The sequence below is a fragment of the Boleophthalmus pectinirostris genome, unplaced genomic scaffold, assembly GCF_026225935.1.
Source record: "Boleophthalmus pectinirostris isolate CB_2022bp ecotype Guang Dong unplaced genomic scaffold, ASM2622593v1 HiC_scaffold_12, whole genome shotgun sequence".
Lineage (NCBI taxonomy): Eukaryota > Metazoa > Chordata > Actinopteri > Gobiiformes > Gobiidae > Boleophthalmus > Boleophthalmus pectinirostris.
In genome coordinates, this window is record NW_026571018.1 from 7,117,351 (window position 1) to 7,391,774 (window position 274,424).

General features: G+C 38.5%; 12 protein-coding genes and 1 non-coding gene across 16 annotated transcripts; 8 read left to right on the forward strand and 5 right to left on the reverse strand.

Annotated features, from left to right (window-relative positions):
* Positions 1-219: 219 nt before the first annotated feature.
* htr3a (5-hydroxytryptamine (serotonin) receptor 3A) lies at positions 220-8,679 on the reverse strand. The gene is given in 10 exon segments (XM_020917831.2): positions 220-533; positions 618-749; positions 752-859; positions 1,723-1,933; positions 2,234-2,394; positions 4,001-4,170; positions 4,997-5,106; positions 5,748-5,792; positions 7,268-7,434; positions 8,610-8,679. Coding segments are annotated over 10 exon segments (1,488 nt in total).
* A 2,797-nt stretch (positions 8,680-11,476) lies between these two features.
* On the reverse strand, positions 11,477-24,172 carry htr3b (5-hydroxytryptamine (serotonin) receptor 3B). Its single transcript, XM_020917832.2, has 11 exons — positions 24,169-24,172; positions 23,622-23,690; positions 23,410-23,472; positions 21,613-21,776; positions 20,005-20,049; positions 19,829-19,938; positions 18,816-18,985; positions 17,854-18,011; positions 14,154-14,364; positions 12,655-12,870; positions 11,477-11,742 (listed from the first exon to the last, which is right to left on the reverse strand). Exons 1-11 carry the CDS (start codon positions 24,170-24,172, stop codon positions 11,477-11,479), a joined length of 1,476 nt encoding a protein of 491 aa, XP_020773491.1.
* A 283-nt stretch (positions 24,173-24,455) lies between these two features.
* usp28 (ubiquitin specific peptidase 28) lies at positions 24,456-64,481 on the forward strand. Its single transcript, XM_055148803.1, has 26 exons — positions 24,456-24,491; positions 29,420-29,497; positions 32,850-32,943; positions 33,415-33,502; positions 33,576-33,738; positions 37,242-37,328; positions 38,396-38,533; positions 39,449-39,519; positions 40,085-40,161; positions 40,237-40,385; positions 41,499-41,626; positions 41,715-41,810; positions 42,817-43,014; positions 44,810-45,012; positions 45,645-45,715; positions 46,969-47,197; positions 48,331-48,690; positions 49,454-49,575; positions 50,839-51,105; positions 51,557-51,652; positions 52,132-52,310; positions 53,377-53,455; positions 54,398-54,477; positions 56,422-56,545; positions 59,464-59,662; positions 61,178-64,481. The coding sequence occupies exons 1-26, from the start codon at positions 24,456-24,458 to the stop codon at positions 61,351-61,353; spliced, it is 3,588 nt and encodes a 1,195-aa protein (XP_055004778.1). The 3' UTR covers positions 61,354-64,481.
* Positions 64,482-66,512: 2,031 nt separating this feature from the next.
* Positions 66,513-76,781, forward strand: orai2 (ORAI calcium release-activated calcium modulator 2). The gene is made up of 3 exons (XM_055148303.1): positions 66,513-66,808; positions 72,360-72,592; positions 75,660-76,781. Exons 2-3 carry the CDS (start codon positions 72,365-72,367, stop codon positions 76,212-76,214), a joined length of 783 nt encoding a protein of 260 aa, XP_055004278.1. The 5' UTR covers positions 66,513-66,808; positions 72,360-72,364; the 3' UTR covers positions 76,215-76,781.
* A 9,564-nt stretch (positions 76,782-86,345) lies between these two features.
* Positions 86,346-97,840, forward strand: mks1 (MKS transition zone complex subunit 1). The gene is made up of 18 exons (XM_055148304.1): positions 86,346-86,712; positions 88,437-88,588; positions 88,830-88,882; positions 90,349-90,516; positions 90,591-90,691; positions 91,439-91,567; positions 91,634-91,738; positions 92,130-92,238; positions 93,889-93,945; positions 94,221-94,263; positions 94,354-94,416; positions 94,598-94,668; positions 94,951-95,020; positions 95,391-95,495; positions 96,592-96,725; positions 97,032-97,114; positions 97,192-97,289; positions 97,397-97,840. Exons 1-18 carry the CDS (start codon positions 86,636-86,638, stop codon positions 97,504-97,506), a joined length of 1,728 nt encoding a protein of 575 aa, XP_055004279.1. The 5' UTR covers positions 86,346-86,635; the 3' UTR covers positions 97,507-97,840.
* A 396-nt stretch (positions 97,841-98,236) lies between these two features.
* Positions 98,237-120,947, forward strand: ap2b1 (adaptor related protein complex 2 subunit beta 1). The gene is given in 24 exon segments (XM_020917816.2): positions 98,237-98,374; positions 99,447-99,499; positions 100,671-100,776; positions 102,448-102,583; positions 103,498-103,743; positions 105,042-105,232; positions 105,968-106,127; positions 106,130-106,191; positions 106,277-106,397; positions 106,523-106,618; positions 106,868-106,983; positions 107,115-107,280; positions 107,396-107,494; positions 108,167-108,205; positions 108,207-108,427; positions 109,239-109,431; positions 110,668-110,709; positions 112,197-112,349; positions 113,014-113,159; positions 114,534-114,663; positions 115,281-115,365; positions 116,160-116,246; positions 118,047-118,201; positions 120,064-120,947. Coding segments are annotated over 23 exon segments (2,862 nt in total). The 5' UTR covers positions 98,237-98,374; positions 99,447-99,462; the 3' UTR covers positions 120,139-120,947.
* Positions 120,948-122,050: 1,103 nt separating this feature from the next.
* On the reverse strand, positions 122,051-129,395 carry LOC110153896 (hepatocyte cell adhesion molecule-like). 2 transcript variants are annotated; one of them, XM_020917825.2, is made up of 8 exons: positions 129,304-129,395; positions 127,981-128,171; positions 126,273-126,614; positions 125,549-125,830; positions 124,964-125,060; positions 124,808-124,878; positions 124,400-124,473; positions 122,051-123,242 (listed from the first exon to the last, which is right to left on the reverse strand). In XM_020917825.2, exons 2-8 carry the CDS (start codon positions 128,123-128,125, stop codon positions 123,108-123,110), a joined length of 1,146 nt encoding a protein of 381 aa, XP_020773484.2. In that variant the 5' UTR covers positions 128,126-128,171; positions 129,304-129,395; the 3' UTR covers positions 122,051-123,107. The 2 variants fall into 2 exon arrangements, with proteins under 2 accessions (XP_020773484.2, XP_055004635.1); XM_055148660.1 differs by lacking the exon at positions 122,051-123,242 and adding an exon at positions 123,895-123,988.
* A 747-nt stretch (positions 129,396-130,142) lies between these two features.
* styxl1 (serine/threonine/tyrosine interacting-like 1) lies at positions 130,143-133,655 on the forward strand. The gene is made up of 8 exons (XM_020917835.2): positions 130,143-130,255; positions 130,355-130,416; positions 130,488-130,587; positions 131,824-131,957; positions 132,445-132,584; positions 133,114-133,205; positions 133,348-133,460; positions 133,542-133,655. The coding sequence occupies exons 1-8, from the start codon at positions 130,153-130,155 to the stop codon at positions 133,653-133,655; spliced, it is 858 nt and encodes a 285-aa protein (XP_020773494.2). The 5' UTR covers positions 130,143-130,152.
* An 11,249-nt stretch (positions 133,656-144,904) lies between these two features.
* On the reverse strand, positions 144,905-145,120 carry LOC129407563 (small nucleolar RNA U3). Its single transcript, XR_008631607.1, has one exon. It is a non-coding gene; the product is annotated as a small nucleolar RNA U3 (small nucleolar RNA).
* Positions 145,121-145,486: 366 nt separating this feature from the next.
* On the forward strand, positions 145,487-156,402 carry LOC110159488 (ion channel TACAN-like). The gene is made up of 12 exons (XM_055148557.1): positions 145,487-145,620; positions 148,336-148,454; positions 149,777-149,908; positions 150,451-150,510; positions 151,471-151,566; positions 151,648-151,737; positions 151,814-151,879; positions 153,075-153,136; positions 153,210-153,302; positions 153,851-153,915; positions 154,780-154,848; positions 156,082-156,402. Exons 1-12 carry the CDS (start codon positions 145,543-145,545, stop codon positions 156,193-156,195), a joined length of 1,044 nt encoding a protein of 347 aa, XP_055004532.1. The 5' UTR covers positions 145,487-145,542; the 3' UTR covers positions 156,196-156,402.
* A 15,350-nt stretch (positions 156,403-171,752) lies between these two features.
* On the forward strand, positions 171,753-174,088 carry LOC110159487 (transcription factor Ovo-like 2). The gene is made up of 2 exons (XM_020924041.1): positions 171,753-171,906; positions 173,769-174,088. Exons 1-2 carry the CDS (start codon positions 171,792-171,794, stop codon positions 174,086-174,088), a joined length of 435 nt encoding a protein of 144 aa, XP_020779700.1. The 5' UTR covers positions 171,753-171,791.
* Positions 174,089-179,257: 5,169 nt separating this feature from the next.
* LOC110159485 (myotonin-protein kinase) lies at positions 179,258-233,562 on the reverse strand. 3 transcript variants are annotated; one of them, XM_020924040.2, is made up of 17 exons: positions 233,194-233,557; positions 231,906-232,833; positions 204,599-204,690; positions 202,984-203,067; positions 202,785-202,880; positions 199,095-199,243; positions 196,928-197,021; positions 195,566-195,763; positions 193,146-193,394; positions 191,403-191,482; positions 191,201-191,297; positions 189,462-189,697; positions 188,052-188,176; positions 184,898-184,987; positions 183,316-183,350; positions 183,115-183,189; positions 179,258-182,478 (listed from the first exon to the last, which is right to left on the reverse strand). In XM_020924040.2, the coding sequence occupies exons 2-17, from the start codon at positions 232,063-232,065 to the stop codon at positions 182,371-182,373; spliced, it is 1,968 nt and encodes a 655-aa protein (XP_020779699.1). In that variant the 5' UTR covers positions 232,066-232,833; positions 233,194-233,557; the 3' UTR covers positions 179,258-182,370. The 3 variants fall into 3 exon arrangements, with proteins under 3 accessions (XP_020779699.1, XP_055004753.1, XP_055004754.1); XM_055148778.1 differs by having other exon boundaries at positions 233,084-233,196; XM_055148779.1 differs by lacking the exons at positions 179,258-182,478; positions 183,115-183,189; positions 183,316-183,350 and having other exon boundaries at positions 189,462-189,695; positions 233,194-233,562.
* A 15,008-nt stretch (positions 233,563-248,570) lies between these two features.
* On the forward strand, positions 248,571-265,107 carry si:ch1073-303d10.1 (protein LBH-like). Its single transcript, XM_055148621.1, has 4 exons — positions 248,571-248,629; positions 255,668-255,740; positions 256,829-257,052; positions 261,744-265,107. Exons 1-4 carry the CDS (start codon positions 248,604-248,606, stop codon positions 261,859-261,861), a joined length of 441 nt encoding a protein of 146 aa, XP_055004596.1. The 5' UTR covers positions 248,571-248,603; the 3' UTR covers positions 261,862-265,107.
* The last annotated feature ends 9,317 nt before the right edge of the window (positions 265,108-274,424 follow it).

Here is a 274,424-nt window from a genome sequence, read left to right on the forward strand (position 1 = left end):
CATTTCAAAATTATTTCTGTTTATCATTTGCGCCTTCTCATAAACTTCTTTCACCCTCACCTTTTTCCATTCATATTTTTAAATTGCACTGACAAACACTATAATCCGGTGCGAACGATTTAGCAAATTCCACCATTTAGTTCCTATGGTGTTCCACAAGGCACTACAATAGGACCATTACTTTTTGCTTTAATGCATCATAATCACAGCACTTTAGACTCATGCCCCCTGCCACACGGCCCATAATGTGCCCAGTGTGATGCTGTAGGTTACCATGGCAACCAAGTAGACCCGAAATAGCAGTACATCCAGCACATAGCCCACCTGGAGCCACTCTTTAGCCACCTCCCGGCAGCGGTCTCTCTTCTCCAGGAAATGTCGGATGGCCGTGACTTCTTGTAGGATGTTGTTCATGACAGGAGGGGGCGCTGGTGGGTCTCTGGAGGAGGGGAAGCCCAGAAGGAGACCCCCGTCCCGGTCGTGGTGGCTGCGTCTGCGGCTGAAGTCAGTGCTGTGGTGGAGGGTGCACTGGGCTACAGAAGATACATGAAAAAATGTTGCAACATCTCAAACTAAAATCATTAATTTATTTCACACATTGTCTACTGATTTCTTACCTGTCCCGTAGTTGGTGTCCTTGTAGTGCTCGAGGTCTGATGTCTGGGAGTGGGACGAGAGTCTGGAGCAGAGCCGGTGTTTCTGGTGGATACAGAAGAGCACTGGGGCCTTCTCCAGGACCAGGTATTGAGCCAGTGAGGGACCGGAGGCTGCAGGTCCTGTTTGTGCACCAGCCGGACGATCAGGACCGTCTCTGTCAGGCTGATCACCAGGAGGGCCATGCACACCACAAAGTACACCCCTGTCATACAAAGGTACATACAGAGAAATGTTTACTGAGGCTGTGTTCATACTCATACTCTTGATCTGGTCCTGGTAGCAGCAGCAGCAGTTGCAGGTGCAAAAATTTCGATACTTGGGAATAGACTTGATATCTACAGATTGGCATCTGCTCAGCAGTCAGCACCACAGAGCAAATGCTCAAGGAGCCATCTCCATGGTCTTGTTGCTAGACTTGATCAGGACTTCCTTAGTTGGAAGTTTTTACCGATCCTATATGCTTTGAGTTGATGGAGGAAACTAGAGTGCAGACTAGAGTCTATAAGGAGAACATGCAAACTGTACATAAAAGCTTTGGTGACTCAAGATTAAACCTGGAGCATTCTTCCTGCAAAGTGTGAGCCACTCAACCACTGTGTCTCTTTAAGTTGAAGATTTTTAACTACTTTTAAATCTACTTTTTTAAACTATTAAACTGTGTATATGGAGTTTTAATAATATTATCTACTGCCCTTAGTCCTTTTTTGGCAACTTTAGTGCAAATTAGCAAAATCTATGTATGCTGCATTCAGTGGCCTCTGTGATTGCAAGTACTATGTGACATCACATAAGATTGCCCTGATTAATGCCAGTGCCAGAGTTTGAATTGTGGATACATGTTAAAATAATCGCACTGTTCTTATACCCCCAGACCTGGCCCCTCCTCCCCCTTCACTTTCCCCCTTCGTCCTCCAGGTACTGCCCCATGAGCAGGTCTACTATATTTGAAATGTGGTTGAGGACCGAGCTCTAAGTCTTTATTCCCACTTGAAATATTTTGTATATTGATATATTTTGTATATTGAAATATTTTGTATGTATATTATTGTATACTACACACTGTACCTATGAGAGGCGTCCCGATGGCAGTAGCTGGCAGAGTATCAGACACGATGATGAGGAACACGGAGTATCCCAGCAGCAGCGTGATCTTGAAGGACACTCTCTCTCCACTGTCCGGGGGCAGGTAGAAGCCCACCACATCCATGATCATCAGGAACATACTGGGCAAGAGGAGGTTCACTGTGTAGAAGAGCGGGCGGCGTCGGATCACCACCTGTGAGAATGAGATGTTTACAGATGGGTGATATGATTATAATGTTGTTACCTCATCAAAAACATACCTGGAGTAGTGTTTTATTACATTCACACATGTTTGAGTAACCCTTTATCTGTTTTTAGTCTGTCTACATATCCAAAGCTCAAATTGAGTTACCTGATTTTCAACCACAAAACGAGGAAGTAGTTGCTTTAATCTTGCTCCTAGCGCTCACAAACTTGAGTATGGAATGGTTGGAAATGAATCCAATCCAAACATCCAACAGTCTTTGGTTTTAATGTATATGAAGGAGCTTACGTGGAACTTCATCTCGGCGTAGTAGTCGTCGTTGTCCACACTGAAGATCTTGTAGTTGGACAGGATGTGCAGCAGCTCCCACTCGCCCTGGTTCATAAACACGCTCTTATCCTCCCTCAGCTCCTCGGGGGTCCGCATCAGGGTGATGTTTATGTCGTCAACTACACACAGACATTACGATCAGATTCACAGCACAATTGTCCATATTAAAGCTTCTATATATTATGCAAAATTGACTCTTGTGAGCTTTTCGCCCTCTTAGAATGTTGATACCTCTTCAAAAACAGACCTGGAGTTGTGCTTTGTTTCACATGTTTGAGTAATCCTTTATTATTAGTCTGTCTACATCTCCAAAGCTCAAAATGCTCTGCTCTACCTTGAGATGTCATGAAGCAGTAGTTTTCTTGGTAAGAAGTACCTTTTACCTTTTGTTCAGTAGAGATTGACAATTTCAGGGGTGAAATGAACCAAATGATTCTACTGAAGGTGTATGGAGTTTTAAAGTCTAAAAAGCACATTTAAAACGCAAAATTTGGTGAAATGTTTTAGTAATTTGGCAGATTATAAAGTTTCAGAAACAGATTTGATTCTTGTGGTCATTAGTTACAAATTTGCTGATTACCCCTGAGCTTTCAAACTTTAAATATTTATGGGTGGTCACTTTTGGGCTTCATCTGTATACTGTAACTGGATAAAGAAGTGGACTGACAGAGTGTGTCACCCATAGCGTTCAGCTCCAGTCAAATGAAGCTCATCAAGGCTTGCAGTTACCCAACAGGCACCTGCAAATAGTTGCTGAAACAGGCGGGTTTTAATGTTTTGGGACGGGTATGCGGGTGGATAGTGATTACACACGGATGAGTCAGGTGAATTAAATGAATGATGAACAGGAGAAAAATACTTGACGCTTGTCTAGGACGTCCGTTGCCCTGGAAACAAGAGCCATTTCCCAGTCTTTTCCCAGAACGATGACGACTACGTTGAGAGAGAGACTTGTGTATTTATTACATAAATACTCCTGATTTAGTCCTGGTTGTCCTGGTTTAGTCCTGGTTTAGTCCTGGTTTAGTCCTGGTTTAGTCCTGGTTTAGACCTGGTTTAGATCCAGTCCAGTTGTAGTCCTGGTGATCAGCTCAGCAGTTGAGGCGTGTATATATTTATGCTAATGACACTGGTTAGTCCTGGTTTAGACCTGATTTAGACCTGGTTCAGTCTTGGTGTAGTCCTGGTGTAGTCCTGGCAATCAGCTCAGCAGTTACAGCATGTATATATTTATGCTAATAACACTGGTTTAGTCATGGTTTAGACCTGGTTCAGTCCTGTTGTAGCCCTGGTCCAGTCCTGGTGGTTGGCTCTGCAGTTGCGCAGTGTGTGTGTGTGTGTGTGTATATAAATATAGATAGATGGATATAGATATAGATATATATTTTTATAATCCGCTAATGACACGACGTAGGTTTAGCCTTGGTTTAGTCCTAATTTAATCCTGGACTATTGGGCTGTCGGACTAATGGGCTGACCCTGATTTATCACATCATTTATCATTTATCGAGCACTGGTGGGTAATGGGTTGAATGTTAACAGGTCCAGGCAGGATTTCACTTTGATATAATCATGGGTTAATGGGCAGGTGTGGTGCTGTACTGTGTGGGTGCGGGCGGGAGGGAGTCTCCAAAAATGGACCCGAGCAGGACTCTGACAGAGAGGGGAGACATTTTTTTCAACGAGCTCTGTTGGCTCATGACTGAAATAGTGAGAAGTGCTTACTGGTGTGGAGCCAGCTCTGGAAGGTGAGGCTGCACTTCTGCACGTCGAAGGGGAAGTTGTAGATGTTGAGGGTGCAGGCTGTGACCACCTGGATGGGCTTGTAGTTCCTCACCTGTCCATCGTGTGTCACATAAACATAGGGGATGTCTGGAGATTTACCCACATCCACACTGTACGGGAAACAAGAACATATTGATATTTTACAGCTGATCATCAACATTCCTTGGTGGTGTGATGCTAACTGTAGGCACTGTGCAGTCTAAACTAAGAGGCACACAAGTACAACCAGTGGATTTTACCGTTAAACAAGCAGCATTAGTCAACAATTTTCATTCCCTTTTGTTGAAAAACCTCTAAACAGGTAGTCAGGCTGGCGCCACTTAGTGCCTCCACTCAATTTAATTTCTTTCCAGCAACTAGGTCAGAAATCAGAATACACTGGACGGTTTGCAAGAACCGCAGAAGTTGTAGACCTTGCACCGGCCAATCAGCGAAGAGCTGAACCAACCTAAGTTGTGATGGCAGACTGTATACGCTATCCTCCTTTGGACCTCCTTTGTCAAATACAAAGTTTGCATTTTTAATTGCACCTTTAATTTGCAAGTTCACCTCGCAGAAACGACAATGATCGTTAACAGACATGTTCACTCTCTGCTTTGTTTGCTGTTGTGCCGGCGATTACTTGGACACCACTGAGTGTTCCAGGGCATTACATACGTCACAATCTTTTCACAGTTTTATTTACATCAACCATCCCAACCTGGGTGTGTCTCAGTTTTGAATTTTGAAAATCTGGTCACTCTAGATTAGACCCAAGAACTCACTCTGTCACAGCAGGAATACAACAATATACATTTTAGCTGCCCCCATCTGTATTAAATAATATCGGCCAATACAATGTTGTGGATTCATCTGAAAGCCAGTAATACTGTGAAATGTGGATAAGGTTGGATCTTAGATAAGAAACATTATTGTATTATTAGTGGTATATCTTACAACTCGTTGATGAGGATGTCAGGCACCCACACGTTGGCCGTGGGCAGAGACACCTGCTTCACGTCGTCAAAGTCGTCTGGGTCCCACACCAGGAACTCGTCTGTCCAAGACTCAACACAGGACAGCAGAAAACAAGGTAAGTGGATACAGTTTACACATTAAAAAAATGCAGTACTTTCATTAAAGGTGGACTCTGAAACTTTTTGGTTGAAAGTCCATCACCTGCTTGTTTCTATTAATATGTCATTGCTCTGCCTGGAATGTTCCACAATATGACATTAAACAGCTCTACCTTACATTTCTTACATCAGAGTTGGTTTTATACCTCAAAAATACCTAGAAAAACAGGCATTCTGAGTATGAGTGAGTCGCCTCTCCACAGATCTGACCTGTAACTTGGTCTGGTTTGATCTCCATGAAGATAGAAAGGTTTAAAGCTATACTGTGAAACTTTCCAGACAAAGCAGTAACATCGCCATGGAGAAAAGCATTTTACAGATTCCACCAGAAATGTTACACAATGCACCTTAAAGACTTGTACTTTATAAATCTTATTTTCATTGATGATCTCTGCAGAATAGGGTAAAAATGCAATAACATTTAAAATGACAATTTTTTTAAGAAGTCACTCAGATATGTAAACATACTTCCATTTCATTAATTTACTTTTAATTTTTTAAATCAAATTGAAACATTTTAATAATATTTTATACAATAGACATAAATAGTTTGATGTTTTAAATGGTCTTACCTGTCTGTACCACACATACGTCGTCAGAACCTGATTCTTTTCATCCTGTAAAATAACAGTCATATCTGAATATATCAAATCTTCCATATGGTTCCTAATGAAAGTGGACAGAGCATTTCAGTATTTTATTATTATTATTTATATTATTTATGTAGTATTATTACTTGTGCTCCCTAAGCAATTTATTTGTTGCTGAAAATGTGTTATTCAACTTTACACAATTCATCTGCTCCATGCAACGAAATTAAAATGAATTATAGAATAAAACATTTATTATTATATATTGTGTAATTAGATTGTTTTGTGAATTTCCTGAGCCTGTGATCAGTGCAAGTGTTTATGGTTCCATTTAGGTGTTGTGATGAAGAGACAACATCATAACGAGATCAGAAAACAGCCTAATATGGAGGCTTTAAAGTCTTGAGTAACAGAGCTTCAGACAGGACAGTGCCTTCACTTATTAGCAGTGTTGGGGAGTAACAGATTACATGTACTGGAGTTACGTAATCAGAGTACAAATTATGAGTAACTGTATTCAGTTACAGTTACTGTTTCAGTGAGTGGTAATTGGATTACAGTTATTTTGTTGAAAAAAATGGATTACACGCCGGTATTTTCCTGTTTTCACATTTTGGGCTATATCCCCCTTTTGTATATATTTTTTCCCTTAATTCCACTCATTGCCGGATACTAAACCAGGCCTAAACCAGGTCTAAAACCAGGTCTAAACCAGGTCTAAACCAGGACTAAACCAGGTTAAACCAGGTCTAAACAGTCTAAACCAGGACTAAACCAGGTCTAAAACCAGGTCTTAAACTTAACCAGGACTAAACCAGGTATAAACCAGGTCTAAAACCAGGACTAAACCAGGACTAAACCAGGTCTAAAACCAGGACTAAAACCAGGTATAAACCAGGTCTAAAACCAGGACTAAACCAGGTTAAAACCAGGTAACCAGGTCTAAAACCAGGTCTAAAACCAGGTCTTAACCAGGACTAAACCAGGACTAAAACCAGGTATAAACCAGGTCTAAAACCAGGACTAAGGTCTAACCAGGTCTAAAAACCAGGTCTAAAACCAGGTCTAAAACCAGGTCTTAACCAGGACTAAACCAGGACTAAAACCAGGTATAAACCAGGTCTAAAACCAGGACTAAACCAGGACTAAACCAGGTCTAAAACCAGGTCTAAAACCAGGTCTAAACCAGGACTAAACCAGGACTAAAACCAGGTATAAACCAGGTCTAAAACCAGGTCGAAACCAGGTCGAAACCAGGTCTAAAACCAGGTCTAAACAAGGTCTAAACCAGGTCTAAACCAGGTCTAAACTAAGTTTAAACCCGCAAATCAAGTAATCCAAAGTATTCAGATTACATTACTCACTTTAAGTAATTTAATGGATTACATTCCAAACTACATTTTGGTGTATGTAATCTGTAATCTGTAGGGGAATACATTTTAAAAGTAACCTTCCCAACACTGCTTATCAGTCGGTATATTTGTGTATTTAATGACACAGACCACGTTGAGTATGGAGTAGACCATGAGATCGATGGCCACCACAGTGGAGCTCCTCCAGTCTTTCACAGGCCTCACTCCTTTCTTATACCCCGAGCTCAGGTACTCCGACAGACGCACCAGGGTGGCATTAGCAAACCTGCCCGACGAACCAGCACCAGCCCTCTTCCCTGCAAAATATACGACATCACGTTCCATATAGTAGGGCATTACATTCTGTAGTAACACTTTACATGAACTTAATTAGCCTTAAAAGCTCCTATATCACACTAAATTGACTCTTGTGAGCTTTAATGTTGTGAGCCATGTTATAATGTTCCTTAAAATATCCTCCTCAAAATATACTGTATCTGGAGGTGTGTTTTGTTTCATTCACACATGTTTAAGTAAACCTTTATTATCTTTACATCTCCAAAGATCAAAAAGTCGTAGTTTTCAAGTTAACTACCTTTTACTTTTAGCTCAGTAGAGATTGGCAATTTAAGGGCTAAAATTATCCAAATGATTATAGTGAAAGTAAACAGGATTTAAGCACTTCCTGTATTACCACATGATATCACAAGGTGAACGCTTTTCCATTTGAGAGGGTTTGTGTCTTAAACATGTGTGAATGAAATAAAACACAATTCCAGGTATGTCTTTGATGAGGAAACAACATTATAGAAAATTATGTAATATGGGTCCTATAAAAACATTTACAATTTTGTTTTATGTTATTGGTTCATTTAAGAACAGATTAAGATATATGTAAAAATCAAGATTTTGAGGTTTTACTGGACAAATCCTTACAGAAAAGTTGACGCTATATCACTGATACATATTACACATTTCACAGTACATTTTTGTGAAGCTCAAGTACAATTTTGAGTTTAGAAAATGGTATTTTTTCACCCCTCTTATCAGAAGCAAATTAACTAATGTGTGTACCATGGAAATTCTGAATTGTTGTTTATTTTTATTATGATGTTGTAAAACCATTAGGATTTAGCAGAATCAAAATCACTACACCTGAAGCTTTATTGGACCTCAAAACCTGCACTAAATACTTTTACTTTTTACCCTTCAGATGTGTTTTTACTTTAATCTAATACTTAAACTTAAGTATATTATGTGATACTTTTACTTTTACTTGAGTATTTATTTGCTCTGGTATCTGCACTTTTACTTAAGTAACAAAATTGAGTACTTTTTTTCCACTACTTCTGCTTCACTTTGCCTCCAGTTGCCGCCACTCTAGAATTTTAAGCATTTTGATCACACAGAACTTTAAAGAGTCTACAGGCCTGAGATCAAAACTGTGGGTAAAGATGGCACCAAAAAAAAACAAAAAACATTTCTTACTTACCAGCCCGTCCCGTTGCTGCTCCGTACAGTGCCACAGAAAGCAGCACCATGCAGATGAGTGAAGTCCTCATGTCTGTACTGCCCTGGTCTCCTCTGATCTCCTCCTTTGCTCTCCTCTGGTCTTCTGTTGTCTTGTCTGGTCTCCCGTGGTGTGCTCTGTTCTCCTCTGTTCTCCTGTAGTCTCCTCTCCTTTCCTTTGGTTCCCTATTTTCTCATGTGGTCTCCTCTGGAAGTCTCTGGTCTCTTGGGCTCTCCTGTGCCCTAATCACCTCTGTTCCCTCTAGTCGCCTCTGATCTCCTGTGCTCTCATCAGGTCCCCTGTGCTCTCCTGTGGCCTCCTCTGGAAGTCTGTGGTCTCCTGTGCTGTGCTCTGCTCTCCTCTGGTCTGTCTGTCTGGTCTTCTGTGCTCTTGTGTGCTCTCCTCTGGTCTTCTGTGCTCTCCTGTGTTTTTGTGTGCTCTCCTCTGCTCTCCTCTGGTCTCCTCTGATCTTCTCTGGTCTCGTGTGCACTCCTCTGGTCTTTTGAGCTCCCCCCCGGTCTCCTGTGCTCTCCTGTGCTGTCCTCTCTCTGCGGAACAATCAGACACAGACACAGACCACGAGACAGGAGGCATCTCTGCATCACTGCCCTCCTCACCCCGGCTCCTCCCTGCACGCCAACAGCAACGCATTACACATTACACTTACATTATCCTATATAATGCGATGCTAACTGTAAGCACCGCTCTATCTGAGGCTTTAGACTTTAATCTGACCTTGTGTCCGAGATCTTGTCCGGGTGAGAATAAATCGTCCGACGTTTGGGTTGGAGGACTACTGCTGTAACCACTGAGCCACTGTCACCTCTAAGAAAAGAACACAGCTTAAATATGCAGGATTTGTGTGTTAAACATGTGTGAGTGAAACAAAACACAACTCCAGGTCTGTTTGTGATGAGAAAATAACATTATAACATCAGAAAACAGTTGTCATCCATCATTCAGTCACACTCATTGATGTTTCCATTCACTTTTCACTATGATATTACAATCATATCGAACCCTTTGTGCGGTTCAGTTGCATAACATCGTGTAACTCGACCCAGTGGAGAAAAGCTTTTCAGCCTGACAAAACTGCATTACTATAGATGTCCGGGACCGGGGCTTTCACATAGTGCTCTTTGATACTCTTATCCAGACTATTAGGAACCCAACCAGGAGCAGCCAGCCTCTCTGGGGGATTTATTGATCTATTTTGCGGCAAGATTAAAACGTGAATACAATATCATAACATCGGCGTGGCAATAGGGACAGAGAGAATATTATGGGGGATCTGGATAAATCTCCGGTGTCGGAAACAGAGGAGCGGTAATGTCTTTTTCAAACTATAATGGCTTGTTAAAAAAATATTTCTCAACGGGGTTTGCATGTTAAATATGGTAAAGAACAGCCGTTATGAGTGTTTTATTCAGTGTGTGATCATTTATTTAAGTTTTGAATTAATAAAACCAACTTCATTTTTCATAGAAGTGTAAAAAAAAAGAGTACAACAATAAAAGTTATCATTCAAACAATACGCAGATGTAAATAATTGACTGGGGTGGTTTTAATATACTAGAAACAGCATTAAAATTACAGCAATTATACATTAATATCAAAACATATATTAAAACAGTTCACTTGGCATGTGGTGTATTTAGTTTTAAGGATTGCCTGTGTATATTCAAATATATGAAAATGTATTGTAATTTATGCATTAACTTTTTAACATAGGGATTCATTCGTTCAATATGTTTTGAATTGTCTAACAACAAATATTATAATATGTATAATTCTTGGTCATCTAGCTGTCAAACTTTTTGAGCTTCCCTTCAGCCCCGCCCATCCTGAGGTCAGCTCTGGTTCTGTAAATAAATGCATTTCTTTCTCATTTCTTTTCAGTGAAGAGGATTCTAAAGAGCTACAGTATAGTGTTTGGGTTGTATTAGGAGCATTTAAACCCACTTTTATTCTCAGGCTTTTAACACCACGTGAGTTGTGTGGTCCTCTGTGTCTCTTATTTATTTGTAATGTATTTTATTGGTTTTATTTATTGCTACTCTATGGTGTTGATCATATTTTCTTTTATTGGTTTTATTGTGTTAGGACTAGTATGATTAAATCTGAGTGTTCATTTTATCATTATATTAATATTGTTGCTATTAGTAGGGCTGGGTATCATTAAGAAGTTGCAGATATGATACATACCTCGATACATAGGCCATGATACGATACATATCTTGATATAGCGAGCTTTCGATTCGATACGGTTCAATAAAAAAATAAAGCCTAACTCATGTAATTAAAAAAAGTTTCTTTCCATTAAACAAGCAACAAAACTGTAGCTGTAACAAAATAATTTAGTAAAAAACACCAAAAAATACTTTTAGCAATAAATCAATACAGCAGCCCATGATATCGATACTGTATCATTACATAACGATATGATATATCAATATTTTGATATTTTTGCACACCCCTAGATTGGATATAAAAAGACATACATTTAGTAAGTTTTAAAGCAGGGGAGTCTAAACAAACAAACCATTTGCTGGTCGAAACGCGTTGACGTCCCTTCATGCAATAAAGGACTTTTAACATATTCAGTCGGAGTGCCTTGGGTTTGGACCTTGTCCATTTTTACATTTTCCAGTAAGGGTAACTTTCTATTAAAAAAAAAAAGAAAAGTTGTTTAAGAACATACCTCGAGTTACAGTATGTCTTGTTTCACACAACTCTGTCTGTTTGTGATGAGGAAACAACATTTTAACAGATAATAGTGTAAAATGGGCCCTTTAATGGAGAACACTGTATAGTCCACATCAACCTCTATAAAGTATAATTGTAACTCCTCATGCTCGGCTCCAGCTGGCCCAGAGCAGCAGCAGAGTCCCGGTGTAAACCACCAACACCAGCAGATAGAGCCTGAAGAGAAAGAGGTCCAGCTTCAGGCACAGGGACAACCACTGGGCCTGGGCAGATCCTTCACTGTCCTCTTCAGACAGACCCACGCGCAGGGACACCAGCTCCTGCAGTAACCACTCCAGACCAGAGGGGGCATCCTGCAGAGAGGAGAGGGAGGCCAGGTCCTCCTCCAGCGAGCCCTCCAACGACAACTCTGGAGAAAAAGAGCAAAAAACAAGATGATAAACTCTATTCTTCTTGGGGTTGTTTTAAAACCTCCCAGAGAATCAGTGCAGTGTTTAATTTTTGGCTGTAAAACTTTTTGCCGCTCCAAAGAGAGACAGGAGCCAGAAGAGAGAGACAGGAGCCACTAGAAAGAGACAGGAGCCACTCCAGAGAGACAGGAGCCAGAGAGAGAGACAGGAGCCAGAGAGACAGGAATGGAGCCAGAGACAGGAGCCACAGAGAGACAGGAGTTGCTCCAGAGAGAGAGACAGGAGCCACAGAGAGAGACAGGAGCCAGAGAGACAGAGAGAGACAGGAGCCGCTCCAGAGAGACAGGAGCCAGAGCGAGACAGGAGCCAGAACGAGAGACCGGAGCCAGAGTGAGAGACAGGAGCCACTCCAGAGAGAAACAGGAGCTAGAGGGAGACAGAAGTCATAAACATTGAACATTTTACACAGATAATCCTGCATTATTTCATTCTTTTTATTTATTTCATTTCATATTTAATTTTCTCAAATTCTCCATTAAAGTGAATGGAATTCTCATTTAAATGTTAAATGGTCACATTTTTATATAGTGTTTTTCCACCTTTAAGACACTCAAAGCGCTTTACAACAAGGAACCACAAACCCACTCACACACACATTCATACACCAGTGTACACAGACACTGCGAGGTCAGTTAAGTGTCTTGTCCAAGGACACAATGACAGCATTCTTCTGTAGGACCTGGAATTGCACTGCCAACCTGTGGGTCAGTGGATTTGACCACTCAAGCCAATGGTGTTTATGTCAAGAGCAGGATTCATTTCACGTTTTTTTTTTTTTTTTTTTTTTTTTAAGATAGTAAAAATCAGGTACAGCATCTTTAATGATCGATTCCCATGACTCGGGAGCTCACCGTCTTCTAGCTCCTCGGTGGGCAGGGCGGCGGTGGAGGTGAGAGCGCCCTCTAGTGTTTCTGTGTGCACGTGCGAGGAAGCGTACGTGTGCAGGAGACATGCGGACACAGACATCTGCCTCACGCCCTGCTCCCCGTGGTGCAGCAGCTTCACCACCACGATGGACTTGATCAGACTGAGCATGAGCAGAGCCATACACACCACGAAGTACACACCTACAGCACACACAAAGAGATGCAGAAAGTGTTACACATTTTGATGTACATTACATTTAAAGTCAGTAGTAGCAAGTACCATATTTTTTGGACTATAAGTCGCTCTGGAGTATAAGTTACACCAGCCAAAAAATGCATAATGAAGAAGAAAAAACATATATAAGTCGTACTTTTTGGGGGAAATTTATTTTGTAAAATCAGAGACCAGGAACCGACATTTCATCTTGAAAGTCAAGTTCTAGTAATAACAATAGAACAGAGAACAACAGACTGTTAACGTCACATATGAACAGTTCTTCAGATAAACTAGAACATAAACAACAGAACAGAACAAGTTTACCAAACTCTCCATCTCACTCCAAATCACTAAATCCATTCAATTCTTCATCCTCTGTGTCACTTCTGAGCAACTCCGTGACCTCCGGAGGTAAATGGAGCGCAACTTCCTCTTCTGTGTAGCTGTCAGACTCAGGATCAGTTCCAGTTAGAATTATTCCGGCCTTTCTGAATCCCGACAGGATGGTTTTGGTTGTCACTGAAGTCCAGGCTTTGTCCATCCATCCAGTGACTTCCAGGAAAGCTGCATGATGCACTGTTTCTCAATCACTCCAAACTTTGTTTCTGCTGCTCGATTACCATTTTCTGCTCCATATTTCGCTACTTGCAGCTTGTAATCTGCAAAATATGATTTTCTTTTTGGGGGCATTTGTGTTCAATCTTAAGTTTTCTTTATAAGTTTGTTTAAGAAGTAATGGTGCGATCAACTGACATGATACAGACAGGACAGAGACTCTTTTTGTAGGAGACATGTGCAGTAGAGCCAACTGACAATGGTACAGGAGTAACAGGAGCAGCAGATACTGGCACATTAGCCTAGAGCCTCTCACGGCTGTCAGTGTGAAAATTTTTATATATAAATCGCACCAGAAAACCACCCAAACCATGAAAAAAAGTGTGACTTATAGTCTGAAAAATACGATAGTCAAACCTCTAGAAGTTGTCATTACATGTTTCCAAACATCTTCCTGGTTTGTGACTTAAGCGTGAATAAAGCCTATTCCAGGATTGACTGTTTCAAGTGACAGTGTAAGGAGTTTAAAACCACAGTGTATTACCACACGACATCACAGGGTAGAACAGAGTGTTTTCCGTTTAAGAGAAGAACTCAGCGTAAATATGCAGGATGTGTGTGTGAATGAAATAAAACACAACTCCAGGTGTGTTTTTGATGAGGAAACAACATTATAACATAAAAACAGAGTAATATAGGTCCTTTCAAGTACCTATCAGTGGAGTTGTGAGAGCAGAGGCTGGCAGCTCGTCAGTCAGGTTGACTCTGAACACGGTGTACCCCAGGAGAATACTGATCTTAAAGGCGATGCGTGTGCCACTGCCCAGCGGGAGGTAGAAACTGATCACATCCACCAGCATGAGGAACAGACTGGGAATGAGCAGGCCCACCACATACAGCAGGGGGCGCCGGCGGATCAGCACCTAAAGGGGAGAAACATCACATTAGATCATTTAAATTAACTCTTCTGAGCTTTAAGAAATGTTAGAACGTTGTTACCTCCTCAGAAACACACTTGGAGTTGTTTTTTGTTTTAGGGATGTACGGACAACCGAAATATCATGATATCGTATTGTCAAAAGTCTCACAATATCGTGAGCTGTCACAGTATATCGAATTACAAGTTCCTTTGCTTAAATGAATGGTTTTATGGTAGCAACAGTTTATAAACTCGGAAACTACATATCCCATGAATCATTTCAGTGCAGACAACATGAAGAAATATGTTTTTTACTTGAATTGTTGGGATTATGATGGAAATAATTCACACCAAAGTCTTATCAAGGTATTTTAAAAGCAAAAAAAGTGTCCCATCTACAATTACATTAGCCTTTTTTCAAAATATCGCAATAAATATCGTACCGTGAGATGCATATCATGATAATATCGTGCCGAGAGATTTGGATATCGTTATGTCCCTGTTAATCTGTATTCCCCAAAGCTCAAAATGCTCTGTTCCACCTTGTGATGTCATGTAGTGGTAGTTTTCAAGCTAACCTTTTGTTCAGTAGGGATTGGAAAAATTCCAAATGATTCTAGTGAATGTGTTTGGAGTTTAAAAATACAGTGGCTCACCTCCTATTACAACATGACAACACAAGGTTTGGGTGAAGTTTGGGAGAAGAACTCAGCCTAAATATGCAAGATTTGTGAGTGCTGAACAGTGTTGGGAGTAACGTGTTATAAAAGTAACGATTTACTGTAATGCTTTGCTTTTTGCTGTGATGCAGTAATGTTCGGCATTACAGGGAAAAAAAAAATTATATTTTACTCGGAACAAATTTCAGTAACGCGCGTTACAATGCTTTTTTAGCCTGGATTGAAGTGGTGTTTTTTTCTTCATATAAATTTGCTAAAATCACCGCGATATCAACAGTGATATCGGAGATGCGCCCAAATAGACCGTCAGGTGACTGCGGGCGAAAGGACCGGCGCAGAACTCTGCGCTCCACGGGGCGAACCGCAACCGACGCCCAATCGCTTCCAAGTTCAAGTCCAAAATTTGTCCTGCTTTAGTCCTGGTTTAGACCTGGTTTATTCCTGGTTTAGTCCTGGTTTAGTCCTGGTTCAGTTCTGGTTTAGACCTGGTTCAGTCCTGGTTCAGCTCTGGTTTAGTCCTGGTTTAGTCCTGGTTCAGTTCTGGTTTAGTTCTGGTTTTGTCCTGGTTCAGTTCTTTCTGTTTTATTCCTGGTTTAGTCCATATACGGTGCAAAAGTTCAGCATCTTCGCAGTTATTTTGGTGAGAGTAACTTAAAAGTGCTGCAGTAGTCGTGTAATATTTTACATTTTAAACACAGTAATATTGTAATGTAACAAATTACTTTGAAATGACAGTAATAGGTCATAAATAACGCATTACAGTTTTAAAGTAACTTGCCCAACAGTGGTGCTGAACATGTGTAAATGAAACAAAACACAACTCCAGATATGTTTTGCTGAGTAAACAACACTAACATTGATCAGAAAACAGCATAATATTAGTCCCTTTAATCTATGCTTGACCAAAATCTCTTTACAGCTCTTAACCAAAACATAAATACAACATTTTAGCACTGAACACTTATTTCCCCTGATAGCTCTGGCCAGCACAGACTCCAGCACAGAGCCTGCAGTGTAACAGTAGTGAGCCATCAAACGCCGTGTGAAAAACCTCCCTCCTTGCCCTTCTTTCCGGTCCAATCCTCATCTCCCCCATGCAGTCTGCGCTCCACCTGCAAGCGGCTATAGTGGCCTTTTCCTGCGCGCTAACAAGACTCCCATTGATCAAGCAGGCCCTAAGACACTCTCATTATGTCTCTCTCTCCCTCTCTCCTTCCCTTCCCCTCCTCTCCTCTCCTCTCCTCTCTCTTCACTCCTCTGCTCCATCTCGACGCATTAGCTCGCCGTACCGATCCGTGAAGGTCGCAGCCAATTGCTTTTCACTGTACAATTCCGCAGACAGGCCTCGGAGGAGCGCGGGGTATAAAGTTCACAATCGATTAGCGATCAACAAAAGCACTTCTCCTCTCCACGGGAACGGGCTGTGAGAGACACCTGGACAAAACGCATGCCTCTTACAGTCGCGGTGTAATGCCTGATGACTTTTAAAGAGGTCTACGTAATAGACTGTTGATATGGAGCTGCAATCGCTGTAAGCCTTCATAATTGGTCTGTCTAGATCTCCAAAGTTCAGAAAGCCCCGTTCCACCTTGTAATGTCATATAACAAAAAAGGTGTTTTATGTAAGATAAATTAATAAATAAAAATAATAAAAATAAATAAATAAAAATCCCAATACAACTAAACAATAAAAGATGCAAAAAAAAACAACAAAAAAACAAGGCACTCACTGGTTAAAATAAAATACCTTTATTAATTTATTTCCTGTTTGTCCCCTTAGGAAAGTCATAGGCTGAAACGCGTCGGGACTTTGTAAGTTGTCCATTAAGACAGGCCGTAAATTAATAAAGGCATTTTATTTTAACCAGTGAGTGTCTTGGGTTTTAGGCATCTTTAAATTGACTTCCCTTCCCCAAAGAGCACCACTGTGTTCTGTCTACTGTGTATTATCCTCTGGAGGTCCAGGAAGTGCTCCTTTTTGAAACTTTTTTTATACAACTAAACAATAACTCTAATGGGACAAAGATGAATCAAAGAAAATACAAATGCCCAAAGGCTGAGACAAACTGGCAGTTACAAACAAACAATAGGTCAATCACAACCTCTAGAGTCTCAAACACAATTCACAGTAGCAATGGGAGGCAACAAGAGACACGTCTATCAATGAGTGCGACGAACTGAAACTGAAATCCAGCTGCCAGGAGGAACAGGCGCACAGCACTTTTACTGGATGAGAGGCTGGCAGATCAGGAAGGGGATTGGAGGAGTGGGACGTCAATCCTTCAACCACGGCTCAGTGAACACCGAAGCCAGCCCAACAGCGACGGGACCGCACCTCACCAATCAGGCGCCAGGTACCACACAGCACATGCAAATACGGAAGGCACAAGCAATAAAACAAACGGGGAACACCGGGCGAGGCGGAGCCAGGCCGCAGGCTTTAACATAATGAAACAAAACACAACTCCAGGTATGTCTTTGAGGAGGATTATAACATAGATCAAACAGCAAAGTATGAGCCACTGAACGCCAACTATTTAAAAGCATTTTTCATGTATCTTACTTTATATATTTGATGTCTTCTGGAGAAAGTAGTAAAGAAAGCACATTGAATGGTGTGTCCAAAATTTTGACTGTTTGTGTATGTCATCCATGCATGTCTGACTAATCTTACAATCATAATCTTGAAATCACTATTCGAAACCTTTTATGGTTAGCAGTGTGATATTAACCTAAAGCTCAGTCCACAAGCTTATCACCTAACTTGTAATTAGGTCTTTTGATCTTTGCTCAACTGAGAATTCTGGACGTACATGGAACTGGATGTGAGCGTAGTGGCTGTCTCCGTAGTGGACTTGTCTGTAGTGGGAGGGGATGGCGAGCAGCTCCCACTCTCCGTCGTTCATGAACTGTCTCTTGTCCTGAGCGATGGCCTCTGCGTCCCTCATCCACGACAGGTTCACCTCAGACACTACACAAAGACAAACATTTGTGTTGTTTTAGTTAAATCAACTTAAAATTAATGTAGTGAAAAACTAGCAAATTACATGCCAGAGATGTAATGCAGGCATCACATTTGAATGATTACTATAGTATTTAAAGATTTCTTGTTGAAGAGTAAGGAAAGAGTACTGTAAAATGCTAATTTCAAATCAACCTGCTTGTTTTATATTAGGTTACAAAAGTAAATTTTGCCTATGTTACTAATAATGTTGTTTCCTTGTCAAAAACATACCTGGAGTTGGAGTGCCTAGATTTCGTTTTATCTAAGTTTTGTCTGAGTATGTGTGAGTTTTATCTGAGTTTTTGTTTTTCAGTTCCTGGAGTTATGTTTTGTTTCATTAACACATTTGAGTAATCCTCTCTTATTAGTCTGTCTGCATCTCTAAAGCTCAAAATGCTCTGTTCCAACTTGTGATGTCCTGAAGCAGCAGCTATCTTTTACCTTTAGTTCAGTAGAAATTGGCAGTTCCAGGGCTAAAATTACCCAAATGATTCTAGTGAAGTTGTGGAGCACTTGTGGAGCACTTTCTTTGTTATCATGACATCACAAGGTGGCACAGAGTGTTTTCAGTTTGAGAGAAAAATCAAAATATGCAGGATTTGTGTGTTTTTTCATTATTCATGTGATTAAAACAAAACCCAACTCCAGGTGTGTTTGTGATGAGAAAACAATATTATAACATAGATCAGGAAATAGTGCATTATAGGCCCTTTAGTGAATCTCCAAATCTAACTCTTCCTGTTTCCCCGAGTCTAAACGTGGGGTTCAGACCTGAGTGTAGCCAGCTGCGGAAGGTGAGGCTGCAGTTCTGTTTGTCGAAGGGGAAGGCGTACATGTCCAGAGCACAGGCCAGTACCACCTGCACCGGCCGGTAGTTCTTCACCCGGCCAGAGGAGTCCACGTAAACATACGGGATGTGAGGAGACTTCCCATCGTCCACACTGCAGACACGTGAGAGACAGACAGCAAAGACACATATGTCAGCAGGGGTAAGCCACATAAGGACAGAAGGATTACAGGGTTCAAGGGTCAAATATTTGGGTCTTTTTGCAGGTCAACAAATAAAGGTATTCAGCATTTAAAGGTATTCCAGTCTGATTAAAATATTTTAGCCATCAAAAACATACCAGTAATATTATGACTAAAATGTTCTTTTGATTACCTTTCCCTTTTGATTAACTATTTTATTGCAATTAGAATGAATAAATAAACAATAATAATAATAATAAAATGTAAAAAAAATCAATCAATCAAAGGTGCTTGTCTCCATGGAGAGATTATTGCTTTGCCTAGAATGTTTCACATTATAGCACTATATATAGAGTTAAATTTAGCCATCTCTATTGGGTAGAAATGCTCCACACAAAAAGGTATGTTTTGCAGTTTTTGTTTTGTTTTTAAGACAAGAAAGATGGCATTTTTATGGAGAAAAGTTACACATTGCACCTTTAACCTTTCTCCAATGCACCTTGGACTAAAGACTCAGACCAAAACAAGGATTAAGTGTTACAAATAAAACAATATTCATAAAAAAAGACAAAGAAAAGAATGAAAAGACGATCTTGGAAGAATACTGGACTGGATGGATATTACTTATTTTAATCTGACTTAGTAATCATTTAATTGCACAGTATATTTTTTATCTAATAATAAATTATAGCTTCAGTCACTTCGGCCTGCATGCTGAGGCCGACTTACTTATATACTGTTTCAACTCACTGCCTTGTTAATTTTCATTATTTTGTGAATTTGAATAAAATCCTAAAGTTTTCCTGATATCTTACAATTCGGTGACAATGACATCAGGAACCCAAATGGCGTCGGATGACAGGGAAATTTCAGTGATGCCGTCAAAGTCCTCAGGATCCCACACCAGGAACTCATCTGTCCAGGTCTACAGAGCAAAACACAAAGTTAACAGTGAATAGATACAAACATACAGGCCTGTGTGGTCACGTACCTGTCTGTACCAAATACTGGTGGTTACTGTTTGGGTCTTTCCATCCTGATAAAAAACAAAAAACTAAACACATTTATTGAAACACAAAAATCTGTTGCAGAGGTCAACACGGTGCATTTTGACATTTTGAATCAGAATCCGAGGAAGTATTCTTGTTTGTTTCTTAAAGTCAGGCAACTGGACAGGTTTCTGGTTGGTGGTTAACTTGTTACTAGTTTCGTCACATTGTATTTTAACTTTATTCAAAGTATATTTTAATATTCTCATTACATTAAGAGTTGTAGTATAAACAGAAGTAAACCATGAGGCTGGAGCACTAACACAGTCTAACTCAGCCTAGTCTGGTGTGCTTCCACTGTAGGGAGTATTATATATATATATATATATATATATATATATATATATATATATATATATATATATATATATATATATATATATATATATACAAAAATGCAATTTTTATATCAGTTATTCGTAATGTTTATTGTTGTTAGCTCAGCTACCGTTAGGACAGTTGGGGAAGTAACAGAAAACCAAGATGTTAAATGATAAAATAAAATAATAATTTAATGAGAAGGAATGTAAAAGGTGAATTAATAAAATTGGTCTAAATATGTACAAAAACGTATAATGAAGAACCAAAATATCTGGATGGGTTTAGTCCAGGCACTTTAGTTTCCCCCATCGACCCAAAACATATGGGTAAAATCTGCCTGCTAAGTTCTGACCAATCCAAATCACAGAGATGTGTCCCCAGTCACACACACACAAAGTTAGACTAACAAACTAAATAAGACACACAGACAAAATGGCAAACTGGCCACAAAGACCAGCAGCCCTGAACATGCGTGGAGAATCTTCTTAAGTCTTGGAGGTGGAGGTGGCTGCAGGTGTGGCACAGGAATTGGCCAGGCGGGAGTTTGATAGACCAACCCGAGGCCAGTGAGGAGCATCAAACCAGGAGCAGAGAGGAACACTGTCCAGATCCACAGCGAGGGCTCGTACAACCAGGATTACATGAGGAAAGGGGACAAAATTCAACCACACACACAAAATAGGCAGAACAAGAGGACAAGCTGAAGGCCTGGGGCTGTAACAATTATAGTTTATCTTGCATATTATTAATACTTTCTGTTTCACTGCTGCTTGTACTTTTCTGTTAAAATTGTGAAATTCCCCAGTGCTGAACTCTCTAATGTTATTAAAAAAACATAATTTCCATATAAATTCATTATAAATCAAAGTCACAGTACTGAAACAATTTAAACAATACACTAAAACATTTACACAACACTTTATACCTTATTCATTGAGTAATTTTGGATGATACTCGACTACTCTTGCATTGTAATCCCACAATGGTGCAGATTTTTGGATATTTTGGCCACTTATCTACTCTGGTGTAGGGATAGTTTTTCTAAGCATGCCAAGTCCACAGTGAAGTACCAAAGGAATGAGAAGCCTGCTGCCCTGTGTCTGTCTTTCATAGCCCACATGTGTCTATCGTGACAGACATACCACATACACTACTTTAAATCTATTATTATCTCTAAGTAGCATTTTAAACCAGGTCTGTTCGTGAATAATGAGGTATAATTAGCGTACCACATCCAGGACAGATTGCAGAATGAGGTCAATGGAAACAGTGGTAGTTGTAGTCCAGTTGTGAACGGGCCGGACGCCATTGTTGTAGTTCCTCAGCAGAGATCTGGTCAGCTGGTTCAAGGCGGATCTCTTTGGTTTTTCCAGGATACATTCAGCGACCCAAACTAAGAAAAAAATTAAATATTAAAGTGTTGTTAAACTTTTCACACACTTAAACTACTTACAGGGCCCAATTACACTATTTTCTGATCTACGATAATGTTGTCAACTCATCAAAAAAAAACCTGGAGTTGTGTTTTGTTTCATTCACACTCAAACAAACAGGAAGTGCTCATACACCTTCACTAGAATCATTTCAGTCATTTCAGCTTTGGAATTTCCAAACTCAACTGAACATTAAACATGTGTGAGTGAAATAAAATAAACTCCAGATATGGTTTTGATGAGATAAGAACATTCTAACATGGCTTAAAGTTCACAAAAGTCAATTTTGTGTAATATAAATAATACACTTCAGTATTCCAAAACTGTGGCACAGATACCACAAGAGGTTACGCAGAACAATCCAAGGCACGCAGAGACAGAGAGAGAATTTTTATTTATTTATTATCTATGTTTTAAATCTTTTTTTTAATCTAGATCTCCCAGACAAACGCAGTGTTTCCAACTTGAGAGAGAAGACCTCAGCCTAAATATGCAGGGCTTGTGTGTTAAACATGTGTGAATGAAACAAAACACAACTCCAGGTCTGTTTGTGATGAGGAAACAACAACAGGTCAGTGTTAAAGTGTAAAAGTGAGTAACATATTTGTGGTGGAGGGTCCGTCAAATGCTTTTCTACATGGAGACGTTATTGCTTTTTCTGGAATACTTCACAGTATGGTATAAAACTTTTTTATCTTCAGGGAGCCTAAACCAGACCAAGTTACAGGTCAGATCTGTGGAGAGGCGACCCCACTCATAGCCCAAATGTCTGTTTTTATAGGTATTTTTGAGCTAATAAACTATATATATATATATATATATATATATATATATATATATATATATATATATATATATATATATATATATATATATATACACACACACTGTGGAACATTCTAAGCAGAGCAATATCCGTACAAACGAGCAGGTGACGTACACTCTTTAACACAGCCAAAATGAAAAAAAGAACTTTATTTAAGTATTTTTTTTGGATAAAAGGTTACATACTGTGACTTTATAAATACGAAAGTTAAGTGAAAATACTTGTCATTTTACCCACTGTCGGAATACCCAATTTAGACCATAACTTAAATCATAAGTACAGAAACATGCAAACTTACCTGCACTGTAGAGAGCCAGCACCCGAATCAGCCAAACCACAGACATTCTCCAGTTAAAAATACACATAAAAAATCCAGTGAAAGTTATATTCTTGCATTTTCTGTAAAGCTGAAGAGGCTAGAGTCACACAGGGAGAGTGCAGTGTAGGGGAGACATGACGGCTGCCAGGCTCATATTGATTTTCCATTGTTAAGGTAAAATGATACTGAGATAAAGCCCCCTCGGGGAAGTATGGGTATTACTTCATTCATCACCGTGAGTTATACTATAAAAATAAAATGTAAACGATTTAATTGAGTGGATGTAAACATAACATTTAGAATATTGTAAGAATTCAGGGCAAACATGTTGATGTAACAAAATCTAATGCTGAGTGCCAAAAAACTAAACAAAACTTTGATTAATTAAAAAAAAACAACAACAACAGTACAATAAAAGCAGTGCATACTGTATAATTTTGAGACTGACTATGAGATGAGTCTGTTTTCTCATGATCCATCTGTAGGTCCATTTCCACACTGTCTTCAGAGGCTGGAAAAGATAAAAGACATTGTTATATTGAAACAGTGGTTCCCAAAGAGGGGGTTGCGAGGCAAGAACTGGGTGGGATGATTTCCAGATATAATAAAAAAAACAAAAACATTGTAGGCAACATATACACACCCTGTTCAAATTGTTGCCTTCTGGCAGGCGCTTCAGGTCAATACCAGCTAGGACCAGTAGACTCAGAGACAGCTTCTTCCCCAAAGCTGTCACACCATACTGAATGGGAACTGTTGATTTGTTTTATTTAATTGTTGATTCTTGCACTTTAACGGAGCAACTCTGAATTTCATTATACTATTGTGTAATGACAATAAAGGCTTTCTATTCTATTCTATAAAAAAGTAAGTACAATAACACAATAAACTATTCAAATTAACAATAATTTACTAGGTTTTATAGATGTTTTCTCTTTGAAATTATTACAGTCAACATAGTATTTTTCTTTGGGGTGTCCTGGGTTGGTTGCTTAGTTATTTTGGGGGTCCCAATTAAGTTTGGCAATCCCTGTATTAAAAAACTGGAAAGTATCAAACCGTAGGCTAATAGAGAAGTCAGCATCAGCAAAGTACTAGCCTCATTATTATTGTATTGTCTAAAAAATTTTATTTGTGCCTTTATAGTATTGGGACAAAAACATAAAATAATTCAATAATACTTACCAAAAGTACTTATTTAACGTACTCATTTCGTACCAACTTAGCGCGCGCCTCTCTTTCTCTCACGCACGCTTCCTCCCGTCCACGTGAGCGCGCTGTGTTGCGGAGCAATGCGGAGCGGCGCGCAGCGGAGCGTCGCGTCGCGTGGCGTCGCTGCCTCTCCGCGGACGCTCGGAGCTGAGTGACCACGGTGACCGTGTACGCGCAGGCTGCAGCTGCTGGCCGATGGACGAGGCGCTGTGACTGTCGGATCACGGCCCGAAAACACTCGAGGATCGCGGACAGGACTTCGGCTCAACTCAGGGGGCTGCAATGGGCGCGGAAAATGGGGAGAACTCAAGCAACTCGGTGAGAGGGAGTTTGGAAAAAGACAAATATTCGTGTTGTGTGCACTAACATCTAACATTAACAACTCATGTGTGAGCCGCGGACCTGTCAATCACATGCCCTTTAGCAAAAATGTTAACTAATTTCAGCAGACTTTTTAACGAAATAACTTAATTTTGATCTTGATTTACGCTAAGTTCTCATTTAACTTATATATTATTTCATTACTTTTTTTTTTTTTTTTTTTTTTATTATTAATATGTAACATCGAACATAAAAGACACAAGTTGGGCAGTAACAAAAATAAATAATACCATTTTGTTAGTTTTGTTACTAGGATATAAACACCATTTTGCATGACTGAGTTGCCAATCAAAGACGCATTACCCTCTGAAAAAAATGTCAAAAGTGTTTAAATCTATGTCGTCAAGATTTAATACTATATATACTATATATTTTTTAAATGCGGTATTTATTTGTTGTAGCATGTATTTGATGTTGATGTTGATGAAAAACAGTCATACATGCTTTTAATCTTATCAAAAATGCATCTGGGCTGATCTTAAGTGAATTAAGAGTTTTTTTTTAATGTATGATATTTACAATTTTGGATCCACAGCTGCTGCTTTTTGACCATTTTGTCTGTCAGAATTTAACTTTTATTTGTTTAGTTGCACTTTTTTTCATCATTTTATCTTATTTATCATTTTATCATTAAAATATCACTAAACTACAGTATTTTTGATCCAGAACCCTGTTATTTATTCACATACCGATAATCGTCATAGGCCTATTACTTTGTTTACATGTTATAACCTATTTACACTTTTGGTATAGGCTGCCTCTATTTAAAGCTTCCATTTCACGTTATTCTCGTCTTGCTCGTCTAGTTGGCTGTTATTAATAGGCTGCCTCTTGCCCTTTTCATTCTTTCAACATCGAAATGACCCGTAATTCCATCATTTCATCCTTTTAGTCAAATCATATCAAAGTAAATAATATTTCAAGATTATTTTAGCAGTCGACTAGCCAGTGATACATTTTTTACAATTATTCATATTTAAGATCCAATATTACGCAAAATTTAATTCACTCTTGTGAACTTTAACACGTGTTATAATGCTGTTACCTCCAAAAACAGGAGTTGTGTTTTTTTTTCGTTCACACATGTTTAAATAATCCTTTATAAGTAGTCTTTTTACATCTCCAAAGCTCAGAATGCTCTGTTCTACCTTGTGATGTCATGCAGTGTTTTTTTTTTAAGTCAATAGCTGCTTTCTTACTGTTCGTTCAGTAGAAATTTGCAACTCCAGGGCTGAAATAATCGAAATTATTGCAGTGAAGGTGTGACATCACAAGGTGGAACAGTGTGTTTTCAGTTTGAGAGAAGAACTCAGTCTAAATATGCAGGATTTGTGTGTTAAATGTGTGTGAATGAAACTAAACACAACTACAAGATGTTTTTGATGAGGAAACAACATTAGAAAATAGCGTAATATGGGCTTCTAAAGGCTTCTAAATTGAGAATGTTTATGAATAAAGTGTATTATTAATGAAATCTATATATCTGTATCTAAAACTCAAACTGACTGTACTGACAGTACTGACTGTACTCTAAACTATATGCAGAAAAGAATACCAGGAAACATATTTATATAAAGACAGATTTAACAATATTTGAATCATGAGTTTAATCTGAGATTTTACAGATAGATACCAAACAATAACAAATCTTCAGCTGACTGACTCACTCACTAACTTCTCCTTTCTGTTGCTGTCCCATGTAAATCCTTAAAAGCTAAATAAAGCGATTGGTTGACAAAAAACTATTTAGCGTTGCCATGAGACTAACATTTCAAACTCAATTTCAATACTAAGGAACAGAGTCGATACTCAAAACTGATTCCAATACCACGATGATAGTAAAAAAACACTTTATTTAAACAGTAGAATGTCATTTTCAACATTAAATCTTTTATTTTTTTTTTCTTTGATTTTTCCATGTGGTTTTATATCTGTGTTGATATAGGTAGTTTTACAGCTCAAGATCATTCTAAAGCCATTCAGAAAGAAAAAAAAAAAAATTACTTCTATCGTTTCTGGCAGAGGTGGGACCAAGTCATTCTTTTGCAAGTCTCAAGTAAGTCTCAATTCTTTGACCTCAAGTCCAAGTCAAGTCCCAAGTCAAATACAGGCAAGTCCAAGTCGAGTCTCGAGTCACTGGCCCAGAAGTCCAAGTCAAGTCCAAGTCGTCTGCTTTGAGCTTCAAGTTATTTCAAGTCTTTAAACCAATGTACCAAATATAAGTTAGAGTTTTGCAATTTAAATGACTTTTAAACTAAATTGTACTTTAAAAAAATCATACGATGTTTATATATGAGTATTTAGAGTATATAACTGGCAGAACTGTTACATTTTCCTTCTTAAATATCTTGACAAGATCTTAGAGTGAATCATTACAGTCAAAATAGAAATAATTGAGATTTAAAAGTGCTTCTCAAGTCTTCTCAAGTCACAGGCCAAGTCAAGTCCCATGTCTTAGTCCATTTTATCAAGTCAAGTCTCAAGTCCTAAAAATAGTGACTCAAGTCTGACTCGAGTCCAAATCACGACTTGCAGGTCCCCACCTCTGGTTTCTGGTTTCTCATAAGACCTCAAAAACTGCGCAAAATACTTTTACTTTTTACTCTTTAAGCAAATTTTTAAACAGGTACTTTAATACTTTTACTACTTTCATATGATACTTTTAGTTTTTTACTACTTGAGTATTTGTCTGTTCCAGTATTTGTACTTGTTTCACCACTATCGCTATCAGATTTTTGATACTTTTGACAACGCTACTGTGAAATAACTCTTCATTACTAATCCACTAATGCCTTTGCTGTGTTTTTCCTCTCCCTTAACATTAGCAGTTGCAGAGGAGAGGCATGGGTGCAAGTGTCTGTGTCAGTCAGGCTCGGTGGCAGTGAGAGGAATGATAAACAGAAGCCTGGGGTCCATGTCAGTGAGACCAAAATAGCGGCTAACCTAGAGGGGCTTCTCAGATAGCCCCACAAGCTCCATATAAGTCTGACCCGTCGGCCTGGTTTCCTGTGTCCCTGCTGCTGTCTCTCTCTCTGTGTGTGGGTCACAGGACGGACAGTGGACAGTGGGCCCGTACACCTGCTACTGGGCGCTGGGCTTTATATAGAGACTAACCCAATCTATGTTTATATAAAGAGGGAGATACGTGTGGTGTTTACCGCGTGTCAGTGTTGATAGTTTTGGTTAGAGAGAGACCAACATGCGTTTTTTTTAAGAACGATGCTGATACAGATTGTTTAGAATCCAAAAGAGCTGATATTTTTAGGGTGATACGTAGGACCGACGCTGTTTCCTCTCCACAAACATACCCGGAATTGTGTTTTGTTTCATTCACACATGTTTAAACACGCAAACGCTGCACATTTATGCTGAGTTTTTCTCTCAGATGTTCCACCTTGTGATGTCATGTGGTAAAAAATTGCTCGACTGTGTTTTTAAACTTCATAAATCTTCACTAGAATCATCTTAAGATTTCAGCCTGGGAATTTCCAGTCTCTACTGAACAAAACGTAAAAGGTAAAAGGTAAAACTTGATAAAAACCTGTGTGAATGAAACAAAACATGCGGTAACAACATTATAACATAGCTTAAAGAAGCAAGAGTCGATTTACGTAATATAGCAACTTTAATTTGAGTGTGTGTTTGTGTTTCTCTTAGATTTTGTGTGGTGACCATAAACTGTATAAAAGAAGCGTACTAAGCAAGTGTGACGTCACCCATAGCGTTCAACGGCGCTCAAATGACAGTTTTTTGACAGACAAAATAGCGAAAAGAAAAAAAAAAATCAGGATCATGTAGAGCGGGTTAATACCAACATTTTAAGACCAAAATGACGAGACTCACTGCAGCAGGTACAGAGAGAGAAGCCACAAAATCCTAATGTAAGTCAATTGGAGCCAGGGTCAGAAGGATATATATATATATACATATATATATATATGGTGGTGACACACATACTTTCACATACTTCCTATATTAATTGTTTTCTTTCATACAGTTTGTGAAGTTGAAATGTCACTTGCATTTTATATTTAACAGTGTAGTCACCTTTCATGTGAACGACAATACATGGAGGAACAAAGTTAGATTTTGTCATGCCAGTGTTTAATCCATGTTCTTTTTAGACTATGAGAGGCCACCATCTGTATTATTAAAGGAACTGTGTGTAAACATAAACATTTCCTGTGTCCACAAATACGACAAACATGTTCAAATCAAATATAGCTTTTACTGATAACAATTCTAATACTGGTTTATTCTAAATTACAAAAACACTGGAGATGTTGTCCCATTTATTTATTGATTGGTTGATTTTTTTATTTTTTTATTTTGAGTTTGTGCCAAGAGAGAAACAATAATCATACTCATACTACATAAACATTGTAAACAACAAAAAAAAAGCAAATTTCTCAAAAGTGTATGTTATAATGTGGTGTCAGAAAGCATAGTGAGACTCAAATTAATCTCTTATTTGAGTTGCTTGTTTCAGTGCTGAACTCCAGTTGGTTTAAATCATGAATCAGTGCTAGTACAGCCTCTGCGGCTCAGTGAGTGAATTCTGGAGGTTCTGAGCTTGTCAATCCACTGGGAATGAGAAAAACTTGTATGCGTCCTCCATCTGCAGGTTTAGCCCCACCCCTCTTTTCCCCCTGTTCGTCAAATACACTCTAATCTAAAGAAATGATTATTTATATTAGTGACTAAGTCCATGGTCATGCAATACCACAGGAAAAAACAACATATTAATAAATCTATCTTCTCATATTCTAAAATAATTTGTAAACGCAATAGAATTTTAGGCATGTTGTGACATCATCTTAAACCCACCTTTCTTGTGTTTTTTTTTTTTTTTTTTTTTTTTACAGCAGACTGAAATTCTGATCAACCAGCTGAGAGAGGTCACTGGCATCCAGGATCCACACATTCTGTACAGAGCTCTGAAAGTAAGAACAAGAAATCTCATATGACTTTGTAACACTGCATGACGCTCTAGTCCTATTGCACGTAAAACACTATAATACAAATGGAACTTTCTACCAATGTTGTTCCCTCATCAAAAACATGGCTGAGGAGGGTTTTTTTGAGTTATTTGAGTTATATGTATGTTTGAGTTATTTCAGCCAGGCTCTATTTGAACACTCGTTACAATTAGCAGTACGATTCTGTCCAAGTCTCCGCCCACAAGCCTACATCTCCCACGCTCCAACACAAAAATTCTGATATAAAGCAATACACTACAACTTCTCAAACCTGATGCATGCTGATTGTGTTGTCATAGCGCTCTGAGGGGGGAGTGACTTAGCGTAGGGAGCAAGGAGAGCAGGGAGTCACGAGCGTCAAATACGTATTTAACATTAAAACGTTCACAAATTCGAAATGTTCAAAGTATAAAATTATGATTACCGTATTTTCCGGGCCATTAGATGCGGTCTTAAGCCTCTAACCGCATCAAAAAATGAGTGCGCGCCCCACAATCCAGAGCGCCCCATGAACGAATCCACTCGAGTGTCCCAGCACGACTTCAGTAAACTATAAAGCCGCACCATCCGCAGAACATGCAAACATGCACGGAGCAGACAGCGCCCACGCAGCGAAAAACACCCGCAGACACACTCATCACTCCACGTCGACGAGGAACGGAACGGAGGAACGAACCGAAAAAGCGAGTCCAATGTGCCACTCTGAGTCACAACTGAATAAAGCCCAGAGTCACCGTGAACGCGCCAAACAAAGTCCCACTGACCCACCCAAATGTTGTGTTTCCTTTAAAGTCCAATGCGGTTTATTTGTGAAAAAAGTTTGAAAACAGACCATTTAATGACAGTGCGTCTTATAATCCAGAGCGCCTAATAGCCTGGAAAATATGGTACATGTGCCACAGATGAAAAAATAATTACATTTAAAAAAAGCCTAATACGTCTTCTTTAAATACACTTCTTTGCACTTTATCTGTCTGAGTCCATACCATCTCACCATCTATTCTGGCTATTTAACCCTTCTCCTATAGTAAGTTGTAAACACTCCAGCAGTACTTTGTTCAAATCATTAAGTCTTACAAATGGGAACATTAAGAGGCTGCGTTTGCCCCAGGAAGCTAAATTAGCATCCGCGCTAACTCATTATGTTTTGAAACACAACTGGCCACGAGCTGCAGTTAGCTTGAGGAACCCCATCACTGTGATAATTGACTAGCGGAGCAATAAACCGAGCCAATGCAGAGCCACCTGTTTCCGAGGGGGGCAGGGGGAGCCGTGGCAACTCGACATCACGTGTTTGGCGGAGAAATAACATTGGGGGATAAACTACTGTATATATTGATGTTAAATGATCTTTTATTCTCTTAAAAATGTGGAAAACTAGTTGATTTTAAACCGTTCGCTGTTGTACCTTTTGCATTTTGAGCATCCGAATTATTCACCGCGATGAGTTTTTAAGCACTTTTCACAACTTTCCGAGACTACAGTGGAGCTTTGCTGTGACTGTACAGCCTACAGCAACTAGCATGCTGATGTGCACTTCCTGATTATCAGCCAACAGAACACAGACAGCACATAGCAGACTCATTTTGACGTCAAAGAGTTGCTTATACAATATGTCTGCACTAGGGCTGGGTATCATTAAGAAGTTGCCGATACGATACATACCTCGATACATAGGCCACGATACGATACATATCTCGATACAGTGAGCTTTCGATTCAATGCGATATATTTCAAATCGATTCGATACAGTTCAATAAAAATAAAGGCTAAATCATGTCTGTGATACTAAAAATCTTTGTTAAACCACTTTTTGTGCAAAGTTCATAGGAAACACAAACATTTTAATCATCAAAACAGTGAAAATGTCAAATGTGTCGCATAAAAAAGTTTCCTTCCTTTAAACAAGTACCAAAACTGTAGCTCTGTAACAAAATAATTTAGTAAAATATACCAAAAATACTCTTGGTGATATATCGATACAGCAGCCCACGATATTGATACTGTATCATCACATTAAGCGATACGATATATTGATATTTCAGTATTTTTGCACACCCGTAGTCTGCACTGGGGCAAGGCTTTTTTGCTCAGATACATCGGAAATAAACCATGTATAGAGAGTTTTATGGTCTAATGGTCAAAAAGAAGTACATTAAGTGAGTGTGCCGCCACCCTTAAGGCCGAAGTATAGTTCTGCGTCGACTCAAAGCACACTGTCGCCTTGTCGCCATCGTTTTTGATTTGTGGATCTGCGTCGAGGTCTATGCGTCTCAAAGTAATTCACCGTCACAACACCAGGAGGCTAGACTGTGTTCATGTTTACACAGGGCAGCTGCGGGGTCATAAAAATCTTAAAAAGGTCTTAAATTTCATGTCCCTAAATTAAGGCCTTAAAAAGTTTTAAATTCTGTTGTCCAAGTCTTATTTTAGCCAATTTTTTTGTATACTCAACCGAGCTGCAGTGCGATGTTAAACGGAGGGAGGCACAAAAAAAAAACACAACAACATGAAATCATGTAATGTGAATGAATGTCTAATTTGGAGTATTCCCAAACAATACTGTGGTTTCTGGTGCGGGCGGCAATGAGTAAACAATGAGTAGAGTGGAGGAAGATGTTGGATGGATCATGGGGAAGTGTCGGTTAAATCCACAGTGGCTCTTCGATTCTAGACAGAGTATTGTAGTTGGTTGGTCATTATTAGAGTTGGATCTGGTGTTTTTCACCCGCATAATGGGTGTGATGCTGGTCTTAATTTTCATTTAAGTGGTCTTAAAAATGTCTTAAATTTAGGGATACCCTGTTACAAAATGAAGCGGAAATGTATGTAGAGCGGATGTAGAGAGGACCAATCGCAGTCCTTATTGTCTGCGTCGCTTTCCCTTGCTGTCTGCGTTGTTTCGACACGTAGTTAGAAAATTTCGGAGGTACACATGACCATAAATTGGCTATAGCGTTCGGTTGCAACCAAATGAAGCTCATCGAAGCTAGAAGTTATAGCAACTAATCTGCAAAAACAAATATTTGGAAATCATAGCTAGAAACCGAAGAGCCAGTCAGAAGTGAGAGTGTTGTAGGTACACACCCTCTCATGCTCGCACTTTTGGTTTAGTGGGGGGCGGGTGCAATGTGGCTGTCAATCAACTCTAGCAGGAGCGATAAAAATAATTTTTGTATTTGTTTGTTGAGTCTGTATAGTCCAGATAACGTTTTGCAAAATACAACTACAATTATTTCTAAAGTCGTTTTCGCATGATTAGTCGATAAATCATTACATCTCCAAGAGGAAAGTTGTTTTGTCTTTGTCTCTGAAGGCCAGTCAGGGGGACATTGGACATGCGGTGGGACTGTTGACCGCTCAGACTGGAGAGGCACAGGAGCCGGGAGAAGGACAGCAAGGAGCCACTGGTGAGACTCTACAGCAGTGTACATCAGTGACACTTTTTCCTCAGTGTCATATTTTTGCAGACTGAAACTAAATGAAAAATAATCAGTGCTTATAGACTGAACTGTAGTAGCTGAAGAGTTGAAGAGAAGAGGCGCTTTGTGTTGCATTTTTAATGAAAAGCGCTCTATAAATAAAGTTTGATTTGGTTTGAGTTGAGGCATGATGCTCTTTACATTTACCATACTCTTCTGCTTTGCAAATTTATAATGAGTTCTGTCTAAATCAGTTCCTGTCTTATTGGTATCTTCCATATCACCCTGCAGCTGCTTCAATATTTAGGGAAAGGGAAAGCTTTTTAGTCTAATAAAATGACAAGCTTGGTCACATGTGTAGCTTATTTATTCTGTTTTAGACTTTGACTTAGACAGACTTTATTTTGTTGGTTTGTTGAGAGAGCTGAGATATTACGAGTTACGTCTATGCTGCTTTAGGCCTCGGCAAAGATGAACTCCAGGCAGCCATTGAGCTCAGTCTCCAGGAGTCTCAGAAAGCCCAGGAAGAAGAGAAAGAATTTCACAGGTACAAATTAACGCCAAAAGAAGTTACAGCTGTATTGTATTGTACTGTTGGATTAATACCATGTTGAACACAGAGCTCTCGAGGCCAGTGCAGAGGAGAACGCTGCACGGATGAAGAGGAGGAGGTGTGAGGGCCAGAGCGATATGAGCAGCCCCGCAGACTGGATCAGGCAGGACGACTGGCCCGTGGGCATCCGCAATGTGGGAAACACCTGCTGGTTCAGCGCGGTAATACAGGTAACAAGACCACACAAAAGAAGGGGCTGAGTGTGAGTGTTTTTTATTATCATTGTGGTATCAGAATCAGTATTATATATAGAATATCCATCGCCTCGCCATCATGATTTGGGTTGTATTATTTTGTAAGGGGTTGCCAACCTTTATCAACTAGTGCCTCCGCTCAATTTAATTTCTCTCCAGCGACTAGGTCAGGAATCAGAATACACTAGACAGTTCGCAAAAACCCCAGAAGTGCAAGTTTGGGCACCAGCAAAACAGCAAAGAGTCATACATTCTGTGTTGTCAACGAATCCCGAGATCGAGGATTTAAAGCCAGAACAAAAAGAATGTTTGGTGAATTTTATCAAGAGGAAAGACGTTATTGCCCTTCTTCCTACAGGATTTGAGAAAAGCTTAATATACCAGTTATCCCCGTTAGGTGACTACCAAATAGCAGCAATTGGTTAAATGAAAAAAAGTACCTGCTTACCATTGAGCGAATAAATTCCAACGCTGCAAGGTTTCATTTCGTTTCACTTTGTAGAAACCGGCTGATGAATCAGGCTAAACCTTTACAGCAAATAAGTTCAATATGGACGACAAAGCCTTTTTAAAGCCTCCAGAAAATCGGTACAGTGTGACTTGTTGATGCACATGAAAACTGAACGTTTTATACAAATGAACCGACTTTATGTCATGTTGTGACATGACTGGGATCCCCGTTTAACTGAAAGTGCCACCAAAAAAAAAAGCACTATTTTGGAGCGTTTAGAGACAAAAGTGGGTGGTGTGCAATAAGGTGGATATTTCTTAGTATGTTAGAGAAAGATAGATATTTTACTACATATACATTTATATAATTATGCCTTATTTGACACCAGTGTCTTTGTCTCTCTTTTTCTCTTTGTTATTATATTATATTGTGATGTGTGAGCTACTGTGTCCAAGTAATTTCCATTGTGGATCAATAAAGTTTGTCTAAGTTTAAGGCTAAATATCGAATCTGAGCTGGGCTGTATTCACGCTTACATCACGAACCAAGAAGACGTTTGGAAACATGCGATGACAACTTCCGGTAGGCTCTGTTCGCAGTAGTAAATCTAACAAAATCTAGGAAAAATAAAAAAAATGGTCCAGTTTTCATCTTCTCCATGTCGTTGTAGCGTTTCGTTATTTTCGGCCAATTTTCATCATTTCTTCACTGAGCGCACGGATTGTGTTAGTAACTACACCCGAAGTTGTAATCGTATGTTTCCAAGCGTCTTCCTGGTTTGTGATGTAAGCGTGAATAGAGCTGATTCCAACAACACTGGAGGAGACATTGTGTGGATCGTGATCTATAATAAGACCTGGATAAGGCCCCGCCCTCTCTCCGTCATTTGTGTCAGCAGCTGAGCTCAGACTAAATTCTCTCTTAGAGCCTCGGTGTATTTATGTGTAGGGCAAAGACCAGTCAAAGAGTTTATAACAGGTTTTGATTCTTTAATTTTTACTTTAAGGTGCATTGTGTAACCTTTTTGGTGGCCCGTGAAAGGCTTTTCTTCATGGAGATGTTATTGCTTTGTCTGGAATGTTTTAATGTATGGCATTAAATCTTTCTATCTTCATGAAGAACCCCACTCACAGTCAGAATACCTGTTTTTCTAGGTATTTTTGAGCTCTGAAACCACCTGTAATTTAATAAATATAAAGTAGAGCTGTTTGTAGAGGAGTAAATATTGTTGTATTTGTTGAAGCTTGTTTCAGTCTGGTGCAATGTGGTCACTGCGATGTTGTGCTGTCTGCCTATCCACTCTATCCTCGCAGATTTAGACTCCTTAAAGTAAATTTTTATCCAAGAAATAGATAAAAAGGCATTTCTTTTTTAATTTTGGATGTTTTTATTGCACTAGAAAACAAAGGAAAGCGTGTGTCCTGGCTGTGAGCGTGCTTGCATCTTCACAAACCTGACTCATAAAACTGATCTCCGTGAAAAATGTATGGTTTTAACTAGGACTGAGTATCATGTGGAAGTTGCCGATACGATACATACCTCAATAAATAGGGCAAGACACGATACATTTCTCGATACAGTGAGCTTACGATTCGATACGATTAGATATGATATATTTCAAGTCAATCTGATACTGTTCAATAAAGAATAAAGGCTAAATCACAATAATCGAGTCTTTGTTAAACCACTTTTCGTGCAAAGTTAATATGAAACACACTTATTTTAATCATCAGAACAGTGAAAATGTCAAATGTGTTGCATAAATGAGCTTCCTTCCTCTGAACAAGCAACAAAACTGTAGCGCTGTAACAAAATAATTTTGTAAAATATACCAAAAAATACTCTTGGCGATATATATTGATTCAGCAGCCTATGATACTGATACTGTATTATCACATTGAATGATACGATATATCGATATTTCAATATTTTACACACCCCTAGTTTTAACTTTCTATTTGGAATCGTGCAGGTGATTTGCCAACTCCAGAAAGCTACACAGTGTTGCTTTAAATATACAGCAGCACTGCATGGGCCCTTAGTCATCTCTTTTTTGCAGGAGAAGAGTAATGACATAGCCATAGAAACAAGCAGGGACAGACCGGACCTCCAACCAAAAAGTTACATAGTTCATCTTTAATTTGGTGAGATAAAACCTGTTGTAAATATAAATTATACTATATTATAGCGATTTGTGAAGAAAAGTTGAAAAAAAGTTGATAATTACAGGAGGTAGAGAGTTGTAAAACGCATTGTTCATCACACTAGGAATAATTTTGTACAAAACTTTGGCACAATTTACACAAGAAACACATTTTTCTTAATCTTTAAATGTTATTTTTACATTATTGCTTTCTTATATTTTTATTTGTTTAATAATTTCTGTGTTTCTTAGAGGAGTTTTGGCCCAGTGTATAATATAGTAGCTAGATAACAGCAGGATGATGTGATTTTCAACCAGAAAGTAAAATGTAAAAACCTAAAAAATGGCAAAATTGGTGGAAAAAATAAATAAATACCAACCGCACACTTTATAATTTGATGTAAACAGTACAGAGCTTACTTATTTTAACATCAAGAGCTGCTTTTCCAATAGATCTGTACTGAAGCAAGACCCATTTTTCTCAAATACACGGGAAAAAATCAGGTACAAGGCGGCTGATGCTACCTTAATATTCAGTTTGCATAAAGAAAATAAACGAAGAGCTGTGTTTTATGTTGATTACATTAAGTTCAATAATAAACCGCCGTCTCCATTCATTTAGATATCGTCAATATTTTAGCTAACAGTAATTACGTTATCAGAAAAGGCCAGAGTGACCACAGGGCTCTCTCGTCAGATCATGTTCCCTGTATTATGGCTCAGGGTCTAAACGAGCCAAGATAAAACTAATTGAATTTCCGAGGTGAAAGGAAAGTTAAATAAGAGCTTTACTGTAAGAGTTTGTATTATCGTACCAGAATCCTTTGCGTTATGTTATTTTGTGTAAAAGTATAGAGTAATGTTTTGTACTTTTTTGTTTTTCAGTCGCTCTTCCATCTTCCAGTGTTCAAAAGGCTGGTTCTCAACTATCATCTGTCAGAGCGTTTGTTGGAGAAGTGCAAGACAAATTCTGTGAGTAAATAAATAGATTTTACAGTTAATGTGAGAACTAAACCAAGACCAGGTATTTTTAAGACATCAAATATATTATGCAAGATGCTATGAAATAATGTAGCCAAGAAAAAAAAGTTAAATACTGTAACTAAATTAAATGTGTTTTAAATTTTTATATTTTATATTCATGTGATCAAAATAGCCACTCTTTGCTTTGTTGTTCTCTTAATGATGGTCATGATGAAGCCCCTGAAATGAAAACAAGACTTTACTGGATCTAGACCAGCGCTGAAGCTGGCCTAAAGCTGGCATAAAACTGGTCAAACTCAGATCTAAACCAAGTAGATCTATATTGAGCTAGACTTGGACTAAAGCTGGTCAAAGCCAGATCTAAACCAGGTGTAAAGTAGGATTGTATTGGGCTAGACTTGGACTAGAACTGGTCAAAAGCAAAATCAGATCTAAACCAGATCTAAACTAGGATTATATTGGGCTAGACTTGGACTAAAGCTGGTCAAAATCAGATCTAAACGAAGTCTAAGGTACCACTATATTCGGCTAGACTTGGAATGAAGCTGGCCTAAAGCTGGTAAAAATCAGATCTAAACCAGGGCTAAACTAGGACTATATTGGGCTAGACTTGGACTAAAGCTGTTCTAACGCTGGTCAAAATCAGATCAAAACCAGAACTACACTGGGTCTAAACCTGGTCTTGGCTAGGACCATAGAATGTGTAAAGAAATGGACTAAGCGAATGCGACTTTACCTACAGCATTTAGAATTTTTTTAACAGACAAAATAGCAGAATAAAACATCATCATGTAGAGCAGGTTAATACGAACATTTTAAGACCAAAATGACGAGGATCACAGCAGCAGGTACAGAGAGAGAGAGAGACGACAATATTCTAACTTAAGTCAATGGGAGCCAGGATCAGAAGGAGTCCAAAGTGTCTGCATGCAAACTTCCTATTTTGAACACTGTGACTAGTACGTTAGATATGTCCATTTATAAATACAGTCTATGGCCAGGACTAAACCAGGACTTGCTTGGCGTGCCTGTTGAGTGTGTTCTTGTGTGTCCAGGACAAGAGGAACATAGCCTTCATGCAGGAGCTGCGCTGTCTCTTTGCTCTGATGGTCGGCTCCAGCAGAAGGTTTGTGGACCCCTCAGCTGCCGTGGAGCTGCTCCGAGACGCCTTCAGGACCAGCGAGGCTCAGCAGGTCCAATATTACTGCTGCTATAACTTGACTGATTAGTTTTTTAAGGGCTCATATTACGCTTTTTTCTCATCTAACTTAATATGTTGTTTCCTCATCAAAAACATACCTGGAGTTGTGTTTTGTTTCCTTCACACAAGCACCGTATATTAAAGCCAAGTTCTTTGCTCAGACTAAAAACTAAAACCACTCTATTCCACCTTGTGATGTCATGTGGTATAATAAGAAGCGTTCCACTTTGTTTATAAACTCCATACACCTCCATACATATATTTTCAGCCTTGAAATTGCCAGTCTCTACTGAACTAATGGTAAAAGGAGCTGTTGAAAACTAGAAGAACTTGAAAACTACTGCTTCGTGACATCACAAGGTGGAACAGAGCATTTCGAGCTTTGGAGATGTAGACAGACTAAAAAGAAGGGAAACAAAGCACCACTCTGGGTATGTTTTTGATGAGGTAACAGCATTATAGCATGGCTTAAAGCTTAAGCTGAAAGCTTTAAGAAAGCAAAATATGAGACCCAAGTAAATGAACTGAAGTAAAGCTGTTTTCCTGATGGAGTGTATTTATAGACGGAAGATACATTTCCTGTATTTTCATCTGATTAGAGCTCTGTCTAAGTCATAAAACCTCTTCTCAGCTTGTGTCATGTTTCAGAGCCTATGCTTACAAAAGTCATTGGTGATTACTTCAATAATTGATTAGTTGCAATTAATCGATTAACTGCTGAAAATCTACTAAAACTATTATTGAAACTAGATACTATTTGAGCAGGTATCAGTACTAAAAAAGTCACATTTACAGGACAGAAATGAACCTTTCCTGAAGCTTTAGAATGATCTTGAGGTGTATCAGAAGAGTATAATGGTATAAATGTATAACAACAGGTCCATTAAAACCAATATATATTTTTCAGGATGTGAGTGAGTTTACCCACAAGCTCCTGGACTGGCTCGAGGACGCCTTTCAGCTGGCTGCCAATGGAAAGTAAGTTGTACATCAGAGGTGGATGAAGTACTCAATTTTGTTACCTAAGTACTCAAGTAAAGGTAAAAGTATCACATGAAATAATCTTTATAAGTAAACCTATTGAAGTGCCTGTTTAAAATTGTGCCATTGTACTTCAAGTATTTTGCAGGGACTTTTAGAACAATGAAAGCATCAAATGTAGTGATTTTGAAGGAATTTTGTTGGTTTTAAGTGAGTCAATTGATTTCTTATTTTTTCTAGCTGTTTCTGTGTATTTGGTTTGCTCAAAGTTGGAACGTTAACTCAAATTAAATGTGCTAAAAATAAGTCAAAGGTCTCAAAGCATAAAGAAGAGTCCAGATCTAAAATGTAGTGGAGTAGAAATACAGAGACCTGCTCTCAAATGTAGTGAAGTAAAGTAAAAAAGTATCCACTGCAAAACGTACTTAAGTAAAGTACAGATACCTCAAAATTGTACTAAAGTATTTTACTTTTACTTTCCACCACTGTTAAACATTAAACATATCATATATTTTGTTGCTTTTGAGGTTTAACTAAAGTATAACACATGTTTTCTTAATAGTGACGAAAAGGACAAACTGAAAAACCCGATGGTCCAGCTTTTCTACGGGACTTTTTTGACCGAGAGACTACACGAAGGTGGGTACGATTTCTCCATACTATATTTTTATGCAAACTGTAAATGAAATATGTAAATTATCTTTGTTAAATCAGGAAAAACACTGTGCAACATAGAGCAGTTTGGCCAGTATCCTCTACAAGTGAACGGCTTCAACAACCTGGACGAATGTTTAGAGGGGGCCATGGTGGAGCGAGAGATCGAGTCACTGCATTCAGACCACTGCGTCACATCGGGGCGAGAGGTCAAATAATCATAAAAATACTACTAATAAAAAATAATAATGTGTTTTTTATGTATGTATTGTTTTCATTTTAATGTACACCATGTAACTTTTCTGGTGGAGCGTCAGTCACCTGCTTCTCTCCATGGAGATGTTGCCTGGAATGTTCCACAGTATTGCATTTTATCTTATTTATGGAGACAGCAAGTGACGCCACAGGGGCCATTTTACTTGTCAGATCTGTGGAGAGGCAAGTCCAATCACAGTAAGAATGCAGGTTTTTAAGGGTTCCTACAGTCATGAAAATTCTGGAAAAGTCATGGAATTTTGTAAATTCAATGGAATTTTTGGAAAAGTCATGGATTTTAGTATCTCTTTCATGCAACTACAGTGTTCTGTTAAGTTTTCATTAGGCTATTATGATTATTTCTGAATGTATGCGCCATTTGTTTAAAAGAGATGACTGACAGTATTTTGAATGTTAAAAAACTATAATAATAAACCATAAGGTGAGTGGAAAGAATTAACATTTCATACTTAGCCCTAAAAGTCTGATCAATTTTACACATGTAGGTGCTGTAAAGTCATGGAAAATTCACTTTAGGTCATGAAAAAGTCATGGAAAAGTTTAGAAATTTTGTCAGTGAAAAAGAGTGAGTTTTAGATCTATAAAAAACTATGTTATTGAGTAAATGCAAGATTTATACGTTTAATACTGACGAACCCTCCACCAGAAAAGTTACACCGTGTACCTTTTAATTTTAATTTTCTGGTAGAGCTTTTGTCGTCTGGTTTTCTCCATGGAGATGTTGCTCAGAATGTTCCAGACAGAGTATTTCAACTTATTTATCTCTACGGAGACAGCAGGTGACGCTAGAGGGCCATTTTACATGTGAGATCTGTGGAGAGGCAAGTCCACGTACAGTGAGAATACACGTTTTTAGATCTATAAAAAGTATGTTATTGAGTAAATGCAAGATTGAAATGTTTAATGCCGATCGACCCTTCGCCAGAAAAGTTACATGGTGCACCTTTACTTTTAATTTTAACTTTTATTTTTATTTATTTTAATTTTAATTTATTTTTAATTTTAATTTAATTTTATTTTTATTTTTATTTTTATTTTTATTTTAGAGATGGTTCAAAAAGTTGCCCCCGGTGTTGACGTTTGAGCTCTCCAGGTTTGAGTTTAACACACAGCTGGGTCGACCAGAGAAGATTCACAAGAAACTAGAATTCCCACAAATTATTCACATGGACAGGTAATTTGTAGGAAAAAATTGAGAGATTACATTTTTTGATGTTTGTTTTTTATTAGAAAAATAATGAGTGGAATGTATTTTGTGACAGATATCTTCACCAAAATATACAGCTCACACATGAACGGAGAAGTACGGTCAAGAAGCTCAAGGAACAACTGGCAGTGCTCCAACAGAAATTTGAGTGGTGAGAAAATTATGAATTTTAAAGGTCCTATATTCACTCAGACTTAACTCTTGTGAGCTTTAAGCCATGTTATGATGCTGTTACCTCCTCAAAAACATACCCAGATTTGTGTTTTGTTTCATTCACACATTTACATGGTTCAGTAACCTATTATTATTAGTTTGTCTATATTTCCAAAGTTCCAAATGCTCTGTTCTACCTTGAGATGTCATGGCAGTGGTGGAGTTAGCAATTAGGGGGTCCTAGGCGAAGTGAGTTTGGGGGTCTTCCTATAATGCACCGCTTTTTTATTGTGTTTTGTTATGTTTTTTTAATATATTTATTGCCTGTTTTCCCCATTGTTCTTGAGACATGCACATCTCTTAAACTCTTAAACTTGTCTTATTAGTTCTTAGCCTACTAGATAACCAGAACTGAAAGTTGTTGGGGTTTTTTGCTAGTACAATTACATATTTATTTACATCCATTACATATGAGTATTATTATTATTTTCTCTTTTGATTATTGTTTAAAAGTAAACTACTCTCAGTTAATGTCATATTGAGAGAAAATCAAATTGCTCATTGGCCCTTGGTGGAGTGCAATTTGTTGAGGGCCCCTCCAGGTTTGGGGGCCCTAAGCAGCCACCTATTTTTGCCTAATGGTAGCGCCGCTTCTGTGTCATGAAGTGGTAGTTTTCAGTTAACAGTTAGTTAACAGTTACCCCTTACCTTTTGTTTAGTAGAGATTGTCAATTCCAGGGCTGAAATTATTCAAATGATTCTGGTGAAGGTGTATTGAGTTTAAAAACACTTCCTGTATCACCACATGACATCACAAGTTGGAACAGAGTGATTTCTGTTTGAGGGCAGAACTCAATCTAAATATACAGGCTTTGTGTGTTAAACGTGTGAATGAAACAAAACACAACTCCAGATTTATAGCATTATAGCCCAGAACATTAGGAAATGTCGTAATATTATGGGGCCATTCATACAATTATGATCCACAATATTTATTTTCACAGCTACAAAAACTACGGCTCAGGCCCCACCAAATACCCCCTGACGGACATGCTTCAGTTTGTTTTGGAGTTCGCCACCACCAAACCCTCCAACGTGTCCCCCGCCGAGGACCTGACAGCAGCTGCCTCCTCCCCAACCCCCGCCACTGCCCCCACCGCCCCGCCCCCTCACCCCCTCAGCAGCGACAGCCCCAGAGACAGGTGGGCCCTAAACACGCGACATCCAGCACCACACCCCCCCAAAGGATGAAGCTGTCAAAACAACAACTGACTTTAGCTCGCATTAACCTTTTGACAAGCTCTAAACGCCACCCTGGATGTCTGAGTCAGTTATGGTAACGTCTTATCTTCTAACTGAGATGGTAGTAAATAGTTAAAATTGTACTTTTCTAGCAGCATACTTTTACTTCTTCTCAAGTGATATTTTACTCAAGTAATAGTTTTCTGACTTGAGTAAAAGTTTTGGCTTCTCTTCCCACTGTGAGTAAGTCTACAAGTGACAAATCTTTAAGTTGACATTTAGGGGTGTGCAAAAATATTGAAATATCAATATATCGTATTGTTTAATGTGATGATAGAATATCGATATTGTGGGCTGCTGTATCGATATAGCTCCAGGAGTATTTTTTGGTGTATTTCACTAAATTATTTTGCTACAAAGCTCAGTTTTGTTGCTTGTTCAGAGGAAGAAAACTCGTTTATGCATCACATTTGACATTTTCACTGTTTTGATGAGTAAAGTGGGCGTGTTTCATTTTCACTTTGCACAAGACTCGGTTTAACAAAGACTTTCAGTATCACAGCCATAATTTAGACATTATTTTTTATTGAACCGTATTGAATCAATTTGAAATATATTGTATCTAATCGAGATATGTATCGTATCATGACCTATGTATCAAGGTTTGTAACATATCGGCAACTTCTTAATGATACCCAGCCCTATTGACAATATTAAATTATTTGTGTTTCTTGCGCCGCTTCTCAGCTACAATTTAGTTATTCGCATGTTTGTATTTACCCTTTGAAAATACAAAATTTTGGGCATTATTTAATGTTTTGTAGCTTCAAATTATAAATCAGGTGTTACATTCTGACAGTTACTCTTAAAGTTACTGTTACTAATTAGTAATCTCTTGGGCCACTACTTCAGACTTCTACTTGAGTATTATTCTTACTGTTATTTGAGTCCTGTTTTTATCTTCTAACACTGTTTCTAAACTAAACTAAAATGTGTATTTGTATGGATTTAATGTTCGTTCGGATTTAATGGCCTATACATGTTTCATATGTATAGGCCACTTTAAAGTCCATATGTTATGCTGTTTTTAGGAAAAGTTTTAGAGGTGGTCATCAGGGACCTTTATTAAACTGTTTATAGAAAACAGCTGAACAAAATCCAAGAGGAACTACTCCCTCTGCTGGCAAAAATGGGAAGCCTGAAACATCAAAATTGATATACGTATAGCCAGAACTTTTATTGTGAATATATTTAAGGCCGTTGGAGTTGTAAAATCATTAGAGCTTGGTGTGTGTCTATGGACTTTAAACATTCAGACACACAGACAAAGTACTGCACTTACAATTATAGATGTAACACCACATGTTAGAGCATTATCTGTCTGTAAACTGGATTAAATCATTGTATTCTAGAGAGGCTAAGCTTTATAACGACGTATAGCATGCCCACGTGGACTAATGATACTTTGCTACTAATGTCATCATGTCATTCCCTGGGGATGTGATGCTAATAAGAGGCTCTGCTCTGTCTGAGGCTCTGCTATACTTTAGTCTAAGCTTTATCCATCAGACCGGAAAGAGCTCCCGTAGTTGGAAGACAATGGTTGAGATGATTTATGTTTACAGTCAAACTCTAGAGAACACCCTCAGCGAGATGTCACTGCAAAGTATCAGTATCTCCAGCCAATATATGCTTCACGCCCTACTTTTAATGCTACAACAATCTAAACCTAATATAACTATTTGTTTTCTTTAGTGAAACAGAGGAAGGGTCAGATTGCCTGGGCGCTGGTGTGTCCACGTGCCAAAGAACGCCCATCTACAAGCCGTTCACCCAGTGCAGACCCCCGGTAGAGTGCCCCCCTCACCCCGCACCTCACAGCATCACAGAGGAGGAACTGTTCCACGTCAAGAACTGTCTGCAACGCTGGAGGACTGAGGCTGAGAACGATATCAATGGTATTAAACATCACACATTATGCATTCTTGTGACTTTTAAGGGGCTACATTACTCAGAATTGACTCGTGTGAGCTTTAAACCATGTTATAATGCTGTTACGTCATCAAAATCATACCCAGAGATGTGGTTTATCATTCACAAATGTTTGAGTAATCCTTTTTTTTTCAGCCTGTCTACATCTCGACAGCTTTGTGATGTCATGTAGTGGTAGTTTTCAAGTTAACAACATTTTACCTTTTGTTCAGTTCATTGTTGAGCAATGTCACGGCTGAAATTATCCAAATGATTCTAGTGAAGGCGTATGGAGTTTAAAAACACAATAGAGCAAGGTGAAACAAGGTGTTTTCTGTTTGAGAGAAGAACTCAGCCTAAATATGTACAGTTTGCGTGTTGGATTAATGAAACAAATGTGAATGAAGCAAAAATACAACTCCAAGTATCTTTGTGATAAGGGGATGACATAGCATGTTTAAAATGTCCAAAAAGCCAATTCTGCATAACATGTTTTCTTCTAAAAATAATCAACATTTCTGTGTTTAAAAGTTGACAGAACAAGTGAAAAAATATGTTATAATTTCAGATTGTTTATGTGAATTGTTCATTGCTCATTTGTGTGTTTGTTTTTTTTTAGAACTTAAAGCCAGTATCGACAGAGTGTCCCAGGAACTCGAGAGCATGTACTCTGATAACAGTCTGTGCCAGGTAACACTCCAAAACACCACTCAACTTCATTACACAGACCATTTTAGCACGGTATTAGAATTACTCGTGGTATGCATGCGGGCACGAGGCTTCTTAGAGATACTAGATTAGTCCCTTTTGAGTTCTGGTTCCTGGTTTAGTCCTGATTTTGTTTCATTTGTTTTGATCCTGGTTGAGTTTTAGCTTTAGATCTGGTTTAGTCCTGGTTTAGTTAAGTCTAGATTTGATTTTTTGTTAGTATAGACCTGGTTTAGGGTCTAGTTTAGGAGTCTCCAATTTGTAGCTCTCCCCCCCCTTCCAAATAGCTCTCCAAGGGATTTCTGAATTATGCATATTTCCCTGGGCAACTCAAATTTGATTGATTAAATGCCTATTCCATTTATCATTTTCATACCTATAAATGAATAATGGTTTATGTTTTATAGGCATCTAACTGTGCCCCATCTTCTCTTATATTTACACCATTTCTGGCAACCGATAAAATTTGTATTGGCATTTTCGTTTTATAAAAAGTAGCTCACAGGAGGAAAAAGGTTGGAAACTCCTGGTTAAAACAAACTAGTTGTTTATGGAAAATTAAGATGATACTTTAAAAAAAAATCAGAATAAACTACCCACTTAATTCGGATTTAAAATGAATTCCAAATAAGTTTTATTCCAAATAATCATTAGGAATTAAGTGTTTATATGGTCTTTTTTAAAGCGGAATTCATTTTTATTCCGAATTAAATAATTTTTAATCGGAATTAAAGCTCTCATGTAAATGGGACAATTCTGTTGTGTGAATGGCAATTATTTTGACCAGTGTTAACACCCCTGATCCTTGATGTTTACAAGACCTCATTTATTTGATGGAGTAATGTACACCATGTTGTATACACAGACTGTATATATAAATGTACATAACTAACCCACTAGCCACCGTATTCCAAATAGGAAGTGAGCACGAGGGCACGTCCTGCTCCATCAACTCCGTTTCCAGTTGACTTTACTGTACGTTGAAAAGTGTTTGCCCCTCTCTCTAACTGCTGCAGTAAGAATCGTGTGCGTAAAATGTTCGTATTAAGTCTACGTGACTCTGGTGTTTTTATTTCACTATTTTGTCCTCAAATAAATTCCTATTCTGGCTTTAAATCCGCACCTATATCCGTGAGCCTCAGTGAGCTTCATTTGACTGGATCTGAACGCTGTGGGCGACGTCACATTCCTTTATTCCACTTCTTTATACAGTTTGTGGTTGTATCGTTGTCCAGGTGCCGTACAGACTCCACGCCGTCCTGGTCCATGAGGGTCAGGCTTCTGCTGGGCACTACTGGGCGTACATCTACGACCACGCCCACCAGCGCTGGATCAAGTACAATGACATCACTGTGAGCGAGTCGTCCTGGGAGGAGCTGGAGAGGGACTCCTTCGGAGGCATGACCAATGCCAGCGCATACTGCCTCATGTACATCGATGACAGGATGCCCCAGCTCATAACGGGTGAGGAGAGTTCAGCTGGTTTTTGGTATCAAGGACCAAAAATACTAGGAAATGTTGATACTTTAAATGAGGCTTTTTTCTTTGTACAATTCTCTTTTGGGCTATCCAAACACTTTACATTGTACAAATATAAAGATAATGGGCTTCAGATTGAGATTCACAGAATGCACATTAGCTGCTACATTGCTGGTTAGTCTTTTATTCTGATACACAGCAAGCCCTGTTGTATTAAAGGTTCTTGACAAAACATGGATCAATGTTTTTGATTTAAAAATTGGATTTTAAATTTTGAATACATGGTCAAAACAAATATAAGTTTGCAAGTTATATTACTATTCTGATTTATTTTTAATTACAAAAACATTGACATGACGGCCGGATTGTTTAGGTTATAATTTGGTGATTTGGTTCTGATGATTACTGTTTTCTGATTAGACAATTATCCAATCAAAAAGCAGAATGAGCCTCATGTGAGTCTCTCTAAAATCCAGTTGGTTTAAACCTAAATGCCTCTCTGATCTGAATGGTCACTGCCTAAACCCCAGCTTCTGCAGCCAATCATGAATCAGTGCTAGTGCAGCCTCTGCAGCTCAGTGAGGGAATTCTGGAGGTTCTGAACTGTCACATGAGGGATGCCCTGTCTATATACTGAGAAAAAAAAAAACTTGTATGTGTCCTCTATCTGCAGGTTAAAATACTGAATCTGTTTGTTGTGGAAGTTTTCATTTTGTCTAAGAAAGGGTGGAAGTAAAAGGCTGGAGACAGCAGAAGAAGTTTATTTACATCAGTAATACAGGCCTGGCGGGACTCGAAAAGTCAACATAGTGTGATTTGAAAAGTGAACGTAATATGATCTTTGAGTGTCCAAGCCCCTTTACCATGCTTCCAAAGGAGGAGGTTTATGAAGCAAGTGTGATGAGACTATGAAGGCCAGTAGACACCAAGATCATGGTGTAAATATGGCTTTTGTGAGTCAATGATAAACTGAGAGATATACGTGGAGGATAAATTACTTAAATTCTCTTACAATGTTCAGTCGTGATTGTTGCAAGTTTTTAGAAACAGCACAGGTGATATACAGTTCCTCTAACTGACCAACTTTCACAACAGATGTTTCTCTCTTTTCTCCTCAGAAGACACAGATGATGAGACGGGCCAGCCGCTCGTGGGCATGGACTCCCTTCCTCCAGTGCTGCGGCGCTACGTTCATGAGGACAACCGCTGGTTCCAACAGGAGCTGAGCGAGTGGGAGGAGCAGTTCTGTCAAGCCTCCGCTGCTGCTCCGCAGGGAGAGAGCACGGGGAGCACGGAGACAACAGAGCACAGAGCTGAAGAACTGCACCAGAAGAACCAGGAACCAGAGGCTACTCAGTCTATACAGCCCACAGAGTCTAATGAGTCTTCAGAGTCTACTGAGGGTACAGAGGAGCAGGAGGCTCACACTCAAGCCCAGGAGGAGGAGCAGGAGCAGGAGCAGACACAGCAAGAAGAAGGTATCAGCGATTATAGAGCTATTTTTTGTGATATCAGTAGCAGCCACTGTTTTTTGTGCTGCCCCATGTGTGCCCATGTGTCATTCCCAGTTTGTGTTTAAGTGCATCAAATTTGTCTTTTTGAACAGAAAAACAATGATGCTGAAAATATGGTTGACAAATAATTTTATATCTCAAATAAATACATTTTATACAATTTGAAAAGGTAAATATTGGTATCAGCAAGTAGGTAGCAGTCCAAAAAATATTGTTAATCCGTTGTGTCTTTAAAGGTTCACTACACAACTTTTCTGGTGGAGGGTCCATCACCTACTTGTTTCCATGGAGGTGTTATTGCTTTTTCTGTAATGTTCCATGGTATGACATTAAACAGATCTTTCTAGCCCAATGAGGTTCATTTGGTCTTCCTATAATTTAAGTCATTAGGTTTCTAGCATTTACTCATTACAGGTGTTTCTACAGCTCAAAAATACAACAATTCTCTTTGTAAATAGGGGCGACACTCCACAGATCTGATTTGTAAAGTAATGTACTAATATATCTAAGTTCTCTCCCTTGAGATAGATCCCAGACAAAGCAATAACATCTCCATGGAGAAAAACATCTGACAGACCCTCCATTAGAAAAGTTGCACAGTGCACCTTTTATTTTATAATCATTCATAAACATCTTTCTCTTTAGTCTGACGTTTTTTTGGCTGCAAACATAACCAGAGACTGGGACTTTCCACTAAACAAATCAACACATTTTATTTCCATTTCAGAGGTGGCACCAGACCCCCCTGAGGCTCCTGAGAGCTCGAGTGATGACAAACCTCCAGAACCCTCAGACTCTTTGGAACAGGGCCAGAGTTCCGACTCAGCCCAGAAGGAGGCTCCCGGTTCGGTAAGCAGCGCGCCACCTGCCCCCCCTCCTCCTCCTCCTGCAAGATGTGGGTCAGAAATACCAGGCCGTGTAAATACAGACTGCACATATGGGTCATGGATCTAATTTTACCACTTAACATAGTGTTGGGGTGTACAGTATGGTGATACAGATACAGTGAAGAGGCACCGGCGTCTGATGTGTGTGACACTCTGATCTGTGCCTGTAAACAGTCCTGGTAATGACCAATAAAAAACAATCTTGTCGAAAGTTTTATATACACATCATCACATATATGCATTACATATGTGGTATTAAAGGCCCTGTACCAGATTTTTCACATGTATATAAGCAAAAACTATCTTGTCTCAGTACAGATATATTGTATAAGCAGCTTTTGATATCAAAATAACTCCATTGTTTGTCTACACCTAATTTTATTTTATTGTCAAATAATCAGGAAGTGGGCAGTAGCATGCTAGTTGGTGTTAGTGTTAGGAAACCACAGAATAATTAATGAGAAACATATCAGGAAGAGGAATTTATTTACAGTCAAAATAGTGAAATTAAAACACTAAGACAGGGGTGTCAAACTCAAATTCACAGAGGGCCAAAATTAAACTACTAAGTCGTGGGCCAAACTAAATATTTATTGAAAAATTTCAACAACATCTGCATGTTTTCTCTTCTTTCGATCTTTTGTAATGTTAAACCTTTTCTTATTAAAATAATGTTTAATAATAGTTTTGCTTAAACATTGAATCCAGAACAAGCAAAATATAAAATAATAACAACATTTTAAATAATACAGTCTATCTGTAGCCGGCGGGTCAGCTCTAATACATATCTGATATGATCTCGTGGGCCAAATATAATTATATCGTGGGCTAAATTTGACAAAAAAGTAAAACTCAAAACACACACAGCTGGAGAAATACCAGAAAAAAACATGGGTCAAGAATAATAAAATAATTCAATGAAAATTCTCCATATCGACATATAGACTTTATTGATCTACATTTATTTGGACACAGTAGCTCAGACGTCACAATATATTTTGATAACAAAGAGAAACAATATAAATGGTAATAATGAGCATTTTAACAGTATTCATTTTAGCTGCCTCCCATCTGTATTAAATAATATTGGTCAATATAATGTTGCGATGTCATCTGCAACCCATTAAAAAAGTAGCTGGATTATTCAAAACGTCTATGGAGAAAATTAAAGTGAGCTCCATATCAACATACAATAAACTCTGTCTGTACGGCTGGTCTTTGGCAGGTTCCCGACCCGCCAGCAAATACAAAGGAGACATCAGAGGTGCAGGTGCAGGTGGAGGAGGAGAGCACAGAGGGGACTGTCTCTGGTCCCACCGCCACAGACGAACAGGAGGATTCAAACAGCACTCCAGAAAACGAGTCGCAGCAAACGCACCATCAGGACGCACCAGCAGAGCGCCAACAGCCAGAGAACGAGGTGTCCGAGGTGGAGATCCCCAACGTGGGTCGCATCATGGTCCGAGCAGACGCAGACGGATACAATGAAGAGGTACATGTAGTCTGGATAAGAGTTACAGGAATATTTAAAATGTGCAAACACAGAGTAAATAAAGTGAGAGAGATACTTTACTTATCCCGAGGGAAATTCAAGTTTTGTTGCAGCAAACTGTTGTGCTTGATGTTGCTGCAAAATGTATATTGCATGTTTCTGTGGCCGTTGTGTCTCAGTTAAAGGTTTTAGAGCAGTTTAACAGGAGGACTGGTCAGGTAGGGTCAGCAGATCCTGTCTAGGAATATACTAGATCTAAGTTCATTTGTATTGGTCAAACTAAGACAAAGCCATAACACGGACTATAGCTTGGTCAGCACATGTTTACATTTGGACTAAGGTAATAAAACTGCTAAAATCTGACTTTTGAATAATTATACTCAACCCATTTCCATAGATTAAAAAGTGTAAATCAGATATTGTGCCTTAACTCTCTCGATGTATCTTTCAGATGATGTTAACCCCAGCCATGCAGGGAATCATTTTGGCCATCGCCAAAGCCCGAAAGACCTTTGACCAGGACGGTCCTGAGGCAGGTCTCATCAAGGTGAGTGTGTCATAACCGTAGTGACAGTGACGTGGTGTCTGCTCACTCACGTGTGTCCACTCAACAAGGCCTCCTACGTTAAGGAGACATATTGGGTAAAATCAACTTTAAGAGCTTTTAACTATTTAATCATTTTATATGCACTGTGTTGAAACCAAGATTCAAGAAATGTATTTGCTATTAGTGCGCACACAAAAGTCCATACACATTGGAATTCTTGTTCAGGGCTCTTGGGCGTTCAAGTAAAACAGGTAAAAAGTGCATTTAAGAAAAAAGCGCACACATTCAGTAAAAAATCTATAATAAATACATAATTCAAAAAGGACTGATATTTAAAATCAGCAGTGAGGCCGACCTCTGTTAATAATAAATACTGTATATTACTCTTATAAATTTCAGATAATAATGAGGTAGTGAGTAGAGTTCTGATGAGCGTAGCATCAGCACACTCAAGTATAACAGTGCAGTGCCCCCTGCAGGCCTTCCACGAGGAGTACAACCGTCTGTACGAGCTGTCCCAGGAGGAGGCGACCCCGGCGGAGGACGCGCGGCTGCAGCACTGCCTGGTTTATTTCTTCCAAAACAAAGCTCCAAAACGCGTCATCGAGAGGACGCTGCTCGAGCAGTTTACAGACCGCAACCTCAGCTTCGACGAGAGGTACGAGTTATATTTAGAGCGAGGAAAATAGCATCAATTTTTCCTTCTAGTCACATTAAAATAAACTGATGGTTTGATTAATTTGCGGCTGTGACTTAATGCTGTGCAGACCTCATCATTGATGCTCAAATAATGATCTCATGCTGCCACCTAGTGTCTGAACTACATCCTGACATCAAGAAACAGAACTAAGTGTGTCATACTCACCGAAATAAAAAAATAAAAAAAACCTTAACATTTATCATAACAATAAAACTGATATTATGATCTATCCATTTTGTTCATGAAATCCAAATTCATAGTCTCTTCATATTTTTAAGGTCCTATATTACACAAAATTGACTTGTAAGCTTTAAGGCATGTTATAATGCTGTTACCTCATCAAAAACATACCTGGAGTTGTGTTTTGTTTCATTCACACATGTTTCTGATTTTCAACAAAAAGCTGCCAAACAAAAAAACTGTTACTAAAGTTATCTAGCTTGTTATTGTAATTTTATGTGAGAGAGACTTGTTTAACAGTATAAATCAGCTCACTAGATGTGTAACAATATCCAAAATATTGTGATATCGTAATGTCAAAAGTCTCTCAATAATATCGTGGACAAGTTTCTTTGCTTAAATTCATTGTTATGGTACAGCAATAGCTAAAAAACAGAGTGAACTACATTGACCATGATCCTTTGCTCTGTTTTGGTGCGAAATACATGGAGAAATAGCTGTTCTAAGCACTTTTAAATCTTAGTTCTTGTCAAGACATTTTAAGAGGAAAAGTGGCATATTCACAATTTTGTTAAAATATCGCAATAAATATCGTACCGTGAGATGCATATCGTGAAAATATTGCAGCAGCTCACCTGTTGTAGTTCCAACCAAGACAGCTCTTTCTGTTCAAATTGTGTTAAAACAAAACTCAGATAAAAGTCTGACTTGAGCTTCAGACGGAGCAGAGCCTACAGTTATTAACACACCCCCAGGGAATGTGGATGAGATCAGCTGCTGAGTATTCATAATAACATCTCTATTCATAAATCTCATGTAAATGTTTTGTCTTCTGTCCGCACAGGGCCATCAGCATCATGAGGGAGGCCAGATCCAAGCTGCGTCTGATCAAACCTGAAGACATGGACATGGACGAGTACCTGGTAATGTCTCCTCCCATTCTATATTATTATTAAAGCTGCATTAGGTAACTTTGTAGAAGGAGGATCTGCCTGCTTCCTTCAGGGAGATTGTATCACTTTGCCTGTAATATTCTACTCCAGCATTAAAATGATCTATCTCCATGGTAACAATCCTGGTCAGATCTGTGGAGAGGTGACAAAGCTCACAGTAGGCATGTATTTTTGAACAATAAAAATACCAGAAATTAAACACATACAAGATAGATAAGTAAAATGTCATGAAAAGAAAAGTTAAGTTACGTATTGCACCTTTAAAGGGCCCATATTACGCTATTTTCTGATTTCCTCAATGCCTCCTCATCAAAAAATATCAAGAGTAATGTTTTGTTTAGTTTTTTTAACACACAAATCCTGTATAATGAGGCTGAGTTCTTCTCTTAAACACAAAACACAGTTCCACCTTGTGATGTCATGCAGTAATACAGAACGTGCTCCACTGTGTTTTTAAACTCCACACACCTTTAGTAGAATCATGTGGATAATTTCAGTCCTAGAATTGCTGATTTCTACTGAACAAAAGGTAAGAGGAGCTGTTAAAACTACCACTTAATGACCTCACAAGGTGGAACAGAGCATTTTGAGCTTTGGAAATGAGGACAGACTAATAGTAAAGTGTTACTCAAACATATGTGAATGAAACAAAACACAACTCCAGGTCTGTTTTTGAGGAGGTAACAGCATTATAACATGACTTAAAGCTCATAAGGGTCAGTTTTGCATAATATACAACCTTAAACAAAAAACCATAACATTGTTTGGGTGCAATTATATATCAGCAATTTACCCTTCATACTTTTGTCCCTATGGTGACTTCTCAAATGTAAACACTGAATTGAGAGCGTGTGTTTAATCTGTAGATATGAGAGCTTTGAATCAATATATTTTCCCCTTTGTTTATTGCAGCAGTGGCACGAGGACTACAAGATGTTCAAGACGGTGTTTGTGTATTTGCTCACGGGCCTGGAGCACTACCAGAACGGAAAGTAAGTCAAACACATGCAGATAATGTTGTGTAACTTTTCGGTTAGGGGTCCGTCACCTGCTTGTTTCTATGGATATGTCGTTGCTCTGCCTGAATGTTCCACAATGTGACATTAAACAGCTCTACCTTACATTTATTTAATTATAGTTGGTTTTAAAGCTCAAAAATACCTTCAAAAACAGGCATTCTGACTGTCAGCGGGTTGCCTCTCCACAGATCTGACCTGTACCTTGGTCTGGTTTGGTCTCCATGAAGATAGAAAGTTTTAATGCCATACTATGAAACATTCTGGACAAAGCAATAACATCTCCAGCGAGAAAAGCATCAGGAAAGTTACACAATGCACTAGGAATGCAGCAATAACTGAAATATCGTGATATTGTATCATCAAAAGTATCACAATAATATCGTGGGTCAAGTTTCTTTGCTTAAATTTATAGTTATGGTGCAGCATCAACAAAAATAAGAGAGAACTACATAGACCATGATCTTTTGCTCTGTCTACATAATGAAATAATTGTTGTAAAGCACTTTTAAATCTCATTATTTTTTGATTATGACAGAAAAGTAGCATATGCTCAATTTGATTTGCCTCCACAAAATACCTCAATAAATATCGTACCGTGAGAGCAATATCGTGAAAATATCGTTATCGAGAGATTTGGATATCGTTACATCTCTACAATGCATCTTTAAAGGTCCAATATTACTCAAAATTTACTCGTGTGAGAAATAAACCAGTGTTATAATGTTGTTACTTTACCAAAAACAGACCTGGAGTTGTGTTTTGTTTCATTCACACATCTGAGTACATCTTTATTACTAGTTTGTCTACTTTCCTAAAGCTCAAAATGCTCTGTTTAACCTGGTGATGTCATGAAGCAGTAGTTGTCAAGTTAACAGAAGTCAGCCTAAATATGCAGGATTTGTGTGTTAAATGTGTGAATGAAACAAAACACAACTCCAGGTTTGTTTTTGATGAGGAAACAACATTATAACAGAACAGAAAATTGTGTAATATGAGCCCTTGAAAGACTGAGAGGAAACAAACAAACTTAAAGGGACAGTCTTGAATTTTGGACATAGGACCTCATTTCCTAGTGAACCAGAGTGTTGGAGACGTGTGGAGACACTTTTTTAAATATTCCATCCAGTCCTTGTATTTGCACAGGTCGCTGGTGCTAGGCTAGTGCATGTCAATGGCCATAGTTATCCTGCCACTAAAAACAGTCTTACCCACTCCACAAAACACCCGAAGCAAATCTATTATTACACCAGACTGTCAGTGTAAATGGCTGTGTTGACAGAATATTTTTTTAAATAAAACTAACCTTGCATCGCATGAATCGTCAGATGTTGAGGGACTATTTTCTCATATATCAGTCCGCCGCTGCCAAGTTTTCTAAAAGGAAGTACAACTCGCTGCTGCTGCTCAGACATAAATCCTTCAAATGGTTGGTTTGACTTCTAAAAATATTCCATCAACACAGAGATTCACATCGACAGTCTGGTGTAATAACAGATTTTCTTCGGGTGTTTTGTAGAGTGGGTTAGACTGTTTTTAGTGGCAGGATAACTATGGCCATTGACATGCACTAACCTAGCACCAGCGACCTCTGTAAATACAAGGACTGGATGGAATATTTTTAAAAAGTGTCTCTAACACTCTGGCTCACTAGGAAATGAGGTTCAAAATTTCAGACTGTCTCTTTAAGCTTTGACACTTTAAATGTCTGCAAATAGTCTTTAAAGAGCCAATATTATATTATTTTCTGATCTGAAAATGCATAGGATAAGTGAGGAAAAACTTCTGGACCATCACAAACCTGAATACATAGTGATCTACATCTTTCCATCGCATTTATTCAAGTAAAACTATGAAAACACAACAGTCTTTTACAATGTGATTTTATTTATTTATTTTTTCTGTTGTGATGTTTTTCAGAATGAGAGAAGCTTTGACTTACCTGGCTCATGCTTACGACACCAACAGCACTTTGCTCAAGAACGGACCCAAGCGTGGAGTGGACGATTCCCTTATTTCAGTCTACAGAAGAAAATGTCTCACAGTGAGTTAGAAAAAGCAACAAGAGGATGTACTGTATGTTTTCTTATACTTGTTCTGATTGTTCAAGATTGTTCTAAAGCTATTCAGGAAAGGTTCATTTCTGTCCTGTGAATGGGACTTAGAGGTAGTTTTCAAGTTAATACCTACCTTTTACCTATTTTGATATTAATTTTTTTAAGTGGTATGAAAAAGACAAATACAGTACAATATGTGGGATGTGCCTTTGATACTTACAAAGAATGAATTAATAAAAAAAAATTATAATTATTACAATAAATTGCAAGAAAAACAAAGTAAAGGGTCAAACAAAGTGTGGTCTTCAGTCCAGTCCAATTTAGTCCAAGTAATTCTCTCCATTTTAAACATATCATAAACAATCTCAAACCGTTCATCCAATGTTGGTATTTGTGAATTAAGCCATTTCCTGGTTATAATTTTCCTAGCAGCTGCACTCAAAATCTGGAGCAGGTATTTAATTTTATACTTCACATTTTCACCCATCAGGAGACACAGACACATTGTTTCAAGTCGAAATGGTATGTCAATACAGAACACAGTTTCTAATGATTTATGAATGAGTTTAAAAACACAGTGGAGCACTTGTATTATTGGGTGCTTTCTGTTTGATAGAAGAACTCAGCATAAATATGCAGTGCTTATGTGTTAAATGTGTGTGAATGAAACAAAATGAAACACTATATTTTTGATGAGGAAACAACCTGAAAATAGTGTTATATGGGCCCTTTATTGAGCTTAGGGCCCATATAACATCCCAATTACTACATCCCTAGTAATTTCATTACTATGGATGTAACAATAACCAAAATATCGTGATATTGTTTTGTCAGAAGTCTCACAATAATATCGTTTGTTGTCACAATATGTCAAATTATGAGTTCCTTTGCTTAAATGCATGGTTTTACAGTAGCCACAGCTTATAATCATAGGGAACTACATATCCCATGATTCATTTCAGTGCAGACAGCATGAAGAAATATGTTTTTTACTTGAATTTTTGGGGTTATGATGGAAATAATTCACACCAAAATCTTGTCATGGTATTTTAAAAGCAAAAAAGTGTCCCATCTACAATTATATTAGCCTCTTCAAAATATCGCAATAGGCAAGGCAAGGCAAGTTTATTTGTATAGCACAATTCATACACAAAGTAATTCAAAGTGCTTTACAGAATAAGAAATACACTAAAATCATAATAAAAACAAATCAAAACATAAATAATCATGAAGATTAAAATGAAAAAAGAGAGACATAAATTGGAGAGAAAAGTGCGGAATAAAAACCTTTCAGTTATTTGCACAGTTAAACAGAAATGTTTTGAGCCTGGATTTAAACAGCATCACAGAAGAGTCTGTCTCACATGTTCAGGAAGACTGTTGCAGGTTTTAGCTGCATGAACCTGAAATGCTGACTCCCCTTGTTTAGTCGTGACTCTGGGCACCAGCAGGAGGCCGGTCCCTGAGCTCCTCAGAGTGTGAGATGGTTCATATGACACTAACATGTCACAGATGTACTTTGGTGCTCGGCCATGGAGAGACTTGTACACAAGCAGAGCTGCTTTAAAGTCTATTCTCTGAGGCACAGGAAGCCAGTGCAGAGACCTGAGCACAGGACTTATGTGCTCGTACTTCCTAGTTCGAGTCAGGACCCAAGCTGCAGCGTTCTGGATGTTCTGGATGTTCTGGATGTTCTGCAGTGTCTCACAGCTCGTTTGGAGAGACCAGTGAGCAGAACATTACAGTATCTAACCTACTGGAGACAAACTCATGGATAAGTTTCTCCAAGTCTGCTTTAGACAGTAAAACTTAGATTTTTGCTATGTTTTTTAGATGGTAAAAGGCTGCAGATGTTATTGATTTGATGTGGCTGTTAAAGTTCAAGTCTGAGTCCATTATTACCCCGAGATTTCTTGCCTGATTTGAAGGTTCTAGAGAGAGAGACTGGAGGTGACTGCTGACACTGTCCCTTTGTTTCTGTGGACCAAACACTATGACTTCAGTCTTGTCAGAGTTTAGCTGGAGAAAGTTGTTTTGCATCCACACACTGATCTGTTGGATGCAGTGACCAAGTGAGTCCACTGGTCCATAGTCTCCTGCTGCCAGAGAGACGTAGATCTGAGTGTCGTCTGCATAATTGTGGTAGGACACGTTATTGCTGCTTATTAACTGGCCTAATGGCAGCATGTAGAGATTGAACAACAGGGGGCCCAGGATTGACCCCTGAGGCACCCCACAGGTCAGGGCCATGTGATCTGAGACACAGTTTCCAATTTCAACAAAATACTTCCTGTCTTCTAGATAGGACTTGAACCAGTTTAGTACAGTACCAGAGATGCCCACCCAGTCCTCTAGTCTCTGTAAGAGGATCCCATGATCGACAGTGTCAAAAGCAGCACTCAGATCTAACAGGATCAAGACTGAGACTTTGCCTGCATCAGTGTTCAGGCGGATGTCATTTGTCACCTTGATAAGAGCAGTCTCAGTGCTGTGGTGGGCTCTAAAACCTGACTGGAAAACATCAAAGGAGTTGTTCATTTGGAGAAAGTTCGTAAGCTGTTGGTAAACAGCTTTTTCAAGGACTTTGCCAAAAAACGGCAGATTTGAGATGGGTCGGAAATTGTTCAGTACTGTGGCATCAAGACTGCTCTTCTTTAGGAGAGGCTTAATGACCGCAGTTTTCAATGCGTTTGGGAATGTTCCAGATTGAAGTGACATGTTAACCATGTGAGTGAGTGGTGAAAGTAAACTGTTGAGGAGGACGAAATATCGTACTATGAGATGCATATTGTGAAAATATCGTACCGAGAGATTTGGATATCGTTACATTCCTGTTCATTACACTTTCATCTGTTCATATAAAGAGATCTGACTCTTTTTCTCACCTCTGTTGTTCTCCTCTCAGACGCTGAACGAGAGCGCCTCCAGGTGGTTTTGCAGTGGCGAGGAGGACAAAGTGACAGAAGCGTTGGCTCTTATGGACGAGTGTGTGATCCCCTGTCTGCACTTGATGAGCCGGGACCCCGCCCTGAGCCTGGAGGACAGAGAGACGCTGGAGAGCATACGCAGCCACTGGTGCTGCTGCCTCAGCCAAGACATGGACGGTACGGTCACTTCAGCACGTTTTCATCAATCAGTTTTTTATTTTTATTTTTTATTATTGTTTTTATTTACATTACCCAAGGAATGCATGTTCAGAACAGGACAGAGTGGACAAATAATATAAATAATAACTAAAATAATAATAATTTACACATTTCTATACTGTACAAAGATACAATTAGAGATATTTTCATTTCTAATCATCAATAATATGCTTGGAGTGTTTCCCATTAAAGGCCTTGTAGCTGATTTTAATTATTGATTTTTTGCTGTGGCATTGCATTGGGGGGGTCCTGTATGGATGTATAATATGTGATGTTCATCAGTTGCCATGGTGACACAATGTGCACATTAGCAATCACAGACAAAAACGCTTTTAAATTGTCTGAAACTCAAGAAGAAATGCAAAATTGATTTAAACTACACATTTTCAGGAGCGTGTGATAAAAACGAGCTGTTTTGGTGTTTGTTTGTGACTATAATGTTATTCCGGAGGGACTCTTTTAACGCCTCAAATCATCTCACCTGTTCTAGATGCAGATAAGTCAGTTCTTTATGGTCAGATTGTTTTAAAAACAAAGCTCAGATTAAAGTTTAACTTGAGTAATAGAGCTTCAGACATCAGCAGCAAAGTAACATAAATGCTGATTGTACATTGTATTGTAAAAACTGCTAAATAAAAACTAAATTGAGGCTGTCATGTGCACTTTAACAGAAAAGATTACAGTCGTCTTCTGTGGTCTAATATTCCCCCATGGGCTACAAAAATGATTTGGGAAAATATGATTTTTCTGACAAGCATTGTGATTGTAAACATTTGCTATTAATGATGCTACTATCTATACCAGGAGTCATCAAACTAATGCCCGTGGGCTGACTCCGGCCCTCCATGCCCCTTTGACTGGCCCCCCAGCCCCGCTGCCCCACACCACTTGAACTGGCCCTATGAGGCAATCCTCAAAAGTTGTCATGGCCTATTTTTTATTACTTTTTAGCAAATAATAACACATCTGCATCTTGTATTTTGTTGATTTTTTCAATTAAAATTTTATATTTATATGAACTATTTATATTTAGATTTAGATTTAGATTATTATATGATGTATTTACATTTGCTGTTGAATTTTCACCACCTGACAAGCTCGAGATCAAACAGTGACAGTCGACACATGCGCAGAGTTCTGTAGTGCAGTTAAGGACAGCAAAATGGTGAGTGTTAAAGTACGAAATGTTGACAGAGAGTGCCAAGTTTTCAAAGAACAATGGACGATGATTATTTTTTTGTTCATTGTTTGTAAGGGCCGTGTAATTTGTCTGATATGTAAAGAAAGTGTGAAGGTTTTTAAAGAACTTAATCTGTGTCGTCAGGATCATACAATTCTATTATTCGGCCCCCATCACAGTCAGGAGCGATAATGTGGCTCCTAGTGGAAAAATAAGTTTGATGACCCCTGATCTATACAGTGTGTGTACTGCCCCCTGGGCCTAACGCAGCCTCTGCATGTGTCTCTCCTCAGAGTCTCTGCAGGTGAAGCTGGGGGAGTTCCTGCCCAGAGTCCTGGACTGTTCAGCGGAGACAGTGGTGCTCAAAGACCCCCCAAAGATCCAGGTGCACGCCGCCCACGACCTGTGCAACCGGCTGGCCGCGCTCATGGAGTCCATCCACAGCACCTCTGTTGTCCGAGTCAAGTGAAAGTGTTTGGCTGACGTCGTGGTGGTTTTTTCAGATTCTAAAAGGCGCTGATGCCGTCTCAGATTCTGTCAGACGACGGCAGGAGCCTATTGCCCTGTTGATTATATTGATTACATTGTACTTTGCCATGAAGTATCTAAAACGTAAATTCACAAATATTGAGCCTGATTATTTATATTATTGACTAAACCCTATAACTCATTGTATTACAACAAAGATCTACATTTTAACAATATTAATTTTGTTCTATGGTGGAATTTTCAGCAGTACACAGTCACAAACACAACCTAAATGAAAAAAATATGACATTAATTCATTAACACGAAAGAGATAAGAGTGACTAATGTGATTTGGGAGGGACACAAATCTGCTCACCTGTTGTAGTTCCAGAGAAGTCAGTTTTTTATAGTCAGATTGTGTTAAAACATGTGAAATTAAAGTCTAACTTGAGTAACAGAGCTTTAGACATAGCAGTGCCTCTAGTTAGCTTCACTCCACACCCCCCACATCAGCTGCAAAGAATCAATATCTAACCAATATATCTAAAACCTCAGACAATTTGAGGAGTGAATAAAGTCTGAGCTGCTCAATGCTACTGAAATTGTGTAAAAAAGTAAAGAATACTCTTGAGTTTTGATTTTTTTATGTATACTTTTACTCCAGCACAAACTATGGCAGCAGTACTAAATGTTCAATATTTTTTCCACCACTGCTAATCAAATTTTTATCTAAACCCACTACTGGCTGTGTGCAATGTTGAAGTCCGACTAATGGACCGTTCCAGAGTGCAATACTGCTCTAAACGTGCCTTCAATCTGCAGTAACTTCGATGTTGGCGACTACTTAGCTTCTATATTTGATGTTTTATTTCCTTTTTAAATATACCATTTATTTTGCACAACAGACTTACCATGAAGATTTTATTTTTGCACTGAAGGGTTTTGTTCTGTTTTTACATAAAGTACACGTCAAAAGTTCATGGTGCCATATCCCATCATAGGAAACATCGCGTATTGGTTACTAGGGCTGCACAATTTGGGAAAATTTTTTATTTCCGTTACATTTCGCGAAGAACAAAAGAATGTAAGGATCACATTTCAGAACATTTTCAACAAATCTAAACTACAGGGTTAGGTTTTGTCATCTGTGAAAGAAATTGCGGTACTTGAAGAGAGGTTATTATGCAAAATTGACTTTTTGGAGATTTGTTGCAATGTTCCCTCATCAACAACGTGCCTGTAGAGGTTTTTAGATGCCATTAATACATGTTTGATAGGGATGTAACAATAACCGAAATATTGTGATATCGTATCGTCAGAATTCTCACAGTAATATCGTGGACCATCACAATATATCGAATTACAAGTGTCTTTGCTTAAATTAAGAGTTATGGTGAAGCAATAGCTAAAACAGACACAGGGAACTACATAGACCATGATCCTTTGCTCCATTTCAGTGCAGACTACAGGAAGAAATAACAGTTCTAAGCACTTTTAAGTCTTAGTTCTTTGGATTATGTCTTTTCAAGGCATTTTAAGAGGAAAAAGGAGCATATTTTAACAGTTTTGTTCGCAGCCTCCATAAAATATCGTACCGTGAGATGTATATCGTGAAAATATCGTACCGAGAGATTTGGATATTGTTACATCCGTAATCGTGAGCCTTCCCACCATACCGTGAGCATTACCACGATATCTCAGTAAATATCATAAAGTGAGGTTCCTTGATGGTATTGTATCGTGAGACTTGGATATCGTTACACCCCTAATGTTTGAGTAATCTAGTGATCTCTCCCAGGCTCAATAGGCTCTATTCACGCTTATGTCACAAACAAGGAAGACATTTGGAAACATGCGACGACAGCTTCCGGCGGGTTCTGTTCGCGGTCATAAGTCTGACAAAATGTAGGAAAAATTAGAAAATGACCCACTTTTATTCATCTACATGTCATTGTAGCGTTCAGTTATGTTTGGCTAATCAACAATTACAACCACACCTTAGTTTTTATCGTTTTAATAATGAATAAATAAATTCATCTAAATTTGCCAGCAAATAATACTTACCCTGGCAGCCAAATAAGTATTTTTCTACAAAGAACTTGTAACCTTTCACTAGTTTTGAGCTGCCTGTAAAAGATATCGAAGCTATGATTAGAGTCATGTCCCCCAAGGAAAGCTTTGGCAGGTTATGAAGATCAGACCGCTGCTGCTGAATCCATGTTTTCATCACACTTCAGTGGGTTTTATCACAATCGGTCGGCGAGCCCAGTGTCGGGAACGTGGAAAGTTGTCATCACATGTTTCCAAACGTCTTCCTGTGACTTAAAAGTGAATAGAGCCTATTCAAACCCTGCTCATGGTTAGCAGAATGATTCTGTCCAATCCTCAAGCCACAAACCTACATCATCCGCTCTCCCACACCACAACTTGACATAAATAAAAGCAGAACACAAAACAACACACTAGAATTTGACAAACTTGCAGTAGTTTCATTAGCGCTGATTTTGTTGTGAAAGAGCTCTGAAGGGGGGAGTGGCTTAGCGTGGAGAGCAAAAGGAGGGGTGACTCAGAGCATCAAAAACAAAAGTGAAACCTCTAAAACAATCCGTTGTTTTTGGCAAATATAGCATTTTTAGAACAATAAAAGATAACGTGGTGATCTACTGTAGATCTCTTTAAAAATCGCAGCCTTTTGTGATTCGCTGATTGTGTTTTAGTCGATCACGATTGCAGCCCTAGTCAACGCAGACAATTTCTTTACAACTGAATGTGTTCTCAGTCACGGTCAAAGGTCTAAAATAAACACTAAAAATGAGCAGAAAAATGCCTGATACCTGAACGATGTGGAGCTTGTTAGTTCTGCAGAATGTTACTTGACGAGTAGAAGAGTTCGTGAACAGTGTTACTTTAAGTTATGTACTATACACTGTCTAATAACAATCTGAATATGTTTTATATGACTTTTTAATATGCTTTCTGTCTGTGGGACTACCGTGATATATTTACTCCGTGTATTTGTTGTTGAAATGTGTACGACTTACATCAGTATTATGATTATGAAATGATGTACATAAGTGCCACTCTGCTTTGTAGTTAAGTGCCTCTGTCCCAATAAAAGTCCTCCTCTTCGTTCTGTTTCGTTCCTGGAAAATCTATTGTTTTTATACTCTCTTAAAACTTGGGAAGGGTCCGTCACCTGCTTGTTTCTGTGGGTATGTCATTGCTCTGCCTGGAATGTTCCACAGTATGACATTAAACAGCTCTACCGTACATTTATTTAATTATATCTGGTTTTATAGCTCAAGAATATCGAGAAAAATGTCTATTTACCCGGGACAGTCCCAGTTTTGAGCCCTGTGTCCCAGCAGATTTATCCAAAATCACTGATTTGTCCCAAGAAATGTCTCTGTTTTCCCTATTTTTGACCAATTTGATCTAAACCCAGACTAAACAAAGGACTACATCAGGTCTAAACCAGGGCTAAAAAAAAGGACTATCACATTTTTTGACTAATCTGATCCCTGCCAACAGAAAAGAGGAGCATAAATTGTCATTTGTCTTGCCAAAATACATAAATCCATGTTTGCAAATGACCATAAAGCAAAAAAAATGCAGCGACAGAAACCCCTCAGATTATGACTGACACGAGACTGCACAATGTTACACGCTCTTTTCACAATTTTATTTATATGAACCATCCCAACCCATGTGTGTCCCAGAATTTAAAAAATCTGGTCACCCTACTCTCCACAGATCTGACCTGTAACCTGGTCTGATTTGGTCTCTTTGAAGATAGAAAGGTGTAATGCCATACTGTGAAACATCCCAGACAAAACATCTCCATGGGAAAAACCTTTGACAGACCCTCCACCAGAAAAGTTACACAATGCATCTTTAAATGGCCTATATTATGCTACTTTTTAAATCTATGTTGTTTTCTTGTCATAAACTAACTAGAGTTTTGTTTTGTTTCATTCACATATATTAAACACACAAACACTGGGTATGTTTTTGTGGAAGTAACAACATTCTAACACTGATAAAAGCTCACAAGGGTCAGTTTTACAAAATACAGAACATTTAAGATGCATTCTCAGTGATGTAAACCCTTTACTTACAATTACACTTTCTTCCTAACCTAGGGTGACCAGATTTGGTGGCCAGGGATGGTTGGTATAAATAAAATTGTGAAAAGAGCATGTAACATTGTGCATTCTCATGTCAGTCATAACCTGGGAGACTTCTTTTGCGGCATTTTTTTTTTTTTTTTGCTTTATGGTCATTTGCAAACATGGATTTCTGTATTTTGGCAAAACAAATCACAATTTATGCTCCTCTTTACTGTTGGTGGGAATCAGATTAATCAAAAATTGTTATAGTCCTGTTTTACTCTTGGTTTAGTCATGGTTTAGTCTTAGTTTAGTTCTGGTTTAGACCAGATTGGTCAAAAATAGGGACACCTGGGACATTTCTTGTATAAAACTGGGACAAATTAATGGTTTTGGATAAATCTGCTGGGACAGGTATAAGATTTGACATAAATGTGAAAAGAGCGTGTAACATTGTGCATTCTTGTGTCAGTCATAATCTGAGGGACTTCTGTCACTGCATTTTTCTTTGCTTTATGGTCATTTGCAAACATGGATTTCTGTATTTTGGCTAATCAAATACAATTTATGCTCCTCTTTACTGTTGGCAGGAGTCAGATTAGTCAAAAATTGTGATAGTCCTGGTTTAGACCTGATGTAGTACTAATTTAGTTTTAGTTTGGTCCTGGTTTAGTCCTGGTTTAGATCAAAATAGTGATACCTGAGGCATTTCTTGTATAAAACTTGGAGAAATCACTGGTTTTGGATAAATCTGCAGGAACAGGGGACACAGGGCTCAAAATTGGGACTGTCCCTGGTAAATAGGGACATAATAATAATAATAAAAGTATGTTTTTGTGGAGGCAACAGCATTCTAACACGGATGAAAAGCTCACAAGGGTCAGTTTTGCATAATATAGGACATTTAGTCTGCATTCTCCGTGATGCAAGACGTTTTCTTAGAATTACACTTTGTTCTAACCTTCTGTTCTTGTTTTGTTTTTTCCACAGACTGTTTTGTACTGAAGTTTCGCACCGGAAACCCCCTCTTTTGTTTTTCCGGTCTGCACAAGCCGAAGCGCAGCGTGTGATTTTAGTCTCATTTACAGCCATGCCTTCAACAGAACAAGCTCTACCTGACAGACACAAGCGGACACAATGACAACAACCACTCTGGGATAACTTTAATCATGCTACACACGCTTTTCGGACTATTTTAAAGCGAAAAACACAGAAAAGTGCAAGTAAAAGTAGTTATCCGGACTCAACTCTGAATACAATTCTCGTGTGCCAACCATAACCCGATCATATTTTTTTCTCCGTCTCTTTTTTGGGGGATTAATCGCATCAAGTCACGTTACAAATCAGGTAAGGACGATTCTGCGTTATGCTAGCTAATTCTTTCATAGACGATGCATTGGTGACACAGATCAGGAAGCGTGTGCTAACTTTGCTAGCCGCATTCAAATCCACTTGTTCGCTGCGGTTTTGAAATGGCTTAAATGTAAATTAAAGTGAATTGAGGACATTTGTTTTTTAGTCATGATTGATCCAAAACGTTGCATTTTCATTCTAAGTGATTAAATTAAATGGTTGGTTGCTTTGTGTTATTTGAACTTGGTAAGAGATCCTGTGAAGCTCGTTCTAAATATACATGTATGCAAACTGGATGTAATCTTCACTGGAAATGAAAATGGAAAAAAAACACTAAGATATTTTTATTTCATTAATTCCTTATAGATGTGTTTGTATACTTGTATGTTTTTAAAGGTGCATTGTGTAACTTTTCTAGTGAAAAGTTTTCTCTATGGAGATCAGTGCTGCGCAAAAATATCGAAATATCAATATATCGTTTTGTTTAATGTGACGATACAGTACCGATATCATGAGCTGCTGTATCGATATATCGCCATGAGTATTATAATTTTTTTGTATATTTTATGAAATTATTTTGTTACAGCGCTACAGTTTTGTTGCTTGTTTAGAGGAAGGAAACTCGTTCATGCGACACATTTTGCATTTTCACTTTTTTGATGATTTATTAGGGGTGTAACGATATTGTCACGATATGAATCTCACGGTATGATACTTATTGTGATATCATGGGAAAGCTCACGATATGGTTGGAAGGCTCACGATTAGGGATGTAACAATATCCATATCTCTCGGTACAATATTTTCACGATGTACAGCTCATGATATGATATTTATTGCGATATTTTGTGGAGGCAAAACAGCTAAAACTGTTAATATGCTACTTTTTCCTCTTAAAATGCCTTGACAAGACTTAATCCAAAGTGCATTGTGTAACTTTTCTCGTGGAAAGTTTTCTTCATAGAGATCAGAGGTGCGCAAAAATATAAAAATATTAATATATCGTTTTGTTTAATGTGACGATACAGTATCGATATCGTGGGCAGCTGTATCGATATATCACCAAAAGTATTTTTTGATATATTTTACGAAATTATTTTGTTACAGCGCTACAGTTTTGTTGCCTGTTTAGAGGAAGGAAACTTGTTTATGCGACACATTTGAGAGTTTCACTGTTTTGAGGATTAAAATGTTTGTGTTTCATATGAACTTTGCCCAAGAAGTAGTTTAACAAAGACGTTTAGTGTCACAGCCATGATTTAGCCTTTATTTTTTTATTGAACCGTATCAAATCAACTTGAAATATATTTCGTATCGAATTGAAAGCGCACTGTATCAAGATATGTATCGCATCGTGGCCTATGTATCAAGGTGTATATCATATCGGCAGCTCCTTAATGATATCCAGCCCTAGTCAGAATGTCTGTTTTGAGCTATAAAACCACTTGTTATTGAATAAATGTAAGGAAGATCTGTTTAATGTCATACTGTGGAACATGACATATCCATAGAAAAAAGCAGGTGACAGACACCCGACCAAAAAGTTACATAATGCATGTTTAAAGTTCATATGACAGGTTAGACTACTCACTTCAGTAAAATATAGTTAACATAACTGTACAATAACCGTTACTTTGCAATCTTAATGTTAACAAAGGCCAAAACCTGTCTAAACTGCACACTGTTATGATTAGACTAATATAAATAAATTAGATCACCTTTATTTTGTTAAATGAGGGTTAAAGTTTCACAAAAATGCTTTCTTTGTGCGTAAATTGTCCCTGCGTTTTTGATGGAATTTTCTTTGTTGATGAAAGGATGGTTGAAACATTAAGAAAAACTGCTTTAAAAGTAAAATATATTGGTTTAATCAAGGCAATGGCACAAAAATACTAGATTCTTTGTTTTGTTTTGACTTTTCAAGGAATTCTCATTAATGTTTTCAATTTTTATAATATTTTCAGCCAGTGTTAGGCTTGTAAATAATGAACCTAAAACTATTTACTGTTCTCAATTAGGGTTGTTACAGTACTAAAATTTCAAACTCAATTTTGATATTAAGAAATAGACACGACACTCAGAAGTTTCAGTATCGTTTAGTATCTGATTTTTGATACTTTTGATGACCCTAGTCTGTTTAGGAGAATGTAAATGTGAGGTCTTTTAATAATTAAATATCGAGTTATGTTTTTCTTGGACCTGAGCCAAAGAGCTGTTATGGGAAAGCTTTAAACTGCTTATTATTGTTCCATATTAGATTCATATTTTTGACATGAACTCCCAAGAGCGCTCAGACTCAGGCCTTCAGACGACTCCACATTTCATTACAAAAAAATTATAACAGCAAAAATGGACTGGACATTAGCCAGGAAACTTTAATTTTTCATCAAAACAAAAACAAAGCTGCTATGTGTTTACACTTTGATCCAAAAAGAGGTTTATTTAAAGGTGCTTTGTGTAACTTTTCTGGTGGAGGGTTTGTCAAATATATTTCTACATGGAGATGTTATTACTTTGTCTGGAAGATTTCACAGTATGCACAGTATGGTATTAAATCTTTCTATCTTCATGGGGACCAAACCAGACCAAGTTACAGGTCAGATCTGTGGAGAGGCAACTCCGCTCACAGTCAGAATGCCTGTTTTTCTAGATGTTTTTGAGCCGTAAAACCACCTGTAATTGAAAAAAAATTAAGTAATATTCCAGACAGAACAGTTACATATCCACAGAAACAAGCAAGTGACAAACCCCCAACCAAAAAGTCCAATAAGGTTCGTTTGGTCTTCCGATAATTTATGTTATTAGGTTCTTTTTTCAGACCAAGAGTTTGTTTTCATACCTGACAGTTTAGATGCTCACTGTGGTCTTCTTCAGAATAGTGTAATAGGTGCATTATGTAGCTTTTTGGTTGGCTTTATTAGGTTCATTTTTTCAGACCAAGAGTTTGTTTTCATACCTGACAATTTCGTCTTCCTCAGAGTGGTCAAGTGATGTTGATGTGACGCGTCTGGTCAGCTGATTTAAACATGTTTTGGCGCTGTCTTCCTACTGCTGGAGGCAGGACGACAGCGCCATCTGCAGTCCGACTTCCTCAGGACAGTATCCCAGGTGTGTGAGAGTAAAAAAGCCCCCTCATCCCGGTTTATTGTCTTGTGGGCACATTTAAATCAGCTTCTGTGTTTAAATCAGCTGACTGGACACATCACAGCAACATCACATGACCACTCTGAGGAAGACGAAACTGTCATTTATGAAAACAAAATCTTGGTCTGAAAAAATGAGCCTAATAACGCCAACCAAAAAGCTACATAATGCACCTATTACACTATTTTCAGGTCTATGTTATATTATTTCCTCATCACAAACATATCTGGAGTTGTGTTTTGTTTTGTTTCATTCACACATGTTTAACACACAAATCCTGTATATTTATGCTGAGTTCTTCTCTCAACAAAAAAATCCTCTTTCCACCTTGTGATGTCATGGGCAATACAGGCTCTATTGTGTTTTCAAACTCCATATGCCTTCACTAGAATAATTTCAACCCTGAAATTGTCCATCTCTGCTTAAATAAAGGTAAAAGGTAGCTGTTAACTTAAAAACTACCATTAAATGACATCACAAGTTGGAACAGAGCATTTTGAGCTTTGGAGATACTGACAGCCTAACGATGCAGGTTTACTCAAACGTATGTGAATGAAACAAAACAGAACTCCAGTTATGTTTTTTGTGTAGGTAACAACATTAGAACATGGCTAAACACTTCCAGGAGTCAATTTTACATAATATATGACTTTTAAATTGTCCTGATTTAAACCAATACCAGTGCAGGGACTAAAAATACTTTATTTTCTTTTAAAACCAGAATAACCTATGTGCTAGCTCTGCTCTGGTTTCTGTCATCTCACAGTGGGCAGCGCTGAGCAAGTAGAAAATCATTTTAGGCCTCATGCACTCATGAGCCTGAGCTACTGAAACCAATACACCACCATCTGTACTGTAGTTCATCTTCCAGAGCTTATTATACTTCCAAGGTTTGTACATAGACCTGTCACGATTGTTTCTATATCGACTTATCGTTCAACAATATACAGTACTGGTCAAAAGTTTTAGAACACCACACTTTTTCCAGTTTTTTACTGTTTACTGTCAACCAAAATGGATTCTAAACTTTTCATTCATTAAAGTGTCCACCTTTGACAGATATAACAAACACACTCATGGCTTTTTTACAGTAGAAATCAAATATTCTTCAGAAAGTTCTTCCCAAGTCTGTTGCAGAAGTTCCCATAAATGTGTGACACTTGTAGGTTTCTTGACTTTCACTCTTCTGTCCAGTTCATCCCAAACCAGCTCGATGGGGTTTAAGTCTGGAGACTGTGCTGGACACTCCATGTTTTCAAGCTTTACCGTCTTGTTCTTTTTTCCTGAGGTAGTTTTGGCAGAGCTTGGACTTGTGTTTTGTTATCTTTTATCTTTTTTTTACTCTCTGGCTGTTCAGTTCTTACCTTTGTACCATTTCAAGCTCTTCTTTGGACTTGCACGACTTGAATAAATGAGTGGAAAATTTTGGGTGTTCTAAAACTTTTGACTGGTAGTGTATTTTGGGGCTCAATATTTATCGTGCGTATATTTTTTATTGCAATAGGCTCTATTCACGCCTACGGGAAGACTTTGTAAACATGCAGATGACGACTTTCGGTGTAGTTACCAACAGTGGGCATGTGATTAAACCATGGATTCAGCAGCAGCATCTTCACAACCTGCCAAAGCTTTCCATGGGGGACATGACTCTAATCGCGTCTTCGATGTCACTTACAGGCAGCTGGTTGTAACTGTTGATCTGCTGAACATAAGGGTCATTCCAGGCCAAATGTCCGAATGGCCCTGCTCGACCATCTTAGATTTGACTGAAAAAATTCTTGGAGGTTCACACACTTTCCAATAGGAAAAGTCCCAAATTTTAGCTTTAAGCAGATCCTTCAAATTTTCAAGGGTTAAACTCTGGCTTATATGTATGTGCTTTTGATTTATCACAAATTTCTGGGGGCTTGAATTTGCTTGAAAATTCTCCTCTTCAAATATGAGGGCATCTTTGAAGGACTGTGGAAAGTGCACTTTCAAAGACAGAGGTTTGATAGTGAACATACACCTTTCCACACATGCTGTGGACTTTATAATTTAAAACTGCCCCTCTGTGCTGAATGCTGTAGAAGATATTAAGTGTCAAAAATGGAAAAAAATACATTTGGTGCCATCTTTACCATGTTATACCAAAAAATGATAGCACCCACCAACAGATAATTGAAAGACTAGATGTCTGTTTTTAACATATCCAAAGTCTGTGATGATCTTCTTCCTTATTTTCACAAAATGAATTTTTGAAAACATGGTGTCCGCATACATGCAAAGCATTCATGGACTAAAACTTTCAGAAACTAAGAAAAATATGTGTGAAATCTGTGAAATTATGGTGCTTCAAAAATGGCAGCCTTTATGATTTATATTGAAACTAACTTTTCCCTTCATCCTTTGTTCCCGGCAGACATCATGAGCGAGCTGAACGTGCCCATGGGCCCCCCGTCTCCGTCCGTGGGGCAGCAGCCTCCTGACGACGTGGGCATGGACTACAGGGACTGGGTGAGACGCAGTTACCTGGAACTGGTCAGCTCCAACCACCACTCCGTGCAGGCCCTGTCCTGGAGGAAGCTCTACCTGAGCCGGGCCAAACTGAAGGCGTCCAGCCGCACCTCTGCACTGCTCTCAGGGTTTGCTATGGTCAGTAAAGGAACTTGGGGGGGGGGGGGGGGGGGGGGGTTATATTCTATTGTCTATGTTGAAAACAATAGAATATAACATTAAACAATACAATAATAAACATGAAAACAAGACACAAAAACATAAAAGAAACGTAAAACAACAAAGCTTCCCACCTCTAACCCTCCCCTTCCCCCAAACACACACACACACAAAATTGACTAAATAAAAATAATGTGGTAGTGCAATCTCTGCGATGTTTTACCCCCATCAAACGCACACCTAGACAAAAACTATGTCTATCTTTGTGCTTCGTTTGTGCTGTTTTGTGCTGCAAAAAGTTTCCTATTTGTGTGATTATGGTTCTTAAGATATTGGCAGCTTTATTTTCGTACGATGACGTCATCCAGCCCCTAAACATGTTAAATAGTCTCAAAACAGGCAGAAAATCATATGAAACGTTCATGCTGTTTTGAATAAATTCTCAAAAACGAAAGGAGCACAAATGAAATTTTTTGCAGCACAAACAAAGCACAAACGAATGACACAGTTTAGCCCCCCTTTGTTTTGGCGAAAAATATTTAGTAGAGTTATTTACCGTTTTGTCTTTACTAAATACTTCCATATACAAGGTTCTCACAGTCATGGATATCCTGGAAAAGTCATGGAATTTTAGTTTCTCTTTCACGCAACTACAGCCTTCTGTTAAGTAATCATGAGGCTATTATGATTATTTCCAAATGTCTGCGCCTTTTCTTTAAAAGAGACTACAATAAATGCACTGACAGGATTTTGAATGTTAAAAAACTATAATACCAAACCGAAAAAAACAGAAAAAAAACATCGAATGAGAGGTTGTGTCCAAACATTTGACTGATAATGTATAGTAAATGTTTATGTTGTGACAAATATCCAGATAAAGACTTCTGTATATTACATTTCAGAATTTAAAAAAAATAAATTTTTTTCAGAAAAAAAAAGTCACTGCTGCTTTTCCTTTCCTTTGAACAGAAAATACTGAATGTTTCTGAGACATATGAGCTGTGCATAGCTGAAGAATTAGCTAAACATGAGTAAAGGTCACAAGAGTTACTTTTTTTTTTTTTTTGTAGCGGCGTAGCTTCAGCCAAAACAGTTTACATAGCAAGTTACAAAGCCATACCATATATGTACTGGCAGATGTTTGGTTTTGGTCTAGTTGTGGCAGTTTACAATGCAAATACTACTTTGTGTATTTAACTACTTTGTTTTGAATCTAATATCAAAACTGAAATGAAAAATAAACATACAGACCATTAGGGTTGTCAAAAGTAACAAGTAAAAGTCAAGTTAACAGCCAGCGTTTACATTTTAGTTTAGTGGAGATTGGCAGTTCCAGGGCTGAATCTAGTGAAGGAAAGGAATTTAAAAACACAGTGGAGCACTTCCTGAATTACCACATGATGTTTTCAGTTTGGGAAAAGAACTCAGCCTAAATATGCAGGATTTGTGCATTAAAAATGTGATTTAAAAAAAACACACAACTCCAGGTCTGTTTTTGATAAAGAAATATTACATTATAACATGGAACTGAAAATAGCCTAATATGGGTCATTTAAAGGTGCACTGTGTAACTTTTTGTTTAGGCTTCCATCACTTGCTTGTTTGTATGGATATTAGGGGTGTAACAGTAAACAAAAATCATGGTTTGGTACGAACCTCGTCTTTCAGTTCATTTTCGGTACAGTATGGGATCAAAATGCAAAACCATTTCCTTGTTATTTATTTGTGTTTTTATCAAACCAACAATTTGTTTTAACATTATACAAACAGGAAAATAAAGTAAATGCAAAGTGCTGCTTGGTTATACTAATAAGTTAAAAGAAACCGAAAATGCACACCAAAATTCTTGTAGAGGTGCAAATGCAAGGAGCAGCAAGACAAAAGTGAAAAAATGCATATCACACTCAGATGTCCGATGTTCAAAAGCTTTTTTTTTTTTTCAAAATAACATTTCGGCAAAAAAAAAAAAGCCTTCATCAGATATTTTTGTGGTCCAAAGCAATGAATCCTTTTTTTGCCAAACCGTTATTTTGAAAATAGTGTGCTATGCATTTTTTCACTTTTATACTAATAAGTTAAATAAAATATTCTCAAATAAGCAACAAATGTATGAAATGTTATAAAAAATAAATTCCTTGTAAACAGTAAACAAAACTTTTCAAAAAGTAAAGTGCAGCACTAACAGTTCCAGCAGGGTATGGGGCGGGATTCCTTTAATATTCCTTTAATATTCGGAGTTCCCTCATGAATATTAAAGAGCTGAGCCTTCGGTGTAGCTGCACATGTAGTGGCAGAATGTAAACACACACAAATTGCGTGAATTCACTCAAGCACTGCTGCTCACCAAACCAAATGTCGCGTACCAAAACGGTTCGGCACAAATACATGTACTGTTACACCCCTAATGGATATGTCATTACTCTGCCTGTAATGTTCCACAGTATGACATTAAACAGTCGTACCATACATCTACTAAGTTACAGGTGGTTTATAATAGAGCACTGCACTCCGAGGGAACCCGACACAAAACAGTGCGTCGCGGGGTACATTTTGAAACCCCATTGCAGGCCTTTGATAAACTGCAGTCCCACCAACTAAATATGATCGCAGAGTAAAGTATACAAATGATTAATGTTTGCCTATCATACAACATTTGTGCTAAATATTTTGTTTGGCATTAATAAAAATATTTTAAGCAGCCTAAATTTGCGGATGTGGTCTAATCTCGCGCACGTTTTAGACAATTCCTTTCCCTTCTCTGTGTGATAGAGCTTAAGAAAGCGAACAACCCCATTTTGCGGGATTTGCGGGCAGGTCAAAAATACCTAGAAAAACAGGCAATCTGACCGTGAGCAGAGTCGCCTCTACATAGATCTGACCTGTAACTTAGTCTGGTTTGGTGTCCATGAAGTTAGAAATGTTTAATACCATCCTGTGAAACATTCAAAGCATTAACATCTCCATGGAGAAAAGCATTTGTTGGATGTTTCACCAGAAAAGTTACACCATGAAAAGACGACTTCTAACAGGCAGCTTTTTGTCACAGGTGGCCATGGTGGAGGTGCAGCTGGAGACTCAGTACAGTTACCCTCGGGTGCTCTTGATCGCCTTCAGCGTTTGTACCACCGTGCTCGTCGCCGTCCACCTCTTCGCCCTCCTCATCAGCACCTGCATCCTGCCGAACGTGGAAGCCGTCAGCAACATCCACAACCTCAACTCCGTCAGCGAGAGCCCCCACGAACGCATGCACCAGTACATTGAGCTTGCCTGGGGCTTTTCCACCGCGCTGGGCATCCTTTTGTTCCTGGCCGAAGTCGTCCTTTTGTGCTGGATAAAATTCCTCCCCGTCGGCGCCAGAAAAGAGCCAAAAGACCCAAAATCACAGCCTACAAAAACTCCAGAAGAGGACAGCGGGTGGCAGGCTGCGTTGGCGTCTACGATCATAATGGTGCCGGTGGGAGTGATTTTTGTGCTCTTCACGATTCATTTTTATCGTTCGCTGGTGCGCCACAAGACGGAGCGCCACCACCAGGAGATAGAGGAATTGCACAAGATAAAAATCCAGTTGGACGGTCACGAAAGAGGGCTACAACACGTTTAAAACCTTCGTTGACTTTAAATTGCTTGGCTACTCACTTATATTTATTCTTTATGTGGAATTTAAGGAACACAGGAGGGATTTGTTACATAAAAGGGCTACTTACGTCACAGTTTTTCAGACTATTTTTGGTTGGGGGAGTTTTCAGATGTGCCATATGAGAAGACGCCAATCATTTGAACAGATGTTTGTTGTTTTCTTCAAAGTGAAAGATGGACAGCTTAAATTTCTAATGCAGGATTCCTCAAAAAGAGAGAGTGTACATACAGAAAAGGGAATTCAGTCAAACCAAATTATAGTTGCAAAGATAAGATTTTTTTTTTTATTTATCTGTCTGGTCTTGATAGCCATTTAAATTCACTGTAAGTTTTGCACAGTGGTGGGCAGCGGTCGCAATCCGTGTATCATTCGTTCATTCGTTTTTTCAAACTAAAACCAAAAATAAGAAAACGAAAAAACAAGTATTTTCTTCATTATTTGTCTCCAAAACCAAAATGAAAAAAAAAAAAAAAACGGATAACAATTCGTTTTCCATTCCCGTCACTTAAACTGCGATGCAGGACTGAACCAGGACTGAACCAGGACTGAACCAGGGACTGAACCAGACTGAACCAGGACTGAATGGGGGTAGTCTGCGGAGGTCTGCGCTCTCTGAGTGCTTTTCTAGTTTAGAACTGGTTTAGTCCTGTTTTAGAACTGTTTTAGACCTGGTTCAGTCCTGGTTCAGTCCTGGTTTAGACCTGGTTTAGACCTGGTTTAGACCTGGTTTAGACCTGGTTCCTGGTTCAGTCCTGGTTTAGTCCTGGTTTAGACCTGGTTTAGACCTAGTTTAGACCTCATTTAGTCCTGTTATAGTCCTGTTTTAGTCCTATTTCAGTCCTGGTTCAGTTCAGCATCACAGTTTAAGTCACTGAAACGGGAAATGGTCGTTAAAAGTTTTTTCCATTTTTTATTTAAACACAAAATCAAAAACTGAAAAAAAACCAACAAATCCTTATCTGTTTTTTCATTTTGGTTTTGGAGACAAATAATTAAGAAAACTGTTCTCTTTTCATTTTCTTATTTTTGGTTTTACTTTGAAAAAAGAATGAACAAATGATACACAGATTGTTCACGTTCATCTGTGCACTGAAACTATTTTGAAAAGCTGAGAAGTCTTAACAATTTGCCAACATTTCCAGGAAACACAGTAGTAAAAACAGTTGTATAAGTTCTTGGTTATGAATTTAAACTTGACTGGCCAGTGGTTTGTTTCATACTGCTATCGGCTACCTCTGATTTGTACGTGGTTTTGTTTTTTTAAAGTTTAATTCAGTAGCTCCATATTTCAAACTTGCCTGCGGATGGAAGTAAAAAAAATAACCGTGATTTATGTTATTCTGTTTTCTGTAGTTTTGTCTTCATCAGAGTGGTCATGTGAAGTTGCTGCGACGTGTCTGCTCAGCTGATTTAAACAGGTTTTGGCGCTGTCTTCCTACCGGTGGAGGGAGGACGACAGCACCATCTGCAGACCGACTTCCTCAGGACAGCATCTCAGGTGTGTGAGAGTAAAAAAGCCCCCTTGTCCCAGTTTATCGTCCCGTGGGCACGTTTCTGTATTTTGATTGCCTCTTTAATCCAGCGAGGATGTTTGTTTTCCTCTGTCCCAATGATGTTTGCTCCGTTCCAGTCCAGAATGTGGTTCTCTCTTTTACAGCGGTCAGAAATGGCCGATTTGAGTTGTTCTTCTTCTGCTTTGTGCGCGCACCTGTTTAGGGGCTTTTTTACTCACACACCTGGGATACTGTCCTGTGGAAGTCGGACTGCAGATGGCGCTGTTGTCCTGCCTCCACCGGTAGGAAGACGGCGCCAAAATCTGTTTAAATCAGCTGATCGGACACATCACAGCAACATCACCTGACTCTGAGGAAGACGACAGTGAGCAGTCAGGTATGAAAAAAACTCTTAGTCTGAAAAAAAAACCTAATAGCGTAAATTACCGGAAGCCCAAATGAGTCGCATTGGACTTTAACAGCGATTAGTTTAATTGTAATGGTTGCCAGCTAGTCACTTCATACTGCCTCTAGTTCCTCCTCAAAAACACACCCGGAGTTGTATTTTGTTTCATTCACTCTGTTCCACCTGTTGATGTCATGAAGCTGCAGTTTTCAAGTTTACAGCTCTTTTTGTTTAGTAGTGATGTCTGAAATTCTCCAGAAGATTCTCGTAAAGGCATATGGAGTTTAAAAACACAGTGGAGGACTTCTGGTATTACCACGTGACATCACAATGTGGAAGACAACCTAAATATGCAGGGTTTGTGAGTTAAACATGTGTGAATGAAACAAAACATAACTCCAGGTCTGTTTGTGATGAGGAAACATTATAACAGATCAGAAAACAGCGCAACATGATCCCCTTTAACAAATTTTACTGAACAGAACGTCAAAAATCAGATTACTAGTATTTATTTAGCCTTAAAGACAACTTCTTTAGAGTTATATGCCTCAATATGGATAAACTTACTAGCCTGTAACCATTAATTACCAGTCCATGTTTGTTTACATATGTGACAACAACAGCACACGCCCTGAACAGCAAAGATCAACCAAAATTGCGCCATCTTCCAAATGCCAAGTCGTGAGAATGCTCAAATGTTGCAACGATGAAACTTTGAGTTAAGCAAGCAACTCGCTTATCAAAATACCAAATCAAACCAACCGCGGCAATGCAAAGTTCACTGGTTTAGTCTTAAAGCTTTTGATTTAGAAGAAGTTCAGAGGACTTTTTTTTTTTTACTAAATATGAAAATTAAAGCAGGAAACCACAATATTCAAGACTTATTAAAGGTCCTATATCACACAAAATTAACTCCTGCGAGGTTTTAGGCACTTAGAGTTGTGTTTTGTTTCATTCACACATGTTTGAGTAGCACTTTGTTATTATTCCGTGTGCATTTCCAAAGCTCAAAATGCTCTGTTCCACCTTGTGATGTCATGAAGCTAGGGTGACCAGTCCCAGTTTTGAGCCCTGTGTCCCCTGTCCTAGCAGATATGTCCAAAACCAGTGATTTATCTTTGTCTTTGTTTTATACAAGAAATGTCCCATGTGTCCCTATTTTTGACCAGTTTGATCCCTGCCAACAGTAAAGAGAGGCATAAATTGCCATCTGTTTAGGTAAAAAACAGAAATGCTCTGTAAAAATGACCAAAACACAAAGTAAAATGTGACTATACTGAGTCATGTTAGTGCCAAGTGCAGAACAATTTTGCTTAATTATGCACTTTTTATTATTACCAACCATCACAAACCAGGAGTGTCCCAGTTTTTAATTTTGAAAATCTGGTCACCCTACATCAGGGGAGACAAACTCAAATTCACAGAGGCCAAAATTTAAAACTGGGACTTTGGAAGTTGTGGGCCAAACTAAATATTTATTGATGTATTATTGATGTATGTAATGTTAAACCTTTTCTTATTAAAATAGATGTTTAATAATAGTTTTGCTTTAACACTGAAGCCAGAACAAGCAAAATATAAAATAACAACATTTTAAATAAATAATGTCTCTATAGTCTATCTGTAGCCGGTGGGCAGCTCTTATACATGTTTGAAATGATCTCGCGGGCCAAATATAATTATATCGCGGGCCAAATTTGGTCCCCGGGCCTGAATTTGATATGTCTGCCCTATGAAGCGGTTAGTTTTTTTTCTGTTTTTTTTTTCTTTTTACTTTGATCCAAATAATAGTGAAGTTGTGTGAAGTTTAAAAACACAGTGGAGCATCACAAGGTGGAAGCACGTGTTTTTTTGTGTTTTTTTTTTCAGTTTGAGAGAAGAACTCAGCCTAAATATGCAGAGTTTGTGTGAATGAACCAAAGTTTTTGATGAGGAAACAACATCATAACAGATCAGGAAACAGTGTAATATGGGCCCTTTAATTATTCGACCCTTTATATAAATATTTCAGCCTTTAATCTCAAATCAATGTCTTAATTCTGTGATAGAGCTGGACAGCCAGGCTCATCTACCTTTTATTTTAAACACAGTCTTTGTTAACCTTTTTACTTCAAACATGCTCATTTGCAAACCAGCTTTTTACAAGACCGCCGAAGTTTACAAGACAACTTTATATAGACATGTAAAAGGTTTAACTGTTGAAACTAAATGGACTCAAAGTTAAACAAAAGTTGAAATGTGGTTTGGAGTCACATAAACGGGCACAAAGCAGCACAGGCTAGTTCCATTTACAGTTGGTGAAAAATGTGTTTACTTGGGACTTGGCCTCCAGGGGAAGCACAAATATATTTTTATCTTTGTTTTCCTTTTAGACTTCGCTGCAGTTTTTACCCATAAGCCTCATTTTCACAATATTAGCCCAGCAAATATGGATTTTTGTCTTTGTAATCTAATTATTCTAAGCGTGCCCAAAGGTGAAAAGTGCTTAAATAATTAACTTAAGTAAACTTCAGTAGAGAGTTAAAATGCATATGACAGTAAGACTACTCTTTCACTAAAACATAAACATAAAACAGCTATATATTTAAGATTTCACAAAAAAAGGAACTATTTTGTATTTTTATTTTTAAGTGAAGTTTATAATTTTACTTCCCTTCTTGTGAAAATTACTTTACATTATTAAAAACTCTTTGAAATTACACAATAGTTATGATCAGACTAATAAAAATAAATGACAACATCTTTTATTTTATTAAATCGAGGTTTAAACTGTCAGAAAATAAATGCATCGTGAATTTTGGACTTTTCATGATGCATGTATACCTTCCTTTTGTGTAAATTGGCGTTACATTTTGGATGGCATTTTTAGTGTCGACAAGAAGTAAAACTCAGCTCTACTTCCTGTATTTTTGTGCTTTTTTGTCAACATTTCCCACAAACCAACACTTAATTTATATAAAACTATGATAAATATTCACCAGAGATACTACCCCTCTGAATTAAGTAATTAGAAAACAACAGAAATACTTGTCATATGCACTTTAAGCAAGGAAATAGTATCAGTATTTGTAGTATTATTCATGGGTTAAATAGCAGTAAGTACATTTTGCGATATAGATAATTATAGAATCCTTTATTTTGGCACTTAATGAAAAAAAAAGTTTACAATGTTTACAACTTCAGAAACCAGCCATTCTTGTCGTCGTTTAAGATGCATCGATTTTTAGTTTCGATACCAATTTTGATGCTTTGGCTTTAAGTATCTACCTGATTTCAACCGATACCCGTGCAGGGAGTGACAATAGCATTTTTATGTCCTTAAAACTAAAATAACAAAAGACAAAACAAGTCCAAAAATGTTCTGTAGCGTCGTTCATACCTCAAGTAAAAGCTTTGTGTAATAAAACTTCAAACATTATGAGATGTTCTGGGCCGACGTCGATAAGAAAATAGATTTATAACGTGAATGTATTGATACTTTGCAGTGACATCAGGCTGGGGGTGTTCTACGTGTATCTCTAAGGGTAGGAAGTTTAGGGGTTGCCGCGGAGACGCAATGCACACGGGAGCAAACAGACATAAAAAAAAGTTTAAAGATTGTCTGAAAACGCAAGAAAAAATGGAAGAAAATAGATTTAAACAATCATTTTTTATGAGCTTTCAGAACCGTATCAAATCGAAAGTGCGCCGTATCGACACATGTATCGTATCGTGACCTATGTATCGATTTTATGTATCGTATTGGCAACTTCTTAATGATACCAAGCCCTCAACTACAGTTGGCATCACACCCTCTGGAAAAATTGATGAGATCAGCTGCAAAGTATCAGTAGGCTCAACCAGGAGATGAGCTGAACCAATATCGAACTGTTATCAGTATCAGTACCATAATCGATACTTTTACTATTATATGTGCCTGTATTTTCTTTCTCACTGTGACGATTGCTTGTAGTCGTGAAGTGGATTAGTTCCATTCGATTTTGGATTGAAAATGCAGCTGAATTTCTCACTTAGAATTTTTTAAAAAGATGTTTGAATTATTTTTATTTTGAGTTGTCATACATTGGTAAATTCGAGAATAAGGCCTTGGAGCTTAAGAGGTCAAACATTCAGCACACATATTTTTAAGTCCTCCAATACAACAGTCAAAATTCAGAGTGTAAAATTCGCAATGAAAATGTTCACAGCAAAGAACTAAGACGCCAAGTCCTAAGGAATCGATCCTATCAGCCTAAGGAGGACAGAGGCAGTTTCCTATTGGTCGTTCTCATCTGTGGGCGGGGTTACACTTTACAAATAAAAGAGTTGAGGTTTTGATGAGGCTAATTCTGACAAATAAGATCGCTTCACTACACCATTTCTTACTTGTTTATTAAATTAGATTGGATCACTCTGGATCGATTGCTTTTGCCTTGGCATCTTGGATCTTTGTTGAGAATTGTTTTCATTGTTAATTTTACTCTGTTTGCGGTGAATATTTAAAAGGCAATTTCTTTTTTATATTGAATTTTAAAAACTTTGAAAATGTACGCTTGAAATTTCAGCAACTAAAATTTTGAATAAAGCCATAGGAGCTTGTCAAAGCCTGATCCCGTCAGATCTCAGACGCTAAGCAAGACCGGGCCTGGTTTGTACTTGGATGGGAGACCACTGGGCGCCAGTCACAAAAACTGTTGTCGTGTCCTTAGGCAAGACACTGCACCCACATTGCTGAAAATAGAGCGTGTGTGATGGTGGTGGTCGGAGGCGCCGGGTTCTGGAGTGAATGAATAATGATCTGTAAAGCATCTTTAAACTTTGAAAATGTACGCTTGAAATTTCAGCAACTAAAATTTAGAATAAAGCCATACCACGCTCCCGTCAGATCTCAGACGTGCAGCAGGACCGAGCCTGGTTAGTACTTGCATTTGAGACCGCTGGGAAAATCAGGAGCCACAGGGGGGCGCCAGTCACACAAAAAAAAAAAAAAAAAACTGTTGTCGCGTCCTTTGGCAAAACACTTCACACACATTGCCGAAAGTGGAGCGTGAGTGATTGTGGTGGTCGGAGGGGCGGATGATGCAGATTGGCAGCCTTGTTTCCGTCAATCTGTCCCAGGGCAGCTGTGACTACAATAGAAGCTTAATCACCACCAGGTCTGGAGTGACTGGATAATGCTCTGTAAAGCGTCTTTGAAAAGAGCTACATAAATAAAAACTTATTTACTTACTAAAAATAATTCAAAGATGTTTTCAGAGTTAAAAAATTCAACAGTGAGAAAGTCAACGGCGTTTAAAATCAATCAATTAAAATCTGATGAAACAAATTGTCTTAAATAGTGTAGCACATTTAACATAGACCATAGCCCATTCTGCCTTCTTTATACTGATGGTGCATTCGAGGCCCCTCAGCTGTTCTGTAACTTCAGACTCTTTACTGTGAGAGGAGGGCTATATACTCACAAGCACTTTTCCCAGCTCGGCTCATATGACATGGAGTAATGTAAGCCTAAAGTGGAGGCGCTTTCTAAACGTCTTATTCAAATACTTTTTTATACTTTTACCGTGTATTTTTCAAGCCTCTACTGCACAAATATCTGGTGCTGCTGCTTCACTGTGCAAGTTACTGTCAAAAATACTGCTTTTTAAATTATTATTAATATGTTGCTTTTGTTCACTTCAAGGTGGATTTTGTAACTTTTCTGATGGAGATGTTATTGCTTTGTCTGGAATGTTTCATAGTATGGCATTAAACCTTTATTAAATCTTCATGGAAACCAAACCAGACAAAGTTACAGGTCAGATCTGTGGAGAGGCGACCCCGCTCACTGTCAGAATGTTGTTTTTCTAGATATTTTTGAGCTATAAATCCATGTATAATTCAATAAATGTAAAGTAGAGCTGTTTAAAGTCATACTGTGGAACATTCCAGGCCATCTCCATAGAAACAATCCGCTATGAATAAGTTACATACAGTAGTGCACCTTTTTATGGATCTATATTATGCAAATTCTTGATCCTCCTCATCACAAACAGACCTGGAGTTGTGTTTTGTTTCATTCACACATGTTCTCTTCTCTCAAATTCAAAACGCTCTGTTCCAACATGTATTACATTAAGTGGTAATACAGGAATCGCTTAACTGTTTTTAAACTCCGTACACCGTCGCTAGAATCATTGGAATAACTTCAGCTAGGGCTGCTCAATTATGGAAAAAAATTATGATCATGATTATTCAAGTCTTTTTTTTTGTTTTTTTTTTACTTACACGATGTATTTCTCTCTCAAAAAAACACTTTGTTACTGATAATTTACGCAAAACTTTCAAATTGAAAATAAATGTAGGCTACAAATATGTACATTACATAACATAAAATGAATAAAAGTTACTCTGAACATGAAATAAGGCATAGAAAAACATAAATATGTCCAAAATAAACTATATATCCAGTAGTTCTACAATCTCTATATTTAAAAATGTATATTAAAAATATCCCAAAATGAACTTTGTTAAGCTTTATAAATGGTTTCCACTTGATTATATGAGTTAGGAGATTAATTGAGACACAAATCGAAATAGAAATCAAAATTTAATTAATTCCACAGCCTTAATTTCAGACAAAGTTTGAAGTGATTCTTTTAGCCTCGTTGAAATGTCTTTGCTTCTCGGCGCACCTGAAGATACCGTAGACTTTCTGTGGAAAACTCAAACAATAACAAAAAATACTTTAGACAGGGCAATAGTGTAGGGTTATTGTATTATATTTCAGTATTTAGCAGTTAACGACCACTGAATGACATCACAAAGTGTAACAAACATGGGTGAACAAAACAAAACACAACTCGGTACGTTTTTGAAGGAGTCCATTTTGCGTAATGTAGGACCTGCAATATTTTCTTGATAAAGGAAGAGCAAATGTTACTTAGCATGACTTTCTTTCAGTGTGTGTTAAATGCAGGATTTCATGCCAAAAAAAAAAAAAAAACTAAAAAATGAAAAATGATTGTGTTGAAGCATGAAAACGTGCCATCTTTTGTATAACATTCCAAATATTATAACTGACCAAAGCGTTTCTGCAATGTTTGATTTTGTTACTGACACAAAGCTGCACAGACAGAATAAAGCATTTACAAAATTTCGTTTCAGTGTTTGTTTTCAGTTTTATAGATACTTTGCGTTGACATCGCGCTGGGGGTGTTCTACATCTATCTGTATTGGTGACTATTTTTGACAGATTTGATCTAAACCGGGGCTAAACTAAAACTAAACCAGGACTAAAAGAGGACTATCACAATTGTTGACTAATCTGATCCCTACCAACAGTAAAGAGGAGCATAAATTGTCCAGATAATACTCCCTACAACTATACAACAACTTGCCCTCATGTAACACATAATGCTCCCTACAACTGGACAGCAACTCTCCTTGATGTAATAGATAATGCTCCCTACAACTACACAACAGCTCACTCTTATGTAATAGATAATACTCCCTCCAACTACACAACAGCTCACCCTTATGTCACAGATAATACTCCCTACAACTGGACAACAACTCTCCTTTATGTAACAGATAATACTCCCTACAACTGTACAAAATCTCACTCTTATGTAACAGATAATACTCCCTACAACTGTACAATATTAGCCTATGTTCTGCCAATCATCATATCATTTTTGCACTGTCTTCCAATGACCTTTTTCATATTTTATTACTTTTTCATTTTTTTAAATTTATTTATTTTTGCTACTTATTTAGAATTTATTATTACCATTTATACTTTTTACTCTTTGTTGTTATAATATGCTGTGATGTGTGAGCTGCTGTGTCCAAATAATTTCCCTTGTGGATCAATAAAGTTTTTTTTTTTTTTGTTTTTTTTTATTAATCAATGCTAGCAATACAAAATATCTTATGTCAACAATACAAATGTATAACTGAGCATGTGCATTACATTTTTTTTAACAATAATAATAAAATAAATAAAATAAAACTATAAAACAAATACACACAATGCAATTTTAATACAATAAAATACAATGCAAGAGGTCTTATGCATCTGACTGCATAAAATCATTTATTATAACGGCTTGTTTTGATTTAATGTGACATAAGGATCTCTTAAATTGCAAAAATTCATGATGATATACCTTGAACAAGGGTTTTATATTTGAGAATTTGCATTTATGAATAAATTGTTTGGCTAGTAATAAACAAGAATTCTAGAACAGTTCCTTTTTGTTGTCTTGCATGTGGATCAATAAAGTTTGTTGACGTTTTAATGAATTTTGCTATGCTGTACCTCTCCTGTACAGTAAGTGGCAGTGCGCGCGCCAGCTCTAACTGCAGAAGAAAACGGCTTCCATCTCGTTACCATCGCAACCCTCAACAGCTGCTAACGTGCTAACGCCGAGCGCCCTTTTCTATGATATAAATTACGATTTTATACCTTTTAAACTTTACACACAGCGGGGGAATTGTTCTTTTTGGTGTTTAAAGTTCACGGCATGGCGGACTCGTGGAACACAGACACGGGAGAAGCTATTTACCGGACCCGAGATGTGATTAAAAACTTGCAGATCAGGTAAGAAAGCTGTAAACAACACTTCTATAGCCTAATCTGACCATTTACTCTACATTTTACATGATTTTACAGTGGTTAGTGTGTAAGCCTGTCACTGTAATTACTCTATTGGACAGTGTTGGGGAGTAACGGATTACATGTACCGGAGTTATGTACAAATTATGAGTAACTGTATTCCGTTACAGTTACTGTTTCAGTGAGTGGTAACTGGATTACAGTTACTTTGTTGAAATAAATGGATTACACAGCGGTATTTTCCAGGTCTAAACCAGGTCTAAACCAGGTCTAAACCAGGACTAAACCAGGACTAAAATCAGGACTAAAACCAGGTCTAAAACCAGGTCTAAAACCAGGTCTAAACCAGGTCTAAACCAGGTCTAAACCAGGACTAACCCAGGACTAAACCAGGACTAAACCAGGTCTAAACCAGGTCTAAACTAGGACTAAACCAGGTCTAAACCAGGACTAAATCGTTACTAAACTAGGACTAAACCAGGACTAAAACCAGGACTAAAACCAGGACTAAACCAGGACTAAACCAGGTCTAAACCAGGACTATAACAGGTCTAAAACAGGATTTAACAGGACTAAATCAGGCTGTGCTAACCCTTCCTCATCTTTACTTCTCTACAGCAAATCAAGTTATCCAAAGTATTCAGATTACATTACTCACCTTAAATAATTTAATGAATTACGTACAAATTTTGAGGTGTGTAATCTGTAATCTGTAGGGGAATACATTTTAAAAGTAACCTTCCCAACACTGTCTATCGATGTATTGTTCAGTATGAAAGCTGGGATAATATATTTTGGGGCTCAGTATTTATTCTGTGTGCAGTTTCTTTGCAATAGTGGGCAGATCTTTGCTATTTTAATGTAGTGGGTAGAATAATAGTGTGACCAGACGTCCCTGTTTACCCGGGGCAGTCCCAGTTTTGAGCCCTGTGTGTCCCTTGTCCCAGCAGATTTATCCAACACCACTGATTTGTCCCAGTTTTATACAAGAAAGGTCACAGGTGTCCCTATTTTTGACCAATCTGATCCCTGTCAACAGTAAAGAGAGGCATAAACTGTTATTTGTTTAGGTAAAATACAGAAAAGCTGTTTAAAATGAAAAAACACAAAGAAAATCACCCTAAACATAGGCCAAGTCATTTGTAATAAACAGGAAAAATCATGTACAGTCTATGGGCAAAATCTAATTTGAGGACCATTTATGTCTGCACAGATTGTAGTTGTAGATACGACTTATGTAAAATGGATTTTTATAAGCTTTTAACCATAACATTGTTCCTGAAATGTTGATCTGCCTACAGTATTTTATAGTTTAAAGGGCCCATATTACACTCTTTTCTGATCTATGTTATAATGTTGTTTACACATCACAACCATACGAGTTGTGTTTTGTTTCATTCATACGCATGTTTAACACACAAATCCTGCACATTTAGGCTGAGTTCTGCTCCTGAAGGGAAAACACTCCACTTTCTGATGTCACATGGTAATACAGGAAGTGCTCCACTGTGTTTTTAAACTCCAGACACCTTCACTAGAATGATTTGATCATTTCAGCTCTGGAATTGCCAATCTCTACTACATCACCAGGTGGAACAGAGCAGATTGATCTTTGGAGATGTAGACAGACTAATAATACAGGGTTGATCAAGGGACCTTTAACAACACAACATGCTTGGTTTCTAACTTGTTTGTTTTTGTCTTTCCAGGGTGCGCATCGAGCGGCTCACGTCCACGGCCTTTCTGTCCCAGCACCTCCAGCAGCAGGTCCTGTTACAGCAGCAAGACTCCAAGAAGAAGAAGAAGAAGAAGAAGAGTGGGGACGTGGAGCTGGAGACCTTTGCCACTCCAGGACAAAAAGGTAACAGGATAATTTCACCCTCACATAGACGCTTAAAGGGACTGTACGCATTCATCACATAAAAATTGGGACTAACATGAAACTAAACTTGGAGTAGATGAGGACTAAACTGGTCTTACTGTAAAAAGGAACTACAAAACCCGGGTTGCCAGTGCCTAAACCTGCAGATAGAGAACACACACAAGCATCTGTCCTGTGGTTTTGAGAAGGATTGATTTTTTTTTTAAATGTCATTCTTTAGGTGACAGTGAAGAAGAGCTGGTGGTTGGCTGGCAAGAAAAACTCTTCAGTCAGGTAAATGCAAATGGTTTAATACAGGGATGGTCCGATATGGATCTTTTTAAGCTGATACCAAAGTCCGATATCTGTTTGTCTCCTGTGGCCGACTGATACTTTGCAGCTGATTGCAACATTTCCTAAGGGTGTGATTCTGACTGTAAGCACTGCTCTGTCTGAGGCTTGCTAGACTTTAATCTACGCTTTGTTTTAACACAATCTGGCCAGAAACAGTTGGTTTAGGTGAGCTGATTTTGTGTTGTTAAATGAGTCCCTCACACATAGAATTATAGTCACATTGTAGTCACAATTATAGTCATCAGGCAACAGTTTTTTATTTAGTCACGCTCACTTTTTTGTTGAAAACCAAACACCTAAGCAGGACCATGCACGCTCGTATTTATCACAGGCCTCTGAAAAATTTGGTATTTTTTCTCTTAAAACTTTTCTGGCAGTGTTTGCTAATGTGTCTCCATGGCAACTGCTGAACATTCCATACATGTAATAATAATGATTAGGGATTTAACTATATCCAAATCTCTCAGTACGGTATTATCACGATATGCATCTCACGGTACGATATTTATTGCGATATTTTGGAGAGGCTACTATAATTGTAGATAGGAAACTTTTTTGCTTTTATAATACCTTGACAAGATTTTAGTGTGAATTATTTCCATCATAATCCCAAGAATTCAAGTAAAAAAACATATTTTTCATGTTGTCTGCACCGAAATGCATCATGGGATATGTAGTTGCCTCTGTTTATAAGCTGCTGCTACTGTAAAACAAGGCATTTAAGCAAAGAAACTTGTAATTTGATATATTGTGACAGCCCACGATATTATTGTGAGACTTTTGATGATCCGACCTCACAATATTTCGGTTATTGTTACATCCCTAATAATTATAAATAATAATAATAATACATTTTATTTATTAGGCGCCTTTCTGGGCATTCAAGGTCGCTTTACAACAACATAAACAAATGAAATACTATTAAAACAGTTAAAAGCGTACAGCTGAAGTGGGACAGTATTTTAATTATATATGTAGGGCACTCCCAGCGTGATGTCATTTCAAAATATCAATAACCAGTATTTGCAGATGTTAAAATCAAGACTAGAGATGGAAGTATCAATACTGATTTAGTACAAATGCAAGTATCAGTACTGCAAATATCAAAACAAATGAACATCTTAAGGCTAGTTGTCCATTTTAGACATGTATTTGTATCTGTATAGAAAAAAATAACCCCAAAAGTACTTGGTATTGCATTCATACCAAAAAGTGTGGCCCATCCCCAAGGCCCACACATTTATGTTAAGTTACTTTGTGAACTTATTATAACTTATCGCCGATCGCAGATATCGGAGCCTATACAGGATCTGACCCATCCGTAGTTTACTACTCTCTGTTCTTATTTTTGCATAATTATATTCACTGATAATCTCTTTTCCTTGTCTTTCTGTGTGCTGGTGTAGTACGAATACGAGCTCTTCCAAAACGAGAGCGCCTGCCAGAGCCATTTGGAGCGGCAGTATCACTCTGAGATCAAAGCTCTGATCCGGGGCAAAGGGCGACGCAACATCCGAATCTTCACCTACACCGACCACGATCGATACACCAACCTGCTCCCCTTCAGCCAGCTGGTGTGGAGTACTCTGTTAGTCAACATGTATTTGTATTCAACATTGACTAAATGTTTTTTTCTTTTATTTTGTAGCAATGCACAGAAGATGCTCTGACGACGAGTAAGTCTGGCCCCACCTTCCTGGCCGAGAGAATGGCTAACGTGAGGCACAGGAAACAAGAGAAATACACAATGTTAGTGCGATCATAAAATGGTACTACAATCACAACTGAATTTGAGTTACTAGTGCTTAAACCTGCAGATAGCTTCTCAGTATATGGACAGTCCTCACGTGAGATCTCAGAACCTCCAAAATTCCCTCACTGAGCTACAGAGGCTGCACTAGCTCTGATTCATGATGCAGGTGCTTTACTTTACTTTTATTAGTAACCAAGTTGTTACTAATAAAAGTTGTATTTGATTTTTGATTTGACAGAACAGGTCGACTTCGTATCTGAAAATACAAATTAGTTTATGACATTTAAAATAGAATAGAATAGAAAGACTTTATTGTCATTATACAGTATAATGAAATTTAGAGCTGCTTTGTCAAAGTGCAAGAAATAAACAAAAATAAAACAAATTAATAGTTCTCAGTGTAATAATGATTCAGTATGGTGACAGCTTTGGGGAAGAAGCTGTCTCTGAGTCTATTAAAAGCAAAAGAATGTAATGTAAGTTTTTTAGTTACTAATACTTGTCCATACCATACTTGCCATTCTTGCTGCCGCTGCAACCTGGCCCCGGATAAGAGGAAGAAAATGGATGGATGGATACTTACCCATAGCACAATATTACAACACTTAATACTTTTTTTTTTACTACATTAGACTTTTTGTTGGTTCCTAAAATTAGTAATATAATAATATATTTCCTATCACACCTCTTTCATTCTGACACTGTATTAAAAGTCTCTGGTGAATCTGATTTCGTTCTTGCAGAGATATGGGTGTTCCCAAATCCAAAATCATAAACTGGGAGCCGTCAGAGGAGTTCATCAGGAACAGTCACGTGCTCAACTCTGCCATGCAGACCATGCACATCATGGCAGACCTGGGGCCTCCAGGAAGGTACCGCTCTGTCCTAAAGGTTGGATGGTTCTGGGGTTTGATGTTAATTTTCAGTATTTGTTTCAGGCTGGGTGAAAAACAGAATGAGTGTTTGCTGCTGACCATAAAGACAGACGGTAGTGGAACAGTCATAGTGAAACCAGACTTCAACAAAGGAAAAGAGCCGTACAGGTAGTGTGTGACTCTCAAATCATTCTTCAAGATTTTCGGTGGATGGTCTGAAACCTTCCTTTCTAGATGAAAATGTTGTTTTGCCTGGAATGTTTCACAGCACGGCAGACAAACCCGATCCAAATGTGTTATGTAGCTTTGTTTTTCTCACAAGTACCTAAAGAAAAGCTTTATGTAAATACTTAACTATATCTGTTTATATCTCCAGTACAGGATCTCAGCTAAACAAATATTTGGAAACCGATATCAGATTGCACATATTTTTCAGTATTGGCACCCCTTTCAGATGCCAGTATCAGATTTCTTTACGTAATGTCTGTAGAATTTGTGTTAGTATGTCCTCGTTGCATTCACATGTGGATGGGCTGACGTGCTTTGTGCTGTGTCGCAGGATTGTAACTGATGGGGACAAGAAGGAGGTGTGGTGTCTTCGAGTGGACAATGTCTCTGAGGCCATGGTGAAGGAGGACCAGGACAAAGAGCTCCACATGTACAAAGATGTGAGTGTGTCAAGATGTGACTGTGTTCGTGTTCCAAGTAGAAAGTGAGCATTGGGGCACTTCCGACTCATGGATCTATAATAAAAGCTGGATAAGACATTCCCCCTCTGTCCCTGTTTGAGACCAACTAGTGGCCGCTCTGGGTACTGCAGCTCCCAGGAGTTTGGGCCAAGAAAGAATTCTCCTCTAGACCGCGATGCATTTTTTTGAGATTTAAACTGCCTGTGTTCGGCTGACAGGGCATCGAGAGCTTTCACGAAGATAAAAATTTTACAGGGATTCTTTTCTATTTTCACAACATAAACATTTTCAAATTTTTAAATCCTCAAAGCGCCTAAAATTTTGCTTTGTAAGACTTAACCGAGCCCCACTCTGAGCCCTCACTCGCTCCGCTCTAGCAGCTCTCACTCTGATTGGTCCAAACGCCCATACAGAGGAAATAAATGCAGAAGAGAATATTATTTTTGGGCCCACGCGCCATTGAGAACAGTCCACTAAAAACTACAATGCCATCTTAGTTTCACCTTCAAATTATATTTCGGCTGCATCAACTCTGGCTCCAATTGACTTTACGTTGAAAATTTGTTGCCCCTTTCTGTATAACTGCTGTTGTGAGCCTCTCCTTGTTGGGCTTAAAATGTTCGTATAAACCCGCTCTACATGAACCTGATGTCCTATAACTGCTAACCTCATGAGCTTCATTTGACTTGATCCAAAATGTCTTCAGCAAACAACAAAATATCCAGTAATTATGTTTCAAATCTGCTAACACTTCAGATGTGTACAAACAGCAGTCAGTGTCACAGTTTTCTCTCAAATGTTACTGCTCTGAACAAAATCTTACTTTTTATTGGAGAATGCACATTTTAAAGCTGCTCTGTGTAACTTTTCTGGTGGAGATGTCACTACTCCGCCTGAAATGTTCCACGCTATGACATTAAACAGATCTATCTTATGTTTATTAAATTCCAGGTTGTTTTGTAGTAGCTTTAACTTTTGTTAACTATAACTGTAACTTTTGTTTTGTAGTAACGTTACACAATGCAAGTTTAAACATGTCCAGCAGCAGCAACATCTGAGACTGATTCAAGATTCCAGTGCACTTCAGAACATGTTTGTGAAGGTCTAAACTACAGGGTTAGCAGTTTTTTAGATTAATAAAAATGTATTTGTTTATTTTTTTTAAACTGCAATACATTGTAGCTCACTGAAATATGAACTGGAACCATGGGAGCGTGCCTATGTTCCCACAGCCCTATGTTCCCTGATTTCTATTTTTTATTTTATTTTATTTTTTCAAAATTAAGCTCTATGTTCCCACATTTCCTTTATCATCAGTTTGCATTAGATTTGATCCCCATTTCTCCCAATTTGGCTGGGGCCTGTTATCCAGTAGCAGTTGACTACAGATGTAATATAGAGGTCACGATGCAAAGGACTCGGAATCATCCTTTTAAATGCGGTATAAAAATAAAAATGACTTGACTTAGAGTTTAATTTTGAGAAAAATCTTACAATATGATATAGAAAAATCTTAGAAATGAGGGAACATAGGTTTGTGGGAACATAGAGCTGACCCCAAAACCACATGATATTATTTAAATGTGCAGTTTAACTTCTCTTTTTAAATGTCCTGTCTCATTTTTTCAGCTCTACGTTCGGCACAAAGAGTACCTGAACAGTCTTGTTGGATCAGAGTTTGAAATGGTAAAATCCTCTTTCAAAGCTACTGTGTTATCTTTTTATTCCCAAATTTAAACACTAACAATCATGTTATTATTTAGCCTGGAATGTCCCGCAGTATGACATTAAACAATTCTACCTTACATTTATTACCTTGACCAGACCTGACTTGGTCTGGTTTGGTGTCCCTGAATACAGAAAGGTTTAATGCCATACTGTGAAACATTCCAGACAAAACAATAACAAAGTATTTGACGGGTCTTCCACCAGAAAATTCACATTTTTCATTTTTTTTCCAGCCTCCTCCAGGGACTTTGCGATATGTGATGAATGGAGAGATTGGTAAGAAATAAAATTAAAATAAAATCATACCACATTTAATTTCAGCAAAGTCTTTTGTGCTACTGTATAACATTTCTTATGTCCACACAGTGTCAGCCAAGGGATTTGAATATGATAATTTATACATCCACTTCTTCATGGAACTACCAAAGAGTACGAACATTTCCTTTCTTATCTTGTCTTGTTGAATTCTCTTCCTAAATAATAATTAAAAAAAAGCTATGATGTTATGATGTTATATTTACAACTGTTTAGTATTAAGTATGTTTATGTAGTATTGTTTAGTATTAAGTAATGTTTTATTTTTAATATTTCTGAATTAAACTGTTTTCAGATTGGTCCAGTTTACCTTCACATCCACTTTATTTGGTAACACAAACATGTCGCACCAAAACTGTGGGGAAAGTAAGTAGACAGTAAAATTTTGGTTAAAAATAACAGAAATAACTCAAATTTCAAGTTCTATTTTGATATTAAGGAATCGACTCGATATTCAATACCGTTTCCCAAACCGTGATGATTATAAAAAACACTTCATATCATATCAACATTACTTTTTAAAATGTCGATACCTCCTCAAATGAGAATCTAGTTTCAATACTTGTTGTCATGTCGATTAGTATCTGATTTTCTATACTTTTGACAACTCTACCTCTTATATTCTTTACATATTAATATTTTTTACAGGATGCTGTAGCTTATTTCAGCTTCCCCTTTAACTTTGAGGCCTTCTATATGAGTGAAAAGGAGGATGAAGGTAAGTATAGAAGAACTTTTAATTTCCTTTGGGATCAGTAAAGCATCTGTCTATCCATCAATCTCTTGAAGGTCCATGGCTGTCTTATTTCTATGGATATGTCATTGCTCTGCCTGGAATGTTCCACAGTGTGACATTAAACAGCTCTACTTTACACTTATTAAACTACAGGTGGTTTTACTGCTCAAAAATATCTAAAAAATCCAACCTGTAATTTTATCTGGCTTGGTCTCCATGAAGATAAAAAGGTTTACATTCCAGACAAAGCGATAACAGCTCCACAGAGAAAAGCATTTGACAAACCCTCCACCAGAAAAGTTACACAATACACCTTTAAATTTGATTCTAACATTTGAATTGTCTTCCTGAGGTATACCACAGTGGCCCGTCTTGTACTTTAAAGTTCTGTCATGGGATTTTTGGGATCGCCATCGAACAGAGGGGTATGGATATCTGCTCTTTCCAGCTGTACCTGGTATGTTATGGATTATCAAGTTAAAGCCACAGTATGTCACTTTTTCATTATTGACATTTTTATTGCTTTGAAAAACATATAAAAACGTATGTCCTTACTGTGAGCAGGCTTGCGTCTCCATAAACCTGACTCTTATTTAGCCTCAAGGAGGGTCTACTTGTTTCCAAAATGCTGTACCTGTGGCCATTCTATTCTACAGTATGGCATAAAACATATCCATCTCCATTGTTTTAAGTTTCACATAATACACCTTTTTCACAACTGCCGGAAGATGTAGCGTAAACGGTTAATGCTTTTCTATGTCAAAATGTCTGTGGAAATGTCTCGCGTATTTTCTACCAGCTTCATAAATTTGCTCCATCACCAAATCTTCCACCAGCACGGTCGACAAAGGTTAAATATTCTTCCATGAAGAATTTAAGCTTTCATCTTTCTTACCTTGATAGTTGTGGATAATGGTTACTAGCATTAGTGAACTAACATTACGGTAATGGATGAGTAAGTAACTTGTGAACTCAGACTGATTTTAAAATTAAAATAAAATATTGAATTCATGATGTTGATATTAGCATAGACAAATAGATTTGTGCAGTTTAAATGCTAGAAATGTAATCTGGGAACAATATCTACATCATAAAATTTTTATTTTAATTTTAATTTTAGAATCAGTCTGAGTTAACAAGTTACCTATTAATGAATTACTTATTACTTATGTTTTATTCGTTACTGTAACGTTAGTTTTGCTCAGTAGTTCACTAATGTTAGTCGTTGTTCGCCTTTACGTTTTCGTCTTTCTTACCTTGATAGTTGTGGATAAATTCTTCATGTTTATTGTTTGTGGACCTTGTTGGATGAAGATTTGGTGATGGGGTAGATTTATGAAGCTGGTGGAAAATACGTGAGACATTTCCACAGATATTTTGCCATAGAAAAGCATTAACCAGGAGTTATGTTTACCCTACATCGCGGCACTTCTGCCTGTTGTGGAAAAGGTCTATCATGCTGTACACTTTTACTTCCAGAAAGTGACACACTATCACTTTAAATTCCTGTCACGTTACAAGATTGTGTGTTGAGAAGCTTGTTGTTTGTTCAGGTAAACACAGAGTCATATGCCATACATGGAGGCCTCTTCAGACGGGCACAGCCTCGGCTCTCAGGCGATTCTTCATTGGCGGCTCTCCAGAACTAGAAGACCCCAGCTACGTCAGGACACCGAGCACTTTTAAGGTTTGTGATCTCAACTGGGAGCTGGAAAATAGGCTGATTCTCCTGCGCTCCCCTGATGAATGTGAAATTTTAGTCTTTTCCTTTGTCCTTAAACATGTTTTCCTTTGGTGAAAAAGAGTTTGGAGACTCTTGGTTTAAACAGTAAAATTAATCAAGTTTTGTATAAAAGACTGATCTAGTATGCTGCTAAAAGTGCATAATACTTACTTACATGTAACTGCCATGCCGTGTAACTGTACTTTTACTTCAGTACAATTGTCAGTACTCTTTTGATCAGTGCTGAATTTATTTAATGTGTGTTTGCAGGGAGAGAGACTGAGCCGATTGGGCTTCAGCACAGAGTCCTCTGGAAGTGTCACTTTCAATCTATACTGCATTCAGCAATCTCAGTAAGTGCTTTTCCAGTGCTAAGTCAGCATTTTAACAAAATATTCTTATTAAAATTTCACATGTTCTTTTGCTGCAGTGCATTCATTGATGCCAGTGTGCTGAAGAAGAGAAGACAGAAAGTTACGGAGCAGCTGGGAGGGTTTAGTCAACAGGGCGCTGTGTGCAACATTCTAGGTAATACACATTTGAAGAAGGAGAATTTTCTTAAACCTATTTTTTCTTTTATATATTTACATATATAATTATGCTTATTTATGTTTTTGTTTTTGTTTTTTTCACAGAGGCCTTTCAGAGAGCCAGGAAAAAGATGCAGGAAGCCAGAGCAGGTCTTCCCCAAGATCTAATAAATGCTACGGCACAACTCCAAATAGAATCGACGGCAGGAGAATAGCTTTTTATTTTTTCATTGCTACATATTAATTGTCAGTGAGAAATAATCTGTAAAGAGACAAATGCGTTCCAGCCTGTGATGGAACATTTTTAATGAAAACTTTATTTTAATTTTTACTTTTTTTATTTAGTTGACTCGTATTTCATGAAAAATAGTGTTCGTTTTTACTATGTTTGGAAAATGTTCAGTGAATGTACGTAATTTATTAATATTTTGAAAATGTTTGTTTATGATTTATTATTTATTGTCATTGTTATCGATTGAGAAATTTGATTATAAATTAAGGTTAATCAAATTATTTTGTAAATAAAATTTGTACTTCACTTTTACTTTATTATTGCCTCGTTTTATTGTGAAAGTGCGCGCCACAGCTGGGCCTTTTGACAACTTCCGCTTGATTTGAGGACATCACGAGAATCAGTTAACTTTCACTATTTATAAAATAAGTAGGTTATTTTTAAATAGGAGCTTTTTATATTTGCTAATGAATGTATCTGAACAACCAACACCTTTTATGCTGTGAAACTTTTCAACAAACCTGTATTTTTATGTAACGATTTCAAGACACATTAATATTACGTTATGAACCATTTTACAGCTGATAACCACCATATTATTTTCTGTAGCTTTATTTATGATTGAATAGCTATAGTTAAAGGAATTGAATTTTGTTTATCTTTGCATAAACTTAATTTTAGTGGTTTTAAAACAGAAATTCTCCGTAAAATCGCTGAGTTACGGTGTACGTGAACGCCTCTCCAGGACCCAAATTCTCCATCTTTCCTCCAAAGAATCCAACCCAACCTACTGCGCCTGGGCCTTTTATTACGATCTGAAACAGGAATTCACTCTTTTAAACTATTCACAGGTCAGAATAACATTTAAACCTTTATTCTACCATATAAAACTGCTTTATAATCCCTGTTTTATCTTATTTTACCTGTTTGCGCTGCTGCCTCTCGTAACTACCGCTGTTTAGAATGAAACCGGGCCTGTGTCACCAGTAAATCTTATTATTTTATACTTATCTGCTATTTAAGTTAGTTTCCCACGCGTTGTATTGTGTGATCGTGCAATTATTTAACCAAAAATCCCGGCTGATGGTGTAGTATTTTAGCGAATAATAAATAATATGCAAGAGATGCTATTAGCCGCTCCCTGCTAACATCTGCAGACGGACAGTGATGCTTTCAATTACCAGATCAGAAAAGCTTCATTACGGAATTTTTTAGAGATGTATTTGCGTTATACTTGTTCGGTGAGTTGTCTGATATGTCAATGATGAAAGGATCAGTAGTTGTTGGTGATTTGAGGGATCATACTTGGATTTAAACAAACTTTATTGATCTACAAGGGAAATTATTTGGAAATTATTTGTATTTTTGCTTTGATTATTGTGACCAGATGTCCCTATTCACCCGGGACAGTCCCAGTTTTGAGCCCCATGTCCCCTGTCCCTGCAGATTTATACAAAACCAGTGAAAGTGAAGAAATGTCCCAATTGTCCCTATTTTTGACCAGTTTGATCTAAACCAGGACTAAACTAAGACTAAACCAGGACTACATCAACTCTAAGCCAGGACTAAGCCAGGACTAAACTAAGATTAAACCAGGACTAAACCAGGACTACATCAACTCTAAACCAGGACTAAACTAAGACTAAACCAGGACTACATCAACTCTAAACCAGGACTAAACTAAGACTAAACCAGGACTACATCAGCTCTAAACTAGGACTAAACTAAGACTAACCAAGGACTATATCAACTGGAAACCAGGAATAAAACAGGACTATCATCATTTTTGACTAATCTGATCCCTGCCAACAGTGAAGAGGAACATAAATTGTCATTTCTTTTGCCAAAATACAGAAATCCATGTTTGCAAATGACTAAGATCATTATTCCAATGCCAAAACTTTTCTTACTTTTTCTCTTCAGATAAGAAACTGCAGCCATGACGGACTCCAAGTATTTTACAACGAACAAGAAGGGTAAGTCCAGTCAGGAGGTTCTGTCTCGGTTTGATCATAATTATACACAATAAAGGCTGAAAGCAGTTTTCAAAGTGTTTAGAAAGTATTTTGTACCAAAACGGAGCAAAGGATCATGGTCTATGTAGTTCCCTCTGTTATTTTTTTTTAGCTATTATTGCACCAAAACAATGAATTTAAGCAAAGAAACTTGAGATTCGGTATATTCTGATGGCCTTCGATATTATTGAGACTTTTGACGATACAATATCACGATATTGAGTCTACTCAAGTTAGACTTTAATCTGAGCTTCAGTTTAACACAATCTTACCAGAAAGAGCTGTTTTAGTAGCAACAAACGCACAAAACCGTTGAGTTGATTGCGTGCATAATTATTAGGCAAGTTGTATTTATGAGGATTTATTTTATAATTGAACAGCTACAGCGCTCTGGGTTAATCCTAAATGTTAATAAACTTCAGACTTGAATATTTAAGAAAGTAAAAGCAAAGTTTATGATTGCACAATTATTGAGCAACTATTAAAGTGAAGAATTATTACGCAACATTTTCCATTCTCACTTTTTATTTTAATCTGTCAGAATAGAAAGCAACTCAAAATTTACAAATAAACGTTTCTGACATTTCAAAAAAACAATCTGACAAATATAGACAAAATCCTTGATCTCCTTACATCACACCGTCCCAAATATACATCACCAAATCTGCTTAAATCCACTAAGAATTCACATTTTTTCAGCCTGGAATTGGAGAATAATCATAAAAATCATGATATGGTCAAAATACGCACTTGCCTAATAATTGTGCATATCATTTAAATCAATTTTGTACTTTTCTTCTTGCATTTTCAGACAATCTAAAAAACTTATCAGGCTGTGTTTGCTCATTTCTGTATTGTATCACCATGGTAACTGCTGGACATTACACCAGAAATGCATGCACAAAACCTCCCCAAAGTATCAGTACTATTTATTTTTTTATAATATGCTACTTCATAAATTGTTTTCTGATAAATAATGTATGTTTCCTCTATTTGGAACTTCCCTTTAGTTGCATTATCTGGTATCAACACAGTTTACAGTTATTTTGAAAATGTCACTTCCTCTGTCTGTTTAATCTTTTGTGAACATCTTTTCGATTTGCTCTTGAAAGCCTCTTCCTTCTTTCTTCAGGAGAGATATTTGAGCTGAAGGCAGAACTGAACAATGAGAAGAAGGAGAAAAGAAAAGAGGCGGTCAAGAAAGTGATCGCTGCAATGACCGTGGGCAAGGATGTCAGGTTTGTATAGTACTTCATAAGCAAGATTTATGAACTACTATTACGTAACTACTAACATATATTTATGATTAAAGAGGGATATTATGCAAATTTTAAATCTTTCTACTATGTTATTAGTTGCAAGTAGCTCTCCACGCCATTACACATAGCTCGTCAAGGGGTCTGTTTTAAGGCTGTAAAACCCCTCACCACACACTTTATACACTTTTCTAAAACAGGACACTTACAACCCTTTTTGCATCCTTCTTAAAACTTATTGCTGCTGTCGTCCTTTTGTTATTTTCCTCCTTCTTTATGTAACGAACTGAAGATTCATTTATTCCGTAATGGAGCCCTACAGCGCAGAGACCCGTGCAATACAGCACCGCACCCGCCCGTTAACCCAAGATTATGTCAAACTTTTGTGCCGTATACATCATGGATTGAACCAAGACTAAACCAGAACTAACCCAGGACTAATCTAGGACTGATTCCAGGACTGATTCCAGGACTGAAGAGGAGGACTGAACTAGGACTGAAGAGGAGGACTGAACGAGGACTGAACGAGGACTGAACGAGGACTGAACGAGGACTGAACGAGGACTGAACGAGGACTGAACGAGGACTGAACGAGGACTGAACGAGGACTGAACCAGGACTGAACCAGGACTGAACCAGGACTGAAACAGGACTGAAACAGGACTCACTGTCAGGACGGGCTCGAAGGTGACCGCAGGAGAAAGGACCGGCTCAGCTCACGAAGGTAAACGTAGCCGTAGCCCTATCGCGCTGCCCAGGCTCGCGGTTCTCTCTCTTAAGTCCTGGTTTCAGTAATATTTGCGGATACCCGACCCGGTGCAAGACTCTGCTACAGTGCGTAACTTCGACCTTCCTTCAGCATGTCCAGAAGTCCAACTTTTTGTGCAATGGTTTGCATCTTCCTCTGCCTTTTGGGTGCGACTGCAGGTGCCTTTGCATTTATGTAACATTCATGTAAATTCGGCAGCTGAATGCATTCTGTATCGTAAGGAGACAGAAGTCCCTTAGCCAATTAGGACGCAGTAGGGAGAATGCAATGCACGTTCATACACTGTAAAAAAAAAAAAAAAAAGTATGCAAAATTGCACAAAAAGAAAAATCTGCGAGACCGCGAAAGGTGAACCACGATATAGTGAAGGATGACTATACGTATTGTGCTGAATAAGTAAAATTAGATTAATTACCATTGTAAATCTATCATTTTAATGCCCAGTTTTGTGCACTAATAAATTAATAATGGTTTATATTTTATACGCATCTAACTGTCCTCAATCTAAGGCTGTGTGGCTCTTATATATATACAAAATTTCTTGCAACTGTTAAAATAAGTAGCTCTTTAGCATTTTTGTTTTGTAAAGGTAGCTCACCAGAGGAAAAAGGCTGGAGACCATTGTTACAAGAGGTGTCATTATTTAACCCAAGCACTTGATTGTTGTGCGATGAAAGGATTTTAAAACATTAGATGAACATGACAACATTGTGGAACTAATTCCCAACAAATAATGAAACAGTTCAACATTTGTGGATCACTGTAAATCTCCCTTACACTTCTTAAAGATTCCTTTCCTCCATCAGCAGACCCCAGAATGTAAAAGCATCCTCTTGAAAGTAAAGATTTCATATATATCCTGATGTGTCTGTGGTTGTGTCCAGTTCTTTGTTCCCAGATGTGGTGAACTGTATGCAGACAGATAACCTGGAGCTGAAGAAGCTCGTGTACCTGTACCTCATGAACTACGCCAAGAGTCAGCCCGACATGGCGATCATGGCCGTCAACAGTTTTGTGAAGGTCAGGCCCTCCTCTCTCTCACATGGTTCTTTCTAAAGCAAAAATCTGTGTAATGTTAAAATAAATTTACAAATATAATAATTTATTCCATACAGTACAAAGGTAAAGTTCTATTTGAACACATTGTTGATTACTGTTCTTGATGAAATAAATGATAAATACATTCATTTAGGGATGTAACGATGTCCAACTCTCTCGGTACGATTTTATCATGATATGCATCTCACGGTACGATATTTATTGCCATATTTTGGAGAGGCTAATATAATTGTAGATAGGACACTTTTTTGCTTTTAAAACACCTTGACAAGATTTTGGTTTGAATTATTTCTGTCATAATAGAATTCAAGTAAAAAACATATTTCTTCATGTTGTCTGCACTGAAATGAATCATGGGATATGTAGTTTCCAATGTTTATAAGCTGTTACTACTATAAAATCATGCATTTAAGCAAAGGAACTTGTAATTCGATATATTGTGACAGCCCACGTTATTATTGTGAGACTTGACGATACAATATCACAATATTTTGGTTATTGTTACATCCCTACATTTATTCTTTTAGCTGCCCTCTAGTGTCATGTTATCATTTTATTCCCAAAAAATGCTTTTCTTTTTTCTACTTGTTACTGAATGAAGCGCAGTTGAGTTATTTAGTTTATTTGTAATTTATATTAGAAGCAAAAACTTTGTAAAAATTCATTGTCAAGCAAATTTTTGAGTATACAAGAGAAAATTAAACTGTAGAAAATTTGAATGATGGATTTAACCAATCAGTGATTTATTTGTGAGTCTCAGAAGTCAGAGTTACCCATTAAGGACAATGTAAAAATACTGAAATGTACATGAATTGATAGAACATGGAAGTTGAGATGTATATTTGAATTCTGACTCTTTCTTGTGTCTGCTCCAGGACTGTGAGGACCCAAACCCTCTGATCCGTGCCCTGGCTGTGCGCACCATGGGCTGTATCAGAGTGGACAAGATCACGGAGTATCTGTGTGAGCCTCTGAGGAAGTGTCTGAAGGACGAGGATCCCTACGTGAGGAAGACCGCCGCCGTGTGCGTCGCCAAACTCCACGACATCAACGCCCAGATGGTGGAGGACCAGGGCTTTCTGGACTCACTCCGAGACCTGATCGCCGACTCCAACCCCATGGTGAGACTGAAGGAGGCTTTAATGCTCCTGTGTTTGCTGTATACAGGGGAGATATTTTGATTTCTTATATTCTCCATCCATCTACTTTCTTCTGCTTATCGGGGATCAAGTCACAGGGGCAGGAGTCTAAACAAGGGCTCACAGATTTCCCTCACCTCAAATAAATCCTCCAGCTCCACATTTATATTCTAACAAAATGATAACAAAAATCTGGTCATATTTTTACAAATGGAAATGTGTAAGACGTGGCTGTAAATACAACTTTATTAAGATTCAAGTGTCTTACAAAACGTAAATTTATGTTTAAACACTTGATACTATTTTTGGAAAATTACACCACAATTTTCTGTTGTTTTTACTTTTTTATTAACTCTTTTTGGAGTAGTTTTCTTAATGATATCTCAACAGTATCAATTTGTTATTACAGAGTTCCCACAGTCATGGAAATTCTGGAAAAGTCATGGAAATTGGAAATGTAATTAAACTGACTTGAAAAACTCATGAAATTTTGTAAATTCAATGAAAGTTTTGGAAAAGTCATGGAATTGTAGTATCTCTTTCACGCATCTACAGCATTCTTTAGGCTGTTATGATTAATTCCCAACGTTTTTTGTTTAAAAGAGACGACAATAAATTAGTATTTTGAATGTTTAAAAACTATAATACCAAACCATAAGGTGAGTGGAAAGGGTTAACATTTCATATTTAGCCCTAAAAGTCTGATCAATTCTACACATGTAGGTGTTGTAAAGTCATGGAAAATTCACTTTACGTGATGAAAAAGTCAAGGAAAAGTTTAGAAATTTTGTCAGTGAAAAAGAGTGGGAACCTTGTTATTCTTGTTTTATTGCCATTTTCAGTAAACAAAATTCATAAAGTAGGAATTTACTGTGCTGTTATGGTTCAACCTTAAACAATGAATAATAATAGTATATGAACTGCAGCCGATCACCTTCTCAGCAGACCCACAATGCTTTGCTTCAGTCTGTGTCTTGTCGCTGTGGCCCCGTCATACCACATACCACCATCTGCATGTAACAGTCATACTTTTCCCACCTCTAGTATTCAACACACAGCTGTTATGTGGCTCTGTGGTGAGAACTGTAGCGCATGTGCAGCACTATTAACCTCGACACTCTGATTTTGAGGTTTTCACATTTTCACAATTCACTGCATCATTTTTCGTGAGAGTACAATGTAAATTTGTTTTAGTATTGTATTTTTGTATGAATATTTATGAACACATGATTAATTAAATAAACTATTACTAACTATTCTCCCAAATATCTTCTCTTCAGGTGGTTGCCAACGCGGTGGCAGCTCTGTCTGAGATCAGCGAGTCTCATCCCAACAGTAACCTGCTCGACCTGAACCCCCAGAACATCAACAAGCTCCTCACCGCCCTGAACGAGTGCACCGAGTGGGGCCAGATCTTCATCCTGGACTGTCTCTCCAACTACAACCCCAAGGACGAGCGCGAGGCCCAGAGGTAACACCAGCACGGCCTTTCCTCGAGAAGCAACTTTAGTTTTCAAAAAAATCTTGTGTTTTGGTTATGGTCAGGAGAAACATGCAGACGGTTTCCTTGATTATTTACATGATTGAAATTCTTTATTTGATTGGAGTGGGTGTGTTAAAAGACGTCTGAAAATGCTTTGTTGTGATGTATAGAAAAAAAGAAGTATTCCTCACTTTCCTTATGCATTCCAAGCTTTCTAATTATTCACGCTTTTCACAACTTTCAGAGACAAAAAAAAGAAGAAAAAGAAACACTTTAGAATTAGATGGTGACCAGGCACAGCTGTCTCATTTTGACCGTGCAAGGAAAACTAGTTTTGTTCAATCACATGAAAAAATTATCTCCATTTAAAGACATGCCATCTATGAGAAAACATGTTTCTAAAGTTAATCTGGGCTAGTTTCTTTTAAAGGCCCTATATTATGCAAAATTGACTGTTGTGAGCTTTAAGCCATGTTCAAATGCTGTGTGAATGAATGTGAAGTGACAGTGGTACAGGGGTAATAGTAGTACTAGATACTGACATACAAGCCTAGAGTGCCCTCTCGCGGTTGTCAGTCTGAAAATTTTAAAATATAAGTCGCACCAGAGTATAAGTCGCAGGACCACCCAAACCATGAAAAAAAAGTGTGACTTATAGATCGAAAAATACAGTATACGGTCTGTGATCCTATGACATTCTATGTTGTCTTCTGTCTCTTGTAGCATCTGTGAGCGTGTGACTCCCAGACTGTCCCATGCCAACTCTGCCGTGGTGCTGTCGGCCGTCAAAGTTCTCATGAAGTTCCTGGAGCTCCTGCCCAAAGACTCGGACTACTACAACACCCTGCTGAAGAAGCTGTCCCCTCCTCTGGTCACGCTGCTATCTCCGGAGAGCCAGAGGTCCAGTATGTGGCCCTCAGAAACATCAACCTCATTGTGCAGAAGAGGTAAACTATAGAGTCATGTTCAAAGCCTCTGTACCTGCCACCTTTTATTTTAAAAAAGCTGTCATTATGTCCTTGTTGTGCGCAGGCCTGAGATTCTGAAGCAGGAGATAAAGGTTTTCTTTGTCAAATACAATGACCCCATCTACGTCAAACTGGAGAAACTGGACATCATGATCCGTCTGGCTTCACAGGCCAATATCGCACAGGTAAAGTAGTACAGGAAGAGTAAATCTGTCTGTGAATGAGATATCAAATTACTCAGTAACATCAGTCATATTCATGCTAACTGTATTTTAATGTTCATATTTACGTTTGCTGTGTTGTTTTGCAGGTTCTGGCTGAGCTGAAGGAGTACGCCACTGAGGTGGATGTGGACTTCGTGCGTAAAGCTGTTCGTGCCATTGGCCGCTGTGCCATTAAAGTTGAGGTGAGGAGGAAAGAAAAGGTCAAATGTTTTTATTCAAATATGTCTTGGATGACTGAGGGATTTCATAAACATTTTAACACATTACATAAAAAAAAAATGCTATAGAACTGTGCAGAGTGTTTCTGTGTCAATAATATGCTGTTCACATATGCAGCCATAACACTTTTGTACCTTTAACAGTTTTCTGTGGTTAAAATATCATTGTGTAGTGTTGGTTTATCACAGTTAAAATGTCTTTGTTCTCTTCAGCAATCGGCTGAGCGCTGTGTGAGCACTCTGCTGGACCTGATCCAGACCAAAGTCAACTACGTGGTGCAGGAGGCCATTGTCGTCATCAGGGACATCTTCCGCAAGTACCCCAACAAGTGAGTGTGCTCAAACACAACTCTACAACTGTGTTTTAAATGTTACTGCTTTGTTACATACAGTACAAGCTGGCCCTCGGGTGCAGCTAATAAACAAATACAGTACATGACATGTTTTGTTCCTCTGTGAGGTATGAGAGCATCATCGCCACCCTGTGTGAGAACCTGGACTCTCTGGACGAGCCAGACGCACGCGCCGCCATGATCTGGATCGTGGGTGAATACGCCGAGAGAATCGACAACGCCGACGAGCTGCTGGAGAGTTTTCTGGAGGGTTTCCACGACGAGAGCACGCAGGTCAGGACACATGCACAGGACTCTATCAGACTTATTATCCCTTAGAAAACATACTATCTTATGCTTTTAATGCACAGATTTTCTCACTTGTTCCTGTCTGGTGTGTGTTCTTCAGGTCCAGCTGACTCTGCTGACAGCCATCGTGAAGCTGTTCCTCAAGAAGCCCTCAGAGACCCAGGAGCTGGTGCAGCAGGTCCTCAGCCTGGCCACTCAGGTGAGGGAAAACTCTACTTTATGTTGCGTAATACTGGTCATTTCATATATCTGTAAGTAATCTGTAAGTAATCTGCATTCTCGATCTTTTGACTGTCCTAAATCAATCTGCATTGCCTCTAATCTGACGTTTCACACACACAGTGTATCCCCACAATCTGATGAAAGACCGTTCCATAAACGTCTGTTCCAAAGTGCAGTACTGATCTCTCTGTAGAGTGGCATTTCACTGTAGCAAGCAGAAAATCATTCAATAATGTGTTTGTACATGTTCTCATTTACATTTTGCCCTCTGTAACCACCTCAAAATAATAATAATTTAAAAAAAAAGATGTATAGTTGATTCTGTTTAAGCTGTAGTGCAGTAGTTTGTAAGATCCTTCTAGTTCAAATGTTCAATCTGGTTGTGTGTACTGGTTGTGTGTAGAAAAGTAGAAAACACAAAAATTAAAAGCATCTTAAGGGATGTTACTATAACATTGTACAATCTTGCTGGTTTTTATTGCTGATATTTTATAACTCTTCATGTATATTTTTAGCAGTGAGTGGGGATAGAGCATCCAAGCTTCAGTACAGGATTACTTAAACATGCACAAATCAATTGACATTTAACTTTGAGTTTGATCATGAAGGACACTGCTGTAACAAAATCCTTGCCATTCCTCCCCCTCAGGACTCGGACAACCCAGACCTGCGTGACCGCGGCTACATCTTACTGGCGCCTGCTGTCCACAGACCCGGTGACAGCCAAAGAGGTGGTTCTGTCGGAAAAGCCTTTGATCTCCGAGGAGACGGACCTGATCGAGCCCACGCTGCTGGACGAGCTCATCTGCCACATCGGCTCGCTCGCCTCCGTCTACCACAAACCGCCAAACGCCTTCGTGGAGGGCAGCCATGGCATCCACCGCAAACACCTGCCCGTCCAGCACAGCAGGTCAGATGCACACACAACTAGACCTGTCAGAATAACAGATTTTAAAGTACAGTATATTGTTGAAGTAAATATAGATGATAATATTGATACTAGTTTGACACTGAGACAATAATCCAAGAGCAGATTTAAACCACAAAGCCACAAAAAATAATAAGCTGCCACAAACAAATTATTTGAAATTTGAAATGTGAAATATTGCTGAAGGGTCATTCCACTCCAAATCTCCGAATGCCCCTGCCCGACCATTTCAGATTAGACTGAAAAAATTCTTGGAGGTTCACACACTTTCCAACAGGAAAAGTCCCAAATTTTAGTACCCAACTCCTTATAGTTTTGTCATTAAAAAATATTTTGTCAACTCTGCCCTGACCTGTTTTGAGCAGAGTTTTCCAAGGAGCCACTTTCAGATTGCTGTATCTAAAAAAATATATATTTTAGGTAGGTCCTTCATATTTGCCAAATTTTAACCCCTGAAAATTTGGACTTTTACACATGTGCTTTTGAGAGCTAAAATTTGGGACTTTTCCTGTTGGAAAGTGTGTGAACCTCCTAGAATTTTTTCTGTCAAATCTGAGATGGTCGGGTGGGGGTATTAGGAGATTTGGCGTGGAATGACCCTGAAGTAAAAATTGAAGTTAAAAAATAATATTATAGCAATTTATGACACTGACTGAAAAATCTAACTATAACGTGGTTAAAAGCTCTGAAAAGTCGACAAGCAGGTGACGGACCCTCCATGAAAAAAGTTACACAATGCGTCTTTGCATCTTTGACCAAAACAAAATAACTCTTTGTTCGTGTTGTGTTGCAGTATCGACACTGGAGAGAGCCCTGTGAGCAGTGGACCGGCCGCGGGGATAGAGCAGCCTCATGTCATTCCGAGTCAGGGAGACCTCCTCGGGGATCTGCTCAACCTGGACCTGGGTCCTCCGGTCAACGTGCCCCAGGTGTCCTCCATGCAGATGGGGGCGGTGGACCTGCTCGGGGGAGGTCTGGACAGTCTGGTGAGGGACACGGGACTCTCCACTTTTCTTTCACTGTACACAACAGATCACATTCAACTGTAAGAAGATACATCGGCCTATTTAGTCTGGAATTAGAGCTGGACTTATACTGTATATTTATAGTTATAGTTATTAATTGAATTGTTAATTTACTTTGCAGTATTTCCAAACACTGATGGTTGTGCTTAAAGGAGCTGTATGTAGCCTGTGCTCTTACAGTTTTAAAAGATATTTCAATCACAGGTGAACCTGAATTGTCAGTGCCTTAACCTGCAGATAGAGGACACATACAAGTCTTTCTCATTCCTGCCTCATGTGAAAACTCAGAACGTCCAGATTTACCTCACTGAGCTGCACAGGCTGCACTAGCACTGATTCATGACTGGCTGTAGATGCTGAGATTTAGGCAGTAACCATTCAGATCACAGAGCCATTTTAGGTTTAAACCAACTGGATTTCAGGAATGAAACTGGCAACACAAATGACAGACTCATGTGAGGTTAATTCTGCTTTCTGATGAAAAATTAGCCTGATTCATCAGCAGGTTTCTTTTCATAGAATCCGTCTGACCTCGCAGCTTTCGAATTTGTTCGTTCGACAGTAGGCGGGTACTTTTTGTCATTTAACCAATCACTGCTATTTGGTCATGACGTATGTAATGCTCCACTAATAGGGTTAACTGGTGACAAATGAAACTTGCACTTCCAGGGTTTTTTTGAACTGTCTATTGTATTTTGATTCCTGACCTGTGTGAGGAGGCTCGCTGGAGAGAAATGAAATTGAGCGGAGGCACTAGTTGGCTTTACCAGCCATGGAAATCCTGGAAATAATGGTCCTCAGAACCAAAACATCAAATAAATGGACCGTGATATCAAATGTTTTTGTAAGAAACAGTAAATTGGCATTACAGATGTTATCAGTAAAGGCTACATTTGATTTTAACTTTTTACCTTGTATCTGGGGACACAGATAGGTCAAATTAATGACATATAAAATGAGAATCTTCCCCACCGTTTCTTTTAAACAGTCGCTTAATTACAAACACTATAGTAATGATCATGACAAACCTAATGGTGTGTGGTCTCGCTCCTCTCTAAGTCTTTCTCCCCTCTCTCCCCTATCTGCTCTTTCTCGTGGCTCTTGTGGTTCTTGTGGTTCTCCTGGTTCTCGTGGCTATCGTGGTTCTCCTGGTTCTCCTGGTTCTCGTGGTTCTCCTGGTGCTACTGTGGTCTGTAGCTGGGGGGAGACCTGGGAGGAGGTGTTGGTGGAAGTCCAGCAGTAAGTTCCTATTTCCTTTGCAACTCTTAATCCTGTTTATGCCACCAGTTAAAAGTTTAGACACACCAGCTCCTTTTTTATTGTTTATTTTTACTACTTACATTTACATTTTACATACATACAGAAGACATAAAATATATGAAGCAAGATATATGCAATTATATAAAAAAGAAAGAAATATTACATAACACTACTAAATATTTTTCAACAAACCAAAGGGTGGCTACATTGATTTGTTGAAAAATGTGTAGAATTATTTAACTTTTTTTCTTTACTACATAATTACATATATCTTATGTTATATATTTGATGTCTTCTGTATATAAATAAAATGTAGAAAGTAGTAAAAATAAAAGAGATGAGTGGGTGTGTCCAAACGTAATGTCTGTCTGCGTGATTATATGGTTCTTCATGTTGAAGTCACCCGATTGCTGTTTATTTTACTTTTTATTTTCACTTGTTCTAATGAGGAGTTTGTTTGTTTTTTTATGTTTTTATTATTTTTTTGTTTCTTTTGTTTTTCTTGTCTCTCTTTTCTTTGCATGTTGTGGTGCTCAGTGCTGTGTATGATGGAGTATCTGCATTTAAACTGCGAATATTATGCGATTTTTCTGATCTGATTTTTTGTTACAGTGTTGTTTCCTCATCACAAACAGACCTGGAGTTGTGTTTTGTTTCATTCACACATGTTTGAGTAACTCTTTATTAGTCTGTCTACATCTCCAAAGCTCAAAATGCTCTGTTCCTCCTTGTGATGTTTTCTGTTTAAATGAGAAGGAAGTGGTAGTTTACAAGTTTTGCAGCTACATTTTACCTTTTGTTCAGAAGAGATTGGCAATTCCAGGGCTGAAATTATCCAGATGATTCTAGTAAAGGTGTCTGGAGTTTAAAAATGCAATGGAGCACATCCTGTATTACCACATGAACAGAGTGTTTTCTGTTTGAGAGAAGAACTCAGCCTAAATATTCTGGATCTGTATGTTTTAAAAATGTGTGAATGAAACAAAACACAACTCCGGGTCTGTTTGTGATAAAGAAACATTTTAACATTGATCAGAAAATAGCAAAATATGGGCTCTTTAAAGGTGCACTGTGTAACTTTGCTGGTAGAGGGTCTGTAATGCTTCATGGAGACCAAATCAGATCAAGTTACAGGTCAGATCCGCAGAGAAGCAACCCCGCTCACAGTCAGAATGCCTGTTTTTTAGGTATTTTTGAGCTATACAACCACCTGTAATGTAATAAATTTAAGGTAGATCTGTTTAATTTCATACTGACAATGACCAATGATCCATAGAAACAAGCAAATGACGGACCCTCTATCAAAAAGTTACAAATGTACATCTTTAAATATGACATAAAAAGTTAAAAAAGTCACCACTTTAAATTAAAATTCTCTGTTCGAATCATGCAGACATTTCATTTTCACAGTGTTTAATAGAGCCCTGCATTACCTGTGCTTAACTCTGCTGTTGTGTGTGACTCAGGTTGGTCAGAACTTCATCCCTTCATCTGTGCCCAGTACCTTTGCCCCCTCGCCCACGCCCGCTCCTCCGGCCGCCTCCAGTGGACTCAACGATCTGTTCGAGCTCTCCTCCAGCATGGCCATCACCACCGGGGGATACATGGCTCCCAAAGCAGTGAGTAGTGTTCAAACTTTTATACACATCCTAGTTTTGGTCAGTTTTGATACATTTAAAGTTCATATGAGAGGTTTTCAATGGACAGGTTGTCAATAAGTATGTCAATAAAGTATCTATAAAAAAAATACTGAACGAAAAAAACAAACAATATTTTTAGTAAAATATGAATAATAATCACATTAACTATGTTTTTGTAAAATTAGTAGTCTAGTCATGTGCGCTTTAAAGCAGGTCTATTATGCAAAACCAACTTTCCAGAGCTTTTAACCATTTTATATTTGTTTTCCCCTCTCATTTACCCTCTTGAAGTTGTTTTTGGAATGATTTGTGTGATTTTCAAGACACCGTATTTCTGATCAACCCCTGTTTTCACCATCACTGGCATAAACTGTTTTGAGTAAAGTGGGTGTTTTTCATAAATTTAGTGGTTTAACAAAAACTTTTAGTGTCACAGCCATGAGTTAGCATTTGCTTTTTACTGAACTACATCAGATAGATTTGAAATATATCATACTGGATAGAAAGTGCATTGTATCGAAAAACTTATCATATTGTGGCCTATGTATTGTATCGGCAACTTCTTAATACTTCTTTGATACCCAGCCCTAACTGTATATAGTGCGTCTCTCATATGTTCTGACTGTCCCTTGCTTTCCTCTAGGTGTGGCTGCCCGCGGTGAAGGCCAAAGGGCTGGAGATCTCAGGGACGTTCTCGCGCAGACAGGGCCACATGTACATGGACATGACCTTCACCAACAAAGCCCTGCAGCACATGACAGACTTCGCCATCCAGTTCAACAAGAACAGGTGAGGACAACACAGGCCTGCTGACAAAACTGTGCTTTACACTGCAGGTAGCACTGAATCTCAACATTCTCTGAAAGCACATGCTCTGTTAGAAGCTCTGGTAGCTCAAGTTAAGCTCAAGTTAGACTGAAATGTGAGCTTTATGTTTTTATCTGATCAGAAATAGCTGGCTTAGTTTGAACTACAACAGGTTCAGCAGGTTAAACTGTAGTCTCTCCCACATAAAATTACAGTTAAAATCATTTGCCAACAGTTTTTCAGTTAGTTATTCTCACCTTTTTGTTAAAAATAAAACCCCTGAACAGGACCACGAACTTTCATTTTGATCACAGACTCCTGAAAATGTAGTGTTTAAATCCATTTTGTGTTTTTTCTTGAGTTTTCAGACAATCTTAAACCTTTTTCGGCTATATTTGGTAATGTGTGCAATGTGTCACGATGGTAACGGATAAACACTCCACCGTAGGCATACATGTAGAACACCCATAGCGTAGTGTCAATGCAAAGTTTATTATAAGACAAGCATAATATCCTGAAATTGTGGAGATAGGCTGCCTTTCCAGACCATACATCTTTCACACTACAAGAGAATTTGCCTTATTTTGGCTGCGATTTGCTTCTTCCCAAGTTCAGGGAGGCGTGACTCGACTTTGTATCTTTATGTGTGATTTTGAAGCTGCTGCTGCTTTGGGTGTGTGGTGTCAGTGTGACTCTGAGCCCGACCAAACATCAGCAATGCTGCGATAACAGCCGATAAAACAGAGCGTCAAGGGCAGAGGAGTGACGGACGCCGAGGCAAGATACAAACTCAGGATATAACGAAAATAATTATTACTCAAAAAGTATAAGCTGCAGTATTATCTATAGAATTTGTCCTCGGCAAATAATGACACTATTAATCCAGTTTGAGGCGTTATTTAAAAGTAAAAAGCCCAGAGTAGTTGCTCACATGTCTGTTGACCTCCACACAGCGCTCGAATTGAGGTGAAGCTGCCGATTAGTGATAGTGACTCTACTTCCTGTGGACTTTATCTTCAGATACACGATTTTTAAAGCATAAAAAATTGAAGTTTTGCACCACATTTCACAAATAATATAATAATAACACAGTTTTGACTTGTATCTAAACTAAAAGTGCAGTGCTCTGATCTGAACACTTAAGAGTTTCAAAGCGAGTGGTTTTACTGTAGGCAGGAAACAGCTGACACGATGCAGTCTTTGCAATCGAAGATTTTACGTCTCATAAAATTCTCCTTGTGTCGTTTGCCTGCGTTTTGGTCACGCATTAAGAAATCGTTTAATACCAAGAAATCCTGTAGTGTGTGGCAACTTTAAAGTAGAGTAAAAGAGTAAAAATTTCTCTTTTTTTTTTAGTTTTGGGATGATTCCGACCAGCCCTCTGCCCATTCACACTCCACTGATGCCAAACCAGAACATCGAAGTCTCTCTGCCAATCAACACCATTGGTCCAGTCATGAAGATGGACCCCCTCAACAACCTACAGGTACACAGAGCCTGTTGAACTCTTCTCTCTCCTCTTTTAACATTAATTTTATGATGATTATTACCTCCGCCAAGGAGGTTATGTTTTTGCCGGCGTTTGTCTGTTTGTTTGTTTGTTTGTTTGTTTGTTTGTTTATTTGTCTGTTAGCAACATAACTCAAAAAGTTATGGACCGATTTTGATGAAATTTTCAGGATTTGTTGGAAATGTGAAAAGGAAGAAATGATTTCATTTTGGGGGTGATCCGGAAGAAATCCTGGATTTTGGATCACTTTGAAATTTTAGTTAACATTGTGGTAAATGGGGCCAAAAATGTTGTTTCTCAATATCTCGGTTAATTATTGACCAAACCCCATGAAATTTGACTCAGGGATGGACAATGGGATCCTCTTTCATATTCCAAAGGCTGATCCGGATCTGATCCAGAAGACTGATTTTATCGCAATTTATATAAAAAATGGGGGTAGTCCTTGGCGGAGGTCTGCGCTCTCTGAGTGCTTTTCTAGTTTGTTTTGATTTTCTTAGTATTGTGATTTTAATGTATTTTTTGTCTTGTTTTTGTATATAAATAAACTTGTCTTGCCAATTAAGCTACAAACACTTTATGCTTGTCTTCAGGTGGCTGTGAAAAACAACATAGACGTCTTCTACTTCAGCGTGCTCATTCCTCTAAACATATTCTTTGTAGAAGATGGAAAAATGGGTAAGTCTGATCTCCAGTTTGATTTAAAGGTCCTGTATTACACGAAATTGACTCTTGTGAGTTGTGTTTTGTTTCATTCACACATGTTTGAATAATCCTTTATTATTAGTCTGTCTACATGTCCAAAGCTCAGAATGGTCTGTTCCACCTTGTGATGTCATGAAGCGGTAGTTTTTTAAGTTAACAACTGCCTTTTACCTTTAGTTCAGCAGAGATTGGCAATTCCGTGGCTGAAATCATCCAAATGATTCTAGTGAAGGTGTATGGAGTTTAAAAACACAATAGAGCACTTCCTGTATTACCACATGACATCACAAGGTGGAACAGAGTGTTTGGGAGAAAATCATAGCCTGTGAATAAAACAGTACAACAAGGAAACAAATAGTGAAAATAATGTAATATGGGCCCTTTTAAGTAGAACTAAACACTGAATCAACTTTTTAGTCACTAATCTGTGTTTATGGTGTTTGAAAAGCATTGTCTTCTGTTCCAAGTCCTATCAGGGGGAATTTCAATCCAAACTTGGTATATTTGCAGCTTTGCCCAGCACTAAGTACTATGGGACACCACGCAGGACTGTCCTACAGTCTGGTGTTTCTGATTACAAGCGACAATGAAAAAAAATGTCTAAGTAGTGGGCCACTTGAAAAATAATGTTTATGCCCGTACTCAATTAGATGTCAATGTTTAAATGGCAGCATGTCGGAATAGCAGCGTGTAACCCAGAAAAGTTCCGCAGTGCACCTTTAAAGCCAGTGCAGACTATAACGCAGACTGTGTGTGTGTGTTTCCAGAGCGACAGGTGTTCCTGGCCACTTGGAAAGACATCCCTAATGAGAACGAGCTCCAGTACCAGATAAAAGAATGTCATCTAAACGCAGGTAAGAGCTACACAGTGTTGTTACTAATTAACTCTATGTACAGTATTCATTCATGTTCCTTTAACCGTTTTTTTTGCCTTTCTGAATTCACGCATTTCTGTGGATTCTGCTTTCTCATTTTGTCTCAAGGATGAGTCTGTTTTGGGATTTTGCTCCTAAACCCTTCTCAGGTCTCTTAGCTGTTGGCTTGGTCCTAGTAGAGACGGTATTCAATTTTGTGTGGAACTTTTAAAGATTACTTCCCTTGTAGACCGTTTGGGCAGTGTGGTAGACTTCCCTGTAACTAGAGCTTCATGAGTTTACGTGTAATTAAAAAAGTCAGTTACTGTACTTTATCCATTTGAATTGTGAAGTCTTCAAAATGGTACTTTAATAGGAACATGAAAGCCAAAATAAAATTATGAGAAATACATAAAAATAAGCCAAAACAAGCTAAATTGTAATAAGTAATCAGTAAATTAATAAGTGTATGTTTATCTTCATTGATTTTCTTAATATTATTATGGTAAGGGATTTAAATCAGGAGACTTATACTTTAAAATTACCCAAATAAAAGCCACAGTATGTAACTTTTTAGCCCAAAATAGACTAAAATAATAATTCTGTGTTTGTGTGTGTGTGTGAGTTTATTGTACTGAAAAACTACATTGGCTTTTCACATTGAGTGTGCTTGCAACTCCACAAACCTGACTCCTATTTGGACTGAAATGTTGTCCCTTTGGCTATAATCTTCCACAGTATGGCATTAAACTTCTTGTGTTAACTTTCTCTTTGCCTGGAATCATGCGGGTGACGTACCAGCTCCAGAAAGTTACATACTCCACCTTTAACTATTTAATACAACAATAACATTTGGTATAAAATAGTAGATTATAAAGCTGATAGTTCAGTCATTTTATACAGAATTTTACATTTCACACATTTTCCTCTAATACCAATTAAAGGGCCCATATTGCATTATTTTCTGATCTGTGTTATAATGTTGTTTCCTCATCGCAAACAGACCTGGAGTCGTTTTTGTTTAGTTTTGTTTAATTCGTACAACTCCGTACACCTTCACTAGAATAATTTCGAGAATTTCAACCCTGGAATTACAAAAAGGTAAAAGATACTGTAGCTGTTAACTTAAACTACAACTTCATGCCATCACAAAAGCATTACAGAGCATTTTGAGTTTTAGAGATACAGACAGACTAATAATAAAGGATTACCGTAATTTTAAGATGCTACTTTTTCTCAGACTTTGAACCCTGCAGTGCAAGAGAGAGACAGACAGGTGGAAGAGACGATGCGCAGAGGAAGATGCCAGAGTGATTTTGTTTTGAACAGTTATTTTGCACTTCATGCACATACCCTTCTCATGGAAAACACACAAAGAAATGCATGAAGAATCGATGTTGAGACGTTGGCGACGGTAGCGCGACGAACTGACTCGATGCAAAACAACTAGAAAAGGTTTCAGAGGCATTAAAAGCAGATAGCCTGAACTTGAAAACGTTCTTGAATACGTGAACACCTGCGGCTTATAGACAAGCGCGGCCTATATATGTACAATTTTTTTTTTTTTTTTTTCTTTTAAAATTTTGTTGATGCATCTTGTAGTCCGGAAGTTACGGTGCTCAAACGTGTGGATGAAACAAAACACAACTCCAGGTCTGTTTTTGATGAGGTAACAGCATTATAACGTGACTTAAAGCTCACAAGAGAACATTTTTGCGTAATATAGGACCTTTAATTGAACAGGCATCTTCCACTGTAATTTTTTTATTTTTTTTGTCTGATCTCTCTCTCTCTTTGTAGACACAGTATCAGGAAAGCTTCAGAACAACAATATCTACACCATTGCCAAAAGGAACGTGGAAGGCCAGGACATGCTCTACCAGTCTCTCAAACTCACCAATGGCATCTGGATTCTGGCCGAACTGCGCATCCAACCTGGCAACCCCAACTACACGGTACATTTCCCTGTTGTACTTTGCATTAGCCAACAGTTTTTTAGTTATTCAGTCTCACCTAAACAGGACCATGAACGCTCGTGTCGATCACAGGCTCCTGAAAATGTATTGTGTATTTTGTTCATAGTCCTGTTTAGGAGTTTATTTTGACTTGTTTAACAGTAAAAATCAGCTCACCTCTTGTAGTTTCACCTAAGTCAGTTATTTCTAATCACATTTTGTTACAGTGACCAGACGTTCCTCTTTACCCGGGATAGTCCCAGTTTTGAGCTCTGTGTCCCAGCAGATTTATCCAAAAACTAGAAAAGCACTCAGAGAGCGCAGACCTCCGCCAAGGACTACCCCCATTTTTTTTATAAATTGCGATAAAATCAGTCTTCTGGATCAGATCCGGATCAGCCTTTGGAATATGAAAGAGGATCCCATTGTCCATCCCTGAGTCAAATTTCATGGGGTTTGGTCAATAATTAACCGAGATATTGAGAAACAAAATTTTTGGCCCCATTTACCACAATGTTAACTAAAATTTCAAAGTGATCCAGAATCCAGGATTTCTTCCGGATCACCCCCAAAATGAAATCATTTCTTCCTTTTGACATTTCCAACAAATCCTGAAAATTTCATCAAAATCGGTCCATAACTTTTTGAGTTATGTTGCTAACAGCAAACAAACAAACAAGGCGGAGGTAACTATTTTGATTTGTCCCAGTTTTATACAAGAAATGTCCCAGTGTCTCTATTTTTAACCAATTTGATCCCTGCCAACAATAAAGAGAGGCATAAATTGACATTTGTTTAGTTAAAATACAGAAAAGCTGCTTAAAATGATCAAAACATAAAGAAAATGTGATTACCTTATTTTTCGGACTATAAGGTGCAATTAAAATCCTTTTAATTTTCTCAAAAAGCAATAGTGCCCCTTATCCAGTGTGCCTTATGTATTAATTGTGGTTGTGCATACTGACCTCAAACTGACTTTATGTGGTACACAGCACTCAAAAATTTGTCAAAATGTTTTAGTACGACTTTGGTAAACTACGAAGCCGCACCGCTTGATGGATTGTCAGAGCATTGTGGCTACTGTAGTCAGGAGCCTCGCGGAGTAAGTCCGACAGAAGCTGAACGTATCAGGGCACAAGAAGCGAGCTGTTTTTTTCAGCGCTTATAGTTTATACAAATTAACCATGTGGGTTTAAGTTTCATTTCGTAAACAAATGTGCGCAAAGCTGCTCGATATATATTTGAGTCCTCTTGGAAATAAAAACAAACTTAAATTATCTACCCACGTTCACATTCATAATACACGTTCACCAAGACAGGGAGGCAATGCCGGGCGAATTACGCCACAATCTGCCAATGGATCGTAAATGCCTGGGCTAAGGATCATTCTCAAGTGTCGTCCATTTTTTTTGTTAAATGCGCCTTATAATCCAGTGCACTTTATGTATGAAAATAGACGAGAGAATTCAACATTACTGATGTTGCACTTTATAATCCGGTGCACTTTATAGTCCGAAAAATATGGTATACTGACTCACATGTTAGTCATGAATGGGCCGAGCGCAGAACAGTTTTCCTTAATTACGCACTCGTTTCACAATTTTATTATTACCAGTTACCACATACCAAGGTGTCCAAGTTTTTGATTTGATCTGGTCACCCTGTGTTAAACTAAAGCTCAGATTAAAGTCTAACTTGAGAGCCTACAGTTAGCATGACACCCCAAGGGAATATTGACGATGTAGATCAGCTGCAAAGTATCAATACAAGCATTTTTACTCATTATTATATACCTAAAAGTCTTAAATTGAAAATCACTGGAGAACCACACTTATTCTAACCATGTTTTATTTTTTCCACAGCTGTCCTTGAAATGTCGTGCTCCGGAAGTGTCTCAATACATCTACCAAATGTACGACTCCATTCTGAAAAACTAAAGCACCCGATGCAGTGTTTTAGCATTAGCTTAGCATCAGGCTAGCATTTAAGCTAAGTCAATATTAGCAGTAATTCCTCTATACACTCCTCACTTTAAATCCATTCCATTCTTAAATATGATATTGTCTTAATGTTGTGCAAATGATACAGGTGTTTTTTTCTATTTTTACGCTTTATGATTGGTTCTGGCTTTGCTTCAGTTGTGAATAATAAAAACAAAAAACAAATCTATATTAATGCTCTTCCTGATTAAATCCGTTAGCATCCTGGCTAACAAGCTAGCTCGCTTTAGCTAGTTAGCTTGTCAAGTTTTTTCACTTCCAGCTAGCTTCCGCCTAATAAACATTCCTATTTATTTGCCCGTCTACCTCTTTGTTTTTCCCTTTTTTATGCTGCCATATTGTTTTATGTATTTCACAGGTACAAATAACCACTCAAATGTTGCCACTTTTAAAAATAATTCTCAAATAACTGTCGTATTGGGTAGAACATGTTAGCATTAGCGTTTCCTATTGTAGTCTATTGGTGATGTACTGTGCTTAAAATCAAGATCAAATATTAGGACTCCACGTTGTTTCATATCCTTAACATTGCATGAATACTCCGCTAAATCACATTCCTGTCTCTAATCATTAAATTACCCTTATGTAAATGGTATAGTATTTTTGTTAAAGCAGTCCTGTCCTTCAAAATAAAAGTGTTTTAATGCCAAATGTATGGATGGAAGTCTTCTACAATATCAATGTGCACTCCTGTGGTAAATTGTACTTGTCACTGTGCATTAATAAAATCAAAATTTGTCAAAATGTGTAACGTTTTGGTCAAATTATTTAAAATGTTAAAGCTAAATTGTAGCTTTCACATAAATTTTGAATGTTCCTGTAAGAAAATGTGTCCTGGTAGTTTAAAGATGCATTGTGTGACTGGTGGAGGGTCTGCCATCTACTTGTCTCCATGGTGATGTTATTGCTTTGCCAGGAATGTTCCACAGTATGACATTAAACAGATCTACTTTACATTTATTAAATTACAGGTGGTTTTACATCTTAGAAATACCTAGAAATACAGGTATTCTGACTGTGGGCGGGGTTGCGTCTCCACAGATCTGACCTGTAACTTAGTCTGGTTTGGTCTCCATGATAGAAAGGTTTAATGCCACACTGAGACATTCCAGACAAAGCAATAACTTCTCCATGGAGAAAAGCGTTTCATAGACCCTCCACCAGAAAAGTTACACTCAAACAGTGACCGCCCACAACCCAGTTCCCGAAGTAAATTTCTCTCTCAATTTTTCCGGTCTTTTTGAAATGAATAAAAATAAATAATAAATAAAAACTGGTAACTAATGACCACAAGACCTATACTTATATTTAACCATTTTTTAAAAGTTTCTGGAACTCTATAAACCACAAAACTATTAAAGATCTGTGGGGAAAAATGGATGGAAAATGTACTTCTGGAACCAGGGCAGGCGGTCACTAGCCTGATTCAACAGTTGGGTTCACTTTGTGGAAACCGTCTAACCTCACAGCATTAGGATTCTTTCGCTCAATGGTAGGCGGGCACTTTTTTATTTAACCAATCGCTGGACTCACACTTCCGGTGTTTTTGCAAACCGTCTAGTGTATTCCGATTCCTGACCTAGTTGCTTGAGAAATTAAATTGAGCGGAGGTACAAGGTGGTGCCAGCCTGTCTAGGCGGTTAGTTTAAGTCTCAATGATTACAAATTCTGTATTGTGTTTAAGAAAAATGTAATGACTTTTTTTTTATGGATAAAAGCATATCTAATCAGTTGTTATCAGTCAACGTGGGAGAAAAAACTGAGCTAGTATTTTAGTAACAAACTCAGTTTCACTTTGACAAAATATTTATTAAACAAACCAATATGGTAACAGTACTTGTCTACATCCAACAAATGTATTAAAACTGAATGCCAAAGTTAGTTTACTGCCAAGAAACAATCTTTGAAATGACAACAAAAACAATAATTCATCAAAAATAAGATATGTACATTATCTACAGTGACTCTAACAGGTAAAAGGTTAGTTAGTTTTTGTTAGTTATTCACAGTAAAATGCATAACTGAATAAATGATCCCGTCTCTGCTCCATGTGGCTAGGTTTACAGGTTTTAAATGTAAATGGGCTATAACACAATGATGGTGATTGTACAAAGTCTTTTTGGAGTTATGAATGTACAACTTATACTATGTTCTTGGTATTTTATAATCTAGTTCTTAGCTCATGTTGTTTTGTCGTCTTGGTGAAGTGTTGGTGTCTCATCTCTCCCCGGGGTCCCGTGTCCTGGTGGCAGTGCTCCTGGTGTTCCCATGGTAACTACCCTCCTACTAGTGTCTATATTTAAAGGTGCACTGTGTATCTTAAACATGCAAATTATAACATAATGATTAACGGGTGTCATGGAACCTGTGCTTAAATAAATGCAAGATAGATAAGTTTAACGCCATAGTGTGGAACATTTCAGATAGAGCAAAAAGAGATGAACAGAGGGCAGACTCACGTTCTGAAAAAGTGACACAGTACACCTTTAATTAGGGATGTAACAATATCCAAAATATAGTGATACTGTATCATCAGAAGTCTCACATTGTGCGGTATCAGTCTCTTTGCTTAAATTCATTGTTATGGTGCAGCAATAGCTAAAAAATAACAAGAGTGGACTACATAGACCAGGATCCTTTGCTGTTTCAGTGCAGAAATGAAGAAATAACTGTACTTTTAAATCTTAATTCTTTGTGTTATAACAGTACCAAAAGAAAAAAAATAGCATATTCACAGTTTGGTTAGCCTCAAAATATCCTAAAATATCACAATAAATATCGTACAGTGGGATGTATATTGTGAAATTATCGTACGGAGAGATTTGGATATCGTTACATCCTCGCCCCTTAATGCGTTGTAACTTACTGTATTGAAAGATTAGAGGCTGTGGTATGAGTCGGGACAGTTAGCTACACTTGAGGATGGAGCGTGGGGCAGGGGGCGTGACGGGGCTCAGGTTCACGGTGGTCTGTGGTCGCGGGGGGTACGGGCTGTAGTGAGGAGGTCCGCCATTTTCGGAGCGAGAGTCGTCAGAGGGAACCTGAGTAAAAACAAAAGGTGCATTTTGTAACTTTTTTGATGGAGGGTCCTTCAAAACTGATGTTATTGCTTTATCTGGAATGCTTCACAGTATGGTATTAAACCTTTCTATCTTCATGGAGACCAAACCAGAGTTACAGTTCAGATCTGTGGAGAGGCGACCCCGCTCACAGTCAGAATGCCTGTTTTTTTTGGTTTTTTTAGGTATTTTTGAGCTATAAAACCCTTTGTAATTAAATAAATGTAAGGCAGAGCTGTTTACTGTCATTCTTGCCATGTTTACATGAGAGCTTTAATTCCGAATAAAAATTATTTAATTCTGAATAAAAATGAATTCCGCTTTAAAAAGACCATGTAAACACTTGAAAATGGTTATTCGGAATTAAACTTTATTCTGAAGTAAGTGGGTGGTTTATTCTGATTTTAAAGCCAAATTAATTTATTCCTCGACCATGTAAACGTTTATTCTTCTTAAAAATAATTCCAATCGTTCAGCGCATGTTCATTGGGCCGCCCTTCTGATGTGAATCGGACGGTCAGGCTCCACCAGCCCTGGCTTCAAACTTTCATCCACGTCTCTTTGGATTTGGACTCATCCCGCGGGATGCGGGATGCGGGAGTGGGCTGAGGTAGAGCATCAGTTTGTCTTCTTCCTCCCTTCTCCGACACTCTTCCCTTCTCCTCCTCAGCCGACAGACATCGTGATGAGAGAATTTTCCAGCTGCTGCTTCATTATCATTGGAACAACTGAGGAAAAAGTTCTGATCATGTTTGTGTCCATGGCGTAACGACAAAAAAGCCGGTAGCAGCTGAAGTGTGTGTTTTCTTCGGTTAGATGTAAATACATTCGTGTCTCTGTCCAATCAGAACCCTTCCCCACCCCCAGACGTTGAGCGGAATTAAATACAGGACTATTTAATGTGTTTTCCATACAAACCTCAATTTGGAATTATTATTTCTATGTAAACTCGAAGGAGAATATTTTAATTCAAAACTATTTAATTCAGAATAATTCAGAATTAAAAAACATCATGTAAACGTGGCCACTGTGGAACATTCCAGGCAGAACAATGCACAATATATCTAAAGAAACAAGCAGGTGCTGGACCCTCAACCAAAAAGTAACATAATGCACCTTTAAGCGATTTTCCAAAATACCTTGTGTTGTAGGACATAAAGAGACGTTACTGCAGCCTTGCGAGTGCTCTCTGTTCTTTTCGGAGATAATTCACCTGTGCATGGCAAACAAAATACAAAAAAGATTAAAACACAAATAGAAAACACTCTGTTCCACCTTGTGACATCATGTGGTAATACAGGAAGTGCTCCACTGTGTTTTTAAACTCCATACACCTTTACTAGAATCATTTGGATGATGTCAGTCCTGGGATTTCCAATCTCTACTGAACTAAACGTAAAAGGAGCTGTTAACTTGAGAAAAAAAAGGTGGGACAGAGCATTTTGAGCTACAGAAATTTAGACAGACTAATAATAAAGTGTTACTCAAACTTGTGTGAATGAAACAAAACACTATATATGATCTTTAATCGACATTTCTGTTAGTACCTGGGTGATTGATCGGGCAGTCTGAGTAGTCATATAGCCTGTCCAAGGGCTTTCTGGAGGGTTTCTTAGACCTGGGGCAATAGGATCATCAATAATAATAAATAATGATGCATCTTCTATGTGGAAATGACAGTTACTTTTGATGACCAGACTTACTTCTTTTGTGGCGGGGTCCAGCAGGCACACACTGTGACCAGCGTGATGAGCAGAAACAGACCTCCAGTGGACAGAATAATGTACAGGGAGCTTCTTCCTAATGGGACAAACAACAATTCAAAATGGCTGTTGAACTGACGAGGACATCCTGCACAATATCCATAAATGTATTGATACTTTGCAGTGTGAATAGGGCTAAAAAGGTGTATGAATGTATAAAAGGTGTAACTTTTCTGGTGGAGGGTCCATCAAATGCTTGTCTCCATACTGCTTTGTCTGGAATGTTTCACAGTATGGCATTAAATCTTTCTATCATCATAGAGACCCCACTCGCAGTCTGAATGCTTGATTTTGAAGGAATTTTTGAGCAATAAAACCACGTGCAATTGAATAAATGTAAGGTAGAGCTATTAGAGCTAGATACTGTGGAAAACTCCAGGCAGAGTGATGGCATTTCCATAGAAACAAGCAGGTGATGGACCCTCCACCACAAAAGTTACAAAATGCACCTTACGTTCCTGTCCTGATGTCACTGCAGCAAAGTATTGTTGTTGATAATGTTTCAGTGATACGACGGTATCTTACTGTACACAGACAGTCTGAAGGGCAGACTCGTCTCTGTGCCCACTGGGTTATGCACCACGCAGCTGTACAGGTCATCATCGCTCATTAGCACTCGTTTGATCGTCAGGTACTTCTGGTCAGGTGACAGGATAAACCTCGTCTCGTTGGTCAGCTGTTTCCCGCCCTTCAGCCAGGTGTAGTTGGCTTTGGTTCCGTTGTTATGAGAGCAGTTGAGGACCACGTTTTCGGTCAGCTCCAGCACCGAAGACGACTCTGTGTGGACGAATGGTTTGGATATGACCTCTGGAGAAGAGATTAGATGTAAGTTGGAGATTTAATATAAACAAACATTGTCTACATTGTGTTTTAGAGAAAAATTTTGCCACTAAAATATGGTACAAAATAGGTTGCAAGGTGTAAAATGTTCAATATTCATGTGCCTAGTGTCTGCCTCCTCTAGGGTTGTCAAAAGCAGTGACGATCCTACACTGATTTACTTAGAAATGAACCTTTCCTGAATAGCTTTAGAATGATCTTTAGCTGTATAAGAACAAGTATAAGAGCACAAAGACTAGTATGCACCACTTTGGTACCTACCTGTATCGACAGAGATGTAAAAGCGCATGGGAAGAGTAAAGAAAATACTGTGATTTAATCTTGAAAATCACATTCTATTGTCAACATAAACAGTAGATCTGATTATTATTATCATTGTGGTATCAGTATTATAACACTAGCCCCTCACCATCCACCGTGAGCGTGATGCTGCCCTCCCCAGTGAAGGTATCATCGGTTATGGAGATCTCCACGTCATAGGTCCCATCGTCAGACAATCGCAGGTTATGGAGGAGCAGGGTCCCGTTCTCAAAGACCAGGATGCGGTCCCTGTACTCCGGCCTGAGGGTCCCGATGATGTCCGTGCCGATGGACTGCACCACGGTGACTGACTTCTCCTTCTTCAGGGTCCACTTGATGACGGGCAGGTCCAGGCTGGAGCTGATGTAGCGCACGGACAGCAGGGCCTCTCCCCCGACTGTGGAGCGGATCAGGGTGGAGGGAATGGTCATGTTGACGGACACAACTCCACCTGGCAACACAGTTATACAAATGCATGTCATTAACCTTCCCTGGAGGGTGTATCTAACTTGGAATCACTGCTCTGTCTGAGTTTTCAGACTTAAAGCTTATTTGGCTTCCAGTTGGCTGCATCCATACGGACATGCAGCACTCCTCCAGAGTAATGCCACAGCAAAGTAAAATGCCACGTCATTGTTCAAAACTCTGGAAGGGAGGAGAGTGGAGGTAAAATGAAGTAGAGCACAATACGCATCTAAATGCTAATGCTGTTCCTTGTATGTTTCCATGGAGATATAAAAGTTTAATGCCATATTATGGAACACTTTCAGCAAAGCAATAACATCTCCATGGAGACAAGCAGGTACCAGAACCTCCCAACAGAACAGTTACACTTTTAACAAAGGACAATTTAATAGACTATACATAAGTATTTGACTGTGTAATTCTGCTTTGTCTAACTATCAACATTCGCATTGTGTGACTTAAAATGAAACTGAACAGGACAGGAGAATGCAGATGAGCAGTTAAGTTTTATTTAGTGAATATATATGCAAGCAGTGACACAGAATTCTGTATTGAAAGTAATCTCCTTGAGGGGAAGGCAGTGCGTGGGACACACATTCCTCTCCTCTGCTCTGAGCTGTTACTGTAAGAATGACATAACCATGGTAACAGCTGTAGGCCACGGCAAGGGCAGGGATACGGCTCAACAAGTTTTTGTTGTAATTTCACAATGCACTGTCACAGGCCAAATTATATTTTGTAATAACTAATACCTATAATTATTTAAATCTATCTAGTGATGAAGAGTGTTGTCATTTTAAGCATTTTAATGTTATTATTATTTTGAAGGAAAATACAATTGTACCGCACATACTCTATTAAAACCCCACCACGTAAGATTTCAGTTTGAAAATAGACTGAAATAAAGACATTTACTTCATGACAGATGTTTTTATTCCACTAAGAAACATTGAAAAACATGTCTCTCCACAGATCTAACTTATTGGTTGTTTCCATGGAGGTGTTATTATTTTGCCTGCAACATTCTGCATGGTTTAAAGCTGATCTGTCTTCATGGAGATTTTTCCAAAGTTGGCTATAACTTTCTATATCAAGGGAATCATGCAGGCCTGCCTCCTGAAATCTTATGCAGTGCTGCTTTAATATCCTATCTATGGTCCTTCTTCATGCTGTAGTTAGCATACATTTCCAGCCCAATACAACACACATTTCAGTGCAAAACTTTAACATCTGACACAGCTGTAGAAAAATGCTGAGGCTAATCACACAAAACTGCGTCATTGACGAGCAGAATCACAGGATCTTACAACGAATGTCTAGAACTAAATATAACAATAATTGAGATTTCTCACCTGAACTAAACAACCCAAGCGAGACCATCCAAACAATATGAGGTAGAATCCTGGGTTTGGGCGCTGCGGCGGGCTTCATGTTGTTGGGTGTGAGGCTTCCGAGTGTGGTGGCAGTGGGAAGAGGGCACAGCACACAGCGGGTCATTCACTGGAGAGGAGACGCTCGCTGGACACTGGGTACATGTTGTTCCCTTACACCAGAGGAGAAACAGGACAAAAGTGTGTCTGTGTGTGTCAAACAGCTGGACAAATGTCATCTTTGGCTTGTATGTAGGCCAGGGTACACTGAGAGATGGCTGCTTGTGTGTTTTGGGAGGGTTGTAATGGTTTTGGCAAAGAGAGATACAGATGTATCTATTATGTGGGGGGTTTTACATCTGGTAGAGCAGAAATGATGAGTTAATGACAGATAATAAAGCTGTGACTAATACAGTGATTCTCAAATTTTACACACCCAGAACCACATCAGAAAAAAAAAGAGAAAACAAAAATGTATACATTATGTTTGCATTATGCATTATTTTTATATAGTACTTGAATTGATGATGCAAAATTATGCTAAAATGGTAAATAATGCCTTAATAGGATATATTGTTTGTTTTCTTACATGTTATCCATTACATTCATCCTTTCACTGTAAGCCCATATCTGAAGCTATCAATCTCTGATAACAAAAAAAGTAAATATTAGGCTGCATTTTTGTATGTCTGCTTACAACATTATGAGTTCTGTAAACTGTATTCCCAGGCAAACATGTTGGTGAGAAATGTTTTTATTTTTTGTATGTGTTTCACTGTTTGGTGCTCTCTGTTTAGAGCCTATTGCACTCCACTGTACTCAGCTCCTCTGTGGTGGAAGTATGGATGTGGGACCCTCCGCAGGCTCACAGCACTGCTTTAATGTGCATGTTTATGCAGCCTGGAGGAAAATGAAAGCAATAGCCTGAAAATACCACCACAAAGACTTTTGAACTTACGCAGTTAAACCTCTGCTCTGAGATAGCACAGTGCCCATGGACACAGAGACTTCATACTCATTAATGAACTTTATGGACAAATTTTGTACTAAGAGAAACACACACACACACACACACACACACACATAAAAAAAAACCCAAAAAACAAACATTTTAGTTACTATTGAATTAAACCAAATAGACCTAATACATACAAAATATAAAAATATAAATAAATACATTCGGCTGCAACTATTACCAGCTAAACGAAGAAGTGTATCATTGTGTCGTAATATGCACATGACTGAATTATACAGACGTTTCTAAACAACTGATATAACTCACCAGAGATGAACATAAATACCTACGCGCAACATGTGCATCCTCATCTGAATACATCACTAATACCCCACTGAAATGTTTTGATCATCGTTAAAAGCCGCGGTGTGTGGCATCTCCTGTGAAAACTTTGGTTTGTTTACTTTCTGAGGGGGCGTGGTCTTTTGCGGCGTACGTGTATTACGTCGGTACGTCTAGTCGCCATAGCAACCACGTTGACTGAACAGGTAACCAGCGACAGCGTTTGTAATGTTTCTTAAATTTTTTGGTTGTTGTTAAATTAATGTTTACCTTAATGACGCGCTTATTTTATAATTTATTATAATTTATACACTATCTGATCGTTTCACATTTCACACCAGTTAAACAGCAGAAACTTAACGCTAGCCTTCTAACGGCATGTAGCAATCAAGTGTCTCCAAAACAAGCTGGAGCGTATGTGTAATATCATTAACAATTATGTCAACATAATTCTGTACACGGGCTAAAGTTTCAATAAAGATATACCGTAGACAGTTAAAACAACTGGATTTCAGCATTGAAACTGACTACCATAGACTATATTCTTTTATTTTTCTTTTTTTCTTTTTACAGTCTATTCTCGCAACCCAAATAATAGACTCGTTCTGTTTTCTGAATGGATAATAGTCTTGTGACCCAAAATAAATAATAAAATAAAAAATTATAACAATAATACATGTTTTTTTTTTTTATCAATAAATCAAAATTATCATATCAGTAAAAAGTATATTTGAGTTGAACATGTTTTCCTTGTATCTAATTACACAGATATGTCAAGTTTATTAATTAATACCAACTGAACATCTTGTTTTGAACAGATTTTTACAGTTTTACAGTTGCCTGCGCAGTTACCAGTGATGGCTGCCATTGTTTTATGTGAGCTCCAGGACCTGTACAACCTCCTCAACCAGAGAGTGACTGTGTGCAGACTGGCAGAAATCAACTACCTTTGTCTCATCGGTGAGAACAGTCTTTTGTCTTTACACATCCATTGCAGGTTTATTTTAGATTTATTGAGCACAGATTTAGCAGACTGATCAAAACTATGTCCAACTGCAGATGCTCGTGAAGCTCAGGATTATAATGTAAGCCACATCATAACAGCCAAACATGGAAAAACGGTAAATGTTTATGTTTATTCACACAATAACAACAAAGTCAAGCTTGGGTTTTATTATTTATTTATTTTCAGAATGCCAAAGGGGTGTTCCAACCCTTTGAGTATGTGGAGATGGACACAATGCAGAACATAGTTGTGTATGACAGCAAAACCGACTCCCTGGATACCTCAAGTGGGTAATCAAAGAAGAATCTGAATGTGTATTTTCTATGGCAGTGTTTCACAAACTGGTACACGAGTACCTCCCAGTGGCTCTTCAGTTTGTCAGTTTGCCTAATTTTGAGTCCCTTTTTAAAATACTACTTGAAATGAGGTAGTCCACTTTTAGACCTGGAATAGTCAAAGTTACAGTAGTTTAAAACAGAGTTCTTTTGCAAAATTGACCCTTTAGAGCTTTTAACCATGGTATAGTTGTTTCCCCTTCTCATTTACCCTCTCAGTGAGTGATTTGTGCATGCTTGAGCAATATTTAATTGCATAGTTTCAAGACGCCATATTGCTGATCCATTTTTCACCTTCGTTCTCCAACTGTCTTAACCTGTGATACACATACAGGATTCTGTAACACCTCAAAGTCTGTTTGGTACAAATAAAATACAAATCTGCATCTTGCTAGTGTGATTTGCAGCTGTCCAGCAGACATAACATCTGATTTATAATTTGAATTGAATGTCATTTGAAGGACCAAACATTAAATAATGCACACAATCTAGTAAAAAAGTAGAATCTAAACTAAATCATAAATCAGCATAAAGCTTTTGTCACTTGTAGACTTACTCAGTGGGAAGAGGAACCAAAACTTTTACTCAAGTTAGAGCATTGTTACTTCAATAATACATCATTCATAGAAAAGTACTTTAAGTACTTCAGAGGGTACTACAGAGGGAGCTTATTCTCCAACAGGCTCCTACAGCTCCATTCAAACAGTGAGAGATACAGGACTACATTCATACTATAATACTCCCTACAACTGTACAACAACTCACCCTTATGCAACAAATAATACTCCCTACAACTGTACAACAACTCACTCTTATGTCACAGATAACCCTACGGCCTGTCAATCATCATATAATTTTTGCATTTTTGTCTTCCTTATGACCTCTTGTATAAAGCTGAAATTTTATATATATATATATATTTATTTATATATATATTTGTATTACTGGTTTTTCTATTGCATTTTTACTTGTACATTTACATTTATATAATTATGTCTGATTATTTAGTATTTATCATTACTATTTATAAGTTTTACTCTTTGTTATTATATAATATTGTGGTGAGTGAGCTACTGTGTCCAAATACACAACTTGATAACTGAGTTCTACCCACCTCTGTCGACATGTGATCCCATCGTTAATATTTGCTTTCTCATTAAACTAACACACTGTGTTTCTTTGTACAGGCAGAGCATTTCAATATGCCATGATGGTGGCCAAATCCAGTTTATGCAAGGTTCATATTTTGAGATGTGGTTTTGAAAGGTTCTCAGCTCTGTATCCATTTTTAACGACAATAAAGATCATGTACACCATTGGGGTAAGACTTCTCAAGACTTAAAGTGCATATGACACATTCTCATACTTTTATATATCAATATTTTAATTATATCTTAGTGAAATGATCAGTTTAAAGGTGAACTGTGTAACTTTTTGAGTGGGGATCCACCACCTGCTTGTTTCTATGGATAATATGTCATTGCTCTGCCTGAAATGTTCCACAGTATGACATTAAAGAGAGCTACCATACATGTATTAAATTACAGGTGGTTTTATAGCTCAAAAATACATAGAAAAACAAACATTCTCACTGTGAGCAGGGTTGCCTTTCCACAGATCTGACCTGTACCTTGGCCTGGTTTGGTCTCCATGAAGATATACAGGTTTAATACCATACTGTGAAACATTCCAAACAAAGGAATAACATCTACATGGAGAATTTGACAGACCCTACACCAGAAAAGTTACACAATCCACCTGAGTCCAAATAAATTCAGTTCAATAAATGTTTGTGTTATTTTCAACAGGAGCTGGAAAGCCTGAGGACCTACCCGGTGGAGATCATCCCAAAAAAGCTCTTCATGGGAAACCAGAAACACGCCAACTGCAAAACCACCATTGAGGACTTAAAAATCAAAGCTGTTGTTTGTATATCAAAGTATCGAATGTAAGATTTTGAATTAGCCTGTGTCATAAAGTCAGAGGTGGGCCAAAAATTAATAGAGTAGCCAAAAATGTACCACAACGTTACTGCAAAATAATGTTTCTCAGGTAGAAATATAAAGTAGTGGTCCAAGAAGTTACTCAAATAAGAGCAACTTAAAACCTAAAGAGTAACCGTTGGGATGTAACAATTGATTCATAATATGATGTTGATGTATTTTGAAATCTGGTGTTTTCAGTGGATGGATACTAAAATGACAAAAATTAAATCATGTCTGAAGGGGAGGCACAAGAAAAACAAATGTTCATATCATTTCATATTGCCAACTTAAAGCTTTTATCACATGTAGACTTACGCACAGTGGGAAGAGTAACCAGAACTTTTACTCAAGTAAGAGCAAAAGTATGCAGCTAGAAAAGAGCTCTATAAAGTACAATTTCTTAAAAAAAAAGTTACCCAAGTAAATGTAACTGAGTACTACCTGCCTCAGCATAATGTTGTGGATCACTGACTGTTTGGTGGATAATTCTAGGCGGGTCTTGAACAGTGACGTGCTCAGAGTGGAAGTAGGAACAGAGGCGGACGAGAAGGAATTGTGTTTGGAGAAGATTTGTGACTTTATTGGTGAGTCCAGAACACTCCAGCGCAGTACAGGCCTCAGTCATGTTACTATAAACCAGAGAGCTCTATTTACTTATTTTCAGTTAACATATATCTAACTGAAACAGACTGAAATTAAAATAAATTCTTCTTTCTACATGGTGAGATTCCCATATTAGTAATGGCTCCCGAGTCCTGCTGGTGTCCACACATGGGTCCAGGCGCTGCAGTGCGGCAGCCACAGCCTACGTCATGCTCCACCACAAACACAGCCTCCAGGTGAGTGTGCTGCTGCTCTCAGAAAGAAGAGTCTGCTAATGCCAATGCCAATGTTAATGTACTGTAATGTCAATAATGCAGAAGGCCTGGAGCTATGTGAAGAAGTGTAAACCCAGTGTGGTGTTTGATAAACGCTTCACTGAGCAGCTGTTGAACTGGGAGAAAAAGGTTTCAGATAAACCCACTGTCGACTAACTGTAGAGCTGTAGGACTGTGACACGGGATCTGACATGTCTAAATAAAGAGCATTCACTTTTTTACAACAACTTTGCTTGAATTTCTTATAATTAACATTTATTTTGTCTGTTTGGTACATATAGATACATAGGTACATATACTTTTGAGGTGGGATTTATTGATAAGGCTTTGATAAACTCTACCTGTTGAATGGTGGAAACAGAGCACCGCCTGTGTCCAGTAGGGGGCAGTGTAGCACAGATGCATCTTCTCTGTCGCGGTCTGGATGAACTACAGCGTTCACTCACCGGCACGACCCCCCTGCAGGGCTGCACGGGGACTTTGACCTGGTCCGTGTCCGACCTGGGCAGGTGCACCCGTCCTTAGGGAACTGGTGGTCCTGGGCTCCCCTAGGAGCCCTCATCATACTGATATCGAACTTAGTGCGGACTCCCGCTCCACGTAGTGCGCTGCAGCTCAGAGCTCTGGAGCTCGAGCGGTCCTCGACCTCAGCCTATGGTGGGATTACAGGCACGCATCCAGAGTCGGCGTCAGAGCACATCTACTGAAGGGGCGTGGGTCACCAGCAGGGGGGGCACTGCCATTTCAGAAATATTTTAATGCGGTGGAGTCATACAAAGAAGAAATGCTATCAAACACGTTTTTCTTTAACGGTATTAGGTTAATTATGTGTTGTTATTTTTATCATTATTATATTAAAATTATTATTATTAGCTGCAATAGTTGTTGAGGCTGTATGGTAGACGATACGCACACAAGACAATAATAAAAGGTTGAGGTTTATTAAAAAAAACAATAAGGCCTGCCACTGGTTGTAAACATTAAACAACAGCCTCTCGTCAAAAACACCCCTGAACAACATCACTGAAAGAAGCAATCGGGCAAGAAATAGCCACGCATCGGACAGCACCAGGGCTGTAGTGTGCGTGGTACGCGAGGGTGCGCCGTCCAGTACTGTCTTATAGAGACCTGAGACTTGAGGGACCGGGACTAAACCAGGACTAAAACAGGACCAGTGGCAGCTGGTGGTATAATTTTTGGGAGGGGCACCAAGGCCAAAATTATAAATATATATTACTAACAATATATGTATTATATATCTAGTCTATAGTATTATAACAAATACCAGAAACAGACATTTTGGTTACTATTGGCTGAACAATATCGATCAGAGCACAATGAACAGCCAAGCGCAAACTTTACGCAACAACACAACGTAACACGACGCTCACACCCAGACCCAACAACGTCAGCAAAACTACAATAAGAGGCTACGATCACAACATGAACACAGATGCCGCTCCTACAGCACACGACAGAACAACCAGAGCAGCTCCATCGCACTCGCGAGCTCATTTACGCACTATTTAACTATTAACACTATAACACTATTTAACACTATTTAACTATTAACACTATAACACTATTTAACTATTAACACTATAACACTATTTAACTATTAACACTATTTAACTATTAACACTATAACACTATTTAACTATTAACACTATAACACTCTTTACCTGTGAGGCTTCATGTTCAGATTTGCCGCAAACTAATGAAAACCAGCCTCTTACCTTCTCCAGACACTGAAGCAGAGTGTTTCCTCTGTCCACTGTCCCATTGGTTCTGTCTCCAAAAGTCTATTGTCCAATATGAAGAGATGAAACTGGTCCGTGACGCGAGGTCCAGGAGCCGAGTGCACAAGATGGTTGTAAAATTAGTCTTAATCCCACTTCCCACTTAAATGTGAAAGTTACGGTCAGTCCATATCAGCACCAGGACACCAGGTAGAATTATGCCTCTGCGCGCTATGCTCAGGTCAAACTTTTACACCCAGAAACGAGCGGGCAAAGGCGGATAGAGCAGCGAGCGACTGCCCTGGCCCCGGCGGCGGCCGCGAGAGCCCCAGCCCGGTGGAAACTGCCCCAGTCCCGGCAGAGACTGTCCCGAGTCCGGGCGGCGACAGTCCCGGGTCCCGGCGGAGGGTCTGTCAGTGTGTCTTTGACTCTGTTCTCGCCATTTCCTGTGTCCTGTGTGGAGCTTTAGGCTAAAGTAGCAGCTGCCGCTAATCGTGAAGCAGCTACTTGTTGACGCAGCAGGTTGACGTGACGTGACAGAACAGTTGTCCAATCACACTACACTAAATAAGCAGAGACTGTGATATTGTAAAGTTTGTGCCCTCAGCCCGAAGTGAAATGCGCCAATCAAAATAATTTTTAAATAGTAATAATAACGGCCTGTGCTGGGGGGTGAGGCACCAGTGGCCGCTAGGGGGGGCTCGGCCCTCAAATGCCCCACCTTGCCGCCGACACCGCGGATAAGATTACACTTTAGGTGAAGTTAAAGTTTCTTGTTCCTAAACCCGGTGAACGTGAGAGACACGTCCGTGCGTCGGCGCCATAGCAACGTACAGGCGCGGGGACTATATAAAGCGCTGCATCTTTTAAATCGGTCTGTTTTCACTTGAACGCTCGAGTGAGAGATTTCACGCAATATCGCTGCTGCTGGTAAAATACACTTTGAGATTCCTTAATACCAATATTTCTTGAAAAAAAAAACTACACTTTGGGCATCAGCACACTTTCTAATCCTACTTTGTTAACTCTTTTCAAGGTTTGCAACTCAACTTAAGTCAACCATGGCTCGCCCTGTTGCCCGCCTGGACCTCTTCCCTGGAGGTAAGACAGATCACTGAAACCTTCGTGAAGATAGATAAAATGAACTAAATGCTACATGTTGTCAACCATTTTATCCACGCATGGCTATTTCTACTCGGGTTAGGGTAAAATGGTATCATAGGTCGAATATGAAACTGCTTCATTTGAGAGGTTATGACTTTCAATCGACGATTACTTACTGTGGTTGTAATAATAACTGGTAAAAGGGGCCTATTTTTCTTGGTATGGGTACAAAGTAAAAAGTTATCAAAGTATTTTCTGGAAAACTGCCGCTGTTGATATGGGCCGCCGTTGTTATGGGTCGCCGTTGTTTGCACACGGTGATCACACTTATACCTAAGTCATGTACATTTCAACTCATCTTTATGAATATGCGTATGAATATTCGACAGTTGTATTATGCTATCAAATAGGGCTCCGACTAAAGGTAGCACATATCGACAGGCCAATTTGGGCCAATTGAATAATGCTCCCACTGTAGAATCAACATTATTTACTTGTTTGTATGAATATGGGTTGAGGTAGCTTATCTGGACAGTCCTACTATCTTCTCCCAAATACTGCATCCACTAGAGATAGCATAACTGACCTTTGTGATCCTGGGGACAATAAAGATGGGACAATTCTATGCAACTGAGTTTTATTTATTCAGCAGCTTTCTAAACAAATTTACAATGTTTTCTACACATGGAAGCAAAATAAAATAGATGAAATGAAAATGATGACGATAAAATCAAATATTAAATCCAAACTATTCAATCATCTAACATAGGTATTCTGCCGCAAATCTTCTGCCTCGGGTAGCTCAAATCGATGGACATTTAAACTGTAATAGCGCTTGGAGGTTGACAGGACAGTTTAGTTTGTAGGTGTCGAAATTCAGTGTTTTAGATCATTTTTGGAAAAAAAAATAAAAGCCAAAGATTCTCCACTAGAATATTTACAGAGATGTACTTTTTATATTGAAAGAGATCATGTTATGAGGTTTTGGTTGAGTTTTACTCGAGTTTTAGGGATGAATGGGATTACTGAGGTGCACTGCACACTGGCAGATGCACTGTGGACTTGTGCAAGAGAAGCCAGACAGACCTCTGTGTTTAGAGTCTTGTACAAAAACTGTAGGCCTGTATTTATACCTAAAACCTTGCTGGTAAGTCTGTAATTCAGGACGTGAGCCAAGGAAAAGTAGTTATAGGCTAATATATTGCACTGACCAGCAGCTCTGGTCTTTCCCTGTTTTTACAATTCTGTAGAATGACTTGTGTGTAAAAATTTGTCTGGCTCCTTGTGCCATCGACACAACATCAGGAAAACCTTTGTATGGAACAACTTGTTAATGTTGTAAAATGTTGCAGTGACTCTGGATCCGCGGGACGCTCCGGGGGACCCTCCTGCTGCCGGCTCCTCGCCAGGCGAGGACGACGCAGGTGAGGTGCAGGTAAGTATACCTTTTGTTCTTGCTCGTTTCTCCCCTCCTCGGCGAGAGGACGTGCTTGGACGAGAGGAAGAGGATGAGGAAGAGGAGGACAGAGAAGAGGAAGAGGACTGGAGTGAAGAAGAGGAGGAGGACTTGGATGACGTTGACTCTGGCTACTCAAGTCTCTCAGAGGAAGACAGCGATGAAGATGAAGATGTTGACGTGGAGGGGGAAGATGACGACCAGGTTTTCCCTCCGGAGGAGTTCTGGGCCGACTGGCGCCAGGCGGCCCGTCCTGCTCAAGCTCGGAATGTGAGAGATCGTCCTCCGACCCCCTTTGCTTGGCAGCGAGCAGAGAGCCCTTCTCCTGCACCCAGTCCCGGTGTTGAAGAGGAGCATCGCCCGTCTTCTCCCGCTGCTGTGCTTCCTGCGCCCTCCTGCCATCCTGCTCCTTGCCCTCCCCCTGTGGGCCTTGCTCTGGACGTCCTGCCTCTCGGTGGATCCAAGCGCCACAGAGATGAAGATGCGGATGAAGAGGGAGACCCCAGCTCCAAGAGGCCGCGTCCTTCCTCCAGTTCCCCAGAGCCCGTCCCCTCCACATCTTCTGGGACGTCTGCAGGTTTCTCGTGGTACTTCCGCCCTCTGCCCCCATACCCTGACTCGGACGATGACTGAATTCCGTCTGTGAGACTCTGGGCTTTGTAACATCATTTCGGCAACATTTACCACCTTTAACACCGCCGATTTCATCTCTTGTACATAGTTTTTCAATTTATTATCTCAGCTGTGTGTTAAGTAGTAGTAGTAGTAGCTTTGTGTGCCAAAATAATTTTTCATCTTTTGTGTGTTTCAAAAAAAAAAAAAAAAAAGAGAAAGCAAGGAATAGTATGTAGGATTTCTAAAATCTTGAAAAGTCTTATAAGCAAAAAAAAAAGAAGTTAAACATGATCAGTAAGTAAATAGTAATAGATAAACATAATTTAAGCTACAATGTCACAGATGTCCTGCATATTACGCCTCGCATTCTACTCTGGGCATAGGTGGGTTAGAGGTGAGAAGGTAGTGGGGTCGCTGGTGCGATTCCCGCTCGTTTGCTGTGTTTGTTTGCCGTGTTTGTTTGTGTGTTGAAAGGGAAGGAAAACTATGTAGGAACGTAACAGAACAAAAACATGAACAAATTCTCTAAATGTGCTCAATGACTAAATTCTAATTGAGAAAAAAGTCAATCTGATGCTTATTTGTAGTTTCCTGTATAGTACACCTTGCCTTGAATTTACTTTGAGCTGGTTCCACTCTGGTCATAGGAGGGTTAACTAACTCATTAATATTATTTTTAAAATACCTAAAAAAAAAAAAAAAATTATAAAAAAAAAAAAAAACTTAAAATCTATTTAAATATACTTACAATGAAATCCCTCATTGGAGGAAACATTTCCCTGTCTTCATTAGGAGATTTGTTTTTGTCTGCTCATTCAACAGTTAGTTGTCAGGACACTCAGTTTGTCTTTTTTTGTGGTTTTATTTTTTTTATTTTTCATAATTTTGTAAGACGTGGAGACCTAGATTTGTTCACTAACTTGTCGGTTGGTGGGACACTCCCTAATTCTCCCGTTCGAGTTGTTGTTGTTTTATGATTACATTGTACTACAAGTAGTACACAAATGAACAAATGTGTACTATATTGTAATGTTATACTCCTGTAAACAGATGTGGAGACTTGTGTTTGTCCATTCACTAGAGAATTAGTGGGACACTAAGTTTCTCTCTTTTCTCTCTCTTTTTTTTTTTCCCCAGTAATTGTAATTTAAGTTTAAAATGCAGAATTAGCACAACCATGGTATTTAGAATTAAACTGTTTACAATGCATGTGTATCTACGTGGCATTATGTCTTTCTGTAAACTGTACTTTACTTTTACTTTATAATAATTAGTAAAATGTGGAGATCTGGGTTTGTTCACTAAGTTTTCGGTTGGTGGGACACTCCTTAATTCTCCCATTTAATTTGTTGTTTTCCGAATACCTTGTACTACAAATAGTATATACAAATGTGTACTATATTGTAACGTTATACTCCTGTAAACAGTCTCTGTGGAGACTGTACTTTTACTTTATACTGATTTGTAAGATGTGGAGACTTGGGTTTGTTCACTAACTTGTCGGTTGGTGGGACACTCCCTACTTCTCCTGTTTAAGGTGAATTTTAACTGTGTGTTTACAAGATAAAACACTGTACTTGCTTTTTTGCACAGCGCATTGGTACGCAAAAGCCTCTGTTTTTCAGGATGGTTGTTCATTCAAACGAGGGCCTAAACCAAAGTGCATCGCTCTAATATTTGTGGATGAATTACACAGAAGGAGTGTAGATGCCACACTTAAGGCTTTTCTCCCTAGTTCCATTAAAAGGGCTTTGATTGGGGGGGTGGGCCTCTGTGTAAGTTGATATCTTATTACATATATGTCCAGAAGTATGTTCCAGTCAGATCCATCGTGTCCTGGTGAGTAAAGACCAATACTAACGTAATATTTGTATTAATTACTAAAGACCTTTGTTCACTTTTAAAAGAAAGGCGCGTCGCTGATGGAACTGTCCATGGCATCGTCAACAAAGTGCAGTTCACCACCAGAGGGAGCCCTGATCGTAACGTTGGAACACAAGGTATCCCGAGAAATGAGAGAATTAATAAAGAAATAATGATAAATAATGAGTTTTGTACTTTTATTGCACTTTTAGGAGCCACAGTCATCGCCATCTCTGCCGAGACGTATACAGCTGCAGTGGCTTGTCTCGCTCCAGTCAGATGATCCACAGACTTCTGTAAGTTATTATCTGAAAATAATTTAAATCTGATAAAGTAGAATGTAAAGTTACACTAAACGTGTGTTTTAGGATCCAGAAACTTTTCTGGAGTGTGACCCATCAGATGTTCTCGGCCACATGTGAGTAAGGGGTGATCGAGGCCTGGTCCAATAAGAGACTTGGCCCAACACAAGGGAGAAGGCCTTCAGTCTGTGTAATCTGCCGTTACTCTGAAGTTCAGTCTAATCAAAAGTGAAGCATCACTCCTGATGAAGATCCCCAGAGGAACAAGAAACTCCAACAGTGGTGAGAGAAAAGAACCTATACTAAATCTTTGCAAGTTTTGTAACAAGATTTTTACTGTCTGATCCCTGTGTTATATTGTAACTGTACAGGTGCTGAGGAGCACATTGGACCTGTGGATTTAATGGAGGAACAAAAAGAGACAAATGGTTTTTGGAGGACTCAAAAACAAATGATGAAGCTCATATAGAAGACTACGCCCCTGGAGAAAGGGTGACCGTGACTGAGGACCTGTCCTGAGGCATTCACACTGCCTGAGCTGTGGGGAGGCCCAACAACGCCTTTACTACTTGAGGAAACTGAGGAGCGCCAACATCTCCAGTCCACTAATGAGGAACTTCTACAACTGTGCCATCTGAAGTGTTCTGACATCTGGAGTTTTTGTGTGGTTCTCCTGCTGCACTAAGCTGATCTACACGCTCTCCAGCGGGTGGTAAAAACAGTGGGGAAAGTCACTGTGACTCTCCCACAGATCAGTAGCATCTATATGACCCGTGGTCTGCGTCACCGGCACCAGCCTACTCATCACCTTTTCCACCTGCTGCCCTCAGTTAGAAAGCACAGGTCCATAAACACCAGAACAACCAGACTGACCAACAGCCTGTATCCCCCGGCTGTGAGGCTGCTGAACACTGCCCCCTTTCCCTCTCTGCCTTTCTCCCATGGACAATAACCACATCCACCAATAAAATATCAGTGACCTGGACTTTGCACTGTTGCATTATTATATATGTGCTGCCCTGAATATCCTTACTGTGCTAATGTTTACACTGGAGTTAGTACTTCAGGGGTTATTGGGTGGGGTTTTACACCTGTAGTATTGTGCTTCACATCAAAACTAATGCAGTGTTTGATGCTCTAAACTATTGCTTCATATGAAAATGACAATAAAATCTCTTGAATCTGAAATAAATAAAGTAATCTAAATTTATCCTTATTGCGTAGAGTATTAACTACGGTGGTGTATTGCTATCACTCCCCAAAAAATATTTCGGCTCAGTATCACGTAATTACGTGAAAAGTTTCACGTTATAACGTGAATTTTTTCACGTTAACGTGAAATTATCACGTTATTTCATGATATGAAATTATCACGTTATTTCGTGATGTGGATTTTCACGTTATAACGTGAAATTATCACGTTATAGTAAGGATACGAAATTATCACGTTATTACGTGATACGACATTATCACGTTATTTTTCGGATACGCATTTATCACGTTATTACATGATATGAATTTATCACGTTATTTCGTGATAAGCATTTATCACGTTATTACATGATATTTTCACGTTATTACGTGAAAACGTCAAGTATGGTTTTACGTGATTTCATTATATGATCAGCCACAGCCAAACCACGCTTCCCTCGGTCCAGTCAACTCCAGCCTGGCATGGCCCACGCTGAAAAATGTGGATTCTCCACTCTTGAGATTACTTCGGGCTCGTGTTGTCTCCTTCGCATGAAAGCAAGATGTGTAAGTGTATTTTACTGTTTCGTCCCCAAGTTGGTTTTGTCGTACGGTAGCAGAATGCTCTGTAAGCAACTGCTGAATATTAGAGCTGGAGCGAGTTGTTCGCTGTGGGTAGAGCTGCTAAAAGTACCTAGTCTGTTTGCAATTCTGTTACAGCTCCTAAGAATTAGTTAAAAGACAAAAGCATTCATTTGACACATTTCGGTGTTTCCAGTTATTTATGAATAATGACCATAAAACATTGTTGACTGTATGCACTCAGACATAGACAGTAAGAGAAGGTTATTCAAAAATGTGGTGTAGTTAGCTAAGCTAAGCCCCGCTTCAACTCATCTGAGCCCGGCCTGGGCAGGGGAACAGCGCTCAGAGGTCCCGGTGCTCCTCCGGTTCAGGCCGGGCTCAGATGATCTGGAGCGGGGAGTGGTTAGGTGCCTCGGCCTGAGAAGCGCTTTTCTCCGAGAAGAACCAAGTGCACACGGAGGAGGCTCAGAACAGTAACGAACCAGACCGGATTCGCGCTTCTGTCCGGATGCTTTACTCCACCTCAGAACCAGCCGCAACGCTTCACCGGAGCAACCCGCACGGACCTAGAGTTCACTGCGCATTCTCGCTTTCCCCGCACGGAACCAGCGCGCAGAGGACGGCACGGAACCGCTCAGCGATGTCTTTACTGCTGTTGGCTGCTGCTGTTACCCGAACTCAGAGCTTCTGGGCTGATGTGCAGCGAGTTGTGTACAAAGTTATAGGCTACATGTGCTGTTTTATGAGTTTATGATGATAACTTGGGATGAGGACGGCCGTGGTGTTTTATGGTCTTTATTCATGAAGAACTTGAAACACCGACATGTGTCAAACGAATGCTTTTGTCATTAACTATGGAGCTATAAAACAGAATTGCAATTTTAGCAGCTCTTTGCCCACAGCGAACAACTCGCTACAGCACTCGTTCAGCAGTTGCTTACTGAACATTCTGCTATCTTGAGGACGAAACAGTAAAATACTCTTACAAGATCTTGCTCCATGTGAAGGAGATAGTGTTCTCCTTCGTTAGGAGCCTAAATGTGCTTCAGATTTAATTCTGATCCACTTCCTACTGACCTAAATACGCACAGCACATTTGCATTGAAACTGTACATAAAAACACCTTTTACAGCAAGTATTCACAACTAGGATGTAGATGCTTACATTTAAAAACATGAACCTCAACAACTCAAAGTTGGATCAGTGACATCCTAATAATTAAATCTCATTATTTAACAAAAGAAGCAGCAGATTTTTTACAATGTAAACGATGTTTATTTTATTCATTTATTACAAACACATTTAGGCTCCTAACGACTTAATAAACAGAACCGCAGCAGATCCGGGCCAGATAACCCGGTTCTGAACGCGGATCCAAAACGGGTCCTGGGCGGGTCCGCGAGATACGCAGCGGATCAGCCGCGCCTCCGCCGCGGATCCGGAAAAAGTAAGACAGTCACGCTTCTTCGGTGCAACTCCAACGTAATGGCCCAGGCTGAAAGTGTTGGATTCTCCACTCTCGACATTTTTTGGGCTCGTGGTGTAAACGAACACACCAGAACACTATCTCCTTCCATGGAGCAAGATCTTGTAAGAGTATTTTTACTGTTTCGTCCTCAAGATAGCAGAATGTTCGGTAAGCAACTGCTGAACGAGTGCTGTAGTACGAGTCGTTCGCTGTGGGGCAAAGAGCTGCTAAAATTGCAATTCTGTTATAGCTCCATAGTTAATGACAAAAGCATTCGTTTGACACATGTCGGTGTTTCAAGTTCTTCATGAAATAAAGACCATAAAAACACCACGGCCGTCCTCATCCCAAGTTATCATCATAAACTCATAAAACAGCACATGTAGCCTATAACTTTGTACACAACTCGCTGCACATCAGCCCAGAAGCTCTGAGTTCGGGTAACAGCAGCAGCCAACAGCAGTAAAGACATCGCTGAGCGGTTCCGTGCCGTCCTCTGCGCGCTGGTTCCGTGCGGGGAAAGCGAGAATGCGCAGTGAACTCTAGGTCCGTGCGGGTTGCTCCGGTGTAGCGTTGCGGCTGGTTCTGAGGTGGAGTAAAGCATCCGGACAGAAGCGCGAATCCGGTCTGGTTCGTTACTGTTCTGAGCCTCCTCCGTGCACTTGGTTCTTCTCGAGAAAAGCGCTTCTCAGGCCGAGGCACCTAACCACTCCCCGCTCCAGATCATCTGAGCCCGGCCTGAACCGGAGGAGCACCGGGACCTCTGAGCGCTGTTCCCCTGCCCAGGCCGGGCTCAGATGAGTTGAAGCGGGGCTTAGCTTAGCTAACTACACCACATTTTCTGAATAACCTTCTCTTACACTGTCTATGTCTGAGTGCATACAGTCAACAATGTTTTATGGTCATTATTCATAAATAACTGGAAACACCGAAATGTGTCAAATGAATGCTTTTGTCTTTAACTAATTCTTAGGAGCTATTTCTGCCATTTCCTGTGTGGAGCTTTAGGCTAAAGTAGCAGCTGCCGCTAATCGTGAAGCAGCTACTTGTTTTTTTTTTTTTGTTTTTTTTACTTTTTTACTTCTACTCTGATCATGTTCTTCCCCTCACAGCTCCAGAAGGAGACAGTGAACGTTCATCAAAGGTAGAAAACGTATGATGTGAATCATTATTCTCTACCCGCTTCGCGCTCAGAGAAGAACATCAAGCCTCATCATCGTAGCTAGCGAGACCAAACACTTTAGAAACACATCTCTCAAGTAAGAAACTATAGAAATGATCCCTGAAAGTATAGTCTTGAAGCAGCTACTTGTTGACGCAGCAGGTTGACGTGACGTGACGTGACAGAACAGTTGTCCAATCACACTCCACTAAATAAGCAGAGACTGTGATATTGTAAAGTTTGTGCCCTCAGCCCGAAGTGAAATGCGCCAATCAAAATCATTTTTAAATAGTAATAATAACGGCCTGTGCTGGGGGGTGAGGCACCAGTGGCCGCTAGGGGGGGCACGGCCCTCAAATGCCCCACCTTGCCGCCGACACCGCACGCATCACGGCGTGCTGAAGCCGTACAAGTGTGGTTTTTATTCATAGATGTGTTTTTCTTGAATCCTCTTTTATTTTGAAGTCCGGCGTGCGCAGAGCGGAAGTGGCGCTCGCCTGAACTTGGAAATTGTTGATCAGCGGAACTGAGCTTGCACTATAGACCTACTGCACTGACATGTTATCCTCTCCGAGCGGTTTTACTGAATGTCTGCAGGAATGGGGCGATCTGGACAAGGACTACCAGCACCTCCAGGTCAGCGAGCAGCCGGCCCGTGGCTCTGAGGCCGAGCGGGGACGCGGGGATGGCGGGGACGTCGGGGCTGGGGGTCGGGTCGGGCTGTCGGGCTGTCGGGGCTCGGTGGGCGGACAAGGGCAGGACAGCAGCTGTTGTCTGGGCGTAAACGGGAACTCTTCTGTCTTTAGATTCCCTCTGCTAAACTCACCGCGAACATTTATACAGGAACTATGAAAGCAGGGGCTTATCGAGGTGCAATAACCCAGTCTATTACTTACAGTCAGACACCACATCCATAATACACCTTTTTACTACAAAATGCAGAAATTCTGTTTATTTAGCAATTACAGTATATGTCTAACTTTTACTTTTACTTGTATATTCAAGTTGAAGAAGTTGTAGTAATGACAGCAAAAATAACTGTAGGGCAATAACTACTATTCTGAGTAATCTGATTTCTTTGTAATTGTTCACACCAGTGCAGGTTTTGACAGGAAAAGATTATGTTAAAAATGTGAAACTAATGTGGCAAAGGCAAGAATGAAAGATGTACTTTGTCTTCCAGTGTTATGAAAAATCGGATTTCTTTTGTGCACGTGAACACAGACCAAGAAGCTAATTACTGGGTTATCCAGTAATTCTAGTTATCTGATTTCTTCGAACCATGCAAATGTACCCCTTGATAATAGCCCATTGTTTATTAGTTGAACTGCAGTTTGGCTAAAGGCTCACTAGAGGGCGCACATAATTAAATTTTTTTCTAGATTTGTAAATGCTATTTGTTTTGGTAATCCCTAATTTTGCACCTGTAAATTGGATATGAAATGTGAATAAAATCAGTTACTATGCATTATCCAATCTGCAGCAGCGACCCTGTATTTGTGATGTATTGTACTTGTAAAAATAATTAAATCTAAAGGTGCACTCTGTAACTTTTTGGCTGGATGTCTGCCACCTGCTTGTTTCTATGTATATGTCACCACTCTGCTTGAAATGTTCCACAGTATGACATTAAACAGCTCTACTTTACATTTATTAAATTACAGGTCGTTTTATAGCTCAAATATATCTAGAACAACAACATTCTGACTGTGAGCGGGGTCGTCTCTCCACAGATCTGACCTGTAACTTGGCCTGATTTTGTCTCCCTGAAGATAGAAGGGTTTAATGTCATACTGTGAAACTTTCCAGGCAAAGCAAGGGAGGGAGAAAACGGACCCTCCACCAGAAAAGTTGCGCAATGTACCTTTAACTGTAAACTAAATATAAATTACTTGCCTTGAAGAATGCCACTAGATCACTTGACTGACCTTTGTCTAAAATACCTTTCACATAAGCACAACTCTAAAATAGATGCTGGTATCAGGAGTTTCCATATACAAGCTTATTTCCATGGAAGACCCATTATACTGCGCAGGGATATTTAGTATTCGACTATTTATAGAAAAGTCTGGGCACACCTTCTCATTCTGTGCGTGTGTTTTTTTCAACTTTTTATATTTTTGATGCATACGGAAGACATCAAATATATGAAGTAATATATTTATTTTTTATTTTATCTTTATTTAAGCAGGAAGTCGCATTAAGATTCAGAATTCCTTTTTCAAGCGAGACCTGGCCAAGGGAGCAGCCAACACAATCAATACAATTCAGTAAAATCACAAAGTATCGCATTATAAAACCATTGTCAGCTCACTCATCAACACTTTAAATCTTCAACACACTTCTTTAACTCATCAAGTGGCATTATAGACTCCAATTTAAGATCTTTCTGTAATTGATTCCAAGACTAAGGATGGGTGTCGCTAAGAAGTTGCAGATACGATACATATCTCGATACAGTGCACTTTCGATACAGTACAATATATTTCAAATCAATTTGATACAGTTCAATAAAAATAAAGGCTAAATCATGGCTGTGATAATAAAAGTCTTTGTTAAACCACTTCTTGTGCAAAGTTAACATGAAACACAAACATTTTAATCCTCAAAACAGTGAAAATGTCAAATGTGTCGCATAAATGAGTTTCCTTTCTCTGAACAAGCAACAAAACTGTAGCTCTGTAATAAAATTATTTAACAAAATATACCAAAAAAATACTCTTGGTGATATATCGATACAGTAGCCCACGATATCGATACTGTATCATCACATTGAACGATACGATCGATCGATATTTTGAATCCACTTTGTACAATATGGAAGTATGTAGCAGAGAAAAAAAAATCGAGCATAGCAAAGGGTGGCTACTTTGCCGATTTGAATATGAAAATAATATAAATAAAATAAATAAATACATTTATTAGAGTTATTGCACTTTTTCTCTACTACATAATTCCATATATCTTCCTTAATGTATCTGATGTCATGTGTGTTTAAAGTGTAGTAAAAATTACAAATTTTATGTTTTTTTCATTGTAAACTTCAGTAATGATTTTAAATTGCTTAACAAATGAAATATTTTATTTTATGAAATAATATATTTTATCTGTTCAAAATGGCAGAAGTGATTAAGCCCTGCCTCTTCGTAATGACCATTGTGTTTTCACCATGGCAACCTGAAAAATAATTAACGAGAGCTATCTTTTTACTCTACATCTATGATCCAGAGTCAGATTTTTTTTATTTTTTTTTAAATAATCACAAGAAGTAAGTTCCAAGACGCGGGCGAGGATGGGGGGTAGGTGAAAAGTGAAATCAGGTTTTTTCTGAGCAGTGTCTTTTCTCTGCAGGAGATCCACCGGCTGTACAAACAGAAGCTGGAGGAGGTGACCAAACTACAAAATAGCTGCTCCACGGTCATTGCTAGGCAACGCAAGAAAATCAAAGAGCTCACGACCTCACTCGAGGAGTAAGTCGCACAATTAATGAGTTTTCAGTTTCATTTTGTCTTCAAGGTGCAGTGTGTAACTTTTCTGGTGAAGGGTTCGTCAAATGCTTTTTTCCAGGGAGATATTGTTGTTTTGTCTGGAATGTTTCACAGTGTGGCATTAAACCTTTCTACCATCATGGAGACCAAACCAGACCAAGTTACATTTACAGGTCAGATCTGTGGAGAGACAATTCCACTCACAGTCAAAATGCCTGTTTATGTACCTTATTTTTCGCACCTTAGAGTGCGCTCATAAGCCTCCAACCCCATCAAAAAACGACTGCGCGCCACAATCCAGAGTGCCCTATACACGAATTCACTCGGGTGTCCCAGCACGACCTCATCACTCCACGCGGACGAGGAACGAACCGAAAAAGCGAATGCAATGTGCCACTTCTAGACACAACTGAGTCACTGTGAACATTCCAACAATCCAGCGGTCCCAGACAGCACCCTCCCTACACGCCACAACTGAACAAAGCCCAGAGTCACCGTGAACGCCACAAACAAAGTCCCACTGACCCATCCAACTGTTGTGTTTCGTTTAAAGTCCGGTGCGGTTAATTTGTGAAAAAAGTTCAAAAATAGACCATTTAATGACAGTGCGTCTTATAATCCAGAGTGCCTAAAAGTGCGAAAAATACGGTAAGTATTTTTATAAAACCACCTGTAATTGAATAAATGTAAAATAGCACTGTTTAAAGTCATACTGTGGAACATTTGAAGCAGAATAATGACATATCCATAGAAACAAAAAAGTGACGGGCCCCTAACCGAAAAGTTACACAATGTACCTTTAAAGCGACCACCTGCAATTTTATTTTATTTTATTTTATTTATTTCAGTTGGTTTATAGTTGAGCTTTATGACTCAGCGTGAACAGACCTGAAATTTCATAGTAAAAAAAAATTTCATAGTACTACCACATGTCCATATATATAGTTTCCTTTCTCAGGTTTTCTTTCTTTTTATTTAATTTCTTGGTCTCATTTCTCATTTCTTTCTTTTGATCATGTATAATTTTTATGTGTTTCCTCCTTCTTCTTTTTTATTATCTTTTTTATTGATCAAATTTTATATTATTCATTTCATTTTCATTATTTAAAATTATTATATTATTTTTGCTACTATGTTCATTTAGCAATTTTATATTATTAATTTGAATTTCATTGTTTAGAATGACTTTAAATTATACGTTTTAATAAAAATTCCTGAGCATAATTTTGAGGGGGTAAAAAACAATTAAAAAACAGCCTCTGTTTGCAGTTGTTTTAAATAGTTTTCATTGTTTTCTCTCACAGATGTAAAGGGAACCCCCTGCCGGCCCAGCTCAGCCCTGATGACGTCCTCACCATCACAGAGATCGAGGAGAGCATCAGCGAGAGGAGCGGGGCCTTCCTGGAGATGGAAGCTTTCCTGCCAAAGAAAAACGGGTTGGTTAATTCATATCTCACACGTACAGATTTCAGGATTATCCAGACAACAATATAATCCTAAAAACTGAATAATAAAAATCATGACAATCGCAAGAATAAGAAATTTCAGCTCAGTCTATACTCCTAAAAAGTACACTTTACGTGCTGACTACACTACAAGAGAATTTGCCCCATTTTGGATGAGATTTGCTTCTCCATGAGTTTGGGGAGGCGTGACACGACTTTTTGTCTTCATGTGTGATTTTGACGCCACTGCGCTCCTTGTCTGTGTGATGTCAGTGTGACTCTGAGCGGCTCTGTCATATCGAAACCAAACCAAGGAAATAAAATTTTTAAACCTAAAAAAATTGCCAAACTGGGAAACGAGAAAAGTAATATCCTCAGTAAAATTTTAAATACAATGATCTTAACTGTGTTTCAGTGAAATGAGTTGTCCAACCTGTCATAAACACTTTAACTGTGATCATCGTAACACTAAAATGTGATGTCTTTAATCACTATTCTGTAGTAAAGCTGTGAATACTTTGTTTGTGTTACAGGTTGTACTTGAGTCTGGTTTTAGGAAATGTCAACGTTACACTCCTCAACAAACAGGCAAAGTAAATCTTTTCATTAATTTTATCTGTGTTGGTTGTTTGTTTGTTTTTTTAATCTGTCTTTACAGTTTTTGAGGCAAACACAGTGTTACAGACAATGTACAGACCCGTACAGATCCACACAGAACCGTACAGACCTATACAGGCCCACACAGACACACACAGATGCACACAGAGCCATACAATCCCTGGTGTTTCACAGTTTGGTATTAAACTTAACTATCTCCTCGGACACAAGCAGGAGATTTCACCAAACCAAGATAACAGTCAGGTCTGTGGAGAGGCCCGCTGACTGTCGGTGTCCATGTCTGTGAGCAATAAAAAGACTGAACAAATGGAAGATAGATACATTTAATGCCAAAAAAAAGAGAAAAAGTTACGAAAAGTACCATATTTTAGATTTTTATTTTAAATTACGTAAGTATGAAGTGAATGAATAATGACCACAGCTTTGAGAAGCTTGGACATGTCTGTAAAGAACATTACAAGTGTATGAACGCTGGATTTACTTCAACTGCAACTTTATTTATAACACATTTAAAAAAAAAAAAACACAGGCTGACCAAAGTGCTATAGAACATAATTAAAAACTATAAAAACTATAAAACAACATATGTATAAAACCAGAATTGAATAAAACAATACTATAAAATGTCAGCATCTCAAACTGTGTCGAAGGCCAAAGTCAACAAGTGTGTTTTAAGAAGAAGAAGAAGAGATTCAAAAACAGATATAGAAAAGAGCCCTGTCTATGTTCAAAGGCAGCTCATTCCACAGTTGAGCAAAGCAAGATGGCGCCAGTGTGTTTAGCTTGTTGTCTGCTGCTGCCAACTTTTTAATTTGTTTTTTGATTGTTTCTGACGCAAATCTGTCGAAATGTCAACTCTTTACTGGTCTATAATCGCCAAACATACGTGTAATGACCTGAAAACCACTCCTTGAAATGTTTTGTATTTTGTTCAGATTTGCCTACAAAGACGAGTACGAGAAGTTTAAACTGATCCTCACCGTCATCCTCCTCGTCTTCTCCTTCACCTGTCGATTTTTGTTCAGCTACAGGTAAAATGTCTGCTCCACCAGTACTGTAGATCCTGTAGGAGTAAATGTGGTTATTTCATGGATTATATTTCATTTGTTCAGAGCTTTAGACGCCATGTTTAACTTCCTGCTGGTGTGGTATTACTGCACACTGACCATTAGAGAGAGTATACTCATCAACAACGGCTCCAGGTTGGGTAGTCAAACTTGTCTCCTCCGTTATGATACAGTATGATTCTTATATTTGTGTTTGTGTCATTGTGTCCAGAATCAAAGGCTGGTGGGTTTTTCATCATTACGTGTCGACATTCCTCTCTGGGGTCATGCTCACATGGTAAGAGATTATCATTACGGAGTACCGTATTTTTCGCACTATAAGGAGTAAAAGTCGCACCAAATGTATAATGAACAAGAAAAAAACATATATAAATTTCACTTTTTTGGGGGGAAATTTATTTTATAAAATCAGAGACCAGAAACCGACATTTCATCTTGAAAGTCAAGTTCTAGTAAAAACAATAGAACAGAGAACAACAGATTGTTAACGTCACATATGAACAGTTCTTCAGATAAACTATAACATAAACAACAGAACAGAACAAGTTTAACAAACTCTCCATCTCACTCCAAATCACTAAATCCACTGAATTCTTCATCCTTGGTGTCATTTCTGAGCAACTCCACGACCTCCAGAGGTAAACGGAGCGCTGCTTCCTCTTCTGTATAGCTGTCGTCAGACTCACCATCAGTTCTAGTTAGAATTATTCTGGCCTTTCTGAATCCTGATGGATTCAGGATGGTTTCAGTTGTCACTGAAGTCCAGGCTTTGTCCATCCATCTAGTGACTTCAGGAAAGTCGTCACAAGTTTCTCGCTCACTCCAGACTTACTTTCTGCTGCTTGATTACCATTTTCAGCTGCATATTTCACTGCTTGGAACTTGTGCTCAGTCTTCTCAGTTGTCTTAATAAGTTTGTTTAAATTTAAAATGTTCAGTGGTACAGAAGTAATGGTGAGATCAACTGACATGATACAGACAGGACAGCGGCTCTTTCTGCAGGAGACATGTGCAGTAGAGCCAAGTGACAGTGGTACAGGAGTAACAGGAGCAGCAGATACAGACACACAAGACTAGAGCGCCCTCTTGTGTCTTCAGTGTGAAAAATTTTAATACATAAGTTGTACCGGAGTATAAGGACCACCCAAACCATGAAAAAAATTTGACTTGTAGTCTGAAAAATACAGTACGTGAAAAGGTTAAGGTGCTTTTACAGTAAAAAAAAAAAAAAAGTATTACAGTCCCAACTGAGCCTGTGTTGCCAGAGCCTAAACCTGCAGATAGAGGACACATACAAGTTTGTCTCATTCTCAGTTTCCTACTATAAAATAATTAAATATTGTCACCATAAAACAAAATAATTAATTGAAAATGATTAATAAAGTCTATCTAATAATCTAATCTAACATATGCAGTAGTATTATGTAAGTGTCATTATGTAAGTATTCTGTGTTCTCTGTGTTCTGTGACAGGCCTGAAGGAGTACTTTACCAGATGTTCAGAAACCAGTTCCTCACGTACTGCATGTACCAAAGTAAGATCTCCACTGTTATGTTTTTTCAAGTCAGATATTGTATATTTTAACAGTTTTTTGTTTCCTCCATTAGGTTTTGTCCAGTTCCTTCAGTACTATTATCAGAGTGGCTGTTTGTACAGACTACGGGCGCTCGGAGAGAGACACAACATGGACCTCACAGTGGGTAAGACAGAGGAAAAGTTAGAACTCTATCTGTCTTTGCTGTTTAACTGTCAAAACTACAATTAAAATATATTGTACTGTTTTAAAGAAACTGTATGTACCCACGCTCTTACAGTTTAAAAAAAAAAAAGTATTACAGTCACAACTGAACCGCTGTTGCCAGAGCCTAAAAATATAGATTGAGGGCACATACAAGTTTTTCTTATTCTAAGTAAATGGACTCATGTGTCATTAGAACCTCCAGAATTCACTCACTGAGCTGCAGATTTGGGATTTCAGCACTGAAACTGGCAACCCACATGGGAAACTGTGAGGCTCATTCTGCCAAAACACCAAATTATAATAAGTATAACACTGAATGGATGCCCACAAATAATCAGGCATTGAATATTTTTGTAATAAATCAGCATTAGAATTGTTGCGGAAGTAATATTTGATTCCATGTTTTGATCATGCCCATGGTTCCTTTACTATAATCTGAATATTGTCTTTGGAATTAGAAATAAATAAATAATAATAAAAAAAAAAAAAACTATTTCCTGGTTCCAGAGGGATTCCAATCCTGGATGTGGAGAGGTCTCTCATTCCTGCTGCCATTCTTATTTTTTGGTCATGTAAGTTTACTACAAACATTCAAAACACACACATATACACACTAAGTAATTAATAATTCAAAAACACAATTTTACAAGATTTTTTAGAGCCTGTATTGTTTTATAATATCGCATTCAAGTGCCTATGACAGGTTAGACTTCATTTGAGTTCGACATGTCTGATCTTAACTAATTATTAGAGCTCCCCGCCAGATTCAGATAGACTATAGAGATGTTATGTATTTAAAATTTTGTTATTATTTTATATTTTGCTTGTTCTGGATTCAATGTTTAAGCAAAACTATTATTAAACATTTATTTTAATAAGAAGGTTTAACATTACATATCTCGAAAGAAGAGAAAACATGCAGATGTTGAAATTTTTCAATAAATAGTAGTTTGGCCCACGACTTAGTTGCAGTTTTTAATTTTGACCTCTGTGAATTTAAGTTTGACACCCGGGGTTAAGATCATTGAGATTTTCCTTATATCGTAACATCACACTAAGGAATTACATGAATGTTACGGACGTACCGGGCCAAAACGCCTCTAATGTTCACAGAAATGATATGGAGATTGCAAATATAAGACCCTAACCCTAAACACCATTATATTGTTGGAATAATGTTTAAGTATCAAAAAATACAATTCTTCTTAATGTGACGTCATTAATATGTTTAGAACCTTTGACTTTCTGTAATTTTTAAAACATTCTTCAGCTTTTCTTCTTGACTTTTGTAAAACTATAATACATATTTACAACAGGTAATATCCCATCAAATTTAGTACAAACATAAGAATCATAAAAACCTGTCATGCACTTTCAACTTATCTTTTACTTATTCAGTTATGCAATATTAATTAATTTTTCTTCTTGTAATACAGTTCTGGCAGTTTTACAACAGCATAACTCTCTTCAAGATGGCCCAGTTACCAAATTGTAAAGAATGGCAGGTTTGTGCTTTACATTATGGTCGCACTTTATACTAACTACACTTTAAATAGTCTTAATAAAGCATGAAGAAAGGCTTAATCATAATGAACAAATGGTTTATTAAGAATGATTAAGGCTTAGGATGTTATGTATTTGTTTGTAAAGCATCTTAGAGTCTCCAAAAAAGCTCTATATAAATCCAATATATTATTACTGTAAATTCCGGACTATAAGCCACTACTTTTTTCTCACACTTTGAACCCTGCAGATAATAAAACGATGCGGCGAATATATGGACGGATTCTTTGTTTGGCACATTGTCCATTCATATAAACGATTTATGGTTTGGCAACACAGCGGATACGTGCAGCCTGAGTGTAGAAAACGTCTGAGCGACACTAGCTCGCGATATTGTTGGCGCACTCAAATAGTTCATCGCCGTGTGAAAAAATAAGTTATGCTGCTAAATTAACATTATGGATACGTCTTACCCGCATGCGTGAATGATGAGAAGAAACGTCTCAAACTTCAGTAGCCGGACGTCCACTCATACCTGATTGATAGAACTAACCTCACCCCTGAGAGAGTCTGAAATCTGTTGAAATCCTCCAGGACATTGACATGATACAAATAGGACAGCGGCTCTTTCTGCAGAAGTTATGCGCCGTAGAGCACAGCGAGAGACGGGGGTGATGCGCCGAGGAAGTTTTGAACAGTTATTTTGCACTTCATACACACACCCTTCTAATGGAAAACACATAAACAAATGTGATGATGCAGCTTTTAAGTTGAAAGCAGCTGATGTGGCTGTGGAAGAAGGAAACAGCTGCTGCACGTGAGCTCGACATCAGTGAGTCGATGGCGAGACTTTGGCATTGTGACGAACTGACTCAATGCAAAAAGACGACAAAAGATTTGAGGCAATAAAAGCAGACGGCCCTTGATAATGTTCTTGAAGATGTGGACACCTGTCCCTTATATTCAGGTGCTTCCTATATATGTACAATTTGAAAATTTTGTTAAAATTTAGTTGATGCGGCTTATATTCAGGTGTGCTCAATAGTCCGAAAAATATGGTATTTATTTATTATTATAGTAGCTACTTAATTACCCAACCAAAAAGTTGCAGAAAGCACCTTTAATAAACTATTTGTTCAATATGATTTAAGTCTTTGTCCAGGATAATTAAGATGTAACTCTGTAGCTCATCCCAAACTTACTGATGTGATATGATTTCTGTGTTTGTGCTGCAGGTGGTGATGTGTGGCTGCTCGTACGCGGTCCTCTTCATGGGAAACTTCTTCACCACGCTGAGAGTGGTTTACCAGAAGTACATGAACAACCAGGACAAGTCCAAAAGCTTATAAACAATGAATGTGACCCAGAATCACGCACAGCGCCCTCTAGTGTATGGGTTTTCACACCAGTAATCGAGTGCTTTGTTTACGTTGAGTCCTGTGGATTTCAAAGCTTTCTGAAAATTATATGTAGCTCAGTGTTACTGATGTTTTTAAGTGTTCCTAATTCTGGGAATGCTACGGTGAGTGTGTCCAATAAAACACTCCAAAAGGAAATGTCTGATTTTTGCAATGAATGACTGAGGGATTACACAGATAACTTACTTAATACCTAAAAAAAAGTCAAGCTCATGACAACAAACCTGTATGCAAGAACCCCAAACCAAATCATGACATAAATATAGTCATATCATGTATTATATTATACTCACTGTCAGCAGAGCCTCTCTACACAGCTCTTATTGTGACCATTAAAACTCAGTTCAGGGTATATTGTCTTTCTGTGTGATCACCGCATTCCCCACAGGCACACTTCACTTTATTCTCACAGGTGCAGGCCATTCTGAATTTTTCGCCTTACGTAATCAGAAATTCTCACACACTATTGAGCAAATCATGACTCTATATAACACATACAAATAATAACAAAATGAGAGCACAACTCAGCACCCCCACTTGCTCGCATTTGAAAAATACATTCATATACACACACAATCAGGTCTATACACCTATAACATTTTTATACTGCATCAAACAAACATTTCAAAATTTAACAACTTAAGTTTGGTTGCTGATTTTGTCATAACATCTACAACCATCTCATTGGTGGAACAGTACTCCAGGCTGATCCTGCCATCAGTTAACATGGACCTCACAAAACACATTTGCAGCGTTGTCTATGAACAGGATTATTTACTAAAGCTGTAACTCCCTGGTTGTCCTCATAGATCTTAGAAGAATATTTGCGAACATCAAAACACTCCAGGAACTGTTTTAAGTACATACACTCCTCTATGGTTGCTGCTAAAGACAATATACTCAATCTCAAAGGTGGATAGAGCAACAGTAGGCTGTCTTTTAGTCTTCCATGAGACTACTGGTCCATCCTTGTTTAGACTGATAAAATAACCTGTTGTGCTTTTTCAATCACTCACATCAGCAGCCCAGTTTGCATCACTGTAAGCATACAAAGTATTTACACCAGCCTCTTCATGTGATCATCATGAGTGTTTGCCTGTGGGTTTGGCTGGTCTGGTCCGTTGAGCACCAACAAAATAGTAGGACAGTTTTGTAAAGACACATTATTTAAATTTTTATCATGTATGAAGTCACTATGAAGAGCCTATGAGAAGCAGGGACAAAATAGGCCTACTGCTGTTCCAAGCTTACCAGTGCACAAAATGTTAAACTTTATCTTATTGCAGCAGGACACAGCATCAAAGATACACAAGTTTAGAGCTGCTACTGAGCTGCTCTGTCTCTGACCTCTATAGAGGAGCTGCATCTGTGCCATACTGCCCCCTACTGGACACGCGGGGAGCACCATCCTCCCGAGAGGTGTCTATAGAAGTGTTTCCCAATTTTTTTTTCTGGGGACCCATATTGTAAGAGTCACAAACTTTCATGACCCAAGTCACTAGACATAAATCACAAACTAAAGACGTATTTGACCATTACTGAACATTAATGAGGATATTTTATTGTTGACTGAGTGATCGTGTCTGTTTGAACAATTAGTATTACTCAAGTTTTAATCAATGAAAAACAGTCATTGAAGCAGCAATAAAAGGATTCATAAGTCGCCTATTTGGACATTAAACGTAACCCATTTCTTTTTCTTTTCAACATTGAATTGAACCAGCAATATTGGAGCAAAATAGTCAAGACCCACATGCAGATCGTGACAAGGCGACCCCAAAAAAATCCCTTGCAACCCACCTGAGGGTCGCGACCCAGTCTTTGGGAAACAATTGTCTATAGGAGAGGATAAAAAATAAATAAAGAAAGATAAACATAAAATGGGTGCACTGAAAGACTGAAATTAGAGACTGGGCTCTGAAAGAAACTGCCCATAAGCCACACAAGCCACTGACCTCTTTCCATAAAAATGGTTTTAAAATGGCACTGAAGTAATAGCCCTGCTCCTGCCACATGTCCGGGCTCCACACAAAAACAAACACAAACACAAACAAAAACACAAACACCACTGTAAGATGTGTGAGAGGCAACTCACAAACCCGCCAGCAGAGGGAGACATACTCTGGTTTAATGCACTGCTACTGACATCAGAGAATGATCTTTAAACAAAATCTTGCACAAAAAGCATAGCTGTCATTGTAACTAATGTTTGTAAGAATAAATCAGCATTAGAATTGTGATCAGGAAAAGCTTTTTTGAGTTGATGTGTACCTTGTATCTGGGGCTGAGATGGACCAATATTAGCACCTCAGTTATCAAGCTTAAATCTCCAGGACAGGCCGATGTTTTGTTTTGGTCGACCTGCTGCCTAAAGAACACACACAAAGCTTTAATTTAGCACTTTAATACAAACAGATATACACAAACATGATACACAAATGTACACAGAAGCAGTGTGCAGTAGTTTCACACTGATTGTGTTGTGGAAGTGCTCTGAAGGGAGAGTGACTAATACGGTGTTTTTGGCAGATATCACATTTACAAAACAGTAAAACCCTCTTTACTTTGTATTTGTTGCTACAAAAGTCACATAACTGTTAAACTCCGCAACACTCTTAACATATATGTGCATTCTATTCACTCCTAATATTCAAATTCTAATGTTTTTTGTTTTTTTTTAAATCAACGCAAAGAATTATTTTAGTTATAATAATTATTAATTCATTCTTGGAGTCCATTTGAATACTGTAGTTTTGTTTCGTATATTGAAATAATCGCCCTAAATGCTGACTTCACTCGAGTATAACTGACAGTAGTGGTGGAATGTAGTAGTAGTGGTATTAGTAGTAGAAGTAAAGTACTGTACTTAGTAAATATTTTAGGTATCTGTACTGGGTACTTTTTACTTTTACTTCACTATATCTGAGAGCAGGTATCTGTACTTTCTACTCCACTACATTTATGAACACGACTGAAAAGTAAAAATATAGTGTAAGACCTGTTGAAACGCGTGAGGGTTTTGTTGTACAATTTTTTATAGCACATTCTTAGTTTGAGTAAACAAAAATATACCAATAAGAACAGTTAGGGGGGAAAAAAACAAAACTTAATCAACATAATAGAAAGATAATAGAAATAACAGTTCTAAGCACTTCTAAGTCTTAGTTCTTTGGTTTAAGTCTTGTCAAGGCATTTTAAGAGGATAAAGTAGCATATTAACAGTTTTGTTAGTCTCCACAAACTATTGCAATAAATATCGTACCGTGAGATGTATATCATGACAATATCATATCTTGAGACTTGGATATCGTTACTTCCCTACTTGCTACATTTAAAATAAATTTTAAAAAAAAAAACACTTTTTGCTCTAAAAATAAGAAACAAAATCAAATGTTGCTTGAATTAAGAAAAACACACTTGTTCCATTGGTAGATAATTTTACTTGTCAAGTTGAATTTACTCAAATAAAGTAAAATGTTCTTAATTTAACTCACTTTAACTTACCTAGATGTTGCTTTTTTTCCAGTACAAAATCTGCAGAAATGTATTTATGTTTTACTCTTAAAGCACATTTTAAAACAGATACTTTAATACTTTTATTTAAGTAGATTTTATTCATGTGATACTTTTACTTGAGTATTTATTTGCTCTTTTTGCTCTAAAAATAAGAAACAAAATCAAATGTTGCTTGAATTAAGAAAAACACACTTATTCCATTGGTAGATAATTTTACCTGTCAAGCTGAATCTATGTTTTTTTTTTTTTTTTTTTTTTTTTCTTAATTTAAATCATTTTAATTTACCTAGATATTGTTTTTTTCCAGTGTAAAATCTGCGCAAAATACATTTATTTTTTACTCTTAAAGCACAAAACGGTCTGGAATTTTTCACAGTATAGTGCTGAACCTTTCTATCCTCACGGAGACCAAACCAGACCAAGTTACAGGTCAGATCTGTGGAGACGCGACCCCGCTCACAGTCAGAACGCTGATTTTTAGGTATTTTTGAGCTGTAATTGACCTGTAATTGAATAAATATAAGGTAAAACTGTGACATATCCACAGAAACAAGCGGGTGACGGATTTCCAACCTAAGTTACGCAATGCAAATTTGAGTCGATTTTACTTTTCCGTGAGCTTGTCCGTGCTCTGGTATCTGTAGTTCTTGCACCGCTGACTGACTGTGAACTTCAGGGTGTGTCTCTCCATTAACAGGCAGCAGTTAAACAGGACCCGGTGACAGTGCGTGTTCAGACTCCTCATTTACCTGGGGCTAAGCAAACACATGGTCCCATTCAGAGCAGCGACACAGAGACAGAGACACCTGCTTTGTGCGTCGGAGCGGCCCTACTGCGATACAACAATGGATTCTGTCAACACGCTGTAACCACCGTCCAGAGCTCGGTGGGAAAATGCTCACACCAACAGACTCGGGCCCATCTTTGCATGACGGGGGTAGGGAGAAGAGTATGGGGTTATAGCTGAAATTTGAATGTTAAATTTGAAAATAAACATCAGATTACCGTATTTTCTGGAGTATAAGTCACACCAGCCAAAAAATGCGCAATGAAGTAGAAAAAAATCTATATAAGTCACACCGAACTATAAGTCGCACTTTTTGGGGAAATGTATTTTGTAAAATCAGAGACCAGGAACAAATATTTCATTTCATCATTTCATTCATTTTAAAAGACAAATTATAGTAAAAACAACAGAACCGAGAACAAAAGGCTGAATAGGCGTTAATATGTTAACGTAACATATTAACAGTTATTCAGATAATTATAAACAACAGAATTAAATTCAATTTAATTTCTCTCCAGCGACTAGATCAGGAATCGGAATACAATAGACGGTTTGTAAGTGTGAGTTCGGGCACCAGCCAATCAGTGAAGAGACAGACATTCTGTGTTGTCGATGATTCCCGAGATCGAGGATTTAAAGCCGGAACAAAGAGAATGTTTGGTGAATTTTAACAAGGAGGAAGACGTTATTGCCCTTCTTCCTACGGGATTTGGGAAAAGCTTAATATACCAGTTATCCCTGTTAGCGGCACATTACATATGTCATGACCAAATAGCAGCGACTGGTTAAATTAAAAAAGTACCTGCCTACCATCGAGCGAACGAATCCTAATGCTGCGAGGTCAAGCGGTTTCCACGAAGTGAAACCGGCTGATGAATCAGGCTATCGCTCCATAACCTCGGTTCTGAATCTGGATTTTTTCAGTCATTTTCTGATAGATTTAAGTGTTTATATCTTAAATTTTGGCCAAGCTTTTTTGCATTGTGGCCAATGTTACAAACCATCCCAACTCATGTGTGTTCTAGTTTTTAATTTGAATTTCACTGAAAGTCTGGTCACCTTATATTAAGTCTAACTTGAGTAAAGAAACTTCTAACAGACCAGTGCTTTCAGTTAACTTCACACTCCAGTCAGTGTTAATGACATCAGTTTAGGGAGACCAGACGTCCATATTTACCCGGGACAGTCCCAGTTTAGAGCCCTGTGTCCCTTGTCCCAGCGAATTTATGCAAAACCAGTGATTTGTCCCAGTTTTATACAAGAAATGTCTCAGGTGTCCCTATTTTTAACCAATCTGATCCCTGCCAATAGTAAAAAGAGGCATAAATTGTGATTTGTTTTGGTACACTACAGAAAAGTTGCTTAAAAAAGATCAAAACGCAAAGAAAATGTGACTATACTGATATCCAAATCTTTCAGTACGTACGATATTATCACAATATGCATCTCGAGATACAAGATTTATTGCGAGATTTTGAAGAAGCTGATATAATTGTAGACAGGACGCTTTTTTGCTTTTAAAATACCCTGACAAGATTTTGGTGTGAATTATTTCCGTCATAATCCCAAGAATTCAAGTAAAAACATATCTCTTCATGTTGTCTGCACTGAAATGAATCATGGGATATGTAGTTCCCAATGTTTATTAGATATTACAGCTGTAAAACCATGTATTTAAGCAAAGAAACTTGTGATTCGATATATTGTGATGCCAAACGATATTATTGTGAGACGTTTGACGATGCGATATCACAATATTTCGATTATTGTCACATCCCTACAATTTTATTATTACCAACCACCCGAAACCAGGGATGTCCTAGTTTTTGGTTTTGAAAATCTGGTCACTTTATATCAGCTGTATAAGTATAAATTTATCTGTTTTATCTGGGTGTTGCCTCCACAGTGTCTTTGCTAAAGTCAGGTGACATCTTTCTGGGAAGCAGCAGCTCTGGTTCTCTGATTTCCATGCTGCAGGACACACGGACCAGTATTTTGCATACAGTTAGAGCGCAGCTCCGGCTCCAGCACACGGTACAGCCAACAGTCCTGGAGACGCTGACAACAGAACAACACAGGAGAGAGGAGGGGCTCCAACTTATCATGGACAGAGGAGAAAGTGAGGTAAACCTGCGATGTTAAAGACCCTCTGCCAAACTTGTCACATGATTAAATGAAACCTAATATGCAAAACTGACTCTTCAGAGCTATAGCATTATAATTAGGGTGACCAGATTGTCTAAACTGGGACACATCTGGGTTGGGATGGTTGGTATAAATAAAATTGTCAAAAGAGCGAGTAACATTGTGCATTGTCATATCAGTCATAATCTGAGAGACATCTGTTGCTTAATTTCTTTGCTTTATCATTTTGTCATTTGCAAACATGGATTTCTGTATTTTGGCTAAACAAAAGATCATTTATGCTCCTCTTTATTGTTTGCAGGGATCAGATTAGTCAAAAATTGTGATAGTTCTGTTTTAGTCCTGGTTTAGACCTGATGTAGTCCTGTTTTAGTCGTAGTCTGCAGCCTGAAGTGACCCAAATCCAATTTTTGGCCCCTATGTGACCTGTATCTGAGCTTTTAATGACAGTCTGAACGACTCAGGTCTGATTTTTTCAAATGTGACCCAGACCACTTGGATATGTGCTCCTAAAACTGATACATATCCGATCTTTTGACATGTGACTTCAGTCTGAACGGCCAGGTCACATTCATCCCACCTACATGTCATCAACAAGCGACAAACTCATATTCACTATTCTGCGATGAAGTAGGCGGAAACTGGAAGAAAGCGCTCAAAAACATAAACAAACGTTCTTCTTGTCATATGAAAATTGTGTATGAACTCCATGTGAGGCAATTAGCAATCCCACCACTCTTGGCTGCGACACCGCACCCACACAATCCTTTCTACGGACGTTGCTACCACTGTGTCCCCTGTTCCTGCAGATTTATTTATCCAAAACCAGTGATTTGTCCAAGTTTTATTCAAGAAATGTCCCAGGTGTCCCTATTTTTGACCAATTTGATCAAAACCAAGACTAAGGTTATGTTCAGACTGCAGGGCTTGATGCTCAATTCGGATGTTTTTGTGAAATCAGTTTTTTTTGCGAGGTCGTTCACATTTCCAATTAAATGCGATTTGTATGTGATCTCCAGTGTGAACTTTCAATGCCCCAAAAGTGTCCTGCATGCACACTGGTGGACACAACGACGTCGCACACAGCGAGCATGCTCAGTGTTTATGGAAGTCACCTAAACATGGACGTGAGCATTGAACATCTGGAGATTTTAAAGTTGCCAGAATATGTACAGCTTATTTGTATTATTTGAGTTTTTTTTACCATGGCGTTTTGTGGGGCAGTCAGTTGTCAAGCATTACGGCTACCGTAGTCAGGAGCCTCGCGGAATAAAGCCCAATTTACGGTTCTTAATCCGACAGAAGCTGAACCACATCAGCAGCACAAGGAGCGAGGTGTTGTTTCAGAGCTTATAGTTTATGCAAATGAGCCATGTGGTTTTAAGTTTCTGTAAAATGTAAACAAATGTGCGCAAAGCTGCATTAAACACAAATGTATATTTGAGTCCTCGTAGGAAATAAAAAACAATCTTAAATTATGCACCCACATTCACATTCATAATACACATTCACTGAGACAGGGAGGCAACACCGGGCGAATTACGCCACGATCTGCCGATGGATCGTGGACACCTGGACTAAGGGATCAGTCTCAAGCATCGTCTGTTTGTTTCGCTTAATGTGCCTTATAATCCAGTGCACTTTATAGTCTAAAAAATACAGTAGTTGTATTTTTGAGCAATAGAAACACCCGTAATGAATAAATGCTAGATGGATATGTTTAATGTCCATGGAGATAAGTAAACTTAGACTTTGACAAACTTTCTTGATCCACAAAAGAAATTATTTGGATACAGGAGCTCACACATCACAATATAATATAATAACAAAGAGTAAAAATATAAATGGTGATAACAAATACTAAATAAGTAGCAAAAAAGAGCAAGAGACAGATGTCATATAAGGCATAATTATATAAATGTTTATGTACAAGTAAAATTTAAATAGTCACCCTTTTAGCCACTGTCCATCAGCATAATTATCTATTCCGGAAAGCTATGTTAACTTCCACTTTGCAACGCGGTAACCTGATTCGGAAAAAGGTGTGTCCGAGTGTGTTCTTTGGCGTTTACGGTACAGTTTGGAGCACGCCATCCGCCCGGCGTTCTTGGAGTGACCTCTATCACTATTTGCATTGGTGGAGCTGAGCCTCGGCCTGTGCACACATTTGCCTCACAGAGTCCAGAGAAGTCAGAGAAGCGCGGTTTATTGTCCTCTTGCACTTTGCACAACGATTGGATGCTCACTTCCTGTTTGGAACGCATCTGCTACTGTGTTAGATATGTCCATTTATATTAAGGTGACCAGATTTAAGATAAAAAAAAAACTGGGACATCTCTGGTTTGGGTTGGTTGGTAATAATAAAATTGTGAAATGAGCATGTAATTAAGGAAAATTGTTATGTACTAGGCACTGATGTGAGTCAGTATAGTCACATTTTCTTTGTGTTTTGGTCATTTTTAAGCACCTTTTCTGTTTTTTACCTCAACAAATGTCAATGTATGCCTCTTTTTACTGTCGGCAGGGATCAGATTGGTCAAAAATAGGGACACCTGGGACATTTCTTTCATAAAACTGGGACATATCAATAGTTTTGTATAAATCTGGTGAGACAGGGGACATAAGGACTGTCCCGGGTAAATAGAGACGGCTGGTCACCCTAATTTATTAACACAGTTTATGGCTATACTTGCAGTTTTGACTTATACAAACATGTTCTGAACATTGTGAGATTCTTGTATTAATTTATTTAATTTAATCACATTTTTCTCTCAAATGTTGTTGCTTCTTGATTTGTTTACAGTGTCAGTCACAATCACAATATAGTTTTCAGATTGTGCGCCCATAGCTAGGGTGACCAGATTTTCAAAATAAAAAACTGGGACACCCCTGGTTTAGAGCAGTTGGAAAAAAATGTGAAACAAGTGCTTAACACTCACGCTCTCCTCGGGGTCACATTGACCCGAAGAAAAAATGTTTTTCTTCCCGCTGACAAGTATCAGATTGGTCAAAAATAAATGTATTTTCAAATAAATTCTTGTCAGGCGTGAAAATAAATTTTTGGGTCTGATTGACCCGCCCTAAGAGAGCAGGAAGGAAAAAAAAATTCTTTGGGCCAATGTGACCCCGAGGAGAGCGTGAGTGTATAGAACTGGGACAAAGCACTGATTTTGGATAAATGTAATCAGTGTTTTTCTCTCAAAAGTTGTTGCTTCTGGATTTGTTTACAGTGTGATGCACTCGGCCCTGTCAGTATAGTCACATTTTCTTTGTGTTTTGGTCATTTTTAAGCAGCTTTTCTGTATTTTACCTCAACAAATGAAAATTTACACCTGTCTTTACTGTTGGTAGGGATCAAATTGGTCAAAAATAGGGACACCTGGGACATTTCTTGTATAAAACTGGGACAAATCACAGGTTTTTTCTCTCAAACGTTGTTGCTTCTGGATTTGTGTACAGTGTCAATCACAGTCACAACAGTTTTCAGATTGTGCAGCCTTTGCGCCGAGGTCACATGTGTCTTATCCAAACATGCACGCTGGGGGAGGTTCAGGACAGCCCCAAGTGCCATCACATATTGTTAGAGACGTATCAACGGTTCACAGATAATACCAACTTTTTATTGACTTTGAATAGGTTTTAGAAAGTGACTAATCCGGGTGAACAATTGCAATAGAACAGAGCCAATAAAGGTAGAATAGGCTAATTTACCTAGCAGTTAAGGCTGTGGCTCTCCAGCTCTGCTCCTGTTACTCAAACGTGCCTTTTGTCTGGGACCGAGGGCTTGGTCCGGGGACAGTATTTGCATGCTAAGGGCCACTTGAATGCGAAGCTCTCCGGATTTTCACTGCCTGACATGCAAAACCAGCGGGGTACCAGTTAAAGCGGCGCACGCGTACACTAACTAACTCGGCACAGGTGGAGTTACAGTAAAAACCTGCCCCCGCCTTTCTCAGTTTTCTTCCCAGAGAGTGTTATGAAAATGAGCAGTGATTTTTGTTTTTTGTGTGGCCCAGAAGATAGGTTTGGCAGGTTTAAACACACAGCACTTTGAGACAAGCTGGTTGCAGTAAAGTTGGAATTAAGTGAAGATTTCAAAGATGCCGAGAGCGTTTTTGGTGAAGAAGAAGCGTGGAGCGTGCGGCGCCTGGCAGTGGAAGGAACCAGAAAATGTGGAGTTTAAAGATGATGATTTGTCTGGTAAGATTTTTATTTATTTTATATTTTATTTATTTTTTTGGCACTATCACAAAAATGTCAAGAGAGGTATTCAATTTAAGGGCCTAGATTACACTATTTTCTGATCTATGGAGTTGTGTTTTGTTTCATTCAAACAAGTTTAACACACAAACCTTGCACATTTAGGCTGAGTTCTTCTCTTGAATAATTTGGATAATTTCAGCTCTGGAATTGCAAATCTCTACTGAACTAAAAGGTAAAAGTAGCTGTTGACATGAAAACACTACATGATGTCACAAGGTGTAACAGAGCATTTTGAGCTTTGGAGAAGTAGACAGAATAATAATAAAGAGTTACGCAAACATGTGTGAATGAAACAAAACACAACTCCAGATCTGTTTTTCATGAGGTAACAACATTATAACATAGATTAAAAAAATAGTGTAATATAGGTCCTTATATTTGATACTTCTCTGGACATTTTTGTGATAATACCAACATGACTTAAAGCTCACAAGAGTCAATTTTACTTCATATAGGACCTTTAAATAAGCGTGCTATGTAAATTCTGTCACCTGCTTGTGTTCATGAAGATGTTATTGCATTAAACTTTTCTACCTCCTTTTCTTTATTAAATTACACTTTTTTTTTTTTTTTTTTTTTTTTTTTTAACTTCATTGACAAAAGTGCAAAAATCACAGGCAAGTGTCAAGACTGGACTCTAAACCCCAACTATATGTCAATAAATACAGTAGACAGATGAGGCATACAAATAAAAGAAAGAAAAAAAAAGCTCAGTCAAAAAGAAATGGCACATGTGACCCTCGCCTTAAGAAAAATATCCATTTTAAGTTGAAGTTGGACAGTCAGATACGCCTTCTGATAGACATACTCATTTTTGTGTGCATTGAACAATGGTTGGTGGAACTGGCTTAAACCAATTCGGGGTCACTATTTTCCTCACCTCTAATAAAAGTACATGTAATATATCCTCAGTGAGTGAGTACATAGATAGATAGATAGATACAAGATAAACAAAAATAAAAGAGGGTTCACTGAGATATCTGCTCTAATAGTGTCTTCTCCTTGATATCACAAGTGTTTTTAATGTAAAAAAATATATATAAATAAAAAAAAAAAAAGGTGGAATCGTCTCTTCATAGATTTTGACCTGTAACTAGACCTCATGGCATTATAGAAACTTTAATGGCATATTAAAGCCATAGCATCTCCATGGAGACACACCGGGCAAGTTTTTAACATATATTTTTTTATTAATCACTTCATGTCGTTTCAAGTTGTGGATGGCACCTCTATTTCCTACTAAATGCTCCAGAAATAATTTTATTTTGTTTACCTAGATCATCACATCCAAAGAAGCACCTATGTAAGAGTCACAATCATGCAGGGTACAAGACTGATTGAAACTGAAATGGCAGCAAAAAAAAAAAAAAGAACATATTTTAATTACAAAAAGAATACCGAAAAGCAAAAACGATCACGATTTTCTAGGAGCCAAATCATGACATCGATTTGATCACGTACATGTAAATTTTGTTATAAATAGTCACTTCCTCTGAAAGTTTGCTTCACTGTGATTGGTTAAATCTGGCTGTCACTCACTCAAAGCCTTACAGAGGTCGACCAATTAGAGAAGATGGAAAAGGATGTAGCTTAAACACACATTTTGGGCACATTTAGTTGCCCCCATCTCACTCCATATTTTTTTATTGAATATAATTTCCCAGCAGTAAGTTTAGTTCTCCTGGAGATGTATTTCATGTAATACTTTAGCTGTCATTGGAGTGTTACTTTTTGGGACTACAGCTTCTCAAATTGCATGTGTATGTAAATCCAAAATGTAAATTCAGGGGATATAATGTCTCGAAATAAATGTGTGCACAATCTTATAGCAGTTTTGAGATCTTGTGACACGAGATCTCTACTCTGCAATGATGTCGTGGCTACAGCAGAAGTTTGTTTGAGTGAATATCAGTCTCCGGTCTCCATAACTGAACAGGTTTTCTGAAGCTAGCGCGAGTTAGTAAATAAAATAAATAAAATATCACGGAGAAGCTCTTCTTATGATTGTTTGTAGACACAGTGAGACAAGATTTCACTCTGAGACCAAGACGCCAAAATATCACAGATCGTCATAAACTTTGACAAATTTATTATCCACAAGGGAAATTATTTGGACACAGTAGTTCACACATCACAATATAATATAATAACAAAGTGTAAAAAGTATAAATGGTAATAATAAAGTCTAAATAAGTAGCAATAATAGTAAGGGACTTTTGTCAAATAAGGCATAATTATATAAATGTAAGTGTAAATACAGTAAAATAAAATAAAATATGGAAATAAAGTAATAAAACTATATCTCAGCTATATACAAGAGGTCGAAAGGAAAACGGGGTTGTAGGGAGTATTATCTGTTACATAAGGGTGAGTTGTTGTACAGTTGTATTAGTTAGTTAGGAAACTGTTGTTGTGTCCTTAGGCAAGACACTTCACCCACATTGCCTAGTATGAAGGCGGTGTGATCGTGAGCGATGGTGGTGGTCGGAGGGGCCGATGGCGGAGACTGGCAGCCACGCTTCCGTCAGTCTGTCCCAGGGCAGGTGTGGCTGCCCGCTGTACCACCACTGTGTGTTGAGTGAATGAACAATGAACTGTGAAGTGCTTTGGGTATCTTGAAAGGCGCTGTATAATTTTAAATCCGCTGTTGATTAAAAAAAAAACTTGGTTGAGTGATCAGATCCACTGACCCACCGGTTGAGATGAATGCTGTTGTTGTGTCCCTGGGCAAGACACTTAACCCACGTCACCCCCAGTGTCTGCGTACTCCGGTGTATGGATGTGTGTGTGTGTGTGTGTGTGTGAGTGGTTCCTTGTTGTAAAGCTCTTTGAGTGTCTTGAAGGTGAAAAAGCGCTGTATAAAAATTTACCGACAACATAACAGACACAGATACAAACATGCATGGTTTGAAAAAGGGATGGATGAAGCAAAGATTATACATTTCCACTCTCTGACTCTACACCTCTGGAATATAAATGCAGTCCTTTATCTCTCACTGTTTGAGCGGAGTGTACGGCGATTCTAAGTTTGATCTTTGTCTCTGCGTCACTCTGAAACCTCTTTAAACTCCCTCTATCGTTGTTTCCAGCTGCAGACTCTTCATTGGACCAGTCGAGCGGTGGAGCAGACGATCAGCAGTCAGCCCCTCCCCCCGCTCCTGGATGTGGAGCAGCGGCTGACATCGAAGTCCCAGTCCCCGTGATGTGTTCAAGGTCCGACTCGGCGCAGGACTGGCCAGCTCTCATGATACGGAACAGCTACTACCACCCCACTGCCCTGGCCCTGATCAGCAGAGCCAAGGTGAACACACTCATCATCACTGTCATTTCCTCTTAGTAATGACTTCTTTGTATTAATATTTATGTTCATTATGTTGTTTTTGTTGTGCATAATTGTGGTAATATAAAGAAATTACAATTTACTATGGCAACTGGCAAAAATAGAAATGTATAAAGCAGTTTATATACAAAGCAGTTCAAAGTTGTGTTAAAATTGAACATGTATTTTAAATAACCTTTTTTAAGTGTGAGTATTTTTGTACCACATAGCTGAGGTGTACTAAATCAGCCTACATTTACTAAACTAATACCTCCTGCTGTTGTGTCCTCGTGCAAAACACATGTCTTCATTTTACTAAAACATAATTAAGATCATTATATTTAAGATTTTACCAAAAACAGTGCCTAATTTGATCACATTTTTCATTTTGGTAAGTTTTATTATTTTACCTTGCATATTTAGGCTTCTCTCAAACACAAAACAACGTGTGATCCTATGTAATACAGGAAGTGCTCCACTGTGTTTTTAAACTCCATACACCTTCACTAGAATGATTTTCTTAGCCTAATAGCAGAGTTGCATAAATCATATTTGAACATTTTCGGACAACAAGAAAAGACACATTTTTTTGAGCAAGCACATTGAAAGTTTAGCCAGGCTGGCGTCAATTTCATTTCTGTCCACCAACTAGGTCAGGAATCGGAATACAGTAGACGGTTCGCAAAAACCCCGGAAGTGCAAGTTCGGGCACCAGCCAATCAGCGAAGAGTCATATATTCAGTGTTGTCAATGTTTCTTGAGATCAAGGATTTAAAGCCGGAACAAAGAGAATATTTGGTGAATTTTATCAAGGGGAAAGACGTTATTGTCCTTCTTCCTACAGGATTTGGGAAATGCTTAATATACCAGTTAGCCCCGTTATATACAACACAACCAAATAACAGCGATTGGTTAAATAATAAAAAGTACCCGCCTACTGTCGAGTGAATGAAATCTAAAGCTGTGAGGTCAGACGGTTTGTACAAAGTGAAACGAAGCAAAACCGGTTGATGAATCAGGTTATTGAAAGTTAGGCAGATATCACAATTTGGTCAAAAAAAAAAAAAAAAGATCTAGGCAATTATGCTATTAGGCCATTTTGGATCATTTCAGCCCTGGGACAGAGAATTTCTACTGAACAAAAGGTTTAAAATGTAGTCATTAACTTAAAAACTACCGCTTCAAATGGTGGAACAAACCATCTTGTGCTTTGAAGATGTAGACAGACTAATAATAAATAATTATCCAAACATGTGTGAATGAAACAAAACACAACTCTGTGAATATTTTTGAGAAGTTAACAACATTTTAACATGGCTTAAAGCTCACAAAAGTCAATTTAGTTTAATATAGAACCTTTAATCCCTATAAAAAATACTATCATTATTATTTATGTGTGTGTTTGTTGTTTGTTTGTTACAGTCACGCCCGCGCAGCTCGCCCAGCTCTGGAGATTTCATTTGCCAGGTGTGCCACAAAGTGTTTCCTCTGCAGCGCATGCTCACGCGCCACCTGAAGTGCCACAGCCTGGTGAAGAGGCACCCGTGTCGCTACTGTGGCAAGGGTTTCAATGACACCTTCGACCTGAAGAGACACATGAGGACTCACACAGGTACTGCACAGGGAGAAAACTGCCACTACTACTGCATTTTACTCAGTGGTGGACAGAGTAAGCTCAGTCTAGTCAGTAAGGCCCGAGACCAGAGGACAGCTGCATCATCTGGGTTTGATTTTGGCTACTTCATTTTGCTCAGAGGAGGACAGAGCAACCAAAACCTATACTCAGTTAACCCAAAATACAAAATTACATAATGTGGGTCTTGCCCTGGGACACAGCAACAGTTTGCACGAGAGCCACAGCTGCCCCACTGTGGCATTTGGTATTTCCAATGCTCTTCCATCCAAGCACTAACCAGGCCTATCCATAGCACTGCCGGTAAAACAAATTATCACAATTTTGGTGCGTTCACAAACTCTTGAGAATCTGACTTGATTGGCTCTAGCTGAAGCGTTTGCAAGTGATAGACAGAAACTGGTATAAACTGACCGACCACAGAGCAGCACTGAGGTTTAGGTAGAAACCAGTGCCGAACAAACCAAAACAAAACATGGCGACGCCAACAGACGTACTCCGACCTATTCTAAAATACATACAGAGAAGCACTTTGGGCACTTGTGGACAGAAGATGTCTGTGGTTTAGTTAAACTGGATTTAACTAAAGTCTGATTCCTTCTCGTGTTTTGCTGTTGTGAAACTTCAACCAATAAATGTGAAGTCTTTTTTGAACGTCCGATCATTGGTTCTGATCAGCTTCAACGAGGGCAGTCCCAGATTGATGTGCAGAGCTTTGTTAAGAGGACTACATTAGGCTATTAGAGCAGGGGTCTCCAACCTGTAGCTCGGGAGGGACCAGTAGCTCTCCACTCCTTTCCAAGTATATTGCCAAGGGATTTTTTAATTTTACATATTGTGCTGAATAACTCAAATTTGACTGATTAAATGCCTATTTCTGTTGTGAATGTATAATTTTGATGCCTAATTTTGTGCACTGATAACTGGATAATGGGTTATGTTTTATAGACCTCTAACTGTACCTCATCCTTGGATTAACATTTGTGGCGACCACTAAAATCAGTAGCTCTCTGGAATTTTCGTTTTGCAAAAAATAGTTCACAGGAGGAAAAAGGTTGGGGACCCCTGCATTAGAGCATGGAAACCCGCCTAAAATCTGTCAGGACAAATGTTTAGAACTTATGTTGGGGCTCGGGTCGGACTTGGACACATCAACGCATCAGCTGTTTCCTGTCTACAGTAAAAGCACTTGCTCTTTGACTTTTAAGTGTTCAAAAGATCAGAGCTCTGCACTTCTAGTTTAGATAGAAGTCAAAACTGTGTGCAAAATTATTATTTGTGAAATGTGGTGCAAAACTTCAGATACATGATTTTAAAGCCTAAAAAATAGTCGATAAAGTCCACAGGAAGTAGAGTCACTATCGCAAATCTGCAGCTTCACCTCGATCTGCGCTCTGTGTGGATGTAAACAGACACACGTGAGGAACTACTCTGGCCTTTTTACTTTGAAATAATGCTTCAAACTGGATTAACAGCGCGGTTTTGTGGACTGGAAAACATTATTTGCGGAGGACATTTCCTATTGATAATGTGGATGAGATGCCGCACTTTAAATTTACCACTTTACGAAAAAGTAATAAAGTCTTCTCATTACTTTTACAGTATCTCGAGTTTGTATTTTGCGTCTCTGTGTCCGTTAGAGAACACACAAACAATTCCTACATGTGGCATTAGTCGGCCTGTGAACATAGTGTGATTTTAATTGTTAGGTTTGGGCCAGATTCAATCACTGCTCTGTTGGGCGAGGGCCAGAAAAATTCAGCCCAATTCACACTCTATTACACCTCAGATGGTCACAACCAATTTAGTTAAAGAAATCCCTCCTTCTTCTTCTTCCTTAGGCATCAGACCGTACAAGTGTGAGCTGTGTGAGAAGGCCTTCACTCAGCGCTGCTCCCTGGAGTCTCACATGAGGAAGATCCACGGCGTGCACCAGCAGTACGCCTACCGCCAACGCCGCTCCAAGATCTTCGTGTGCGAGGACTGCGGCTACACGTCCAGCCGACCCGACGAGTACTTCCTCCACGTCCGGCAGTGCCACCCCGGGAGCCCCGCCCTGAGACGCTACTACCGCCGCCAAGCCCAGGACAACAGCAGCTTCAACCCCGCAGAACGCAAGATCAACCCCTACTTACTCTACTCCAACCCGTACTACATGTAAAACCACCACCAGAAAAGTTACGTAGTGCAACTTTCAGCTTTACTTTGAGTGAGTGCGTAGACGAGAACAACGCGATGAAGGGTGTGAATAATGGACTTGAAGCGAGCTCCACGTGGACAGGCTGAGGAGGCTGGTGGTTCTACTGCTGCGGTGGAGATGGGATTCCAGTGTTGCACAAGATCTGAAGCTGAATGATCGGAGGTGATGTTGAGAAGCAACGACAAAAGGCTGTGATGGACTGTAGCTTTACTCTTCCACCATATAAATGATTCCTTATTTTCTTACCTAAATGCTTGAAAGTGTTTTAAGTCAATGTGTTACATAATTTATTATTAATTTGTTCCAATAAAAACATAAAAAAAAATAACGGTTTGACAAGTTTAATGAAAGAGTGAAATTGTGTTCCATTGTCTTGGTACAGTTTGCTGGACTTGTGCAGATGAGATTCATTAGCCCCCTCTAGTGGCTAAAGTTTGTATGAGTGTTTTTTAATGCTTGTGAACCAATGGAAGCTAGTGCTCTGTTAGCATACTAGTAGTTATTAGCACTACCATGGCGGGCAAAAAACAAGGACGCTAGGAATGCATGAAGAATAACTTTGCAAACAGTTCAAAATGGACTAGTTCTGTTTTTCATGTTTTTAAGACAGTAAAAATCAAGTTAAATTAATTTTGAAAAAAATATTAAAATAAAAGGAGTTGGGTTCCTCAAGTGGAGGAGTTCAAGTATTTCAGGGCCTTGTTCACGAGTGAAGGAAGGATGGAGCGTGGGACTGACGGGTGGATCGGTGCAGCGTCGGCAGTGATTCTGTCGCTGTATTGGACCGTTGTGGTGAAGAGGGAGCTGAGTCGAAAGTCAAAGCTCTCGATTTACCGTCAATCTACGTTCATCCCCTCACCTATGGTCATGAGCTTTGGGTAATGATCGAAAGGACAAGACAGCATGTACAAGCTGTCGAAAAGAGTTTCCACTGCAGGGTGGCTGGGTGCTCCCTTAGAGATAGGGTGAGGAGCTCAGTCACTGGAGGAGCTTGAAGTAGAGGTGGCTCGGGCATCTGTTGCGGTTGTTTCCTGGGCGCTTCCCTCGGAATTGTTCCATGGCATGTCCCAATGGAAGGAGGCCTCAAGGAAAACCCAGGACATGTTGGAGGGACTATGTCTCTCAGCTGGCTTGGGAACACCTCGGGGTGCCCCCGGAGGACCCCCTCGCGACCCAGCCCCGGATAAGCAGAAGAAAATGGATGGATGGATTAAAATAAAAATAAAGTGATCTCTTTTTCTACTGCAGGTTTTATCAGTGAATTTTTATATTTTTTACTGCACAAAATAGATTAAAAAACAACAACACTGTTATAATTAGACTTAAAGGGCCCCTAATTATACTATTTTCTGATCTATATTAGTGTTTCCTCTTTAAAAACATACCTGGACTTGTGTTTTGTTTAAGTCTCATGTTTATGCAGAGAGACTAAGAACAAAGGATTATTCAAACTCGTGTGAATGAAACAAAACATATATGTATCTGGTGAGGAAACAATATTCAAACATGAGTCAATTTTGTGTAAATGATCCGTTTAAATGTCACTCATATTTGTATCACTTCCTTTAAAAGCATGATTCTAAATCAGAGTTGGTGCTGTGACTTTTTGGGTAGTTTCCTTTTCACTAGGAGACCTTTGGTGGTTTCCAACGGTAGATTTGTGTCCTTATTTGCATTTGGGTGCATCTATTCCTGGCCCATTTGTTTAGAATCAGGTGCTGATTTTTCCACTGGCTATTGAGCCGTCAGTGTCAAAGCAAAACTACAGCACTAGAACAATGTTTGTAATATTCTGTATGTCAAAGGTCTTATATTACACAAAATGGATTCTTCTAAGTGTAATGTCATAATGTGATGTTACTTCATCAAAAACAGACCTGGTGTTGTGTTTTGTTTCTTTCACACATGTTTGAGTAACCCTTTATTATTAGTCTGTCTACATCTCCAAAGCTCAAAATGCTCTGTTCCACCTTGTGATGTCATGTAGTGGTAGATTTCAAATTGACAGCTACCCTTTACCTTTTGTTCAGCAGGACTGAATCCAAAATATTCCAGTAAAGGTGTAAGGCAGGGATCTCCAACCTGTAGCTCGGGAGCTACCTGTACATTTCCACCCCCAAGTCACTTACTAAGGGATTTCTGAATTCTGTGTATTGAACTAAATAAGTCAAATTTGATCAATTACTATCGTAAATGCCCCTCTCTGTACTAATAAATAGATAATGATTTATGTTTTATAGAAGTTCAAAAGAATTTCAGTTCCATATTTTTCCCACATTCAAAGTGAATATTGTGAACAGTTTCACATTTCAAAGTACAGAATAAAACCAGGTGTCCATCACAAGAATCACAGAACTATTTTGCACATTATATTTTATTAAAGCTCAGAAAATAACATAAATTAATTTGACACCATATTTCAGATTTTGTTTTACACACTATTAAAATACAGATTAAAGCACACGTTTATTCAAAATCCACACGTCTTATCACATGTACAGCATGGATATCAGGTATGTGCATCAGTAAAACACTCACAGCCTTAAAGTGCCTAGGACAGATTAGACTACTTATGTTTATACTCAGAGTTGTAGTTTATTTTTTTATATATTGTGATGTGTGAGCTACTGTGTCCAAGTAATTTCCCTTGCACTGCAAAACAAAAAACAAAACAAAAAAAATCTAGTCAAGTTAAGATGAATTAAAAAAGTTTTATCATGATTTGAGTACATTTCATTTGACAAGTAAAATTATCTGCCAGTGGAACAAGATGTTTTGTACTTAAAACATGAAAATACATCTTGCTATACTTAAAATAAGAAAAACAACAACTTTTTACACTTAAAATAAGAAACAAAATCAAATGTTACTTGAATTAAGGAAAACAAACTTATTCCATTAGTAGATAGTTTTACTTGTCAAGTTGAATTTATTCAAATAAAGTAAAATATTCTTAATTTAAGTAATTTTAATTTAGCTAGATATTGTTTTTTTCTCTCCAGTGTGTGGATCAATAAATAAAAAATAAATACAATTTTACTCTCTGGCTTTTAACACCATGTGAGTTGTGTGGTCCTCTGCGCCTTTTATTTAATTTTATTTATTTACTTATTTGATTCATTTTTGTATCATTTTTAGCTTGATGCATTTGAACACTTTTTATTTATTGTTTTTATTTATGATTTACTGTCTTTTCTTTTCTTTTTAATTTGTCTGTGCAGCACTTTGGAAACTGTCATGTCTATAAAATGTGCTACAAAAATAAAGTGGATTGGATAAAGTCTCTATTTAAGATTCTCCACAAATTATTATTATTATTATTATTATTATTTTTATTATTATTTTTTTTTTTTTTTTTTTTAATTATTATTTTTTTTTCCAGTTTGACCAATTCTTTTATTGTTTAGGTTTATAATTTTTATTCCTGCTTGGAAATCACAACATCATCCTTGGGAATTTCATAACTGTTACCTAGCAACTATCCAAAATCCCCTTTATTAATTCTACATGAATGTCTGTGACGGAATGTTCAGCAGTTACCATGGTGACAGAATGCACACATTAGTAAACACAGACAATAAGAAGTTTTAGGTCTGAAAACTCAAATCAAAGATACAAAATGGAAATTCTAGGAGCCCTACTTATTATACTCTTGTCTGGACAAAGAAACTTTGAAGTCATTTTTCTCAGTTTCACACTCACACTTTTGGGCAGAATTATCCCACTAAAATAAATTAAAATTAAAGATTCGTCCAAACCTGCGATAGGCACTTTAAGGTTCAGTACGTCTCATACCAGACTCAGAGTGCAAAGGTCAATATGACGTGAGCTACGTATAAACATATAACAGCATATCGTTTATACATTCATCAAAGTGCAACATGTTTCACAAAAGTGCCTCATTGTTTCATTAAAGGTGCACTGCGGAACTTTTCTAGAGGACGGTCCACCACGTGAAAAAGTTTAGTCTAGATTTTACAACGTCTACAGCGTCACAAAGCTCAGGAAAGATCAGCCTTATGATTAAAAAGTGTGATGTTCACTCGACGGTAGGCACTTTTTTTTTTTTTTTTTTTAATCAATCGCTGCTAATGGGGATAACTGGTATATTAAGCTTTCCCAAATCCCATAGGAAGAAGGACAATAACGTCTTTCCTCTTGATAAAATTCACCAAACATTCTCTTTGTGACGACTTTAAATCCTCGATCTCGGGAAACATTGCCAACACAGAATGTATGACTCTATGAAGTAAGAAAGCTTTCAGAAATATTCATGTGCATAGTATAGAAATCCATGCATGTTTGTCTGTAGTTGAGCATAAAATAAGTATTTGTAAAATCTCAAATGAGTCCAGTCGTACATAAAATGTGTTGTGTGTTTTTTATCCATCAGAATACAAATTGAAAAGTTACGACGTCAAGAATTACAATCACAAAATGAAAATGTACAATTATGCTTTCTTCAGTACGAATATGAATTCACCAGCGAGACTCAACTGTCAAAAATACGTCTGAACCAGGACTAAATCAGGACTGAACCAGATCTAAACCAGGACTAAACTAGGACTACACCAGCACTAAACCAGGTCTAAAACAGGTCTAAACCAGGACTAGACCAGGACTACACCAGGACAACACCAGAACTAAACCAGGTCTAAATCAGGTCTAAACAAGGACTAAACCAGGACGACACCAGGACTAAAGCAGGTCTAAAGCAGGTCTAAAGCAGGTCTAAAACAGGTCTAAACCAGGAATAAACCAGGACTATACTAGGACTATACTAGGACTAAACCAGATCTAAACCAGGACTAAACCAGGACTAAACCAGGACGACACCAGGTCTAAAGCAGGTCTAAAGCAGATCTAAACCAGGACTACACTGAGACAAGCCATGTGTAAACCAGGTCTAAACCAGGTCTAAACCAGGACTTCACCAGGACTAAATCAGGTCTAAATCAGGTTTAATCCTGTTCATCCTGAAGAAAGCATAATCGTACATTTTCATTTCGTGACTGTAATTCTTGATGTCGTAACTTTTCAATTTATATTCTGATTGATAAAAGACACACTACACATTTTATATATGACTGGACTCATTCGAGAGTTTACAAATATTTATCTTATGCTCAACTACAGCCAAATATGCAACAATTTCCCAAATACACACCGATTTCTATACTATGCACATGAATATGTCTGAAAACTTTCTTGCTTCATACTTAGGGCCTCGGACTTGCACTTCTGGGATTTTTGCAAACCGTCCAGTGTGTACCAATTCCTGACCTAGTCGCTGGAGAGAAATGAAATTAAGCGGAGACACTAGGTGGTGCTAGGTGACGGACCCCCCCAAACAGAAAAGCAGCATAGTGCACCTTTAAATCCTGACACGTTCCCCCAGTAGTGTCATTTACAACAAATATTAAAGATCCAATATTATGCATTATGTAGGCTATTTCTGTGATTTTTTTGCAGACAGCTTTAGTGTTTTTATATTGTGTTTGAGTACTTTAAATAATGTATAATATGGTTATAAAATCAGAAAAATCCAGCAATGCAATAAAAGGGGAGGTAGAGAGGATTAAAGTTGCTTGTCATGATTTGCTGTACAGGCCTGGAGAAGGAAACGTCTGCAGAATAAGAAAAAAACTAAACAAAAACATAATCCACATATGTTTTAATATGCGTAAAACAATCTAATTTGCATAATATGGGATCTTTAAACCACATGCATTTTTATAAGTGCCTTCATTTGAACTACAATAACATCACTTTTACACAGTGCAAGCCAGTCTAAGGTGCAGATTCTGCCATAACACCCAACTCCATGCACTGTAGTTCTAACGACTTGAGCTGAAAATATTCATTTGAGTAAAATATATATGTATGCATAAGTAAATTTGGAGAAAATAAAAGAAGAAATGTGTCACTTCATATTTTCTTTTCTTCATAAGATCTTACAACAGCTTATTTGTTCACTAATTCGGCTCTATTCACGCTTACGTCACAAACAAGGAAGACGTTTGGAAACATGCAATTACGACTTCCCAGGCCCAGTTTTCTTCTTCATCTAAATGTCATTGTTGCGTTCTGTTATGTTCGGATAATCAACAATTACAACCGTACTTCAGTTTTTATCATTTCACCACTGATACATAAATCCGAGAGCACTGGGTACATGCGATTAGAAGAGACGAGAGTGACAAGTTCAAGATGATTCTGAACAGCTCATACGTCTGAAGTCTTCATTTTACCGCTGATCACATTTACTTCAGTGGGTTTGATCCATAGACTGTATATATGAGTGGACAAATCCTGTAGCCGCCATGTGCCAAATAGAAAGTTTGCCAGGAGGCTCTTCCGGCTCCTTCTGACTCTGGCTCCAATAGACGCATCAAGAATTACAGACTTCCGGTCATTGCGCAATGCATACTGGGAAGGATTTTCCGAAAAAGTGAGCATCAAACCATCATGTTTGTTTTCCCAGTGGGTGTGTCTATTGACAAAGCCGATCTTTTCTAGTCTTTTGAACCATATCGCTATTGTTTCTGATTCTGATATTGTCATATTTTAGTTTTGGGATTTGAACATCATTAATTGTGTGGTTGTTGGATCCTCACTGCGGAAAACGGCTCGAGAAATTTGTTTGCAAACTCCATAATTGCAAAAGGGAATCAGATCTGTGTGACTGCAAACCTCCGTTCAAACTGTTTCCCTTCCCAGCAGAATTGAAAAATAGTGAAAGGCGAAGGTGATGGGCAGGATTGATCCACAGGAAGGACAAAAAAGGAAACCTTTGACTGCCTAAATCATCCTGAGTTTGCAGTGAACATTTTGTATGTGGAGTGCCAGCAAAGCAAAATCCCGATCCCTTGCTCAACCTTGGTTACAAATTTAAAAAGTCAACGCCAAAGTGAAAGGCACAACTGTTCGCCAAGAAACACCTTCCACTGCAAAACGACCAAGACTTAATGTTGCTGTAAAACCACAAGAACAAGAAAGTGCGAGCTCAGCCTGTTTGTCTTCTGTACGTCTTCACTTAACAAATGGGATCCCGCTTTAATGGCGCTCCACATACAAAATGTTTGCTGACAGTTTGATGCTCACTTTGTCGGAAAATCCTTCCCAGTATGCATTGCGCAATGACCGGAAGTCCGAGATCCTTGACATGATCCTAAATTGTTTTTTCGCTATTTTGTCCGTCAAAAAAAATCCAATTCCTAACACAGAGCCTGGCCCCAGATTCGCTCCTGTAACCGTGAACATTGCGAGCCTCATTTGAGCGGCGCTGAAAGCTATGGGTGACATCACACTCGCTTAGCCCACTTCTTTTTTACAGTCTATGGTTTGATCACAGTGGGTTTTAATAGATCCATGTTAGGCGAGCTCAGTGTCGGGAACTACACCAGAAGTTGTTGTCGCATGTTCCCAAACGTCTTCTTGGTTTGTGACGTAAGCGTGAATAGAGCCTGTACTAACTTCATGTTGGCGCAATAATATCTCCATTTTCAAGCCTTAACTTTCAGGTCAAAATTACAAAACACTTTTTGTAGAACCCGAGTTGACTCATATTTTACAGCATATGTTGCAGAAACAGTGTGATACTGCTCCTACAGGCCTGACTCTCTCACACTGCATGTCTGAAAGTGTGGGAGCGTTCTCTGCTCAGTGTAAATTTATAAATCTGATGACTGTGTTTGTATTTTAACCAAAAAGTGTTTTACGTTTGGTTCACAAAGTTGACTTTTTCCAACATTCTGATTTGTGTGAATAGTTTTCCAAAGTGTGCAAAAGGTTTAGATCTAGATTTATGAAAAGTTTCAGAAAATGTGCCAAAGTGAGAAAAAAACAAAACAAAAAAACATTAGAGAGTAGTCTGGGTAACACTATATTTTATATTTTACACTACCTTTAATTCAATGTACCTACTTCACAGTCAGAAATATGTTTAAACAAGTAAATAATTTGGCTTACAAGCTAAATAAATCCAAACTAAACTACTTAAATCAAGTCAAATATTTTCATTTCAAGTCACATGGTCACATTTTTGCAGTGTATACAGTATATACGTGTATATACGGTACGTGTTTATACAGTATATACGTGTATACAGTTGACATAAGGCAGTTCAGAGCTCGTCTCTTCATGTCCTCCTTATGAGTTAGAGTTTTCTTTGGATGTGAGTTTGTCCACACACACTTTAACGTGTCGTCTGCAGGTCTCACAGTCTTTGCCTGTCGTTCATGTTACACGCTGCAGAGGAGCTCAGTGTCACAGCGCCCTCTTTTGGTCAGCACCTGCCCTCTGCAACACACCAGAAGGTAGCCCTCACTCCTCACCTGTGGCCGGCGTACCTAAGTATTTAGAAAATAATTCAAAATTTAACACATTTAAATTATGGGTTAGTAGTCGAAACGCGTTGGTGTGAAAACTAATAAATACACTGCAAATAAGAGTTCCTCTACCATCCTTTTTTCTACTCATACCTAGAGTTGTGTTTTCTTTTATTTACACATGTTTAACACACAAACTCTGCATATTTAGGCAGAGAAAATACCCTGTTCCATGTTGTGTTTCAGACTTTGCATGTTTTGCATGAGTGTATAATGACTATTTATTGCCTTTATTGTCTGTCCATCTATCTGATATCATGTGGTAATACAGAACAAGCTCCACTCCACACACTTTGACTAGAATTATTTGGATGATTTTAGACCTGGAATTTCCAATCTCTACTGAACTAAAGGTGAAAGGAGCTGTTAACTTAAAAACTACTATGACATCACAAGGTGGAAAAGGGCATTTTAAATAAGAAAGAGTTACTTAAACTTGTGTGAACGAAACAAAACACAACCACATTCTAACCTGACCTTAATCTCACAATGATCAATTTTCTGTAAGGTGTGTCTAGAACCTTTAATCATGTCACATTTCAACGTCCGTACATCTAAAATATTTATCCAAAAAAGATGCAATTCCTGGTGACGTACCCTGTGAAACAGAACCATGTGCCTGTGGAGAGGGATCACCAGCGGGTAGTGGCAGACAGGGGGCGCTCTCTCCCTCTGAAACACACAACAGATCAGGAACCAGAACGCAGCCAACCCCTCCACTTAAATATATTTAAGTAATAATAATGATAATAATAGTAGAGAAAAGTAGAAGATTGAAAAGTGTAAACATAAGCTTACATCTGTACATCTGTCCATACATTGTGCAGGCAGCTCTGTGATTGGATGAGAGAGAGCATCGTCAGTCGCCATAGTGATGAAGCATTTGTTTGGGGTGTAGCATCGTGACAACATGCATAATATTAAAGAGAATTAAAGAGACAAACTTTGGTAAAGAAATGTACATGCTTTTGCAGTTAAAAATACAACTTTGTAGCTTTGTACAAACTCGAGCAATGGTCTGAGAGATGGAAGGAGCAGCCAGACATTGTACTGAAAAAAGATTTATCACGTGAGTCCAAAACAATGTTACTCAAAAAGAAGCAGAGGTGGGTAGAGCAGCGAAAAATTTTACTTAAGTAAGAGTAGCATGAGTACAACATCTACATAAAAGTACAACGAAATGGTCTAAGACAGGGGTGTCAAACTGAGAGCCAAAATTAAAATCTGGGACCAAAGTTGTGGACCAAACTAAATATTTATTGAAAAATTTCAACAGCATTTGCATGTTTTTTCTTCTTTCGAGAGATGTAATGTTAAACCTTTTCTTATTAAGTAAATGTTTAATAATAGTTTTGCTTAAACATTGAATCCAGAACAAGCAAAATATTAAATAATAACACAGTTTTAAGTAAATAATAGTCTATCTAGTTTTTGAACTCCTTTTAAATGTTTTTTTTATTATTTTTTTTACAAGTCAAAAATAACAATTTGCTTCAATGAAAATCCAATCTTTCAACACGAACAGTCAAAAATCATAAAGAAAACATTCATCCAAGCTCAGTTTACTAGACTGTGATTTACTCTGATGCACATGGATCCAAAGCAGATACTTGGCATTTCTTCTTAGATACAAGTTCATCAAAGTATTACTAGTAGTAGTATTAGTAGTAGTATTAGCGATGCATGTGTCATACTGGCACAGCAGCCGACAGGCCAGCTTTAATACATATTTGATATGAGCTCACGGGCCAAATATAATTATATCACAGGCCTAATTTGACCTCCGGGCCTGAGTTTGACATGTCTGGTCTAAGAAATTAACTAACTAAGAATGTAAGTATTTTGAAATGAATGTAATTGCAAGGACAAAACATTAAATAACACCCAAAAGAAAAAGAAAAATCATGTCTGAAGGAGTGGTGCAAGAAACTAGGGATGTCTCGATCCCATTTTTGAGTCTGAGTGCTTGTCATTTGATTTTGACCAGAATCAGATCAGACCCTGAGACTAGACTCTGCACAATCTAAAGTTTGTATATTTGATATTATATGGAAGCCTGTGCATTACATTTGAAACATTTAGGCCCGTCTATGATCTCCAAACAATACAAGATCTTACTAAACAAAAACAAGATGACATTTATTTTTCATAACTTTCTTTGTGCACCCCCATAGGTCATTCTGTACAACTCTGGGGGCACATGTTAATAACTGTGATATTTATAATGTCATTCTTACAGTATAATGTAGTTTATTACTATATTCACCTGTAGTAAGACTATAGTTTAAGACATCCGTGCCTCAGATTTGCTCAGGGAATGTTGTGTGCTGTGTGTCCTGTGTGCACTGTGTGTTATATACATATATTATTTATCCCATACCTGATTGGAACATAACGTCCGAGTCCAAATCGAGTCCACAGTCACATGATTGGTCCTGATTTCCGATCACGTGATCAGATTGGGACAACCCTACAAGAAACACAAATATACAAATCATTTCTTATTGACAACATGAAGCTTTACAGACTTGCCAAAGCCTGATCCCGTCAGATCTCAGAAGTTAAGCAGGGCTGGGTCTGGTTAGTACTTGGATGGGAGACCACTGGGAAAATCAAGTGCCACGGGGGGTGCCAGTCACAAAAACTCTCGTTGTGTCCTTAGGCAAGACACTTCACCCTCATTGCCTTGTATGAAAGTGATGTGTGTGTGTGTGTGTGTGATGGTGGTGGTTGGAGGGGCCAATGGCGCAGATTGGCAGCCTGGCTTCTGTCAGTCTGCCCCAGGGCAGCTGTGGCTATAGTAGTAGCTTATCACCACTCGGTATGGAGTGAAGGAATAATGCTCTGTGAAGTGTCTTTGAGTGTCCAAAAAAGCGTTATATAAAACTGATGCATTATTATTATGATTTAAGACTTTTTTGTCCTATTTTCTGCCGTGTTGATGTGACTTTTCTAGTAACAATACTTGTTCAAAAGAGTATCTAGTTTCAGTACGAGTTTTAATATTGAGTCATATCTGATATTTTTGTTACTTTTGACAACTCAAAACCCAATCACAATCATGTATAATAGTAACAGCTCGTCGCAGATATACGGCCCACGTCCCTCCACGCTCCATCACACCGGGGCTATTCTGGGACTATTTACTCTGACTCAGGCTCAGTGTAAGCACACGCTGTGAGCCGGAGCACTCTGTTTACTCAGAGCGTCTCATATTGTCTGGAACCCATTCCAAACTGCTGAAGAAGGGCTGACCGTAAAGTGCAGGCTGTGCGGTGGTCTACTTCAGAAATCTGCTCAGCTCAAAGCAGGGCCAGGTCAAAGGGAGAGAGACCAAATTTATTCATCCCGAGAAAATTCAAGTTTAGCTGCAGCAGAAATATTCCCTCAGTCGCCTTGGTGCCTCAGTCATAGGTCTCAGTGCAGTTGAACAGGAAGACTGGTCTGGTAGGGTCAGCAGATCTTATGTGACAGTTTGAGGGGAAGAAGAGACAAGTGTCCTTCCTCTGTGTCCTGCAGCATCACAGCAGCCTCCAGGGGGCGCCAGGTGAACACATCAGAAAAACCCTCACTCTTACTTAACTCTGGTGTTTTGGTTAGTTATGAAATGGTTCATTCCCCAAACTGTTTCCACTGTAAAGTCTCGGAGTATTTCCTCTAGAAGGTCTTCTGTCACTCTTGCTACCACATATGGTGTAAAAATCCGGTAGCATCTAAAATATCCATAGCTAGCTCCAGCCTCTTGCACAGTCTCCATGGATCCAGGGGAAAAACAAACAGCACATTTCACACAATCCAACAGGGGATGTAGGGGGAGACCAGGGTTATTTTTAATCCATGTCATAAAAACATCCCAAAAGTCATTCATACGATCAAAGATTAAAGTCTTAAAATACACCGCCTTTTCATTTCTTACAGTAAATGTGTAAGAAATCCATAGTGAAAGTTTATTTACTCCATAAGTTTATATTACAAAAGTTTGAATGAAAAAAAATCTGTAGGCACATTAGTCTCACAAGTTGCACAGAGAAGCTGAATCCGTGTATCATTCGTTTTTCAAAATAAAACCAAAAATAAGAAAAAATTATTAAAAAACTGTTTTCTTCATAAGTTTTCTCTAAAATCAAAATGAAAAAACAGATAACAATTCATTTTTTCAGTTTTTGGTTTTGTGTTTAAATGAATAATGGAAAAAACAAACAAACAGATAATGGCCGTTTCCCATTTTCGTGATTTAAACTGCGATGCCGGATTTTTGCACCGCATACGGACTGAACCAGGTCTAAACCAGGTCCGGGACCAGACCGGAACGAGACCGGGACCAGACTGGGACCAGACTGGGACCAGACCGGTACCAGACCGGGACCAGACCGGGACCAGACCGGGATCAGACCAGGACCAGACTAGCACTGAGATTGGAACCAGACCAGGACCAGACCAGGGCCAGACCAGGACTAGACCAGGACCAGGACCAGACTAGCACTGAGACTGGAACCAGACCGGGACCAGACTAGCACTGAGAATGGAACCAGACCAGGACCAGACCAGGACCAGACCAGGACCAGGACCAGACTAGCACTGAGAATGGAACCAGACCGGAACCAGACCAGCACTGAGAATGGGACCAGACCAGGACCAGACCAGGACCAGGACCAGACTAGCACTGATAATGGAACCAGACCGGGACCAGACTGGGACCAAACCAGTACCAGACCGGGACCAGACCGGGACCAAACCAGGACCAGACCGGGACCAGACCGGGACCAGACTGGGACCAGACCGGGACCAGAACAGGACCAGACTAGCACTGAGACTGGGACCAGACCAGGACCAGACCAGGCACCAGACCAGCACTGAGAATGGAACCAGACCGGGACCAGACCGGACCAGACCGGGACCAGACCGGGACCAGACCGGGACCAGACCAGGACCAGACTAGCACTGAGACTGGGACCAGACCAGGACCAGACAGAATAGTTTAGTCCTGGTTCAGTCCGTATGTGGTGCAAAAGTCCGGCATTGCAGTTTAAGTCACAGAAACAGGAAAAGGCCGTTATCCTTTTTTTTCCCCATTATTAATTTAAACACAAAACTGAAAACTGAAAAAACGTCTTGAACAATCGTGCAAAATATAACATCGGGACAGTTCACACCTGTGGTAGCTCAATGCACAAATAACAAATGCTCCTTACTGTAAACAACTAGGGTGTGTAAGATTCAGTGTAGTTAACTCCTCTGTCCCCTCTTTTGTGAATTTGTTTTTGCACGATATCAGATTTTACAATGCCATGGTGCAAATTTACCCAAGTGTTGTTTAATGGCGTAAATGAATAATTGAATCAAAATCAGCCAAGAATCGAAAGCACAAGTTCAGCTGTGGAGAAAGAAATGGCCGTAGCGTGCACGTAAGGATTTCTCAAATGTGCAGGAACGAATGAAGACAAACAAAAAATCCTGGTATGTTTTTAACGAGGGAAAGCTAAAACGGACTACTCCTTCATGCGTAAATAAAACAAAAGTACAGCTGGTGGTACCTTCTTGTAGGTGAATTTGACTCTCGTCTGCGGCCTTGGCGGCTCTACAGTCCTTCAGTTCTCCTCTGAGCTTCTCCATCTCCTGCTCCAGCTCTCCACACCTCCTCTCCGCTTCCTGCAGACGCCTGGAGAGAAAATAAAACACATTTATATGGGCAGAGCGCTCGCAATTTTGTACCATGACTTCAGAACTAACTTTGGGCAGTCACGATGATGTAGTTTGTCAGCAATGGGTGCTGAAAAAGAAGCCAGTTTGTGCCACAACTTTACTCAGTTTACTTACCTACTGAGCTTTAAAAATGTGAAAAACAAACAGAGCTGATTCTTTTTAAATTGTTTGCTGTGGTAAATCCTCTTTCCCAATGCATTCCTAGAATCCTAAATGACTCTCTGCACAACTGCACTAGGCTTGTTCCAGTCACTAGAACAGTAATCGTGGTATTTTCCACCCGAATTTTACATCAGCAGGTGCAAGACAAAAACCCACAGCATCATAAAGGACTTCACCCATCCAGCACATGGACTTTTTACAGCTTTCCCATCAGGTAGAAGACTGCACCACCTACGGGCCAGGATCACCAGAAATCAGAACAACTTTTACACTGATGGCGTTAGGCAGATTAGTTCTGTCAGAAAGCCCGGACACTACTGCACCTTACGAGATAGAACTGACTCAGAACGCACTTTAGAAAATGGGGGTGGGCAAGGACTGTTTTTAAAGACTGTGTTTGACATACAATATTTTAAAGAGACAATTCAGAATTTTGGACATAGGACCTAGTGAGTACTGTAGATATGTGAAGACACTTTTTGATATATTCCATCCAGTCCTTGTATTTGCAGAGGTCGCTGGTGCTAGGCTAGTGCATGTCAATGGCCATAGTTATCCTGCCACTAAAAACGGTCTTACCCACTCCACAAAACACCCGACTCTGTAATAGTTTGTTTACCTGCAGCTGCCACTTCGACACATAGAGGAAATAAAAAAGTCTGTTCGAGTTATGGTCACGTTCATATCATCACAACAAACTAGAGCAGAGTAAAATTCCGCCACTGCTGAGAAAATAGTCCCTTAAAGTGCAACGATTCATGCGATACAAGGGTAGTTGTACTTCTAAAATTATTCTATCGAATCAGACATTTACATGGACAGTCTGGTGTAATAATAGTTTTGCTTCGGGTGTTTTGTGGAGTGGTTAAGACTGTTTTTAGTGGCAGGATAACTATGGCCATTGACATGCACTAGCCTAGCACCAGTGACCTCTGCAAATACAAGGACTGGATGAAATATTTTTAAAAGTGTCTCCATATGTCTCCAACACTCTGGCTCACTAGGAAATGAGGTCCTGTGTCCAAAATTCCGAACTGTCCCTTTAAAGATGCAGGAATCATGTGCATTGTTTCAGATACCTGTGCAGGTCTTCTTGAACAGCAGATATGTGGGTTTCGTCCTCGTCCTCTGTGGTTTGAGTGGACTCGTTGGACACAGTGGGGGCAGAGGCCACCGTTGTGCACACGGTGGTGGAGATGGTGGACACAGTGGTGGACATAGAGGAGACAGTCGGTCCATGTCCCAGAGACACGGGCAGCTGCAGCAGGACGTTCAGGTTGTCTGGCAGAGAACCCCGGAGCTGCCAAAGCTGCCTCTGAGCACAACACAGCCTCAGTAAGTCTTTTTCTCAACTCAGACTTCAGTTGGTTCATTTGGTCTTAAAAAACTGTTACTTTTCAATAAGGACTTCTTTCAGACAGACTGTTTTCTCACACTCAGACATGTTGCAGATGAATGTTCTGTATATTTTGTATCAACAGCCATTATGTACATCTTTTATACTATAGACTTGATTTTTATGCTAAGAAATAAGATTTTTATATCAACATGTTTCGCCATATTAAATACGTGGAGCAACTGTAGTGCGCCCTCAGGTGGCCGCTAACATACACTACCGGTCAAAAGTTTTAGAACACCCTAATTTTTCCAGTTATTTATTGTAAGTCAAGGTAACAAAACACAAGTCTAAGCTCTGCCAGAGTGTCCAGCACAGTGTCCAGGCTTAAACCCCATCGAGCTGGTTTGGGATGAACTGGACAGAAGAATAAAAGCAAAGAAACCTACAAGTGCCACACATTTAACTTCTGCAACAGACTTGGGAAGAACTTTCTGAAGAATATTTGATTTCTATTGTAAAAAGAACAAGCCACGGTGAGTTCAGCTGTTACATCTGCCAAAGGTGGACATGTTCATGAATCAAAAGTTTAGATTACATTTTGGCCAACAGTAAACAGTAAAAAACTGGAAAAAGAGTGGTGCTCTAAAACTTTGAAAAAGTGTAGATTACACTTAACCTAATATGCACTTAAAATCATTTTGAGTGATGACAGAAAACAACAGCAACAATAGTTTACTGCTACTTAAGTTTTGTTTTCTCAGTTTGAATTTAACTTTTTTACCAATATAAACATTTTACTGGATTTTAACTTTCACATTTACATTTACTAGCTGGTAGTATAGCTAAATGAATAATTCTAACTGGATCTGACGCTGAGTCTGACAACAGCTACACAGAAGAGGAAGCAGCGATCCGTTTACCTCCAGAGGTGGCGGAGTTGCTCAGAAGTGACACCGAGGATGAAGAATTCAGTGGATTTAGTGATTTGGAGTGAGATGGAGAGTTTGGTAAACTTGTTCTGTTCTCTTGTTTATGCTATAATTATCTAAAGAACTGTTCATATGTGATGCTAACAGTCTGTTGTTCTCTGTTCTATTGTTATTACTAGAACTTGACTTTCAAGGTGAAATGTTGGTTCCTGGTCTCTGATTTTATAAAATAAATTTCCCCCATAAAGACGTATAGTCCGGTGCGAATTATATATATTTTTCTTCTTAATTACGCATTTTTTGGCCAAAAAATAGCCCAAAAAATATGGTAATGCCTGTGTCTCTTTACAAAGGCAGTTATGATGAGGTGAAATAAAGTAGGGCACTTCTGCTCAGTGTCTGGATCAACCGTAAAAAGAAGCTCTGTTCTGTGCAGCTAAACAGAGCTCATGAAACAGTGAGAAGAACAAAGAGACACAGGGTTTTATTAAACAAAAGTTGACTCCCTCTGTTATTGTCTATCAAACCTGTCAGAGCCCTCTCTCCTCACCAGTTTGTCGGGGGTGTACAGCCTCTCACACTCTCTGAGCCGTGTGTGGTCGATTTGCAGCATGATGTCCTCGCTGCGGTCCATGGCCCCCGTCTGGCTGTAAAACCGTCTCCGTTAAACACATATAAACACAAATGAAGCAGAGCAGAGGGGCTGTGGTGGGGCTGTAGTGTGGAGGTGAGGAGGGGGTCAGTGAAATCACCTGGTGGCCGTGTAGGAGTATCCAACGAAAGCCAGGTGCACCCCCATGGGAGCTGGGTCCATCAGGTCTGAAAGGGTCTCCTGAAACAAAAGAATGGGACATGATCTCTTAGCGTAGCTCTTGGGTAATAAAATGCTTTCTATTTAGACACAGAATGTACGCAGTGGACTTATTTTGACCTCAAGAGCTGCTTAGACAATATTTCTGTACTGGGGCAAGACACATTTTGCTCACACACATGGAAAAATTTTATTGGATTTCCTCCATCCAATTTTTTTTTCTCCATGGACATGTTCTTGCTTGATCTGGAATGTTTCACAATATGGTAGTAAAATTTTTTATCTTCATGGAGACCAGACCAAGTTACAGGTTAGATCACTGGAGGTGACTTCCCTCACAGTTAGAATACCTATCTAGGTATTTTTGAGCTATAAAACCACAGTGTCTCGAGCCAGAACCAAATGTGATCGTCCAATCAGATTTGTTTATTTCAATGACAAGTGTTGGGAATTATGATGATTAAGTATAATGGTGCTATTACCGGTGCCACATGTTCGGTAATGAAGTAATCTAATTAATTACACTCTCCATCGTTACAATGCCGTTATTGTTCCCAGGTTGGGTTGAATGAGGCGCAGCGGTGTCAGGCTTCATGCAGCGGACAGACACACATCAGGAGTGAGTAAAACGCCCAACACTGTCAGTGACCAGAGGTGGGGACTTGCAAGTCGTCACTTGAACTTGAGTCAGACTTGAGTCGCTATTTTTTGGACCTGAGACTTGACTTGATAAAATGGAGTAAGACTTGGGACTTGACTTGGACTTGAGGCCTGTGACTTGAGAAGACCTGAGAAGCACTTTTAAATCTTAATTCTTTCTATTCTGACCATAATGACTCGCACTAAGATCTTTAAGACATTTAAAAAAAGAAAAAAAAAAACATCTCTACACCTCTTATACACTCTATAAATACTCATATATAAATATACTGTGATTTTTTTAAAGTAATATTTAGTTTAAAATTCATATAAATTGCAAAAATCTTAGCTATATTTGGTACTTTGGTTTAAAGACTTGAAAAGATTTGAAGCTCAAAGCAGGCGACTTGGACTTGACTTGGACTTATGGGCCAGTGACTCGAGACTCGACTTAGACTTGCCTGTATTTGACTTGGGACTTGACTCGGACTTGAGGTCAAAGACTTGTGACTTACTTGAGACTTGCAAAACAATGACTTGGTCCCACCTCTGTCGGTGATGTGAAATGAAGGAGCTCATTAGTCACCATCATTTACAAACAAAATCACATTTTTCATTGGTTCTGCAGAAATCCATATGTTTTTCAGGCCCCTGTGATATTTGATTCTTCCCTTTTTCCTCATAAGCTGTGTTTGTTTTGATACAGATGGACCATGTTTGCCCTTGACTGAGTAAAACCACCTGTCAATCATGCCCAACTGAACTCGGGGAGAACTGTGTGTGTACTGGAACTCAGGCAAATGTAAAGTGTCTTTGAATGTTTTAGAGAATGTCATATAAATCAAATGTTTTATTAATCTCAAAGAGACACAAAGTAGAGTAGAGCCACTTCTCTCAGTTTGTCTCACTTGGAGGGTTTGGAGAAATAAGACACTTGAACAAATGTTTAAAGGGCTTATATTGCACAAAATTGACTTGTAAGTGACAGACTCTCCACCAGAAAAGTTACACAGTGCACCTTTAAAAGAAAGCTTGAGCAAATTACCATTTCACTGAGGCAGTCGTCCACTACATCAAAGTTGGACGTGTCAGTCGGGTTGGTCACCTCTGGCTCGTACGGCGCCGAGGCTTTGTGCAGGGAGCTCCAGTCCACACCGCTGAAAAAGGGGTGTGTCCTAAAGTCGCTCAGGCCCCTCCCCCCCAGCCGAACGTCCCTCTCGCAGATCAGGCCTGTGATGAACAAGTGAGCCCTGTCCGAAAGCTCAGGGCCAGATGGGGGGAACTCAAAGTACTCCTGTGGATTAAAACAAGCACAGCACTTGTAATCTCCTCTTTTAACGTGTTTAGTGATTCTGACTTCAAGCACGTGCCACCCACTGTTTGTTTTAGAACTGAAATGCCACAAGATAAACTGTTGGTGGTGTTTGGTTACCACGGACGACAAGCAATATTTTGTGGCTTTTGTAATGCAGTGGTGTACGTGTGGTTTAGGATGGAAATGATAATGATTTGAGGTCATTTTCTGAAGATTTTAGGTGCTTATGTTACATTTTCTTTAGTAAATTTTAAAAAACATGGTACTTTTCTAGCAGTATATTTTTACTCCTTTTGGGGTAATATTTTCTTTGAAGTAAGAGTACTATAGTAAAAGTAAATGTTTTGGTTCCTATTACCACTGTGAGTAAGTCTACAAGTGACAAACACTTTATGTTGACAATATTACATAATTTGAACATTTGTGTTTCTTGCGTTTTTTAAATTTTTATTTCTTATTCTAATTTTCCTTTTTTTTTTTGTGCCTTACTTAATGTTTTAGGTCTTCAAGTTACATTAACTTCAAATTATAAATCAAATGTTATGTCCCGACAATTACTAGTCACAGAATTTTTGATTGAGCAGTGACAATGTCCAGGGTTCCCATGGTTATGGAAGTCCTGGGAAAGTCATGAAAATTAAAAATGTAATTTCTCAGGCCTGAAAAAGTCATGGAGTTTTGTAAATTCAATTATAGTTTTGGAGAAGTCATGGAATTTTTGTATCGCTTTCACGCAACTACATCGTTCTGTCATGTTCTCATTAGGCTGTTATGATTATTTCCGAATGCTTTTTGTTTAAAAAAGTCAACAATAAATGCACTGACAGTATTTTGAATGTTAAAAAACTATAATACCAAACCATAAGGTGAGTGGAAAGAGTTAACATTTCATATTTAGCCCTAAAAGTCTGATCAGTTCTACATGTGTAGGTGCTGTAAAGTCATGGAAAATTCAATTTAGGTCATGAAAAAGTCATGGAAAAATTTTGAAATTTTGTCAGTGGAAAAGAGTGGGAACCCTGAATGCCAAAGTAGAGTTGTGAAGTCAGGCTAAAGCAAACAACAACTGGCATGCTAACTGCTCACTTCCTGATTAATAGCCAATAAAACAGTTCGTAAAAAAAGACACAGCAAACTTATGTTGACCCCAACAGCTGCTTATACAATATATTTACCTTTTTTATGACCCAAAGTGCAACATATTTAAAATTACACAGTAGTCGAGAGTTAGCTTTTGATTTCTTTTATTTTTGATCTTCTCATGTTTGTTCTTCCCTTTTAACGGTTTTAAAGGAATTTAAAAACTCCTGTGTCCAAAAAAAAAATGAAAAAAATGTGGAAATGTGGACCTGATGAGCCAAACAACAAAAAGGTGCAGCACCGGGCCAATCCCGTACAGGGCCGTAGAAGCCGATGCCTGCACCAATAACTTAAGACCAAAAACCCAACAAACCTGAACCCAAAGGAAAAGCGAAAACAGGACAGCCGGTCCCACCAGGTCAAAACAAAAGGATAACAGCTAATAAAAGCTACATAGCAGCAGAGAGCCCTGCAGACAAGCAGTCGTATTTATAGGCTTCGCGCAGCCAAAAACAGACGATAAGAAAGAGTTAAGCAAAAAAATACTAAATACAAAACTTATTATTTCTAAAAGGAAACAAAAATAACTGATGGTTTAAATTTGTGTGTCCCGTAACAAGCTCAAATACATGGAAAAATAATAAAGTACAGGCTTTAAACAGTCCATATTATACTATTTTCTGATCTTATAATGTTGTTTCCTTGTCACAAACAGACCTGGAGTTGTGTTTTGTTTCATTCACACATGTTTAACACATAAATCCTGCATATTTAGGCTGAGTTCTTCTCCCAAACAGAAAATACTCCTTCTGATATCATGTAGTAACAGAAAGTACTGCAGTGTGTTTTTAAACTCCATGCACTTTGACTAGAATCATTTGGATAATTTCAGCCCTGGAATTGCCAATCTCTACTGAACTAAAGGCAAATACATACATAAATAAAACAAAACACAACTCTAGGTATATTTTTGATGAGGTAACAGCATTATAACATGGCTTAAACTTCACAAGAGTTAGTTTTGTGTCACATGGGCTCTTTAAGAATGCATAGAAAATCGCAGTCCTGACCTGAAAGTGTATGATCTTGGCGTACGTCTCTGTGATGGACTCGGCGTAGAACGGAGTGCACCCGAGCAGCATCTCATAGGCACAGACGCCCAGGGCCCACCAGTCGCACTCACAGCCGTAGCCCCCTCCTCCCTCGATGGCCCTCAGGATCTCAGGGGACAGATAGTCTGGGGTCCCCACCGCCACTGTCGAATGGATCTGAGGAAAGAAAGGAGCCAGAAAGTATTACAAGTCCATATTTAAAGGTGCTATAGCAGATTTTTTCCAACATATCTGAGGCATGTTTTATTTGTATTGTGCAGCACTTTGGAAACGCTATATAAATAACGTGGATTGGATTGTATTCTTTTCTTTTTATTTTAATTTTAAGTATTTATTTATTTATTTTTTTAAAACTTATTTTTATTAAATAATTTTGGTGCAAGCCACATAATTATGAAACAGCAGTAAAGATGCAATACAAGTAAAATGACAATAAAGTTACAGTATAGATACAGTCATACACATTGTCTCCTCATTTATCATTCATAATATACACTACACACACTACAACATAACAGAAAAAATCCTACAAAACAGAGTCATCCTTTTGAAATATAGGCCTGAATTGAAGACCATTTGTCCATGAATAAATCTGTCTTCATTTGTAACCTTGCACTTTTTTGCTCCATATGATATACATCCTTTATTTTATTTTTCCACTGGGTCATTGTGGGGGGCAGTGGCCTGAGCCAGGAGACCGTTATCAATTTTTTTGGCAATTAAAAGTAAAATTTTCAGCAAATGAAAATGTCTATTTGCTCTTAAGTAATTTGGGAAAATTCTCAACAGCACACTACATGGCTCTAATATAATTCTGATCCCCAAACAGTTTTCAATTTCACATTGCACGTCCCTCCAAAATGTTGTCAGTTTGATCCCCCACCAGACCACAGCTCCTCCAACATTTATCTGAGGTTCCACCAAACTGACATGTCATAAAAGGGGTTCTAAAGAATCTAATTTTAGTTTTCCATTCAAATTCACTTAGTACTGGGCTGTTTGTAATTTTATATCCCTCCTGAAGTGTCCGATCCCAGTCCTCATCTTTAATTATTGTGTTCATTTCTAAAACCCATTTCTCCTTAATATGTAGTGTGTGCTCTGTGGTAGCGTCTTGTAATATTTTGTAGATATGAGATATGTATTTGCTAGTAATAGATTTTTTAATCACCAATGCAAAAAAGATTTCTATATTTGTAGGTGTTTTTTTTTTAAGTATTTTTGAGCTATAAAACCACCTGTAATTTAATAAATGTAAAGTGTAGCTGCAGGTATCAGCTGCAAAGTACCAATTGACTTAGATGCACTATTCCCACTCACCAGGCCGTCCTCTGAGAGTCGCAGACATGAGCCAAAGTCTCCCAGTCTGATGTGTCCGTCTGCAGTCAGGAGGATGTTGTCTGGCTTGATGTCCCTGTGGTCCAATGGAGACAGACAAGACAAGATGATTGAACATGATTCACTTTAAAGGTCCTATATTATGCAAAATTGACTCTTGTGAGCTTTAAGCCATGTTAGAATGCTGTTATCTCATCAAAAACAGACCCAGAGTTGTGTCAGAGACTTTAAAACGGCTGTGTTTGTGTACAAGTCTCTCCATGGCCGTACATCTGTGACATGTTAGTGCCATATGAACCATCTCACACTCTGAGGAGCTCAGGGGCCGGCCTCCTGCTGATGTCCAGAGTCAGGACTAAACACTGGGAGTTAGAGTTTCAGATTCATGCAGCTAAAACCTGGAAAAGTCTTGACTCTGTTCAAACCAAGGCTCAAAATGGTTCTGTTTAGCTGCATATGACTGAAAAGTTTTAATTTTTCATTCCGCACTCTTCTCTCTCATTTATTGTTTCTCTCTCTTTTTAATTTTACAATCATCATTTATGTTTTGATTTGTCTGTATTGTAATTTTAATGTCTTTCTTATTCTGTAAAGCACTTTGAATTACTTTGTGTACGAATAAACTTGCCTTTCCTTGCCTTGCGTAAATCTTTTTTCTTAGTCTGTTTTTATCTCCAAAGCTCAAAATGTTCTATTCCACTTTGTGATGTCATGTAGAGGTAGTTTTCAAGTTAACAGCTACATTTTACCTTTTGTTCCGTAGAGATTTTCAATTCCAATCATCCAAATGATTCTAGTGAAAGTGTGTGGAGTTTAAAAACACAGTGGAGCTCTTCCTGTATTACCACATGACATCAGAAAGTGGAACAGTGTTTTCTGTTTGAGACAAACACGGAGCAAATACGCAGAGTTTGTGTGTTAAACATGTGTGAATGAAACTAAACAAAACTCCAGTGATGTTTGTGAAGAGGAAACAACTTTATAACAAATAGCGTAAAATGGGGCCAGTTCAAAAGATTTGTCTGGTCTTCTGACAGGCTAGAGTTGTATTTAGGCAGGCCAAGTTTATTTGTATTGCACAATTTGTACACAAAGTAATTCAAAGTGTTTTACAGAATAAAACATACATTAAAATCACAATACAAACTAGTTAAAACATAAAAAAGAGGAGAGTGCAGAATAAGAAATAGGAAAAATCCAGTGTAGCCTGCGGTCTCAAAAATCTGTATCATTCGTTCATTCGTTTTTCAAAATAAAACCAAAAGTAAGAAAACGTCTCCAAAACTAAAATGCAAAAATGTATAATGATTTGTTTTTTCAGTTTTCGATTTTGTGTTTAAATGAATAATGGAAAAAAAAAAAAAAACAGATAACGCCCGATTCCCGTTTCCGTGACTTAAAGTGCGATGCCGGACTTTTGCGCTGCATATGGACTGAACCAGGACTGAAACAGGACTAAAGCAGGGCTGAATGTTGGGACGGGCCCAGAGGTGCGCCCATGTAGACTGTGTCTCAGGACTGAGACCAGGTCCAGACCGGGACAGAGACTGGGACTGAGACCAGAACTGAGAAAAGGACTGAAAACGAGAACTGAAACCGGGACTAGATCGGGACCAGACTGGGACTGAGACCAGGACTGAGACTGGGAACTGAGAAAAGAACTGAAAACGAGAACTGAAACCGGGACTAGATCAGGACCAGAATGGAACTGAGACCAGGACTGAGACCAGGACCAGACTGGGCCCAGACCGGGACTAAGACCAGGACTGACACTGGGACCAGACCGAGACTGAGACCGGTACCTGGTTTAGACTTGGTTCAGTTCTGGTTTAAACCTAGTTCAGTCCTGGTTCAGTCCGGCATCGAAGTTTTAGTCACGGAAACTGGAACTGGACGTTTTGTCATTATTCATTTAAACACAAAATCAAAAATTGAAAAAAAACAACAACAAAAAAACCCCGAATCATTATTAGTTTTTCATTTTGGTTTTGGAGACAAATAACAAAGAAAATAGTTGTTTTTTCGTTTTCTTATTTTTGGTTTTATTTGAAAAACTAATGAACGATTGATACACGGATTCTCAAACACAAAATGTCCAATCGGATGAGTTTATTTCGGTGACGCGTGTGGTCTGACCTCACTTACTCACCTGTGCACATATCCCAGTCTGTGAACAGAGTCAATGGCCAGGACCATCTCCGCCAGGTAAAACTGAGCCATGTCTTCAGGCAGGCGATCTCCAAACTTACTGAGCAGCGTCAGGAGGTCCCCGCCCACGTAGTAATCCATCACCAGGTACTACAAATATACACGCACAAAAACTCAATGTCAAGCCAGACAATTACCCAGGATTATACAATATGTGTCCGGGCCAAGAGGCAGTGCATTTATGTGGATAATAAAAAGAAGGGGGACAAGAACTGAACTCTGTGGGACTCCTAAAGATAGAGTTTGGTTCTGAAACTTTACAGGGAAATTGGTTCATTCAACTTAGTGGAGAGTTTATAGCTGCAACAAAAGCAAACCCTAAAGTTGGGCGAGGTGTGTACTATTTATCACCACGTACTGCAAACACACACACAAAAACTCTGTTCATGTCAATCCAAACAATTAGCCAGGATAAAAAATATATCAAAATTTCAATATATGGTATCTTTTAATGCGATGACACAGTACTGATATTGTGGGCTGCTGTATCCAGAGGTGGGGACTTGCAAGTCGTGACTTGGACTTGAATCAGACTTGAGGCACTACTTTTAGGACTTGAGACTTGATGTGATAAAATGGACTAAGACTTGGGACTTGACTTGGACTTGAAGGTCAGTGACTTGGGACTTGAGGCCTGTGACTTCAGAAGATTTGATACTTCTCCTGAAAACATATATATTTTTAGAAAATACTTTTCTCTTTTCAGTTGATAAATGTGGTGCTGAATTTTACAGGAACATTGTAAATGTTCCTTAAATGTACTACAGTAATATACAGTACAGCACAGTAAAACAGAGGGAACTACAGAGAACATGATCCTTCCATTTCAGTGCAGACACATGACAAAATAACTGTTATTAAGCATTTTAAATCTGAATTCTTTCTATTCTGACAGTAATGATTTGCACGAAGATCTTGTCAAGACATTTAAAAAGGAAAAAATATTTCTACAACTCTTAAACAAATACTCATATAAATATACCATGAGTTTTTAAGTAAAATTTTAGTTTAAAGACTTGAAATGACTTGAAGCTTAAAGCAGACAACTTGGACTTGACTTGGACTTATGGACCAGTGACTCGAGACTCAATTTGACTTGGGACTTGACTCGGAATTGAGGTCAGAGATTTAAGACTTACTTGAGACTTGCAAAACAACGACTTGGTCCCATCTCTGGCTGTATCAATATATCGCCAACAGTATTTTTTGGTATATTTTACTAAATTATTTTGTTACAGCGCTACAGTTTTGTTGCTTGTTTAGAGGAAGTTAACTCGTTTATGCGACACATTTGATATTTTCACTGTTTTGATGATTAAAATGTTTGTGTTTGATATTAACTTTTCACAAGATGTGGTTTAACAAAGACTTTTAGTATCACAGTCACGATTTAGCCATTATTTTTTTTGTGAACAGTATTGAATCGATTTGAAATACATCGTATCGAACCGAAAGTGCACTGTATCGAAATATGTATCGTATCGTGACCTATGTATCGAGGCTTGTATTGTATCAGCAACTTCTTAATGATACCCAGCTCTAATGGTAATAGTAAAAAAGTAGAATAATAAGCTTTAAAGGTTCAAGGTTTTTTATTTGTCATTTAAAGAAGTGAGAAGAAACACATGAAAGAACGAAATGTGTTCCTTGAGGCCCAGTGATTAAGAGAGATAAAAACGATAATAAATAAGCAATATTAAAAAAAGTACATGAAGAGCATTCAGCAGTTCCAACAGTCAAGCAAAAGTGGAACGTGTGGTGAGACAGAGCGGCAGCCTGAGCAGGAAGTCAGTGTGTGCACCGTTCAGCTTCAAGTGAGTGGAGAGTTTATAGCTGCGACACAAGCAAACGCTGAAGTTGGGCCTGCTGTGGCTGTGTACTATTTATCACCAGATGCTGCAGACACACACAAACTCTGTTCACATCAGTCCAAAGAGCGCGAGAGTGTCCTAGTAGCATTTATAAAAAGAAGTGGCCCAAGAACTCAATCTTGTGGGACTCCTGATGAGGTTTTGTTTACATTTTTGTTTTCTTTTTTTTTTTTTTTTGTGCGTTCAGGAGGTGTTTACTAATGTGTGCATTGCGTCACCATGGTAACTGCTGTAGACAAAGCAGAGGTCGTTGTTTTGCAAGTCTCAAGTAAGTCTCAAGCCATTGCAAAAAAAAGCAAAAAGCAAAGCACCATAATATAGCTTAGATTTGTGCAATTTATAGGACATTTTAACTAGATTGTACTTAAAATGTTATGGTATATATGAGTATTTATATAGTGTATATGGCAAATTCTTGTCAAAATCTAGGTGTGAATCATTACACTCAGAACAGAAAGAATTCAGATTTAAAAGTGCTTAGTAACAGTAACTTTTGTCATGTAGTCTGCACTGAAATGGAAGGATCATGTTCTATGTAGTTCCCTGTTCTGCAAGGGTCTCCAACCTTTGTCCTATAGTGAGCAACTTTTATAAAACAAAAATGCCAGAGAGCTCCTCATTTTTGCGGTCACAAGAAGTTGAGCATATATAAGAGCCATGACAAGCCTTAGATTAAGTACAGTTAGATGCATATAAATCATAAACTGTTCAACATTTAACCATTAGTGTACAAAGTTAGGCATCAGGATGATAAGGGCACACGGGCAAAAGGCATTTAATTAAGCAAATTTTACTTATTCAGCACAATATGTATGATTCAGAAATGTCTTGGTGAGCCACTTGGAAGGGGGTGGAGAGCTACAGGTTGGAGACCCCTGCTGTACTGTATATTACTGTAGTACTTTTGAGGATACCATTAGGGCTGGGTATCATTAAGAAGTTGCTGATACGATACACACCTCGATACATAGGTCACGATACGATACATATCTCGATACAGTGCACTTTTGATTCGATACGATATATTTCAAATCAATTCGATACAGTTCAATAAAAAATAAAAGCTAAATCATGACTGTGACACTAAAAGTCTTTGTTAAACATCTTCTTGTGCAAAATGAATATGAAAAACACCCATTTTAATCATCAAAACAGTGAAAATGTCAAAGTTTTATTCCACTAAACAAGCAACAAAACTGTAGTTGTAACAAAATAATTAGTAAAATATAACAAAAATACTCTTGGCGATATATCATTACAGCCACCCACAATATCAATACTGTATCATCACATTCAAAGATACAATATATAGATATTTCGATATTTTTGCACACCCCTAGATACCATATCACAGTACTTCAGTGATATCCAAAGTAACAAATGGAGAAGTGAGAGGGACATGTTCCAATTAAGCACTGCATTTATCAACTGTAAGAGAAAAGTATTTTCTAAAAACATATATATTTTTAGGAGAAGTATCAAGTCTTCTCAAGTCACAGGGCTCAAGTCCAAGTCCCAAGTCACTGACCTTGAAATCCAAGTCGAGTCCCAAGTCTGAGTCCATTTTATCAAGTCAAGTCTCAAGTCCTAAAAATAGTGACTCAAGTCTGACTCAAGTCTCCACCTCTGCTCCAAAATATCAAAAAGTGAGCTGTACACCATTTGTCAAAGAAAAGAAAAAGAAACCTGTATGCTTTATAGAGTTAATGAGAATATTTGGTTAATCAGATGTTAAAATGGTGACTAAAGGAGGTCCATACCAGATAGTTGTCATCCTGAAAAGCGTAGTGCAGCTCTGTGATCCAGCGCCGGTCTCCTCTGAGCAACACCTCCCTCTCCTCCTGGTAACACGCTGTCTGCAAATCCAAAACATTTCCAAAACAGATTGTCAGCGTTTTCAATTGCAAATAAACAGTAAGGCGACATTGTTATTAAAGTTTGATCTCTGTTTGCGTTTACCTCTCCCCTCTGAAGCATGTCCCACTTGTTCATGATCTTCAGAGCGTAGACCTGCTGAGTGCTGCGCATCCGGGCCACAGCCACCTGAAGGGGATTAATGATCATATTTTGTAAAATTTGGATGTTTGACAGCGAGGTTTGAATTTATCAACGGTGGTTATATTCACATAAACACCAACGTTTGATTAATACCTTGTTTTTGGAACTTTATGGTTATCTAAATGACACGCAAACTACAAGGTGAGTAATCTGAGGGCCCATTCATAATATTTTAACTCAAAAAATCTGATAACAATTGGACAACATTGAGTGCGCATGTAACCAGTGCAGCCTGTGGTCAATTCTAATCTCATGGACCATGTTTGTTTTTATTATTACTTTGCCTGGGTAAATATGTATCATACTTTTAATACAGTTAAGTGACAGTTTGTGAGAAAGGACGTTGTGGTGAGTGCTAATACAGAATACTTCTTCCTATATCTTTGTCATCAATACTGAAAATTTCTTAACCTCTTTTAAAGGAGTTTGTGAAAAGAAATTCAAATCGCACAACAAGAGCAGCTCTAGAGGCGACTGCTCTGTGTCGTTTAGGAAAAGTGCGTTTGGACAAACTCTCTTTTGCTTCTGGAGCAGGTCAAACATGGAACACAGAGCAGCTCATATACGAGAACTTTCAACACTGGCAGCATTTTCTAAAACTTTAAAACAGTGGTTATTTAATGGTCAAATATTTCTCCATGTTTTACCAATTTACATTTTCATTTATATTGAGGGGTTGTTGGTCTAACTCTTGGTTTAACTCTTAAACTCATGGCTTCAACTTGAACTTCAAATGAACTGTTTGAAACTAATTGTATGTATAGTGAGTGTGTTGTGTGTATAGTGAGTGTGTTGTGTGTATAGTGAGTGTGCTGGTGTTATGTACTTATGTATGTGATTGTTGTTGTACTTTCCTTTGTCCTGTAGATGATTTTACATCAACCTGCCGAGGGACTGAAGATTGGAAATGAGCCACGTTGGCTATAATATTTACATATTTACATTTTTAATGTTCATTAATATGTACTGTCCCTTTACAAATAAATAAAATCAGAAATAAGAAATAACAGCAGAGCTATTGGAAGCATTGCATTCTCCATAGAACAGGACCCCACTACTCACAACAGCAGACCTGAGCATTGTACAGCTCCCACGCCACATACAGCCCTTTGGTTGACTCTGACCAGCTCATTTAAGATAATTTGAAATTATAAAATAAACATATTTTATCATTTTACCTCATGCATGGACTAAAGCTGCATTGCTTTTATTTTAGAGGTGTTTTTTTTTTTATTACATTTTTTGTAAGGCAGCCTCACTTTTTCATTGCTTAATCTTGCTATTTATGCTATTTATTAGGGATGTAACAATACCCGAAATATTGTGATATCGTATCGTCAAAAGTCTCACAATAATATCGTGGACTGTCACAATATATTGAATCACAAGTTCCTTTGCTTAAATGCATGGTTTTATAGTAGTAACAGCTTATAAAGATCTGGAACTACATATCCCATGATTCATTTCAGTTCAGACAACATGAAGAAATATGTTTTTTACTTGAATTTTACTTCACCTCGCTGAAGGTCCCTCGTCCAATCACCTTGAGGATGTGGAAGTCCTCCCTCTTGATCCTGGTCCTCTTCACTTGTCGGACCAGAGGCTCAGCTGTGGGACAGTAAACAAGAGTTTTATTTTACGGGCCTGTTTTTAGCCTTGACATCCAGAAGACAGACTCTGCATAAACAAACTCATATGTTCATGCAGCTGGATTCTCCACAAATGCCACAGTGTACTCTCTATTTTCAGCTATTGTTGTCTAATTTTGGATGGAAAACTCTCCGTTGCTTATCTGTCAACGTTGTTTTGATGAAAGCTGTCCAAATATGCACAGGGCCCCGTAATCCTCTAGGGGGCCTAATGCTGATTGTACAATTCTTTTTATAGCAGGGTTTTTATAAAGATGGGGTATTATGCGAAATAGACTTCTTGTTTGTCATTCCTGCATGCTTGTAATCTTGTGGTTTTCTCTTCAGGACAAGCCCACACCTCTAGTACATAAGCCCATGATCTCGTGCTGCCATTTTCCATAAATATACAAGAACAGGATGCAAAACAAAACACTACAACTTCACAAACCTGATGCAATGCAAAAACAGTGTTGTGAAGGTTACTTTTAAAATGTATTCCCCTACAGATTACAGATTACATACCTCAAAATGTAGTTTGTAACGGAATCCATTAAATTACTTAAAGTGAGTAACGTAATCTGAATACTTTGGATTACTTGATTTGATGTAGAGCAGCAAAGACGAGGATATCGTAACATAAGATGTTTTGTCTGATAAAAGAAAATAAAAAGCCCAGATTAAAAATATTATTGATAGAAGAGGAGGAGACACATCCACAAAGCATGGTTTAGTCCTATTTTAGTCTTGGTTTAATTCTGGTTTAGCTCTGGTTTAGACCTGTTTTAATCCTGCTTTAGTCCTGGTTTAGTCCTGATTTAGTCCTATTTTAGTATTGGTTTAGTTCTGGTTTTAGTCCTATTTTAGTCTTGTTTTAGTCCTGTTTTAGTCCTGTTTTAGTCCTGGTTTAGTCCTGGTTTAGTCCTGGTTTCGACCTGGTTTCGACCTGGTTTCGACCTGGTTTTTTACTGGTTTAGTCCTGGTTTAGTCCTGGTTTTACCTGGTTTCGACCTGGTTTCGACCTGGTTTAGTCCTGGTTTAGTCCTGATTTAGTCCTATTTTAGTCCTATTTTAGTCTTGGTTTAGTTCTGGTTTTAGTCCTGTTTTAGTCCTGGTTTAAACCTGGTTTAGACCTGTTTTAATCCTGGTTTAGTCCTGGTTTACTTCTGATTTAGTCCTATTTTAGTCTTGGTTTAATTCTGGTTTAATTCTGGTTATAGTCCTGTTTTAGTCCTGGTTTAGTCCTGATTTAGTCCTATTTTAGTCCTATTTTAGTATTGGTTTAGTTCTGGTTTTAGTCCTGGTTTAGTCTTGGTTTCGACCTGGTTTCGACCTGGTTTCGACCTGTTTTAGTCCTGGTTTAGTCCTGTTTTAGTCCTATTTTAGTCCTATTATAGTCTTGGTTTAATTCTGGTTTTAGTCCTGTTTTAGTCCTGATTTAGTCCTATTTTAGTCCTATTTTAGTATTGGTTTAGTTCTGGTTTTAGTCCTATTTTAGTCTTGTTTTAGTCCTGGTTTAGTCCTGGTTTCGACCTGGTTTATTCCTGATTTAGTCCTATTTTAGTCCTGTTTTAGTCTTGGTTTAATTCTGGTTTAATTCTGGTTTTAGTCCTGTTTTAGTCCTGGTTTTAGACCTGGTTTAGACCTGGTTTGAGTGGAATTACCGAAATAAAAAAAAAAAAAAAAGGGATATAGCCCAAAATGTGAAAACAGGAAAATACCGCCGTGTAATCCATTTATTTCAACAAAGTAACTGTAATCCAATTATCACTCATTCATAGATTAATTGTAACTGAATACAGTTCATTTGTACTCTGATTACGTAACTCCGGTACATGTAATCTGTTACTCCCCAACACTGACTCTAAATTGGGTGTTTTGAAAGACACTATTGAACTCCAGTGGTTAATAGTTCTTATAATAATCATTTTAACTAAATAATCTATCTCTTAATGCAAGAAACGTCTGTCTGTGTGTCCTAAGGTTTGTTTGTTTATCTTTTCCATGCATAACTCTTGAACCGCTCATCCGCCTGATCTCAAATTCGGAGGGTTTTATCCCGATGGTACGGGTGTGTGCAGTGTCAGTTTTCATGTTGTTAGGGTCATGTTGTTAGCTGTCTCCTTGATTTCTGGGGGCTTAATTGACAGGTGGATCAACCAATCAGAGAGACGCATGCTCAAACATGGCTGCTGACACATCAAGAAGGAGACTGAGAAAGAGTGTGAATTTTTATAGTCAACAACAACAATAGAAGCACCAAACTATAAAAGTACAAGAAGTTATATAGTCCAATGAGGTTTATTCGGTCTTCTCATAATTTATGTTATTAGGTTCTTTTTTCAGACCGGGAGTTTGTTTTCATACCTGATAGTTTCTACTGCTCACGTGATGTTGCTGTGATGTATCTGGTTTATACACACACTTGGGATACTGTCCTGAGGAAGTCGAACTGCAGATGGCGCTGTCGTCCTGCCTCCGCTGGTTGGAGGACGGCGCCAAAACCTGTTTAAATCAGCTGACCGAACACGTCACAGCAACATCACGTGACCACTCTGAGGAAGTCCGGTAGTGAGCAGTCGAAACTGTCAGGTATGAAAAAAGAACCTAATAACATAAAGAACTTATTTATTTTGTTCTGAATTTTACCAGAATTTTCAATAGGAGATGTCTTCCGCATTTGGACGGAGGTTTTTCACTCTCTATGGCTGTGTTCAGACTGCAGGGCTTAATGCTCAATTCAGATTATTTTGTGAAATCTGATTTTTTTGCGAGGTTGTTCACATTTCCAGTTAAATGCGACTTGTGTGTGATCTCCAGTGTGAACTTTAAACACTCCAAAAGTGTCTCGCATGAGCACTGGAGGACACAACTCAGTGTTTACAGAAGTCGCCTAAACTCTGGGCTTGTCTCCCAAAATGCGGTACAGTTCTTGGTAAAATGGGTAAGTTAAACGTCCACGGCCGCTTCTTTTGTTTGAGTCTTTATTGAGCCTTGTATTTGTTCGCAGGCTCTTTATTTTTCGTCAGCATTGGAGCCAGGATCGCCTGTAGCCGTGCTCGGACATTTCTTTGGCAATCATTACAAAAACTGCTCGGTTCTTATAAGACCCCTCCAGTTCGGCCTGAATACAGCGATCCCCCAAATATGAATGAACTCGCTAACCTCGCATTCCCTCCATTGATAGACTCCGAGCCTGACGTGTAGGTGGATGAATGCGACCTGGCTGTTCAGACTGAAGTCGCATGTCAAAAGATCGGATATGTATCAGTTTTAGGAGCACATATCCAAGTGTCCTGGGTCGCATTTGAAAAAATCAGATCTGTGTCGTTCAAACTGTCATTAAAAGATCAGAATCAGGTGACATAGGGGCGAAAAAATCAGATTTGGGTCACTTCAGGCTGCAGTTTGAAAAGAAAGATTGAGTTCTGTTCTGTGAATGTGTACTTTTTTAGTATCAATACCTGATACCTGATTTCCGATACTTTAGTCAACCCTAATGGGGCCATACAAAAGTCTGACCAGCCCTGCTCCTTGTTCTAGTATTTTCCAGTGAAGATGACTTGCTGGCCATAAAGGGAGTTCCTCTTGGACTCTACTGTCTGTCTGCGGGGTCGCCTAAAAATAGCAGCCATTATTCTTGAATCCTGGCATATTTTCCAGCCCTATATTTTTATTATCATTCCACCTCCTCTGCTCCGTGAGACGAAAAGTGTGTCAGAGGTCCAAGAGTGTAAACGGCAGGAAGAGAGAGGGATACTTTCCAACACCTGGGTTTGTAAAAGAGGATCTGTTTAAAGTTGTTTTTACTAAATTAAGTCTGGGGAAGTGCCAAGCCCCATAGAATGAATCATATTATAACAACACAACAAAACAGACACTAAAGTACAAGTATTTGAATTTGATTTTTCCTGTCTTAAAAATGTGAAAAATACAACTAGTTCATTTTAAAGGGCCTATGTTACTCTATTTTCTGATCTGTTATAACTGTTGTGGAAAAAATTGTGTATTTCTTGATGATGGTAAATAATTAATCCATTTGCGAATTCCAGTGAGTTTTTGGAATACAGACAAAGGTTTATTCTTTAGTCCCTACTAAATTTGCCCCAAGACCAAATGTGTTTCTAAAAGATTTAACAGTTTTTATTTAATCAATCATAATTAATATTTTCTAGTGGGGGTCTGGTCTCGGGTACAAATCACATTCATTCATTTGTGTGTCAAAGAATCTCCAAACTCATATAATCGAGTTGAAACAATAAAACTTAATAAAGTTTATTTTGGGATATTTATGTATATATAGATATATAAGCTATTAAGTATATCTATTTTTTTATTTAATTATCGAGATTGTAGAACAGCTGGATATATATAGTTTATTTTGGATACATTTATGTTTTTCTATGCCTTATTTTATGTTCAGAGTATATTTGAATCATTTTTGTTAGTTTTACATGACGCAAAACTGCTCTAAGGTACAGATTTGTAGCCTACATTTATTGTCAATTTAAAAGTTGAAGTTATCAATAACAAAGTGTTGTTTTTTTCTTTTTGAGAGCGAGAAATGCTCAATAAATGCATTGTGAAAAAATTATCTTTTGAACCAAAAATAATCGTGATGATTTTTTCCTAATATGTATTGAGCTTAATTACTAAAATCTGATTAATTACCATTGTAAATGTCTCATTTTGATACGTAACTTGTGCACTAATAAATGGATATTTTTTATTTATGTTTATGTTTAATAGGCTTGTAACTGATGCTTGCCATGGCTCTACTTTCTCAGTTTCTTGAGGTCTAAATGAGCAGCTCTCTGGCATTTACATTTAATAAAGGCTCACCGGAGGAAAATATGTTGGAGACACCTGTTTTATAGGAGCTGTATGAAAGATTTTGAATTTAAATTCCCTAAATATGACCAAACTATGTCCCAGAGTATAACCAGTAATTATTATAATACTGATTTATTCATAGTTACAAAAACAGTGGACATGATTTAAAACCACAAAAAGCGCAGACTACAAACATTTAATGATTCACCCTGATCATTATTCAGAGTAATATTTTTAACAAAATTTTTAGTCATACTTTGTCCCCTACACAGTTTATTTAAACAACAGACTCCAATGATCTTTCCAATGGCAGTTAAACACACCAACAAAGGAACAATATGATAAGTTACTAGAGAAAAAACGTAGCATTGTTGACATTCTGATTGGGGGCAAAGCTCGCGTACGACTTGAATAGCGCTGTGTAAATAAACAAGTTAAGTCGTGTTAGTGCTGTAGCAGAAAGCCTGACAATGACAAGAGCTCAGGACGTGTCAGGACAGGTCAACCACGATGCCCGCCACGATACACAACACCGCTACACAGTCTACAAACACAATGAGGACCAGAGAATAATCTTTGTACAGGAAAAACAATGCTCCCAACCGCAGAAATATATGTAATAGTAATAATTTATCTGTAATACAAAAGACAAAAGGGTGATCAGATGTCCCTATTTACCCGGGACAGTCCCAGTTTTGAGCCCTGTGTCCCGTGTCTCAGCAGATTTATCCAAAACCAATGATTTGTCCCGATTTTACGCAAGAAATGTCCATGGTGTCCCTATTTTTGACCAATCTGATCCCTGCCAACAGTAAAAAGAGGCATAAACTGTTATTTGTTTTGGTAAAATACAAAAAAATCTGCTTAAAAATGATCAAAACACAAAGAAAACGTGACTATACTGACTCATGTTAGTCATGAATGAGTCAAGTGCAGAACAGTTTTCCTTAATTACGCACTTGTTTCACAGTTTAATTATTACCAACCAACCCAAACCAGGGATGTTCCAGTTTTTTATTTTGAAAATCACCGTAGACACGCACATCCAACAAAATTTGCATCTGTGTGCTGGGTCCAAAGACAAAAATTGTGCAAAAGAAGAAAGAGATCCTCCCTGCAGTTCTTCAAAGCTCCCCCCTTTTTTTTTTTCAGTGACACCACAATGTGATGTTTTGGGTCAAGCCTTTCATCAGACATAACCACATTCTCTAATTCTGACTTAAATGTGCACAGCATGACTTTTTGGTTGAGGTTGTTTCTATGAATATGTCATTGCTCTATCTGAAATGTTCCACAGTATGACACTAAACAGCTCTACTTTACATTTACTCAGTTATCTGATCTGTAACTTGGTCTGGTTTGGTCTCCATGAAGATAGAAAGGTTTAATACCAAACTGTAAAACATTCCAGACAAAGCAGTAACATCTCCATAGAGGAATGCATTTAATGGACCCTCTATCAGAAAACTTACCCAATGCACCTTTAAATATACAGTATATTATAGTTTTACATCAATCAAGAATAAAACCAAAAGAAAGAAAATGAAAAAAAGAACTATTTTCTTCATTATTTGTCTCCAAATCCAAAATGAAAAGAAGATTTGTTTTTTCAGTTAACAGATAATGGGCGTTTCCCATTTCCGTGACTTAAACTGTGATGCTGGACTTTTGCGCCGCAGATGGACTAAACCAGGACTGAATCCAGGACTGATCCCAGGACTAAACCAGGACTGATCCCAGGACTGAACCAGGACTAAACCAGGACTGAACCAGGACTGAACCAGGACTAAACCAGGACTGAACTGAGGACTAAACCGGGACTGAACCAGGACTAAATCAGGACTGATCCCAGGACTGAACCAGGACTGAACCAGGAGGACTAAATCAAGACTAAACCAGGACTAAATCAGAATTGATCCCAGGACTGAACCAGGACTAAACCGGGACTGAACCAGGACTGAACCAGGACTGACCCCAAGACTGAACCAGGAGGACTAAACCAGGACTGAACCAGGACTTGTCACCATTTTCAAAAAATTCACCATTCTGATCTCGAAAAAAGGTCATCAATATGAACTGTGTAGATCTGAAATACAAATAATACATGGGAGGCATGGCGAGATACCCGTTTATATCAGACCAATGAGGTGACTACACATCTTCATATCACAAAAACAGGGTCATATAAAATGCCATGTCATCAAACTTATAAGCAGTAAATACACGCAAATTAAAAAGCTTATAAAAAATATTGACCGAACAATAAAAGCTTTGTTCTTAGTCTTATTAGGGCCCTTGACAAAAACAACAAAATACACCAATCAAATACTAATCAGGTACTTAACTGCGCTGAAGGTGAGGCAGCCTATGCACAATAGAGGCATTACGACCCATAAAGATGTTGGCTGTAAACAAGGGCAGGGCAGTTTCACTCTATAACTCCTCCGTTTGTGCTGGACTTAGTTACTCAGAACAGGATAAATTTCAAGTATTTTAAGCCAGTTCCACCAATCGGCTCTTTGCACAGCAGCACGCTAGACAGCTCACTGTGTCGCTGTGTTTTATTACTTTATATTTTATTACCTATTAAAATCCTAAATAATAAAATAAAGATTACCAGATTATTTTTATGTGTAGAGTACTTTGGTTTGTGGTATTGTTTGAATGTTTATTATGCCTCACAATTTACATTTGCCCAGCACCACCACTCTGGAAGTCATTTATACCACACACCATATGACTGTACAGCACTTAATTATGATTGTATTACTGATGTTATTTTATGTTATAAGGTTCTTTTTTCAGACCAAGAGTTTGCTTTCATACCTGACAGTTTTGATGCTCACTTACGGTCTTCCTCAGAGTGGTCAAGTAATGTTGCTGTGATGTGTCTGGTCAGCTGATTTATACAGGTTTTGGAGCTGTCTTCCTACCGGTGGAGGCAGGACGACAGCGCCATCTGCGGTCCGACTTCCTCAGGACAGTATCCCAGGTGTGTGAGAGTAAAAAAGCCCCCTCGTCCCGGTTTATAGTCCCGTGGGCACATTTCTGTATTTCATTTGCCTTTTTAATCTCGCAACAGTGTTTGTTTTCTTCTGTCCCAATGTTTACTCTGTCCCAGTCCATAAGTCAGACTGCGGATGGCGCTGTCGTCCTGCCTCCACCAATAGGAAGACAGCACCAAAACCTGTTTAAATCAGCTGACCAAAGACACATCACAGCAACATCACTTGACCACTCTGAGGAAGACCGCAAGTGAGCATCAAAACTGTCAGGTATGAAAACAAACTCTTGTCTGAAAAAAGAACTTAATAACATCATACATTATCGGATGACCAAATGAACCTCATTAAATTACTGATACTATTATTATGTACTGCTGTTACCTGAAAAATGCTTTTTCTTCTGGATAATAACGTATTCTATCTATCTATTTATTTATCTATATCTATGTGAGAAGTTCCCCACTGAAGTATTCATTTTGTTTACTTTCAACATGTTTTGTGACGTCCACCTGCAGCTCCCTGTTCACTGTCTTATCTTTAAATATTTATTAATTTCCGTATGACTCAGCAAAATCTCCATACAGATTAAATTGGACAGGAAGTAGTGACGCTAACAGTGAGATTTCCCGACATTATTGGGCACAGAGCCTCTTTGAAAATGGGTTCTGGATGGAGCTGGAACGTCTTGATCGCAAAAAACAAAGTCCAGATAATCACAGATGAAACCTACGCTACACTGAATCACTTAAAAAATAAATAAATACATAAATAATAAATAAGCCTCTATAAAGAAGTCAACTTGGTAATTCTGAAGAGAACGGAGTATTCTTACAAATCAACTTCAAAGCCCAGCGTCGTACTTAACTGTCAAAAAGGCTCAAGTTTGGATTTCAAAATTTTAAAAAGAGTCGTACAGATAACATTTATTTGGCAGACATGACACATATTTTGGTTAAAGTCAACATGGGATATTATTCTGCAGGAATGTTATTATTATTATTGCTGCCCTGTTTTCGTCAGCCACATTACTGCTGTCTTCTCACGCCAGAGTCGGACCATTTTGGCAAAATATTTAACTGGAATTTCTCTGACAAACACCGTAATTGTGACTGGATTTGCAATTTTTTATTTAATAGTTGAGTTATATTCTTTTGGTACACTGTTATGTGGTCCAAAGCAAGAAAAATGATCTGTTGAAAGCTTTTTGCCGAAACGTAATTTAAAAATAAAAAACCTTTTGGCCATCTGAGTGCGCTATGCCTTTTTTCCACTTTTCTATTCAAACTTTTACCTTTAGTTCAGAAGAGATTGGCAGTTATCATCCAAATGATTCTAGTGAAGGTGTATGGAGTTTAAAAACATAGTGGAGTGCTTTTTGTATCACCACATGACATCACAAGGTGGGACAGAGTGTCATATGATAACTGCGGACACGCTGCTGACTCAGTGCTATTAAAGAATACATTTAAAGGCCCTGTACCCGATTTTGTCCATATGTTTGAGCAAAATTTGTCTCTTAAGGTCAAAATAAATCTGCTGAAGTTGTCTGATAATCAGGAGGAGCCTGGTTAGCATGCTAGTTGTTAGGTTTACTTCAAACTCCGCTCTGAACAGTGCTTATAAACTCATTGCGGTGAATAATTAAGATGCTGGGAATTTACACGGTAAGTGAGAAATAACTTTTGACCTCTGCAAACTGTTTGTGTTAGCAGGAGCTATATACACTCGATTTGTGTCGCATCAGCTGAATTCTCTTAGCCAGGACGGTGCCACCTAGTGTCTCCGCTCAATTTCATTTCTCTCCAACGACTAGGTCAGGAATGAGAATACACTAGACGGTTTGCAAGAACCCCGGAAGTGCAAGTCTGGGCACGAGCCAACCAGCGAGGAGCCATACATTCTGTGTTGGCAACGATTTCCAAGATCAAGGATTTAAAGCCGGAATAAAGAGAATGTTTGGTGAATTTTATCAAGGTGAAATATGTTATTGACTTTCTTCCTATGGGATTTGGGAAAAGCTTATTATACCAGTTAGTCCCATAGTGGTGCATTACATACGTCACGACCAAATAGCAGTGATTGGTTAAAGGGAAAAAAGTACCTGTCTACTGTCGAGTGAACAAATTCTAATGCTGCGAGGTCAGACGGTTTCCATGAACTGAAACCAGCTGATTAATCTGCCTGTGACTTATTTTTTGTAAATAAAATAAAAAATAAAATGAGTTATCAAGTTATCAGATATTATATTCATTGTAGTCAGGATTCCCACTCTTTTTCACTGGCAAAATTTCAAAACGTTTTCATGACTTTTTCATAACCTAAAGTGAATTTTCCATGACTTTATGGCAGCTACATGTGTAGAATTGATCATACTTTTGGGCTACATATGAAATGTTAACCCTTTCCATTCACCTTATGGTTTGGTATTATAGTTTTTTAACATTGTAAATACTGTCAGTGCATTTATTGTCGTCTCTTTTAAACAAAAGGCACAAATGTTCTAAAATAATCATCATAATAATAGCCTAATGATAACTTAACAGAACACTGTAGTTGCGTGAAATAGACAATGCAATTCCATGACTTTTCCAAATCTTTCATTGAATTTACAAAACCCATGACTTTTCCAGGCCTGGAAAATGACATTTTCAATTTCCACGACTTTTGCAGGATTTCCATGACCCTGTGTATCTGAAGTGAAGCAGGGGACAGGCTGTGTTTTAGTGACAGTATTACTAATGGTGCAGTGAGGCTACAGTGAAAACAGAAGGTCTGGCAGGGCTGGTTCCTCTGTGTGTTGACTCTGGCTCCCATGCCCTGCCCTGATAGGACGCCCATGTAGGGAGGCACAGGGAGTTAACAGACCATGCCGCTGTTCAGAACACAAACACAGGGGCGCTCAGAGCTACAGGCAGATACAGGTGCAAAGATACAGGCAACGTACATGAAACAAAAGGGGGACCCGAGGATGGACATTGTTGTTGTCCTTCCTCATCAGAAACAAACCCAGAGTTGTGTTTTGTTTAATTCACACACGTTTGAGTAATTGTGGTTTATTAGTGTGTCTGCATCTCCAGAGCTCAAAATGCTCTGTTCCACCTTGTGATGTCATCAAGCAATAGTTTATAAGTTAGTAGCTACAGTAGAGATCAGCAATTCCAGGGCTGAAATTATGATTCTAAAGCTGTATTCTCTTGTGATCAGGACTCGGGGAAAACCAAACTCCACCTCGAGAAAGTGCAATGAAATGACCAATGAAATTGGCATTCTGAAAAACAAACTCGGGCTTGTTTGGTCCAGACCGAGTCAGTTGGATTTACGTCACACCAAAATGTCAACGGTAAATGAAGAGAATTGTCTTGTAGTCATTTTGATGTGTTAAGTTGTGTTTGTGTAGAGAAAGTGTGTTCTAAAAACTTTGTAGTGACATTTAGACTTTCTTTCACATCATTTGACAGTAGACAGACGTTTGTTTCTGAACACGTAATAGTCAAACTGCCATAATTGAGTCACCAACAGCTAACGTTTGCTAACAGACTCTATTTTTTTGCAGGGGCTGGAGAGATACCTGACGTTACATTAAACTTTCTCGGGATGCAATGGAACGCATTTACAAGGGATGTCGGGAAAACTGACTGGGATTTATCGATTACCGACATTCATTAGAATGCATTGTAAAAACACAGTGGAGCACTTCCTGTATTACCACATGAGTGTTTTCTGTTTGTGAAAAAAAAACACAGCCTAAGGGCCTGTTTACACGAGAACGCTCAAGGGTAAAAACAACAAAATATTTTCTTGAAAGTGTCTTTTATTTAGACAGTGACGGCATATTTAGGGGCTTAAAAACACAAAAATCTGAAACCACCGTCCAGAGTGGAAAAGTTGAATATGCTCTGTCATAGCGTTTCTGTCCACACTTCCCAAGATGCAAAACTCTGGTCAGATCTTCTCACGATGTTGTGTATACGTTTATGTCACATTGCCACCGTCACATCGGCCACCTAGCGTCACCACCTCCTGGCATGCACACCCAATCGAATTCCACAGAGTTTTCCGTCACCGTATGCACGCAGATTTCCTCCCAAAAATGCTCGTCTAAACACGGAATAAAAAGTGAAGACACGACGCCACTTTTGCGTCTTCTGTTCAGACCGTCATCATATAAACGTAGCCTAAATATGCATGGTTTGTGTGTTACACATGTGTGAATGATACAAAACACAACTCCATGCCTTTGATCAGTAAACAACATTATAACATAGATAGATAATTTAAAATGTAGACTTTGAACATAAACGTATTTTCAGAAGACTAATAGCAATTGCAAAGCATGTCACAAAAATTGCAATACATATTTTTCCTTAATCTCTACTCTGCTTTGTCATAGTGCCCCCCAAGACACCACCTTACCCCGGGCCCCCTAAAGGCTGGAAACGGCCCTGCATCGGAACAATAAAATGGTGTGAACGCTGATTGAAATGACTTTGGGTTTACAGAGGTTAATATGAAACAGAATTTGAACCATAATTCTCTCTGGTACAGTGTAATCTGATTGGTACAACTCATCATTCAACGTTCGGAGAAATTACATTACATGAAGAGATTTAGCATGTCTGCAATATTTGTAGTAAAATGTGTAATTGTCACATGTACCACGATTCATATTAAAATTCATATTACACTATTTTCTGATCTATTTTATAACGTTGTTTCCTCATCACAAACAGACCCGGAGTTGTTTTGTTTCATTCACACATGTTTAACACACAAATCCTGCATATTAAGGCTGAGTTCCTCAAACAGAAAACACTCTGTTCCACCTTGTGATGTCATATGGTTAAACAGGAAGATCTCCACTGTGTTTTTAAACTCTATACACCTTCACGAGAATCATCATGGTTAATTTCAGCCCTGGAATTTTCAATCTCTACTGAACCAAAGGTAAAATTTTAATTATTTAAATCCATTTTGTACTTTTTCTATTTATCATAAAACTTTGTCTGTGTTTGGTAATGTGTGAATTGTGTCACCATGGTAACTGCTGAACATACCACTAGTAGAAACACATGTCAGACACCCCCAGCATGATGTAACTGCAAAGTATCAATAGTAGAATATTACAAAGTTTGTTTTTTAAAGTAGGGATCTATATAATATTCATATATCTACTATTGGGGACTACTGACACTACTACTGCTACTACTACCAATGATAATGATAATAATAATAATGAAATATTATTGTTGTAATTATTGTAATTAATAGTAGAGATAATAATAGGTATTATGGATGTAATAATAATTAATAATAATAAAAATAGTAATAGTGATGAAAGGTAGTGGAAATAATAGTAGGAATAATAGTGATAATAATAACAGTAATAATAATTAATAAAAAGAAATGCCTTTAGGGTTATGTTTTTTGAGATTGTGACATATGGTGAAAGATGATGAGGGGAACTGATGATGGTGAAAATAAATATTAGTTTGAGTATAGGGACTAATACATTTAAAAAATTATAATTTAAAAAAAAAAAAAAAAAAAGGGAAGGAAGAGAGACAAAAGGAACTTCAATTATAAATTGGCCGCAGTGTATCGATGTTCGGGAGCCTAGCGGTGTATTTATGTTGCACTATCACATTTATATTGTTTTGACTTTGTGTTGGTGTGGGTGGTTGGGGTAAAACGGGGGGGCTTTTTTGTATTTGTTGTGGTGTTGTGGTTGTTGCTTTATGTTTTTGTTTTTATGTTGAATATTGCAATTGTTAAACGTTGATATTTGTTTTGTTTTTTTGAATGTTATGTTCTGCTGTCTTTAATTAAAAAAAATAAATAAAATAAAAAAAAAAGTTTGTTTTTTAACTAGAGCTGGGTATCATTAAGAAGTTGCCAATATGATAAAGACCTCGATACATAGGTCATGATACAATACATATCTCAACACGATACGATATGATATATTTCAGATCGATTTGATATGGTTCAATCAAAGATAATGGCTAAATCATGGCTGCGATACTAAAAGTCTTTGTTAAACTACTTCTTGTGCAAAGATAATATGAAACACAAACATTTTAACCCTCAAAACAGTGAAAATGTCAAATGAGTTTCCTTCCACTAAACAAGCAACAAAACTGTAGCACTGTAAAAAAAATAATTGAGTAAAATATACCAAAAAAATACTCTTGGTGATATATCAATACAGCAGCCCATGATATTAATGCTGTATCATCACATTAAATGATACGATATATTTTTATGCCACCTCCGCAAAGTTACATACTGTATTTTTAATGCAATGCAGTGATTTTATTTATTTATTTCAGGTTTTAATCCTAATTGAACTGTATAACCTTAATATCTCATTTTATTTTAGACTGTTTTTGTGAGTTCGGGGAAATATTCATCCCACAAGCAATAACTCTGAGATGTAGCACTGATGAAAAGGTCAGTTTGGTTTTCCACATTAAAGGCGCTGACGAAAGACCAGATTTTTATTGTCTTACAAACGTGAAAAACAGAACTATATGATGCAAATTTGACTCTGTGTTTAGAATGTTGTTACTTCCTAAAAAACATACCCAGAGTTGTGTTTTGTTTGAGAAAAGACCTCGATTTAAATACGCAAACAACAAAAACACAACTCTAGGTATGTTTATGATGAAGAAACAACATTATACCAAAGTTATTCCTCACTTACTTAATGCATTCTGAGCATAATTATCCACTAGTTTTAAAGTTTTGCTGTCATCTTAAAGTTAACAACAACGAGAATGATAACTGTCCAAACTCTTTATAATTAAATGCAGACTTATTTGGATCGCAAAAGCTTTTATAATATCTATTCTGGGGCAAATACATGGGAAAAACATCAGGTACAGGCCCTTAAAACAGTTATTTACATTTTTGTTATCTATTCAACAGTGTTTGCATTACCAAAGAAGTTCTCAAGCTTTTTGATCGGTCCACAAAAAGCACTAGAGTGGGTCATCTTGCTCTTAAAATAGCATTCTTGTAAGTCAATGTCAGCGTGAGTAAATACAGTATATTGGACTAATCATTACGAGTCAGATCTCATGCCAGTGCGATGTTGCAACAGTAGAGAGGCAGGTGTGAGAGACAAAAACAGACAGTACAAACCACAGCAAATGCACACAGTATTAATACTTTGCAGGGGTGTTGTACATGTGAGTCCGGTCAAGTGGTAACGGAGGGAAACAGGGGCAGATTTTTTACATTCAAATGTCTCTTATTCAGAAACTAGAGGGACTATTGAAATAAGTAAAGTATCAGAATGTAGGAAAGAGTTACACTCCAACAGGGTCAAGTTAAACCTGTGATATTCTTTCAAGTTGTTGACAAAAAATTTAAAAACTCATGTCAGTAACGGAGGGAATGAAATATGCAGCACTTTTTGGGCAATAAATCCAAACAGTGATAACTCTTGGTTCTCACTTACATATCCTTAACAAACTGGTTTGAATATTTGCTTCATATAGTTTTCTACCATATGGTACAAGATTAGATTGAAAAACCTCTTACTTTTTGAGTCATGAGATTTTTTATTAAGAAAGGTCATGGTAACGGAGGGAAAAGTAACGGAGGGAAGATTGTGCAAACAAGTAGAAGGTGCAGGATTTTACATAATTTGTCGCTTTTTTCTTCCGAATACTTTAATATTACTTCAAAATGAAAGGAAACTTTTTCTATAAAATATGTCAGTCCTTCCAAGCAAATTTTTATCATTTTAAATACTTTTTTTTTTTTTTTTAATCATGTACCTTCATCAACAGTTCATGGAATAACACAAGATATGATGAAATACATCCATTTATTTACATGATTTGCAGGTCTTTGAAATTTGGGAAATAATTTTTGTTCCATGTTTCATACATGGTTTGTTTAAAAAACTTTAAAGAAAAAAGGCAAACAGTTTCATAAACTAGAGTACATATGTATCTGTTGAATACATTTTTATATCAGATGCATGAACTTGAATTTTTGGCCTTGCTGTTTACTTCTGCTTGACTGGGTCCATATATCTCTATGTTTATGAATGTGCAGAAGTTACCATAGTGTCACAGTGCACACAATAGAAAACACTGTCAAAATAGTTTTAAGGTAGTCTGAAAACTCTGCACCCGATTTCTTTCATGTATTTGAGCAAAATGTGTCTCTTAAGGTCAAAATAATTCTGCTAAAGTTGTCTGATAATCAGGAGGAGCATGGTTAGCATGCTCGTTGTTGTTAGGTTTACTGCAAACTCCGCTCTGAACAGTGCTTATAAACTCATTGCGAGGAATAATTAGGATGCTATAGAGTTGTGTTTTGTTTCATTCATACGTTTGAGTAATCGAGGTTTATTAGTGTGTCTACATCTCCAAATCTCAAAATGCACCTTGTGATGTCATCAAGCAGTAGTTTATAAGTTTGCAGCTACAGTTTACTTGTTGTTCAGTAGAGATCGACAATTCCAGGGTTGAAATTTTGATTCTAATGCTGCATTCTGTTGTGTTCAGGACTCAAGGAAAACCAAACTCCACCTCCAGAAAGTGCAATGAAATGGCCAGTGAAATCGGCGGTCCGAAACACAAACTCGGGCTAGTTCGGTCCAGACTGAGTTGGTTGGATTTACGTCACAGCGAAAATGATGGTGCACACAGTAAACGGGGAGAACTGTCTTTTTGTCATTTTGATGTGTTAAGTTGTGTTTGCGTAGAGAAAGTGTCTTCTAAAAACTTTGTAGTGACATTTAGACTTTCTTTCACATCATTTGACAGTAGACGGACATTTTTTTCTGAACATGTAATCGTCAAACTGCCATAATTGAGTCGCCGACAGCTAACGTTTGCTGATAGACTTTATTTACGAGTCAGATCTCATGCCAGTGCGATGTCGCAGCAGTACAGAGGCAGGTGTGAGAGACAAATGCAGAGACAGTCCACACCACAGCAAATGCACACAGTATTAATACTTTGCAGGGGGGTTCTACATGTGTCTCTATGTCTATATCTGTAGAAGTTACCATGGTGTCACAGTGCACACAATAGAAAACACTGTCAAAAAAGTTTTAAAACAGTTCTGAAAACTCAATAAAAATGGATTTAAACAACACATTTCAGGAGCCTGTGATCAATAGGAGTGTTCATGTTTTTTTTTAGGTGTTTGATTTTCAACAAAAAAGGCGAGTGACTAACTAAAAGCTGATTGATGCTTTAGAGATATTTGAAGAGTGACTTGCGTTAAATTAAAACTCATATTAAAGTCTACTCAAGACCAGTCTTGATCTCGAGACTGGTCTTTTTATGGTCTTGGTCTCATCTCAGACTCGATGGCATTTGGACTCAGTCTTGTCTCGGGCTCGAGGCCTGACGCTCGACAAGTGCAATCATATTTCATTACGGCTGCTGTTGTTGCAATAAACTTGTACCTGCTTCTCACTGCAGCTTTGTGTGGTCGTCTGGAGTCCACAGACACTGCACGGCACATCACAAACACACACGTCCCCAGAGCGCGGCTTGTGTGAAGATTTATAAAAACAGTGATATATACGCTACTAGTCAAAAAGTTTTAGAACACCACACATTTTCTAGTTTTTTACTGTTTACTGTTGACCAAAACGTATTCTAAACTTTTGATTCATGAAAGTGTCCACCTTTGGCAGATATAACAGCTGAACACACTCGTGGCTCGTTTTTTTTTACAACAGAAATCAAATATTCGTCAGAAAGTTCTTCCCAAGTCTGTTGCAGAAGTTCCCATAAATGTGTGGCTTTTGCAGGTTCTTGGTTTTCACTCTTCTGTCCAGTTCATCCCAAACCAGCTCGACGGGGTTTAAGTCTGGACACTGTGCTGGACACTCCATGTTTTCAAGCTTCACCATCTTGTTGTTTTTTCCTGAGGTAGTTTTGACAGAGCTTGGACTTGAGTTTTATCTTTTATCTTTTTTTGTTTTAAACCTCTGGCTGTTCAGTTCTTACTTTAGTACCATTTGGAGCTCTTCGTTGAACTTGCAATAAATAACTGGAAAAACTAGGGTGTTCTAAAACGTTTGACAGTAGTATATTTGTGTCAAAATAACTATAAAATACAAATAAATGTTGAAAATTACAAAGATGGTCTGGATTTGGTCTTGATGGGTCATGGTGTTGGTCTTGTCTCTGTCTCAACCTTTAAAAGTCTTGGTTTTGTCTCGGTCTTGATCCTCAGAGGTCTTTGTCTTGTCCTGGTCTCAGGATTCTGTGGTCTTGGACCGGTCTTGGTCTCGATTAGAGCGATCTTGACCACAACACTATTATATGTATGTAGTTTCTGCATCACAAACAAACCTGGAGTTTTGTTTTGTTTCACTCACACATGTTTAACACACAAACCCTGCATATTTAGGCTGAGTTCTTCTCTCAAACTAAATACACTCTGTTCCACCTTGTGATGTCATGTGATAATACAGGAAGTGCTCCAGTATGTTTTAAACTCTTTACACCTTCAGAAGAATTATTTTTGATTATTTCAGACCAGGAATTGCCAATTTCTACTGAACAAAAGGTAAAAGGAGCTGCTACTACCACTACCCCTACCTTTTGACCTTTGGAGATGTAGACAAACTAACAATAAAAGATTACAGAAACATGTGTGAATGAAATAAAACACAACTCCAGTTTTTTTTTTTTTGAGAAGGTAACGATATTCTAACATGGCTACAAGTTCACCAGAGTCAGTTTTGCGTAATATAGGACCTTTAAAGTGGGTAAAAGCGTAAACATTGCACTGAGAGCCATGGCGGTGGCTCTCCTTGTGTGGTCAGCAGTTCAGTGTGTTAGCTTCCATGACTTTGCTGCTGTTCAGAGTCTCTGGGGTCACAGGGGGCACAGGGACCTTGCTGGTGTTCAGTCTGAATACTATTACACATGGATAGCATAGAGGTCCATTTAAAGCAGTGTTAAAAGATCAGTAATCCCACGACTGTCACCTGTTCTCTGGCTGTAAATATACACTAATGCATCACACTGCTATGGAAAGATCGATGGCCCACATCTACAAAGCTTACAGTCAACAGTGAGCAAGATATATGACCATGAAAAATACTTGTGCGTACTTATTTTGTCATGTTTGCAATTTGAAGTATTCTGAATGAGCTAATTTTTTATTTAAAGGTCCTATATTATGTAAAATGGACTCTTGTGAGCTTTGAGCCATGTTAGAATGTTGTTACCTCCTCAAAAACATACTCAGGTTTTGTTTCATTCACTCATGTTTGAACAATTCTGGTTTATTTTTCTAAAAAACTGTCTTAAAATGCTTTGTTCCAACTTGTGATGTAGAGTTGTTCTCAAGACCACACTAATTAAGACAAAGACCCGTCCGAGACCACAGGGTCCCGAGACCAAGACAAGACCAAGACCTCTGAGGGTCGAGAAAGAGACAAGACCGAGACATCGAGACCAAATTGAGATCATCTTTGTCATTTTCAACATTTATTTGTATTTTAGAGTTATTTTGGCACATATATATCAGTGTTTTTATAAATCTACCTCCATTTTATCACTTGTCGAGTGTCAGACCTCGAGACCAAGACAAGACCAAGTCCAAGCGCCTTCAAGACCGAGGCAAGACTGAGTCCAAGCTCCTTAAAGACTGAGACAAGACCGAGTCCAAAATGTGGTCGAGTCTGAGATAAGACCAAGACCACAAAAAGACGGTCTCGAGGCCAGACTTGAGTACTACAACACTATTGTGATGTTATGAAGCTATAGTTTTCAAGTTAACAGCTACCTTTTATCTCCCTGAAATCATCCCAATGATTCTAGTGAAGGTGTATGGAGTAAAAAAAAAAATAAACAAACAAAAAAAAAAAACAACAATGGAGCATTTCTTGCATTACTACATGACATCACAAGGTGGAACAGGGTGTTTTTTTATTTGAGCGAAGAACTCCACCTAAATATGCAGGGTTTGTGGGTTAAAAATGTGTGAATAAAACAATAACATAGATCAGAAAATAGCGTCATATGGGCCCTTTAAAGAAGACATTTTGTGCTTGTGTCTGCTCATAGTTATAATCTGTGACACCCGTGGATCATTCTGTTCTATTTGGGACATTTTAAATCGCAATATTCATCTAAAATTTTTACTTTATAAGAGAAACAAGTCCACTGATATCGGAATTGGAAATTGCAAAGTCCACTGAGGAATTAGGAGCTACGTTTGGTTCAGCTGGTGGACTTTACTTATTGTGCATATCTTGAGTTGATGGTGTACCTCTGCTTAATTTCATTTCTCTCCAGCGACTAGGTCAGGAATCAGAATACAATAGACGGTTCACAAAAACCCGGTAAGTGCGAGTTCGGGCACCAGCCAATCAGCGAAGAGCCATATATTCTGTGTTGGCAGCGATTCGAGGATTTAATGCCGGAACAAAGAGAATGTTTGGTGAATTTTATCAAGGGGAAAGACGTTATTGTCCTTCTTCCTATGGGATTTGGGAAAAGCTTAATACACCAGTCGCTACTATTTGGATGTGACGTATGTTGTATGTATGTTGGTTAAATAAAAAAAGTACCTGCCTACCATTGAGCGAACAAATCCTAATGCTGCGAGGTCAGACGGTTTCTACGAAGTGAAACCGGAAGATGAATCAGGCTAGTACACAAAGCAAACCCACTCAGATACACGCAGAACATGCAAACTCTGCACAGAAAGACCTGGGGACCGGACCTAGAACCTTACTCCGCTCAGCCACTTGTTAGAAAAATGCTTTGGAAAACATGCATTCTTTCACCATGGAGATGTTTATAGCTCAAAAACACTTTGAAAAACACTCCCCCTGGCAAGTCTCACATCCCCCACGCTGTCCCTGAACTCCTGGTTGTGACACACTGCTCTAATGTAAGACACTCATGGGGCATCTGTGGCTTATGACACATGGTTTTAGCCTTACTGTGCCGTGTGAATACCTGCCGTCTCATCCAGTCTTAATCCAAACAGAGCTCACGTCAGAGCTCATTTAAACATGCACATGCACTAAGGAATGGAACGTTTCACCGGCCTAAAATAGAAGCATTCCAAAAGTGCACCGAGAATATTTATAACTACGCTGATTCAAAATAAAGATATGCACTTGCTCCTTTTTGTTCACGTACAATGCCAGAATATATTCAGTTGGTTAATATATGTGGTGAGCGCTCACTTAAAGGGGCACTGTGGAACTTTTCTGGTGTCTGCTTGTCTTCACAGTGATCATATTGCTTTGCCTGGTATAAAATATTCTTCTGTGGAGACAAACTAGGCCAAGTTACGAGACAGATCTGATTTTAAGCAGCGTCTCCAAAAAAACAACAACAACAAAAAAAACAGATTATGATTAGGGTTTTTTTTTTTTTTTTTCAGTTTTTGATTTTGTGTTTAAATTAAAAATGGAAAAAACAGATAATGGTCGTTTCCCGTTTCCGTGGCTAAAACTGCGATGCCAGCCTAAACCAGGACTAAACCAGGTCTAAACCAAGACTGAGACCGGGATCACACCAGGACCAGGACCAGGAGTGAGACCAGGATTGACACCAGGACTGAGATCAGGACTGAGATCAGACTGAGACCAGGACTGAGATCAGGACTGAGACCGGGACCAGACCAGAACTGAGACTAGGACTGAGACCGGGAACAGGACCAGGACTGAAAAGGGGACTGAGACCAGGACCAGATGGGACCAGACCAGGACTGAGACCGGGACTGAGACAGCGACTGAGACAGGGACTGAGATCAGTTCAGTCCTGGTTTAGTTCCGGTTCATTCCTGGTTCAATCCGGCATCTCTGTTTAAGTCACATAAATGGGAAACAGCTGTTCATTCATTCATTTAAACACAAAATCGAAAACTGAAAAAAAAAAAAAGAATCGTAAACCTAGATTATTAGTCCAAATCTCAAAATGCTCAGTTTTGTCTTTTGTCTAGGCCGTTCCAGGGCCCCCGTGGCTCCTGGCCCCACCTCTAAACTGATTGCCTCCTGAAGTGTCTCTGTTCTGTCAATCAACGAACGAGAAGAACAACCAGAGAATTCAGTGATCAATGATGCAATTCCAACCCCAAACTCTTAGCGGCAGTAGACTTATTGCATCAGTACAACTTAACGGGAGAAGAAACAGACCTCTGTTTTTTTTTTTTTTTTACAGTCTATGCTTGAAGTACTTGAACGTTACTATTCACGGAGTTGGATTCCATACATTACTGCGTCATAATGTTTTATTTGTGTTTGAGAAAAGGTACTGGATGACTGTCCAAATGTATTTGCACTGTACTGAATTAATCATCTGTGTGCTTGTTTATCCTGAATGTAACATGTGGCCCCCTAATGGCCCCTGTTTCAGAAAAATTATAGAACCACCACTGCCTTTTGTTCACTAGAGATTGGCAGTTCAAGGGCTAAAAGTATCCAAATGATTCTAATGAAGGTGTAAGCCAGGGGTCTCCAACCTCCAACCTCCCAAGTAGCTCGCCCAGGAATTTCTGAATTATATATATTGTTCTGAATAACTCAGATTTGATTGATTAAATGCATATTTCCTTTCTAAATGTACAATTTGGTGCCTAGTTTTGTGCACTGATAACTGGATAATGGGTTATGTTTTACAGATATCTAACTGTACCTCATCTTCATCTTCCCATGGCTCTTATATTTACAAAATTTCTGTCAACCGCTAAAAACAGTAGCTCTCTGCCGTTTTCGTTATACAAAAAGTAGCTCACAGAAAGAAAAAGGTTGGAGACTCCTGGTGTATGGAGTTTAAAAACACAGTGGAGCACTTCCTGTATTACCACACGGCATCACAAAGTGGAATAGATGTTTTCTGTTTGAGAGAAGTCAGCCTAAATATGCAGGATTTGTGCGTTAAACATGTGTGAATGAAACAAAACACAACTCTGGGTCTGTTTTTGATGAGGAAACAACATTATAACATAGGATAGATCAGAAAATAGCGTAATATGGACCTTGGCGTTTCACTTTATACGTTCATCTTTAACTGGGCCCATGACAGTCGAGTTAATGAACACTGAATTAACTAAAGCGTCAAGTCTAAAAGGCAAAACAGAGGTTGCTAGGTAACCAGTGTTATCTAAAGCACTGCCACTTATCAGGAACAATGAGTTGACAGAAAGATTCGAAGGAGAACTGAGCAACTCTTTATAAAAGCCCTAATAAGAATTCACATCAAACAAATATTTTTTAAGAATAGTGTACTATTAAGAATGATTCAGGCTTAATAACCTCTTCACTAATATCTTAATTAGCACTTAACTTGCAAATAATTGGCCTGTACTTAATATAGTTCATCATAATTATTTCATACTTAGTTACTCATTAACTGACCTTCTGTGTGTGAGTATTTGGATATACAATTGTAAATATCTGTAATCTGTTATTTTAAAGCACAATTCATTAAAGGTGTACTAACTTTTTGGTTGGGGGTCCGTCACCTTTTTGTTTTTCGATGGAAATGTAATCACAGTCATATAAAAATATAGCTATATCCTACATAAAAACTGTTTTTTTTTATTATATACAACTCGCTGGTAATGCCCTACATAACCTACTGTATTGAGATTTGTGGCAATACTTATACGACTAATACAAATCCAACCTTTACACAAAAAAGGCAAATAAGACTAATACAAATCCAATCTTTACCTCACAAAAAAAGGCAAATAAGACTAATACAAATCCAACCTTTACCTCACAAAAAAAGGCAAATAAGACTAATACAAATCCAATCTTTACCTCACAAAAAAGGCAATAAGAGCAATAACATTATCAACTTATAATGAACCAACCAATGCATTATTTATAAACCTTCAAACTCTGAACTTTTACGATTTAGTCGACCTTTACATTTTGACAATCATGTTCAAAGTAAACAACAATCTCTTGTCAAAATCATTACAGAATATGTTCAAAACCCGAAATAGTCGATATGAGTTCAGAGGTACGGCCGTGTTTATCAAACAGAAAATCAGAGCAAACATTATGAAATTTTGTAAATCTGTTAAAGAGTGGACCTCTGGAACAACTGTACAGAGAACCTAAAATTGTGCACCACTCTCTTCCATTTTATAGAAGTTTAAATGTTTAACTCTGGGTAGATACATGAAATATGAGACTTAGTTTGTGCAGAACTTTGCTTTGTTTCCTCTTGCTGTATTTATGAATATCAACTGGTGTCAAAATGATGCTCTGATTAAGAAATAAAGGGTAGACATAAAAAGCTCAAGTTTCAGCCTACACCTTTTCATTCTATGTATGCTAAATATGTTAAATATGACTGTCTGTGAAATAAATAAATACATCTAAATGTCATAGGTCTGCTCTGAAGGTTCCATAGTATGACATTTAACAAGCTCTACACTGCATTTATTCAATTACAGGTGATTTTATAGCTTAGAAATTACTAGAAAAACAAGCATTCTAATGAGGTTGCCACTCCTCAGATCTAACTTGTAACTTGGACTGGTTTGGTGTCTATGATGATAGAAAGGTTTAATGTCATACTGTGAAACATTTCAGACTAAGTAAGAACATCTCCATGGAAACAGCAGGTGGCAGACCCTCTCCTGTAAATATTTCCCACTATAGGTTTGAAGAAGAGTAATAATGACATTTGAGGTGTGCCATGCTGGAATTTTGTAAGGAAGTAAGTCTTTATTATATAGCGCTTTTCACAGATATTTTTGTCACAAAGACACTTTACAGAGCATTATTCATTCACTCTATCCCTGGTGATGGTAAGCTACTATTGGAGCTACAGCTGCCCTGGGGCAGACTGCCAGAAGCACGGCTGCCATGCCAATTGGCGCCATCAGTCCCTCCGACCACCACCATCACTCACGCGCACACCACTTTCGTACTAGGCAATGTGGGTGAAGTGTCTTGCCTAAGGACACAACAACAGTTTTTGCAACTGGCGCCCCCCTGTGGTACCTGCTTTTCCCAGTGTCTCCCATCCAAGTACAAACCAGGCCTGGCCCTGCTTAGCTTCTGAGATCTGAAGGGATCAGGCTTTTACAAGCCGGTATGGCCACAATTTTGAGTTCAGTATAGATTAAAAAATGGAGGGAATGTAATAATAAATAATTCTTGCAAATGTCATTATATAAAGTTAAGTAGTTTTTTTTGTTTTTTTTTCAATTATTATTATTTTATATTGTTATAGTTATGTACAGAGATGGCTGGTTGCACATGTTAGATATAAATAACTACACCACAGCATTCACAAGTGCATCATTGACATTATTTGTTAAGGATGGGCTCCGCAAAAATAATTCAACCCCTGAAATGTGATTGTTGTCAGCTGAAAGAACTTTAAGCCATAGGATTAATATGACAAGTGTCTAACAAATAGTGATACAGTATTTCCCACAGGCTTATACTTAGACTATGGTGGCACAAGTGATCCCTGTTTGAATAATTTTAATATAATATATGGAGAATAAGTGTGACTTTATGGCTCTGCTGATTAAATAAAACAAAACAAAAAATACAAATCAAATATAGTTGCTTCTGTATGTTTAAGACGATACTACAGTTTACCAGTTTTTTGTTCAGGTTAATTATAGGCTATAGAGGCAAAAAATAAATAAATACAAGGCTTTTGGGGGCTTTTTATAGTCTTCTTTTCTTGAGAAACACTGAACGATAAAGTTATGCATTTGTGGATCACAGGTCTGGATATTTCCTTCAGAAAATATCCTCTGCCCCTGCCCTGCATCTGAAATTATGACATCCTTAAATCTTAGAACGTGATCGCAACTTATATAAACTATGGCCCCGTCCACACTTGTACGTATTCGAGTTGTTTCCGTTGTGGATGCAGTGTTCGTCCACACTAATCCGATGGAAAACGAACGATCTGGTGCCGCCAGCTCCCATGAATTCATCTGAGTACTGATCTGATCCAGCACTGTGTGGACGTCTGAAAACACTGATACACTGATGTAGGTCTATGCGCCGTGAAGTAATTCACCGCCAAAAGGCTAAGAGACTAGAATATATGTCCATTCATATATACGGTCTGTGTGTGTGACCTCCAGACGTATAATCTCTGAAAAGTTTAACATGAACCATTTCCAACGCGATAGAAACACAGAACAGACTCACCATCAGCAGAACACCCCTCTGTCACAGAAAGAACACTCATATTCCACTGAGTCGTGTCCTTTAGTCCGACAGAAGCTGAACCGCATCAGCGCACAATATCGAGCTGTTTTTTGAGTGCTCAGTTTATGCAAATTAGTCATGTGATTTTAAGTTTAGTTTCTGTAAAACGTAAACAAATATACTCAAAGCTGTGTGGATAGGGAAGGCTTGCGGACACAGAAATGATGTATCTGGACGCAAATCGTTTCCAACGCGGTGATACGGTGTTTCGTTTCAGTGTAAACGTAGTCTACATTGTATAGACTACATTCATACCATACTCCATACAACTAATAACCCTATGTCCTGTCAATCATCATATCATCACTGTTTTCTCCTTACAACCTCTTCAATATAGCTGAGATACATTTTAATATTACTTTCTAGATTTTATTTTTACTTGTGCATTTTTACTTGTTGACACGTCTCTTACTATGTTTATTACTTTGCTATATTTTTAATCTTTGTTATTATAATATATTGTGATGTGTGAGCTGTCCAAATAATTTCCCTTGTGGATCGATAAAGTTTGTCTAAGTCTAAGCCTAATGAGAACATGAACTGACGTCACCGATAGTGTTCCACTCAACTCAAATAAAGCTTCTATATCAGGGGTCTCCAACCTGTGGCTTTGGAGCTGCCAGAAGATCTCCACCTCCTCCCAAGAAGCAGCTTGCCAAGGGATTTTTGATTTACACGTTCCGAGCTGAAGAAGTAAAACTTACCATTGTAAATGTGTCATGTTTGATGACTAATGCTGTGCACGTAGTGAAAATATAAACATCTAACTGTGCTCCATCTAAGGCCGTGGCTCTTAAATTTATTACATTTCTTGTGGCAGCTAAACTAAAGAGCTCTTTGGCATTTTCATTTTGTAAAAGTAGCTCACTGGAGGGAAAAGTTTGGAGACCCCTGCTCTATATCATGAATAGGACTTTTTAATCGACAAAATAGCAAAATAAAAACACCAGAGTCATTGATATGAACATTTTAAGACCAAAATGATGAGGCTCGCTGCAGCAGACGGGCGACAATATTCTAGTGTAAGTCAACGCGAGCTGAAAGAGCCCTCATGCGAACTTCTTTTTTGGAACCAGTGTCCATTTATATATACAGTCTGTGGTTGTGAATTCATGTTATATCTGACATTTAACTAAATCCATTGGCACTCACCCCATTGCAGAAACCCGGACACGTACTTCTCCCTTGCGAACGGCGATGTGCAGAACTCCTGGTAGACCCCCACGAGCAGATCCAGCAGCGTCTGTAGCCCTACTGCCCCCGTGCACTGGGGCCCCTCCGCCGACTCCAGCTGTCCCTGGCCCTTAGACATCCTTCAGTGCCTTAACAGCGTCCACCTTCTTCGTCAGCACCATCCCAGCTCTTTCTCTGTTTGTTTTGTGCTTGTTTTAAGCTCGTACGTCCTCACTCCTTCAACAGACACATCCTCTTTTACTCTTCCTATGTGTTCACTTTCTTCCTCTTGCAAATTCTACCAAAAATGTGTGTCTTTGGTCAAGATTTCTGTTTCAGCACCATGCCAGCTTTGCCTGTTTTGAACCCCACCCCTGGCAAGCTGTGCGTCCTGACTTCCCTCAGTCCTTCAACAGACACATCCTCTTTTACTCATCCTATGTGCTCACTTTCTTCCTCTTGCCAATTCCGCCAAAATGTTTATGCCAGCTACTCCTCTGTCAAGTTTTCTGTTTCAGCGTCCGGCAAGGGTGTCCACTCTCTCCACTCTTCTTTGTTTCACTGTCTCTCTGTATCTTCTCAGCTGCTTAACTCTTGAAACAAATCAATTTCCGATTCAAAACCTCAACAGTTCACACCTTCTTTTTTGTCAGCTCTCTCTCGCTCTGCCTCTTTTCGGACCCCGCCCCTGGCACGCTGTGCACCACAACCACCGCAACCGCCCTCACCCCTTCAACAGACACATCCTCTTTTACTCTTCCTTTGTGCTCACTTTCTTCCTCTTGATAGTTTTGCCAAAACGTTTAGGCAATCTTCCGTTTTCTGCTTCAGCATCCGGCAAGGGTGTCCATTATCTCAGCAATTGTTTGCCTGTATCTTCGCAACTCTTCTGCAAAACTTTTTAGACCTGTCATGATAAAAATAAATAAATACATAAAGTGAATCATGATATTTTGGATAAAGGAACCATAGACAATAAATTTTCTCTTGAAACTAATTCATAGTACTGACACAATAACTCTGAATGTGCAATATTGTTAAGAAAATAGTACAATAAAACGTCTTAATTGTTAGTTAATTATCTATAATGAGTCTTTGGAGTTGTCAGATCTTCGTTATACAATAAAATAACACTTACATGAAGAAAAACTACTCACCAAAAACTATTGTACAGCTATAAGTTATTAAAAGTTGATTTAGAAATGATCATAACAGGCTGGTTAATTAAAAATAGTTCTGTTCTGCAAATGTCACAAAGCCTCTGTACCTGTTGCAGTTTGTTTACATAACTTCTCTTCCTCTTCAGAACAGGAACCAGCGAACTGCACAGCTGAAAGTACTTCCAAGGGCACCAAATCTCTTGTTTTGTCAACCAGCTCTTCCTCTTGTCACGTTTTCCGGTGGACTGGTGGTGTCTCCCCTCCGGTAGTCCATTCGTGTGTTCAGTTCACTCGGCTGGTTCCTCTTGTCTGCGCGTCTGCAGGGTCAGCTGGTGTGTGTCTACTGCGCTTTCTGCCTCTTCTCTTTCACTCCTCCCCAAAGTTTTTTTTTTTTCTTTTTTTTTTCATGTGAACTCGTGCTCCTTCCACTGGTGTTGTTATAAATAAAGCAGAGTTGATACAGACCACTGCCCTGTAACGGTTTGTACTCCCTCTGCAACGTATTATTTAAAGCCAAATATGTAACTTTTTGGCCAAAACTTAGACTAAAATAAAAGCATGTGTGACCAGATGAGGGGGCTCTGATGCCAGATTTTATTAATTGGTATATTTGTGTATTTAACAACAGCGCCACCTAGCTGAACCAAGGCAGGATTTACAGTATAGGCAATTCAGTAAATGTAAACACAGGTCTGTCGAGTTTAAAGTTGCACTGTGTAACTTTTGTGGTGGAGGGTCTGTCAAAGGTTCTTCATGTAGACTTTATTGCTTTGTCTTATTAAACCTTTTAATCATCATGGAGACCAAACCAGACAAAGTTACAGGTCAGATCTGTGGAGAGGCAGACCCGCTCACAGCCAGAATGTGTTTTTTTTTCAAGGTATTTTTGAGCTATAAAACCACTTGTAATTTAACATATGTAAGGCGGAGCTGTTTAAAGTCATACTGTGGAACATTCTAGGCAGAGCATTGACTTAACCATGGAAACAAGCAGGTGATTGATCCCTTATCAAAAACATACACAGTGCACTTTTAAAATGACAGATGCATGTTAGACTTAAACAAACTGTATTGATCCATTTGATTTGAAAGAAAAACAACAATAAAGAGATTTTTGTTATAATTACAATAACTGTTGATATTTTTATTACGATGTAGTAAAGTGTTGTATTAATGTCATATGAATTTTGAGATAAATGTCCATGAGCGTGCTGTAGCTGGAGAGAAGTGGAGGCACAATAAGCTTCAACTTCTGCCTACACCTGGTCAGCGACCTGAATATGTTTTATTTTATGACATCAGACTGAATATAATGGATGTAGACTGTAATAATTTAAACACTGACCAAATAAACACATTAATGAATGAATGAAACCACCAGGGAAACTATCTTGGACACAGTAGCTCACACATCACATTATATTATAATTAAAAAAAACAGCAAGAAGGTACAAATATTTTAATTTATAAATAAATAAGATTTGCTAAATAGAGCAATTTCAGTGTTTACTGCAAGTTCCTCCATCACTGTTCCTACACAGTCAGTGTATCATTCGTTCATTCGTTTTCTAATATAAAACCAAAAATAAGAAAACAAAAAAACAACAGTTTTCTTCATTATTTGTCTCCAAAACCAAAATGAAAAAAACGGATAATGATTGTTTGGTCAGTAATAATGGAAAAAACAGATAATGGCCATTTCCTGTTTTCATGACTTAAACGGCGATGCCGGACTTTTGCGCCACAAACAGACTGAACCAGGACTAAACCAGGACTAAAACAGGACTAAACAGGTCTAAACCAGTTCTAAACCAGAATTGAAGCAGCACTATACCAGGTCTCAGTCAGTAAACCAAGACCAGGACCGAGACTGAGACCGGGATTAAGACTAGGACTGAGACCGGTTTAGAGCTTGTTTAGTCCTGGTTCAGTCTGGCACCGCAGTTTAAACATAAAATCGAAACATTTTAAAATGAATAATTGTCCCTTTTTTCATTTTGCTTTTGGAGACAAATAATGAAGAAAATAGTTGTTTTTTCATTTTCTTATTTTTGGTTTTATATTGAAAGACGAATGAACGACTGATACACGGATTCTACAGATACACATTTGCCTAATATCAATATTACTCAATTTAACCATTTCCATTACAGGCAACATGTTTTTTTTTTGTAATAATCTCATAACTCATAAAAAAAAGTTATCAGAAGCCATTGAGTATCAAACAGGATAAGAGACCTTGAGATACAAGTGACCTTCAGATACAAATGCTACAAAAACATTGTTATAGTTGCATAATATCAAGAACAAGCTGCATGTATTTTAATTTTTCTTTTTGTACTACTACTACTTTTTGCAAACTTGGTGTCCAGTGCTTTCCTGTAATACTGCAACCTAATATAACATAATAGAGTAAATGCGGTAACACTGGATATGTGTTTTTGTGTGGTCCTCTCTGCTCATGGTGGGAGTGTACACCAAGAGGAAATGCAGGTTGCCAAAATAAAGTGTGTATGAAGGCGTCCTCAGAATGGACTGCTCATGTGTGCTAAACAGACACTGAGCAAACACACACGAAAAGGTTCACAAGCTTAAAAAGTTCTGTCAACACCACGGTTTATTTGTCAGAAGAAACCGGGTTAGCCTTACAAGAACACACAAGATATTTGGCACTCACAGTAAAAGATAATTCCAGGTTTGATTCCTGCTTTGCTCTGGCTTTTTTGTGTGGAGCAGTAGCACTACCAGCTCAGTCCTTATTATCAGAGGTATAATACTCCCTACAATGGAAGCAACACAGACTGGACTGGACTAGACTGGACAACACAATCACAGTGTCTTGAGCAGGGGTGGTAATTTTATTTTATTTTTTTCATGAAGCCACAAGAGAAAGAGAAAATATTGTGGAGGGCTGGGTCAAAATGCTTAACTCAGTTCTGCATAATAATAAATTATTTAATGTATTTTTTTTAAATCAAAAGCAGTAAATAGCATTGTTTTTAAGCGTGTATGTTATGTCTAAGCAATGGAAATATTGAGGTTGCCTTACAAAAAATTTCAATAAAAAAAACCCTCTAAAATAAAAGCAATGCAGCTTTAGTCAATGCATGATGTAAAATTTTAAAATATGTTTATTCTGTAATTCCAAATGAGCTTAAACGGGCTGGACAGAGTAAACCAAAGGGCATCAATAAATGTCAATGTCAGTGTCAATAAACTTGGTAAATAAAGTTCAATTTCAGTTCATTCGCCATCAGGCACTGATTGAAGGATGGGTCAAATGCAGAGAATGAATTTTCATCATGAGGGCTCAATAAAATAGCCAGGCTGGCTCCACCTAGTGCCTCCACACAATTTTATTTCTCTCCAGCGAACAGGTCAGGAATCGGAATACACTATACTACGGTTTGCAAGAACCCGGAAGTTGTAGACCATGCACCAGCAATCAGCGAAAAGTTGTGAAGCCATGATGTCAAACTTGTCGCACCTGTCTGGGTCCCTTTTGTGGTACAACATAACAGTAAACAAAGCGAAGACAGACATTCTGTGTTGGAAACGATTCCTGAGATCGAGGATTTAAAGCCGGAACAAAGACAATATTTGGTGAATTTTATCAAGGGAAAAAACGTTAGTGCCCTTCTTCCTACGCGATTTGGCACATTACATACGTCACGACCAAATACCAGTGATTGATTAATTAAAAAAATGTACCCGCCTACTGTCGAGTGAACGAATCCTAATGCTGCGATGTCAGACGGTTTCCACGAAGTGAAACCGACTGATGAATCAGGCTATCAGTAAAATATTCATTATCTTAATTATAAAGCATTTTGCTGTTCAATAGTCAGGAAGCATGTGGTTAACATGCTAGTTCTTAACCCTCAAGTCATGACTGCAAAATTGGCCTCTGCATGTTGTGAAAAGCGCTTTCAATTAATCGCCGTGAAAAGGGTAAGTGAGGAATAATTTTGGACCAGTGCAAATCGTTTACAATGAACTATTTCAGTTTGTCTGATTTTAACACAGTAAAAATCTGGTCCATGATCTTAAAAGTCACTCTCTTCTTTCTACTATTACACTTTTATTATCACATGGCAGTCGCACCATCCAAAACACATGATGTCACTTGACTCCTCAAACCGTTTTTCCTGCGAACCGAAAAATGCCAAATGTGTCATGACCTAAATATCCAACAGAGTTTGAATGGTGCACATCTGTTTCACACCTCAGTGCTTCTGACCACTTATGTAAAGTCCACGTCACATCACACACTCTGCACATCAAACGCGCTTTTCAGGCCAAAATGCAGCGTCATAGTATTCCACAATGACCTGACCTCCATCTTTTGTTCACAGCATTCAAAACATCAGAAAGGATAGTCCGATTACGCTCACCGGGGCTGTGTCCTATGTCCACACTATTCTCTTTTTAGTGATGTTTGAATGACCAGCAGGTGAAAATGTAAAGCACTCAAAACTTCCCGCAATGCACCTTGAAAAGTAGTTTTTCAGTGGCCATGTCTCATTTCTCTTTCTTCACTTCCTTCTCTTTGATTCCTCTCCTCGATTTTGAAGGAAATGGTTGAGGAAGTCCCACCCACAGAGAAGACACAGGGAGGAGAGAAGATAGAAACTCCTCACTGAGACCAATAAAGTTTGATTCTTTTATCGGATGTCTGCCTCTTGAAGCGTCCCTCCTTCCTGTTTACTCCTTCCTTCTGTGGTTTTCTTTGGGACACTGCTTAATATGACACATTTGACTGACAGCTGAAAAATGGTAGCCTGATTCATGAGCCGGTTTTACTTCGTGGAAACCGTCTGACCTTGCAACATTAGAATTTGTTTGCTCAACAGTAGGCTCGTACTTTTTTTTTTTAAATAATCAATCGCTACTATTTGGTCGTGATGTATGTAATTTGCCAAATCCCGTAGGAAGAAGGGTAATAATTTTTTCCCTTCATAAAATTCACCAAACATAATCTTTAAATCCTTGATCTCAGGAATTGTTGCCAACACAGAACATCTGGCTTCGTCTACATTCATCTCGACCGCTTTGTCTACTATTTTGCTGTTCTACAAAAGGGACCCAGACAAGCGCTCGAGTTTGACGTCATGGCTTCACAGCTCTTCGTTGATTGGCCAGTGTGCGGTCTACAACTTCCGGGGTTCTTGCAAAACTGTCTAGTGTATTCCAATTCCTGACCGAGTCACTGGAGAGAAATGAAATTGAGCCAGCCTGACTAGAAAAATGAAGGATCGAGGAGAGGAATCAAGGAGAAGGAAGCAAGGAAAGAGAAATGAGATGTGTCCAGGGTCACTAAACAGGTCAGTGTAGACCACAGTGAATTGAGAGTTGAAAAAGTATCAGTGGACAGCAACACAGGTTTAAACTAGACACAACATGCTTACCTTAGCTCCAGCTGTTAAAAGATCAATCATTTCTACATCTCACACAAAAAAACTAAGAATCCAGTCTGTTTACATGAGATAGCATGACAGAAAAATGTATGATTATTATTAGTCCATAAATACTTGTGTGTCGATCTCATCTGATAATTGGAAATCAAGTCACATGACCTGAAAGTATAGGCTCTATTCACACTTACGTCACAAACCAGAAAAACGTTTGGAAACATGTGATGACAACTTCTGGTGTAGTTCCCGACACTGGGCTCGCCGACCGACTGTGACAAAACCCGCTGAAGTAAATGTGATCAGTGGTAAAATGAAGCCTGCAGACGTATGTACTGTTCGGAGTCATCTTGAATTTCACGCCCTCGTCTCTTCTAATCGCATGTACCCAGTGCGCTCGGAGTTGTGTGTGAGCGGGGAAATGATGAAAACTGAGGTGTGGATGTAATTGTTGATTAGCCGAACGTAACGGAACACTACAATGACATGCAGATGTAGGACAAAAAGAGAAAATGGTCCAGTTTTCTCTTTTTTCCTAGATTTGTCAGACTTACTACCATGAACAGAGCCCGTCAGAAGTTGTCATCACATGTTTCCAAACGTCTTCCTGGTTTGTGACGTAAGCGTGAACAGAGCCTCTTTTGAGCTCCATCGCTCTGTGAATGAGTGTACTATATAGTCCACTAAAGAGTGTGGGACTATGTAGTGAATGAAGGGTTAGAGGCTAGGGTGGACTCTTCTTATTTACAGACCTCTGTTTGTTTTAGACCTTGACGGTTTTGGCTGCACTTTGTTCTTTTCTCAGAGTGGTCACATGATGTTGCTATGATGTGGCTCAGCTGATTTAACCAGATTTTGGCGCTGTCTTCCTACTTGAAGCTTGTGGGACGAAAGTGCCACCAGTTTAACTTTTTCAGAACTGTATCCCAGGTGTGAGAAAGCTGGCACACCTCCTCGTCCCGATTTAGTGGTCGTGTTTCTGAATCTCGATGGCCTCCGTGATCCAATGATGGTACTTTTCCCTCTTGCAGTGGTCTTATTTTGCATATTGAGGGCCTGTTTACACGAGAACGCTTACGGGTAAAAATGACAAAATATTTTATCAGAAGTGCCTTTCGTTTAGATGGTGACGGTGTTTTTGCAGCTTACAAATGCAAAAATCTGAAACTACCCTCCAGAGTGAAAAGCTGAATACGCTCCACCATAGCGTTTCTGTCTACACTGCCCAAGACGTAAAACTCTGGTCAGATCTGCTCAGGTCGCGTACACGTTTACGTCACATACATACAGTTCACAGAAACAAACATGTCGTATCATTTCCATGCGTCGGATCTTCAGCTCTAATAAACTTACAGGGGGCTCCCAACAAATGTACAGAATTTTGGATGCACCAGTTCGTCGCAGGAGAGTCAGACGGATATGGACGAGACCTGGAGAACCAATTGATGGTGGGACAATTTTGTGGAAGGAGTAGCTGATGAAAATTTGTGACGTGAAAACTTCTGTATGTCCAGAGACGCCCTTGTTGCTTTAAGTACATGCATACCCAATCCAGTTCCACACACTTTAGCTTGACCGTATGCGTGCAGATTTCCTCCTGAAAACGCTCGTCTAAACACGGAATAAAAAGTGAAGACGTGACCCCACTTTTGAGTCTTCTGTTCAGACTATCATCATATAAACGTAGCCTAAAGTTGCTCCTGGTGGGCTTGTCTCTTAGTTCCATGTATAAATCATCTGAGCAGACACTTTACAACAACATTACATGACACTTCTGAGGAAAGAGCTGAGTGCTGCCTTAACTGGAACTAATAAACGTCTGTACATAAGAATTTTAAGTATAATCAGAAAAGGTATTTGTGACATAATAATTAAAGGTCCAGTATATAACTTTTCTTGTCCAAAAAATGCTTTTCCATGATTTTGCAGACATCTTATCTGCTGTAATCTATGACACCACATTACTGAGTATATAACGATATCCAAATCTCACGATATTTTCACAATATGAGGCTAACAAAACTGTATAATATGCTTCTTTTTTCTCTTAAAATGCTTTGACAAGACTTAAATAAAAGAACTAAGATTTGAAAGTGGTATTTCTTCATGTAGTTTACATGAAATGGAGCAAAGGATCATGGTCAGTGTAGTTCCCTCTGTCTTTTTAGCTGTTGCTGCACTGTATCTCTTAATTTAAAGGTTGTATGGAGGATTTTTTTGTTTCAAATTGTCAGTGATAACATTATAGAGATGCAGTAGCCTTGTAATTATGATGACCAAAAAAAAGAGAATAAAAATTCATCAACTCTGGACGTGGTGGGGCTAAACATTTGCCAATAGATAACGACACTGCCTCATTATCTGTTAGTTGACAGGCTGTCAATCAAACTCCCTACGTTTCTAGCGTAACTGACTTGCCTGCGCGCTGCCGGTACGTGGTTTACATACGCCTGTCACGCAGTCCACAGACGCAAGACGCACAGACGCAAGACGCACAGACGCTGTTTATTCCACCAACGCAACAGTTCTTAGCGTCTTTTTTTTACCTATATCTTCCTCGCAGTTAGCACAAAGTTTGTTGCAATGGCAGACAAGAATCCAAGAGTAGTTAGCCGCAAAAGAAAGTCCGTTTTTGAGATTGCTGAAAGAAGAAGACGGAAAGAAGAAGGGGAAAAGCAGCGAAGCCAAACTAAGGTGATTCTTGAAGATTCATTCCAGCGATGGCGCAACTGAAGCAGACGCAGGGTCTAAAGACTGACGCACTGGTCCACAAATTACTCCTGGACAGGAAACTTCTGCTTATTATGAAAACGTACTTTGTTTCCAAGAGCTAGACAAACGTTTTTCAGGACACGGAAGCGATATCCTATGTCTGAAAATGTAATTTTCACGGCAAAGAAAGAGTCCGCTTGCTGCTGCGTGTTGTAGCTAGTTCATTCGCACGGAATCTCCACGCTCCGCTCCGCTCTTCTCCCTGCTCCCTGCTCCGCTCTTGTCTCTGCTCCTCACTTCTTGTCCGCGCACGAAATGTCCGCGCCCCCCCTCCCCCCGCTCCTCACTTCTCCGCCTTGCCTAACCAACACTGTAGTTAGTTGTTTACAAGTCATGTGCAGCGCACCGGCTGTAAACAAACCTGTTTCTGGTGTAAGGAGGAGGCGGGAGGAGGCGTTTCTACGTAGGGAGCTGTAGGGGAGGGGGGGTGGTTTCACGCATGCGCAACATTTGAAAAAGGACAAACAGTCGCTGGATTTCTCGTTCCTTGGAAAATCCTCTATACAACCTTTAAGCAAAGAAACTTGTCACTTGAAATTTGTTTGACGAGCCGATATCACAATATTTTGGTTACTGTTACAACCCTACACATTACTATTTTAGTATTTATTTTACTATTGAAGTAACAGTATTCTTACTTGAGTTAAAGTTTTGCTTACTCTTCCCACTGTGAGTAAGACTACAAGTGACAAAATCTTGTTGACAATATGAAAAATATTGTCAGCATAAAGATTTGTGCTTTTTTCATCACTCCTTCAGACATAATTATTACAGAGATATGATAGTTTTTACATTTTTGTGACTATTTTTGTGAATTATTTAATGTTTTGTTCTTGAAATTACATCAACTTCACCAAATTTTACATCCTGAGCAGTAGTTCCTTTTTACTCTCAGTTGAGTATTGTCTTGGACCACATGCTGACAGTGCCACCTATAGATATAAGTCATGGAAACAAACATAAACTGAAGCTGAAGTACAGACATGTGCCTGTCTATGGGGCTTGGTGAAATTGGAGATTGTCAGAGCAATGGCATCTTGCTCGCAGGAGGAGAAAGGTTACTCAAACATGCATGAATGAATAACCATGAGTGGGTAAAACAATTACAGCAATGGTCAGAAGCTAGATTATTTTGTATAATATGTTCCCTTTACTGATGTTTTTTATTCAGTTACATGTGTTTTCAATTCTTTACATTTTTTATTTCTTTTAATACCTTGGAAAATATGCATTCTTACTGCGCTTGCCCCTCGACAAATATGACCTGTAACTTGACCTGGTTTAATGTTTAATGTTGAAAACCATAACACACCAGACAAAACAATCTTCACATCTCCATGGAGACCAGCAGGTGAAAAGTTACGTCCACCTTTAACAAACTAATGCCTTGTTGGAAAAAAGTGCGTTGTTTTTGTTCTAATTTCCACCAATACCACATGTTCTGGGCAGAGTTTAGGGTCTGAGCGCCTCCTCGTGATTACACTAGAACAGGGGTCACCAAACCTTTTTTCTCTGGGGGCCACATTTTCGCTCCTGACTGTGATGGGGGATGGGATCGGGTCGGATGTATAACAGAACTATATGACCCTGACGACGCAGATTATGTTCTTTGAAAACCGCCACACTTTCTTTACATATCAGACAAACTGCACGATCCTTACACTGAACAAGAAAATAATCTTTTATTCCTTCTGCCATAAAGCTTTTAAATGGAAAGTAAATATGCTATTGTGTCCCTGATGCACTGAGGTTTGAATGTATGATGTCTATTTTTCTTTTTATTTATTTTATTATTTATAGATTGTGCAAGACCAGAGATGTGCAAATTGAATTGCCCTTTGGGATTAATCAAGTTGTTGATTGATTGGTTGATTGAAAAATAATCGGTCATCCACTGCTCTTTGAAAACTGGGCACTGTCTGTCAACTTTTTGTGCTTTAACACTTGCCATTTTGCTGTCTTTAACTGCACTACAAAACTCTGCACATACGTCGACTGTCACTGTTTGATCTTGAGTTTGTCAGGTGACGAAAATTCAGTGGCAAATCTAAATACTTTATATAAATATAATTTTTTTATTGAAAAAATCAACAATACAAGATGCAGATGTGTTATATTTGCCAAAAATTAATTAATAATTAAAAAAACTAGGCCATGACAACCGAGGATTGCCTCATAGGGCCAGTTCTAGTGGTATGGCAGAGGGGCTGGGGGGCCGGTCAAAAGGGTGTGGAGGGCCGGAGTCAGCCTGCGGGCCTTAGTTGGCTGACCCCTGCACTTGAACACCCACATACTTAGCTGTATTTATTCTCTATGGGACTGAAGACCTTAATTCCAAATAGAGCTGCGAAACTGGCAAAACCTGGAGGACTAAAGAAAAGATTGAGAGGGGAAGAGGGTGGACAGCGTCTGGACATATTGTGTCACTTCAGGCTCCACCCCTGCAGCTAGGTGTTTGTATCAGAAACACCTCGCTGTAATCAGGGCAGTCATGTGTAATGTCACATAATACTTGAATTTGCAGAGGCCACTGAAGCAGCACAAACTTAGGCTACATTCATACTGCAGCCTGAAGTGACCCAAATCAAAATTTTTCACCCCTATGTGACCTGTATCTGATCTTTTAATGACAGTCTGAACGACACAGATACGATTTTTTCAAATACCATTTGGATATGTGCTAATAAAACCGATACATATTCCATCTTTTGACAGTCTGAACAGCCAGGTCACATTCATCCCACCTCCACGTCAGGCTCGGAGTCTCATCAATGGAGGGAAAGCGAGGTTAGCAAGTTTATTAATATTTGGGGGGGATCCCTGTATTCAGGCCAAATTAGAGGGGTCTTATCTGAACTGGGCGTTTTTGGAAATGATTGCCAAAGAAATGTCCAAGCGCGGCTACAAACTGACTCAGATGTCAACAAAAAATAAAGAGCCTTTGAGTCAAATACAAGGAGGCTAAAGACTCAAACAAATGAAGCGGCCGTAGACGTGTAACCTGTCCATTTTACCAAGAACTGGACCGTATTTTGGGAGACAAGTCCAGTATTTAGGCAACATCCGTAAAACCCTGAGCACGCTCGCTTCGTGTGACGTCGTCTTGTCCTCCAATGCTCATGCGAGACACTTTTGGAGCATTTAAAGTTCACACTGGAGATCACATACAAGTCACATTTAATTGAAAATGTGAACGACCTCGCAAAACAATCGGATTTCACACAAAAAAATCCGAATCGAGCATTAAACCCTGCAGTCTGAACGTAGCCTTAGATTCAAGCATTTATGACCAGAAACTTCATGTATTAAAGTTATCAAAAAAGAACCGTAGATAATACTATTAAAACACCATATTCACAGTTCAGTAGTGAAAAAAGTGGATTTAGTGTTTAGTTCTGCTTAAAAAAAAACCTGTTGTATTGCAGCCAAACACAAAATAATCTGACTCAGATTATCAAGACATGTTTACTGTCAAATCTTGTTGATTAGAGTCCCGCTGTCGTCCAATCGGCTTTGGAGCTGCGGCGCTGTTTCGTAATCTCGGCTGGCACGGGCAAATCCAGTGTCCAATAGCAAACAGGGCAGCGCTTTTTAAAGAGGAAGCCTGTACACGCTGAAGTAATCTGCCCAAATGTGATGAAAATATGCAATAGGCAAGGTGTGAAGCGGCCTTACAATTTAATCTCAGCTACACTGCAAAAAAAGAAAAAAACGTTGTAGAAATTCTTGGAAAATGTTTAAATAAATGTGTCATCTTTTTTCCATGTACTGTTATTTTTTTTGCAATACTAAAGCAGACATGTTGAACTCAGGCCCGGGGGCCAAATTTGTCCCACGATATAATTATATTTGGCCCGAGAGATCATATCAAATATGTATTAGAGCTGCCCGCCGGCTACAGATAGACTATAGAGACATTGTTGATTTAAATTTTGTTATTTTATATTCTGCTTGTTCTGGATTCAGTGTTTAAGCAAAACTGTTATTAAACATTTATTTTAATAAGCAAAGGGTTAACATTACATATCTCGAAAGAAGAGAAAAGATGCAGATGTTGATGACATTTTTTCAATAAATATTTAGTTTGGCCCACGACTTAGTCCCACTTTTTAATTTTGGCCCTCTGTGAATTTGAGTTTGACACCCCTGGTATAAAGCGATGTTTTTAAAAGGTAATCTGCTGAAAGGACTCTTGTGTGCTTTAAGATATGGAAGAGTGTTGTTTCCTCATCAAAAATAACACACCTGGAGTTGTGTTTTGTTTCATTCACACATGTTTGAGTAACTTTATTATTAGTCTGTCTACATCTCCAAAGGTCACAATGCTCTGCTCCACCTTGTGATGTCATGAAGTTTTCAATTTAAAAACTACCTCTCACCATTAGTTCAGTAGAAATCGGCAATTCCAGGGCTGAAACTGATTCAAATGATTTTAGTGAAGGTGTTTGGAGTTTAAAAACACAGTGGAGCACTTGCTGTATTACCACATGACATCACAAGGTGGTACAGAGTGTTTTCAGTTTGAGAGAAGTACTCAGCCTAAATATGCAGGGTTTGTGTGATAACTCGTTAACGCCGAGTGTAACAAATATACGACAAACCGTTGGGACATAAGACGAGAAAACTGCTGCATTCCTCCAGTGCCGGTTCGTGTAGATGCAGGACCTTCCTTGGAACATTTGGCAAGCACTTGTTTCTAGTTGTCACAAATTTGCAACTTACCCAAATTTCTAAAAATAACAGTATTGGAGTGCTGCACTGGATCAGAACTTACACATACAGGTGCTCATCAGTAGCCTGATTTTGAGCCGGTTTCACTTCGTAGAAACCATCTGACCTCGCAGCATTAGAAATCGTTTGCTCAACAGTAGGCGGGTACTTTTTTTATTTAACCAATCTCTGCTATTTGGTCATGACGTATGTAATGCACCGTTAACGGGGGCTAACTGGTATATTAAGTTTTTCCCAAATCCCGTAGGAAAAAAGGCAATAACGTCTTTCGTCTTGATAAAATTCACCAAACATTCTCTTTATTCCAGCTTTAAATCCTCGATCTTGGGAATCGTTGACAACACTGAATATATGGGTCTTCACTGATCTCGGACTCACACTTCCGGGGTTTTTGCATATTCCGATTCCTGACCTAGTCACTGGAGAAAAATAAAATTGAGTGGAGGGACTAGGTGGTGCCAGCCTGGCTAGCTCATCAGACCAGAGGGCTTGAATTCTTGTTGAGTAAAAAAAGGATGACAGAGGCTCTCCGATTTGTGGTGTATTTATTAATTGTCATGCCAACACGTTTCGACTACTTGTCTTCATCAGGGCTGGAGCCAATTTTCTATTCTATATTTATTTATTTATTTTTGCTATAGTCAAATGAATAGGGGATGAGGAGGCCGCGATGGACGAGTGCAATTGAGATATTTGTTCCTGCACGAGTGAACACTCTGCAAGCTGCAAGAAGAATTTTAATGTACAGTTTTATTTGCAGGCTGATCAAATCAGGTAATGAAATAATAATGTCACTCACAAAGATTCATTCAGATAAGCTTCAGATCAGATCAGATTCAGTGCAATAACATATCAGTCCAATATGTGAAGACACTGGTGTGGTTGTCTTCTAAAAACATAAATGTTTATTGTTTTGTTTTGTCACTGTCCTTGTCTGTTTTAAAAATGGATCAAAAGTCTGGAATAAAGATGATGATGATGATGATGATGAATAATCTCAATTTAATTCACCATCTACTTAAAGGCAAAACCACACACAAAACATTTTTTTAATATTCATCTATATAAATTCAAGCGTTAAGGGTTAAATATATTTGAATAAAACAAAACACAACTCCAGATATTTTATTTTTGATGAGGAAACAACATTATAACACAGAGCAGCAAACAGCATAATACAAAACTTTTAAATTAACATATTTTCAATCAACAATACATATTTTGGTGGAAAAATGGAACACATATATCCACAGGTGCATTACGTAACGTTTTGTCGGTGCTCATCTCCATGGAGATGTTATTGCTTTACATAGAACATTGACTTTAGAGTAATTTATCTACCAAGCCAAGTTACGGGTCAGATCATATTAAAGAACATTCTTGTCAAACAGATGTCGCGCCCTCCATGAGAAAAAAGTTACACCATGTACCTTTAAAGCCAATATTTAATTACCATAATAACATAATTTGATTTGTATTAATTTCACTTTTTCAGTTAGAACTGACTCTTCTTTCTCTTCTTCCTGCTCTTTTTCATTCATTTCTTGTATGTTTGACGTTGTTACACTGTTGATGTCTTTTTATACTTGAAATAAATAAATACATAAATAAAATTTAAATAAATATAATAAATAAATATATATATATATATATATATATATATATATATATATATATATATATATATATATATATATATATATTATATATATATTTATTTATTTATTTATTAAAAATATAAATTAAAATGTATCAATAAAAATAATAATAATAAAAATTAATTAATTAATTAATTAATTAATTAATTAATTAATTAATTAATTAATTAATGGAATCTGCCGGCATGTGAAAGTTAAAGGAATAGACATGGGGCCCAATTAATGACTTTTTAAAATGAGACATTATGCCCTAACATGCCTTCTTCTTTATTTATTATTTATTAATTTATTTATCTATTTATTTGTTTATTTATTTATTTTTATTAATTTTTACTTTTTTTTTTTCTTCTTCTTCTTCTAGAAAAAAAAAAAAAAGTAAATATATAAATTGTGTGAAGGCCTGACTGTTGATGTGAACTGATTTGTGGCAATAAAAGTAAAAAAAAATAAAATAAAATAAATAAATAAATACATTTTGAGACAGATTTTTGTTTTTATTTTTGTGTCATTTGCTGTATTATTTCAGTGTTTTTTTTTTTTTTTGCATTTCACTTTAATTTATTCATCAATTTACTATAAAAATGTGTGTACGGATAATAATTAAACAACACATTTAAATAATCTCGTCACAAAGTCAAATAAATCAAAGTTTTGCAGTGTTCCTCTGTGCAGCTCGCCCTCCCTCGTCTCTCACATGTTACGTCAGAGCCCGGGATGGTTAATTCAATGTGACGCTAAGCTCGTCCAGCTCCGAGCTCGGAAATCGGACTGGCATTCATGTGTGCGTGCCTGCATATGTATGTGTGTGTGTGTGTGCGTGTGTGTGTGTGTGTGTGTGTGTGTGCGTCACTGTGGGAAAAGGAGGGGGTGGAGCCTGGCAGTAGCAGAAGTTGCATTGTCAGAGGAGAGACAGTTGGATTTGCGAAGTGGATATTTAGAACGAAGATGAGCTGTATTCCGGCATCGCACAGGTAAATAAATATTTTGCTGATTTTTTAAAATTTTAAATAAATATATACACATTTATTTTTATATTTTGAGAGCTTTGAATTTCTTTTCTATTTTGAATTTTTTTTTAGTTAGGGTAGAGTTTAACCAAGTCTGATTTCATCGCTACTCCAATACAACTCTCGTATAAATGATTCGTGATTTGGTGAAATATATTTGTGCGCACTCTTTAAATTTTGTATAACATGGGTATTTTTTGTCACTCTCACATTTTTTCCTATAGATTTTGGGTCACACTTTTCATTTACCATTCATATTACAAAAACACATTTCAATATAACAATGCGTAGACAAAATTTAACTAAAAGCATTTTCAGGGATTCAGTTTCTAATTTCAGCTTTTTCTTTTTCTTTTTCTACTACTATCACTACCACTACCGCTTTACAACACTATCATACAATAATTATAAAGCAGTTTCCAGTTCACCTTTTAATATAGAGATAATAGAATATTATTTTACGCAATTCCTGTAAAACCACTAAAATACAGATGATTTTTTAATATCTAATCCATTTTGTTATGTTAAAATTCCCCCAGGCTTCTACAGCTTTAATGATTAACAAAGTGACTAAGCGGTGACTTTCAAAATATACACCAAAATTACTACAGTTTATGGAGACTGAGCTCAAGATTTCAGTTTCGAGGTGTTCTGGGGTGTCAAACTCAAATTCACAGAGGAAAAAAATTTAAAACTGGCACTAAGTCGTGGGCCAAACTAAATATTTATTGAAAAATTTCATCACCATCTGCATGTTTTCTCTTCTTATGATATGTAATGTTAAAGCTTTTCTTATTAAAGTAAATGTTTAATAATAGTTTTGCTTAAACATTGAATCAAGAAGGAGCATAATATAAAATAATAACAAAATTAACAAAAGTAAATAATGTCTCTATAATCTATCTGTAGTCGGCGGGCAGCTCTAATACATATTTGAGATGATCTTGCAGGCCAAATATAATTATATCACGTACCAAAGAAGAAGTTTTAAGACTTTTAAGAATGATTTGTTTTGTTCTCGATTGCTTACTTTGTCTGGCAACATTTGAACATTTGCGCTTTTACAGTTTTAAAAAAGGTGCAACGATCACAACTGAACCTGGTTACCAATCCCTAAACTTGCAGATAAATTCTTAGATTTATGGACAGGCCTCATGTGAAAGCTCAGAACCTCCAGAAATCCCTCCTTGAGCTGCAAAAGCTGCACTAGCGCTGGTTCCTGACTTGCTGCAGGTGCTTGGGTTTAGGTAGTGAACATTCAGACTACAGACTACTTGTTTCTACTAAGTTTAATTCAGAAGTGTTTACATGCTTTCTTTTTTACTGTCAGCATTTTGTGGTATAATACAAATTAATACTGAAAATTATGACATTATGCTTTAAAATAAACAAATAAACAGATAAAAAAATACAATACAACAGTATTACAAAGGATGAGGATACTACTCTAGAGTTTTCAAGAGCATTCCAAGTCCTGAGAGTAATTTTATCCAACCCGGAATTGCAAATGGGATTACACTGCGCTGCCACGATACAACCTTGCCTCGTATCCGGAGCCCAGTTTCCAAAATGTTCTTGCGTAAAGGTGCACTGTGTAACTTTTCAGGTGGGGGGTCTGTTAAATGCTTCTTTTCTCCATGGAGATGTCATCGCTCTGTCTGGAATATTCCACAGTGTGACATTAAAGAGCTCAACCTTAGTTTTATTCACTTACAGGTGGTTTTACAGCTCAAAAATATTTAGAAAAACAGGCATTCTGACTTTGAGCAGGGTTGCCTCTCCACAGATCTGACCTGTAACTTGACCTGTAGCCTGTGTCCCTCCACCAGAAAACCTCAAGGGCCTATACACGATGTATTTTTTATTTTTTTTGCAAATTTTTGTTCTTTATCCATGTATATTATATAAGCAGCTCTTGAGGTCACAATAAGTCAACTGTGTACTGTCTGCGTCGAATTATAAATCGTTTTATTGTCCGAGAATCAGGAAGTGCACTGTTAGCATTACAGTGACAGTAAAATTCTGCTATTGCTCTTTTTGTATCAGTCTTTAATTCTCACTTTTGCAGAACTCATATTATTTAAAATCGACTTTTTATTTCCTCATCATCAAAAAGAATCATTAGAGTTGTATTTTGTTTCGGTCACGCTTGTTACTTGTTACTATAATTCATTTATCCAAAGTTGTTTTCTCTAAAATGCTCTGTTTGCATTTGTCCAGTTTTGTTGTGTCATAGACAAAAACCCAGACTCGTGCAGTTTTTAAGTCCATAAACCATCACCGGACTCATTCTATGGTCAAATTATGTTCACCGCATGGTAAGAGTGTAACGATATCTGAGTCTCACGATACGATATCGTCACGGTATGAACCTCACAGTACGATATTTATTGTGATATTGTGGGAAAGCTCACGATATGGCAGGGAGGCTCATGATTAGGGATGTAACAATATCCAAATCTCTCGGTACGATATTTTCATGAAACACATTTATTGCGATATTTTGTGGAAACTAAACAGCTAAAACTATTAATATGCTACTTTTTCCTCGTAAAATGCCTTGACAAGACTTAACTCAAAGAACTAAGACTTAAAAGTGCTTAGAACTGTTATTTCTTCTTGTAGTCTGCACTGAAATGGAGCAAAGGATCATGGTCTATGTAGTTCTCTGTCTTTTTTAACTATTGCTGCACCATAACTTTTAATTTAAGCAAAGAGAATTGTAATTTGATATATTGTGATGATCCACGATATTATTGTGAGAACTTTGACGATACGATATCACGATATTTCGGTTATTGTTACACCCCTACCGCATGGCTCTATCAGCATGGTTTGAACATAGGAAAAGGAATTAAATTGTTTACTTTGCATTTTTCATTCCCGTTCCTCACAGCAGAGGGAGCTCCAACACCTGACTGGACAATTTAAGTTAGAAAACGTGACAAATTTATCCCGACGTGACCAAAAGCATGTTTAAAAGATCGTTAAAGCTGCAAGAATGCGTAATGTGTGTTCTTTAAAGCTCTTTATCTTACACAAAACTGACTTGCCATGTTATAATTCCCTCTCAAAAGCATTCCTGAAATTGAAACACGGGATTATTAGACTGTCTGGATCTCCAAAGCTCAAAATCTGTTCCATCTTAGTCGTAGTTTTAAGGTGAACTGCTATTTTTGGCCTCAATTAAACTGCTTTACTCTTCAGCACATTAGAATAACTTTAAGTCGTTGCTTTTATTTGTGAATAGTTTTGATTTAGCTTTCGTTCAGTTGAGATTCTGAATAGTATCGAGTATTTTTGGTGCACCGAGGAGTGAAGAAGGTTCAAAGAGGCAAAAACAGCAGCTGCAGTTTCAAAGTTTGATAAATCCTGGGCTGAAATTATCCAAAATACTAATGGGAAGGTGTATAGAGTTTCAAAAACACAACTCCATTTCTGTTTTTGCTGAGGAAATAACATTATAACACAGTGTACATCAGAAAATCGGTTAATATGAGCCCTTTAAATTTGTACTTTTTACTCCTCTTTCGTGCTTAAAGGCTTACGATGAGGGAACGCCGTTATCGTAAAAACTTCTAAAAGTATTTTACGTAACATGTTCTCTTTAAGTGACAAATTTAAACATCAACATTAATCCCTAACACTGTCATTTTAAACGAGATCACGAAATGGCTGCCTATATTTTATTTATAGCGTTCAATTAAAAACAGGGAGCACTTTGTAGCTTAAAGTTTGTCATTAGTGAGTCTTTAATGAAGGGCTGAACTCTTTGGCACAGCATTGGTCTAATCGGGTTGGCCTGGTTTGCTCTGCCCTCTCCTTGTCTCATCTAAATCTTCTGCACGCGCTCAGTGGCTCCTCTGTAGCTCCTTATATCGTTACATGCTTACCTGCAGATTAACATATTGTCTTAGAGGGGTAAACGTTCACTCTGTGTGCGGATACTCACTTACCCTGTTCATGTTCCGAGGGGGCTGATAGAGCTCTTGTATTTTTTTCTGAATTCATTTCTGTTTGTCCAGTTCCTAATAAAAGAGAACCTATAATCTCATGGACTTCTTAAATATTAATGGGAAATCTGTTATAATCTGACTTGTTGTAATTCCCCCTCAAAAGCGTCGCTTAAATTGTGTTTTGTTTCATTCACATGTTTGAGTAACACTGGATTATTAGACTGTCTGCATCTCCAAAGCTCAAAATTCTCTCTTCCACCTTAGTATTTTTAAGGTTAACAGTTATTTTTGGCCTCAGTTTAACTACTTTATTCTTCAATACACTAGAATTATAAAATAATAAACTGTTTTACTCTTCAGTACACTAAAATATAATATATAAAATAATAAAGAAGAATCTGGACCAGTTTGTACTTCAAACCCACAAATAAAAAAATAATCAAAAAAAGTAACAGTTGTTCAGGGGTTTGTTATATTGATATATCGTATTGTTTAATGTGATGATGCAGTATCGATATCATGGACTGCTGTATTGATATAGCCCCAAGAGTATTGGCATATTTTACTTTTTACTTTTATTTATTTATTTTTTACAGTTTTTTTTTTTTTGCTTGTTCAGAGGAAGGAAACTCGTTTATGTGATACATTTGACATTTTCACTGTTTTGATGAGTAAAATGGGTGTGTTTCATATGAACTTTGCAAATAAAGACTTAGTATCACAGCCATAATTTTGCAGTTTTTTAAAAACTGAATCGAATCAATTTGAAATATATCGTATCGAACTGAAAGTGCACTGTATCGACATATGTATCGTATCATGATCTATGTGTCGAGATATATATCGTATCATAGCCTGTGTATCAAGGTTTGTCTCTTCATGATACCCAGCCCATTGAACAGGAATTTTATATGAATTCCATCTGGATTTGTTTGCCAGTCCTTAAATCTCATGTTTTGTGAGATCTGCTTCAGCTTTGACAATTGTCAAGACCCAACAAATTCTCAATCTACTGTCTCTCAGTTCATCCCCAGAGACACCTGCTATACCTATTCTTATATTTACCACCACAAATGTAAGTGGAATTTGACATCTGATTTTCCTCTGTGTCGAGCTTCTTTCTAATTCAAACGAGAGTAGAGAACTAAAACTCCAGAGCCTCAGCGTAACAAAGAGTCCAGTGATTTGTTTGTGCTCCAAAGGGTTCAGAAACATTTTCAGTTTGGATTGACAGTCAGATATCCAAATCTCTTGATACAATATTTTCACGGTGTACATTTCACGGTACGATATTTATTGCAATATTTTGGAGAGACTAATATTATTGTAGATAGGACACTTTTTTGCTTTTAAAAAACCTTGACAAGATTCTGGTGTAAATTATTGCTGTCGTAATCCTAAGCATTCAAGTAAAAAACACATATCTTCATGTTGTCTGTGGTGAAATGAATCATGGGATATGTAGTTTCCCTATGTTTATTGCTATTGTTACCATAAAACAATGCATTTTAGCAAAGGAACTTGACTTTTGATGATACTATATCACAATATTTCAGTTGTTGTTACATCCTTATTTGTCAGGTATTGTAGAAAAAATAAACCGAAACATAGAGGGGTTTAAAGGTGCACTCTGTAACTTTTCTGGAGAGAGTCTGCAATTTATTTGTCTCTATGGAGATTTTAATGCTTTGGTTTTAGTTGTCCACATTATGGTATTTAAGTCATTTGTCTTGTATTTATTCAACTACAGGTGTTGTTTATTGCTCAAAAAACTGAATGAGTGGGGTCGCGTCTCCACAAATCTGACCTGTAATTTGTCTTACACGTCTCTATGTCATACTGCGGAACATTCAAGGCACATCTCCATGGAGACAAGCAAGTGACGGACCCTTCATTATAAATTACACCATGCATGTTTAAAGAGGGAGTGTTATTCAGAATTGAAAACATGAACCTGAAGAGGTTTTAGATGTCATCCATGCATGTTTGAGGAATCTAGCGATCTCTCCCGGGCCCTATTCAAACCTTCTTTATGGTTAGCAGTACGAGTCCACACCTCTTGTACAAGACTCCGCCCACAAACCTGCAGTTTTTCATGAACATACAAAAGCACGATACAAAAAAACCCCCAAAACACTACAACTTCACAAAACCGATGCCATTAGAAGTGCAGTAGTTTCATTAATGGTATGCATGCAGTTTAATTGTGTTGTGATGGTGCTCTGAAGGGGAAGTGACTTAGCAGAGGGAGCAAAAGGAGGGGAGACACAGAGCATTAAAAACAAAGCATGTTAGTACACTGTTTTTTTGTGAGAATATAGCATTTTAAAAACAATAAAAGACAATGTGGTGATCAAAATCTTTAAAAAATATTTGACAAAAGCGTTTTTTAAGAGCCAGAGTTTGTGTCCGATCAACTGGACGACTGCGAGGCTTCTTTTTATTTGAAGAAACTGAAATGCAAAGGTTCTGATTTGATACATAAGGTAATGGTAGAAGTTGATTTGTATTTACTGTGATAATATTAATGCATTAGATTTCTAAAAACGAGGCTGCTGAGGCGACTATCACCACCGCAAACCCGCAGATGTTCAGAAACAGCCATCATAGACATTCTTTGATAGTTTGTGTTTAAAAATAATATGTATTTGCTCGGTTCTAATTAATACTCACGGCATTAACTGGGACAAATGAAGCCTCGCAGATGTCCAGATGTTCGCCTTAAGTCCTAAATCCTGGGAACTTCTGGGTCATATTTGGTTTTATTGCTCTGAAATAGTGATTCACAACCGTCACTATCACTGAGAAGCTGTAATTATTATTGTGTTATTTATAATCATTATAAAATACTCAGAAGACACGCCGTTCCTTTGTTAAAATCCACACGGTCTGGTTTGAGTCTAGTCATGCTCGCCTTTTCATCTTATCTGTGGATCATCTGCTTTTCTCCATGGAAATAGAGAAGTTTAATGTACATTGTTATTACTGGTTGTGTAACTTTTCTTCAGCACAGAGTTGATTAAATGTGTTTCTTTGTGTTTTTCAGTATGACCCTCATGGGGCAGGTGGAGCCGCCGCTGGAGGAGGCGAGCGAGAGGAGAGGGAGCAGAGCCTATCAGGTGTGTGCTCTGTTAAACTTCAATCACACCGACATCAGATCCTCACCTCTGACCCCTGATATTATCCTCTCCTCTGACCTCTGACATTGTCCTCACCTCTGACCTCTGATATTACAGCCTACATATGAGGAGTTTTGTATTTTGTATTTGAAACGTGGCGGTGAGCGGATTAGAAATATTCATTTATATACGTACATGGTGACAACGCATCATTTCAGTCTTGTGGTCAGTTACTAGGGCTGAATATCATTCAGAAGTTGCCGATACATTACGTACCTCGATACAGTGAGCTTCTGATTTGATACAATTCAGTAAAAAATAAAGGCTAAATCAGGTCTGTGATACTAAAAGTCTTTGTTAAACCACTTCTTGTGCAAAGTCAATATGAAACACAAACATTTTAATCATCAAAACAGTGAAAATGTCAAATGTGTCGCATAAACGAGTTTTCTTCCTCTCAACAAGCAACAAAACTGTAGCGTTATAACAAAATAATTTATTAAAATATACCAAAAAATACTCTTGGCAATATATCAATACAGCAGCCCATGATACCGATACTGTATCAGCACATTAAATGATACGATATATCAATATTTAAATATTTTTGCACACCTCTAGACACCTTTTTTTTTAAATGATTATTATTTATTTGAGCAAGAAACAAAACAACAACACTACCAAAAAAAAAAAAAAAAAAGCAAGAATATATAGTTGTACATATTTGGGACCTTGTGCTTAAAAGGAGTAGGATGAAGTTTTAAACCTGAAAGCTGTCCTGTGCAATAACACCTGCATACAAACAGTGTTCCACATTATGGCATTTATTTTAGTTTATTTTATATTGTTTATTGTCATTATTTATTGCTCAGTGTCTTGAATAACATGGCCTGATAGAATCATCTTCTTGATGGAAACAGAAGTTTAAAGACCCACTGTGGAAAATTCCAGTCAAAGCAATTACATTTCCATAGAGACGAGCAAGTGACAAGTTACACAGTGCAACTTTAAATGTAGCAATGAGTACACCTTGAAAATGTATTTTGCTTCACAGTAGATTTTTAGACATTTTCAAACATATTTTCCAGATCTTTCCGGAGGCCAACGACTCGGACTCGGACTCGTACCCGGAGGACTTCCTGTACCGTCGGGAGCGTCTGCCCTCCATCGTGGTGGAGCCCACAGAGCAGAGCGAGGCGGAGAGCGGAGAGCTGCGCTGGCCCCCACGCACCGCCAGCTCAGAGGGAGAGGAGGAGGACAGCCAGCTTTCCCAGAGCACCACCGAGGGGGACACCGAGGACATGGACCAAGGGTAAGGACTGTCGTGTAATAATACAACTAGAATACAGGGGGTACAAACAATCATGCAACTATTAAGGTTTTGCATCTACGTCACAAAACCACATGACCTGGTGTTTACGCCGCCATATTGGAGGTCAAACTATCTTTGTAACAATATTTGCATTGAATAACAGTGGTTTTGACCTGCATTGCTATTGGATGTTTCACTAAAGAAGGAGGCCAGAGTATCTTTTTTATCAGATCCCGGCTGATAAAGATCCAATCCAATCCACTTTTTTTTCTATTGCACATTTCACAAACAAACCATTTCCAAAGAGCTGCACAACTACATAATAATAACAACAATAATAAGATGATAAAATAAACTACTAAAATAATCATACTAGTCTTAAAATAATAAAACCAGTAAAATAAAATAAAAACAAAATCAAAGAAAATAAATAAATAAACCAATAAATAAATTAAATGAATAAAACCAATAAACACACACACACACAAAAACACACAGAGGAGCACACAACTCACGCGGTGTTAAAAAACCAGAGAATAAAAGTGGATCTTAAAGACGAGAAAGACGTTCCAGAGTTCACAGACAGAGGTGGATAGCGAACATAAAAAGAGAGAGATGGAGCCCACTGAGTACAATCGTCTGTGCAGTTAACATTTCATTTCTGGTGAGGGACCATCTTCAAACAAACGAAGAAGGGATTTACAGTAAATTAAATGATGGACACCGAAACAATTTCCCATCATTCTTCACGTTCGCCCCATCGTCAGTGAAAGCCAAAGCAAAACGTTCGCTTATTTCCTATGAAAGAAAATCTAACATTAAAAAACAGATACTGGAGGTTGGGCACAGAGCGAGCATTGATTAAACTAACAAAGTGGTCCATTGGAATAGACTCATCAAGAATTTCGGACTTCCGGTCATTGCGCAGTGCATACTGGGAAGGATTTTCCGAAAAACCGCCATGTTTGTTTTCCCAGTGGGATGCGCTGACGACGCTGACACTGAATGGCGCTCCACATACAAAATGTTCACTACAAACTCGGGATGATTTAGGCAGTGAAAGGTTTCCTTTTTTGTCCTTCCTGTGGATCAATCCTGCCCTTCGCCTTCACCTTTCACTATTTTTCAATTCTGTTGGGAAGGGAAACAGTTTGAACGGAGGTTTGCAGTCACACACATCTGATTCACTTTTGCATTTATGGAGTTTGCAAACAAATTTCTAGAGCCGTTTTCCGCTGTTAGGATCCAACAATCACACAATTAACGATGTTCGAATCCCAAAACTAAAATATGACAATATCAGAACCAGAAACAAAAGTGATATGGTTCAAAAGACTTGAAAAGATCGGCTTTGTCAATAGATTCACCTCATTGGGAAATCAAACATGGTGGTTTGATGCTCAGTTTTTCGGAAAATCCTTCCCAGTATGCACTGCGCAATGACTGGAAGTCCAAGATTCTTGATGTGTCTATTACAGGGGTCACCAACACGTTGCCCGCGGGCACCCAGTCGCCCGTAAGAACCACATGAGTCGCCCACCGGCCTGTTCTAAAAATAGCTCAAATAGCACCACTTACCAATGAGCTGCATCTAATTTATTTTGTTTGCGCTTCTTGTTTAAATCAAACTTACACATAAACTGGAAATAACAATATATTTTTAAAAAAACTTTAAAAAATGTTTAATATAAATGAACTATGACCTAGTTTCGTTCAAAGGTCAGTATGATGCGCTACCAAAATGTAGCGTCTACGGCAGATTGCTACGACCAAACAACCTAGCGGGCGCAGTGAAAATGAGGAGATGACTGACCCATAAAAAGATGGCAGAAAAAAGAAAGAAGACATATCATTTTCAGGACGAATGGGAGGTCGAGTTTTTTTTTACGACTGTGAAAGGAGCATGTGTTTGTATTATTTGCGGGGCGACTGTGGCGACGGCAAAGCGGCACAATGTGGAGAGACATTTCACAACGTGTCACACAAACTACCATGCTAACTATCCACAGGGCAGTGCACTGCGAGCAGAAAAAGCCCGCGAGTTAAAGGCAGCTTTGTGCAAACAGCAAGCTTTTTTTACAAGGCCAGTTAAAGCCTAAAGCCAAAATATAGAAATAAAGTGTTGCATATTGATATTTATCTGTTCCCGATCTTGTTAAATCATTGTTGATATTCATTGTGAGAAATCATTAACATGATCAGTGTCTTTGCAGAGATGAATATCATTAACTATTAATAATGACATTTAGTTAAAGGTAAATTGAGCAAATTGGCTATTTCAGAAGTGTTATCAAACTGGTAGCCCTTCACATTATTCAGTACCCAGGAAGTAGCTCTCAGTTTCAAAAAGGTTGGTGACCCCTGGTCTATTAGATCGGGATCTACTCCACAACCCAGGAGGACGACTTTAGCTTTATACCTTTCTAATGACGGCTGATCTAACGAGCTGGTGATTTCGGACAGTTTTATGTCGTTTGCGCAATTTAAAGTCACGATTATACTGTAAATTGAATAACACCTTCCGGATCAACCTCAACCTTGACCTCCAGTATTACCTCCAAAATATTAAATCACATGACTGCCACGTCGCACGTAAATCCTCAATACAACCAAAATACAAGAGAACAGACAGTCATACAATAATACAACCATAATACAGGGTTAGGAACAGACACTTTAATAACACAGCTACAGTGGGATATGAACAGTTTTGACATTTTTATATAAGACTTTTCCACCTTCACTATGAACTACACAGTGACTTTAGACTTTAGACAAACTTTTTTGATCCATGAGGGAAATTATTTGGACACAGGAGCTCACACATCGCAATATAATATAATAACAAAGACAAAACATATACATGGTAATAATAAATTCTAAATAAGTAGCAAACAATAAGTCAAGTAAGCCATAATTCTGTAAATGTATATGCACAAGTCAAAATAAAATTGAAAAATACGTAATAAAATATAAAATCTCAGCTACAAGAACAAGAAGTACACAATAATGATGCAGCTGTTCTAATAAGGCTATCATATACAAAGACACAGGTCCATATGTCCATGTGTTACGTAACCATGACAACAGATTCTTGATCAGATTATGTTTTCTAAAGTCATATGTATTTCCTGCACGATAATCCCTCAGTCACTTCCTGTGCATTGTACATCTGCCGTTCCTCCAACAAACAGCATGTCCTCCCTGCACCCCACAGGCCCCTATAGTAATCTCACCGCAGGAAGTGGCATCACTAACACACTGTGCAGCTTTAGACACTGAGTTTGTAGTCACAGCTGCCCTGGGACGTACAGCTCCACCAACTCCAGTCACACACACTAAAACATTAACCAGAGAAGCAGGATTTATACGTAAAGACGAGATTTGGCTCCCAGGCTCATCTACAGCAACTTGGGGCCTTTCTGTGTGGAGTTTGCATATTCTCGCCTCTCCACAGATCTGACCTGTACACGTCTCCATGTCACACTGCGGCCACGTCCACACTAGTACATATTCGAGTTGGTTTCATTGTGGATGCACTGTTCATTCACACTAATCTGACTGAAAACGGCTCCAGAGTCGGAACAATCTGGTGCCGCCAGCTCCCACGAATTCATCTGAGTAGGGATCTGATCCGGCGCTGTGTGGCCGCCTGAAAACGTTGATACTCTGATGTACGCTGATGTAGGTCTCTGCACCGTGAAGTAGCTAATTCACCGCCAAAACGCTAAGAGGCTAGAATATAATATACAGTCTGTGCGCATGAATAGCAGATGTATAAAAGTTTAATATGAACCATCTCCAATGCGATAGAAACACAGAACAGCATCAGCAGAACACCCCTCTGTCACAGAAAGAACACTCATATTCCACTGATTCGTGTCCTTTAGTCCGACAGAAGCTGAACCGCATCAGCGCACAATAGCTGTTTATGCAAATGAGCCATGTGGTTTTAAGTTTTGTTTCTGTAAAATGTAAACAAATATGCTCAAAGCTGTGTGGATAGGGACACATTGCACCTTTAAAGAGTTATTCAGAATTGAAACCATGAACCTGAAGAAGTTTTAGATGTCGTCCACGCATGTTTGAGTAATCTAGTGATCTCTCCTGGGCCTTATTCAAAGCCTCTTTACAGTTAGCAGTCCACACATTTTGTACAAGACTCCGCCCACAAACCTATATCATGCCATTTTTTCATAAATACATAAAAAGCATGAGAAAAAGATAAATAAAATTAAAAAAAATAAATAAAAAAAATAAATACGTTCTACAACTTCACAAACCTGATGCCATGTGCAGTAGATTCATTAGTGGGATGCACGCAGATTGTGATGTGTTGTGATGGTGCTCTGAGGGGGGAGTGACTTAGCACCGCGAGCAAAAGGAGGGGAAACACAGAGCATTAAAAAAAGGGGGACATGTTCTCCCTGAGTCTGGGTGGGTTTACTCTGAACATTTACCCCCATCAACACAAAACATGCTCAATAGGAAAACTCTTGTGTGAGTTGAGCTGAAGCTTGTACCTCGGTCGGTTGGGTCACATGCGGAGGTTGTGTCTCATGAGGATTAATCCCGGACTCATGACCTCACACTTCCAGTAAGTCTGAGGTTTATGGTGAAGCTGAATCTGCCAGTGCCTCCTCAGCGCTCTGTCGTCCATGTGTCCAACAGTCTGGACTTTCTCTTTGCAGCTCCAGCTCCAGGAAGTCGTCCATCGGTCCTTCCCAGAGTCAGATGTCCCTCTCCAGGCTCACCCCTCCGGCCTCCCCGACCCCCCCAGAGTCCGCCCCGCCCTGCCTGCGGAGCTGAGGAACCACGGCGGCGTCATCATCAGCTGATCCTCGGAGCTTGTTTGTTACCCGGGAGTTTGGGTTCACCTGTCTGTAGTGGTGTCCTCCTGTTCCTGTCGTGGACACTGTCAGTGGAGCATCAGCATTCACACTGCAAATGATGCTCACCTCCTGTACTAGACTCCAGGGGGCGCTCACCCTCACAAACCCTGGCATGACAATAGAGCTGTTTAGACAATCTCTCTCTGTCAGTTGTTAGTATTTAAAGCATTAAAGGTCCATACCAGAGTCCTGCACGGGTCTGATTTTGACCTGCACCCCCTGATTTTATTAAAGTTAAACTCGCACTTGCCCAGACCCTTTAATATTCCACCCATTACCCACCCATGCCTGTACAACTTGAAAAGTTATGACGTCGAGAATTACAATACACGAAATGAAATGAAACGGTTTAGCTTTCTTCCAAACGAACACGAATTCACAGACGCGACTCAACTGTCAACACTTCACAGGCTTTATTTACTGAGCAGAAGAAATATTGATCGCACACGCCATGGACTAAACCAGGACTAAACCAGGACTGACCCAGGACTAACCCAGAACTAATTCCAGGACTAAACCAGGACTGAACAATTTGGGTTTGGAACATCCATTACACAATAGTCAAAAATCTTACTGATTTCTTGGAGACAGTCACAGACTAGGAACTATGAAAGGCCTGCTATTGCTCCTCCCCCCGGCGTTCTGAGAAAGCACAGGCTCCGCCCTCCAAACGTGACGTAGGCTCTGAGTGAGCCGCCCTTCCTCCGTCCATCTCAGGGAGGGAGGGGGAGACAGACGTGCACCCTGATAGCGGCAGGAATAAACTATTATTCATCATGGTGATACAGCGCGTTCAGCCGCATGTGTTGGACCCAGAATCGGGCGAGGACTTTGAGGAGCACAAAGCTCAAGCACCGCGTCCACATCAGCTGAACATTACTGATTGGTAAAGTATTAATAAACACTAGTAGATAAACTTATTATATCATGTTCACTGCAGTGTAGAAAAATGAGCTTATGCTGTCGCGTGGTGGAGGTGGGGTGGAGGCGGTGGATGTGAAGCTCTTTCTGCTACGTCAAACGCGTCATAGGTGTAGCTGCTGTGTCATCGTTGTAGCAGCATTAATTTGTACACTGCAATTTGTTATAAAAACGCTGAATCAATCTAAAAACCACTTCAGCGACATATATAAGGCCCACACATCACTTTTAGAAGGTAGAAAGCTCTGAAAAGTTGATTTTGCATGAGATGGGCCCTTTAAATCCAAGATTAGTCCTGACCTGCCCGTGTGTAATCACTACTCGCCCGCATACCCGCCTGTTAAAGTCCAGAACGTTAAAACCCACCCATTTCAGCAGCTGTTTGCCCGTACCCGGTGCAGGACTCTGGTTCGTACACAAAGAGATTTTATGTTTGAACCATGTTTTATTTTGATGCCGTTTCCTCAAACACACCTGGAGTAGCGATGGTGTTGTCCTGCATATTTAGTGCATCTTTCCTTCTTTCTCCTCACTGCTTTGCGCTCATTTTTTGTCCATGTATTACAGACTTTTTATAGGCCCTTCTGCTGGGATCTTCTATACACACACATTTCACATTTAATTTAAGCTTTAAGACAGGGATCATTAAACTAACTTTAACATTTTGGCAAATAATGACACATCTGCATCTTGTATTTTGTTGATTTTTCAATTAAAAAAAATTATACTTATATGATGTATTTATCTTTATATTTAAATAATTACATGACGTATTTACATTTGCCCCTGAATTTTCATTACCTGACAAACTCGAGATGCACGAGCAGAGGTCTGTAGTGCAGTAAAAGACAGAAAAATGGTGAGTGTTAAAGTACGAAAAGTTGACAGAGAGTGCCGAGTTTTCAAAGAACAGCGGACAACCGATTATTTTTCAGTGTGGCTATTTTAAAAGATCTATTTTAAAATCTGCGTTGTCAGATTCGTTCAATTCTGTCATACGGCCCCGACCTGACCCAGGCCCCCGTCACAGTCAGGAGCGATAATGTGGCCCCCAGAGGAAAAAGTCTGATGACCTCTGTGGATTTTGTGTTTTTCAGATTATAGAATGTGAACGTTGCCATGAAATATCCAAAAGATAAAAGCACAAATGTTGAAATCTGCTTTTAACAGTATTATCTGCTCTCCATCTGTTTTAAATATTATTATACAATGACGTGATATCATCTGCAACCCAGCATTTGACCCATTTATTGTTTCCTGTTATATCACAGAAAGAATAAAGTCTCAAAACTAGTAAAAAAACAAAACAAATGCACAGTACAGAATCTTTAGAGACACACGTAGAAGGACTTTTCTGATCTGCTTCGTACTTTTTACTTCCCCTGCACTTTACACAACCACAGCAGGTTAAATCAGTCTATAAAACTGTTGTGTATTTTTATTTTAGCTCGTTTAGATCATGAATTTCCTTTTTTGATTTCAAGTGACATTTCTGTAAAACCCCAAAATGTTATTTGATTAAAGGAACACTATGGTTGGGGTCTACCACCTGCTCTTCTCCGTGGAAATATTATTACTTTGCCCTCAATATGGTTTTACATTTTTATATCTCACATTTTTTCTGTTGTTTGTCTCCGTGGAAACAGATAACTTTAATGCTATGACATGGAACATTCCACACACAGAGAAAAATATCTCCAGAGAGAAGAGAAGGTTTCAGACCCTCAGACACAAACCGACAGGCAGAGGTGGGTAGTGCTCAGTTACTCATTTTTTTGAGTAACTCTACAATGAATCTGTACTTTTCAGAGTACTTTTCGAAGCAGCATTTTTTGACTCTTACTTGAGGAATATTTTTATTGAAGTAACAGTATTCTTACTTCAGTGAAAGTTTTGGTCACTCAAAAGTTTTCTGTCGACAATATGAAATGATTTGAACATTTGTGTTTCTTGCACTGCTCATGTGACTCGGCTTGTGTCTATTCTTTCAAAAATAGCAAATTTGATGCATTATTTAATGTTTTGTCCTTAGACTTACGCTTAAACAAACTTTATTGATCCACAAGAGAAATTATTTGGACACAGTAGCTCACACATCACAATATGATATCATAACAAAGAGTGAAAAATTCCACTTTAAGTCAGTTATACTTTAAGTTACTTTTACTTGAGAAGTACTTTTTAAAACTACTTTTTTTGGCTACTCTACCCACCTCTGCCTGTAAGGAAATTAAAACATATATTCAACCATACATGATTTGCACCTTTATCTGTGTGAATTTGTAAATTGTAATATATTATCTGTCTTCATCTTATTGTTATTTTTATTCAAATTATTAATAAAGAAATAACTGTTCTTAGCACTTTCTTTTTTCTTTATTTTGTGTCCAGACATTGATATAAAATTTGAAAATGTCTGTTATATTACTCTCTTGAAAGAAATCTGTTTAATTATTCTTTTGAGAATAGTGCCACTTCATAACAAAGTTTATACCAAACAGCTAAACTAAATTATGTACATAACTAATGGCACTAAGCAATTAATTATATTTTTACTAAAGCATAAACATTCACACTCTGTCTCTGTTTAGAATGTTGTTATCTCCTCAAAATCATACCTGGAGTTTCATTCACACATGTTTAAGTCATCTTTTATTATTAGTCTGTCTACATTTCCAAAACTCAAAATGCTCTGATCCACCTTAGGCATTTTCAGGCCGACAGAGAACCATGCCAGTGTCGGTTCCCACACGTAATCTTGGACCAACTCATGTGTTCATGCCGGAAATAAGAGTGTTCGGGAACCAAAAAGTTGGGAACCAAAAACTTGTTTTTTCAAAGAAAACTGTGATAACACAGTAGACGTCAGCACGTTCATCTGGATCACATGCTGTAAAATAAACAAACAAAGAGCAACTGAAAATATCATGTATGAAATTAAAAGTTTTTAGTCTACAAAAACACTATTATGAATCATTTGTCTTGCATGTATCTGTGTTCGCCTGGTAAGGTCACATCTTTGGATTGGGCGTCGCTGCCGCCTTCTCCACAGCAGACTGATGTTGTAGCAGAGCTTGGCGCATATAAATAATGACTTGTATAAGTACAAACGCTCACTGGTGTCGATGATGTGAACCATGATTGTTATTTTCCTCCCTGTGACATCCGTTTTTGTATGGCCTTGTTTTTATTTGGTGGTAAATCCACACACTCTGTTGATGATGCGTCGTGGGTTCACGTAAATGGTTTGAATGCGGATCATTCACCGGTAAGAACTTTGGTTCCCAGTGGAACTGGTGCAGGAACCGACACCGGCACGTTCTGACCGGCTTGAAAACAGCTCTTGTGATGTCATGTAGAGATTGTAACAGCAACTTTATTACCTTTAGTTCTGTAGAAAATTGTAGTTGCAAAGCAGAAATTATCTGAATTATTCTAGTGAAGGTGCATGGCGTTTAAAAACACAGAAAATATTATGTGGGCCTTTTAATTTAAAACCAAAGTATTAATTTTGTAGCTTTCACAGACATATTCTTTCCTCACAACCCTGCCCCTCACTCTCACAGCAGTACAGCAGACCTTCCCGTGTTAATGAAGGTTAACTCTAGGCTGATAAACCTCTTTAGCCTCTGCCCCGGGTCAGGGATGTGATGACCACTACTCACCACCAGAGGGCGGCAGAGCAACACTTTAATGTGCGCATGACAGGTTAGAATACTTCAATAAAACATGTAAGTTAAAGTCAGTATATTAGAGATTATTTCTAGTTCTTTAATTTTGGTTTGTGGAGTTTGTAATTTTGCGTCCTGGTTGGTCATGGGGAGTAGATATAAAATACAGGGGTAATTCCATGAACCGGGAAATTATATTAAAGGTTTAAACTTACTATACCTAAACTTGCCGCTACTTTGTGTGTTTTTGTACTTTTCTTTTCTTGTCCACAAACTGCCACTTAACTGATGTAAAATACTGACCAAATACCAGAGAAATATTTTAAACAGGTACTATTCTACCAACCAAATCAAGTATTTATTAGAAAAATGTTTATGTTGCCAGTAGTAGCAGTAGTACTAATATTAGTAGCAGTAGTAGTAGTAGTAGCAGCGATAGCAGTGGTAATAGTAGTAATAGTACTAGTGGTAATAGTAGTAGCAGTAGCAGTAGTAGTAGTAGCACTTTGAATTACTTTGTGTTACTTTGTGTTAATTGTGCTATACAAATAAACTTGCCTAGTAGTAGTAGTAATAGTAGTAGTAGTAGCAGTGGTAGTAGTAGTAACAATAGTACTAGTAGCAGTTGTAGTAGTAGTAGTAGTAGTAGTAGTAGTAGTAGTAGTAGCAATAGTAGTAGTGTTAGTAGTAGCAGTAGTAGTAGTAGTAGTAGCAGCAGCAGTAGTAGTAGTAGTAGTAGTAGTAGTAGTAGTAGTAGTAGTAGTAGTAGTAGTAGTTAGTAGTAGTCAGTAGTAGTAGTAGTAGTAGTAGTAGTAGTAGTAGTAGTAGTAGTAGTAGTAGTAGTAGTAGTAGTAGTAGTAGTAGTAGTCAGTAGTAGTAGCAGTACAGTAGTAGTAGTAGTAGTAGTAGCAGTAGTAGTAGTAGTAGTAGTACAGTAGCACAGTAGTAGTAGTAGTAGCAGTAGTAGTAGTAGTAGTAGTAGTGTAGTAGTACTGTAGTCAGTAGCTGATAGTAGTATTAGTCCTAGTAGTAGTAGTAGTAGTAGTCAAGTATGGGCATGATTGACAGGTGAATTAACCAATCAGGGACACGAATGGTCTGCCCATATCCAAAAAAAATAAATAAATAAAGGAGAAAACATCACAGGGACTAAAAAACAACAGAACCGATGAGCGACTCACTAAACTGTGTTAATCTGACGTGAGGTCACTTTGATTTTATTTGTAAATTAAATGTGACCAATGAGCTTCTACGTTTCACTTGTGTCACTGAAATAAACAAATCTGATTGGACGTAGGGCTGAGTATCATTAAGAAGTTGCCGAAACGATACATACCTCGATATATAGACCATGATTCAATACATACCTCGATACATAGGCCACGATACGATACATACCTCGATACATAGGCCACGATACGATACATATCTCGATACATGGGCCACGATACGATACATATCTTGATACATAGGCCGCGATACGATACATACCTCGATACATGGGCCACGATACGATACATATCTCGATACATAGGCCGCGTTACGATACATACCTCGATACATGGGCCACGATACGATACATACCTCGATACATAAGCCACGATACGATACATACCTCGATACACAGGCCATGATACGATACATACCTTGACACATAGGCCGTGATACGATACATACCTCGATACATAGGCCACAAAACGATACATATCTCGATACATAGGCTGCGATACAGTCCGTACCTCGATACATAGGCAACGACCAGATACCACAATTAAATTAAACAATACAATACGATATTTCAATATTTTTGCACACCCCTAATTGGATGAAAAAATACTGAGATTCAAGATTTGCTAAGCATAATAATACTAGTAATTGTGCCTGTAATTCTTCTTTTTAATAACACTAAATACAAATCCAACATAAGACCTGGATTTTCTTTATTTCTTTTTTTCCTTTATTTATTTATTTTATTAGTAGGATTTGTTGGGACTAAATCCTTCGAAGTTACAGTGCACAGTGTGGCTTTATAAAAACCATAATGAACTTTTATGAGGTGTCAAATGTAATTAACCCCGACAATGAAACTTTTTTAACTAGTCAGAGCTGCTGGTAAAACAGAGACTTGACATTTTATAAGTAAAACATGTGCGAATAACCTGTGATACTGAACAAAGTAATTAAAACTTGTACACCATTTTCTCCCATTTGTTTGTCTCGTCCCAGTACAGATGTATTGTGTAAGCAGCTCTTGAGGTCAAATATAAATCTCCTGTGTACTGTCTGCATCTAATTATGAAGCGTTTTTTATTGTCCAAGTGTCAGCAAGTGTGTCTTACCATGCTAGTTGTCTCCTTTGCTCTGGCATTACCTTTTGCTTTGGACCACAGCAAACCGTTTTAAATGAATTTGTTTTGTTTTTCATGTTTTTAGGAGAGTAAAAGTCAAGTACAGCACCTTTAGATATTAACCTGGAAACTACTACTACAAACCATACCAACTTTATTTACAAAGCACTTTAAAAACTTTACAGCTGGCCAAAATGCTGCACACAAACACAGGATAGACAAGGGCAATCACTGTACAACACAATACACAATACAAACACATTATAACAGCTAAAAAACAGAAAACAATAAGATACTCAACAACAAGAAGTGTACATCTCAGTTGTTAAAACTCAGTGAGAAAAGGTGTGTTTTTAGGAGTGATTTAGGCCCTGTTTACTCAAGAACGCTTGCGGGTAAAAATGAAGAAGTGGCTTTCATTTAAACGGTGACGGTGTTTTGGGGGCTTAAAAACGCAAAAATCTGAAACCAAACTCCAGAGTGGAAAAGTTGAATACGCTCCACCGTGGTGTTTCCGTCTACACTGCCCAAGACACAAAACTCTGGTCAGATCTGCTCACATCGCGTACACTTTTACGTCACATACATCACCACCCAGCGTCACCACCTAGCCGCCTGGCTTGTATACCCAATCGAATTCCACACACTTTTGCGCCACCGTATGCACGCAGATTTCCTCCTGAAAATGCTCGTCTAAACGCAGCATACAAAGTGAAGACACAATGCCACTTTTGTGTCTTCTGTTTAGACCGTCATCATATAAATGTAACTTTAAAAACAAATCTATCCTAATGGTGACTGGTTCCACAGCCGTGGGGCAGCAACAGAAAACACATGGTCTCCACAAAGCTGCATTTAGTCTTTGGGATGGCGAGTTGGACTGGTTGGCTGGTCTGCTGACTTGAGTATACGAGAGGGGGCGTAAGGGTAGATCAAGTCAGCGAGGTAAGAGGGCGCAAGGCCGTAAGTAAATAAAATAATTTTAAAATCAACTCTAAAAGACACTGGGAGCCGATGGAGAGGGGCTAAAATAGGTGAGATGCTCTTGTGTTTCCGGGTTCCAGATAAAAGTCGAGCTACTAAATTTTGGACTCCTGCATTTTGGCTGACACCAACATAAAGTGCAATTACAATAATCCAATCTAGTCGTCACAAATGCATGTTGGACAGTTTCAAAGTGTTCTGCTGATAAAATGGGCTTAATTTCAGCCTGCTGTCTTAGCTGGAAAAAAAACAAAAACAAAAATAAAAACTTTACAACAGCACTAATTTGCTGATCAAATTTTAGATCTGGGTCCATTTTGACACCTAAGTTTGAAACAATTGGCCTCACTAAATGATTTATTGAACCCAGATCCACAGGAGAAGAATCATTTGAAGAGCTAGGGCCAAAAACCATAACTTCAGATTTTTCCTGACTACATGCCATCACCACGTGGAACAGAGCATTTTGAGCTTTGGAGATGCAGACAGACTAATAAATCCAGACAACTCAAACATGTAAATGAAACAAAACACAACTCCAGCTCTGTTTTTGAGGAGGTAACAACATTTTAACACAGTTTAAAGCTCACAAGAGTCAAGTATGGGTAATATAGGACCTTTAAGTCAAAGTTTTGTTTCTGTCTTTGTAAAAGCAAAAACATTACATCGACAAAACCAGTAACAAAATGTATTTCTTATCCAAACCAACTCAGCTAACACTGTTTAAGTCCTTTGAAATCCTCCATACCCACAATGCACCCCTCCATCATGCTGACTGCGTACATTTGTGTTGACTTTGCATGAGAGAAAACATCCCGGCTTGTATGTGCACTCTACACTGTATCAACATCCACCCAGCACCCCCGAGGCATGCTGGGAAAATCTGAAACTCATTTGAACTGAATCTGATCGGCAGCAGATTTGCCACTGCAGATATGTGTGTAACAGTGTTTAAAGTATGATTGAATGGACAAAAATCACACACACAGAGGTCCAGAGAGAGTTGAGTGATGAAAAGTTGACGTCAAAGGTTCTATATTACACACAGAGATATATGGTGTGTTCGATTATTCATCCAACTCGGAGGCCTTTTTCCTCGGATGGCGAAACTCGGAACTGAGAAGAGCTGAGAGGAGACGAAGCAAGGTTTTTGAGATAGAATCCAAAAGGCTGTGCCCAGACTCACTTGTAGTACGAACTGTTTCCATCGTGTTTGGACGTTTTGGTGGTTTAAATGATGATTTCAGTCACTCATATTACTGCAATATTTTACTGCATCTGTGTGACTACATTACTTTACTGCGTCTGTATTACTGCAATACTTTACTGCGTCTGTATTACTGCAATACTTTACTGTGTCTATATTACTGCAGTACTTTACTACGTCTGTATTACTGCAATACCTTACTGCGTCTGTATTACTGCAATACTTTACCGTGTCTGTATTACTGCAGTGCTTTACTGCATCCGTATTACTGCAGTGCTTTACTGCATCTGTATTAATACAATACTTTACTGTGTTGGTATTACTGCAATACTTTACTGCATTTGTATTACTGCAATACTTTACTGTGTCTGTATTACTGCAATACTTTACTGTGTCTGTACTACTGCAATTCTTAAATGTGTCTGTATTACTGCAATACCTTACTGCATCCATATTACTACAATACCTTACTGCGTCCTTATTACTGCAATACTTTACTGCGTTTGTATTACTGTAATACTTTATTGCGTCTGTACTACTGTCTGTAGGTTTGGTAGTCTGTGTCACTCATGTTTTTAGCCCATTTCCTGCGAGCTAACATGCCAAAATGATCGACTATCAGGTGACACCAATGCTTTCACTTCACTAATAAACAGAATTATACTATTTATACTTCTTAATTCTTCCACGAGGTTGTGTAGTTGAAGCACAACTTCACTCCTGAAGTTATTCTGGAGCACCTGGTACTTGGCCAATACTAAAGGAACAACAGGTTTCTAGTTAGCGTCCACTTTTTTGTCCAAGTCAGACATGCAAAACATAATTCAAGTGTTTGAAATTTAAAATGTGTTTATTTATTTATTGAAATAATTTGATCAATTATCTGCATTTATCTATCACCAGAGGAAAATTAAATCATGCAGAGGCCTTTTGAAGTCATTTCATAATACTTCATACTAATAAAAATGAATTGTTTCTTCACTGTTCCTCTGGAAATGACTCATCAGGATCAAACAAGGGAATTATCGAAAAAAGACGTGGATTATAGCTAGCAAAAATAAACCACGAAGAGATTTCCTATGGTACCATCAAGACACCCAAAGTTTCATCAAGGTATTTGCTATTTAAATTGTTTCATAGCTTATTTAATGAAAGAAGCACATTTACTGAACTAAAAATGTCATTAATTTATCCAGGAAAACCCGCACTAGTTTACGATTCAACCAACCCACATTGGGCTCCTATGATCAACATGACGCACGAGTCGAAGAGTCTGTGAGCCGAACCTCGAAAGAATCGACCATGAAAACAAACATTAGAAAGATCCGCTCACAAAAAGTGATTAATTCTAGAAGACATAGTTGTGGATAAGCAAGACAATAAAGAAAACATCGGTCCTACGAACGAGTGACATGTTTATATGTATGTGCAAATGTTTTCTTTTTAAATTTTAGTTCAGTAAATGTGCTTCTCTCATTAAATAAGCTATGAAACTATTTAAATAGCAAATACCTTGATGAAAGTGACGTGAGTGTGTCTTGATGGTACCACAGGAAATCTCTTCGCGGTTTATGTTCTCTAGCCATAATTCCTGTTTTTTTTCGATAATTCCCTTGTTTGAGCTCCTGATGAGTCATTTCCAGAGGAACAGTGAAGAAACGAAATCGTTTTATCCCGTTAAGAGCGTCTAGAACAACCAAATACACAACAAAACCTGCCCATGTTTCTCCGATGCTGCTGAAGTCAATGACATAGTGTGCCCGGTGTCATGGCGGCGTAGGTACCGTTGCTATAGGGGTCACATGACGGTGCAAAGCCTCTATAACGCTGTAAGTCCGGACTCTCAGAGGTCATCACCGTGTTAATCCTTATCTAAACCAAACCAGGCTCCTGCTCCCACCCGAGACCAGAATCCCACCCGAGACCAGACTCCTACTCCAGAGACCAGAATCCCACCCCAGACCAGACTCCTGCTCCTCACCCGACCCCGGAATCCCACGCACATTTGTCCTGAGTGAGTGAGGCTCCTCCCACGGTTAAGGCATGATTCAACCTAAAGAGAGAAGGAAAGAGAGAAGCGGAGGAGGGGGAGGAAGAGAGACAGAGAAGAGAAAGAGAAATGGATAGAGGGAGAGAGAAGGGGAGGCGGGGGACTAAGAGAGGAGAGAGAGAAATGGAAAGAGAGAGAGGATCGAGAGAGAGAGAGACAAACAGAAAGAGAAGGGGCGGTGGGGGAGGAAGAGAGAAAAAAGAGAAAGAAACAGAAAAGGTGAGACGACAGACAGAGAGAGAAAAGGAGAGAGAGGAAGAGAGAAGAGAGAGAGAAAGAGGGAGAGAGGGGGGTTACCCAGAGTTCCTTTTGACCTTACATTTCACGTTCTCTCTCTTCTCTTTCTCTGTCTCTCTTTTTCTTTTCTCTCCCTATCCCATTTCTCTCTCTCTTTCTTTCTCTCTCTCTCTCTCTCACTCTCTCTTTCTAAACTCTCTTTAAATCCTCCTCTCTTTCTCCCTCAACCTCTCATCTCTTTACCTCCTCACCCCACTCTCTCTCTTTACCTACACCCTGTCTCTCTTTCTCTCTTCATCCTACTCTTCTCTCTCTCCTTCCTACCCTTCTTTCTCTATCCCTCCTATTCCTCCCACTCTCTCACTCTCTCGCTCTTTCCTACCCTTCTCTCTGTCCTTCCTACTCCTCACACCCTCTCTCTTTACACCCTACCCTTCTTTCTCTCTCCCTCCTACTCCTCCCTCTTTCTCCATCCTACTCTTCTCTTTCTGTCCCTCCTATTCCTCCCACTCTCTCACTCTCTTGCTCTTTCCCATCCTTTTCTCTCTCCATCCTACTCCTCCCACCCCCTCCCTCTCCCTCCTTCTATCTCTCTCTCTCTCCCTCCTTCTACTCTCTCTCTCTCCCTCCTTCTACTCTCTGTCATCCTCTTTCTATCTCTTTCCCTCCTTCTATCTCTCTCTCCCTCCTTCTACTCGCTCTCTCCCTCCTTCTACTCTCTCTCTCCCTCTTTCTATCCCTAGCTCTCTCCCTCCTTCAATCTCTATCTCTCTCTCCCATCTTCTAGCTCTCTCTCCCTCCTTCTACTCTCTCTCTCCCTCTTTCTATCTCTGTCCCTCCTTCTACTCTCTCTCTCCCTCCTTCTATCTCTATCTCTCTCCCTCCTTCTACTCTTTCTCTCTCTCCCTCTTTCTACTCTCTCTCTCTCTCTCCCTCCTTCTACTCTCTCTCTCCGTCTTTCTATCTCTATCTCTCTCCCTCCTTGTACTCTCTCTCTTCCTCTTTCTATCTCTATCTCTCTCCCTCCTTCTAGTTGAACCTCTCCCTCCCTCTATCTATCTC

Bases quoted from the DNA above. Each gene is read 5' to 3' on its own strand.
- htr3b (XM_020917832.2), bottom strand. The intron at 14,365-17,853 runs GTACGTCCAGAA...TCTCCCCTTTAG, and splicing joins ACGCTCACATCCAGTTCCAT to GTGCTGATCCGCCGGCGCCC. The intron at 11,743-12,654 runs GTGAGCTCCCGA...CTTTTTCTCCAG, and splicing joins CACCGAGGAGCTAGAAGACG to AGTTGTCGTTGGAGGGCTCG.
- usp28 (XM_055148803.1), top strand. From the start codon at position 24,456: ATGGGCGCGGAAAATGGGGAGAACTCAAGCAACTCG. The intron at 33,739-37,241 runs GTAACAAGACCA...TTTGTTTTTCAG, and splicing joins GGTTCAGCGCGGTAATACAG to TCGCTCTTCCATCTTCCAGT. The intron at 38,534-39,448 runs GTCCAATATTAC...TATATTTTTCAG, and splicing joins GGACCAGCGAGGCTCAGCAG to GATGTGAGTGAGTTTACCCA.
- orai2 (XM_055148303.1), top strand. From the start codon at position 72,365: ATGAGCGAGCTGAACGTGCCCATGGGCCCCCCGTCTCCGTCCGTGGGG. The intron at 72,593-75,659 runs GTCAGTAAAGGA...TTTTTGTCACAG, and splicing joins TGCTCTCAGGGTTTGCTATG to GTGGCCATGGTGGAGGTGCA.
- mks1 (XM_055148304.1), top strand. From the start codon at position 86,636: ATGGCGGACTCGTGGAACACAGACACGGGAGAAGCTATTTACCGGACC. The intron at 91,568-91,633 runs GTACCGCTCTGT...TATTTGTTTCAG, and splicing joins GACCTGGGGCCTCCAGGAAG to GCTGGGTGAAAAACAGAATG. The intron at 95,496-96,591 runs GTATGTTATGGA...TTGTTTGTTCAG, and splicing joins GCTCTTTCCAGCTGTACCTG to GTAAACACAGAGTCATATGC.
- LOC110153896 (XM_020917825.2), bottom strand. From the start codon at position 128,125: ATGACCCGCTGTGTGCTGTGCCCTCTTCCCACTGCCACCACACTCGGA. The intron at 126,615-127,980 runs GTGAGAAATCTC...CTGTGTTGCCAG, and splicing joins GCTTGGGTTGTTTAGTTCAG to GTGGAGTTGTGTCCGTCAAC. The intron at 124,474-124,807 runs GTACTAACAGAA...TGCCATGCACAG, and splicing joins CTGCCCGATCAATCACCCAG to GTGAATTATCTCCGAAAAGA.
- styxl1 (XM_020917835.2), top strand. From the start codon at position 130,153: ATGGCTGCCATTGTTTTATGTGAGCTCCAGGACCTGTACAACCTCCTC. The intron at 130,417-130,487 runs GTAAATGTTTAT...ATTTATTTTCAG, and splicing joins CAGCCAAACATGGAAAAACG to AATGCCAAAGGGGTGTTCCA. The intron at 130,588-131,823 runs GTGGGTAATCAA...TTCTTTGTACAG, and splicing joins CGACTCCCTGGATACCTCAA to GCAGAGCATTTCAATATGCC.
- LOC110159488 (XM_055148557.1), top strand. From the start codon at position 145,543: ATGTTATCCTCTCCGAGCGGTTTTACTGAATGTCTGCAGGAATGGGGC. The intron at 151,567-151,647 runs GTAAAATGTCTG...TCATTTGTTCAG, and splicing joins CGATTTTTGTTCAGCTACAG to AGCTTTAGACGCCATGTTTA. The intron at 153,137-153,209 runs GTAAGATCTCCA...TTCCTCCATTAG, and splicing joins CACGTACTGCATGTACCAAA to GTTTTGTCCAGTTCCTTCAG.
- LOC110159487 (XM_020924041.1), top strand. From the start codon at position 171,792: ATGCTCACGCGCCACCTGAAGTGCCACAGCCTGGTGAAGAGGCACCCG. The intron at 171,907-173,768 runs GTACTGCACAGG...CTTCTTCCTTAG, and splicing joins ACACATGAGGACTCACACAG to GCATCAGACCGTACAAGTGT.
- LOC110159485 (XM_020924040.2), bottom strand. From the start codon at position 232,065: ATGTCTAAGGGCCAGGGACAGCTGGAGTCGGCGGAGGGGCCCCAGTGC. The intron at 203,068-204,598 runs GTGAAGTAAAAT...AATCCCCTTCAG, and splicing joins GACGAGGGACCTTCAGCGAG to GTGGCTGTGGCCCGGATGCG. The intron at 183,190-183,315 runs GTAAGCTTATGT...TGTGTGTTTCAG, and splicing joins GTATGGACAGATGTACAGAT to AGGGAGAGAGCGCCCCCTGT.
- si:ch1073-303d10.1 (XM_055148621.1), top strand. From the start codon at position 248,604: ATGAGCTGTATTCCGGCATCGCACAG. The intron at 248,630-255,667 runs GTAAATAAATAT...TGTGTTTTTCAG, and splicing joins TGTATTCCGGCATCGCACAG to TATGACCCTCATGGGGCAGG. The intron at 255,741-256,828 runs GTGTGTGCTCTG...CATATTTTCCAG, and splicing joins GAGGGAGCAGAGCCTATCAG to ATCTTTCCGGAGGCCAACGA.